Source organism: Caloenas nicobarica, chromosome 13, assembly GCF_036013445.1.
Source record: "Caloenas nicobarica isolate bCalNic1 chromosome 13, bCalNic1.hap1, whole genome shotgun sequence".
NCBI classification, from domain to species: domain Eukaryota; kingdom Metazoa; phylum Chordata; class Aves; order Columbiformes; family Columbidae; genus Caloenas; species Caloenas nicobarica.
In genome coordinates, this window is record NC_088257.1 from 7,933,088 (window position 1) to 8,219,381 (window position 286,294).

The 286,294-nt window shown below is 42.1% G+C and overlaps 3 protein-coding genes across 6 annotated transcripts; 2 read left to right on the forward strand and 1 right to left on the reverse strand.

Annotated features, from left to right (window-relative positions):
• The first annotated feature begins 20,185 nt into the window (after nucleotides 1-20,185).
• On the forward strand, nucleotides 20,186-206,516 carry ADAMTS2 (ADAM metallopeptidase with thrombospondin type 1 motif 2). Its single transcript, XM_065643858.1, has 22 exons — nucleotides 20,186-20,279; nucleotides 21,260-21,621; nucleotides 89,698-89,857; nucleotides 145,987-146,189; nucleotides 156,606-156,689; nucleotides 167,588-167,744; nucleotides 168,604-168,709; nucleotides 170,369-170,512; nucleotides 172,404-172,536; nucleotides 174,032-174,145; nucleotides 180,899-181,044; nucleotides 182,473-182,648; nucleotides 186,601-186,734; nucleotides 187,557-187,680; nucleotides 188,311-188,391; nucleotides 189,825-189,988; nucleotides 191,125-191,284; nucleotides 191,988-192,120; nucleotides 194,487-194,694; nucleotides 195,978-196,107; nucleotides 197,141-197,230; nucleotides 201,538-206,516. Exons 1-22 carry the CDS (start codon nucleotides 20,192-20,194, stop codon nucleotides 201,999-202,001), a joined length of 3,561 nt encoding a protein of 1,186 aa, XP_065499930.1. The 5' UTR covers nucleotides 20,186-20,191; the 3' UTR covers nucleotides 202,002-206,516.
• A 6,039-nt stretch (nucleotides 206,517-212,555) lies between these two features.
• On the forward strand, nucleotides 212,556-217,308 carry LOC135994014 (uncharacterized). Its single transcript, XM_065644278.1, has 2 exons — nucleotides 212,556-212,634; nucleotides 214,358-217,308. The coding sequence occupies exon 2, from the start codon at nucleotides 214,360-214,362 to the stop codon at nucleotides 215,350-215,352; it is 993 nt and encodes a 330-aa protein (XP_065500350.1). The 5' UTR covers nucleotides 212,556-212,634; nucleotides 214,358-214,359; the 3' UTR covers nucleotides 215,353-217,308.
• Nucleotides 217,309-227,548: 10,240 nt separating this feature from the next.
• CNOT6 (CCR4-NOT transcription complex subunit 6) lies at nucleotides 227,549-259,340 on the reverse strand. Of its 4 annotated transcripts, none has more exons than XM_065644145.1 (13): nucleotides 259,150-259,340; nucleotides 245,240-245,353; nucleotides 242,798-242,984; nucleotides 241,014-241,067; nucleotides 238,883-238,968; nucleotides 237,941-238,030; nucleotides 237,766-237,834; nucleotides 236,195-236,352; nucleotides 235,536-235,690; nucleotides 234,438-234,592; nucleotides 233,263-233,493; nucleotides 232,309-232,511; nucleotides 227,549-231,636 (listed from the first exon to the last, which is right to left on the reverse strand). In XM_065644145.1, exons 2-13 carry the CDS (start codon nucleotides 245,349-245,351, stop codon nucleotides 231,424-231,426), a joined length of 1,713 nt encoding a protein of 570 aa, XP_065500217.1. In that variant the 5' UTR covers nucleotides 245,352-245,353; nucleotides 259,150-259,340; the 3' UTR covers nucleotides 227,549-231,423. The 4 variants fall into 4 exon arrangements, with proteins under 4 accessions (XP_065500217.1, XP_065500216.1, XP_065500219.1 ...); XM_065644144.1 differs by having other exon boundaries at nucleotides 237,926-238,030; XM_065644147.1 differs by lacking the exon at nucleotides 241,014-241,067 and having other exon boundaries at nucleotides 259,150-259,339.
• Nucleotides 259,341-286,294: the final 26,954 nt, after the last annotated feature.

Here is a 286,294-nt window from a genome sequence, read left to right on the forward strand (position 1 = left end):
TAAGCAGTGGAATTTTTTACCATGGTGTGTAGTCTCTCAGCTTTACATTGTTCTTTTAAAAGAGAATTCCACCTAGAAGTTTTTGTAGGTAAATGTGAGAGAGGAAATAACACTACCTACATTTTGCAAATGCAAAATTAAAGAATAGATTTGCAAAGGTACTTAGGAAAGATCCCCTGGAGTCAGATGCCCATAAAAATTTTGCCCTGAGTGACTTGCCTAAGGTCACCGGGGAAGTCTGTGGCAGAGCAGGAATTTAAATCAGCTCCCCTGACGCTCTTAAACAACATCTTATTTCCTCTGAATTCAGCCATACTTTTTCAGCTACAGATTACTGAGCCTTTCTGGTTTTATGAACATCCTAATTCCACAGTAAAATGCATGTCTCCTTCAGCTTCCTATGTGGCAAAAATGAGGGGTTAAGGTTAACCTACTATCCAAATTTAGATATTTATTTCAGTTGCCTGCAATAGGACCTTTGAGTCTGTATATAGTCAGGAAATTATGCTGTGAAGAGAGTTAAGTACTGAGGCTGCTCTGAATTGCCCTCTCCAGGCTCCATGGACTCTATTGGGTGTCCACACTACTGAAGTTGCCTGATGTTAGATAGTTGCTGAAAATGAAGAGTCATTGGAAATGTGGGAGTAGTTATCTGGGGCTCTGAAGAAAACCAAGGCAGAATGGAAAAGAGATGAAGCCCTGAAAAGAAATAGGCTTTTACTCAACATGTTTTGGAGGAGCTGCCTTCACACTTACTATTTAAAAAGAAAAGTAAATCATTGGTAATATTTTTTAAGAACTAAAAGAATTTTTTTAATGTCACTTGGTGAAGTCAGGCTAAAAATCAATTAAGAGTAAGATCCATGTTTATTAAGTAATTATTCTTTTAGCTTAATACTTATTAGAGAACAATTAATTTCAAGCTAAACATAATTACCATAGCAAATTATTGAATACAAATGGTGTGAAAAAATACTCCAGGAAACCCCTTTGAATACTACAAAGATATTTATGCTAACATATAAATAAATACACTTATTATAGATTGGTCATTTTAGGAGCTGAGCTCTATTCCCCATCTTTATGTATAGGTATGCCGTACTATGTACTGTACTTTAATTAGGGCAGGTGATTCAGTTAAGTGATCAGTCAGATAATTTATTTCTAAAAGCTGTTATCCAAACTGTGAAAAAAAGAAAGACATGAACAATTAGGGCTTTTTTTAGCTATTCTTTAAATGCTCTATTTTTGAATGAGGACTCTGCTGTTCAGGGAATGGTATAATTTCCTCTATTTTGTCATTAAAGGGGACATTTTACACATAGTCCGCAGTTCTTTAACAGTCTGATTCTAAGCTTATTGTTGTCAATGGATCAACATCTTTGACTAATTTACTCAGACCATAATTGCAGCCAGTGCAAAGAACAAGGGAGGGGCCCTGACTGCTTATTGCGGGCTGAGCAAGGGAAGGGCACAGGCTTGTCTGTCACAATTACATGGTTCCGAAAAAAGCTCCTAGCAGGCATTACACGCAGCAAATACCTACACTGAAATGTGCTTTTCATAAATCTAAGGTTTTGTTACAGGGGAGATCGCAGATGGAATTACAATTGATTGGAAAAACGATTCAGTAATTCATATTCCGCTTTGGATTTATAAGATACAGAAAAGTGATATAAAAAAACCGATCGATCATATTCTGAATAAAATGGACAAATGTAAATTTTTGAGGAGACATTTGTTCAAGGTAGTATCATGAATTCACTGAAAAGCCACCTCTCTTCAGAGAGAGCTAATGTGCATGTTTAAAGTGACTGACTTCCTTCGGGTGAGCAAAATCACTGCCCGCCCAGTGGGCTCCGGCTCCAGCCCTGACATCAAGTACCCGGGTAGACACATGCACAGAAACTCGGTGCTCCCCAGAGGTACCTGTCAGTATTATTTAATCACCCTGGGATCTGCCATGGGAAATAATAAGACATGAGGTGAATAGTTAATCCTATGTAAAATGTCACAGAAAAACTGAACATCAAGCTCCAGATGAAAGTCAAAATTCACAAAGTGAAAGGAATGTCTGTACTCAGTGTGAACATAATCTCCCAAACTTTTAATCCCTGTGCTTCCATTTCAGAGTTAAATAGCACTGGAATTCAGAATATCAATACCAAACTTACAGGCTGTTCTGATTTTTTAAGTCCTAAGTGTCCTAAAATGTTTTAAGGTCTACTGAGGAAAAAAAAAAGGGATTGAATCATGGCTTCATGGCCCTGTAGTCCAGTGCTCCCCAAAGCAGAGGCAGTGGGAGGACACAGAGGCACTGGCATGTTACAGGCTGTGCCAACACCTGGCAGTGTTCTCTGGGTGAGGAGGAGGCTTCAGATCCCTCGCACCCAGGTAAAATCATTCTTGGGCAACAGCAGCTACTTCAGGCAGAATGATGGCAACTAACACTCTGTGAAGCGGCACCGCTGCACACCCTTCATCTGCAGGCAGGTTATTTTAAGCACCAGCTCAGCTACACCTGTTCCTGGTGCTCCCGCTCTGCCACAGGTAAATTCTGCGAAGTTTCAGCCCCCACGTTGCTCAGAGTGTCCCCAGGGCACTGCGGCATCTCCTGCCCTGCAGCTGTCCTGCTTTCTAATGGTGCAATCGTACTCTAAGCTGACAGGTGTTGCAAATGTAAGCGAGCAAGGAGAAATAATAAAAAGGGATCTAAAGAGCTCAGAAGTATGTGCAGGAAACAAAATGAGATTCAAGCTGGAGAAGTGCAAGCTAATATATCTGGAGGAAATAATAAATTCAGTTGTGGTCAGCTCAATAGCAGAAATGTGAAAGGAATTTAGAGACAACCAAGAAAAATGATTAAGAGGCAAGTCAGAGTAGCTTCTGCAGGAAGGTGAATAGCACCAAGTGGGCAGTCCTGAAGCCCTTGCTCAGCTAATGTTAGGTGATCATGATGTTCCACAATCTATTCCTATTCTCAGTCCAAATAAATAATATAATTACTGTTCAGATGAACAGGTAATGAGGACAAAGCAAAGCGATATAAGGTTGAAAGATGGGAACTGACCAAACCCAAGTGCAGGAAGCCAGAGGTAACACAGTATTTCCTGTGGAACGAGTCCATTGGAACAAGTCTGCATTGTCATCAGGAGAGTCTTGAAAGAAAACCAGAACATTTTACCTCGTGTCGTATTCCACAGGTGTTTGGGCTGCTTGTGTGTTTACTGAAAGTGACTTTGTTTCTAGTGGCTGGAGGAGATAAAGTGCTCAGGTAAAAGGATGTGAGGGAAGTGTGAGGTTTTGAAACAGAAGGTGGAAGGTTCTCTTGCGCATGTGATAAAGTGGCATCTGTTCGACTTTGATTGTAAGGAATTGATTGTATGTGAAATGGTCTAAAAAGATTACTAACTTTATATTTGATCTCAGATTAAAATGTACATAAATGAATTCCAATTTCTCATATTAAAGTTAGATTATATTTATCAAATGTTTAACAAAATTGAGCACAATAAACATTTCTATGTTCTTGTAAATTGAGTAGCTCCCTATGTTTTAAAATTGCATATGGACAGTAGAAAAGTTTAGCAGCCATGGTCACTGTGTAATTCAAGAGAAAAACTTGATGCCTTCAAAGATACCGTTTTCCAGGACACCTGAGCCTTGCAAGGTATTTCTTTTTGAAAATTCATTAATAGCTGGTGCTTTCAGTGTGTTTTTCACTATCAAGTGCATATATTTCAGAATCATATATTTTTTCACTATGGTTATATACCTTGTTCTTGACATTTATTTTTGTCTTTTGTCATTAAAACCATCAGCAATTCAATATACTTTTCAACAATTTCTTTGCTAAGTGCATAGATACAAAAGTAACGATTGCCATTTTGTGTGTCGTGAACTATTTGAATCTGTCAATGATTCCACAGTCCGTATCCAATGCTTTAAATCCAGGCAGCTAGATATAAATTATGCATTCCTGGAGGATGACTTTAGGTGACTAGGAAGCTGAACATCTGTTCTGTAGGTGACCAGAATGGCAGTGAATCTCATATTGTCAGAAAGGCAGTGTGTTTATTCCCAACATTTTGGTTGGATACTTGGCTGTGTCTCAGTGTAGATGATGCAAATGGCATCTTTTGAGAAGTGCACACAAGTCTTTGAAACACAGACATGTCTGACTTAAAATCTTTTGCCACAAGTTGATCATGCCAGCTGTTGGGAAGTGCTTACCAGTAACCATATGTTGCAGTCAAGGTAAGCAACAACTCTATGCCATACGTGCTTTAAATTGAACAGGCCAAGCTTGTGTTTTTTAGGCAGAACTCCTCAGGAAAAGCGCTACACCACTCATGCTGTCTGTACCCCAGCTATTTGAGGGCATTGCTGCTAATAAATACCAGCAGCGCCACTTTGCAGTAATACCTCTTAGTGTGTGAGAAATCAGAGCCAAATAACAAAAAGTCATTGCATACCCTTGGGTTACAATTCCACCTCTCTGTAGGAATAACTTACCCCAGCAAGAACTGGACGGGGCTGTGTTTGTGTTATTATTTCTGCTTCACAATTGTTGTTTTAATTGTGTCTGAGACCTCAGCCATTTGTGAACAATTTGGTTTTTTGTCAGAGGTGTGGCAGTGAATGCGAGTTGTTTTGGAAGAAGACAGTTGGAACAAATTACTTTGGTTGTTCTATAGAATTAATCAAGGAGCTGATAAAAACAAGAGTCCAGATTCAGCCTGTGTTCCTACAACAGTGGGAGGTAGGACCAGAGTGTTTTGTAGAAGGTTTCTCCATGTTGTTCTATGAAGCTGGTGAGAGTTGTGTGCTCCACCAGCAGCCAGCCAAATGAAGCCCAGGCCTGCTGAGCAGCTGATTCCTGCTCTCTGTGAGCCTCCAACATCCTTTACATGAGTTTTAGCTTCTGTCTCCAGCTTTCCTGACAGTAGTGCACTTCTGATAGATAAAAGGAAATATTTTAGTGCAGAAGGAAGAAACTGTACACAAATGAAATGCAACTGATAGGGAAATCAATCTCAAGGGTGCGTGCACTTTTTTAGCCAGTCCTCACCTGCATCTCCCTTTCTTCTAATGTAGAAATGTAAATTCGCTTCATGATAATGTCCTGAAGGCCTTGAGCAGCCACTTGCAGGTGAGAAAATATGAGGGAAATAATATTCGGCTTGCTTTCAATAAGGAACATAGGATTTGGGATTGTAATGGGTAAATTTCTGTATTATAGAGGATATCTAGCACCCCTCCCAGTAGGATAATTTTAACAATAGCTTGCAACAAACAGTAGAGACTCTATGAACAAATCGTTTCTGTAAATACGGCAGTATGGCCAATACATAGATTTAAGAATCCCTGTTGGTGGAATTGCTAAAATGGATGGTGAAAGTGGTTATTCTTATGCTCCAGACATGTGCATATCTCCCTTGAGCTAAAGGAGAGCTTCCTCTGGTTACCATGCAAAAGCAGGCACAGCGCTGAGGTGCCTTTAATCTGTCCTGTGCAAGGCCACGGGTCTTGAAGAGGATCAATGCAGTGCATACAAGTTACCTGACTGACCATATCATATAGTTTCAGCACTAAATTACATTCAGAAAATGTATAGAAGGTGTTTTTATTTGTGTGTGTGCCAAAAGAGATGTAAAAAAATTACCTTAAATGGAATAGTAAACACTGATGAAACCTTGTGGTCCATGAGGAATGCTGTAAAACCTCATGTCTTTTTTTTTTTTCATACATGCTGAATATTGCCCCTGCAATAACTATTCTTCGCATTTGGTGTATGGTAAGTTTGAGACTTGTTTAATGAACAGCTCACAGAGCTGTTGAATTTTGTATTTTGCGTTCATAGCATTTCTTCTTAATATTGAGGTAATCACCTTAGATATTTAAATGGATTAGGGAGGAAACAATTGCTTTTCATGCAATCAAATCCTTTGAATGGGTATTTTTACTAGAAGGGATTGTTTGGGGGCTGTAATCAGTCAGCAATGCCTGGATTTGTTGTATTTTGATGAAAGGGAACTGGATTACAGAGCACGTTGCCATTGCCTTGGAGAAGGCTGAGGACATCAGGGTGCTGGAGTCTTTGGAAAACATGGCTCTGCCATGGAGGGTCTGACACAGGCACTGAGCGATACTGAAAAGCCAGCTCCCCAGGTAGACACTACAACTCGAAATCGGTGCCAAAACAATGCCCATTCTAATCACAACTCACTGAACCCCAGCCATGAGCAAATAATATACTTTGAACTGTTACGTGCTGCTGTATCTGATTACATTTTATTTTGAGGCTTCAGATAAGGAATTGCAGGACAGTTCAGAATGAGAAGCTAAAAATGCTTGTATCAGGGATATCTCAAAAAAATTTTTTAGATAGTTATGGAAGAAATTCCTCTCCCACCCTCCTGAAATGTGATCATTACAATAACATATATTGCAAAAGAAAGCATCTGTATCAACACCTCCTAACATAAATGAACGGAAACACTGACTTTGCCTATTATTATTATAAAGGTTGTTAGTACGGCTAATAAAATGTTTCTTAAGCTCCACGGCTAGATGGGTTTCCTGTGGAATTGTCTAAACCCTTCCAATGCTAACTGTTTTCAATATTAAGAAAAGTATTTGCAGAACTGCTGTACCAGAATAAGGCCACCTTTCTCAGGAAATACAGCTCCAGTTACACTTGTATTGAAAAAAGGCCAAAAAGGCTAGAGTAGAGCACTTATAGACACATTTCCTTGTCATATGTGGAATGCTAAATTATTGCTGACGTGCAGCTCTTGTGTTTAGAATTGAATTTGCAAGGGGAAGCTTACTGCAGCAGGACCAAAAGGATGCCAGCAAAAGCCCATGAAGGCAGATTTCTACACACTTTCGCCACTCAAAACCTCTCTGCCCCACACATATACACAGCACTTTATTTGCTCTTGGGTTCTTGTCTCTTTTCCAAAGCCCACAGGCTGCCTCGCCCTTCATCTTCCTGAATTCTTTACCATTTTCTGGCAGCCATCTGCGGTGTCTCAGTTGGAAATGTCTGCTCCTCTGTCTTAATTTTAAAAAATTCAACATTTTCTTCCAGTTCTTCTGGAGAGAAGTGCCCATCGCAGACTGTTGCTCACAGTAAGCCGTATCTTTGTCTCAATAGCTGTACCGGAGTGCACAGAGAGAGAACAGGCAGATGCATGATCAGCTTGCAGAGCAAAAAGTGGATGAGCCTCCAAAAAATCTTGTGTTCAAACCCAAATTGATTGCTGAACTTTCAGCTCAATTCTAATTTCCCTTGATGCCATATTTTAAAATAAACATGCACGCTTTTTTCCATCAGTATTATCCAGCCCTCTATTCCTGCTATTGCCACGATGTTCCAAGCAGCCATGTGGAGTGTATGGGAGAGGTCTCAGTATCTGCGGATTGGTTACAATAGCAATCGCTCTGACCCCTCAGATCAAACAATTTAACATGTTATGTCAGGAATGAAAAACTATTCATCACTGCACAGCTAAAGTTCCTAGGAAGATGACTGAAATTGTGGATTCAGAAGCCAGTGGAATGAGGCAGGGATGGTGCTGAGAAGGAGAGAACCTTGGCCTTGAAACCTCATGTCCAGTGAGCACAATGTGAGATTTGTAGTTTCTGAGTGCAGGTCCATGGAGCTCAACTTCTCTTTTGCTTTGAAGAGAAACACTATATAACATGTGGGAGCACTGGCATATAAAGGGTAATATTCGGATATTTTGGGGTAACGTGAATATAAAACTAAGCAAAACAGTTTATTTTCATTATGTGGCAGTTTGTCTAAGCAGCATTTAATGATTATAACAGCAGGGACCAACTTTTTTCTTTCATAACTAGCCCTGTTAGAATGAAGACATGCACACCATTGACCTTGAAACAAGAATCAATATTTTTTTATTTTCTCAATGTGTAAGTATTTAGCATACGATATGTTCATTTTCCAGTTTTCCTTTCTTGCATCATTTAAAATACTATTTGATCAACATCTGACATGAAGTAATATCTAGGAAAGGATTGAATGCAGATGTTGAATGTAAGTTGCATGTTCTTTCACTGTTCTGATGTACCAAAATACCAAACCTTGTAACAGTGAACAAATGTTTATCCAAGTGTAATGCGAATTCATTCTGGTGATGTTAGATTATGTTCTGAGGTAATGATTATATGGTCAATTGAGACATTCTATTCTTGATTTTTCAGCTGACCTGCTGGATGAATGTAGGCAAGTTACACCCTTACTCCCTACCAGTGATTTTCTTCCCATGTTTATCATGTCTTGTTTGTGTAAACCATAAGATGTTGACAAAAGAATGAATCATTTGCTGTATTTAACAGGATTTAGCACAATATGACCTGGTCTTGTTTGAATCTGTTTGGCATTGCAGTGATTAAAAAAATTATTTATAATCATGATTCTTGATTCACTGCAGTGGTCAATGGCACATTCTCTTTAGGGAATCTGTATATTAATCCTCTTTTATACCGATATTGTCATAACTATATTAAATTTGTAAGAGATTGAACTGCAAAATTCAAATCTAGTTATTTAGAGGCCTCAGAGAGCTTTGAGAACTATTTGGTTTAGGCCTTAGTAAAGGTCAGAGGAATGGGAATATCAGTTGTGTAGTAACACTGGTTAACTTTAGCTCAGGCTGCACTTCAGTTTGAGGGCAGAATTTTTAAGAACTTGCCAGATATTACCCACCCTTTGGTTTCTACCAGATTTGCACTTTGTTTTGAAGATTATTTCCCTTTTCCCCTTCTGCTTGCAATGTCTGCCTAAAAATGGGAGAATATCAACGTCACGAGAAGCTTCAAGTTTGTACGATACCATAGCAATATCTGTGTTAAAATTACATTTAAAGGCTGGAGCCAGGTGGAACACCATCAGTGAGCAAGACAGGTTTAACATTGGAACGGGGAAATTTCTAAACAAACTGGGAAAACAATGAAGCAAATCTGTCTAAGTAACCTTGGAAAAGAGCATTTTAGAAACACTTAGTCTGGTCATAAGGAACATTTGCTTTTCTTTTTTCTCTCATGAAACATGGCAGCTACCAGCTACAATACAATTCCAACTGGAGGAAGAAATACTGTAGATTTCTTAAATGCACTAAAACCCAACTGTTTTTCCCTTGTCCCTTGAAACCAGAATTGCTCATCTTTTTGACACATAAATATCCAGTAGCAAATAATGTTCGAGTAACAATTTAAAGGGAAGAGATGAAGGAGTAATGGAGGTGGTATTTGCAGCTCTCTAGGAAGAGATTATTTTTCTTTGTGGATGAAGTCAGATTTGTAGATTTGTGTACGGTTTGTGCGACAGCTGTATTTCTACTTTTGCTCTTGATGTAACATATTTCATAATCATTATAATTTACAGTCAGAGTTATTTCTTCTGAAGACAGTGAGTAAGGAATCTAAAAAAACTACTCAGAGACTACCTGTAGTATGGCTGTGGTGTTAAGAAAAGAATTGTTACTAGCAGTAGTGCTTGAATGGTCTGTAACATCCGTGAACTACCATAAACTAGGGAGAAGATTTTGAAAGTGCGTGCTTTTGATTAACTTCTGTAAAACAGAATAGAGTTTGGGCTTTACCTTTAATAGGAAATGGGTATAATACTGAAAACCATAAAGATCCTACATGCATTTTATCACTCTCTCTCTGTACATGAGAAGTGCCATGACTACCATCATACTAAATTATTAATTTAACTATGAACAGTTGACCTGATAAATATGACATTCCTATATAATATTTCAAGTGTATGTCTAAGAGAGGATACAATTCAGAAGAATATTTGGCTCTTGTTAAAATATTTAACTGGAGTCACTTTTAGAATTAAGGGAGTTGGTGTCTGTTCTGTAGTTTGTGCATCTGTTTTTGTGTGTGCACAACCACAGTGAAGGCAGGTTTTACAAAAGGAAGGTACAGAGATTAAAAACTGATTAATTTTAAGAATCCTACCCAGTATCACGCACATTGGTACATGCATATTCTACAGAACATGTATTTCTTGCAAAACCTGCCAGGCACAGAATGAAATCCCTCCTATGAGGACAGCTGGAGAGTTATGCAACTTCAGGAGGATTATGCAGATGTGTATACGCTGTGAAGTTGCCTGATGGATTATGAGCCTGTGTAGGTTTGATTTAAAAAGAAAAACAACTTAATTCTCTTCTGTAGTGAATGGAATGTTTCCAGAGATGGCCAGAAGCCTGGAATCTACAGAACTGATAGAGTCTGGCTGATATTTAGGCCTATTTTGATTTCTTCACTCTGACCAGCAATGAGAAACCCACCATATTTAGGCAGGAGGTGTGTTATTCTGTACTCTATCTAATGGAAGTTGTGCTCTCAGTCTCTCCAGAACTTGCCCAAAGCTCAGTGTAGAGAGATTATTTGTAGTTTAGTCCTGTTTAAATCCTTTTGTAATATGCCATCTATTGATGATGGCTGTTATACACAGTTTTATTAAACGGTAAAACATTAAGTAGGCACGTTCTTTCAAGAATTGCATCAGTTGTAATTAGGAGGGAGGCAGATGTCATTTTACCTACTGTCTCATTGTAAGAGTTTGATCCTCTTTGTGCCCAGGCACTGCCCTAGCAGAACTGCACGCAACAATCTTCAACACTTGTAAACAGAAATCCTCCAAGCAAATATGCCAAGTGAAAGGCGCAGCTGTTTCTGATGGCTGATGACTCTGTCCACTCAACCTGACCATGCCCTGCAGCTGCAGAGAGCTGCCGGGCGCCTGCAGGGCTGCTGTGCTGTTTGCAGAACCGCTTTGGAGAAACGAGCGGGCCTTGCACTCAAGAACACAGATCAGAAATTAGAGAGTTGTTCCTGCTTTTAAAGAATTCATCTTTGACATAGACAAGATACATGGACAGCTTTTGAAGTTCAGTAATTCATGTATAGCACTGCCTAAAGAAGAGAGAACCCAGAAGTTATTATAGGTGGAAAAGGTTGTCAGGGAATGCAAAGCACATGCACTTTGATCATTGATACAGTATCCCTTATGTAGTATCACATCATTACTGAGAGCATGAAAACAGATCCATAAAATACCACACTGCAGTTGGTTAACAATTTTAAAACTCAAGTAGCCCCAGACCCCCCAAATTACCACATGATGGCTGAGAAAATAAACTGTAAGGTATCATTTAGTAGACATACTTCATGTTTTCCACCTGCTTCTGTGTTTAGGGCTGCTTTGCTGTCTGACTATGAAATGCACTTTAAATAATTGTCAAAAACTACATGTTAGAGGCTGGGACACTGTAAGCACAGCAGGCTGAAATAATTCAAAAACACGTTGCCAGTAGGTGATTCTGATTGTATTAACATCCATTTCACATGAGGGTCACAGCTCTGAGTTCAGTGAATTTACTCTTGATTTATATGTCTATAAAGGACAGGAGCAATCATAAGATACTCCCTGTGATACTCTGAAATCAATACAAAGAACCAAAGAACAAGGAAGGCTGCTAACAAGCTTTCAGGTCATGGACTGAGCACTGCAGTCTACTTGTCAGCCATTGGTTGAAAGTGGAGCAAAAACCAGCTATAAATTTGCTAAACACTAGTTATCTGTTTGAAAGTGATTTTATTACATTTGTGTAATGAAGAAGGTCATTAGAAACATCCAGATTTTCTCTTTGTTCCCTTGGGGCACCCTGAAATGCCTAATGTGTGATTTGCGTTTGCTGCACCAAGCCAGCTTTCCACAGCTTTGAATTTTCAGGTGAAAGTTGCTTAATATTATGCTTTCTCCATGTATTTCCGTAAATTTCCATTTCTGTCAACTTGCTTTATTATTTCCACTAAACTGGACTTCCTTAAGTCACAACAATTTTTTGTATAACTGATTTTATCAGTTCATAGGGCAAACATACCATGTTCCCACCCAAGTTAGAGTTATCAGTCTGCCCAGGTGGCCAAGAAGGCCAACAGTGTCCTGGCTTGTATCAGCACCAGTGTGGCCAGCAGGACCAGGGCAGTGACCATCCCCTGGACTGAGCATTGGTGAGGCTGCATCTCAAATCCTGGGGTCAGTTCTGGTCCTTCATGACGAGAAAGCCCTTGAGGTGCTGGAGCGAGTTCAGAGAAGGGAACGGAGCTGGGGAAGGGGCTGGAACACAAGTGTGATGGGAGCGGCTGAGGGAGCTGGGGGTTCAGCTGGAGAACTTGAGCTGAGGGGAGACGACCTGATCTCTGAACTGCCTGAGCATGGAGGGTGTTGGTCTCTTCTGCCAACTAACAAGTGATAAGAGGAAATGGCCTCAAGCTGAGCCAGAGGAGGTTCAGATTGGATATTGGGAAAAAATTTATTCACGGAAAGGATTGTCAGGCATTGGAACAGGCTGCCCAGGGAAGTGGTGGAGTCACCATCCCTGGAGGAGTTTAAAAGATGTGTAGATGAGGTTCTTAGGGACATGGGTTAGAGGTGGACTTGGCCATGTTAGGTTAACAGTTGGACCTGATGATCTTAAAGGTCTTTTCCAACCAAAATGATTTGATTCCATTCATATTATTAACTAGACCCTAACATGTCATTTAAAGAATAAGCTGAAGAACAGCCAGAAACATTTGGTTGTTTTGCTGCATGTGTTTCAACAATAGCCCTGGGCTTACTAGAGATTTTCCATGCTATTTTCCTTTGATGCTGGTATGGCACAATTTGTCGTGCACTGTAAGAGTGCCAGCTCACAGTCAGGTAAATCCTGTTCCACGGTTAAAAAGAAGGCGGGGATGGGCTTCAGTTTCTATGCTACAAAGGTGAATAGGAATTATTCCAGTCCTAGTCCTTGTCTTGAGTTTTTCTTAGCGACAAATGATGCAAGAGGCTTGCTTTCAAATATTCCTAAAGAATGCCTGCCCTCATTTCTTCATCTGAATGAATGACGGATTAGGTAGAGCTTCCATGGGCAACGTTGCTTAATTTGGCAGGTGTGGATGCTGGAGCCAAAGTAAATGCACAATTCACAAGTTCAACAAAAATCTCTTTTTATAAGGTGGAAAATGTACATTCCCAGAAGTTTTTTATCTCCTGACTGCCTGAGAAGTGTTTTCCTTTATCTTTTAGGCACTGTGATTGTGACCTTTCCCCTGAGTTGGCCGTTCTCACTGACTCAAATTCCATGAACCTTCTGAGCTTGACTTGAGGTTGCAGATATTCCATATTGACAGGATCCCAGTAATCATTTCTGTGACTGAAGAAATACTTCTTAAAATACAGGCAGGCTCCTGGCTAGTAGTAAATTTTCCTTAACCTGATTTGTAAAGACTTTTCTGATCAACCGTGGTGTTAGCATATGAACTCACTATTTCTGCCACTGCTTAAAGCTTAAACTCTTCTTTAAAGATGCGATTATTTACGGTTTTCTCTCTTTCAGGTTTATGGCTCCCAAAAAGCATGATTAAGGAAAAAAAAAAAAAGGCAAAGTTGCAAATGCACGGCGTCTCTTGAGGTGGAGTGTGGGTGGTGAGAAGGGAGAAGGGAAATAGCTTGAGGCTTCTGTTGTTAAAGGAAATAATTATTCAGATAAATTGTTTGTAAATGTTAAGAATAAATACTATTTGAAAAGTGTCTACAAGTAACGGGTAAGGACTGCAGGGATGACTTTTTGAAAGATTATACCACTTGTCAGGATTTTGGGATGGAAATACTTATTTTTCCACTTGTTTCACTGAACTGCTGCGTTGAACTTTGTACTTAGGCAGGTCGCTTTCTTCACTGTCTTCCTAACTCAATAGACCTCAGTCCTATGGGGCTTTCTAGGCATTGCTTCAATACAAATATACAAATAACGACTCTGAGGCTGGAAAATCTCCTGGTCTGTTTTAAATGGGTGTTTGTTTTTAGTGAAGATATAAATTACTATGATGTCCTATTATCAGAGTTGCAGCTGTGAAGCAGGCAACTGGAAAGTAACGTTTTTTTTAATTTGAAGAGAGGATCAAATCTGAAGATCTTGATAAGGCTTAATTTTAAAAATTTCTCGTTTCTTAATTCCTCTATTTTTGTGAAAATCCTCCTTTTTGTCTGTAGCCAATCAGATTTATAAACAAATATTTCAGAAGCATTTTCTAGTAGTTGTAAAGAATACTTCTGCTTTGTTTCTTAATATATACTCTTTATGTGTATCCTTACTCACTAAAACAGTACCGAGACTGAACAACCAATTAATATTGTCAGCAGCGGGTGAATCAGTGAAAATGAGTGGTGTGGTTTTTCTGGAGGGTGAAGAAATCTGCATGGCTGAAATGCTTCTGAGACGATTTCTTTCTAGCAGAACAATTTGTGAGTATGGCTGGTTGAAACTGCTCCATCAAAATTGTTTCTCAACAATAAATTAGTATGTTGACTAGAAACATGTTTTTCCTCCAGAAATGTTTCTTCTGGAAGATGTCGATTCTTCCTTTTTTGAAAAGCCGTGGTGCACAAAGCCAAAAATATTTTGGCCAAACTTGCTAAATGTTTTTCAGAGAAAATGATGTATAGCTAGATTTGCGCTGGGGAAAAAAACCCCAAACCCTTGAGTGGGACCAGGTTGCCCAAAAATTCCTTTATAGGTGAAGCTGACAGTGAAACAGACACCCCAGGGGGTGACAGATCCTGGAACTTTGGTTCTGTCTCCCAGATCTTGCACAAATCTGAACTTGGTGGCTCGCCCAAATCTGTGGCATAATGAGATGTTAAATAAGGTCTGTCTTTCTGCAAGGACTGAAGCACATTGATAGGGATGAGGATGCTTTATCGTCACTGCCTGTGCATTTGATGTTTCTGAGATTTCAGGCCTAGCAGAGTTATTTTGGCACCAGATTGACATGAACAATATGAAGAAAGGCACAACAATATTGAAAAAAGTGTTTGGTTTGTTCAGTGACTCTATATTCTCCCTTCAAAATAGATATCTTATAAACTGGAAAGGAACTGGGTAGTAATGAGAGTGCTTCAAGAGGGAAATAAAATGTCCCAGTACTAATTAGTTGAAATTAAGATAATTCAAATATTTATATAGGGAAGGCAAGTATTCTGGGAACATGCTGGAATGAATCACATGGCTGGAATATTAATAGCAATGCAATAAACCTACACAGAAAGAATCAAGGTGAAAACGTAGGGGAGGGATTGTACTATTTATCAAAAGACAATTATACTAGCAGTTAAACACAGATGGTTAGTGAAAGAAGTGGTAACAATGAAATTTTGTGTGTTATGCTGCCAGAGAAAATGTGAAGGGGAATTAAAATGGAACATTTGCTGTGGGCCACAAAATCAGGACAAAGTGGCTGAACCAAATACAGGAGAAGGTGAAAAAAACTTGGATCCAGCCCCCTAATCCTCTTACTTCCTTCCCTGAGTCCAAACCCGTGTGTGTACAGTTCCGCTGCAAGCCTGCGGTCAGGTGGGAGCTTTGGGCCACGTGCAGAAGCAATTTGAACCTGTGCTGTTAATGAGCATAGACCCAGGAAGGCGTCCACAGCTGGTCCCTATGGGGCCAACATCTGGAGACGAAGCTCTCGGTCTGTGTGATTTGCAGGCAGCCAAACCATTTTACTCCCCCCGGCTGCAGGTGTCCTGCAGTGGGCAGCACTGACGCACGGAGTTGGGAAGAATACATGCTGCTCTGTTCCATCTTGGAAGACTCTACACTTGAATCTTATGTAGCTAAAGTGAGTTAAGTCCTGTAGTCCAACAGTAACAGGCTTCAAAACTACCGAATAACTGCTGAAGGTTTTGTCAATAAAGTTCCTTAAGGCCCTGAAGTTCTGGGGCACGTCCTGTGCTGCTCCTCTCTCAGCAGGATCACCCCAGTCTCCTGAGGACCTGCCTGGACAGTCTGAGGGTGTCTGGTAAGGGCTGAGCAGCTGGTTCTCAGAAACATCTGGATGAGCAGGCAGAGCAGATGCCCCCCTTTTATACAGGCAATCAGTAGCTCTCCTGTTGTAGGCAGGATTTTATTAGTTACTAATTAAAGATGTATATGTTTTTCATAATATTACCTCATTTCTTACTCCAGGAATCAAAGTGACTAGCCTGGGTATTACTGCTTTAATTTAGTTTCTTGTCACCCTGTTTTTCTTAGAATATTTCTTTGGCACTTTCTTTAAAAAAAGAGTGGAACTAGAATTATTAAAAAGAGCCCGATAATTGGTAATTTATTAATTGTTACATTGTCTGGTTTTTTTGTGTGATGGATTGTTTTGTTACTGTGCTCAGTTAAAGGAGACAAAGACAGGACTGTTCCAGTTTTAGTTACTGCTTTAGCACACACTGCTTCACAATCAGCATTGAATACATGCATTTTTTCGAGGTAGTATATAATACTGCCACGTAATGGCAAAAGGGTTCAAACAATACAGAGCCTGGAAATGTCAAGTGTGGAGGAAATGAACTGGCATACTATTTTAATTTTTCATCTTTTTTATTAAGGTTTATAATGTTGCATAGCCACAAAGTACCCATACCAGTTAAGGGTGAGAGCAAAGACAATGATCTGCATAAGAAACACAAGGCAGGCAATGTACAGGCCTTTTGCAGGAATGTATTGTGTTCCCAATGAGGAGGTCAGAAATGAGAGCTCTCCTTTCTGGGGAGCCTCTCGCATAAGAGCTTGGACCACTTTGGATCACGAGGGCTGTGAGCAGAGTGTGGGTGACCCGCTCGGGTGAGGGGGTGCCCTTTGGAGAAGGCACAGTGCTGCAGTCCCGCATCTCCCCTCACAGCCCAGCTAACACAGGGAGAGATTGATTTTCGCTTGAAAATCACAAGAGATCTTAGAAATCTCAGATACAAGGTTTTGTCATTGCAATGTGCAGTTATATGTGTTTTGAATGCTTTCATAGCAGTAGCTGGTGATTTAAGCTTAGGATCTTTTCATTTTACTAAGCAAAATTGTATGTTGAGAGAACATCTTGTTAGAGAACTCAGTCTTCATAGGGAAGGTCTGACTGCAGTTTATACAGATGTACACTAGCTAGAACAGGAACTGATAGCAAAAACTTGGTCTGGACAAGAAGATCCATAAATCCAAGTAAATGCTCAGGCAGCATGCGCTGAGCTCCATGTGGTTCAGTTACCGTGCTGTTCATAGCTCAGCTAACTTGTTTCAGCATAAGCTGCTAGAACACGTTTCCTTCAGACTGGGTATCCATTCGGGACACAAAGCATCATTTTCTCCTTTCTGTATGCCTGTCTCCAGCAAAGGCAAACACCTGTGTGATTGTAGTCACATTTGGCAGCAGCACAGGCATCCCCTCAGATCAAGCTATTGCAGTACAGTTGCAGTATCTAGTCCTCCTCCCTTCGTTCCGGTAAAATAAACGTGATGTGACTTCATTCACACCAATTCATTTAGAGGTTTGTGACTATGAGCAATGCAGCTGTACATACATTTTATGTTAAGTTTTTCTAGTTTGTTCTAAAAAAAAAATCGAAGCATCCTGCTGGAAACCCTGGCAGTGACCTTGGCTGTCTGTGTCAAGAATCCTGGGCAAATAGTTTAGGAAACGAGGGAGAACTAGTTTTGAGGAGGGTCTTCCCTTGAATTTCTCTGTGATAGTGCTATAAGAGCAGGGATATAAGAACTTCTCTTCTTGAATTGCACTCATTCAGGCTCTGTGGTGGTTAGCATGCTTTGTCTCATCTCTGCAGGGTCAAACATTTTTTCTCTGGAAGCCCATTGCTGCACCATGTGGTGCATCCTCAGTTGGTCTAAACTGGCATCGTGAATCGAATGCAGAAAATCTTGGCTCTGTTGAAGTCAGTGACGAAACTCTCACTGACTTCAGTGGGGATCAGGATTTATTCTGGTGAGTTCAGTGGAAGCACCGTTTTTACCAACAGCACATCTGGCTCCATTGATTGACACTCGTTCTCTTTCTTTTTTTTAAGAGAAAATTTTAAAGAAGGTTGTAAAAGAGCTCCGCCAACCCCTGGAACCCATGGAGCTTTTGAGTCTTGACCCCATGTGATAAGATAATAACGTGCACATAGAACTTCGTTTCTGTGTAGAAATAAACTTCTACATGAAGGCAGTTACTGATTCTTTTTGTTTATATCATTACTCTGCAGTACAGCTGTTATCCATATTAAAGCATATTTTCTAAACTCCAATTTTTTCAAGCATAAAAATCCATCTTAATTAGTAGAACTATTGGCTGAATTGTTTTGTATTTCTATAATATACTCTGTCTCCTTATTTTTTCTGGATACATCATATACAAGTAAGAACTTTGATTTCAAATATAGGGCAAACTCCTCTTCCTTTCAAGTTATGAGCAGAAGTTATTTCAATTTGAGCAGGATGGGATGGATGGAACATAAAAAAGCCACATCATCAGCTTAAAATACAAGTCCAATAAAAATGAAGTTGGAACTTTACCAGCTGTGTGCTGATGAAAGTACATGAGATTTTAAGTAAGAGAAGCTGCTCAATATGGAATCACAAACAAAACAAAACAAAAAATGAGCCAACAGAAAAATAAAGCAAAAGGAAGAACTGAGAGAATCCTGGTGCAGACAGCAATCCCAAGCAGAGGTCATTTAAAAAGATAAGAAAAGGGATATTTGACTGCCATGTACAAAGTTATCTACTCCATTATTCAGAATAATCTTTCCTTTTTATCCTTAATGTAAAAAATTGGGAAAACTGAACCAGAGCAACACATGAAGCAAGCAGAAAATCATGTACTGCCATTATTGATCAAGCCTGGGGTCTGTAAAACCCCGTCACTGGCACTGAGCAGTATTAGCTAGCTGTTATTTTTCTTCTATACCCTTCACTTGTGTCCATAATATAGGGGTGTAAAGCAATAATTGGACCCTTAGTCATAAAGGAGCATGAATAGCCAAGGATACCCAGGAAAATTCCTTGGCAGAGGACCAGCTTCCTGCAGGAAACCATCGCATGGAAACTTGCAGAGGGGTAGGACACATGAAGACACAGGGCAAGTGGGGCTGCGGAGGGTCTGGCTGTGGCTGGTGAGGACAGGGAGAGCACATGAGGGGCTGTTGGGTTCTGCAAGGTTAGAGTGAAGTGCTGAAAACAGCAAATGATCCCAATAGTGTAACAGCTGAGTAAATATGTACATTATCTGTAAGGAATAAGCGTTATGGCATTTATCTTGGCCATATGGAAACAAATATAACTTGTTTTTTTCCATAAAGGCCACTCTCAATTATTTAATTATTTTTAAGAATCTTCCTCTATATTGTATTTATAGTATTCCTGAATGCTTTCAGGGTCTATCTCTACATTTGCAGATTTTTAATATAAGACGGCTTTTCAGGAAGTAACTTCAGTCTTATTAGCAAATAGTCCAAGCAATTTTTCCCCTGAAATGGCTTCTTAGAGTGATTTATTTGGTCAGATAAAGATCTCTGGTCATGGTTTGCCCATGTTGGTGGCACTTTTTCCATTCGGGTACTTGCTTTCAATGGCAAACCCAAGACTCCAACAAAACTCATGACGAGGTGCCTTCAGTTTGCCTAGCGTGCCCCTGGGTTTTTTTGGCCATCAGTTTCCGTGTGGATCCACAGACCGGAGCCGGGACCGCCCCCATAGCTGCCGCTGCCCCAGCGCCCGGGGGCTCCGAGCCCGGCGGCAGGGCCGGCATGGGATGTGTGTGTTCCTTTTTGCTACAAAACGCTCTTAGCCAACTCCCACCCCCGGTCCCGGAGCCCGTCCCGCCGCGCCCCGGGGAGCGGGAAGGTCCCGGCGGGGAGTCCCGGCGGCGGGGCCGGGCGGCCCCCGGGGGCGGTGCGGTGCTCGGGGCTGCCCGGCGGGGCGGCGGGGCGGGCAGTCCCCGCTCCCCTCGGCCCGGCTGCGCCGTGTGGCAGCGCCTCTGTCAATCAGCCTGACTTCACTCCTGCACGCCCTGTGTTTCCAGTATTATACCCCCGCCGCCTCCTGGTGTCTCTGCTTCGCTGCGAGCCGGGAGCGCGGCCGCCACTGCTGCTGCGGCTGCAGCTGGGCGAATGCGCGGGCGGCGGGGCGCGGGGCAGCGCTGAGCGGCGCGGAGCGGCGTGGAGAGGCGCGGAGCGGGGCTGCCGCCTGGCCCGCCCCGGCTGCGGGCGGCGCGGCGCTCGGCCGGCCGCGGGCAGCCCCGGCGCCGGCCCCCGCGTCGGGCCGGGGCCGCCGCGATGGACCCTCCGGCGGGCATCGCCTGCGTCCTGCTCTGCTGCGCGCTCGCCCTGCCCGCCGGCGCCCTGCGGCGCCCCGGGGACAGAGGTAGGTCTCCGCCGAGCCGCCGCGGCCGCCCCGCCGCCGTTGGGCTGCTCGCCTTGTCCCGCCGCCGGTGCCTTTGCAGCCAGCCCGTCTGAAGTCGCTACTCGTCGCCCCGCGGCTTTGCGCTCCCCTTGAACTTCTTCTGCGGCTACTTTTGCCGGGTTTCTAGTTGCTTCCTGCAAGCGGCAGGCAGGGACTGGGTCGGGAACAGGGGCACTCGCGCCGCCGGCGGGGAAGGGACGCGGGAGTGACAGCGCTACCCCGGTGCCCGCAGCCCCGCGGCCGCCTGCTGCCTGCCCCGCGGAGGGGCCAAGCCCCGGCGGGCCGGAGGGCAAGGCTCGGTGCCCGGAGATCCCCGTGCGGGATGAAGCACATGGCAGCTCGTCTGCCTCCTCCTCCTCTTGCCGCGGCCACCGCCGCCGTCCAAAACTCCGGGGGCTCCCGCTGTCACCGCTGCCGATCGCTGCCTGTGTCGTCCCCATCAGCAGTCGACTCAACCCCGCGGCACCGGGGGTAGTTTGAAGGACGTGCCTGTCCCTTGCAGGCTTCCTACCTGCACACCAAGCCCCTAACCGTGCCCCTCCGAGCAGTCCCGGAGTGGATCAGACCCTCTCATCCTCGCTGGCCACCCGGGTAGCGCCAAAGCTCCCGAGGCGACCCGGGCACCGACCGTGTGGGCAGGAGTGCTGGGGTCCCGGCTGGCTGGGCAAAGGGTGGCAGCACCCCGCTGCATGGGTAGGAGTGTGGGGTCCCTGCTGGGTGGGGAGGCTCATGCTGCCGTCTGGCGTTTTGGGAAGCAAAAGGCAAGTTTGAATGAACTCTGCACACTTCATGCTGGTGAATGAAGTGCCTGTACAAAGTGCAGTGTCCATCTGCCTTATGTAAGTGTCTGCTGTGCTAATGAATAATGGAATAAAAATCCTGTGGCACCAGGATATGTTTAGTTCTAGTCTCTCTCTCTCTCTTGCTTTCTCTCTGTGAAGATCCGATTCTGAGGAATATAGAGGAATACAGCCTTGTCATCCCCACCAGCACCGATTCAGAGGGCAGGTTCCTATCCCACCTGGTGTCCGGACCGCCGAAAGCACGCTTCAGGAGAGCTGCGGAGGACTTACAACATGAAGCAGCAAATGAGCAAATATTTTACAATGTCACTGTTTTTGGAAGAGAGTTTCACTTCAGGTTGCGGCCAAACTCCAGGCTCGTGGCCCCTGGAGCAACAGTTGAATGGCAGGAGGACTCTGATGAGACTCATGTTGAACCTCTCTATGGGAATTGCCTCTATGTTGGGGATATCACCGATTTGCCAAATGCTTCAGTCGCTATCAGCAATTGTGATGGGCTGGTAAGTTACTTTTGTTATTATACTGAAGGTAATGACATTAATTTCCTAGAGTCTTTAAATATAAAATGTGTGGACTGTCAGAAACTCACACCTCATCTGGTAACTGTGAATGCAAATTAACTGACGTTCCCTTGTGTGGGAATAGCAGCGCTGCACCAAGCACTTCTTTACAGACAGTGGCACTAGAACTTTGAGCACATGCCCTGTGGTAGCTACTCTGGAACAGAGCAGCTGAAACCAGGGTTGATGTTGATTTGTGGTAAAGTTGCTTAAGTGTCTGAGACTTTGAAAAAGGGGATGAAATGGCATGTTCTCGGCATCCTCTTCCACTTTTCACTTTCAGGCTGCAAAGGGAAATTTTAGAAGAGTTGAATAATGGGCCAGACTGCCCTGGAAACAAGTATGATAGGTAAAATATGGTTTTGCCCTGGAAAATTTTAATTTATTCAGAGTCTGTTTGCATGGATCTTTCACTTGGTGAGTTTCATTGCCTAATCAAGTGATTGATGGAAAGTTGCAAAAGAGTTTGAGTTTTAGAAGCAGAACAGCTCCCTGTGATACATTTTGCAAGGCTGTGTTTTAAAACTTGCTGCAGCTTTCCATTCTGGAGTGCATGTTCAGGCATCAAATTATAACTGTTTGTCCCTGATGTCCTAAACTGTCATACTATCATTTGAACAGTAAGTACTGCATAGCGATTTGTTTAGTGAGTAAAGAGATATATTTTTTATAATGAACAGTTTATCCAGCCAGTATTTTCTTGCTACACCCTTTAGAATTAATAATTTCGAGATTACTTAATTTTAATGCATTCTGTTCTCTGCATAGAAAGCCAGTATGAGTCAGTTGTATTTCTATTTATTTAACCATAGAAAGTTGTTCTTTTGCTGTGCCAGGAAGATAACACGTATGGAGATAGTATGTTGGCTATCTGAGAATGGAAGGGAATCAAATGCTTTTCCCCTTACTCTTTCCTTTCCTGTGGTTTCTCGGAGCCATGCGCATTCCTGTTTTGAGAAGCAGGTTTTCATGTTGCAATTGTTTGATGTGGGCAGCTGTCTGAGGGCAAGAGGAACATCAGGACTGAGCAAGAGGAGCGACGCAGAAAGCAGAGCGTGAGCCTGCCGGCCTGCCTCTGGTGAGGAAACAGAAGTTCTTTGCTCTGCCCATACCCAGTGCAGATCATTTTGTATAAGGCAAAATTTACATGCTCAGGGTGCTGCAGAACTGGGGTGGAGCCAAAGCTTCTGTGTCCAGCTGTGCGGAAAGGTGGAGGGAGATGCTGTTGCTGGCTGCCGCTCGCCTCCTGCTCTGCTCGCCAGCACAGGTGTTGACTGTAAGGGCAGTGGGGGAGCTTGTTCTTCTTCCTCCCAGCATTAGCCAGCATTAGCTCCTTATATTTGGAAAAGAGAGTTATGGTAAAATACAACAGGAGTTAAAGGCAAAGTATGGATAAGACTCTAAAGGTTCAAGGCCTCATGTTGTATGTGTAAATGACAAAGTGTTTATACAGTGCTGCTCTTTAAGCATTTGTAACTTCTCAAATGCAAAGGAATGAAGCCAGGCATGGCACTCATAAATGGCTAGAATCCAGAAAGCTACAAAAATAATTTTAATTTTCAACCTGTATCCACAACCTGTGTGCCTGCCTCTTGCCAGCATTCTTGTTTCCGTTAGAAGTAGGAGAGTTGGTCAAGCGCAGGAGCTGCCATATTCTAATCTGGATGTCACGCTGGTTTTTGCATGTCACCACAACTTCTGTGATTCTGCTAGTACATTTGGAAATGATTTACTGTTTCCTCCAGTGTGTACCTACATTGTAAATGTTGCAGGGCAGGGACCATGTTTGTTTTCAGCCCGGGTCACTGAAGCCTTCCTGCAAGAAGCATTACCTCAATACCTTTAAGCATCTGGCCATAATGATTTCCCTGAGATTGTGCAGTAAATCTGTTGTGGAACAAGAAATTGAACTCCAGTCCCTTGGGTACCATGTTCCATCTCTACCCATTCCCTCCATCGCAGTTTCTTTCTTGCTTGTGGGGGGAGAGTTTAAGACAGATACCAACAGAATTACACCAACTCCAAAAAATCGTACTAGTGGTTCCCCAAAAGCCACTGGTCCGTAGACAGCACTAATGAGTAACTAACCCACTGAAGTTAATACTGCACTCAACTGTCTCTTGATTTACCTTTTTATTTCTTGTGTTTGCAAGGAGTATTGAAGAGTCTCTGGAGCAATGTATTGCTAGCAGGGTATTCTTAGACACCACTGGGCTGTATGTTATTCTCAGGTTTATTGGTGTCTCAGATGTGAATGAAAACGTGGACAAGTCTATTCTCAACTGGTTTTCCATGTCCATTTTTTGCTTCACACCTAGTTTAGTTCAGTGGAGAAATTCAGTAGTATCATGGATTTTCTTTCAGTTGCTGAACAACATACATGCTATGGACAATGTTTCTATCATATCCCAAGTATTTCCACCTCCTTTTCTAGATTACTCTGGAGATGGGGATGGTGGAGCTCTGTGACACCTGAGTTGTCATCTGACAAGTGCTAGAGTTGTTTGTTATAAACTTGCTTCATTTAATTCCTAGTATTTTTTTGAAGTGTTTGCTTTTGAAGGTGGTTTGACATCTGTCTGTGCTTCTGGTGGGCTTCCAGCTTTTGCATCCAGACGTTAGGGCTGAAATAATATTTGAATCGAAGTTTCACAGTTTGATCTTTACATTGCAAACTTTTGTTGACTGAATCTGGTTCAAGTCAGTGAATGCATCTGCCACCTTGCCAACTTCTGATGTTATTTCCTCTGAACATCCCCTTTGGTTTGCACTTTACTGCCAGCTCTGTCTTATTTTCCAGTTATTATCTGAGAAGAGTCTGTCTGGTGGTGTTGGTATTGCCAAAATGAGAAGTCGTTGGAAGGCATTTACATGAAAATAGGAGATCTGTGAACAGATTTTTGAACCGTACTATAAATGATGAAGGTTTTTAATTGGCAATAATTCTAAGAAACAAAAAGGTACAGTGAATGCATATACAGAATTATCTGCTGCCGTGATTGAAAAGATACACAGTTAGTTTGGGTCTCCTCAGTTTTCTGTAGCAGAAGTCAATGACATTAGTTTTATTGACCTAAAAATCAAATCAGAGACAGATGAAGAGAACTTCTGAAGTCTGCAATCTAGGTATGTTTTCAGAGCTGAAATGAGTCTCTGCAAATCATTGGGAAGTTAAAGCTAATCAATAGCTTTTTTAAACAGTTCTCTGAATTACGAATATGATTTTTACCATATAAAAATAAATTTTGTGAAAGCTTTCCCACTTAAGATAAAAACAGTCTGAACAACTTGGTATCATCTTGGCTGGCATGATAGCATTCAAACTAATTTTCCAGTGAGTGGCAGAGCCAGCATGCTCAGCTGTCAGTGGCCTGCAGGCTGTTGTGGAGGATATTGCACTTTGAGTATGTTCTTGGTCCTCGGCCAGATCCTTACTTGTGGACGCAGTTGGAGGATGAAGGAGCTGGCTGTCCTTTCCAAGGGTTACTTGTGAAGGAGAAGAGCTTGGAGGCTGTAAAAATGCCATAAAACAGTAGAGACTTAGAATCATGGTAGTCCTTCTGTATTATTGCCTTAACTATGGGAACTCCTTTTCTTCACCCAGCAGATGAACCTGCTGTTGTAGAACTCTTCATATATCTGGATTTCTTATTTTGATAAATACTTGTGCAACGCCTGAGGCAGATGTGCCAAATATGTCTTCTTCAGGTTGACAGGATGGTAGTATTTGGTTGTGGGAACTTTAGAGACATAAACTCTGCCAGTCTCCTCATAACATTCATAGTCTGTGGGCTAGTATGTGTGCTTAAACACAAGCAGATACAGGAGAAACACAACACAAACACCACATCTGGTTTGGATAATGAGCACATGATTAAATTAGGCTGCAGTGCAGTTAGACTTACTGACAGGAACCTAAGAGGCTGAGGATCACAGCTTCAGGTTGAATAATCAGTATGATCTAGCACCCACTGAAGCAAACAGAGGAACATCAGTTTCAATAACACGACATGATGCCTTAGCTCTGCTTCATTAGTATAATCCTCTTCCTTTTTAAAAAGTTACAATATCAGCTGTCCAAACATTTCACTATATTGTCATTAAAATGGGAAGTTATTAGGAGTAGGCATATAGAAAGTAAGCTGTTCAGGACATTTATGGTTGTATGTTTCCTTACGGAACTGTAAGCATTACCTGTCTTGGGGTACTAACCCATAGTCACCTTACCAGTATAATGGACAGAAGTGTTTCTTTTTATGTGATGAGATAGGCAGGGTTTGCTCTACAACATTTCAGTCTTTACTGTGTGCTCTAACAACCCTCACAAGCTGTTTGAGAGGAGCCTGGTGCCTGGCTGCTTGCCCAGATGCTATTTCTTCTAGAAATGCTTGGGAAGCCAGCAATGCTTTTTAGACTCATGCCCAGAACTAATAGTAACTGTAGTACTGGGCTGCCCTGGGTGGGTTTATGGCGACACATTCACTTTACTCGCCAGTGGTGAATCTTCAGGGACTGACTGGTGCTTTGACTACTGTCAATGTCAGTGCATGTCTGTCAGTTGTCTCAAAACTTGGTTATATATTATTTGTGTTGTTAGTATTTGCCTCACTGTTTAAAAATCAGTTAATGGATTTTTTTTTCTGCAGTCTTAATTTTACAAGGAAGTATTAATATACTCTAATTTCTAGCACATCATGTAAATTGTAAATGTAGGAACCCAGGTTCCAGATTCAGTCGATGGTGTTTCCTGAGGGCAACTCAAACCACCCATGTGAAATGCCCGCCCTTCTCCTTCCTAGGAGAATATTCCTCCCCTCCCTCCTACCAGGTTCCCTGAATTCCTGAAGACATTTAAACACCTTGTGAAATCTATCCTTGTTGAGTATCATCTTGCTTGAATTTGAGCATGAGCTTGAGCTCTTTGAAGTCAGTGAGTTTTAAAGTTATATTCTTAAATACCTTTCTGACAGTGGTGCTTTCTTGGAACTGAGCTGAGGTTGAATCCAGCTCACCATAGGTGGATCATGTAATTTACCCGAAAAAGAAGGTGAAGGATCTGCTCACAGTGAATATACCAGGAGAAAACACACGTGCTTATATAACTGTGTTATTTTTCCTTTTAGACATCCATCTGCTTTCATATGGATTTACAATTTAGTTCTGTTTCTGTTTTATCTGTTTTTTGGATTATACTGGTTTGTGATGTAGCAAAAAAGCAGAACTCAAGGTAGCACGATATTGTCTTCAAAGTCAGGTCAGGTTGAGTGCCTGACAGTTAAAACAGATGCCTGCTACAATAATTCCAGTAATTCTTCTTTGTATACTAAGCTCTTAGCATTTACATTATGATCAGGTTGAATCCATTTTTAGTGGATTAAAATTTGACATATATAATCTCTTCATTTGGGAACATTTTCTCTTTAAATCAAAATAAAATCAAACCAAAGTTGCCCTCTGGGTTTTTTTGTGTAATGGCAAAAACCACTGTGGGCTTTTTTTGTTTTGGACAAGTAGAACTATAATACAGTGGCAGGAAAAATGCAAATAATTCCTATGACAGCAAAGAACAAAATTGAAAAGCCATTCTCTTTAAGAAAACATCAGCCCTTCCTCTGCAGATGATTTGTGTGGGATCTCCACTAGTCCACATCCTCTTTTGAATTCAGCTTGGGTCTCTACATGTTTAAGCCCAGCATGTATGTACATTTTAGCACAGGCAGAGCTTGACTGCATATCCACATCCACACACGATAGGAAAGTCCTACATTGCCTGACAGAAAGCAATGGAGCTGTTTTGATGCCTAACACTCAAGCATATCCATAGATTTTCACAGGACAAAGGCTTTGGTTCATAACCCGTTCCCTGGGTTTCTACTATTGATGTCCCTGGCCACCACTAGCCCAGATGGACAGCCCCTGCTGCTGCGTGAATTGTAGAGACTTTGCCTTTTCAAAGTTATAGTCTGAAACACAGAGTGTAAACACTATGATTCAGCCTCTAAGTGGAGTAAATTAACCTCATTTTGTTGTCCTTAAAAGACACTCTGTCATCAGTAAGTACTGCTTTTTTTTTTTTTCCTCTGCATCTTCTGTGCATGGATCATCTCACCTGCATTTCAACTGAGAGCAAAGTAAGTCATTTCCTACATCATACAGGTGGACACCATATGGACAGAATATCCTCAGGCAATCAAAACCGATATCCTCGTGGTATGTTGTAGGCCTTTGGAAAAAAAGATAGGTATTTCCTTATGTCCTCTTTGACCTTGTGTTGCCTTGTCCTCATTGTGGTAGTATCTCAGCTGTACTGTTCTCTTTGACTGCACAAGAACTAATTTTCCAATGAGAATATTACACACATACATCCAAGAAAATGTGCCTAATGGCTCCTTCTACTTTCCATCTTGAAAGATCTAAATATACTAACTAATTTTGATAAGGTCATAATTACTTTCTGGGGTAAGCAGAACACCTATTTTGAGAAGTTTGTCCCTCTTCAGCTTCCAGACGTGTGTCCCTTGGAAAATGCTATTAGATGACTTAGATACCAGCTCACCGCTTCCTCATGGTGTGGCAAGGTGTTCCAGTATTCTCTGAGAATATAACAGTACAGACTCCTGCAAAAGGCAAGACATTCCCGTATTTTGAGTTAATTACATGTTTACCTTTTGCTACAGAAGGTTGGATTTTTTTTTTCATTAACCAGGATACCAGCTGTTGGGTGGAGCAGGACCTTTTCTCCACAGATCACAGTAGTATTGTATTTGACCTGCTCCTGAGCACTTTTTATTAATGGTGGCTGTTGCTTTGTAAGCAGGTCATGCCATTACTTAAATACGATTAATTGCACACTAGGACATTTCTCACACTGGGTCTGATTAAAAAAGAGAATCAGAGAGCAGGTCTTCAGTCTCTTGTAGGGGGCTGCACAGCCTTTCACTTGCTTCCTGGGAATAGCTCTGATGTGCACACCCGCTTTTTCAGATCACCTTCTCCCTTTATTGCTTTCCTTCTTCCAAAGTTTCAGTAAGTTCTTTAACACATCAGATCTGGTGTCTTTAGCCCCTTTATCTGTGTGTGTTTTAAATTCATCTTTGTTTGCAGAGTCTTGACACAGCGGGTTCCCAGTTTTAATAGTCTGCAAAATGAAAGGCCCACATTTCACATGCTATTTTCAGCACCATTCCATTAAACTGTAACACTGAAAAGAAGAGTGTCCTCTTCAAGTGCTGAAGAGCACGTTGTTTCCTCATATCTAAATCACAATCTCTGCTATAGATTTCTGAGTTATTCTCAAGTCTCAGAAAGTCTGGTACTTTCCTCAAATCTGGAGTTTCTGGAGTGATAAGTGTGACTCTCGGCATTAATTTTTTTAAACTTTTTCTTCTAAGTAACTATTTTCTGTGTTTTTAAGTAAGAGTTTTCTCACAGAAAAGACAGAGAGGTGCAAGTCGTGTTTCTTGAGGTCTCAAAAATCAGCAGGCTGGTGAAAATCACCCCAAGTATGTTGTTTTGAAGGTGTTGTTTTACCATACAGACGAGTCTCTCTTAAACACCTCATTGCTGCTGAGAGGGGTAATCCTGTTCCCCTGGCTGCTCCTCGTCCTGTGCGCCTGTTCCTGCCCTGCTCCAGCACCCTGCTCCTTGCACTCCGCCAGATGTTAAACCAGTGGGTGGGTGGCCAAACCAGTGGATTGCTGCCTCCCAGTTTAGCTGCTTGAACTGGTTCTCTGTGAGGTGAGATGGGCATTTTTATAGGCAAAGGAGTGAAAGTGGGAATGCCCTCAGCTGGGCTCGAGGAGAAAAGCGAGATTGCTCCTTTGGTACCAGATAGACTCCAGCTGTATTGCAAAGCCATATCCTTATTCTTGTGATTTTGAAATGGGTCTATTTAAGGGAGCTTGACTTGTGCCTTTGAGCATCAGAAGTTGAAAATGCAGCTTTGGACCAACTTATTGTTTTGCTCTGTGGATGATGGCTTTCCACTTTGTAGCTCTGCTTGCTTTTTCTTTTTTTTTTTTTTTTTTTTGTACTTTTCGATAAAATTCCACCTGCACTGGAGAGGAGTGTTATGGGATCAGAGAAAGGAGTGGAGTTTGCTGCCATGGGGAGGAGGAAAGTCATTCTGATGGTGGAAGGGAGGGTGAGAGAAGCAGGGGGAGGGAAATGCAAGTTGCTGAATGGTAAAAGCAAAGCAAGAGACGGGGATCTCTCCTGTCTCCTGTGTCCGCTGGCGTGTTATGTGGGCCGGCTGCCTCTCATGTGGGGAGGTTCCGTCACCGAACATGGTGACCTCAGTATCATCTGAATCTCTCTGATCCCACAGAGAGAACTTGCCCTGACCACTAATTTATATACTTGCTGCCTTTTTTTATTTTTTCACTTATGTCACCTGTAGGACTGTTTCTACTGATCTGTTTGTTTTCCAAAACTTTTCCTTGCTAAAATTGAAGTCCCGTTTGTACAACTTGCTATTACTCTTTGGTCTTGGTATCTTAAGCATGTCATAGTTTATCAGCATTCTCTTCAGGTTTATATTGTTTCTTATTCCCTTTATATTGGTTTATGTCAAATTTAATATTTTGCCTCTCTATTGCTGCTCTTGTGACCTTTATATTCAAAATAAATAAATACAATTAATTCTTCACTCGTACAGCTCTCCATGGAGAATTCAGAGGCTGAAATTGCCCAGGTACTCTGGTACTTTCTGATTCCTACACCTGCAAAGTACAATATTATCACTTTTCTTTAGATGTGGTGAGCTATAAATAAAGCTACTTCCTTCCTACTGTCATTCTTTTTAACTTTTCCTGTAGTTGCCTCCTCTGAGTTTGAATTGCATTATATGGTCAGACCACTTTTTCTCAGCATTTAACCTCTAGCCTGGTGGACCTCAGGGGACAGATTATGATCTATTTTCTACTGAAATTAAGCATGAAACCTACTAATCCTGTAATGAGAAAGAGTCGGTAAACATCATTGGTATGTTTGTGGATAAGAAGAGCTCCTTCTACCTGTAACTGGACAGGTAATTTAATGCATTTAAGTTATTTCTCTTTACTAGGTGTATTGACTATAGGTAGCTGCTTTTATTGCCCTTTAATGAAGGTGAACTATTTATATAAGATTTTTGAAGCAAGAAAAATAGAAGGGAATACCTGGCATATGGTCAATGTTTAAACTGGTCTATAAAAGACATAAAAGCAAAATATCTTTCTGAGGTTTTAGGACGGCACAGTGCCACATCTTGATGTAGACCCTGAGCCCTTAAGCCTTTATTAATGTGTTTTCTGATTTACTACTGCTGTAAGAATAACGAAGTTAACATGTGTGGAGAAGAACCTGCGTGGCTTACTAGAGGGCTGGTCAGCAGTTCTTCCTGACCTTTTTTCTTTTCCCCCACAATTGCAGTACTTATGAGAAGCAGTCTATGAAATGGCAGGAGTGGTTGGGTTTTGTATCCGACACAGCAAGTTTCTGCAGGAGCCCCGAGTGCAGATCTCTCAGCCTGCTGTGGTGCCTTGGCGTCCCTGTTTGGTGCCCGTCTCTCCCTGTGTCCCGTGGGGGCTGCAGCAGCAGCTTCCAGCACATCCAGGTGAGCTCTGGGCGTGGATTAGTCCCCTTCGGCAAACCCACCCCGAGGAGCCTTCGCACTGTGCACCCAGAAGGATGGGGACTGTGGATTCAGTGCTACTCTTGCACGGTTTGGTCTGTAGGTGAGGTTTCTTTTTCAAGTGCTTCTGAACATGTGCTTTTTGGCATGATATAATAAGTATTGTGCAGTAAGTCAAAATAATATGGCAAGTCCAACAGGAAAGAAAAGACTTGTGTTCTTGGGAGTAAAAACGTTTCAAGAGCTAAACATAGTACTAAACCATTTAAATTTTAATAAAAATAAAGTAAAATTATAGAATCTAGAAGGGAAGGGGTGAAAGCACAGATTTTATTCCAAAGACTTGCTAATTTTGCTGGTATTTCCCTCATGTGCAAAAGACAGAACTGACATCTAATACCTGCCCTAAGCAGATGCATCTTGCATGTTCTCCCATGGCCAAGTGTGTGGCCCCCAAGGCTGGTACCCTGTGCCCATGGCCATCATATCAGTTGAAGGACAGACCTGTTTGCAGGACAGAGCTTGTAGTTCGGAAACGGAAAAAGAGCCTGCAGAAAATGCAGTGATTAACTAAGGATAGGTGGCAGCACAGGCTGTGGTTACTGTTTTAATAGTGGTTTTATTTGTTTTAAATCATGGCTTTTGGGTAAATCATGTTCATCCAACTCATATGCAGAAGAGTATACTTCTTGATTCTTTAGAGTGTTAAAATTGCTAGGCTTATTTCTTTCCCCAAGCAGAGGAGCTGTGGAAGGAATGTGAGAGATGTTGTTTGGAAAGCATTCTGCAAACCAGAATGTATTTAAAAAACAGTCTTTGAGAAATAAATCACTACCTGATGATGAAGACAGCTGAGCTGGGCCAAGAGTCTTTCATGTGCCAACATTCTCTCACGTGACAGTAGTAATATTGGAAGCTGGCAGGCTGTGGAACTTGGAAGGCTGATAATGTCTAAAAATTTTCATAAAGTAAATAATAGCTAGATAAAAATATGGCTTTGAAACTTTTCAAAACACCTCTCTGTAGAACAGTGTGAACCTACCTAAGGTCACAATATTTTACCTATTGGGAACAAAAAAATCCCCAAGACCTAGAAGCACAAATTTTAGATCACCTCAGTTCAATACCAATATGAGCTTAGAGATGATGAAGTTTTAGGGAGGAATTTGGATTGATTTCAGATTTATAACAAAGCTTGAAATGAGAGTTTCCTAATAGTTTTAGGTTTCATTGTGAAACTGGCAGATCCACCATTCATCAGTAAACCAAAATGTTTAATCCCCAAATAAATGCTAGAGCTGTCTGTCAATATTACATTTATTTGCAAAGTTACGGCACATTAAGGCTGACATAAGCAGTAAGTGTAAAAATGTGATTAATGAAAGGATGATTTACCACTCTGAAAGACGAATATGAAGCTCAGTCTGGATAAGTAATAGACAAGCAAAGAAAGACAAGACAACTTACAAGATGTTTTGAATTAATTTAAACTCCTCAGTAGGAAAGGGTAATGAAGTTACTATGAAAATAAACTTGTTAGTTCACTGCAGTCAAATTAAGGCTAACCATAATCATATGCATCATGTAAATAGAATAAAAATGCTGAACCTATGAAAATATAGTATAATGCATTTATCTAAACAGAGTATCACACAGAACAAATAGACATATGTCAATTTTTGTGTCATGGTCCAGTGTCATTTTGCATACGGGCCTGGGAGGTCCCATGGCAAGTAGCCGATCTTTGGGTTTGTTCCAAAGCTGTTGAAGTGTGTTTAGTTTCACTGGCTTTGTTCGGCCCTGCATGGGCAGGCTGATTAGCAAAGAATATGGGACAAAAAGCAGGCCATGGAGTGTTCCACATCATAGCCTTGTCTTTCACCTTGTTCTCTGTCCCCTGGTGCCGGGGAGGGAGGTGAGGAAGAGCGGCTCAAGTGCAGCGTTGCCCGTTGCTGTTTATATCCCGTATGCTGGATGGAACAGAACAGAACTGCATGCTTCTAAAACTGAAATAGCTCTGCTAAACCTTCTTCCCCTTCTGCCTCACACCACATCCCCGCCACAGAAGAGGTGATGCATTAAGCCAGGGGGACGGATCAGGAGAAACCCTCCTCTTGTCCATGCCAGGAGGATGAGGCAATTCCAGCTGCCTTGAATTTGCAGGCTCATTCTGACAGCTCTTCTGTCTCCTTCCTCCTATGAAGATGGAGCCAGAAAGGAGAAAGATTTTCCTGCTTTCTGAGACTGCCACTCTTGGCTTCTGCACTGCTGGGGGTATGGGGGTGGGAAGAGCTTTCTCTGCCTATCTGAGATTACTAGCTCTGACCTCAGTAAAAATAGCATCACTTGCAAAAAAACCACAAAATGCCAAATACATCCTTTCCCCAACAAAAAAACCCCAAATCATAAGGGAGAGCAACATGAGAAAAACTCTAATTGCACATCTGTTCAACAGACTTTTGTGATAACTCAGCAACAGCTAATTGAAACTCCTGGATTGTGAATACGCTTTCAGCCAAACTGGCGTTTACTTTCTCTGATGCAATGTCATTTCAACTCCCCATTGCCCTCTGAGATTCTGGTGGTCAGGATTCCAACAATCTGTCACTAAATGGGAAAATTAGAAGTTGGGTCTATTCAATTATAATGAGCCAAACCTCTGCTAATCTGCATCATCGTGTCTCCATGGATTTCTGGGAGCTTTGTCACTTTGCATTAGCTGAGGACCTAGCCTTATGTAATTAGATGTTTTCACACTCTTCTGGTGACATGCCCTCCTCCAACAGTCTGGGTTATAGGGTACCATCGTTTGCAGAGAGATACACTCGTTCTTGGGAGGCAGCAGGACACACAAGATCTCTGAACAAGTATATGCTATTAACATGAGATTTCTTTAACATATTCAGGATTTGTTTACATGCTTGGAAGTAATGAAATGCATTGGAAGAGGAGACCAGGGATCCCAGAGTCTTTGAAGGTTCTGAGAGTCCTTGGTCACAAATGGGCAGATGGGTTGAAGACTCCAGGTGTAGGCTCACTGGGGACCTCATGGCTTCCTGTCTCTGAATTACCATTCGGATGTAATTTTTGTGACATCTTCATGTTATCATGCAAGCCTGTAGAAATCATGACACCACTAGCAAAACTGTTGAATAAATAATGATGCTAGTGATGTGAAATTCATCCGTGATGGATATACTTAGGTCTTTGAAGGGTTTAGCTGCTTCTAGCAATTTTGTGTTCCTTTGGGGTGATCGAAAGAATTGTTTGCTTTGACTTGTGGATTTAAGAAATGTTTGTGCCCAGGTAACCTTTTTATAGTGCACTTCCAGAATGAACTCCCTGCAGTCTTTAACCCAAAGATATAATTTTGGAATGTTGAATCACTGCTTGTAAGTCCTACGGTATGTTCTAGCTATTCCACTGTGGGAAAGTATTTGTTTTTTCTTTTTAAATTTTATATTTGTTTGTATTAAGACCACTTTTCACTGACGTCAGAGACCCATCAGGTCAAATTTAATCCTGTATATATCTCTTTTGCACCACTGAGTCCATTGATTTGACTTAATACAATGTCGACATTTGCAAGAAGTCTACTAAATCCTTAAGTTTAATTTTGTTTTGTTGTTAGGACATCACATTCTCAACTAAAAAAGGCAGAATCACAGGCAGAACCTCATATATAGCATATATATGCTTAGTGTTGTATATGCTATTGGTGACAAATTGTGAGATGCTTTAAAGTATCCTTTGAAAGAACAATGAAGATAGACTGACCACTGTCCCCGCTGGGGAAGTTCTGGTCCTTGTAGGCTGCTTTATGGAGGAGAGGGCAACTGAACATGGATTAGAAAGTACTTGAACATCTTATCAGACTGGAAACTCAGAGAAGTTTTAAAATTGCATTGAGATACTTCAGTGGAGTTGCACTTTTGACTACTTCTAATTATTAGAAGGTGACCTTACAGCTTCACTGTGGTGCTGCGGTGTCACGAGGGAGCAGAACACAGTGACACAGACACACACTGAGCATCTTGTCATAAAGCTGCCCGTTTGGCTCCATGCTACCTTGCCAGCCTTTTGTCCAATCTTTTAAAAAAGCTCTAAGCAGAGTTGTGTTAAACTTCATCTTTTGGTGAACCACCTAGTGAATATTGCTGGAGGAGTTCTGTCATTCTGGTCAGAAAAATATCCGTCGCCACTGGCACTGGCCATAGGAGGAGAGCAGATTGCCTGAAGTTTGATATAGAGAGTCCTGTTGCAATTCAGTTGCTGGTTTCCACAAGCTTCTTTAGCATCCATGGCCTTGTCCATGTTTCCCAGCCTTGTAAAGTGGTGGCAGTGGAGGCAAAACAGAGACAGCAGTGGGCAGGCAGCTACCTTTGCTCCACACCCTTCAGGTATTGATTATAGCTCGAACATCACTAGGAACTTGGCTTAGTCCCTAATAAAGAGCTTTTTTTTTTTTTCTTCCTGGGCTACTTTATCTGCTGCATTTGGCCACAGCGTCAGAGGACAGCTACAGAGAACAATATAGTTGGTTCTGGGAACAGGCTTACTCTGTGAAGAGTACTGCACGGGTAATCCAAGATACTATTTGTAATTTTTGGTGCTTCTTAAAACATGAAAGCACTAGGCAGTGCCAGGGGGCAGCACGGTGCACTGGCTAGATTAGCCCTAATATTTATGTTTTCTAGTCTATATGGAGGCAGCTTTCTCCTTGTTTCGATGTCCTCCCTGAAGCTGGTTCTAGGTGATAGTCAAGCCTGTAGGTTCTCACTCCTTGCCTTCACAGAGCCAGGGACCTTGTCAGCATTGATTCTTTGCCGAGGAATGTGGAGCAAATGGCCATCTTTGAAACTGCTGCCAAGAGGTGGTTAATGTGCTCTACCACAGTTAACGGGTTTGAATTCCAGAGCTACACAGATTGTTTGAAAGTCTTCACACAGGCTGCTGCTAGGCTGGTGTGCAGGACCGCTCTCCTTTTCACGAGCTGGAAATCCTTCCTTCACTGCAGAAAAATGCGCTGTGGTTCCTGCGGAGGAGCTTAGTGTTCAGAGCAGCGAGGTGACTGTGTGATTTGGGGGAGACGAAGGGATGGGTCAGAAAAAAGGCCAAAGGCGAGAGTGGTTAGAGACATCTGGTCAGTGTCAGCAGGGCGAGATGCTGAGCCCTGGCACTGGAGTGCTGAGGTGATGAGAATACGTCATGAGTGGCCCATGCGGCAGGAATGAGCAGAATACACTGTATTTATCAGCTATTCACAACATAATCCTTGTTCTGTGAATATTCTCGTTGAACAAGTACTACCTCCAGAAGGGAGAATGAAGCAAGAAGTGATGTCCCCATTTCTCCTCAGAGCTGGTCTGCAGGGCAGGGCTGGAACGCTGACTCCAGCTGAAAGCAAACCGAACTTCTTGCGTCTCACCAGCCAGTACACGTGATGGCACAAGGTGAGTCAGGGCTGCCCAGGGGCGCGGGGCAGATGGGAGCAAAGAGCCGGAGCCACATGTGCACATCAGCAATGCGTCCCATGCGCTGCAGGACAGTCCCCTCCAGAGCTGCCGTGACCGGTTCCATGGGAAGGGTTCACAGCTCCAGCCCAGAAGGGACTGAAGCACTTTTTATCCTCATCCTGAATTGTCTTCCTTCTCTCTTAACATTCTGCCAAAGCTGTTTTCAAGGAAAGTTGTCTCACAGCCTGCTGTGCAGGCAGGCTGGACTAGTTTGAAATCAAAAAACACCGTCCAAACCAACAGCACAGGTTTGGTTCGTTTGCGCTTTTGGGAATTTGAAAAAGTATTCTGTGGCTCTGCTGCTGAGTCAGCACTGGTGAGATGGGATTTCTGAATGTGATTTCTGTGGTCAAACTTTGCAAAAAGCTCTGCTGTTTAACGTGCTGGTCAATTAAAGCATGCCGCTATGTAAGAAACGGCGCAGCGGCTTTGTGCAGCTTGGTTGGTATTGCCAAAATGGGTCAAAAGTATCAAAAGACAGTTTAATATCTCTGTTTACATAGTATCATTTTGGTTGCTTTGTGGTTCATTACTTTCTGTAGTGACTAGGGTATTAAGAGCAGAAAGCCTCCTCTCTGTAGGATAAAAATAGCCGCTGCTCTCTCCTGCTAATTTGATTGAAGTGGTTCTGGAAGTTCAGCTGTGTTACATGTAACGCTGACCGCTCCACTGAACAGAGCTTCCTTCAGGCTTCATGTCACTCGGTCAGGTTTGGACCTTGTCTGGCCAAACAGCCTTAATGGGTTAATCACGTTGGTGACGTTTTCTTCAGAGCAGCCCAGCAGGTAGTTGTGCTGGCACAGCTGAGGTGGTGCCAGGTAAATAACAGGTGTCTGGGGGCAGGGCCTCTGAAATCCGGTTCTATTGCCCAATCTCCCTTCCCGGCGTGAACCCTCACGTACTTGCACAACGCAGCAGCCGCAGGAACAGCTTCAGGAAGATGTCACCTTTTGCCGTCCTAACTGTGGGGAGGTTTTTTGCAGCGAAGCAGTGCATACATTTACATTCCTCCTGATGCTTTAATCAGACTGGCAAAAAAGGGCTGTCCAGCTGGTTTTATGAGCTGTTCAATAATGAGATTTACTTTAAAGCAAGTAAAAACCTCAGGAAGGTTTTAACATTGTACTTTAAAGTGTAAGCTTGGTGTATCTATTCTTTTCCTAAGGGTGTTTTATTTGATTATGGTACTAATTCAGGAATTGGTCCAAAGCCCATTAACGTTAATGAAAAGAGTTTTATTGACTTTGATGGGATTTGGATCATGCTGCACTAATTAAATAGTAAAGTATCCATTAGCAGTGAAGAAAACAGAAGAGAGGAGAGCCAAGAACTGTTGTGATGAACCCTGTGAAGTTGAGTGAACTGCAGCCAAAGTCTCAATATCTTTCTGGATGAGCTTTCCCGTATTTCTCTGCCTCAGTCCATTTGAAATAGGCACAAGTGCAGATTTTTAAGAGAATTGAATAAAGATCTTTACATTTGTCCCGCCTGTTTACAGGTTTCTGGAGACACATTTATTCAATGAAGGCAATAATAAGAAAAAAAATGGGAAGCAAGGTGTGACAGAAGAAAAAGATAGGCTTTAAACAATATTGAAGTCAGGTACTAATAATTTACACTTATTTTGCTTGACTATTCTTGTAAGGTTTTTAAGGAACACAGAATTTCTAGATTCCAAAGAAATGAGAAACAGTTTTTCAGTGTTACTGATGCTATAAGTCGAACGTAATGGGAAAAGTTCATGTACTGCACATCTGGAAGGTATACATAAAAATAGGGTTACATTTAAAAAATAGTAATTACAATTCTTTTAAAAGGCTACTATGGAACTAGCCACAGAATCAATCATGTACAGACAGATTAAAATTACAGGAATAAATGGATTTTTATGCACTGCTGGATGTATGTAAAAATGATTTGGCATTTAAAACTCAGAAATACTGCTCCTTGTTCCTTTTGCTGTGACTCATATTGCCTGGGTGGCAGCAGGAGCCCCTGAATTCAGTAGCTACAGCACTGGTGAGACACTGGGATCAGCACTCGCAAAAAACATCTACGGGAGTTTCCTTATGACTGTGGGTTGGTTGGAAAAACCCCGCGTTTTAAACAAGTTGCATGTGTTGGAATTCGACTGCAACCATTTAAGCTGAAGTTTTGAGGAGATGACATACCCATCTGTGTTTGGATGTCAGTTCTCCTTAGGTGTCTTTGAAAATACAACCCAAATTGAGAAATTTTCTAAAAACATCTTGCTGGCATTGTTTGTCCGCTGATGCATTCACGATGAAGGGTGGTGCTCTCATCCCATTCACAAGGTGATTTCCATTTCAGATGTTTGTCTACTCTCTCTTAAAGTTAGCCAAAAAGAGGATTTCCCAACCTCGCTTCTCAGGTATTTATGAAGAAATAATGTCTGCAATTTGTTTAAGATTTTTATTAAAGTTATCAAGCAAAAATTTTGATCGTGGCACAATGATACCATGATGCCATCTTCTGTGTTCATAAGCATATCTTGGCCTTCTACTTGCAAATCTCACAAAGGACTCATCAGCTGCAGCTGCAGATTGGAGATAAATGTGAGTTGTAGATTTGTCATTTTTGTGATAGTAAAAAATTCAAAACAAATAAATGCCCTAGTACAATGAAATTTCCTAGAATCCTCAACATAAGAAAGGATGAAAGACTCAGTCTCAGGCCTTGCAACTCAAACTTTCTTCTGTGCTTCTGAAAATCAAGTGTCTGAAGTAGAACCCCACCTCTCTTTTTCAAATCTTCCCTTTCAAATTTGGTGGTTCTTTAACAGGAAGTTTCCAGAGGAAAAATTCCTCTGGCTGTTTTATGTGAGAAAGTTTAATTGGAAGGAGTTTGGTTTTTTGTTTTTTTGTTATTTTGAGGGAAGAGATGTGTGGGAATTGTGTCTTAGAATCAGGCTTTTGATGGAGCCTGCAGGCTGAAACTGTTGTTTTGGGAATTGAAAATTGTTCTTGTGCTTGTCGAGGGGCAGGAGAATGAAGCAGAAGAGTGTCAGTGAAGGATGCCGCTGCACAGCGATACCCCGGACGGGCAGGCATCTCCTTGCAACAGTGACAGGTTATAAAAGGGGCTTAGAAAGCAACTGAGAGCTGCTGAACTGTTCAAGGATGCAATTCTGCGCATTTCTGATCAATTCTATCCCTATATTAGTTCTGTTGGCCAGCGTGGGTACATAGGTAAGTAAGGTTACAGAAGAGTTACAGAATTAACTCTTTGAAGGGCATGACTGTCCATTAAAGTGATTTTGTTAATTATAAAAGGAAAATTCGATTAAGACTCCAGCACATGGGAATATAGACATGGATTTGCTCTATATGGATGGCAAAAGAAAGTCTTTCCATATAAAATTACTTTTTGTTCTGAGGTGACGGACACAACACAAAATATAATATAAATGCCTTCGTCACATTTAGCTTCATTGTTTTTAAATTAAAATATTTCTGAGAAAAAAATGACAAACTTATTTTTTCCCACCCAAAACCTCATTTGGGAACTGTTGGTCCAAGTTTTTTTTTTCCTTTTTTAATGTAAAATGTTGCCTTATGTTCCAGGCAATACAGCGTGTGTTTCCATAGCAACCTCTTCTCATGTCTTGAACTTGTCAGCATCAACATATGACATTTTAAACCATAAAGCATTTACACATACTGCTACCTCTTCGGACCTGAATGAGATTTGCTAATAACCGGGTTCCTGCAGACAGCTGAAGTCGGGGAAAGGTGATGGAGTCAGATATTCTTCATACCTCCTGCTTATTTACAAAGAATAGAAGAAGTCCTGTTTTGCTGAACTCAAAATGAATCAAGCAATAGGACCCAGATTCCTGCTCCCGGCTCAAAGTGTGGTTCACCCAACAACTAACTCAAAGCCCATTTTTTTTCCTAGGGCTGCTTGTCTGTGGGTTGTGTGTCCGATTCTCTGCACTGTCTGTTTTGGGCTGTCTCCCCGACTCTTCTCCGGTGTAGCTGCTTCTCAAGCCGTACCGTGTTCAGCCGAGTTGTTCTTGACCATGGATGCGTGTAGGCTCTGGACAGTCATGCACACCACATCTCCCTCTGCTGCTGTGTGGTTTTGTATTTTAAATCCAGTGAATCATGAACCCTTTTCAGGTTAAGTGTGGTCTAATCCAGCTGACAATTTATTTGCAAAACATTTATGAAATAAAAGAATGATGAAGGGGAATAGAAAGACCTAGTCAGCTAGGAGGGAATAGAAGGGACAGTTTTCCAGTGAGCAGTAAAGAGGAATTAGTTTGACTGGTCAGACATAATTGTAAAACTTTCTCTTGTAGGTAGGAGAGAGCACTAATATAATTCTATGAGATGTGCTTCTACTGTCTTCCTTTTTCTGTATGTAGCATGGTTTGGCTGCTGGTTTGAGCTTCTAAAATATAGATTTGCAGATATGGGCAAGCTGCCAAAAGTGTGACTAATAATAAAATGCCTATTGATCTCTTTTTAAAGCCTATGTTAACATTGCTCTTTGGAAGATAGTAATCAGTTTTCACTTATTGTAGTATTTATACAGGCACCTTCCTGAAGGATAGCTCTATTTGTTCCACACAGAGAGGAGTACTGCTCTCTTCTTTTGGCTGGCAGTGTGTATTTGGATTTATCTTTCGCATGACTACATAGGACAGAGCTGATTTACTCAGAAGTACTTGTCATGGCCTTAAACATTTACACCACTGGTATATCTCCACATTAAAATAAAAGCAGGTTAACTGCTTGTTTTGTCTTGATTTGTGACTTTATGGCTTGGAGCAGGAGACTCCTTTCGTGGATGACCCTGCGTGTTCAGAATATGTGGGTGTGGATTCTTTCTTTCTGCATTTACTGAAAATAGATACCGCAGGGATGTTGAACTATTAGGGATTGTGCTTGAGCATCCCACCCATCCCCTGCTCCTCACAGCATGTTCCTGTGCCGTGAGCTGGCCCGCTGGCCCACACGCACACACGACTCCTGAGGTGATGGTATTTCTAGGTATGGAAGAAACCTTTCCCCATGAGACCTGGGAAGAGAAGTGAGGGTGTAATGAACTTCAGTGATTTGTTGTCTAGGACTGGACTCTGCTCCAAAAGCAGAACAGGTACTGTTTGTGCTGAGGAAGTGCAATAAAAAACAGGTATAAAACTATCTGGCAAGTCGGTGGCACATATTACATATCCAGCCTCATGTTTACATTCCAGGGTTGATAACTTTATCAGGAGAGATGAGAAGTAGATGCTTCAATTTCTCCTGGACCTTCTCAATAACTAAACTGGTACAGTATGTTCTTAGGCCAGTGCTTTGATCCAGCTGGGATACAGCCAGCGGGGAAATAATTTCATACTTTTAATTTGCTAATCAGGAAATGAGATAATTCATATAAAAAGTCTCTTTTTGGAAAAAATAAAAGCCTTCTAGTCACCTTGCAGACCTTGATTTTCAGATAAAGATTTTCTATTTTGCTTCTGAACTAAGCAAACATTTAATACAAATAACATAAAGCTTCATGTTTTCTGTGTTCTGTAAAGCCAGTTTTAGGCAAGAGAGTGGCCTTTCCTTCCTTTCAAAATACAACAGGTTCTCTTGAAATTCTAGGTTTGTAAATACACATATTGCTCTCTTCTGTTAGTTTTCTGCATCTTTTGCTCACTGAGGTGTAATCCAATAAATACCACCTTTAAATCCTCTTTGGAGGACTGGGAAAGTTCTGTTCTGTTGTTGCTGAGGGAATTGCTGAGTTTCAGTATTGCCTTTTTTTGCCCCTGGTTTGTAAGAAATGCTGTCTGTTCTCCCGAGTTGTCCTTCCATGAGCTCTTCTACAGTGTTTGCCCCTTTGATTCATCTCCTTATTTCATTTATGCCTCTTCTGCGTCTTGAGTCCTGAACCAAATCTAGCATGACCCACTACATTCACTGCTTCCAAGTGAAGGGAGTCAGACCGCCTTTTCCAAAGGACTTATGTGTCCCAGCATTTGTGTCCGTTGTTTGTCTCTTCCCCTTCTCTCTTGCTGGCACTGTCACCCTCCGAGCTGCCGCTGAGCTGCAGTTCCCCAGGTTCCTTCGGCCCAACAGGCAGCACCGCGTGGCCCTTCCTGGCCAGGCCTTGGTTCAGCCTCCACACACAAAGCAGGGAAAAGGTTATGGGTGTGGGAGAGAGAATCACTGAGTTGCAAAGGGAAAGTGCTCCAAATACAGCATCTACACCCTCCTTGCTCCGTAACAGGGTTTTATCCCCCTCTTTTAAGCATCCCCAGACTGTAGATACGAGCTGTTTGGAGAAGAGACAGGTAAAGCGTCTGTTTCCCATTTGTAGAAAATCGGTTGAAGTGGCAATGCAGTGCTGGCTCAAAAGAGGTTAGCTTGGCTGAGTTCAGCAATAAGTGTCTGTAGCATTATTTTGCTGGCATAAAATAGCAGTTGCATCAGTTTTGAAATTGAGACTTGCTCAATTATTTGCGCCAGTACAATTAAAAACTAACAGATGAAAGTGAATGTAGCAATAATTTTATTTTTATCAAGTGCCAGGTTCATGTCTTTCTTCTTGTATTTGCCTTGGGTCACTACTACTCAGCTGTTTTTTAGAGAATGCTATCAGAATAATTTTACATTAAGAGAGACCGAGAAGGGCTTAAAAGAGCATAAAAGCTCCAATTCAGCAATGTATTTGTATGCATCCGTTATTTTAATCCTCTGCATAGTTACCTCACCAAGTACATATTGCCCTTTTCTTTGGAAAATAAGAATCTTTTTATTTTCTGGATTACAATTTATGGAAACTACTGGAAAAGAGAGGTTTCCTGGAGTAGTCTGTGTATATCATTATCTTTCACTATACTTGTGGCATTATATTCTATTTCCAAGATAGTCCAAGTACCACCTTTTGCAAAAGACGGTTGATCCTTTTTGTGGAACTCACAGAAACTGAACATAAAATATTGATTAAATGAAATTTGGGCTGAATAGTTTAGATAATTGCACATTCAAAATCCCTAAAAATACTTTAAAAAAGGACCAAATTGGCAAATGGTGCTACTACACCTCTAGAGCATATGGGAAAAATGGGTAAAATAAGGAAATCTTTCTTTCTTTCAGTACTTAAAGGGAGCATAATATCATTAAGAAAGGAAAATGTAAAACATGTGATAGCAGATGTCAGAGTAACCACAGTTCTCAGGCTCTCACGAGAAGCCCCTTTTCAGGCTGCACACAGCCTTGGCCAAAGCATTCTTTTAGGATGGAGAGTTTTTCATTCCCGGTCTTTGGCCAAACGTAAATTCTCCTGTGTGTGGAAATTTTCAACAAAACCAATTCAATCAGTTTTGGCGTTCCCCCTCTCATCGCTGCTCCTGCCACTTCAGCAGCACCGTGCGAATGGTGCAGCAGCTCAGAAGGGTCTGCTGAGCATCGGCTTCTTCTGGGCTGTTCATGGCGATCAGCTGAAGTTAGTTTAGTAGTTTAAATTGTCGGCAATGAATGTTCTTGCACACGTTCACAAAAATATTGATATGATCATTTGCCTTTTACTTTTAATATCACCAAGGATGTTTCTGATGCTGATGATTGATCTTGCGTGACACAAACTGTACGATCTCCTGTAGTCGTGCCTGCAGCCAGCCTAATAGCGTCTGAGACCCAAACCAACCTGCTCAGAAAAATAAGATTTTGAAACTTCCTCTGATACTGGTGGATTTTCTGAACTACTCCATATATACCTGCACTCTCCATAATCCAGTCCAAAGCGCAAATTTTAGAACGTTAAGCAGGGAACTAAAAGAGATGTCCACAGCTGCGTCCACATCCAAGTGAGTTATGGTCTTGACTGAATTGACCTCCAAGGAGTTTAAAGAGTCATAGGGGAGGGGTGGGCAACTGCTAACTGCTTCTTTTGGTATGTAAATGCCTTTGGATAAGGAACCCCACACAGCTGAGTTCCGAGCTGTTGTTGGCTTGTGTTGGATCCCTGTTGTAGGCTCCTGAGGACGGGGAGGTGTGCTGGATGTCACTGTTCTCACCAGCCCCTTTCCAAATGCATTGGAGTTGTTTCAGTGCTTTAGAAAAAACATTATTTGTATCTCCCCTGTGCAATAACAGTGATCAGCATCACTGTTCCAGCAAAGAAGGGAATGTGGAGCCAAGGGCTTTGAGGAGGCCAGAACTCCTGCGCGAGGCAACCTGAACTGGTCAGGCAATTGAAGAGGAGCTAAAGTACATTTCTAGTGGTGTTTGAAGGTGATTTTCAGTTTCATTAGGACTAACTTGATTGAAACACATTCACTTGTGAGCTTCCTTGAGGATGGAGATTTCAGAGCTGTTTGCAGTTGCAGCTTTATTTGGGTGACTTGGTACCTTGGCGTTGTCTTTTATGTGGACGTTCTTCTGCTTGCTTCTCTCAGGTCTTCCCTGGAGGTTCCAAATGATGTGGTATCACCAAAATACATCCCTTTTGCAGTTTACCTTTTGACCTTCACCTTCCTTTTGGCTTTTCTTGGGAAGCTCCTGGCATTACACACCCAGATTTTTCTAACCAGGCAAGAATGGTGGGTGCAGAATGGGTCAGTCTGGGATCCTTGATAGTCTTAAGTGTGTATGAAGCTGAATCTAAATAGCCCATTACTTGCTGTGGCTTCTTTAATTTCATTCATTTTTTTCCCTCTTGGTGGTTTATAAGGTATTCATACCATGTGTTGGCTAATTGACTGAAGTTAACTCTTCCTTTTCCAAAGGAAATATGCCAAACTATATAGTTTCAAATTAAGATTGTAGTCATGTTGGCATTTTTACCTTGTCTTCATTGCAACATTTAGTAGTGGAAAAACTGCTGATAAAACTATATGATAAAACACTCTCAGGCTTTTAAGGAAGACAAAAGCTAAATGCAGTTGGCGGGAGGCAAATCTGGCCACTGATGCAGTTATATCTTATGGCAAGTCTCTGCTGTAATCTAGGTTTCCATTCATTTAATGGGTAATAGCAGATAAAGAATGATCTCTAATGTAATAATGTGGACATTCAAATTTTCTCAAGAATTCAGACTCAAGTTCTGAAGAAACAAAGCTTTTATTTCAATTTGGCTGGATATTTTGGAGGCTTTAATTTAAAGGAAAAAGGAGAGCCTTTAAATAAATAAAATCTGTGTTTTCGCTTGAATGCAGAGAGACAGATTTACTGATGCTTTATTTCGTTTGTTTAGTGTGTGGCTTTTTTTTTTCTTTTTCCTTTTTTTTTTTTTCCTGAAGCGCTTGTCCGCTGAAGGCTGTAACTGGCTCTGGAGAAGGCCTTTTACTTGTATTTCCCAGTCATGGATGTCTGCACTTATCTCATTCTTGGCATCCTCCCATTTCAAAGTAGACGTGGCAGTAAAGTATTCTGAAGCTGTGCCAAAGAGCAGATTGTTGTAGGAAAAAAAGTGTTTCTTGTGTGTTATGCTGAACTCTTAAGCTTCTAGGGAATTGGGCTAGCCCATTTTCCCTATAAGATTAAAGGAGACGATAGTTACCACCCAAATAAGTTGCTTACTGGTGCTTCTGAGTACAGCAAATATATTTGGGTGAAGAATAATGTTGGTTTGTGTCTCTTTCCCAGAACCTGCGGGCGCAGGGAGGTGTCCGACACCACCCCGGTGTGAGCTGCTCTGTTTAGACTCTGAGACAGCTGCAGGTGTGAGAAAGGTGCTCAGCCTGGGAGAAACCCCCTGCAGATCACTTTTTTAATTTTTTTTTTTTTTTTCAAAGCTATATTTATGAGGTGGAAGTGAAAATGAATGAGGGGTAAAGGAGGAGGAAAAGCTGCTGATTTTAAACATGTGGTAAGTGTAGAGCAGCCTTCCTTACCAGCAGGATTTTGCAGAAAAAGAATCCTCTGCTAGTTTCCTGTGGGATGGATTAAGGCGTTAACTAATGAATTTGGAAGTAACTCTATTCTCATGTCGTTCCTGTAGCTGAGAATGCGCCTTGCAGTGTTGATTCATAAACCCATGTGCATTAATCTGTGGGAATCTACTCTGGAAATGGAAAGGGCTAAACCGTATTTCGTTAAAGTGTTAAATTTGGGTTGGAAGAGGAGAAAGTGGTGGAAAGACTGTAGCTGGCAAGAGGAGATTGCTCGGCTTCAGTGTCACGGGGACTAACAGCAGAGCTGGGCGTGATGGGAGAGGGCAAAGTGGGACCATCTCCTCAGAATTAAGGCAAGAGATGAAGGGAGAACAGTATTTTTAATCATGTTTCATCCAAGCTTTATATTCATTGTCTCAAGAGAGATTTTGAGATTTTTGTCCATATTTGAACTGGAACAAGAAAACAGTTTTTCTCAAGCTTTGGATCTGACTAGCATCCAAAGCAGATTTGGATGGGTGCCCCACCTGAATTGTTAAGGACTTGGAAGAAATGTTTTAGTCTTGGCCTATTTCTGGTTAAAATACATTCTTCTGCAATGGAGCAAATTTTTTTTTAAAAAAAAACCTTGAAACAGAAAGGAGGAGGTTATCTCAAGAGATGAGATTAAGAGATGATTTTGAACATCTTTTAAGCAGATCTACCTTTGGAGGCAGATTACTAAAGCTTGACTGTTGGGCAGGTTTATTTAAACTCCCAGTAGTATGTAGAACTGAGCAAACTACACCATCGATGCAGGGAAACATGAGTCTGAACACAACCTTTGCCGGGTTTACTTGAGATATCTGACAGACACAAAATGGTTCTCCCTCCGATGATGAGTTTCCTGTTCTGTTAATTAGGATGTCTCTGCTCTCCCATATCTCATTCCTTGAAGTAATTTCTTAATGAGTCAGTTAAAGCTTTTTCAGGCATGGGAAGGGATGGGAAATTTGGTGAACTGGCTAACGTTTTCCTCTGATATCTGTTTTGATATCAATTATGATTCACATTCCAATTAAGCAGGTCAGGGTGTGTTAGCAAGTCTCCAATTCATGGCTAAATATTACATGGAGAGATGGCATAAGGCTAAATTCAAGATTATCCAAAGTAATTAGGACAGAAAATTATTTAGTTTGCCTTGCTGGAAATAGTCTGACTTATTGCTGAAATGATGCCAGCCTTAGTTCAGTTCTCGCTGTAGTTCCAGGCAGAAGAAAGCCTTTTACAGCAGATTGTAGTCTTTAATAAGGTTGTGTTATGCAAGTGTGTAAACTAGGATGAGGGAAGACTGGAGCAGAATTCCCTGGAAAAGTATGGACTTAAAATGCAAAAGAGATGAGCTTGCAATTAAAAGTTCAATATTCCAAGTGATCTGTTGGACAATAGGCTCTGATGTTAAAGAATGGTGGCTAAGAATGTGATTTTGGGGAAGAAAAATAGACATGACCTATACCGTTGAGTTTACTTACGTTGAATAATTCATATCCATGTTTATACCTTTATTTCTAAATATTTCTAATAGCATCATAGGCAACATTAATCCTTCTCATATTGTCTTGCCAGGACAAGTGAAAACAGTATCTTCTAAGCTTTATTAGACTATGGTAATTTGGCCAGGCTGTGTAGGATGTGCTTGGAATGTAGCAATTTGTACACTGAGGAAAAAGATCATTTTTTCAAATTAAGTTAGGAAATTTGGCAGCATTTCTTAACACAAAATATATGCTGAGTTGGATATAGAACAAACCCATTAATTTTAATTTGAAAAAATTGCTTTGCATTTATCAAAGGTGCTTCATACATCTTGTCATCATCAGAAACAATCAGAAAAAGAACTCTGAAAAGCAAAAGTTATACTGTAAAGTTCTCGACTCTCAGCTGTCTCTTTTTAATCTTTGTGATGGCTGGAGTTCTGCAGCATCAATCATATGTATTAGCATTACTCTTAATAATAGTATTTATCTTTGGCTCGAGTTCTTCCAGAATGATAAAGCTCTTTTCCCTCCTGCCATACGAAAAACGAAATTTAAATCTATGTATCTGAAAGATCGCTCTGTGCAGAGCTCCTGTCCTTCTCTCTGACTTCGCTGTAGCTCTTCAGACCTCAGTCACCGATGTCAAGTGAGGCTTTCCACAGCCATCTCCAGGCTTTGGACCAGATCCCAAAACCAGACAGTGCAGTTCTTAACTACTTACACAGAGGTTTCAGATGTATGATACCTCTTTTTTGTACATCCTGAAAGCTGCCTTTTAAAACCATGGCCAAACATGTCCAATTATGTTGCCTTAAATGCTAAGGCCCTATTATGCCCATAGTAAATTACTGGATACAGTTCTACCAGATGTGCGTACAACAATTTCTCCTCTTTTGGAGTCGGTCTTCTTGCACATCTGGCAAAAATGTCTGGACCACAGCCATCACTTGGCACTTTGCAATTGCGCCATCTTTCAATACTGTTGGTATTTTTGTCATTTAAGACCAAAATTCTGAACATGTCCACTTGTCGGCATTGGGTTTTATGCTGTGCTCTAGGCAGTAATTTGCAGAACCACTCCTGTGCCTTCCAAAAGGCATTTTCCTTTGGTAATTAAAAAACCTTCAGAAGAGATAGCTGCAAGGGAAGTAGCTTATACAGGAGATTCCTGAGGCTTTTGGCTTTTTTCTGAGTTAGGGAAATGTTTTGGAAAAACTTTGATTTCTAAGGCTTAGATAAGAGCAATGGAAGCGAAGATAAAATTTTCTGAAAAATTGATTATAACTCAAGAGACCCATGTTATCCTTAACAAGGGAAACAATTCCTGTAGATTGCACAACCTGATGCTCTTTGTAAAAGTCCTTGTTACGAACATGTCAGCACATTGCTTAATGTTCTTTTTCTTAAATGATGATGGGATAGAGCTTTCCGTGACATCCTGGTGGTGCCACTCAGCAGAGATACTTGTGCATAGCACCCCAATAACTGGTCTATGCTTTGCTGTGTGAGATACAGTGGTGTTATTTAACTCAGGGATAAAGTATCTAAGGTATTTTTAATCCCTTCTTTATATTGTCTCTGAATTAGAAGTGCTACTTGAACTGTGACATCAGGGCTGTCATCTCCTCAGGCTGATGCTACAACTGGCTGCAGTCAATGTAATAGCTAATCCAGCTACACAATTTCAATGGCATGAAAACATGTTGGGTATTCAAGCAGCTTTTAAAATTAGGTCGTTTTCAAGTGCTCAAATACGGATTTGAAGAGCCAAACTTGCACATACACAAGTGAGTGTTGCAGTTTTAGTTTAACTAGGGGTGATGGCATTTGTTTTGTTTCCCTCAGAAGATGCGAGAGGATTTTAAACCATTGCTACTTTTGTAAAGAGGGGAGTAAGGGATGCTCGGGACACCGGCATGCTGGCAGAAAAGAGAGGTGAGCAGGGATGTGTGCAAGGGAAAGGAATCTTCAGGGTAAAAGTCCTTGTCCTTTTCTCTAAGGATGAGCCATTCTAGACCTAAAAGGCTCCTTTTTGTTTCTTCATGCAAACCTTTGCTCATATGGCAGTGTTATATTCTCGTGCTTATCTAAATGTTCTATGTCTTCCACTGTGCAGACTCTTTGCCATCGAATTTTTATGGTCCCTTAAGAAAAAGGGGAAATTAAAAAGAATCTATTTGTTTACTCTAGTCCTGTCATCTGGAATAAATGTCCCAATTTATCCCAAGCCCTGCTTACGCTAAGAAAGTTCAGTTAGCTGATGGTAAATGAACCTGGGTCTTCATTCGTTAGTCTCCATAGCTGGACAGAGCTTTCTGCTCTACCTTTTTTTCCTGTTCTTTCTTTGATATTTAAATGCTCTTTACTTGGTCAGGATGGGTGTTTTCACTGTCCCCTGAGGCCTCTCATGAAAATGAGATGTTGCATCTTAGAATATTCTGTTAAGCAAAACTGCCTGAATAAAATACGGATCGGTGTTTTATGACAATAGCTGGCTGTGCAGCAGTGGGGAACATGGGTCTCTTTGGACTCGCATGTTCCTTTACCTTCTCCTTTGATCATGATGAAACAGAAGAAAGCTTCAATTTCTTTTTAATTACTCTTCCCTTACTCTGCTGTAGTTTGAAAGTAGATTCGGAAAGGCTTTAAATAAACGATATTTAAAAGACCACAATGCGGCTCTGCCAAAGGCATGACCCGCCCATTGCCTGGGGCTGTGGGAGCATCTGTGTTATTAGCAAAAGGAGCAGGAGAGCCCCGGCTCGGTGGCTGGCATGGGAGGCACCAGCAACAGAGCATTGCTGGAGATCCGTGCTGGAATTTCTTCTCCTTTTGGTGTATTGGGCTTTTGGCTCCCAGAGGCGAGGTCCACCTCTTCTGTGACAATGCTGCTGTCAAAGCCACGCGCAGATGAGAGTTATTTCCTCCTTCAGTGTATTTGCATACCCTGTAGATACGTATTAAAAATAAAGGGAGACCCAGGAGTGTGGGAGGAGCAGGGGAACTCAAAGCCTGTTATGTTAAGACTAATTTATGGCTAAGGCAGAAATGTGGTAGCAGGCTTAGGCAGTGGGCTTGCTGTCCCAGCTAATGCGTTTGTGCCTAGAGCTGTTTTGATATATTCTGTTGCTTCCATCATGATTACAAATGCGCCATCTCTTTCTTTCTTAACTGCTCCAAGCTTACAATTTAAGAGAAAGTGTGCTTGAAACTTCAGAGTTTTCAAAAGCAAGCAAGGACAGGGAACTGCTTGAGGGAGTCCAGCGCAAAGCCACGAAGATGCTGAAGGGAGTGGAGCATCTCCCGTGTGAGGAAAGGCTGAGGGAGCTGGGGCTCTTTAGCTTGGAGAAGAGGAGACTGAGGGGTGACCTCGTTAATGGTTATAAATATGTAAAGAGTGAGTGTCACGAGGGTGGAGCCAGGCTCTTCTCGGTGACAACCAATGATAGGACAAGGGGCAATGGGTACAAACTGGAACACAGGAGGTTCCACTTGAATATGAGTAGAAACTTCTTCCCAGTGAGGGTGCCAGAGCCTGGAACAGGCTGCCCAGAGAGGTTGTGGAGTCTCCTTCTCTGCAGACATTCCAACCCGCCCAGACACATTCCCGTGTAACCTCATCTGGGTGTTCTGCTCCGGCGGGGGGATTGCACTGGATGATCTTTCGAGGTCCCTTCCGATCTCTAACCTTCCGTGATTCTGTTTGTGAAAATAAATTTTTTAAAAAGCCATTTCTTAAATGCTTATTTGTAATCTGATTGTAAGAATTTAATCTATCCATAAGAATCACAAACTGAGATTTCACAACCTCCAGCATTACCTATTTTATTGTACCTGGTAAGGCTTTCACGTCAAGATATTTGTCCTCACTCCTGAATTTAGAAAGAACAGCTGTAACAGGCAAATACCGCGTATCTCAGCGCTGACATCCAGACCGCGCAGATCACTCGCACTGCACAGAATGTGCTCTTGCGTTCGGTGTTGTCCTCCAGCGTGACGCACGGAGCTCGGCTTTGCTCTGCGCAACCAAGTCTCCTTGTGGACTGCAAGAACTTCTGAAACGGGATGACCCAGAACTGAATCTGGCTCTGGCTTTTCTAGGAAAGCAGCTGAAGGACAGTGTTTACCACTTGGTCTAAATTTTAACTTCTCTGTGTAGCTCAGCTTATGGTGATGGGACTTCACTGGAAACTACTGATGTTGGGAAAGGCTTGTGGATGAATGGGTTGGACGTGGTGCCTGCAGTAATGATAGGCTGCAGATAGAGTCATCTTGGGTTTGATGTGTTTTGTTTTTTTTAGAACTTAACTTTGTACTTACAGTTTATTTTATACACTTACACTTTTCCACTGCAATAGAATACATATTTTGTTGGTCTGCTTTGAACAAGGTAAATCTGGGTAAACTTAAAATAGTAATAACCTTACTCAGATTATATTCTTATTAATGTTTTAAAAAAATATTTCCTTCCTTCTTATGCCCCATAGGGAGGAGATGCAAAATGCCCTATTAAAAGAACTTCAATTAAATAATATTTTTCATTTCAGAATCTCAAAGAACTTTACATAAATTATCTTTTTCTAATAGCATGGAATGGGAGAAGCCTCTTGGGCTGCTGCGTGTGTTCCGCTGCTGGGGTGGGCAGTCCTGTTACAAGATCCCTTTCCTTGCAGCACCCATGTGAGGTTGTCGCTTTTGTCACCTCTATCTCATAAACCAGCAATCTGTGGCAATTATGTAGCAGGGTCAGTGGCAGGGCCAGGACAAAGATGGGGTTTTGTGTTGCAGTTACACTACACTGCACTCTAAACAGAATATTCACCAAGTGTAGGAGCCTCCGTAGTAGTTCTGCCAGTTTCTGAGATCAAAAGTGTGATTTGACTGTGGAGTTTATAAATGGCATGGGATTTAATTTTGCCAACAATTTTTCTTACTGTAAATTTCTGAAGCAAATGGAATAATTAAATTCACTTTGTGGTACATATATTTATCTTAACCAATTTTAATCTGAAAACGGTCTTTGGTGTTTGAAGATGAAGACATTAGAAGGTGCAACTCCTTGCCATGCACTGACGAAAACAGGCAGGAACTTTCCTGTGGTCGGAGAAATTGTTACCTGACCATGAAGAGCCTAAGTGCCCATTTTGCGATCTCCTGTGTGTTTAGGAAGCGTGGCGAGCTGGAGGACAGGGCTCCGTCTCATACACGTGAAGCCGCAAGTCGTTATGAGCTTCCTGCTCATTCAGAAGCTGCAGTAAGTGAAACTCGCTGCTTCCAAGTCTGTGTCGATTTTGCAGACTTTGTGCATTGCAAGACTCTCAACAGCAAGAGAAGATTAAAAGAAACTGGCATCCATTCTCCTTATAAGCAACTCATCGTTGAGAAAATAGCAAAAAATAAATATCCAAAGGCAAAGAAAGTGTTGACAAACAGCATGGAAAGCTGCAGAAAATGAAAATGAACATGCAGTAATAGTTACTGTCTGGTGTCCTTTCAAGCCAAGAGATTTACTTCTTAATTAGAAGGGTACCTCTTGGGCTGGGAATAGTTAGCAAATTTCAGTGCAAAAGAAGGGAAGATAAGGATCTTTTGTAGTTCATTTTTCATTACTAGAGCTTTTGGAAAACAGCTGAAAATAATCATAAATTTTTGCAAAACATTTAGTAAGTAATTTTTCTGATATTTTCTACAGCTGGTTTACCAGCATGTATACAATCTTTTACCAGCAGTTGAAACTATTGGTATTGCTCCTGGAGGGTTATCACCCTGATCTGTGACTTTCACTGGATTGCTCACCTCTCAGCACAACACTTGAGTAGCATGGAGCAGGCCAGAGGAATTTCCTTAGTCTCCAAAGGTATGAATGTTGACATTGGACCTGATTTTAGGAAGTGTGAAGCACTCTGAAATCCCATGGATGTAAATGGAAAAAATGTGGAACAAAATTTCTCCTCTTCCTGCAGATGGTCTCTCTCTGCTGGAGTCGTGTGGAGCTGACTGGAAATGGGCCTGGGAGGCAGAGGGGAGTATGTTAGTTCTCCAGTGTTCTCATATTAACAATAAGATGCCTTTTTCAGGTGATGCTGTGATATGGTCCTCTTGCTTGCCAGATATCAAGGTAAAGGTGTGATGAAAAACATCGATCTTAAAATCCACTTGGATAAGATAGAAGTGGTACTGAGGAATAGGAGTGTTTTGTGTGGCTGGCAGGTAGGAGGTATGAGGAGAACTGAAAACTCTGGAGGGTGTTTGCCCTTTGTGGAAGAGTTATGCAGCTAATTTTACAAAGTGGTTTGAAACTGTTGTGGTTTTATTCATCAGTACTGGAGATGACAGGGGGAGAAAAAGAGACAAGGTTGCTGACCCTTAAGTACACAGGAAAATGTCTTCTCTTGGGCTGATTTTACTATGTTGAGACTACTGGGGTGTCACTAGTGTGACTGATAGGATTTGGATCTAGTAAGCAGATTAGTGGCAGGGTGTAACTTTGAATCAGTTGTAAAATTTTAGAAGTGCAGTTGTGCCCATGGTTGGCTCTCTTGGCTTTTATACCCAGCACAGACTTTCCAGATAATTCTTAGCTGTCTTTGCACTCTGCTGGGTTTGGTGTGACTGGTGAGGATGGTCCCGTTGGCAGTGCCTCCATGAAGAGACATCTGCCTGGTCATATGTGAACTCCAGATCAAATCCCTGTGTGCCCTATTACAGTATATGTCGAGGTACATTTCCTACCAGCTACAAGACTGAGCACAGTGTGCCACAGAAACCATGTCTTTTGAGTTCTTTTCCACAATCTGATTTCACTTGCCCATTGATTTTTGGGTTATGTCCCTCTGGGGTAGTAAGTCTGTTGAAAATCTTTGTTGTATTATAAATTTCAGAGTTTGGATCATTTACTGCTATTTTGCTCTTAGAATGAAACCCATCAAACACGTCTTTCTATCAGAAGTGTGCTGAGATCTGATCAGGACCTGTCCCACTCTCCCTCACCATCACGCATTTCCAGTATGTCTCAGTTTTAAAAAATAAAATATTCTTGAGGTGCAGCATTGTGATGTGGCTTTCTTGCTACTGTCTAACTGTGGCCCAAGCTTGCGTTTCTCAAGATATCAAAATGGTTTATAAAATAGTATATAGACTTTCCATTTTCTATTAAATGCTACTGAGAAACTCTCCAGGGATAACAGAACAACATTAAAAAATCGCCAGAGGTTGGCCGCATAACACACACAACTGTTCCAGCTCAGCAAAAGCAATATATAAAATGAAGGGTGTGATAATTTATTTCAGATTTAGGATGAGAATTAGGGACAGCCTTCCTGAGAAGCAGTCACACTGAGAGGGTAAGAAGTAAACGTGGTTGTGTCAGTATAAAGATGTTTATTGAACATAAAAGTGTTTGTCAAGTACATGTGTCCAAATTATGATGTAGGAGTATAATATACCTGTTAATGTGTATATATATATAGTATAGTAAGCGAGTGGCATTGTAAATTCTAGGGCATATACAATGATTTATCCCAGTGACCTACATTTGCTGTCAGAATGCTTCTTCCCTCTTACTTTTTCAAATGGTCTGTAGTAAATCTTCCATGTGATTCACTGAGATTTATTCTTAAATCCTCACACTATTTACCCCTTAAGGTTGAAAGCTTGAATTTCAGATAAGCTGCCATAGAAAAACGCATGTTCCGCTTCCAGACAGGCAAGCTGCTCCTAATGCGTACCTAACCTTATGGTGAAGGATGTGGGAGATGTGATACTTTGCCATTTAGGCTCCATTAAACATATATACCTAGTGCCATAAACAGGATATTTAATGTTGTTCTCATTGCTGGCAGTTCGTTGTGCCACAGCAGGTGTATTTGATGGAGTTCTTTGTGCCGTAACCTCGTCACCAAGCAAGTGTGAAAAATAGCTGATCAAAATTGCAACACAGATGGGTGTAGGGAAATAAGCTCATTGTGGTATGTAGGTGTTATTGGCCTTTAATTAAATATTCTTTTAAAGGATGCAGTTTGCATGGGGTAACAGGGGTCATAGACAGGAGAGAATTTCATGTGCATAAGATATTCCAGTACTCGAGCAAAGCATAAAGGAAAAAAATATGCTTAAACAGTCATTATTTGGTTGCAAAACCAATTCAAAGATTAAGGTTCCTCTGCTTTTCTGCCTCAGCGTGAAATTCATTGATCCCTTTGAAGAACTCAAAAAACCTGCCGTATCATTGCATTATGAACACATTTTAGAGCTATCATTACTGTTAACAGTTATGTTGCAGAGAATTTGGGCAGAACCTTGTGTAGCAAAGGTCCTACATGTCCAAGTACGTGTGGCCTGTGGTATCTTCTGTAACCTTTGATCCAGAGAGTTCTTGGGCTGAACACCAAGGATTCTGCTTCATTCACCGTGTTTAAATCCTCCCGGAGACGTGTCGCAGTAAATCCAACTTAAAGCATTCTGGCTCAGTCCTGCTCCCCCACTCCCCAATTACAGGATCATGTTAAAAAAACAAAGAAAAAAGGTTTTTTTAGTTATTCGCATTCTGTTTTTACTTTTTCTGTTGTCTTTTGAAGTCGCTGTTTACATATTGTGATCGCTTCTTTAATTAAATTTTTCTTAAAAGCCCACTGTATGAATATTATTGTATATGTTTAAAGTCAGGAACTGAAACTTGATCCTGTGAGGCTTTTAATAAGACCAGGAGTAAATGTACAGTTTCTTACAATTAAAAAGACAATAGATTTCAAATACTTCAATAATTAGAAATTGATTTTAGGTCTGGCAGTCTATTAGATTCCTTCTGTACCACGTCCTGGTCCCACTGGGAACAGGAGGAGCAAGCACTCTGGCTGATGCTCAAATACAGCTGTAATTTGAATAATCAGTAAGGACTATAGAAGAGTTCCTACCATAATTTGTTGTTTAAATATTTAATAAGGTAGAGAAGATGATCTGCTTTTGAATATAAGAGTTTCAATTCAGATTGTGAGGTCAAGGTGAGAATCCAGTCTGATTTAGAATTTTGATTGCCTTCAAGCTCTGGGGTTTGTGGGTCTGGGATTCTGATCTGTCCTGTTTTAAGCCTAATATTTCCTTGTGAAATTTGGACTGCTCAGAAATAGTGGTGTGTTAAGCAGCAAAATGTGACTTAATGGTGGGAAAAAGGAATGGCTTCATTCTTGGATCTATCCCATAAATGAGACCTAGAAAGCATTTTTTTTTAAAATAATGTCAGTATAAAAACCATAGATAGAAAGGAGCTGTACGGTAATTCAGAACTAGGCTCTGTGTCTAGAATTGTGTGGTTTGGTGAATGCACTGCAAAAGCTGTCCTCTCTCTGCAGTCCAGTTCATTGGGATCTGTGCCATGTTTTGAAGAGGTTCACAAAGGTACGAAGCCCAGCAAATCTATGAGCAGGAAGGTTATTTCTGTGTCATCTGACCTCTTGTTTCCCTGGAAATTTGTTAAATGTGTGCATTGGAAAATATAATATATTGATTATAATGGTGAACCAAAAATTAATAACCAACTCAGCCTTCACCAAACACTAAAATAAGTATTCTGTGCTTTCCACAGTCCTTTGCTTGTTGGAATTGATTTTCTGCTGGATCCTTCTTGCTGTGTAGCATTGGAATTAACTCCTGTAGTTACACAAATTGGCTACATTAGAAGGTCCAGCTTTACATGTCAGGAGTTGTCAGGTTCCCTAGAAAAATGGGGTGCTGCCTGTCTTAGGTTTTTGGCTGATTCCTGAGGCATATGCGTGTATGTTTGGTGTAGTTTTTTGGTGCGTGTGTGGTTTTGGTTGGTTTGTTTGTCTGTTTGTTACTTACAGGCTTTCATGTAAATGAATAGAAACTATCAGGGATCATAAGTCATATCTGGTCATTCTGGACAGATGTCAAGATCGCTTTGACTGCAGCTTGTGCAGCTACTAAGAGCTTCTAGGTGATGACACACTGACCCTTAAACCAACGCAGTCAGCCAGAGGAACGGCAGTGCTGATGTTTGCGGAAGATGGATGGGAGAACTCCTCTTCCTCTGGTACCTCCAGAAGGGAACACCAGAAGGTCTTCAGGAAAAGATGCTCCTTTCCTTATCCTCTCCTGTCCAACAACTCCTTAAACATGACACTCTCCTTCAGAAGGACCAAACAGACTTTAAAGCGGTAAAATCAGAGAGTAGACTTCCCTTTCCAAATACTAATTTCCCCTTGGCATCCCATGGAAACACCTTCATGTGAACTTTGGGCTCTGGGGCTGGATGCAGAGAGCAGCTGCGAAATGCTGAGTGCTCCCCTTGTCTGCTGGGGAATGTCCAAATGAAACCCGAATATCTGTTGTACGACAGCCTTTATACTTTCCAAGGTTCTGTGATGGGGTGAGTTTGGGCACAGTATGTCAGAATGAGGATCATTTCCTTTGATGAAGAATGGCATTTTTCTATTCAGTTCAAATGCTTTGGTAGTCCTCTTTCCTTGAAGGTGGCCTCTTCAGCTGAGGTCCCAATCTCCTGCACATTTAGAAGCACACGTGATTCTCCAGCCATCACAGGACCTGATTAAGGATGTTGATGTACTGTCTGTGACCTTATGTTATGAAGAAGCAAATAGGAACAGTTTGTGGAAATGGCATTTAATGCCATCTCTGACCTGCAACATCCACTCATCAGCTCACTTGCTTTAATGATGTTTCTTTTTTTTTTTTTTTTTCCTGGAGACACTATGATCAGCTGCCAATCCAAATTTTATTTCAACATCCTACCTGTAAGTGTGTATATCTAAAGACTTTCTTTAGGTTATATTACAAAAAATAAAGCAGTCTCCATCAAATAGTGGAAAGGCTTCATAAAGAGTTTTTTGTGGGTTCTTTTGATTTATTTTTAAATGCAGTCTTAACTGTTGAACATTTTGTGGCTTTTCCTGGTGAGCTGCAGGTGGGATGAAAATTTTCTGCACAGCTTAAAGAGCTGGTTGTAGCCTGTGCTTCCATCATGGCTTTCTTGAGTCCAGGCTGTCTGGTCAGCCAGAGGGCACTGATGTGTGTTCAAACACACAATGTTAAAAATGAGGAAAAAACCAAAAGCCTTTGTTTCTAGTCGAACATATAGAATATAAAAGCCTAGTGTGAGAATAGGAGCCATGTAGAGTTCTCTTCTGACAAGTCACAGTATCTAGAGAAGGGAGACAATTAAAATAAGCTATGTGGGAGCAACGTAATGTGATCTGTACTTAAAAAAAAAAATGAGAGAGAAAAAAAATTGCTGTCTCATGGCTATATTAATATATCTCCTCAGAGAGCTACCTTGAAACCTCTGAGGGAATTTCCCAGTGGTGCATTTGAATGTGTTCAGACGTGGCTGGAAACCACTGAGTCCTGAACGCGGTGCTGGGGGAAGCGTGTCGGTGCCTGTGGAGTCAGTAACAGGACAGGAGGCTGCCCTGTCATACGCCAAAAACGAATTAAGGGAGATGGGCAGGGTCAGTTCCCAGAGCTGGGTGCGAAACGAGCGGGTGAATGTGCCGCCGATTTTGCTGAGGACAACTGTACATCAGTTTTGTAAGACTAAATGTTCGAAGGCTTTTATCTTCAAACTCCCTTTTATTTTCATTTGCTGTAAGTTTTTGTACATGCCAAGATTGTCAGATAAATGCCTGCTTGATTCAGCTAAACATGTATTTATCTGACTTCTAAGCCATTTTGTTCAAATGAGTACATATTGCCGCTCATATTCTCAAATTGAGATGACAATTGTGAAATCTGACGCCAATTTATCTCGGTCTGGGATTAAGTTTTCAAGACAGAGAATGTTCTTCATATTATTTGTTGAGTGATCTGTATATTTTCATCATTGTATAAAAGCTGTTAATAATAATTCAGAGATGCTTTTGAAAAGAAGTTTTGAATTGAATGTAAACAAACTGTCAGCGAATACCAATTTCCTAGAGCAGCTCCTACCATTTCTAGGTTCTTATGTGAAGCCTTAAAATATGCAATAATTTCATATAAACACACCTGAATACCTGGAAGTTGGCTACAAACTACAACATGAATTTCAGAGGACACATGAATTTATTTTGTAACTCCATTCGATGTACTGAATGAAAAAGATGCTTCAGTTGTCCTGAACTGTGGAAAGCAGCGGAGGGGAAGCCCTGAGCTGCTAAATCCAACCTGGAGCCCTCCCAGCCTCATTTTAGGTGTATCGCCCCCCAGTCAAAGGTACGATTGTGGCTTGTGCTGACTACGTGCGATAGCTTTAAATTAACGGAGTTGAGTATCGGTAATAGTGTTGCTGGGGCAGCAAGAGCTTGTACAAAACAAAGCAACCTGTACCTGCAACACCCTGCGGTCACTCAGTGATAAACCTGAGCTGTTCCATGGTGAAGTGAAGACCCGAGGAGCCTGTTTTAAACTTACTCAGTCCCAGCCTGCGGCAGCTGCGGGCACAACATTACAAAGCAGACAGACAATTTGTAGAGTGTAGAGAGAAGTTCATGCGCTAAATCCAGTTGCTCAGAAAATGAGATTTGGTTAAAAATCCTCAAATTTGTTGTTTAATTTCTCATCATGTTTGGGTTTATATCGGCTGCCTCCTCTGAGCTTCTGAGATTGCATTAAATTTCAAACATTTCTTTGCAGCCACAACAGCTAGAGCTGTTTTGTTTTAAATGCAGAGACAGAATCACAGGGAGTTATACTCCTGCCAGAGCAGGCTTTAAAAGAAACCCCTGCTGGTATCATAACAGTGATAAAATTGTGAAATTAGTTCTTTCCTCTAAGTATGAATTGCTTGAACTTTATCGTGGTAGAAAAGAGACTTCACTGGGATAGAAGAGACTGTGGTTGTGTAGGATAAACCACTAATTTTGCTGTCTGTCACTTTTCATCAACTGTAGTGTTCTGTCACCTTGAATTATAACTTGCAAATCTTGTATTCAAATTGGAGCTTAACCTTGAATTGAGACTAAACAAGTAGATGGAATCTTGCAGCGAGTTTGCAGGGGTGTGATGTGTAATACCAAATAACATAAAACAAAGCTATGAAATGCAGCACTATTACAGAACTTTGCACATAGAGAGGAACAGCTAGTGAGTCACAGTGACAATTTGTAGCATTTCCACAATACTTTTCCTCATCCGAGCATCTGGAAGGTTGGACTGTTTGTGAAAATGTGTTCTAGGACTCCGGCAGTGGGATGGGTGCCACCACGGACCTCTCTCCGTTTAGGGCAGTTGAGAAATGCTGCAAAGGGCATCACAGTTCCAGAAGAGGAGAGGTGGACAGAGATATTGAGATATTGAGGTCCATAAAATCATGAGTCGTCAAGAGAAGGCCCAGTGCCTCTTCCTATATAACAACTAAGGGACATAGAATAGTACTTACAGAAATCAGATTCAGACAAACACAAGTAAGCTGACACAGAGCACAATAAATCCATGGAACTACTTCATCAGTGATACTGTGGATGCTCAAGTGTTGTGTGAGTTCAAAAAGTCATCAGAAGTTTACAGAAGAAAGATTGGTGAAGGGCTGGGAAGTGTCCAGTCAGCAGCGCTGTGTCGGGGAATCCCTGACTAGCACATCCCTGGAAGTAGGAGGTTTATTCTGGAGAACAGTACTTGCTTGCCTTATTCTTATATATTATAGTGTCTTAAGAAGCAGATATAGGACACCTTTGGAAACAGATATTGAGCTTTTATCTTGGAATCTCAGGGAACTGAGAATATTCACTGTTATTCACTGTTATTACAACTTTGGGGCTTCAGAGGTGATCAGTAGGCTCATGGACGCTGCTCTCATGTCTTCCTCTAGCATCCTCTACAGAGACAGACATATCTGCAAACTCTGTGTCTGTCTTCGGCCAAGTAAGCACAGACCTTTCATCTTGCCATATAGTATGAAAAAATAAGCATGTTTCTCCACAGTCCCATCAACACACCCCATTTTTGCTGTTAGGAGTGGTCTGGAGCTTTGCTGTAAATGCAATTCTCAGTGGCTTTTCTGTATTGTATGGTCCAAACATCTCATCGCTCTCCATGTATTAACCTTTTTCAGTTTACTATACTACTTCTCCCATCTTCTGTTAGTTGGCATTAAAGCTTTTCAGACATTAGAGAAAATGTTTTCTTTTCCAACCATTTGCTTTAGCAGTACGACGTTTGTGTTCGTTGTGATATTTTTAAGATATTTTCTTGGCATAATGACTGATTTGCAAGAAGTCAAGATGAAAGAAAAAAGCCCAAGATGGGAAATTAAATTTGGTTTAATTTCTTGGTAATGTGCAGAATCATTTCCCTAGTCCCTCTAGTTAACAGTAGAAAATTTCAGCTTATTCCCAAGTTATCAAGATTCTTGGGTCTTTTTGTGGCTGAAAATCAGTTTCGTATGATCCATGTCATTGGGACAGGGCAAGAAGTGACCCTGGGCTGCTCCATCACCTGCTTTTATTGCTGCTCTGACTAATGGATGTTCAGAGACACCTTGCTAATGGGATTTTTTGCTTATTCATAAAATTTCACCAATGCCAATTTCTGAAGAAATTTCTTGGTCTACGTGCAGTGTTGTACCCAGAGGCATGAATTTGGCAGGCCTGATAATAAGTCTGAGTATTGAGGATTGTTATGCCTTCCTCACCAATATGTCTAAATGACGGTTCATAATTAACTCTGGCAATCTCCCTCGTCCAAGCAAAATTCATCGTTTTGTAATTCTCTGGGGCTTTTGCCAGCTTTCCTGTGAGGAATGTTTGGTCTGTGTGTGAAGAGGTTGCAAGGCCAGCTAAAACAGGCAGCGGACGGTTCTTCCCATTAGCGTCTAGCGAGTGTGGTGCCCGTTCTCGCGGGGAACGTGCCTTTGCCACCCTGGCACTGGGGCGATCATCAAAGAGTCCCTGTCTGTAGTAAAGAGCGCTTGGCCTCAGTGGAATATGAAGCCATGAGGCTTTTCTAATCTTACTTGGTTTTTGTGGCATGCACGAGGCTTGAAAATTCCGTGGAGTTGGATATGAACGTTTTCCTAAAGGAATACAGGCCCAGGGTGTAATTCCGGACATGTTAAGAGCTTGCTTTCTATCTTTCTTGCCATCTTGCGGTTGCAAGAAACATGGACTGTTTGCCATCTGTAGGGAACTCCTCTCACTTTTATTCTGACCTCCTCATTGGGAATGGAGTAGATAACATCATTCTCCGTTCTGCGGGAGAAATACCAAGTACTATACGGCAGGGGCATTGGCCTCAGACTGAACAGATACTGTGTGTTATTTAAGATGGTTCATAATAGCTATCTATTTCTATCTGGTCTGCATTTCTCCCAGGCTTGCTACTGCAAAACAAAGTTACCAAGGCAGACCAGTCCTACGTGTCTTTAGAAGGGTGAGCTGAAAAATGTTTGCAGTGTCTTAGAGTTTCTATCTCCCTTCCTGGAAATCATCATTACAGGAAAATGCTAGACCCAAATTGTGATCTGGGATGGAAAATCCTGTGCTCTTGGGTCACACGCAAAGGATTTGTGAGTCACATGGAATTTATACGTCACTTGCTGAACTCAAACTTTGGAAAAGACTAATCTGTTAATTTATGTAAACAGGAAACCGCGTTCAGCCATTCAGCTGTTCTCAAGCTGCACAGTCTACCCTCTTATAATGTTAGTGTTCCCTAGGGAATAGAAAAGTCCTGTCAGCACACCAGTCCTACTTTGTATTTCATACCTGTACACTGGCTTTGCCTGCATCCCTAATTCTGCTGCCTAGGTTTGCATTATTTTATCTTCCAATTTGAAAACTATGTACATCTGTAAAAACAAAGTGTAATATATGGTAGTGGTATGCCACTGTATTCATTTGAATTAATGGCCCTTAAAGTGCAAGGCTGCAGATTTCATGTATCGCGGGGTGGTAGAGCTCTGTGCATTTAAAGAAAACAAATCCTGTTTTTATAAAGGCTAGTTTATAACCGGCTCCAGGTTCATTTAATTTTGGTGGTACAATGAGAGGAAAGTGATGGCAAAAATTTAGATTATCAGTCTGAATTCACAGACTGCACAATCTTGTTTTTGTTGCCTCTCTACCAACAGGAATTCTGCGTGTTTGCATTCTTGATCCTTCTCCTCTTCCTTGAGGAAACGCAGCTGTGGAGCAGGAGCCGTGACTGTGCCGCGTTTCTGTGGCTGGCGGGGGAGTTGGGTTGCGCTGTATGGAAACGAGATTGTGTCATTTCTGTGCGTCAGGAATAGGTGCTTTATCATATCACTTAGCATCTGTTTTCCCATTAGTCAGTTTTTCTACCCCCAAGATGGCCAAAGCCTCATGTCCCACTGGTAGATACATGAAGATTAATAGCAAGCATAAAGTCATTTCACTTTGAAGGTGGGAGTGGTTGCTTTTTGCCCTGAAATATGATAGTTTATTTACTTGGTGTAGTAACCTTAAGATTTCTTTAACAATTGTTGAGAATTGTTTGTTTGAAGAGCCCAAAAAATTGGTCAAAACTCACGGAAATGGAGAAGTTACCAGAGCTCAGGTAGAGCATATCAAGCCCCTGCCAAAGTGGTCTTGTCTGGCAGTAAAGTGAGTGTAGTTGCTGTATATTCATCTTCTGAGTAGGATTAAGTTATGATGAACAAATGCCTGCTCCAGATGAGCTTCAGGGCTTAATGAGCTTTAATTTATGTGCATCAGCTTTGTGGCACTAGTTGATGCCTCTACCTCTGTTTATTCTGCTCACCCTTCTAGCTTTGGATTGTGATACCTCCTTTTGTGGTAGGAAGCCTGCTAATCTATGACTTTTTTCCAAACTACTCCAAGCACCTGAAACATCTCTCACATAAGTTTTCCCCTTACACTTCTTTTGAGATCTTCTTTCATGACTGGTGCCCACAGCCCTGTTTTTAATTCAGTTGCAGCAACATCTACGTGGTGCAGTGGAGATGTCCTTGTGCAACGTCTCCACACTGCCTAGTGTCCACTGTCCACCTTCTGTTGGGCTGTTGAGGCTCAGAGCTTGTTAGCCTGAGGGAAGGAGGCGTCACAAACCAGAACATGCAATTTTACTTTTTTCTGATTAATCTAATTTACAAGAACTGCTGGCCCAGATGTGGCTGATGGCTGTAAATGGGGTCACATCAGCCTCTCACCTCTCTGCTCCTGTGATCACAAGTGAGAGGCTCCTCTGGGTTAGAAACCTTCCCCACCTGCTCCTGCAGGTCGTGCAGAACTCATAGCCGGAGATGAGATAAGAACTTCATCTCTGATATGTGAAGCTTTCCACTCATTTTGTGTTGTTAATAACGTAAGTTGAGTGTTACTTACAAATGGTCTTTTGCACTGTCTCTATGTGAACAAATAAGCTATAGAATTTAATAACGCCCAGGGCAGGTGTGTGTTAGAGAAAGACTGGTGACGGTGGAGATATTGACCTGAAGTCGCAAGTTACAGGGCAGATAGGTCCCATGAGCTGGAATATGTGATACACATATGGGATCCTGTATGTGGTTTCAATTTACATGGTATTTTTCTTCTTTTTATATGTAGTTTTTCTCTCCTTTTGCTTTCCACCACTATCTTTTAAAATTCCTGGAAGAAGGTAGGCAATCCGTTTTCTTTGGAGCCAACAGCAATACCACTACTTTTTTTTTTTCTTTCTTTTTTTTCTTTTGGCAGTCTGCTAGCACTTTGGATTTTGATTTCCTTTACCTACAAGATATATTTATATATGTAGATATTAAAATAACACAAAATGTATTTTGTCTGTTTCTGTTCATCTTCAAAACAATGTGCAGCTGTTGAACTGCACATGAGTGTTCACTTGCCACGGATCATTCTTGCTGGATGGGTTGTATTGCTGCACCCAGGCAATGATCTTGGAGAACAGTGTGATGGGCTTGGCTCTCTCTCCCTCTCCTTTGAAAAATAGGAATAGTGAGGAATAATTACAGGCATATATGTGGTGAGGAAGAAACTCTGAATTACATTCTTGGCTTGGTCATTTTTCATCATGTTACATTTCCTGTGATATAAATTTCTTGTTTCTAAAAATTCATTGGTGGCAGCTGGATAGCAAACCATTTGTGACATTTTAGTTAAAACTCTGTTCTCCTCCGTGCTGCTCAAGCCTTTTCTGCTGGACCTTTTTGCTCCTTGCAGTAGGTTCTGCTTTCTCTCCCATTCTGCTTTTGCCATCTCTTCCCATTCCATCTTCCTGCCTGCTCGCAGCAAGTAGAGGATTTATCTTAAGCATCTTTCAGCTGCAGGTCTGCTGAGAGTCCAAGGAAAATGTTTTCTGGGGCATTAGGCTGGCACAGAGTGGACAGAGCAGCAGGGACCAGGTCAGCAACATATGGAGCCTGGTTCCTTCTGCTCCTGCAGCCTGTCCTTGCTCAAGAGTAGAAGCTGCTGGTAGCTCAGAGCATGTGCAGTGTTCAGGCTACACAGTGCTGCTCTCAGGGGTCACTCTCCAGAATTCTGAGTCATCAGATTACTCCCCCAGCACGTTAGTCATGTTTCTTGGATGCAAACTGGAGGCTGGGGCTGCGTAGGGTTGGGGCGGTGACGTAGCAGAGGGAGCACAGCTGTAGATCCAATAAGGTTGGATGGAAGTTTTGGTCCATTTTCCCCCTGAAAGGAACACTTTTTTTTCCCCCCAGAAAATCCTAAATTTGCTCAGGAATGTCTAACTTAGATTTTCCTTAAAGAATAAGAAACAGCAACTTTTTTTTTTTTTTTTCAAATTAGTAGAGAACTTGGATATTGAAAATGTTTTGATTTGACTGAGAATGGAGTTTATGCTGATGTCTTTCTCAGAAAGTGGATGGGGAGTACCTTTCCAGCCTTTCAAAGAGCCACCCTTCCTCTCTGCTCTCCCCTCCTCTGTTTCCACATCATGTGTGTGTAGAAGCTCTGGGCAGAGCAACGTCCCGCTCCCCTGGGAGCACAGAACGCCCCCTCCCCTGTGAGCACAGAATGTCCCCATCTCCTGGGAGCACAGAACGCCCCCTCCCCTGGGAGCACAGAATGTTCCTGTCTCCTGGGAGCACAGAACGCCCCCTCCCCTGGGAGCACAGAATGTCCCCATCCCCTGGGAGCACAGAACGCCCCCTCCCCTGGGAGCACAGAATGTCCCCATCTCCTGGGAGCACAGAACGCCCCCTCCCCTGGGAGCACAGAATGTCCCCATCTCCTGGGAGCACAGAACGCCCCCTCCCCTGGGAGCACAGAATGTCCCCATCCCCTGGGAGCACAGAACACCCCCTCCCCTGGGGGCACAGAATGTCCCCATCCCCTGGGGGCACAGGCTTCCTCCTCTGTCGTGGTCGCCTGGAGGGACAGAAGTCTCTTTGTGGTACCTCACTACCTCTCCTGGGCCCTCTCGTTTCTTCTCAGGTAATGCAGAATCGTGATTCTTTGCCTGCTTGTATAGACTTCCATGGGTTTAGAACTGCCAACAAACCACTGACAACCTGGCTAAGATTCTGGGAAAGAATCAAAAAAACCAGCTTTGCATGGTGGGTTTCCTTCCTCCAGTGCCCCCTGACACCCGGGACCCCCGTGTGCCCAGAGCAGCCCAGCTCAGCTGTCCCCCAGAGCAGAAGCTTCTCTGCTGACGCACGGTCCTGTCCTCTGGTACAGCACTGTGGGTTTTTATTCTCAGGGCTGGGACTACAGCAGTGCTCTGTAATGTGCTGATTTGCAATTCCCTGACATACGCTAGTTACGGTGATACATTAGGTTTCAGGAAAACAGCGCTCCTAATATACATGGGAGATAACACACTAGATGACTGTTATGAGAGAGATCTGAGACATCTTATTTAACTTAATATCAAACCAAATGGAGAAACTTTGCAGCACTGACTGCCAGATTATCCTCTGAGGACCACAGCCTGGCTGTTTGGCTGCCAATAAAACTACATATTTTTGTATTTACTAATGGGGAGAAGTAAACTCTCCATAGTGAGTAATACAGATAGTGGCGGCTCCAGTTCCTCTTCATTCATCACTCTACTGCTTTCCCCAAGCAAAGGTCAGCGAATGGATTTGGTTTGCTTGCCTCTGTTGTAGGATTTACGTTGGTGACTCACCGCAGGGTCTGTGATCGCATCGTGGCAGTGCGGTTTGCGAGTTGCTGCTTCAGGAGCCTGTGCGCCTCTGCCCCGCTCCTGCTGGAGGACAGACCCAGCTGGTGGTTCAGTGCACGGGCAAGGTCAAGATGTGGAAAATTTATTCCCTTAGCACTTGACTCACCTGACCTTAGGCATGTTCTTTCATATGGCGAGGGAAAAGGTCTCTGATCAGGGCTTCATCCTGAGATTTGTGACAGCAAACCACCGTCAGGAGAGAGGTGATATCTCTCAAGGCTGCTGGTGATTGTCTTGAAGTAGGTCAGTGGGTCATGCCCATATATCTTGAGTTTATTTCGAAAGATAGCACTTGCAATCCAGGTGTTGGTATGTCTTTTAAAACACAGGCAAGATAACATTCGTGGATTTGTGTAAATTGGGAATTTCAGATGCAGAACAGTTGGTTGTAATGACCAATCCTTGTTTGCTTTCCTTCAGGGTTCAGTTACGTTTAATTAAATGAATATGGTATTGAACTTTTCACAGTACAGTTTAGAGAAGAGACTGGAAATTCTGAAAAAGATATTAGGACTGGGTGAATAATTCACAAAGAGTAATTTATTTTAGGAATGTCACCTTTTTCTATTTGTGAATTGCCTGGGAATAAAGAATTACATGCTTGAATTTAGTTGTTAATAAAAATTACGTACCAAATAAGTTCTGTCAGCAATCCTTACTTTGTAGCTCATTCACAAAAGATTTGTGGTGAGCAGTTGATGTTCAGAAATTCAGCTGTTACACTGGGCACAGAAATTCCAGGATTTACTTTTCCATTTTGTGATTAGAGGGTCATAACTTGCTGATTTTTGATTTGTTGGAAGAGCTGAGTAACATTCTAAAGTATTCTGATTCATGTGCGTATGAGAATCTTGTAATATTTGCCAGAATTTCCCATTCTGGCCATTTGTTCTGCCAAAACATTATTTCATTAGAGGGCAGATGAAGCAATTTCATTAACAAATATAAACCGTCACATTTCTTCCTGTCTTCTACCTACTCTGAAACTGAACTTCTGATTTGTGTAGTAACCAGTACAAGAGGCCGGCTCCATCATGGCAATGGTATCAGATGTTAGTGTTGGCATCTTTCGGGCCTAAGTTTGCAGAGTGAACAAAGAGGAACTCTGACTTATTTTTCCCTATTTCTCTGTTCCTAATAATGGGTCAGAACAAGTCCGTGTCAGGCCCAGATGTAATAAAATTTTGTAGAAGTATTTTGGTGGTTTGTGGGTTGTATGGGAGTGGTTTTCGTTTGTTTGTTTGTTTGTTTTATAATATTGACTCAGTCGCACAGTACCAAGAATTAGGTACCTTCAAATATCTTTTCCATAATTTTCACAAAAGTCATCACCTAATGAGAACCATGAATCTTTGCACTTTCTCAAAACTGGAAGCTAGTGTAATGCTTCCAAGCACACTGATCTGTGGAAATTGCTCCCATCTTTCTTTGGCTTTCTTTTGCTTTATTAATGCACCAGACTGCAATATACAAAATTAAAGGCATCAGACATGTACGCTGCCGCTTATTTGCCGCGGTGCTTCGTGTTGCTGACACCAGGTTTGCTGGCTGCACGCTCTGCATTGCACGGCGCTGAGCTTGGGGACTCCAGCAAGCTGGAAGTGTCGCTGAACTTGTGGAAAAAACCTGGTTTGATACCTCTTTCTCTAGTCCATCTCAGTGATCAAATTGTCATTATAAATGCAGTTTAAAACCCCATAAGAACTTCAAGAAATATGTGTAATTTACCCCAACCATATTTTATGTTGTTGGATGAGCACTGAAAGTGCAACTTGAGGAAAGCACAGACTGGCAGCCCGTGCTCCCGGACTGAGCTGCTGCCCTGCCAGGTAGGCACTTCTTGAAATAGCGTTGCCCGCAGGGATCGTTTGTCACATTTGAATTGATAACTGGCAATCTGTTGTAACCCAAATTGCTTTTTCATCATTTCTTGCACGGTTATGCCCTCAGCCTGACATGTGCCTCCCGCATGGAGTCAGCCTCGGGGCTCTGTGCCCTGCCCTGTGCGTACTGCAGTTGGACTCCATGATCTTAAAGGTCTTTTCCAACCTAAATGATTCTCTGATTTTTTAATTTTTTTAATGCAAACTGCAGCAGGCAGGAGGCAGATCCTGAGCTGCGTAGCTGCATGATGCCATCTGTGCCATGTGCACCAGATTTAGGTGAGCTCAAGTTCTCCAGCTGTTGCATGTTGGCAGATTGTATTTCTTTCTGATTACCTGATGTTTAGCCCACTCGCAGTTGTGTGGTGTTGGTTTTTTTTGTGTGTTTTTTTTTTTTTTTTCCCTAGTCCTTTTGTGCAAGGTTGTAGTTTGATCATAAGCATTTTGTGGGTTGCGGATTCATGTGATGCCGAACTATTTAGTCCTGAGCTACTTCAACAAAAATAAATGATAATACTGCCTATTCAGTGTTTGTTCTCCCATTTCCATTGCAACAGAGTCAGAGCAATATAATAGGATCTATTTAGCATTTATTCATTTGATTTGCAGAATTCTTTCTGCTTTGTCTCTCTTTATGTATGTGTCTAGTATTGCTCTTAACTGTAGATTCCAATATGTAGGTTTTCAGAGTAAATATGTACTCAAATCTGTACAGATAATTCTTGGTTAGTAATAGATGAGAAGAACATAACCAGTTTGATTTGACATTATACATCCTTAAATGGGATGTGCATGCGGAGGCACATTGTGGTGTCTGAAATGCACAAAAAGACAAAAATACAAAAATCTTTATTTTTTTCTGGTGCATAATGCTTTACACTTGGGTCAAAGGAAAAAGGAAGAACAAATTCCAGTAAACTGATGTGTATTATTAATGAGATTTAGCTCACTCTAGAGGACCTAGATCTTACCTATATTGCTCAACTAAAAAGATACAAAATGGATCAGTGGATAACAAACAGAAAAAATTTAGCCAGTTAACTCCCTCATCTTCTTCTGCACAGTAGTAGAATGAGGTTGGACACCCATGTGATTTTTTTAAGCAGTATCCCATGTCTTCGTTACAGCCATGTGTCTTGATATCTAGAATGTTGGCTATTCTGGTTTAGGCATTTCAAGCAATAATTAAGTGTATTAAAGTTAATCCTTTCCTTGTGAAGAACAGTTGTAGGCTTGGCATGACTAGTGAGCGAGACAGGAATTACTGGAGGAAAAGGTGGAAGACGGTGGAGTCTCTTTCTAGGCTTCTCTATCCACATGTTTTCCATGTGAATCAAATGCTTTTGAAAACCATTGTAGTCACATTAGCTAGTGTGGTCACATGGTCTGTGCTGGCCTGTATATGTATTTGCACTGCAAAGTTGGTCTGTGATACCGATATTCTAATTTAATGATTTTTTTTCCCCATTGAGTTCACAGGGGCCTCTAAAACGACAGCCAGGGCCTGATATTTAGAATTACATGCGCATGCCGGATATCTGACTGTGCTTCACTGAGGAAAGATTAGGTCCAGCTTTGAAAAACAAGCTTGCTTACTTTTTTATGCACACAAACATTTAATTATATTTCAGCTCTTTTTTTAGTGAGGTGCAGTTAAGAGTTCTTACTTGTTAATTTTAGCTCTCTATAAAATTTGTACTAGTATGGAACAGAAATGTACAAATGCCCAGGTTTACCTTGGCAGAGCACAAAAAGGAATTTGAAAGTAAATGGGTCTTTCGGCAATTTTTCCCCTATGAGTCACTTGTAAAATAGGAAAACCCTCTGTTTGCACACATCTTGCGCTTGTGCCGAGTGTCTTGATTGCTGAAGAGTCACACGCAAGTCTCGGAGAAGAACAGAATCCTGAAGACCAATTGCTGCTACCTGAGTTTTGTAGTTCTTGAGGTTTTGCATTTACAGCCCCGTGACTGTTTGGGCACATGAGCTGCACACCGAGAGCTCTGGCCAGAGGGAGTGACTTTGCTTTCTGAAAGGAAACGTTAGGAGGATTTTTAAGGTGTGATTTAGTTTCCCCCATGAGACAGAAGCAATAAAAAAGGATGGTGAAGAACCTGAAGAAATGTTTGTTTCTTAATTGATTCCTTTCCAAGGCAGTTAAAAAGGAAGGAAATTTGAATAGCTGCTGAAAGGGGAGTTCTGTTATCTACTTCTATAACCCTTATTTTCCAAGGTTTGGCCAGTATTTATACATCTCTCTGCTGAGTTGTATTTTTGGCACCAAAGTATTGGTTGTGGTTTGCATAATCATGTGATTCACTTCAGCCTGCAAGAAAGCTGAAGTTATTCTTATTTTTTAAATGCGATTAATTTTGAAGTATCATGCTAATTTTTAAAAATCTCTGCAAGATGTGGAAAAAACCCAAAAGTTTATTCATTCTTGAGAGATGCAGAAAGCAACTTGGAGAGAGTCAAATAAAAAAAAGTAATCTTCAATTCCTGTGAGATTGAACTAAAATTACTTTTTCTTTTCCTCCAATAAACTGTAAAAATTCAGTGGAAACTCTGTAAGAAAACCCATAAATAAAATTGATAGAAAAATGTTGACCTTCACTACTCTGCTCTCTCTTCTTCCCCCTCTTTGCCTCAAGTCGGAAGCAGCTACCAAAGGTTGTTTCTGTCAGAGCTCTGCTGAAGTGTTGCTACCTGTAGTGACTAGTTTTACAAATACAACGCGCTTGTGAATGTGGAAGTTAGTGAGCGGATGAATAAGTTGGTTCACGCTAAAATAATTTGGTGCCCGTGAGCATCCTGATGCTTTTAATACCAGGGATGTGTTTGTAAGTTTAAAGTGTTGTCTGAATGTTGGCTGATAAAGCAAAGACATCCCAAACATAGTACATCAAGGGTCACAAGCCCAGTGTAAAACCAGGAGTCTGAGCTCTGGGAACACACAGGTATTTGAACAACCCTTCTCTTCACATGCTGTATTTCCCCAAAGCAAGAGCTTAGGGCTAATTAACCTCCCTTATATTTCTTATCCTCCTCTGAGATTAGAAAAATGACATCTCCTCCTCATGGTGATTTACCATATTTCTAAATGGGTATCGGCCCAAAAGGAAACCAAAAATAGGTGTCTGAAAAATCCTTGATGGACCAAAGTGTGCTGATGTATTCCCCTTTGGTCCCTCTGAAATGGGCTGGAGAAGGAGGAAGGGCTGGTAGCCTGCAGTAAGAGGGAGGCAAGCGTGACATCTGAGGGCTGGAAGGATTGCCAGTTAATTTTAAGCATTTTTTAGGAATACAAAGCGGGGGTGACCTGAAATGTTCTCATAGCTCAAACCTCTTTTAAACACTTACCTGGTTGCTGATGTGATCAGTTGGAAATATGAAGTAATCATTGTCTTCTCATGACACACTTTGGTCCAGATTTCTTCTGTGCAGCTAACAGGGACACCCATGGGGTGGGCCCTGTATGTTCATGCTTTGTGTGCCCGTGAGAGCCCACTCGAAGAATGAGTGGGGTCTTCTGTATAATATATGCATGATGTGACCTAGCCATACCTGGATTTTCAAAGCAAAGACTTTCAGAGATGACTTGCTGCATGTGTCTGCCACTGCAGGAGAGTGCTTGGCAGGCCAGGGGTTAATTCTCAGTGCTCCAGACTCTGCAAGAAGCTGAGTCTGATCACAGTCTGCTGTCATGAGACTAAGTGGCCTCTGGCTTTCCAAGACTGAACAGGTTCCTTCCACATACTGTAATTCTGACTGATGGACGGCTGCTTAAGAGGTTGAAATATGGCTAAAAATGACAGTATTTGTCCTCAGGCTGTTCTTGGGGAGTCAATGTATCTTGTTCTTTTGTGCTCCTCATTCTCTCTACCTGCCCTTGCACTTTAATGCTTTCCCAAGGTTTGTTATTCCTGTAGACCTGGGGTGAAGGTGGCAGTTTGCATTTGGTTCTCGTGCCACCGACTGGGAGATGCTGCGTCTGCGCCTGCCTGCGCTGCCCGAATGCCGGTTTGGCTGCGGGGGGTTCGGCGGGTGCCCGGTCCTGCCCGCTCGCGGCTGCGGTGTTGCCGCATCACTGGTCTTGGCCGTCTGGCTCGCAGAGAGAGACTTCACCGAGGGGTGAAGAATAAAGCGATCACATTCGTCCGTTTACTAAGGCAAATCTAAGTGTTGTGCCATCTGTTCTGCAACTACATGAAATCCAGTGAGCTCTTTGGAAAAGGCAGAAAATATGTTCAGAATCTAGGGAAAAGATGGATGTGAAAATAAGGTGCTGAGAGTTGTTAGGAGCCTGGATAACACCAGAACAGACCAAAAATAACGAAACAAAAACTGAAAGTGGAAAATACAAGAAAGAAAACCGCCTTAAAATGGAAGGAAATCAAACATTCATTATATTTTTCTCCTGTATCTGCCCCACTGCCTTTCATGTGTGTGCATTTTTTCACACTGATTCTACTCAGGAGGGCAGATTCAAATCGGTATTTAATAGTTCAGAAATGCTGTGATGCAGCAGGAGCCACAAGGCTGCACCCTGCCGTGGTGGTGAGGGCGACCGGTCCCTCCTCGCTGATGAGGACGCGGGGCGGCTCGGGGCGATGCTGGCTCCCCCAGCCCAGCATCGGGCCCCCTCCGCCCGCTGCCAAAAGGCACAGCTGGGATCCAAAGCACAGCTGTGTGTCGTTTCTCAAAAAACCAGGAAGGAGAATTGCAGACTGTGTGAAAAATGATAAAATCTGGAAAACTTTGAAACGGCCTTTGTAGCTTTGTGAAATTCCTGCTTCCCCAGAGTTCAGATGAATGCCATGAAAGTCTAATTGCGCTGAGCTCCTCACTGCGCTGCGGTGACCGGCTGGGGCTGGTGGCCGTGCTGGTGGTGAGCAGCTGAAGAGAGGGTTGTCCGGTGACTGACTCTTTGCAGCAGAGGAGCAAGGGGACAAAGCGTGTAATGACGTATCCCTTAAGGCTCTTGCTTTGTAAATTGAGAACCGCAGTATGGTTGGAAGTGGCTCTGATGCTGAGAGCCGCTTGGAACGTGAGGTTTTGCTGGTAGGAGAGGAAAGGTTATCTTGCGTTTCATGCTCTGCACTTGGCCTTCAGGACACTTGGTTTCCCTTCTCTGCCACAGAGTCCCTGCATGTCCTTGGGCAAGTCATCCAGTTTTCCTGCATCCCGTTTCCCCAGCGAGGGATGGGGGATTGCTTTTTCTCCAGCACGGTGCTGTGAGGCTCCTTAGGGTTGGCAGTTACCATAGAGATGAGGTACCTAAATAGAATTTGAAACCTGTTGAAGGAGAGTTATGAAACCTGACGGCGTTACCAAAAGAACAGCTTGGCTTTGGCCATGTTGCATGGGGCAGCTACAGCAGGTTGTAAAACTGTCAAAGTAGGTGTAAGTGCTGTGAAACCAGGGTCAGCTGGAACATAGGCTTGTAAAAACAAAAAGCTACCAGCACAAACTCAACCCGTAAATATGAAGTAATATCACTAGTTAAACAAATAAACTAAAAGAAATTTTTCTCTTTAGGATCCACTGGGCATTTTTCATTTGATAAAGTCTTTTGGTTTGGCAGGAGTCCAAGACCAAAAAATCCAGACCTGCTTCTGTTCTTTGTGGGGCACCCTGGAGCTTCTGAGGCTCCTCACTGTTTGTATTAAAGGTCTTTAATTTGCTATAAGATGTCAGCTGGAGAATGAAAACCATGGAGGTACTCTGTGGTTTGTTTTAGGCAGAGGGAGGCAGGGGAAATCATGTTTTAATTCAGTTAAAATCTCTTACTCTTTATTGTGAAATGAAGAGATGACTTTCAGGTATTCCGTATTGCACCATTAATTGTTTTCATCTTTCTCATTCATATTAAAACAAATATTAAATGTCTTCAGTCTCCCTGCTGAAATGAGAGTGCTTTTGAGGTCCTGGTCATTTCCATTCAACTTCTTTGGAAATGTTTCAGTTCGGTTGTATTTGCAGGCATCCTGAATGCAGTGTTTTCAATGTAGCTGTGCCACTGACTTGTGTAACACAATAATAATGCCATCTGTCTCGTCTTTTTTAATCCCATATTTACACATCCTTTTTTTTTTTTTTTTTTTCCTTTTGTGCTAGTTGAGTTTGACTGTAGAGCGAGAGGAAATCTTGAACTTGTTGCAATAGTCATCCATCCTTCACCTGAGGTGGAAGCAACTAATTTAGGACCTCTGAAGATGTGTAGGTTGGCTAAATGCTCCTGCCAAAGCATTTAAGTTTTTTGTCAGTGTTAGCTTCCATATCATGGTCTTCTATGTGTTCATTCCCTGATCTTCCTGACTCGTGTCTCTTGGGCTCCTGATAGTGCTATCCCTAGCCTCAGTTGCGCAGCTAGCAGCAAATATAAAGTGAAAAAGTGGGGATTTTGTTGACCTCCCTTGTAATTTTTCAGAAATGTTGGAAGTTCATTGTGAAGCTCAGTGGCTCACTGCTCACGTGGCCACGTTTCACCACCAGTGCGTTCACCTCTGTGGTCTGGGATGCACATGAGCTGATCGGAACCCGTTTTCGGGATGAGGGATGTTTCGCTGTCAGGCCCTAGATGCCCCAGTCACCGGGAGGTCTCCTCAGTAGCACTTGGGATGCCCTCAGGAAACACAGAGCAGCTGTTTTGCCCCGTCCTGGGTATTTGTTTCTTCTCTAGGCAGGACTTAGAGAGATGATTGTGGTAACTGACATTGGTTTGGGTGATGGAGCTGATACAGAGTATTAGATAGTTGATTTTGAAAACAAACATATTTGCATTTATGAGGGGAGATAACTGGCTTTCTTACTATAATATTTCTTCTAATTCAGATTTCTTCCTGGCTCATGGTTCTTGCAACTATATTTGGACTATTGACTTCGAGAAGTTTGCAAGTATTGTTGTTGGCTCAAGAGCTACAAATGTTTTTCTTCTCTCTGCCTAGTAGTCTAAATTAATCATGTCTGTTTAATTATAAAGCAATCTTAGGAGATTTACAGGTGACTTTAAATAAGAAAGCCACGTCATTTTATAGAAGACACATAAAGTATGGAAACCACCTCTGGAAGAATTTCATTAAGATCTTCTGTGCTAATAGTATTGTTCAAATAAACACCACTTGTAAACTTCCCAGAATGTGTGGTGGCCATAACCCAGCTCTGCTGGTGTGAGTATACAAGCCCACTGACATATGCTCTGCAGTTTGATTTCTAGTAGTTCTGAGAGATTTACAGGCTGATTTATGCTTCTTTCTTTGCATTTATTTTCCATACTCTCTTAATGTAGGAGTAGTTACATTTATACAGTCCTAAAATTACACTCAGCCCATTGAAGGCAACCGTGAGGCTGATGTGGCCCCCGGTGAAAATGAGTTTGACACTACTGACTCATTGCCAGTTGCTGCAAGAAGGTTGGAACTTCGTTGCTGTTTTTTGAGAAAACAGGCACTTTTCTTTTAACTTTAGCATAAGAGTATAGATTCTTTTTGTTTTCTAAAAGAAAATGTCATTAACAGTCAACCTTCTACTTTAACACTTGCTATTTTTTCATGTTTCTACAGTTATTATCCAACTGTGGTTTCATCCTTTGGAGTTTTGTGTGTTTATGGGAGTATTTTAAGTTCTTTTGTGCTGCTTGGAATTTGGTGAAAAGTTTATCGTTGCTGTAGCCATAGTCTAAGGAACACGCAGAGGGAACTTTCTTGTTTTTCAATTCAGACAATATTAAATTGTTTTGTTGGTAGCTGCAGCCTTGGAGGGAGTAGAGGAGAAAAATATCAAGAAAAGCACAAACGGCAAAAAAAGCCCATAAAAAAACCTGGAGGTGATCGAGATGAAGGAAGAACAAAATCACATGAACCACACTGTGTTGGACCAGATGTCCATGTCAGTCCTTATCTTGTCTTCAAAACTGGCCAGTAGGGAGTGGTTGCCTTTGGTGTCTTAGCAGTAGGAGCCTTGTGTTTTCTTAGTAGCCACTTCTTATGACAAGGCGTTCCAAAACTGAGATGTGCGTTCTATGAAGCCGTACCCCCATTGTCTGTCAGGCTTATTGGTTCTCTTTAGGAGCTCTTCTTAGAACCTGGCTTTGCGTTTTCATTTGCCCTCTGGTTCTGAAGCAGTTTTGATCAAACCATGACACGTGCAGTAGCTAGACTGTTTAATTTCTAAGGTTTGTAAGGATGAAGTTCTGTAACCTCTTTATTGTGGATTTTATTCTATAACCTCCTCTTCTGATTTTTCAGTTTGAGGCAGATCATTCAGTTCAACCTTAGATGGGGAGAGCTCCTGCATAGCAACCTCCTCCAGGTTCTCCAAGGTGAACGTGTTTTGAAGAATCTAATTTCATTTTGCTGTTACAGTACTGTCTCCGAGTGCTCCTTTATACCTGGATAATCTGTTGGCCTTACAGATACCTAGATGAGTTTTCAGCTCCTGATATATTTCAGAAAGGGTTTTATGATTAGTTTTTATGCTTTTTGTAAGTTATTCCTCAGACTCTGTTTTGGCTTGCCTTATTGTGATTTTACCTTTTAGTCTGCCAGTTTATGACCCTTTTGATTTTCCTAATGTGAGCTTTTTGTGGGATGCCCGTATGCTTCCAATAGCCCTCCCTTGCCTTGCTGTTTAGCGATGCTGACTTTCATTTTCTCTTTCTGAATTGGTTTGGTGGATGGTATACACTTGCTCTGGGCCTTCAACACACTGTTTGAACAGTGCTACCTGCAATGAGGTTCTCTTTTAGGTACCCATTTAATTCTTCTTTAATGAGTTTCTTTATTCTTATGTAGCCATCCTTTCTGGAAGTGAACACTGCAGCTGAAATATGACAGGTTTTGTTGCTCTTGCCACGACATCAAACACAAGTACGATGTGATCAGTGCTACTGGGTGTTCTGCAATGGCAACAGTTCATGAAGCAATCATGAATGATACCTAAAAACACATCTCAGCACCGCTCCCCAAGATAAGATTTGTTCAGTCTCCATAGCGGTTGTAGCCACCTTCCATCACTATGTGCTCCCTGCCTGTGTAGCACTTCTGTTCTCCCTCTGTGTATCTCAGTTGCTGTTGCTGTCCTGTTCAAGCGGTTGACAGTATTGCCTTATACTGTTCTTTTCCTATATACACCTAGAAATTTAATCTAGAGGGATTCTGGATTCTTCTTTGACGTGGTTAAAGGTTAATCTGACTTAATTCTAGGCCCTGTTCTCCACTGGGAGGCTGCTGAGTTCCTGTGTGCTTCCTATCCTGCTGTCGTGGTGTCCCCAGACTGCCTTTTCCCTCCGTGTCTGATATACTCTTATCAGTACACATCAAGCTTGCCTTTCTGCACCCTCCTCTCTTTTTATTCAAACTACCCTTTACAGCCTTTCCAGTGTACAATATAGTGATGAGAAACTGGAGAAACTGATACACGAGAAAGTGATCTCTCCTGTGCAGACTTTATCCATCATGGAGTTTTTCCCAACGCCCGGTGCATCCAAACTCTGGTTTCCATATCCACTGAATCCACAGCTCATTTCCTCAGACACACACTGTCTCTCTGACTTGTCCTTTCATCAGACTGGGAACATTAAGACAATGCTGTGATGAAACTCCTGGTTTCAACTTGCAATTTGACATCCAGAAAGTCTGTCCTCATGCCCACGATGACCATGAGCACCAACTCTTCCCCAGTGCTTCCTAAGAGCTCTAGACATGCTGTGAGATCCACTGCAGTGGATCTCTGACTGCTCTAGCGGTCAGATTGCTATATGGATGCATATACATTGCCTTTGAGGAATGGTATTTATTTATGTGAGTGCACTTTATTTCACTTGTTGCAGTGAGGAGGTTGGTTGGGGTGTCTCTGGGTAGTCTGGCTTCTATTTTTGTGTCTGGCCCATTAGGTTTGGGATGGAGAGCCCCCAGCTTCTTTCCAGCTCCAGCCAAGCTCTCACTGCCCTGGAACTCCCCTTTGCCTGGCTGGGGACAGGACAACGCAGAGCCCTGGGACAGGCTGGGCTCCCTTCGCTCGAGCGAGGGGCTTTTCTAACGGTACAGATCACCAGCTACTGCTGAGTTCCCTGAGCCTGGTTTGGGCTCCGCTGATGTTCTTTATTTCTTCCTCTGCAGAAGTCTGCTAAAGGTGTTTGTTGTTGTGCAATGCCTAAACCTTGTTCCTTGAACTGTAGGTACTAGTGCAATGTAAAGAATAAAGAATGTTAAAGATGTTTAAGGACAAGCTTTTGAGATATTTATTTTTTAAGCTGCATAAGACTGCCTAAAGCATTGCAGGCTAAAATTTCTATCAGAGTTTCTTTTTTTGGTTGTTTCCTAGTATGTCCAAGCTTTTCTCATCAGCAATTCTTATTCTTTCTACGTTTTCAAATGTTAGAGTGTTATCATATGTCTCCCTTCCTCTTTGTCATGTAGACAAATAGTGCACATTAATTCTTTGATTTAATCCTTCTTAATAAGCCTGTTCCTCCAGGGATTAATTATTTTAGTTTCTGTACTGAATCTTGCACTTTGTTGACATCTTGTACTGTGAGCCTACAACTGAGTGCACGATAAAATTGAAAGCTCATCTCTCATCAGTTTTTCATGCTCTCATTTAGATAATCCCGTTCCAGGTTCCTTCCTCCAATAATAGGATAAGAGAAAGAAGGTTGAAATAAGCCTGTCTATAGGATGTGGAAAGGAAAACAAGCCCCAGCAGTAGCAAACTCTTGGTGCTTTTGTTTCTCCTCACCCTTATGGGCACCCAGTTTAAGTAAAACATGTATTTAACAAAGACAGACCCTGTCTGATTTCCAAGCCATGAGTAACTGCATTGGCCACCGCTGGACCTGTGGCTGGATTTGGGTTTTGAGCTCTTGCATGGAACAGCGTGAAGTGGGTGTGAGATGCTCTGTCCCTGCTGGGGTTCTTGCTTTCACTGGCGTAGCTAACATCAGGAGCTGCAGACCAGGGAGACCTGGTTCTGCCGAAGTGCCTGTCTTTCTAGGGTGGTGATTTCTGGGGTAAGCTTCCTGAACCTGCTCATGGTATGGCTGCGTGGGCACTGGGGCTGTGGTGCGGGAGGAGCGGGAGATGGGAACAGCCCTGGCCAGAGCTGGCTCCTGCTGCTCTGCAGCTCGCACCCTGCAGCTCATGCACTCCTTTGGAATATGAAATATTCCTGCAGTGACATCTTCCAAAAGGAAGATTCTGGATTCCTGTAACATCATTTAAAATTACTTTAAATGCCAAGTTTCAACTCAGATGAATTTAATATATTAAGGTTTTAAAAAGATAGTAAACCGCTTTCTCCAGTTTGTGGTCTGGATCTTTTGGGCTTGTTTACCATGGCAAAGACCGAGACTCCGTTTCCTACCCATTAATGGACCTGATCCAGCTCTGCTGAATTCAGGTTGAAGACTTTTTGGGAGGCTGCAGTGATGCTGTGGTGAAAGTCTTTGGCCTGTCTTATACAGAAGGTCAGACTAAACTGCTTTAATATTTATGAATCCATTTATGAATCCTGGCCTTGAGATTTATGCGTGTGACACCCGTTGACTTCAGTGGGTGGTGATTTGTGCCTTAAGCAAATATATTTTTGAAAAGAAACTTGTGTAGCAACCATCCCATTTTGTGGGAGTTTGAGCTGAAGAGATTTCCAGTTGGACTGGTTCTGTTTTCTTGCAGAATGTCAGTTCATTTTTATTACTGGGGGTAGGACTCAACTATGCATTTTGTCAGAGTGACCTCAGAAATGTTTTATTTCAAATGGTTCCTTGTGTTAAAATTGGGAAAGTTAATCCTTTTGGATCTTGCTGTTAGCAAATTCATGGACTTGATATTCATGCTTTTCCCCCCGAAAGATTAAAATTGAGAAACTCTGTTGCAGGGAACTGCAATTACTATTCCTTGCTTGCAACAACAGCAATCAAGTTTACAATCCCCTGAGTCTGCAAGATCTATCGCATTTATCATTTTCATTCTTAACAGCTATTTAATAACTCACCTCTTTCCCACTTAGAATTACGCATACCTGTGGACATCAAACCTAGACGCTTTCCAAAATGTTCTTGCTTAAGCATTATTTTAGCTAAAATAACCACTGGTCTCCATTGTTTGCCGTTGTTTAAAAAGCTACAGAATCAGAACAGTTCTTGCAGCTGAACTGTTTGGACACAGAGTTCCTGCTGGTGGTGGTGGAGGCACCCAAAAGGTGGAAGCCAATGGGGCCGAGGTGCGATGCTGTTTCCCTGCGCAGCAGCTGCAGGGAAGCCTGCTCTGAATTTGCCTGCTCTGAACTCTCTGTTGTACTTTTGCAGGCTGTACTCCTTGTTCGCTGCAGAGATTCATTTCGCAGAAAGCCGTGTTTTTGTGTATTACCTAAACCTTTTGAAAATGAGATTTACCTCTTGTGATGTACTGGGATTCAGAGGTGAGCGGCTGGTAGGATGGGGCAGGTTGTGGGGACAGAGGCAGGGGGTTTCCCAAGGGAGGTGACGCTCAGGGTCAGTCCCTGGGCTCCTGCGCTGCTGCTGGCCCTGGGCTGGCACTGAGTGACAGTACTGACAATTTGGTGATTTTCTTGTAAAGGCAGAGAAGTTGGAAGCAATATTTTCAGCGTTGTCTGCTGGTAAAAGCCAGACACTGTGGCCAGGATGCTTGTCTTGAAATCTGCTGGCATTGCTTTGTGAAATCGCTTTAATTGTGTCTGTTTTCTTGATGGTTCAGTGAGAATGAGACACAGTCTGTCTCGCTATTGTGTGTCTTAAAAACCACAAAAAACCCTTTTGAGTTTCTCAAGTGAGTTATACCATACAAATGCAAGACTTCGGTCCAGATTCCCATCTGCTATAAAGTAATGCAGTCCTCTTCAGGTTATATCGGCTACAAATTTGTCCCACTGCTATTATTAATCACACCTGCAATTGTGTAGCGCCGGAGCTGGGCTCCAGGGACAAAACTTTTATTTTTGGTAGCAGTGGAAGCGTATAGATGTGTGAATGGATGAATATCCATCCTCCCTTGAGCCACAAGGACTGCATGAAAGCAGCCTATCATGAAAGCACTTAGTACAAATAGCTCTTGTATGATGCTTTTTGTAACTAGATCTCAAAGTGCATTAAAAATGGGACCTTATCCCCATTCTGCAGAGGATAAATAGGAGCCCTAAGCAACACGCAGCTTTCATAGGGTTACCCAGCAGGCTCTGCCTCTGTCAGTCTATCTATGTAATTCCTATGTGTATACATAATCATTTTCCCCCCATTAATTTTTGGAGGATATGTAAAAATAGGGCAACTTAACTGCAAACTGACTTGAAAAAAAGCTGAAAAACACTGCTTTAGACTAACAGTATTAAAAATATACATGGTCCATTAAAAACTTTCTTTTTTTCCCTTCCCCATCCAGCCTGGGACTGAATAAATCAGCAGAGCTTTAGGGTAGCAGCAGCATACAGCAAAATAAGTGGCAACCTGTTCCAAATGTTTGCTACAATTCCTTCAGTACCTCCATTCACTGTAAGGAAAGATGAATTTGCAGAACTGCACAATTCTTCCTCTGCAATGCTTCAGTAGTTCAAGGCATGTTCTCAAAGAATCAAATGCAAATATGACATAAGAAGCTTTTTTTTTTTTTTTTGCATTAGTGTCTATAAGAATGAAACTAAATGGAAATAAAATGCAAAGCGTCTCTGTTCCTGAATCAATGTACCATATGTTTGGAAATGAACACGTTGCAGAACTGAAAATGTTGAGAGATCCCGTGTGTGCAGGGATGAGTTTGGAAGGTCTGTGTTATGTCTGTCCTTCTGCCACAGACTTCTGGGTGATCTTGCTGCAGCCGTTGGAGCTCCTGATGGATCAGGTCCGTTCTAATGTAATTGAACTAATAATACTTCCGTACCTCAGTGTTGAGAGGACACATCTGTTGCTGTTTGGAAACAGCATGTTCCTCTGGTTCTAAGACCTAGAGAAGGATCATAAAGAAAAATAAATATTGGAATTTGCTTTCAAATTCACTGCTGAAAGTACTATACTAGTGCTAGTTTTGGTCAAACTTCGTTGTGTATTTAGGGTACAAGCACATTGGTATAAAAATAGAATAAGACCTTGTCCAATGTGCTGTCCTGCAAATATAAATATTTTCTCTTTCAAGTAATTTACAGAGTATTTTTGGCAACTGTACAGTGAAATGCGAATCTCCTCTCTCTGCTTCTCTGTGAATTGATCGTTGGGAGGATCCTGTGTTGCAAATTCCCCTCTGGAGGCTTCATTACCATCACAGGGAGTGCAGGCTCCCAACCCATGCACTGAGGTTAAATACCAGACGGTTTGAACCTCTCTTTGGTCTCAAGAAAATCACCTGAAATTCAGGACTGTGTTTAGGATTTGTTGATAGACAGGTGTGTCATGTGACTGGTTGCTCTTTTAAGAAAAAAAAGCAGAGCTCTCTCTATATACAGAAATACTGTATCTAAGAGTTTCTGAAACACTCTGTTTTTGTAGATTACTGATTTAATTAACTAAGCAGACACTTGGATTTTTTTATATTAATTTCAGGTTTGTTCACATTTAATTTTAGCTTCCTATCTGTATTTTGTGCTTGGAATTTGGGAAGTAAATCTGCCTTTATATGGCAGTGAGAACCTTTGTAAAGCTGTACTAATGAGGAAGAAAATGAACAGTAATTAAACTTGCAGTTATAGGAAGGGCTGAGACTGGAGTCCTGAAGCAGCAGCTAGATGGGTTACTTCATTACAGCCTAGAACAGGGAGCTGTGATGGGAATGGGAATGAGGAGACAATTAAGTTGCTCACGAAGTGCAAACCCAGCGAGACATTTAATTACCCACAGGAGCTAATGCTCTAAAACCTGGAGTTTTCCGTAGATCTAAATAGGCCAGGCAGGTTTTCTGTCAAATTAGACTTTTAAAGAATGTATTTAGAGATGCAAGAGGCGTTGGGGATGTTGAGGAGACTGGAGAAGAGACCTGCTGTTTGGTGTGGTGGCAGAGTCTAGGCAGGTCTCCTGGGCAGGTCTCCATTGTGGTGGGTGGGACTGGTGTAATGACCCTGGGCAGAAAGCCCCACGTGGAGTTGGTGACCTGGTGGCACAGTGGACTTGCCTTGTAAAGCTCAAGTGGTAGAGAAGGTTCCATGCGGCCATTGCCTGTAGATCGTGTTGTCCTTGGAAGCAGGTCTTCAGGGACACACAGGAGCACCGTTACCCCCAAAAGAGATTAGTGGAGCAGTAAACCCCAACCGTGTGTATTGCAATGGACTCATTTGTGGCTTATCAATGTAATTCTTGTCTTAATTAGGCAGGACAGTCACTCTCTGCTTTCCTTGTCAGTTTTTTCCTGGGTGGCTTTCACTTCCAAATAACTGCCTTGCTAGCCTTAGCAGAGGTTTTGATTCTCTGAAGTACAGTTTCCTTTTGATTAAGTGTCTTCTGCTCTAGTCTTTAATGAGCACTAAGCAGTGCTTGACTTGAGTAATTTGCAGCTGGGATCTAAAAATCCTTGGAAGGAGGGCCTGGGGATGTCCCGCTTCGGGAAACAGTGGGATATTATAGGCTCTTTGCATTAGTTTGGTGCATTCCAGAGGCAAACACTTTTTCAATTAACTTATGTATGTTTTTGCTAGTCACAGCACACAGTTGCTGCTGCCATCGTCATTTAGCAATATTCCCATATTCACTATAGCTTCATGTTAAAAGTCCCAGAAGAGAAGGGCAAGAGGTAACAGTTAGCTCCACGTTTTTTCCAGAGCTGGAACTCTCGGCACTCAATCCCTCAGCTACTTCTGAATTACACCGTGTGCGCGGCTGCAGGGGGGGCCCTGCTGCTCTGGAACTCCTGCAGCCGTCCCGGGCCGGGCGATGAGCAGTGGGGGATAGAAGAATGCTGTTACTAGCAGTTACTTTTAAGGTCTTAGTTCATGAAAACAAATGCTGTTCTTCTGCTCAGAACTTGAGGAAACTGATAATTGAAAGGCTTCATTCTGCTTCTCCACGCCCTGGAGTAAACGTCCAGATGGTGGCTCAAGAATTTTCTGAAGTCCTTCTAGTCTAACCTCTGTTGATGGGAAGGCACAGATTTGCTCAGACAATCTGGCATTTCTGTTTTAGTCATCCAGAGGCATTCTCCAGGAGGCTGCAGCAACTTTGATACTCTGTCTTGTCCTAAGGAACTTGGTCGTTACCTGGCAGGGGTCTTGACATGACAGGCTGGCCCAAGTGTGATGGCATCAGTGGATAAGAACAGGACTGAGTGAAGGCCGTGAGCAAACCCGTGCTGCTGGCGCGATGCCGTTGTGTTGCTTCCTTGGCTGTGCGCAACGCCGGTGTTGAGTTGATGACTAAAAGCAATCTCTCTTTCATGGTGGCTTTTTGAGGGTGTTCTGAGTAGTAGTGAAAAAAAATGCATTAGGCAATTCATCTTGAGCTTTTCATGTTCAAAGCACTTGGCAAAAAAAATAACAAATCAGCCCTTGTAATTATCCTGCGAGACTGTTGTTATGCTGGTTCAGAGGTGGAGAAATGGAACTAAAGAGGTTAAATGTCTTGCTCAAAGGACCAAGGAAATGTGTGGTGGAGACTTTCAGGAGCCCCACATATTTCTTAATGAATCATTTATAACTGTGGGTATATTATTAGGCAGATGGCCTGAACTGTGGATTGCTGTAGGAACTCTGCGTTGCTGTCTAAATGAATTTTCTTCTTGAAGTCTTAAACAGCCATTTTTTCTTACTTTATTTCATGACAATATGTTGGCTGAATCAAAGACCGTGTAGGATATACAATGTATAAAAATACATAATTCTTTTACAGTTCAAACACACACTCCTAATAATTCTGACCAAAAATAATTGATGCGTTTCTCATGGCTAAAGGAAAAGAGAATTTCCAGTGTAAGAGACCAAGTTATTTTAGTCCGAGATTAAAATGAGAAAAGAAATACTCAGCCATGTTTGAAGGTTAAATTCCTTCCTCTCTACACTCCAACAGAATCAGGGAGGATGCTGCCATGGGCGATGTACAGCGTGGTGTCGTGTCTGTCCGAGAAACGGAGTGTGAAATAACAGCACCTGATGGGTGGCCGGCTCTTTGGCAGTATTCAGGGCCACATGAATTCCCCTGCATGCACAAAAGCCAGTACCAGGCACAATGATCTGCAGGAAATGTCAGCATTTGACCTCTGGTTTTATGTCTTGGGAACCAGCATTCGAATATCTGTTATGTTTAGTTTTACAGTCTGTCCCAGGGTGTCGCCTTCATCTTCTTGGGGCGAAATCTTCACTCTGACCAGATGTTTTCTTTTCCAAAAGGCCACCATGCCCTGGAAGCTAAAGTTCACCTATAAAAGTTGTTCTTCTGTCTAATCAGTTCAACTCCTGATTGCAAAAGTTGCCTATCTGCTAATTTTCTTAGAAGATCTAAATTTCCCAGCTGCTGCATACAGCAGCATTTCCCCCAGGTCCTGATGTATGGGCTATGTATTAAACTAAGATCTGGCATTGGCTGCTTAGTTAACAGTAGCTTTAATAAATCCAGAAATACATGTGAACATGTGCACAAACATGTAGGTTACTTGAAAAAAGCAAAATCCCTTTTTTTTTCACCTGACAGTCAAGTTCTCTGTGTATTTCTCCTGGGCGTATGTGTGGTGTGTGCATCATACTCTGTTCAGTTGAGCATGCGAATGCTTCTTCCTTGTTGATCTTTAGCTGTGCATTTCTCATAAAAGACTTGAAAATTTCTGGATATATTTAATATCCAGAATAAGTGTGTGTGTATACAATTAAAATATGCATCAAAAGGAGGATAACATAAATTCTGAATTTCTCATGTATTCCTCTTTACAGTAAAAGATCAGCTACTGTCACTTTGGGTTCAGCACTTATTTTCTTGGTTGTCTCAGCTTCCTTGAGCTGCTGAGCCTGTCTCACCTTTTCTGTGTCTGATATAGAATCTAAATTAGATAAGAAGAAACAGGACAGGATTTCAAATTCAGTTTCCTCTATACAGGCAGGATGGCATCAGTTTAAATTGCTTCGATATAATTTTGCTTCTTTAATCCTTCCCCCTCAATCTGTTTTTGTATACATTATATGTATGAAATCTGGGACTGGAAATCTTGCCTAATGTAAGTTAAGACATGACAAATGAACCTGACATTTTTCCAAGGAGGGAACCAAAGAACATACTGTATTTATAGCAGTAGAAATATAGTTTGCTGCTTGTAGAACGAAAATATGCATTGTATGAGAGCTTCAGTGCTGGGATACGATAGGAATGTTTAGGTGATACTTGTTTCAAATGAAGATACTGGGTTCAAAGGAGCCGAACTGGTTCTCCTGGCAGCCTGAGATGAGGCTTCACCCAGCACAACATTTAGTCCCCCAGAAGCTCAGATACCAAGACAAAGTGTGTCACAGTGTGAAAATGTTCTCATGTGCCCCGTTTGAAAGTCCAGTGGCTCCAGGATCATCGGTGGGCAGAGTGGGAAAGAGTGTGATGAAAGAGTTCCTGAAGTTGGATCCGGGGCTTCTCCCAATAATAATCTAAACAATTTCTTTTACGTTAATAGTAAAACTTTCTGTTGACAAGTTTAGAGTTCATTAGAGTTCTCAAACACAGATGTGCAAACACGGGCAGAAAAATTGATTCAAACCAACCATGTCTGCAAGGCAGCTCTGCCTGCTGGGACCTTTTGCAGCCAGGCAGGACTGCAGGAGGAGACAAACGCAGGTGACCCAGGGGCACAAGTTGTTTCACCTGCATGAAGATGCTGAAAATCCTTTCTAAACTTTTCAGTCTTTGTGAGGGTTTCCCCTGAACACCGTGAGAATTGCTTGGGTGATGTTCCTTTGAGGTGCTCTGTAGAAGTCAGGTCTGCATAAGTTTTTCTCTCTTAGTGATGCACTACCGACACCTTTTTTAGACTAGTCGTGGCTAGTTCTTGAAAGTGTGTTTTGTCAGTGGACTCCTTTATGTCAAAGGGGAAATAACCACAAAGCTTAGTTGCCTGTCTGTAAGATGTAGTACTTTTCCATCTTGCTTCTGAACAGAAAGGCCGACTATGTTTTTTTGACTGTTGAACTGCACATCAGGACCAGATTTTGGCACTAAATTGATCCTTTATTTGGGAGAGATAGTAAACACTGGAGCAGTCTGGGGCTGACAGATAGCTGAGGTCATAGTAATTTTCAGTGTAGCTGGTTTCTAATGGAGAGTGTATTTCCTAGACAGATTCTTAGACCTGTACTTTATGCATGTGGTTCGAGAAGCAGTGTTTTTGGTTCAGGATTGTACCTTTTGTCCTTTCTTGTCAAGTTGGGGAAATGATGCTTCGTTTTGCTCTAATAAAGAATTCACCTGGTTCCCTGTCTGCGTCCTAATTGTTCTCCAGAGAGCGCTAAAGTGTGCTTAAGCATATTGTAACTGTTTACTCACGACGTCTGCTGTATGTGCAGTAACGCAAAATGTTCGATCTCTGCCCTGTCGCTGCAGGCTGGCATGATCCGCACAGACAAGGACGAGTTCTTCATTGAACCTCTGGAGAAGGGGGCCCAGGAGGAGGAGGAGGGAGGCGGCAGAACGCACGTGGTCTATCGCAGAGCAGCTGCCAAGAAGCAGCTGCCTATGGAGAACGTGGATACCCTGTATGAAGGTAAGGCAGAGGTGTTAATGCCAGCTGATGTATAAAGTGTAGGTGAAGGCATGTAGCCAACGTGATCTGCTATCTCTGGCTTTTTTATCCTTGAAAATGGAAATGTGTTCTTCTCCCTTTGTGGATGAAAAGGTAGGGAAGGAGTTGAACTCTTTTCTTGGGATAAGCAAGCATTGCATCAGCCAAAACCACCTCCAGGATGGTGGAACTGTGTTTGCTTTAAAGAGTTTCCTTGGCCTTGTGTCCCGCTGAGCCTCCAGGCCAGAGCAGAAGAAAGGGATGGTGGATGGAGCAGCGGTGCAGAGATGTCTGTGTGCTCTGGGGACAGGCAGCAGCGCTGGCTTTGCAAGGGCTGTGTTGCAAAGCTGCAGCAAGGACACCAAGGCTGACGTGGTACACAGGCTTCTCATTGATGCTGTCTTCATTGGGCTGGATTTAATCCCAACAATAGGAATGGGAAATAATGGTATCTTCCGATACAAACACAAACTTTCTTGATTTATTTATATGTTTCAAGTGTGGAATTTGATGTACCAAGTAAGTGATAGATAGTGATGGAGTAACGGGAGCTAAACGTAAACCCTCATTCTATGTAGTATTTTCTCTTTCTCTGGTAACTACTTGGATGTTGGACCTTTATTACTGAATAAATAAGAAATGCAAATCTGGTAAGTGGATGTTTTGACAGCTAATGTTAACACTGAGATTAACTGGGTCATTTGAGTGGAAACAACAAAATAGCTACTTTTTTTTTCCAAATGTGTGTACCGAACTGCAGAGTTATTTGCCGCTTATACCCTAGTATTATCTTATTTCAGTATAATACATTTTCAAGTATAATACAGTGTGTTAGATTGTCCTCTGTAGAAGTCTCCTCAGTGATCCCCATCCCTCTGCTGTGCTATCTTAATCATTTTCAAAAGACAAAGAGTATGGTACCTGTTGCAAAAAAAACTACCACCACTCCTGCCTATAGCAATCCCCAGAAACCACTTGAAGGAACAGACAGTCACAGAGGGGAGGCACTGAAATTAGGGCCAAGTGAACAGTATAAATTTCTCAATGTTCCAGTTGGAACAGGGAGAAAAAAGAAAGCAAGCAATAACATTCAACTAAATTTGCTTTTCCACTTTGGTCATCAAAATGACCCATGAATTTTGTGATGGGCTCTTCTGGTTGCCTCCGTGCTCATTCTAGAGCAGAGCTGGGGGACACAGGAGTTCAATTGCCACAATCCCAAAATCATAGGATGGAATTTGCTCGGTTAGTAGATGTTTATAAAATAATCGCAGTGTTGGAAAATATCAGCCAGTCACTGTGTTTCCTCTTAAACAAAAGAGACTTGATTTTATTCACACCTTATGGCAGTATTTTTGGTTTTGGATGGTAAATATTTCTCAGGAGTAGGAGTCTGGTATACAGAAAAATATAAACTGTAGATCAGCTCCAGTTATTGGCATGCGGTACCTGCTGGAGGAAGCTCTATCTGAAAACACCTCTGAGATGCAGCTGCTCGTGGGCCGCCCGCCGTGACCAGCAGTAAAGTGACATGTGGAGTGCGGTGCCACCGGAGTTCTGTGTCTGTCACCTCATCTCCGCTCACCTAAGGATTGAAGTTTGCAGGCTCTGGTACAAAGGCACAGAGTAGTAATAGCCAGGAGCCAGCACTGGGGGATTAAAAAGCAAAAGCGAGGCTGAACTCGTGCAGGCCAGGCTGAGACGGAGCGCTGGCCATGTCTGCAACAGCAGCTGTTGGGGATAGGTAGGAATAGTTGTGATTTTTCATGTTGCAAATTTTAAAATAAGGAAAAAAATCAAAGAGTAGATATCTTCCCTTCCATCCACCATCTTTTGGTTCATAAAACTGATTAAAGGTTAGTTTTCATTTTGGGGAAAAAAACCCACTATACCGTACAAGTTGTTTTCCCCATAAAATTCAGTTTACCATCAACAAAAACACTGGAACAGCCACTACAAAACTGATCTGGTCTCTTCTACTTTTTATTAAACCTGACTTCTCACTCCCGATTTGCTCTGGGCAACAGTCTGGGAAAGGACACGTTTTCAAGAACTGTAATTTTATTTTCCAGTTTGTCTTTTTCCAGAATGCACCCAGTTTTGGTTAACAAACATCAAAATATTTACTGACTGGGTGTTGATAAGAATGGTGTGCTGCATGTTTCCATAGTGCTCTAAATTAATCAATGGCCTTATTTAGGAAATACTTAATAAGGCAATTTCAGCATGCTGTGACTATTTAAAAAAAAAAAAAAGGTTAACCAAGAGCACTCCCTGTCTTCCACTATCCCTGGAGACAACTGCATTGTTTCCAAGTCCCATAAATTTACATGTGATGAATTATAACACTTGGACTACTTTTAATGGTCCAGCCTCCAGGAATCTTATGAATATGCGATGACTTTTTTTTTCTTTTCTCTCTAGGTGAGCTTTTGGCTTTTTTAATTGTTGATAAAAACTTTGTGGTTTTTGATTGTGTAAATATTTTCAAGTAATGAGCAACACAAAGTAAATAGTATTCCATAACTTTGAAGACAGCATCTTTCAAAATCCCATGATATGTTAATTTAATCCCATGATTTGGGAGGGGATTGTGAGTCATGATTTTTGAATGTTTGTCTTTGGATAGAAAGATATGAATTCCTTCTAAACATTCCTCTCTGTAGTACTCTTTTCACAAAAAATAGGACAAGCTGTTCTCTCCCCGATGAAACAGGAGGTGAAGGAACTGAAAGCTCCATGAACTTGGAGCTCGGTGGGTCAGTCATTGTTTCAAGGACTTTCGGCTTGTGCTGGGCAGTGGTCGCGCCAGACCTTGCGTGGTGCAAGAACTTTGGGATTTAGTCCCGCAGTCGTGGGTCTGTTAGGATGCTGCTGTGGGGAGCCCATGGGCTGTGCAGTGCTGGGGGCTCTGCCTCCCGTCTCCTCGCAGGAATGAGGAGCTCTTTGTGCCCAACATGCCGCCTCAGTGGGTGGTCTTGTTTGGTCTTGCGGCCAAACTTGCTCTAACTTTAGTTATTCTTATGATGAATCTATACGGGGATGTGGGCTCCTAAATGCAGTTATTCTGGCTGGTGGTTTGTTGGATCTCGATAACCCGAGTCGACGTGTGTGTCCCCATGGCTGCCCAGGCAGAGAGCTTCAACATGAAGCTGCAGGACAGCAGGAGAGACATCTCTGATGGGCAGCTGATCTTCCCCAAAAGACAACTGGGACTGATGGAATACACATTGACTGGTTGTGAGGGTGGATTCACGCATAAAGAAATAAAAAAATGCATTTTCCCAACAGTGGAAGTAGATTCTAGATTGTGCTAACAGGTACAGTGAGGTGGACCTGACCGCATGGTTTTTCTAGCTTTTTCCATAGGCTCTTGTCTATCTTCTATATTATAGTAAGGGACAATAAGATTTTATTCCATCTGTTTAAAAAATAAGAACAAACAAAACCCACAACCCCTTAAGCCCTGGGGAGATCTAGGCATGCATCTTCTTTTAGGAAGGTTCTGCTGATGTGCTGGGTTTTAAGAAGTGGAATGTGAGCGGGTGTGAAACCAGCAGCAGAGCGTTGTCTGATTTCAGACTGTACCAGGCTCACTTTTGTGTTTATGTAAAACGCTATCAGAGTATTGAGAAAAGTAAATACTTGTTTTGGCAGCCTGAATCATTGTGTTTAGACTGGTGTGGGATTATCTGGTGTTTGCGAGAATCACAGAGTAAAGGGTATAATATTTCTACCTGGTTTTCCCCCTCTCAAAAAATGCTATTTGTTAATGTAGTGGAAAAATGTAAGCATCGTATTTTGGGCAAGTAATAATCTATAGCAGAGTATTACTGTGAAAGCCTGTGTGAGCTCACTACCAATTAGGCTAATTGTTTTGGAAAGATAAATATTTTCATGTAGTGGTTGATGTATTGTAGGTATGGTGGGAATAAACCCTATTTTTTTTTGGCAGCTGGTTTTACTATTTACATGCATATAATAAATTATCTTCCTCGAGATAAAAATAAGCATATTGAAAATATTTTAATATTTCCAGTTGAATTCCTTATTAAAAAGATGAGAAATGTTGCTTGACAGCAGTAAATCTTCCTAGATGATAGAACTAGAATTAACTAGGCAAGCTAGAGGAGTGTGGTGGTGCTTTGTGTGGTGTTTTTTTGTTTGGCTGGGTTTTTTTCCCCTCTCTTGAAACTTACGAGTTTTTGCTTAAATGTTCTTTAGATGTTAAGTGAAGAGATCGTAAGTCTTTAATTAATGGTTATGGTGAGGTCTGGAAAACCAGCTTGATTTTGGCCTCTGAAGACAATCTGATTATCAGGCTTGTAAGCTTTAATATCACATTTCCCCAGCTAAATTACTGTGTCTGTTACGTCGATCAACTGAGAGGAAATTATTATACTAAAACTTCCTTAAGGTTTGCCTTCTCTCTCAAAATCATTGTCTAAATACACTGCTCTGAGTTTTATTGTATTGCTTGACTGACGAGAAACAGAAACTCAGGTTCAGTTGACAGTTTTATTTACTGTGCAGATGAAAGATGCCCTTAGCCAAGAACACTTTATTACTGAGGGAGATAGCAAGGTAACTCTCCAAACATGCTTCAACCAGGCAGATTGTTGTTTCTTTAACTGCTAATTAAATCCCTTGGAATGTCCAAGCCAAATCTGACTCGAGTCCCATCATGAATATACTCTGGGCTTCTGGGATGGACAAACAGCCTCTGCTGGACAATCCTGACCCCTTCCCACAGCAAGACTGGGCTTTGCTTGCGGTTGGACCTTCAGAGGGATGGTGGCTTGGTGTTGAAAGATGCGATCATTTTGTGTGACCCTGTGATGTACTTCTTTGGGCAAAAAATGCCCTTCTCTTTACATTTTTTAATATCTACTACTGTTTCCTTTTTTATGTCGGGAGTGGCTAACATCCCCTGGCCATGAATGCATACCAGTCAGGTAAAAGGACAGAAATAAGTTGCTGCTTCTACTCAATAGAGGCAACCAGCTCCTGATAGATACCAAACCTGGTCCGAGCAGAGCCTGTTACTGACACCTCCTGCCCCTCCGCGATGCCAAAGCACTAACGCTTTTTCTCCTCCTCGCACTGCTGGGACGTCAAGGAGTCCTGGGGGCTTGGGGGCCAAATAACCAAACAGCAGAGAATGTTGGAAGAAATAAGAAAGTTAAAAATATGATAAAGTTGTAACAACTCAGTTGCCAGAGCGTTGCAGGTTTTAAAGATGATATTTCAGAGGAAGACTCCTCCATCACAGTCCATCAAACTGCCAATGCCATTGATTTACTAATGTATTTAAATTACTTTTTAGAAACCAACATGCATCTGGTGTATATTTTTCTGGATTGCCTGAAATGACACTCAGATTGGCTGCAGGCTGGCTGGTTGCCATTCTAATTTACAGAAACTTTCCTGGTTACCTTTGCAGGGGAACAGTTCCTTCAGGAAACTGAAGTTTCTCCAAATTCAATCAATATTTCCTCTCAGCCTGTACTCCTGCTGATTAATTACTGTTCCCTTATTTTGCAGTCAGTAAGGCTCTGATGACAATATTTTTTGTCTCCTTCCTACATCATCTGTGCATGATAAATACATCTGTCTTCTGTCTTGGGTTTTCTCCAAATTTCGCATTGCAGATTCATGGGGCTTTTTTGGTGGGGGGGGAAGAGAAAGATTGAGATTTCTGTTGCAATTCAACTTTTGAATAAGGAGCAAGGTTATGCACTCATGAAAAAACAACTCTCCAGAGGGTAGTATCAGGTGGGATGTCGCCCTTCCCCACCAGGGGCCCAGCTGATGAAGCGGTTCTTTGCTAGCACAGGCAAATAGACTCCTGCAGCAATTTTAATATGAAACTTTAGGATAAATCTAAAGGCTTCTATTTTTATAACAGTGCAATAAATCATTTAGGATGATTAGGTGAATGCTAATGAACAATTCTCCTGCATATGCTTGGCGTGAAATACAAGGAATAGCCTCATTTTTCCGGAGCTGATGGAATTTTCTACCGTAGACCTCCTCAGCGGGCAGCCTCAGCTGGGCCACAGAATGGTCTCGAGGAAAAAGTCAACCCATCCTGCGCTTCTGGGACAGTCAGTTTTCTTTTGCCTAGAAATAAAATAATAATGAAGATAATTGAACCTTTTTTTAAAAAAAATACTAATAATTTTGCTGTGTTTTTTCAGCGGGGGAAGTGCTCACGTAACTGAAGATGCGTGGTGATGCACATGTGTATCAGGACCACAGGAAAGCCACGTGGGTTACTTTTACAGTGGGCTTTCTTGAATTTTTGAGTGCTTTGGAAAGTGTGTTTCATCTTCAAAGGGTTTTTCCTTTTAATTAAAAACCATCTCCTTTTCCCAGATGCTAAAAATTTGGTTTTGAAACAGTTGAACGTGCATTAAATACTTTCTCATTATTTTTTTCACAGTGTCAAATGCTGTAGTTGCTGCGGCACTGTTTTGTTTCACCAGTGACATAAATCCTCTTGTAAACCAGTGAAATTGCTGGGGGAGCGCTGTGCAGGGAGAGGATGGAGCAGAGATGCCACGTGGACCAGCTCCGCTCCAGGGTCCTGGTGCTGCGCTCTCCTCTCCTCTCCCATACACGCCACAGAGCTGCAGTTGTTCCTGGAACAAACTATCACTAAACATAGAATATAGGAACATCATAATATCATGTTAAGAAGCTCAGTTTCTGTTTGTCTCCGCTGTTCTCATTAGGTGGTTTGAGATCCACGTAGACTTTGAGCAAACACTTAAGCGCGTACTTAACTTTAAGCAGGTACTTAAGTCAAACTGCTATCAGTGGGATTCAGATGTGTACCTCAGGCTAAACGGTTTTTATTCTGAATGGAGGGGGAGTCCTGGTTTGGTCATGAGGCGAGTTACCCGAGCAAGTTACTTCCATTCAGAGATGCATGAATTAAAGGTGAACAACTGCATTATTTGTGCTTATTGAAATATGACTGATTTGCTTGTGTCGTTGGCTAATGTAAAAATAAAATAATTTCATTATCAACAGAAGAGTTCACTTTAGCTTGTACTAAATTCAAACACTATAATAAGGCTCCACTAAGCGATTGTTATGAACAGCTTACAGCTGGACTTGAATATTACCAAATGTTGCTAAATATAGCAAAATGATAATAAAGCTGATATTGGTCTATATAACAAGTTTCCAGTTCTTGTACAAATATGCTTGCAAATTTTTTATGAGAAGCTCTGATGAAAGCATGGGGAAAGTATTTCTATCAATTTAGCACTACAGGTGTGTGAAACTAAGCTTGATTAGTCACTTATTTGTTTATGCTTGCATTAGTCAACACTTGTTTGTTTATAGATACATTTAGAGAGACAAAACACCTTACAACAGATTTCATTAAGGTTCGTTTTTATTCTTCCTTATAATATCCATTGATCTCGCGATCCTTAATGAATGTAGCCTCTCAGTCTCCTGGGAGGAAAGAGAGAACAAAATATTTGCCTTTTGGACAAGAGTAACATCAACCTTGTTTTCACTGCAAGCTGATCCTGCTTCTGGCTGGTCAGGCCCGGTGTTCAGAGTTCATCGGAGCAGCAGCTCGGCCGGCAGCCATGCGAGGAGGTTTCGCTAAAGAAAATCTATGTGCACGCCTACACGGTTCTTGCGATTTCATATTTACTGGTGAGCTTTTCCATAAAGTGTCATCCTATTGGGGTTTGTTTATTTACAAGCTGTGCTTATGTTGTCCAACCTGCTGAGAAAGACAGAGGATGGCAATGATCCAGTGGGTTCTGATGTCTCTGGCAGGCACAAAGGAGGAGAAACTTGTTCACAGGAAGACCTTAATATTCTGCCCTGACAAACAGAAAGTGTTCTGCAACCCATATCTCCATTTAGGAAATGGATTCTGGAACTGAGAATTGAAAAATATGGGTAGCATGTAGTGTTTGCTATTTTGTACCATGGGATTCAAACTCTGTGTTTAGTAACAATAGGCAAAATAGCATCTGGTATGTGTCACTAAAATAAGCTCTAGTAGAAAATGCCGATAAACATTTTCTGTTTAAAATGTTTTCTGACTAAAAGCAGCAGAAATCCTGTCTGCTGTCCATGATAATGATGATAAAGTGGTTTGATCAGGCTAAAAGCTCCAGGCATCATCAAATGAAAGCAATGGGCAAGCCCAGAGCTGCGAGATGGATATCCTTCAAACATCTAAATTTCTGTCATTCCTTGCAACAGAAGAGCCACATGTGAGGCCTTGTGAAGTGGTCCAAGGATTAAAAATGGGTTCCAGCTGGTCCTGACTGTTCTCAGCTGTGTGAAATCTGCTCCTCAGTGGCCAGGCACTGAAGAAATGCTGTGTGCTGCTGGTATCTCAGTGCTTGCAGAAGGGGCACTGGAAGGGTCACTGCGTTTATAGCAGTGTGAGACCCAGCTGGAGAATGAGAAACAAATCGCCTGATCTGTCTCTGCATTAATTTAATTAATGATGGCTGTGTTGCACGTGAGCTCAGCACTGGTTAAAGGGAGAATATTTCAGTGCCTTGGAGCTGGTGCTGCGCAGACAGTCATCACTGGGCACATTCAAAGCAAAAAAGCTCAGGTAGCTGATGCCTGAGCTAAAGCATGGTTTTCTGCAGCAGACTGCGCATGTGGTAGGCTGTCCATGGTGTAATGCATTTAATCAGTGCATTCTGCGCTGCTCCTTTTAAAGGCTGTTCTTCCCACTGCCCCGAACCCATCTCCTGCTGTAGCCACCACTGCTTGTGCTGCCTGCCTTCTCTGTTGCCATCACAGGTCCCATGTGGCTGGGGGAGTGTAGCAGGGCAACCAGCTACCTGTCGCTGCTACTGCCTGCTGGGTGAACTGGCCAGATGGGGAAGATACAGAGTATTTAACCCGCTTTTTGTATTAACAGGTAGGGTGAGAGGGGGATGCAGCTCTTTGGGCCCGATTCTTCCTGTGGTGTGTGCAGGTGTGGTGATGAAGCACATGCTTCTTTGATGCTTATGTTTTAGTAAAGCATGTGTTACGCTCTGTGGGAGGCTGGCGAGTACACCTGTAGTAACCCAGTGGTTCGTCTGAATTAGGTGCCTCGCCCACAGAGCCTTGTTTTACAGCTAGAGCCTGTATTGGGTAATAACTTTCTGTAGCTGTTTTGTAACTCTTGCTTATTTATTTGTTCTCTCTGTTTTGAACTCCCTAAGCAATGCTTGGGGCTGTCTGGACTTTTTAGGTAAAAATAACATTCACTTGAAAAGCAACCAAAAGCAGTGCTAACTTTCTGCTAGTGCAAGTCTCCTTTGCTCTGTGCTTTCCTGAAATTATAAAAGAGAATCTTGGCCCAGGAAAAAGCCAGTAAAATTTCTGATTTCAATTTCTTTTAATCTGCACTTTGGCACCAGAATAAATTAATTTCTTCAACTATGTTACTACGAACTATGAGCCGAAACTCTGGTTGTGTTTTTTTTGTTTGGTTGGTTGTTGGTTTTGTTTTGTTTTGTTTTTCCTAAATGGTCACGTTACAAATGATTGATTTATAATTATTTTTCAAAATATTTTCTGCCAAACTGTGTGTGGCACAATGTCTCACATGCATGTTTGCTAGTAATAGTTTGAATTTAACTGTCTTTGCTCATTTGAACATAAACCTCAGGAGTCGCATTATCTAACATTTGCATATTAGATTTAAAATGTCCTGTCTGCAGGACTGACTTGGACCATGATGTACTCTTAAGCCAAACAGTAATTATTATGCTAATGCAGCGGTGCCTTTGTGTATTTGAACCGTTTCTGCCAGATTCCCACACGTGAGCAGTCGCCACTGGCTGCTTCCCTGATTTACCAGCACATCCCAGTTGCGACGTGATGCTCTTGCCTACTTGGAACCTGCGACGTTTCCTGCACAGACCTGCATCCTCGTACTCTATTGCCGAAACTCCACTATCACGAAAAGAACAAGGGCATGGTTTGGTATTTAGTTTAAACCACTCTAGCTCTGCTAATGACAGACTAGTCCTGTCTCCTGCCGGCCACCGGTCCCTCTGCTGGCTGTTGCTGTTGGAGCCACGTTGCTGGAAGGGCTGCAGTAACAGCTGGAGGCTGTTGGGTGTCAGACAGTGCCCAGACAGACACCTGAGTCATTGTACTGTGTTCTCAGTGCTGGCGGAGACCCTGGCATCTGCTGGCTGGGGGTCTCAAAAGAGACCCTCGTGGACAGTGGCACCAGTTCCCTTGTCCACTTGTCCCATCCTTGTGCAAAGGGTGAAGCCGCTTGCAGACCAAGAGGTTTCCTCTGCTACTGTGTGATGTAGCAGAGCTTGTGGAACTGCAGTTCTTGTTAATGGGTTAAATACAGTGTGTTTCATTTTTCAGCAAGTTTTTTGATTAAAAGCCTGGTGTGCATCTTTGGTCTTCCTTTTATCTGTGAGCTTTTTGTGCAGTCACCGACTCGTTCCAGCTCTCTGCGTGTGCACGGACCATCTGGCACGGTTTGCCTGCCCGGCAATGTGTAGTGCTTTCAAGGGGAAAAAAAAATATTAATAACAATCTGGATGGTGAGGGGCGTTAGGGATTGGTTTTATTTGAACTCTGGAGCTGACAGTTCCACAGGTAGGTAGTTCTGCAGAGAGGGTTTCTCAGCAGCCCTTTGCAGTGTTGCTTGATGGGTGTGTGAGGAAGGGCGGCCAGAAATCCTGAAGGGTCCCAGGTCAGGGAGGAGCAGCGGCCGTGGGGCTCAGTGCCGCTGGCCCACGCGGGGCCTGTCCTGCCCCAGGAGCCAGGCAGGGTAAGGATCATTTTGTTAGTGCCGCTGGGCTTCAGACAGTTGTCCTTGGAACAAAATTCATTTCCTTGGGCTTTGCTCCATTTTGCAGGGTTTGGCCACTGCAGACTGTCAATTTTAAGAGAGACATGGATTTGGTTTTTTTAAATTTTTCTTGGTAACCCTAATATTTAAACATTGCTTTGACTACTGTAGCTTTTTAAAAATTAGAGTGATTATTTACAGATCATTTGAGGAAGGATTATTTTATCTAAAGAATGAGTCGCACCTGAGATGTGCTCTGTCCTGAAAGTAACCTGAAAAGAAAAGCCTTAATAGTGGTTTCTGTGAACTGCCACCTCTGGGAACTTTTTAAATTTATAATCTTGTCAGGTATCTGTGCGCTTTGTGACCATGACTATTTGCCTGTCAAGGAGATCTTTTTTCCTGTTGTACATGTGGAGGCATATTGCAGTTGTTGAAGGCGCTTGCTGACTGTGAATGGTGAGAGACACTGAGAAATGTTTTATGCCTGAAGCAGCTGCCTCTAAACCGCCCATCCCTGCGCGTCCCTTCAAAAACCACCTCGCGTGATTGGCAGGGAAGTCAGCAGAGAAAATTTACCTTGGTGGTGTAGGGATTTTTTTTTTTTAACTTTTAAAACAATGGTTCCTATTTCTTTGTTTTCTCTGTCTGTTGTTTGTTGTTTGTGGGGTGTGGGGTTTTTTGTGTGTTTGTTTGTTTGTGTTTTTAAAATGAAGTATCTTCAGGATAAGTCAGCAGTGTGGTTTAAGTGACGTAGGGTTTTGAATGGGTCTTTGGATGTGGGAAGTGGTGACATTTTGGAAACGTCATTCTTCCAGAGGTCAGCAAACCCCTGTCATTTCATGAGAAAGCATTTGGTGTGACTGGTAGCAACAGTAACTAAATAGTGACATGAGAAATTGCCCTTGACTGACTGTTAATATCTATGAAATGAACAGGCATTGAGAATTACATTTTATGAACTGTGTTTTGTTGTTGCTGAGTGGGCAGCAACCCTGTTTATCTAATTGAGCTTCACTGTATCATAGTGCTCAGAGTTCATTCATCCTATGTGGTTTCTTTCTTTTTACGGTTTTCCTTTTTTAGAGAAACACTATTATACATAGTAATGAACACATGGCAGTCGTGCTTGTCTTTCTCCCTGTGGAAGAGGGCAGAAGTTTGGTTCCCATTTTACAGAGATCTCTGTCTCAGTGCTCTCACATACATTTATTCATGTTGAAGCTGGGTAAGCCAAACCCTAGATATTTGGGGATTGAATATATTTGTTAAATGGCTTTTCAAGCAGATTTTTTTTTTCAATACATCCAAAAATAGATTTAATGGAGACTGGGAAATCATTTCTTTCAGGGATCTGAGCTTAAGACGATGTATTGTCTAAAGCCATAGATTAAATCTGGGTTTGCATCCTTGTTTGCAGGCTTGCTGGCCATTCTTCCTGCCAGTTCAGTTTAGCCTTTTCCCAGTCCCTCTTAAGAAACAGCCGACTAAAGACTGGGCTAAAAATCATACATTTTAACTTTTTATGCTATTTGCAAGCTGAAGTATTTTTTGCTTTGTTTTTCTTTAAGCAGAGCCTCTGGAGACTTGTTAAACTATGAAATGGTGAGAAAAAGGCAGCCCAAAGGCTTTAGCTAGGAGTATTAAATGTCCTGGGCAGCCCTAAAATGTTGCTCAATCTCCAGTGTAAAATATAACAAAGGGTGAATATCTGATTTTGAGTCACTGTAAGATGACTTGAGTATAATTTCTAAATTTCCAGGTATTTTTCTTGGATATTCCAATTACACATGTGCAGAGAAATGGATGGTATTGACATTTCCGTGGCAACCCGTTGTAGCACTTCAGGTATTGACCTGTAGGTTATAAATTACTAAAGCAGAATATTTTTGGAAGACTGGCAAGATCTATCAGTCTTCTGCAAAATGTACAGACAACAGCATAGCAACAAAATGCAGATGAGAAAACACAGGCTTTGGAATAAAATCTGAGCTGAAAGTGGAAGTTTTGTTTAAGACTCCTCTGATGGTAACATCAAGTGATAGCCTGGAGGGGTTGGTTTCTGCCAATTTTTGGCGTGGATCTGGTTTATATTTGTGGCTGGACGTGTCATAGAGGTAGGGTGATTGCAAAAATGTTATAGCAACTCCTAGTATCCTTTATTAGAGGTGCTAAGAGATTTCAAGAAAGCCTCACCTGGCTGCCTTCATGGTACTGTTCCACTGGTTATTGGCGGTGATGGTAGGAGGGGGTGGGAAGAGCTCACAGCCTGAATTAGTGAAGCCTTAGCTCTATATGGAGGTGTTTTAATTCTTCATAATAACTGATTGCCTGTTGTTCCATTTGGGACCCTTTATCAGACGTCCTGAAGAGAATTAAATGGTCTCTTGTGCTGCTAAAACCCTGGTGGAAAGAACAGGCAAAGGGCAGAGTGGTCCTTGCAAGAAAACTGGTGTGTCTAAGCTCTGAAGATTTGCAGCAGACAAGACTGATTGCACCAGTAGGATTTTCAGTCCTTATGGGCCTCCGGTCAGACAACTGGAAAGCCTGATTGTCTCTGAGTGATGGCGGGGGCATTTCCAAGAATCTCTGGGAGAAGGAATCCCTTAGCTAAAAGGCCACATTTCTTCTTTAAGATTATTTCTTTTCCATTTTTTTAAGTTTTAAAAGGAGTGCTCAGAGTATTTGCAATGTAAGATGGAACTGTACTGCCACCAAATAAATTATGAGTGTCTCTTTCAAAATCCCCGTAGGCAACATGTGGTATGTGATAGCTAATTCTCACAGACCTCGTATGAATGCATTTTCTGGGAACTACCTTTATAATAATAAATTACTGGTTGGCAAGTGCATAGGGTTCAGCCAAGCCATGCACTCGATCCCATTCACACTGATTTTAATGGAAAAGTTCCCAGTGAGTTTAGTGGGGGCAGACCCAGTGCAAGGCTGTGGGAAACTGGGTGGCTGAATTTCCCTGAATTGCAAAGTGTCTTTGCTTCAGTTTTCATTAATTTTATACCTTCCGGGTTTCATGATTTACTTTGAAATTTATTTGAACACATTTAAACTAATCTGTAGCTTGAAGTTACATTGAGAATTGAACATTGAGAATATGAACTGTGTATTCCTAATGATGAAGTGCACCTGTGGACGTGATGGAATGGACCCAGGAATTCCTAAAGAAGCTGTGCCACATGGTTCCTGACTCTCTGACACCCCTTTTATGTCTGTTGATAGCAACATCTTTCATTGCTCATGAAAAATTATCAGAACCCATTGAAAAATATTATTTCCTTTTTACTGTTTTTCCACTGTATTGCTTGCATAGATTGTGTGCTGTTAAGTGCTGGTTTACGGTTGCAAGAGATGCTTTCACCACTTAGCACACATGCTTGTGACAATGTCATACACATTCACATAATTTGCTCAGAATTCAGGCAGAGGTTTTTTTTCCTGCCTTCAGCAGCTTGGCCACAAGGAGATGATTATTTTTTTCTCTGTACTTACGCTTCATCGACACCTTTCCTCATGTCAAGAAACACATCATTAGTTTCAACCAGTTCAACCAATTTGTTGTTAATGAAGCTGTTAAGAAGCTTCCAGATCATAAGCGACCAAGTTTATGTCTTGGGTTTAAGAGCAAGCTGCTCCTTTTCCTTTTTAATGAGCGCCGTCTTTCTTCCTATTGCCTGGTCAGGTACATCCTCCTCCAGTGTTTGTTATAGATGCATTCAGAGCTGAGATGTAGTTTTGTTAAGCTCTGTGTCAGTAATAATTGCACCTCCATTCCTTCTGGTGCTTTGTGATTAGATAATTTTCTGAATTTTCTTTGTACAGTGCTCTTTTGGGGTATGCACTTCACTGCGCTTAATCTCATTATTCCACTCATGCTTTGTTTTTAATACAATTTGCAGGACACGCATAGTGCCTTCCTTTCCCATAGTACCTTCCAAAAATCACTGCTTTGTGTTCATGTAGCAGTGCCTTCTTCTCATACCTCCGTTCCAGTTTTCTGAAAACTTCAACCGATTTCAGTAATTGATTGAATTAGCATTGGGTTGTTCTTCTGTGTGTTTCTTCAGTTCACCAAAACTATTTCAACTCTACAGTGAAACTGTAACAAGTCTACAATTTTTACTCCTCAGCTCTGTTGTTACTGGTTTGTTCTTCCAGTTCCTCTCTCATTGTCTCATCCAGTTGAGTGACTCTTTTATAAATTTTTAAATTTTTTTTTAACAACAGTTAATTGGCCTAATTTAGGGCTCCGCTGATGTCTTGGTGATTACCATCTTTCCCACATATCCTGGTATCTTTCAGGCTTCTCATCCACATGTTTCAAGGAACCAGTCACACTCCCTCAATATTTTGACCACTGTGTTCCAAGATGTCATGGTGCATGAGGCCTTTCCTGATCTCATTTTATTTTCTTCCAATTTATAGTGAAATTTTTGGAAGAATTTGGTATCATTGTGTTAGCTGTTTGGAGAATTTCTCATTGATGGGCAAATTTGGCTTGAAACAAAACGAAAAAGCAATCCTTGCTCCCCAAATCCTAAAATATCCATTAAATCCAAGAAAAGCACCTCTCAGTTCTGTTACAGCAAAAAGGATAGAAAGTTTCAAGTTCTTTAGATACCCAGGAGAAACTCCTGTCTTCAGCCTCTATAGCAAGGATCTCAAGAAGGTAATTTTATTGGTTTCAGGATCTGAAGAGAGAATCAATAAGGCACCTACATGTTTGAAGCTCCTGGTCTGACCTCTGTATACCCGTTAGTTGCTCTCCTCTTGTTTCTCCCCCTCACAATCGCCTTGATGACAAAGTCAGGGTAAGCCTTGGACTTCGTTTCACTTTTTGCTCTTGAAAACCACGAAGTGATTAACAGGATGTTTCAGAAACGCTGCCAAGAGCTCAGGGTGAATTTACTTCCCTTGGAAGTGCTGAGCTCAGGCTGGAAGAGGTGGCTGCTGTGCAAATCCAGGCTGGGCTCTGCTCTCCCTTTGCAGAGGGATCTCAGGACACACACCACTGCTGCAGGTGCTTTTGTTGCTTGGTGCTCTTGCCCTTTGCCAGGAGGAAAGTTTCCTGCTTACAGTACAGACCCGTGTCCGTGCTGGCTGAGGGGCTCCTGTGGCTCGTGGGCAGACGGAGTGAGGGCAGCAGCACAACTGCCCTGATCCCTGGGGAAGAGCAGCTCGGTGCATGGTACTTCCCTGCCAGGGTGGTTGGTTGGCAAGGTGGAACAGCATGTAGCAGAGCGAGGAAGCGAAGGAGTGCCATTTAGTGTCTGCTGGTAGAGAGAACTGTATGCTTGCAATATGTTTTACCTTCTGCTGGCAGTCCTGGTGTGAAAAGCAGCATAGCTTAATTAAGCAGTGTCAAAAAACTCGATTTTTCCAATCTGCCTTCCAATCTGAAGTGTTTTTCTTTGCCGATTTACTGTATCTTGCAAGAAGCATATATCTTCATGGCTAAATGATCAAGTTTCATGAAGAATTTTGGTGTCACTTGATTTTTGACTCATGTTAATAGGACTTGGGCAAACCTGTTAGGCCCTGGGTGTCATCATTCTGTCCAGAATTTTCCAAACAAGGATCTCTGTGGGCTTTGATCAAAGTGAACCTGCAGGGTCCAAGTTTTATGGGACTTAATATACAAGATGTGTGGGACTCTGGCCATGTCCTACACCACTGGTCCACCTATGCACTGTAAACCCAGTACATACCAGTTGTGTCCCACTTGCTGCATGTGCTCAGGAAATTTTAGAGCATGCTCTGCACGTGTGGGACAACACTGAAGGATGCCTCGAATCTGCTGGGTATGAGTATGATTCGCTTGTTCCAATACATTGTAGCTGCACTAGATTTATTGCACTTACGGAGCTGGTTTCCTCATGACCAGTGCTCTTCCATGAAGGAGTGCTCCAAAACACCAGTGGCTTGGTCAGACATCGGGACATCTAGAAATGTGAGACAAACAGCCAGTGTTCTCTATGTCCACCTGGGCAAAATTTCTGGGAATATAAAGAGCACAAGTAGAAGGAAACCTGGACGAACAAACTACTGTCAAAACCATGGTTTCAAGGATATATTGCTCTCAAGAGCTTTGTTAAGATTGTGTTTGATAAGAATCAAGTTTCAGTGGTTTTTGGATTGTGTTGTTGAACAAGATGAAGCTTTCTTTGCTAAACTAAAAACAAAGAATACAAAAGGAACTTGTTATTGGGTGAAGAATTTTTTTCTTAGTAGAACTATCTTCCCCTGAAATATGAAAGATCCTTTCCAAATGCAAAAGTTATGCAAACATGTCTGAATATAGAAGTAAAACTGGAAGGCAGTGGGTTTCTTTTGCCAGTTTTGCAGGAGGCCACCCACAAAGGTATATTTTTTTTCTGGTTTGTTTTTGGGGTTTTTTTGTTTTGTTTTGGTGGTTTTTTTGTGTGGGGGGGTTTTTTTTGTTTGTTTTTGTTTGTTTGTTTTTTTGTTTATTTGTTTGGTTGGTTTTTGCCTTCCCCTCCCCCCCGGAAAAATACAATAAATTTTGGCCAAAATCAGAGCCTACTTTGATTTTTATAACCGTTCTTATCAAAACAGGAGTGAAATGTACTTTGACTTTTCCAAGTAATGTATAATTAGCTAAAAAAAAAAAAAAGAAATGGAAAATTTGGTGCTAATTATTTAGTATCAAGGCTCTAAGTTCTTGAGCAAACAGACTTGTACGTACTGGCCTTTCTCTACATGAGCATGGAGAAGTGTTCAGTCAGATCATTTGGTTGAAGGCATTTTCATTGGTTTTGAATGTATTTTTCTCCTAGGCTTGAGTGTTTGATAGTGGTTTGCTGCATTAAAATAAAAGTCCTGTTCTGACTTGATATTTCTAATCTGTTTCTTGACTGTTTGTGTAGTCAAATTTTACTCATCTTGAGAGGCTGTTACTTTCCATTCCGCATATTCACTCCCTCTGACCAAATGGGCAGGAAATGTATTTAATGATATCCGTGTAACCCAGAGGGATGCAGGATTCCCTGCGGAGGGATGTTTTGCAATGGTTACAAATGACTCCTCTCTCTTTGCATCTGTGCCTCGCGCCACTCTGTGTGCCATCTGATGTATGATTTTTTTCAGTGTAAGCAAAACCTTAGAAATGTGGTTAGAATGCGAGATGTTTATCATCTTTTATAATTCAGAAGCCAAATACTCCAAATCTTTGAGGTCACTTGTACAGTGGTACCAGTATCCTTTGTCTGCTATGGAAATACTCTCTTTGGTCCTTTGATGCACCCCGAGCCCATGTACCACCACTCCCTCCTGTGCATTGTTCAGACTTATTTAAAAGAATTCCAGAGAAAGGAATTCAACGTTTTTCCCTTGGAGCCTACATTGTAGTCTAAATGATCTCACTGCTTGAAAATGTTTTCTTGGGTCTAGGTTTAATAATTTTTCACAATCTATCCTTTGTAGCTAACCCTCCTCCACCTTCTTCTTTAAAAAAAATCTTTCCCTTCCATGTGCCAGTGTTTTCTAGACACATAAGCTGTTATCAGGTTGTCTCAGCCATCTTTCAATCAAGATGTACTTTTTGGTTCCTGTAGATGATTATTTTTTTTTCTTCAACTCCATCTTTATGTAAATACAAAAATTGTACTAATGTAACCTCCTGTAGTTAAAATGATGCAACCTCGCTTGTGTTGTTGTGTAACTTAGTTCTGTGGGAAGACAAATTCTCCTCAGGATAAGGCACCTTCATCCTAGTACCCACACCGTTGCCTGTACTGATAATCATCACCCAGAAGGTGAGTGATCTAGGACAATAAACCAGAAGGATGCCTTGAAGTGAACAGTGATTTCCACACCCTTAGAAAAGAAAAATAAAACAAATGGGTAGGCAGCTTGGCAACATAGTCATCAGCTGAGTAAACGTGTGTCCTTGAACAGAGTTCATACTCTGCTGTGGTTTGGTGGTGTTTGGAAGGAGGAATGACTCTTATTCATACGTTTGTATTCCTGAATAAGTCTCAGTGATTAAAACATCCTTACTGAGCAGGGCTGGTTTTTATAGATTTGGAATTCACAGAAGCACAGAATAATTGGGGACAAAGCAATATTCAAATGTGGATGACGCTGTGATGCTGCAGTGCTGTCCTGACCTTGGGTGTGTTTTCTTTAAGGGATGCTTTTCCAGAAGTGTTGCGGCTGTGTGGTGTTGGTACGGCATCATATTCTGACTTTTAATTAAAAAAGAGATAATCAAATATAATCACAAATAAAAACCTCAACAATGCAGGTCTTGAATTACTAGATCTGTTTCATATAGAGGCTTTTCAAGAGTTACTGAGTCAATAACTTGTCTCAGCTACACTGGTTGTGGTCCAAAACTCTCCAAAGCCATTGACTTCATTGAGATTACACTAAATATTTACCAGCACAGCTGAAAGTTGACCTTAGTCCCACCTCTTTATTTTCCATGTGCTAGATGGTTTCAAAAAATGGGGAGAATGTTGTTCTCTGCAAGGAGGAACATAGATCATTGAATGTCTGTGCTGCGGTATATACTAACCAAAACATAAGAACTGATGCCAGAAAATTCCTAGCCAATATATCCAACCTATTTCTTTAAATGAATTGCTCAGCAGTTCGCTGCAGTCCTTGCCAGTTAAATCATGGCTGTCAGCAGGAACTGGTGGGAATTTAACATTATAAAAATGGAGCTCCAGTGTTCAAAGTAATGAAAAATCCAGAAGCAAGTGCCACTTGCTGACATCCACACGTGTTCTTTCATCCAGCACTGCCGTGTTGCAGCAGTTTAGCAATGGGGATAAGACTGAATCTATGTGAAGTTCAAAACACTAATGTTATTCACCCAGCTGCTTTGGAAATAACTTTTTTGCTTAATAATATGATTGGAAAATCAGAAAAAGACAATCAGAAGTGCCACCGTGGCAAACACAGGCTTCTACCCAACAGATATTAGAGAATTTGGGACAGTCAAACCCAAGTGAAACTGTGGCTCCTCTGAGCTTGCTGGGAGCTTTCCCAGGGGCTCCCATTTGGTAGAGTGTTCTGGTATGGTTTTTGGCATGTGAAAGTGCATCTTGTGAATTTTGCTAAGCTCTTCCCTCACTTGCTGCTATCTTTTTGGTACTGAGATGACACTGGGTCTCAACAAGAGATGGGACTTCTGAAGGACCAGTGAATTGTCCAGTAAAATTGTGAAGGAAATAGAAGGCGCTCTTGGAGATGGTGTTCGCTGTACATCTCTATAGGTCACCAAGTGCTAAGGGAACGGGGACAAAGAGTAACAAAGGAGTCGAAGATGCTTGGTACCTCACAATACCAAAAATTTTAAAAATTTTTTGCTTCAGTCTCCAATTATTCTTTTCCATGGCTCATCTTTAGCAACGCCAGAAGCGTTCTTGAAGTTAGCATGGAATAACCATGCCAAAGAGATTAAGGTGTCAGCATCTTGGCAATAGTTTTACTGTCCACAGCCATTCCCAGAACATGCAGTAGATTAGTGGGACCTCCACAGAGAGAGAAAATAGCAGTAGTCTTCTAAGGACAGAGAATGTCTAAAAAACGGTCCAAAATAACAAATCCTTTCTGGTTTCTAGAAACAGCCCAATAGAAATCTCTGTTCAGTACTATCTAGATTTTAAGTTTTATATGTTTCAATGTATAATAAATACCTTCTGCTTTTCTCTGAGTACCGCATAAGTGGCCCTATTGAACTGACACTGGGAACCAACCGTCTGTTTGTGTACCATCTATGGTCTCAATTTGATTAATCTGAGCCTACTTTTACAGTATCAATATTTACCATTATTATCAATAATGAAACCCAAAATATGAATGTACAGTAATGTTAGTGCTACATCTGCATTTTCTCCCCGATAAATGTTTGCACGGAGCGGTTTTTGCCCCAGGGCAGGGCAGGCTGGCTGGGGCAGGCTCGGTGGCACTGACTTGGGCAGCTGCTCTCTGTGTAATCCTGGAGAAATCTACCTAAATCCCCTAAATCAGAATTTCATGCTCCCTGCTTGAGGCTGGGTGTGAAATTTTAATTTGCACTTGTCAGTCAGCAGTAAGGGGAAAAGGGAAAAGAAAAAAAAAAAAAGGCATATGATAAATTTCACGCTTTTCCCCTGAACAAAGCAACGTGGTACTTTCCTCTGGGCATCTCAATGAATCTGTGTGGGCAGTTTGAAGCTGGCAGTTTATCTTGAGAGATGCAGAGTTGTAAGCAGAGCGGGTAGTATCAGCTCTCATTGAGTTTACATGATGCTTCCTATTATTGAACTCTGCTTTCATGTTACTAAAAACTTGCCAAACTTTACTGGTTTGGGCTGAAGCTTTTTGTGTCCGGTGTCTGTCAGGGCCAATTTACGGTGGACGCTTCAGCCAGACTGGTGTTTGGCAATGCTATTCAGGTCCTACGTGATGAATAAGGTAAGTAAGGCTTTCCAGGGGAGCATCTGCTCAGGGTTTTATTTTCTTTTTGCTGTCCAGCTTGTCCCTCAATGCCTTCATTCCTGATCCCTTGTCAGAACTGGCTCTTGATGACTGAAATTCCTACAGGTTTTTCCCCGGACACTAATCACTGAACATTTAACGGCCATTAATGCATCTGTTTTCATAGCCCTCTGAGAGAAGAGAGTGTTTTTTCCACATCTTACAGAGGAGGGAATCGAGTAACCTGTGGTTGGAGCTTAAACTTCCCTTGTAATCTGGCTGACCCATTTGAGGCACCTTTTTAAAGTAATTTAAACATTCATTCAAAACACACTGAGCATCTGTAATGCTCAGTTACAGCGCCTGAGGCTTTTGAAAATCAAAGGCTGATGTTTCAAGCCAGATGGCTACTAAATGAAGAGCATGTACTTAGTGGTACCTTCAAGAAGAACCTTTGTGGTGCATGCAATAGAGCGGAGTTCAGTTCTCCAGCGCATCACTTTGTATCCCTTCCCTAGACGTTTTCCAACATGCTTCTCATCTTTTGCAACATGTGATAAAAGAAATTCCACAGATTATTCACTACGCTTTTCTGATTCATGTCTAAACATGCTTATAGATTGTGTGGTCGGTGTTCAGTGGTGAAAAAAAGAGTACATGAGCATCTCATTAAAATCTGTATCATAATACATAAGGGCTGGGGACCAGGGTTAAGGTTGCACAAGCATTAATTAAGGCATTTCCAGTAAGCAGCCTCTGTAGCTGAAACAGCCTTCGACACTGCTGCTTTAGAAATGCTATTTAAATGTGGGATTTCTGTTTTTCTGTATTAGAGAGTTGAAGGACAATCTGTACCTATTGCTGTTTCCTCCTGGACTTGATGTGATCTGAGCTGTTTTCTGATGGATACTTGGGCAGTGATTGATTCTCGAAATACTTCCAGTGGGAGTTAATTCAAAGCTCAGTGAAATAATGGGTATTCTCTAGCACCAGACTGCAGGATAATCTATATCTAATCTACCTAGATAATCTATGCTACAGATAAGTGCTATTTAATAAATGCCAGTCTAGGCTTCTTTGACTGATCTTCCTTATTTCAAGAAATGTCATTCTTTAAAAGGCAGTATCAAGGGACTATGCAGTAAAATATTTAGCCATTGAGATTTTACTTTGCCATGATAAGTTTCTAGAAATTTTGATAACAATCGCTCCTGCAGTCCTCGGGTGAGGCAGATATTTGTCTTCTGAGATTCGAATTATACAAATTTACATGAAATTTCCATGATTTTAACAGAGACTAGAATTTGCCGTGAGACAGAACTTGCTCTCCACAGACTGTATTTTGAGTGGTATGATGAAAATGTACTGAAAAAATGAATCATGTCTGTGGTGCCGGACAGAGTGAGGCAAGTTAGTGTACATTCGTTAGCTAAATGGCACGTTACTAACTAACCAGTTGAAATTTTCTGGAGTTGGGAGTATGGAAACATCACTGAGCAGAAATACAGATACTGGTTGAAAAGAAGTGCAAATTGAATCTTTCTGAATATTTTGGTTTTTAAAAATATACTTCTGTGTCTCAGCTTATTGAAAAGGGCAAATTTTGCTTTCATAATATGACATGCTACAGCCAAACACAACAGTTAAGGCCCCTCAGTCACACCTGTAAATGAAAACAATTGTGAAGTACCAACGTCTGTCTAGGGAAAGCAAATGTGGGCTGGATAGAGATCACCTGTTCAGCTTTATTTCCTTCTACCTCCTGTTTTGTTGTTTGTAAAAACTGGGCAACCGTTAGGTGGTCTGGTGCTTACACAGAACTGGGCTTAGTTGTTCATTGAGAAAATAATGCCATTAGTGAACCTTTGGGTGTAGGAGAGGGCCTGGGAGGAACTTTAGAGCAGCTGAAGCTGTGGTAGGGGATGGTGGAGCCTGTGTTGCCCAAGGCAGAGCACAGTGTGAGGTTCCAGCATAGCCCAAGTGCTGGGACAGCATCAGCCAGTGGTGCAGATCCTGGGAGAAGGGCGAGTGTGTGAGCACAGTTCTTATGTATAGACTCTTTTGTTTTATAGGGTAACAGTCTGTCTATGCCTGCTCTTAAGAGCTTAAAATGGAGGTTAGTATCAGGGTTTGCTTTCGCTGTAACACTACAGCACCTCGCGTGGCAGCCAGCTCTGACGTGCAGCTGCCCACTCTCCACCGCTTGGCTTCCACCTTGCACAGCAGCAGATACAGAGAAATTCCTCTGGAAAAGGACTCAGAGCATCTAGGTTGGTGTCTGTTTCTGAATCACCATCTGGAGATGCCTTTTTTCTTTGCTGACTATTTATAGGGTCCAAGGTGAGTAGGTCCCCAAACAGCTAGCTGCATCAGATGCTAAAGTTAGACGTGATGACTCACTCCGTGGATAGTGACCTAGTTTGAGTTGTCTGCAGGGAAAGGTGTGCAAGAGCTGTAGGAAGTGTTGTAAGGATAACAACAGCAGTGGAGCTGGGTACGTCAGGGAAATCCTCCTATATCTACGTAGTGTTTTTATAGGATATACCTTTCGTACAACAGTTTCCAGGATGGAAAGGAGCTTAGGAAAGCTAAGGTCTCATAAATTGTACATGACTGACCTGACCTTCCAGTGGATGTTGTGGGTGGATAGTCCTTAAGCACGGGTTGTGCAACAAAAATATACAAACACGGAGATATTTAAAGGGTTCCTCACTGGGGCGGGTAAATGAACTTTGTGCAGGATTTCAGCCCAAAGGCCAGTTTACTGAAACTGCTGAGCAAAGACCATTGATGGAGTGTTGCTAAAAAGACAGAGATGTCAAGCAGAAATTACTAGTCTCCATAAAGTAATAAAGGCAAGCCACCTCATCTCATTTTCTGAGTTAAAAGCCTTGAGCTTCTCTTTTCTTATTCCACACAGCTAATATTGCTGAATTATGAAAGCTTACACAGCCAAGAAGATAGCTTCCTAAATACTTGTCATATTTGCCTGTAAAGAGCTATTATATTAAAATGCTAACTGGTGAGTATCTCATGTGTACCTAGTTACACAATGTGCAACTGTGAGTTGGAGGTGAATGGAAGCGAGGAGGCTCCTTACCCCGGCACCAGGTTGCTTTTAAAGACCTGCACAATGCATAGCTCACCTGTGATGCCACCCGGTTAGTTTTACAGAACTGTTCTCTTGTGTGCATCTGAGTGAAACAACCAGTTGATGAGTTTTGTTTTGCCAGACATTCATTTCATGGGCTGTATTTTTCTCTCTACTTACCCTCTGCCTTGGGAGATACAGTGGTTTTCTGAGCCCATCAGGCCACTGGTTTGGGAATGGAGTGCATGTTGTTATATCAGCAGAATCCTTCATGTGTGCACAAACTCAACAAGACAATAGTCAAAGTCCATTCAGGCCTCCCAATAAGCAGCAGGGTTTTGCTTACTTGTTTTGCTTACTTGTTTTGCTATGAATTTCAGTGAAGTATTTTGACTCACATGTTGCAAGTGGCAGGAGGATGTTTGGCAGTATGGGAGGGCAGTACAGTTATGTTTCCTGTGGATATGGGAAAACTAAATTTAATATTAAATGTTTTTTGGTTCGTGGCTACAAATGCAATTTTTAATAAAGGTCTTGTCTATCTTCCATATATATATATATTCCATATAAATTTACCAACTTGCTTTTGTGGTAATTTTTCTAAGTTAATGTAGTTTTTCCAGATAAAAAAAGTATTTTCTTAAAGTAAAGCAATGTGTGTCTAAGAAATGAAAAGACAGTTAAAATGCCTCTGTTTTCTATAGTTTAATTATTGAAAATAGTGTATGTTGTATGCAGAGGAAAGAGGTATGTTAGTTTTCCTGAATATTAGCAGGCTGCAAGATTTGACAGCTTGAATGTAGGTTACAGAGTTTCAGTTCATTAGTGATACCAAGAAAGCAATTACAGTTTCTGGGAGACAGGTAAAGTCTCCGGTGGCAGACTTTGTACATTGTTGGCATTTGTTGCTCTGGATGGGTGAAAAACTCTTTCCTGGACATATATATTTATAGAAAATAAAGAGAACCTCTTCAGAGAGAGGTAAATGCACAGATTGACTACCAGGAGAAGAGAGAAATGACTGCTTTGGCTCTCTGTTTATGGCTACTTGTGACTGCCAGCTTTTTAGTGTGATAGTTGCCATTCAAGGACTAAATCTGAATTCTTCTAATCTTTCCTCACCTTCCCCACTACAGAATACAACAACTGAGATTTTTTTTTTTTTCCTGTTCTACATTAGAATCACTTTGAAATATGTTTGATGGGAATGGAAAGTTTCTTATGCCTCAATAGGAAAAGGTTTCCTAGTTGATCTTTCAGGCACTGGAGAGCTGTGGGACTCTTTTAGGCTGTGTACACTGCTCTTCAGCTTCACATCCTACACCTCCTATACATAAAATGTGAGCCAAGTTGCAAACACAGGCTTCCAGAAGGATAACCAGTGTTCTCCTGTGCTGCTGTGGGACAGCCCCAGAGTACAGGGCTCCTGTTTCTCAGAGTGCAAACACCGGGGTAGGCAACCATGATTTTGGATTATGCGGGCGGGATTTCATTACAGTATCTCGAAGCTTTATCAGTCTATACACTGATCCTGCGTTTTCTGTTTCATCTGCTGCCACAAAATGCCAAGCTGCGTCACCTGACAAACTTCCCCCCCCACCCCGCTTCTCCCTTCAACCCCTGAAATAATTGGGAATGCCTCTTTAAATCTGAATTCAGGCAAAACAGCTTTGCAGTGTCTTTCCCGTGAAGTAGTGTGTCCTGGGACGTACTTGTGGTTGGGTCTCCTTGAGCTGTGGTCAGCACACAGTCTTTCCTCACAGAAGCAACTTCAAAACTGAGCATCTCTTACACCAGACAGTTGACTTTGGCGGTCTGTGGAAGGGAAATAACATTTTGTAGCCAGTTTGGCTTGCTTGAAGATTTGAGAACAAGCATCCTGATTATTTTTCCACTGAATGCAACAGGTGGCCTACAGTTTTGAAGGCAGAAACTCAGTTACAATTTTTAATAGTTCTGCAAAGTCCTCGTTTTCAAAAACTGCTGAGCCATGCTTGCTCAAGTAGTCAGGCTTACTGAAGACATTTCAGGCACCAAAAAGCACTTGCTGCCTGAGAAGATCCTGGCTTCTGAGGTTGTGTTTGCATTTTGATAGATAAAACTGTTTCTCCAGACATGGCGTAAGACACCAGCAAGGCCATAAATACAATTGATTTAAGACTAAATCATAATGATGAAGCCAACTGTCCTTTATCACAAGAAAATGAATTTTCATTTCTGTTACTAATCACACTTAAATCCATCTTGGGTCACTGGAAGGCCATTAGGTTTTCCATTTAGATGTTTTCTGAATGAGTGTTAAAGCACTACAACTATATGCTATTCTTAACTTTCTGAGTTAAAAGGAGGCATAAATCAAGCTGGAATGGGCCCTGAACAGGCATCAGAAATGGTCTGGGATGTGTCTGACCTTTTCACAGTGGATGGAGAACTGCCTGGTGCCAACTGCTTATTTATGCCAGTGATCCTGGTTTTCTAGCAAAAGATACCAGAGTGGTGGTAGGGAGGGCTGGCAGGATTTCAGCTGTAAGTGTATTAAACTGATATGTGGCAGGATCTTACAAAATAAACGGCAGCACTTTTCAATGATGAAATTTTTGATCCCTGAAAAAAATTACAAGATTTTTCACTTGCTCTCAGTTCAGGTGCACGTACCGAATCTGGGCTGCATTACAAAGGCGTCTGAGCTCTTTCCGTTGCGCTGGAGTTGGGTGATGCCGAACCAGGCGGGAGAGACCTCCCATCCCACCCATCCCACCGTCCAGTATCTGCAGGAGACCTGGCACCTGATGGCTTTAGGCCTTTCAGTGATATAACTATTATACCTACAAAACCTTACTTTGTTGGCCTGTGTTTGAAGGCCTGAGCTATTTCCCAGTGGAATCAATGAAATTTTCTGCTGGCTTTAGTAGGAACCTGACTGATTTTTAAAACTTAATAAATAAATATGCTGTTTTATTAACTGAGCGTTCAATTTTAAAAATAGGAGTGGTATTTTTTCCTGTGTAACAAACAATAATATTAAATGATGTCGATGAAATGATTTTCATAAAAACTTATGTGAAAATGAGATGAACTGCATTTGACATTTTCCATAGTGCCTTGGAGTTCTGAAATTTTATTTGCTCATGAATAATGACATCTGAGCCTCTGACCGTATAAAGCTTTAAATATAAAAGCATCATTGCAAGTTCTCTGGAACTCCATATGTGCCTATAGATAAGGATGTTAGTGAGCACTGTGTGGTTTTAGACCATAATATGGCAAGAAATCCACTTTAGGATTAACTTTCTCCTGTGGAGCAAATTCTGTGCTCCACAGAGCCTCATTTTAGCCTTTTTGAGGTCTTTGATAGGGCTCAGCATAGGTAGTTCCCATCACAAATATATATTGCATATTTTGTATATTGTATTGCATGTTGTATATCGCATCTGTGTGCACTGGAGAAAACATTGTGCAGGTACACAGGATATCATCCCTATCATAACTGGCAGAATACTGTACAACTACCTTTTGGAAAAACTTTGCAACTTCAAAAAATGTGCTCATTTAATGCAATGGACATTATTATAATATCTTGTATCATGGTTCAGATTTATATGAGCAAATTGAAATTTCCTAAGGGAAGAAGTAAGAATAAAGCTGAATACAGTTTGCTGGAAATGCGGCTGGTCAGTGGCTGTGTGTACTGAAGCTGGGTAAACACTTTGTGTCTTAGAATTGACTTCAGAGTAAACAAAGTGTCGGTTCCTTCTGGAAAACTTTGTTGGCCTAAGGTGTGGTTCACCTTATTTCAACTCATGCTTCAAACAATCTTGTGGTCCTGTTGTTGTCCTTGGAAGCTGAGAGCGAAGAACATATGCTAAGCATTGGTAATGTCAATTAAGCCCTTAATTAGTGTTGAACGAACCTCAGTTTTCCCCTGTCATTCAGTTCAGATACTGCTCAAAAGCTCAGCGATCCTCCAGGCTTTAGCCACATTTTTTGGAGCATCTCAAGTTTTGCAAACCTGGGTTTGTTCCTCTAGTAAAGTTCAGATTTTTCTGGGATTTCTAGATTGGGACCAACTTGTAAAATCCTCAACCATTCCCTGGCACTGTTTTGGCACCTTGGGACGTGGGATAAGGAAGGTAGAAACAGGTGTTTCAAAGATAGAAATGTGTTTGGACTGGAGATTATATTCTGTGTCAGCTCCATACACTCTTCTGGATTCAGGAAAATCTTAGCTCAAGTTTAGAGAAGATCAGCATTGGCCTATGCTCCAGCAAAGCCGCATTTTTCTGCTTTGAAGAGAAGTAGATAAGGATTTGGCTGAACTTGTGTGCCCTCCAAGGAGGGGACTTCGGCTGTAGGGCCTGCACTGCTGGAGCACCTGGGCAGGCTCGTACCTGCTCTGTAGCAAAGCAATAACAACCAGTTTTCAAATGAAAAGACAATTTACTCATTGCTTGTCTTCTTAGTAAGCAAACAGTGGTCAGGCAGGGCTGTGTACAGTTTCTCGGTAACAGGGAGTATTTGGTGTCTGGTGAGTTACTGCTTTCTGAATGTCTTCAGAGGCAGAGCCAGGTGCTGGGAGGAGCGGCAGGGTTTGGACATTTGTCACTCTGCTGTGTCACCTAATTAAACACGATGCCATAAACAGGCCTCCTTACGGATGGTGGAACAGCCTTGCCTCCATATCTGGAAGAGGAGTGAAAACACATCTTTGCATAGCTGGGCTGTCTGAAGAGTTAGAAAACTGCAATTAAAGCCTTGGTTTATTGAAGAAAAAACACCCACGAAGTGTTCCAGCTTTGTTTCAGAGCTTTTCTGTGCTGTGTTTTTCGCAGAGTGCTTTTAAAGTAGGACAGAAGCCTTGGGTTTGGATGGAGACGAGCAGAGCTCCCAGCGCATGACTAGGCCCCTTTCCATGTTACCTTGGCTGGCCTTTGCAATTTTTTTTTTTTTCATGTCCTCTTATAGGCACAGAATTAAAGGTTATTTCCATTCCTACTTCTTATCGCTTTGATCTTTTGCCAGCTCTTAACATCTCCAGCAGATTTGCTCTGGATCTGTTATTCCCATACCTACCTTCTGCCTGCGACATTCTCTGACATTCTGATTTCTGCACCACCCATTAGTTTCTTTCTCTCCCCATTTATTCTTTAGACTTTATTTTATTATTTATATATTTTTCTCCTCATTGGAACAGCTATATGAAATTATTGATATTTGCATACAATTGCTGCCAGATTAATGAGTCTCACCCCACGAATCCCAAAGCCATCAGATTGCTCAGAATATTTTGCATTTTCTGGCTGCTTAGCCAAAAAAAAAAAAAAAGGCAGTTTAATTCCTCCTGCAATACATCTTCCAGGTGGCTTTCCTCTGTGGTTTAATTGTTTATTAGCTTTGGGATCTTTTCTGAAATTAGAGAGAGTCAAACCAAGGTCTGGCAAAGATTAAGGCTCAGTAACAATGGCATGATTTCTTTCTGTCTTTTTCGGGGGGAAAAAACCCAATAACAAAAAAAGGATATGTTTGGGGGTGGAGAGGAGGCAGAATAAGTACATGGGTGGATGAAAGAGAGAAATAAAAAAAAAAAAACACAACAAAAGAAAAAGGAGGAAAAAGGAAAAACTTCTCTGTTTTTTGCGTGTTTTTTTTTTTTTTTTTTTAGTAACTGTGTGTCTGTTTCTCTGCTAAACCTATTTTTCATGGATTAAACAGAAGAATGGAGTGTGTTTGAACCTGTTGTAGCATAAAGCAATATCTTTGTCTAATGGTCTAAAGCCATGACCAGGAGGTAGGAGTCCCCCACAATTCATTACTCTGCTGTTTCGTGCTGCATGTTCTCAGGCCAGTCATTAATGGCATTAATCACTCTTCTTCCCCTGCATATAATTCCTCATGGTGAGCTGCGTCTGATAAATCATGTTTGAAGACAGCACCCAAAGTGATACAATTTACAGCTTTTACCCTCTGGTGTACAAAATACAGCACAACTTTGTATCCGAGGCTTTGAAGGAGATCTGGGAAGCCAGTGGAATTGGAAATTGGTAAAGGAAGATTTATATTCCTTTCTGTGGGGAAAAAGAGGCATGAAACTTTTGATGATGTTCAGTTTTCTTATACCTGTGTTCAGAACATACCTGAAACAACAGCTGGAAGATCTGCTCTTATTGAAGGAGGAGAAAAGCTAGTGGGCACCTTCAGAGGACACGCCGTGGGCCGGGACATCTGCTCTCCCTTCGCTCCCCTTCCCTCCCAGGGCTGCATTTTCTGTTTCTGAACCTTGGTGTAATGATACAAGTCTCTTCTGTAAGTATTTTGAGATCTGTAGATTAAAAGGTTGGCTGCTGCTTTTGCTGCTGCTGTTGCAGATGTACTTGTGAAATCCACCTGGAAGCCTGGGCAGAACATTAGTGAATCCTCAAAAAACAAAGCAAAACAACCAAACCCCGATATTATAGAAAGCGTCTCTGCTGCAGGGTGGGATGGGCCGTCACTTGCTCAGGGCTCATCTCTGCGGTGGCGTTTGGGGACTTCTCCTTGCCGAGAGTTGTCTCTCACCCGGCATGACAACATGGCAGAGACGGCTGAGCTGCAGCTCAGTTGATTTAGGAGTGAGATTTAAGGCTTCACTGTCTAGACGTTCTCGGTGGTGGATTTTCAGCTTCAGACTGAACGTGTTCCCTTTTTCCAAAGTCATTCAAATCGACTGACCTTCGGGGCCTGTTGGAAAAAAAAATCTATCATTTCTAGAAGTTGTAGTGGTATTTCTTTTGTGTGTTTGTAACAAATGGCTTTAGCCTTCTCTTCTGTCTTGTTTATTCCTTATCTTAATTCAATCTCTTGAATTTGTACTGTCTCCTACTGTAAAGTCAGTGTTAAGGATCTTGTTGAATATTATGATGAATACAAAAATCAGTCGCTTTTGGAGTGCTCTTTCTGACCGGTACATGAGTATTCAAGTCTTAGAAGAATTTATGCCCTGCTTCTGTAGCAAAATAAAGAAAAGTCTGTGGGCACATAGGTTTGAATTCAGGTATCTGGCTTGGGAAATGGTGAGTTGCTGTTGGTCTTTGGGTAAATGCAAGTTTTGTTGAAATGGTTGTTAAACACAGACTGAGGTCTTCCACAACTCTACTTGCCGGCGAGTCGGTCTAGCGGCCTGGTTTTGGCAGAATGAACCTGTGGCTTTATGAAACATGTTTTAACGGACATGTCTCAGAGCAGAGATTAACAAACTTTCGCACAGACAGTTTTGCTTTATGGCAATGGTTGTGTGAATGCCTCTCCCAGGGCTTGTTACTCTCTGTGCAGAATATAATCTCTGTTACTGCACTTAACTGCAGGGCATTCCTACACTAAACAAAACAAAATGCTTATGCTCTTACTGAGCCAACTTTTAGTTAATTTACGGGATTCGGGTAGCATGGGATATATTCCTCGTTTTAAATAGTATCTGGTTAGACATGCAGACAGCATCTTTCTGCATTTCAGGTTAGATAAGTTTAACTTTGGTTTTCCCTGGCATCAATTTAACCAACTTCAGTTTCTCCTGACTCTGGTATAAAAGAACTGGAGTAATTTTTGATTGGTAATAATATATTGCTGAAAATGACTTTATATATTGAAACTATGATTGGGAGTAATATAAAAAGATAATCTATCTCAGGGGTGATGCAATTATCCCTAAATTAGGAGTAACAAAGCTGAGGTATATCTGATAATGAGCTTAAATTAAAAGAAATCCAAGCAAGTGAAGACACAGGAATGTGAAGGAAGCATAAAACATGCATTTTCCCTTGGAACAGTACTGGGAAAAGACAGTAGAGATTTGGGTTGTGAGGTGCCATCTGACCTTTTCCGTGGAACTGCTGCTCTGGTACTCACCATGAGCAGTGAGAGAGGAGCGGTTCTGCAAATGAGCCCGGCGTCCTGCTGAGCATCTGCTTGCAGGGGATCCAAAGGTGGCCTGTCCAGGGCAGTGGTGAAGTGTTGGGCTGCTGAGAGGATGTTGTTTGTGGCACTTGATGTCCTGTCCTGTACAGTTGGGGGTACGTCAGAAATTTCCATGCTGTAGGGAAACGCAACCTTTCCTGAGGATGTGGGTTTCTCTTGGAATTACCCCCAGCAGCAGCAGCAGTGATGGTATACGCAGTGCTGCTCGTCAGCCTGTGTTAAACTGCTGTATAAAGGAATTTGCTGCGATTAGAAGTGTTTGCTTTAGTTTTTCTATGAGGAGACTTCTGTCTTTGAAGGGACATTTTCCTCTGTTATTCTTCATGTTTATTTTAACAAACATGTTTGTTTACAAAAATAATAAAAAATGGCATAAGATGCAAGTTCTGTGTGAGTGGGAAGGCTGAGGAGAACAGCTCAGTTGTTCAGTCAGAAAGAACAAATATCTGGTGCAACACATAGTACCAAGGGTATTGGAGGGCCAATTTTTTAATTAATTTAAAATGGTAAGTTAAAAAATAGACTTGTTTCTACATTCTTAGGGAAGGATGCTATTCTGAGAAATTAATTCTGTAACTTTGGGCATGACATACTGTATCCTTGGGATGAAGACGGCTGGAACTTCACTTTAAGACTTGGTTCAGCCTGACCTGTGAAATCGCTACTGTGACTTCTGAAACATCCCCCAGGCGGTGCGGGTACACGCTGAACGCACACGGCAGCCCCCAAAATGATCCATTCATTTGCCCTTTGCCAAGCCTGGGAAGGTTTGTTACTGTTTCCTTGTGCTGGGAATAAAGCATCCACATTGCCTGGGTTTCAGAGTTTTGCTGAAAATTCCTTTTAACGGTTAAAGAAGAGAGAAGCTTCGCTAGTTTAATTTACTGACTTGCATTCCAGGATTCTGAATGGTCCTCCAGCTTTCAGCGATTAAATAGCTGTGCTGGTGTCTGGACAGACCCAAGGGGCCTGGCTGTGCTTTTATGGGCACAAAGTTCTCTCCTACAATGTGCTCAATAAATAGCCATTGTGTTGCTTGCTCTTTTCCCATTACCAGGAGTTCCACAAGAGCATCACTCTGCGGTGAGCTGGAATCAGGCTTTGAAATAATCTACTCAGAGATTTGAAATGGTATTTAAAAAATAGTGGGACACTGATTGTGAGCTCTCTGCTTTGTCCTAGCAAGTTAGAAGCAAAGATCATGGCTGGAGTTTGAGCTGACTTGTCTTTTGAATTTGAGACCAATAAAATAGCATGTCAGTCCAGCTAATGATATCTCCAAGTGTCCTAACAAAATACTGTTCTGGTGGTCTTGGAAAGCAAAAATATGGGATAAATACCTCACAGTCCTCTCAGCGACAGGATTATCTCTGGCACGGATGATGTCTGCTTAGTAATGCTTATGTTCTTAGTTGCATTTTGATTATTTTGCAAAGATTAGGATGAAACCGTGGCTCTCTAAGTTAGTGGGAAAATCTCTTATTAGTGTCAGGAGTTGAAAACATGTTTGTAAATTTTGGAGCAGAGAATTTTTTTAAGGACTAGCTCTGAATTGGGTGCAAGACAGGACCTTGACAAGAGAAGGGAAGAGAAATGTGAAACGTGTTATGGGAACCAGAAAGGCTGAGCAACCCATGAACATCTCTGTGATGTTGTCTCTGTATATTTTTCTACTGCAGAAAATGTATTTAATATATGGCCTCATGTACATAGTCAGCTGTTGTGTGTTTCTTTTTCTCTCGTGCAATTTTATCCTGCATGGCAAGCATTGCTCCAGAATCTCTGTCTGTTTAATGTTCAGAGTACTACATGGTGACTAAGATCACTACATGAAGAATACTCAGCTGTATCTGCCTGTAAACAATTGAGTTATATCTGTATTAGGCAGTCAAATGAAAGGATGGATAACAGAATTGTGGATATTTTCCACTGTTGCGTAGTTTCAGTGTGACCGCAGCTGACACTGTATGATGTTTGAAATGCCATTGGTTGTTTTTCTGTCTCTCTTGCTCCACTGAGCACATACCCACTTCTCAGAACTATTGACAAGGTGACTTCAATTCACCCACATATTTGGATTAGTTTTTCACTGGTCTCCATGGTAAATAACAGAACTAAGGGCCTTGGCCGAATGGAAGCTGGAAGAACAATGCAAAAACATCTGTGCTGCTTGCACACAGTATTTGAAAATCTCTTTGGTCTAGGTATCAAAAATTTGTGACAGCTGTGAAGGTCCTACAATTCCTTCAGTGCAACTAAAAGATTAAAACCCCAAAAGGGCTGGAATTGTATTTAGAGCAGTCGCATCCAAGAGAATTTCTGAAGGCAGCTGCCATGGAAAAAATGTCAATGCATTCTGTGATATCTTAAGAAACGGGACTAGAAAGAAGTTAGGCTGGGACTTCAAGAAATTAAATCTCTCTTTCTTGCTGTGGGTTGTCATCCCAACACCTGCCTGTCTCTGGAAAGATGCTACTGCAAACGCTGCTGTGCTGTGGGAAGAGGAGCCAGCAGGACAGGGGAGGGCAGAAATCCACCCTGGTGTGTGGAAGTCACTGCAGGATCCTGCAGTCACCTGGGCAGTTCGGAGACTTCCATCTCTATCCTGAAGAATCAAAAATACCATGGAGATCAGCTGCTGAACCCTGTGCTTGTTACCTACAGGACAGGTCTCCTCTCGTCCGGTGAGACGGGTCAGACTCTGGCGTGGCGGTTGGTGCGCGCGGGGATGCACAAAGCACCGTTTGCCATGGCAGACCTTCGGGTGGATCGCTGGGCTGGTTTTAGGAGGTGTCAGGTCCAAGGGGCACCACCTTCTAGAGCTCAACATCTGAATTGTGCATTTTCTGTTCCTTGCCTCTAGGATGGAAACCAGGTGAGAAAAATATTTATTGTAGGTGATTGCTTCAGTGTGTCACAGCATCTTACCCCTTTGTAATAGGTGGTGTGTGAATATGCCATAGATAAAAATACACAATAAAACTTGCATGATTTATGTGGGTTTCTTCTTGACATGGGTAATAGCCTCACTGGAAACTGTAGTTTAAATTACCAGTAATATCCACTAATGCAGAGAGCAGGTTGGGAAAGGTGACTCTCAAGCCTGTCTGAAGGCTTGTTGGGTGCTGGGACTCCTGGGGTGCGCAGGGAGGGTGCTCGGTGTCCTGCTTCCTTTATTGCTGCCCTAAAGCTGGGCAAAGGGAAGGCTGGGGACATGTTGACAGGCACCGTGGGTGGTCTGGGAAGGCTGGTTTCTCTGTTTTGGGTGCCCTGTGTTGCTCTCTCAAAGCAGAAGGCTCCTCTGCCCCGTGCTCAGCAGTACAGAGGCTTTAGGTGTGATCATTTCCCGACCGCTGGCAGCCTGTTCTTCTGAAAGGCCAGCTGATTAATGTGAAATTTGCTGCTATTTGATATACAGCATCTTCTAACGAAGTCCAAAGAAAGATGTGATGAAAGGTTTGTATGTAAGTAATTATAATGCTGCAGTATTCAGTGCAGGCAGAAATTAATATATGAGGTGAAAATGTCAAAATAAAAGGTCAGGAAAGTGAATTACAAAGAAAGTTGAACATTAGCTAAGAGGCAGTGTTTGTTGGCAGCAGCTCTCTCCAGTATAAAAAAGGTTAGGAAGGGGACTTATAAAGACTGAATATTTCACACACAATTAAAATTCTGTATCAGTTATCTTGAGGAGTCGTGTTGCATAGTTAAACTAGGACAATTAATATAATGAAAAAATAATGTTTATGGTTTCTGGCTTTTGCCCGGGGATACTTCATAAGCCAAAAGTGACCCTTTCCCTCAGAGGTGATGCCAAGAGTTCAATGCGACATAGGTGGGCCAGGGAAATCTATTCAAAGAAAACAGAGAATTCTTAAAATAATAGCCACCAACTATAAACACAACCGAGAAATGTTTAATAATAATGCTCTGCTCTTCATAATAAACCAAGCTGTCCCTTTATGTAAGGAGGGCAGCCATGCAACATTAAATCATGATTTGGTAAGGCTGAGAGTGGTGGAATCACCGATTCTATTCTAGCAATAAGTAAGAACAGTAAATTGTATAGGAGGAAGCTACAAAAAAAGTGTTGGAGGAAATGCACAGTGATTGATTTTTTCAGAATTAAACTGTACAGATATATTCAATCAATGAGCTCTTTGTGCTTAAAGCTTCACCTACTTGGGCTGCTGAAGCTGGAAATTTATGTTGTCAAAAAAACTGAAATAGCTATAAATTGCTACATCAGTGTCTTTTAAAGTTAATCCACTTGTTTCCAGTATGAAACTGATTGTTTTCTGGTTTTCATAAGTCCCTTTGTAGATTGAGCGAGTTGTCTGAATTGTTGGTTTTCCTTCCAGGAGAGATTTGCTATTAAAGCTGTTGTTCTGCTGTATGTAGATTTCAAGGATTATTCATTCATTTACTTAATGTATTATCCCAAATTACTTATGCAAAGTAATGCAATTTAATGGTGGAGTTATTGATCATTTTTGCTTTTGTAAATGTACTTTAAGAAGGCAGATTAAGTGAATCTTAACAAAATCTCAAGTTAAGTACTAAAAGGATTTCTGGTTTGGCAAGTTTCTGTAGAAGTGTGCTCTAGACCTTGCATAACCTGGCTCGGATCGATGGCAGCTGGTGATGCACTGACTTTGGGGGATGCTGCACTAGGAAAGTAACCGTCCGCGATATTGTGCTTGGGAGCCTGAAAGTGACTCTTTTCCTCAGGTGCCCAGAAACCTCTTGCACATATTATTCACTTTTGTTAATCTTTATTGATAGCTGTACCTGGGTCTTCATTAATTTTTGACACAGGTGCACTGTATGTAATGTAAGAAAACGATGTCTCCTGCATCCTGCTTGTGTGATGGAAGTGCTGCCCAAAACCGCCCATGTCCACACCGAGTCTTGGCTGTGCTTTCACACCAGTTGCATGTACAAGGTCCAAATCCAAAAAGGATGGAGCTGTGCATTTACTGAGGTGTCATTCATTTATCTCACACAGACTTTCATGTTCTCTAGATCACTGTGAATAACTGCCCTCTTATTAGATCCAGTCCTCCATAAAATAGTATCCCCTGATTTTTTTCACCTATTTTATGGAGGCAAAGTTTGGCTATGTGTATAACTTTCCTTCTCCCATTTTTCCGTCATTTATCTCTCCTCCTCCAGGATCCAACCCCTCTGCCCCACGTTGGTGTCTTCAGCCAACCGACCACCACCAGCAGCATTAAGGGCAGGTGGTAGTGTGAAAGTAGTTTCCTGAATTGTTAAAACATTGGTTTTAATTAAAAGCCTGGTTTTTTTCTCTTCAGCTACTCCTGTGCTACATGCATGGGATAGCTGTGGTGTGACCTATGGGGTTTTTGTTCACCCAATGTTCCCTGAGCCAGGTTGCAGTGAAGGAGTTTTTTGATGGCATGGTTCAGTTGTGGGTGTACTTCTCCTGTGAAAAATGACTTTGCAGAGGTGACATTGTGGACTTCCATATGCATTGCTGTGGAAATGCCACCGGATTTCATCGCGCTATCAGAAATAGAGCATTTCTTTGAGTGCTGAGCTATGTGAAGTTGAGCTTGGATCACAAAATTGGATTGATTTCTCTTCTGCTCTCTCATCAGGAACAAGAGAGTCTTGTACTCAGAATTTAGGTAACAATCTTGTTGCATCAACCCGAATACAACCCAGATCATTTTTTCTGTAGCTGTCCTGATCCTGGAGTAAATCAAAACCCCAGTGTTAATTATGAACAGAAATAGGTCAGCTACAAAACACAACTGGAAACAAAGTCATGACTTAAAATATCTTTTAAAATCAGGCATGGGATAAATGTAAATCCTAAATCTCCTTAAATTGTTTTTTGACAGGATTAATAAACCTATGCCTTACATTACCTTGCTCACCTCCTTTGGATGTGAAGTGCTCTGTGGCAAGCTCCTGAGGCCAAGGAGGCTGCTGCTGTTGTGTTACAGCCCCACTGATGTGGTTTGGAGAGCGTGGTTTGGTCTCTGTCCTTTGACTATTCCCAGTGTTACAAAATCACCATTTCCAGAGCAGTTGACCTCCAAGAGAAGGTGATTCCTTCAAGCGCTGAGGCAGCCTGTGCTGAGCTCTGCCGGCCCCTCTGCTTTCGCAGAGCCGGGTGCAGTTGGTGGCTGAGGATGCTCCTGCACCCGCTCGGGCTGGCAGGAGGTCGAACATTGATTTAAGAGGCGACCAGTTTGGGAAGTGGGCTCACTGAGGATTGGTTTTTTTTTAAAGCTTTTTATGGAATCTGGAACATTTGAATCTAGAACTGCAACATAAAAAAATAATTATCAAATGATAATGCCTTTGATATGAGTCTCTTAGTTATGAAAGCTGGAAAGGATTCCATGTAAATGTTCCTATTAGTTAACCTATTATTTAAATCATAAGCAGATCAGTATTTCTGGTCCCTCTCTTTTAGCAACTTAGATTATCCTTCTTATGATAAGACCCGTTCTGAACACATCTTTGGATTTTACTCCATGTTCATCTCCACAATGTCTGAAAATCTTTTACTTCAGTAGCTGTAGTGAAGTGCTCAGCATCTCAGGATCTCTCTTTGGGGTGAGCACGGTGGCCAGTCTAATAACTGATTTCTAGGTATTTATTTTTTGTGTGCTGTATTTCCGCAGGTACAGAACTGTTCTTGTCTCTTTCATTTTGCTTATCGTTATTTCTATTTAATGATCAACGATCCAACAGAATACACAAAATGAGGAAATCTTGGAAACCTCTCCTCAGGGTGTTGGGGAGAGTGTATATGGGAATGCATAGTTTAATGAAGACTACCTGGCAGACATTCAGCCAAGGGAGGTCATGCTTAAGTAATTTGCTGGAGTTGTTTGAGGTTATAACTGCCACAAGAGATAAGGGGAAGTCAGTGGATGTGGTATATTTGAATTTTGAAGGAGGTTTCTGCATCCAGAATGAGTGTCCATGCTGTGGCCTGGCCGGGGAGGCCCAGGGCTGTGGCAGGAAGGGCACCCCAGGCAGGACCAGGTCCATTGGGAAGCGGTGTTGGAATAGCAATGATCCTGCTAATCTGATGCACTAAGTCCCACCTGTGTCACTGTGTGTGCTGGGGAAGATGCTGTATTTGAAGTAATGCATCATGCAGTGGGACAGCTGAGGAACTGGAGACTGTCCATGGGCATCAGTGGGAGAAGAAGGTACCGGTGGAAGCCGTGTTCGAGGGAGCCTGGAAACAAGGGGACCCACTAACCGTGGCACGCTGCCTGCTCCCTTCCTGGTGTCTGCTGCGCACCCCATGCCAGAGGTTGAGTGTCTCTGTCTCATCCTGGTGCCCAGGGCCTGGTCCTGCTCAGCGGCTGCCCAAGCACCCAGGAGAAGGGACCTGGATGGGGAAGGAAGGGTGTGTGATGTATAGCGGGAATTATGTATACCGTGACTGGAAATCCTGGCTTGTATCTATGCCGTGGTGTGCTCTGACCGGCTGTGTATAGGTGGCTACACAGGAACACAGCGGGTTCCCATGCTCAGAGCCAGCAGTCACTCCCGGTCAGAGCCAGAGCGATTAACACACGTGCGTGTAATGCAGCCAGCCGGGAAAATCCCCTTTCCCTTGCAAAATAAGGAATGAGGCAAACGGACAGTGTAGACACACTGTGGTATATATAAACGTTTTATCCAGGTGGTTGTGCTACATATATATGGAGTGGGTTTAATCACACATAGCAGGGAATTGTATAAGAACTATGCAGGAGGATTAACCTTGATTTAGTGGGAACAATTTTTTTTATTGCTCTTAAACAAATTGACAGGTTAGTGCTGGCTCCTTAGACATGGCAGCGCTCGTGCTAAGTCTGAATGACAGAAAATTTGAGTCGTTTCAGCATTAAAACATCCAAAGAGGCTTTTAACAGCCCTGGACCCAGTTGACATGATGCTAAGAAACCCCCAGCTTCCCAAATCTGAGAAGGGCTTCGAAGTTAAGCATGGTGTTCCTCAGCTTTGAGTTTAAACTTTTAAATCCCAACCTGCCAGGCAGTCAGAGTGGGCCTCTTCTGAAGCTGAATTGCATTTAGCATATGGTTTTATTAGATGAAACTTTTCTCAGCCATGACAAGCATGAAAGACTTGAGTATAAATAATGTGTTTAAAAGCTGCATAGAACTGTTGTCTGTAAAACAATGTGTTGCTCTGAAATTGCCAATTAGAGTTCCTGTTCGTTTTGTTGTGGAAGAAAGATGTGGTCTGATGGCTTTTATTTATTTATTTTTTTTTTTTTTGGTTCAGATTAGGATGTAGAAAATCCTGGTCGTTTCTCACATTTCTAATTGACATTCTAAAGAGGCACATTCAGTGCAGAGATGTGCATGAGCTACTGAGTTTTATTGGGTTTTAGTTATGGCTAATAAAACCCGTTTTGTGCACAGTTATTTAATTTGCATCTGTAATTGCTGCAGTTGTACATAAATTAGACATGCAATCGGAAGCCTAATTCAGCTTGTCTGCTCCTTATGCTACAGCCATAATTACGGAGCCGTGCTAACTTCATGTCAGGAGGCAGAGATTTACTGAAGTTTGAGGAAGCAGTTGGCTCCAGGGAAATAAAGGGCTTGTTGCTCTCAGCTGCTTACGTGATGGTTATACACCCAGGCTGGACTGGAAATGCCTCGTGATACCACAAGTGGGGTTCACTCCCTGCCCTGCAGAATTCACAGCCTAAACAGATCTGGCAGGAGCTTTAGCCACGCGCCATGGTGCAGAGAAGCAGCGGTGCAGACCCCAGGGCGGGCATGGCTGCAGCCCTGCGTTGGCTGCCCTGGTGCAAGCTTATTCAGGCTCTTCCTGGCCTCTTTCCCTTTCCTCCCAAGGTGCCAAGAGGAAGAGCTGGGAAGCAGAGGATGCTTAGAATCATAGAATTGACCTCATTAATGTTTATAGATATGTAAAAGGTGAGTGTCAAGAGGATGGAGCCAGACTCTTCTCGGTGACAACCAATGATAGGACAAGGGGCAATGGGTACAAACTGGAACAGAGGAGGTTCCACTTAGATATGAGAAGAAACTTCTTCACGGTGAGGGTAACAGAGCCTGGAACAGGCTGCCCAGGGAGGTTGTGGAATCTCCTTCTCTGGAGACATTCAAACCCGCCTGGACACCTTCCTGTGTAACCTCATCTGGGTGTTCCTGCTCCGGCGGGGGGATTGGACTGGATGAACTTTCCAGGTCCCTTCCAATCCCTGACATTCTGTGATTCTATGATAGAATGTCCTGAGTTGCAAGAGATCCACAAGGATAATTGAGTCCAACTCCTGTCCCTGCATATGACGACCCCAAAATTTACACCATGTGTCTGAGGTCCTTGTCCAATAGCTTCTTGAATGCTGTCAGGCTTAGATTTCCTAGAGGAAATTTTCATCCCTAGCAGATGTTCAGTCAGCTCTACCCTGCATTACCCAGAGCCTGCAAAAGAGAAACTGCTTGTGCAGGAGAGCATGAAACCACCGGTGGTCAGCAGCCTCTGCTCCAGGAGCTGGCCGTCACTTCTTCATTACTTGGTTCTTTCTCTCTATTCAGTCCCCTGTTCCTCCCAAATATGTCTTTTCAGACCCCTACATTTTTGTGCCATCAGCCTCTCTTTTTTGCCTCTTTTCTTGCAGCTCTTCACCTGTGTTTCCATCAGTGGTCCCGCACTTGAAAGCACATCGGAATGTCTCTTCCCAAAGCCCATTGGGTCCATCGTTGTATTCTATGTGTATCTGCCAAACAGAGCAACTTTTCTCCCCAGACGATCCTTCTACCCCCTCACACATGCATTTTGATGTGAGCCCTTTCCTTGCCCAGGTGGTTATCTGCAGGACCTGTTGGGGTTTTGCCATGGCTTGTCTTTGGGGAAGGGTGTTGGTTTTCTGGAGGTTATTCTGAGTCACGAGCAGAAGGTGGGAATGTGGTTCTGTTGAAGTTCAGCTGCTGATACCAGTGGGGCAGGATATTTCTCACAGGCCACTGTGTGTGTTTTTGACCTTGATGAGATTGATAGTTGCAGGGAATGTCTGGATTGAGCCAGATCCAGGCCTGGAAGACCGGGAAACAAAGAGAGACGAGCTGCATTTGCAGCTGGACGAGAAAGTACATTTTTTACCATCTCTTTGCCTTGACTAATGGCAAGAGAGGGTTTGTGCCACAGGCATCAGTCTCCCTGGGTGAATTCAGGACATATCTGCAAGACGACATGCTGTACTCTATAGGATTTTTTTTTTAATCTTTTCACAAGGAAGTTCAATCGGTTGCCTTAGTTTCTCTGTTATGAGACTTCAAATGGACCTGAAATTTGTGACATTAAGAAATAATCCTGGCAGGTTAATGCTTCAGACATTTTGTTCTCTACTGACTTTCCGCTTTCTTTAGGTGATTCAAATACTGATGTTCTCTTTTGTCTCCCAGAGCATTACTTGGCTTTCCAGATGAGTTTTTTAGACATAATTTTAGTGGAATTGACTGATAATATTTAGCCCCCCAAACAAAAACCCCCATGCAGAGCCCACAGCTATGGCTCAGTCAGAAGAGGTAACTGAAACTCGTGATGTGTAATGGTTGCTGCACTAATTTCATACCGCAGCTTGACACTCCTGCTTTGTGGTTTCACCTTTAAAAGGTTTTTCCCTTTGCTGGCTGCTTTGCTTCCCTTCTTTTCATATTGCGTGGTATGGTTTTGTTTGGTGGGGTTTTTTCTTTTATTTTTTTGTTTGCTTGGTTTGGTTTGGTTTTCCACTGTACAGGGTATTTTTTTCCCCTACAGTGCAACTGGCTGCTCAGAATCAGTATTCCCCAATTTTTAGCAAGGCTGAGAAACATTGCCAAAGACTTGGATAACAATCTCCCATTCAAATGGCCTTCTGGATCAAGAAATAGGTAATTGCTCAAAGCCAGAGGGTCTCTGCAAAAAACAAGCTGTGGTGCTGGAAAGGGGCTCTCCCTCGTATTGCCCGGTTGCGTTGAACTCCCACAGACACCAACCCTTTGGAAAGGTGCAGTCCTCCTTTTCACCCTGGCCTTCCGCTGTTTCCTTGAACTAGCCCTTTAATGCAGATTATACTTAAGAGAACTAAGGCGGGGACTAACTTTGCAATATGTGCAACTGTACAAGCTAGAGCTGGCTTCTGTCGTCTGCACATGAACACTCCCAGGTGCTTTCCTGGTTGCATGTTCTCCTCCTCTTTGCTGTAGCCTGAGTTGGTCGGGCACTTTCACATTGTAGAGTATATGTTCACTGAAATGAAATGTGTCCTTCCTCCATTATTTTTTTTTTACCCCTCAAAAAGCCTGAGCTTCAATTTGAAAATCATTTCAAAACAATCGAAACTTGGTTTTGGTGAAGCAGTTATTCAGCAAAACACCAGAGTTGCCCAGCTGCACTGCAGTGTTTCAGACTGAGGCACCTTGGACTGAAACCAGAATGTAAGAAACCTTTCTGAATGCTTAAGAAATTTTAGAGAAGATTGGCCAGAAATAGCTTGGAAAGAGTGAAAAAAGTAATAAATGAAAATTCTTTGATCCCAAGGAAAGGACATATGGAAAACTTTGCACTGACGGCAGCCTGGAGCTCAGATGAAGAAAAGCTGGAGAACTGGGCAACGAGAGCACCAGGTGCCACCAACCCTCTGCTTCCTTTTGAAGCTCAGTGGGACAGTAGCAGCTCTTGATATAATTTTTCTAATAAGGCAGAAGCCAGTGAGAAAGTGGTGGGTATTGATTAGTGTCAGTTCAATAAATACGTGTCCAGTTCCCACACTGCAGAAGATCATGCGGAGAGTCCTACAAGTCCAAAATGTCTGTTTGGGACTTGTGGGACCTTCCAGGGCACCAAAGCCAAGCAGACTCGTTATTGGTACTTTCATGTCTTTTTCTGATTGCATGGTTCAATAGAACTGTAGTGTTTAGCTTTGCTGTTTTGTTGTGTAGACTTCTCTTTGCGGTAATGGGAAAGTACAAAGAATTTCTCTCTTGAACAGCTTTTTGCTCAACAAGAAGTGAAAAAGGATACAATGTGTTCTGACTTCAAATAATGGGACCGTGTTACTACTTCTATTAACACAGTATGCATTAATAATTAATATTTTCAGGTTTTGTTTGATCAGTATTTTTATCTAAACATTTAGGTTTCTTTGAATAATAAAGAAGATGGATGTACCTTTTGGTTACTAGAATGAAAGTTAAACTATGGTGTTACAGACAATGATTTGTGGAAGGTTTTTGTATTTGTTCCACTTCTTCCAGTGTTCATTGTTTGACTGATCACAAGCTTTTTTTAGAATCAAGTAAACTACGAGCAGCTAGGTAGCAAATTTTTAACTAGGTAGAAACAGATGATAAAATTCAACTAATCACAGTCCAGTATTTGGATAAAACCCATAACCCACTGCAGAAACTCAGATCTCGAGTGACTTCGTTTTTACCCGTTTTGGGCAGAAGGTGTTAATCACTGGTAGCCTTTACTCAGCAGAGCTCTCAGTTAACTTCTTGATTACTCTAGCAACTGCTTTTTAAGGCAAGCTGAAAGGTTATTTCGGTGTCAGCTTTGACATTTCCCATTTACCCTCCAAAAGTGACGGGTTAGAGGCTAAACAGTTTTTATACACTGTTCCAGTTCAGGAGGCAGAAACTACTTGAAGCTTCTGCTTGAAGCTTTGCAGCAACTGTCTGGTTTTACCCTTAAGAGCTTCTACTGTTTCTCTAAGAACCATTGACTTGTCTGGCCTTTTTAGCATCAGCTTGGGTTAGCACCATTTAGTGAGAATTTAATTGAATTTTTTAAAATTGAATATCTCAATTTGCTGTTGTTTCTGATCGTTTTCCAATATATTTGACTCCTTTTAAAAACGTTTCTAATAGAAATGTTAGCTAAGTGAATTGTCCACCAATCCTCCAACCACAATTATACCTTGTTAAAAGGAGAGTTTTTTCATTTTAGCAGTTATCGTGTGTGTGTATATAGACACACATTTATTATTTAATATGTGAGTGTGTATACAGCTGTGTATGTGTGCATATATATGTATATGTGTATGTATTTTTACATATATATGTAAAAGGCTTCCCAGCCCTTCTTACTAGACCTTGTACGTTCCCTTTTCAAAGTCTGATTTCATTCTCTGTAGCAAGAGCAGAGTCGTCATTAATACTAAAGCAATATTACAACACGCTGCAAAGTGAACACAAATGCAATTTATGACCGCTTTATGCCTTATCTACACCGATAAAGATGATACTGACTTTAATGCAGGAGAGAAATCCCTTGCTACATAGTTATTGAGAGGCTTTTGTTTTGAGGTGTGGTGGGTCTGATTTGTCCCTATAGGAGAGTTCTCTGTTGCCTGCCAAAGAGCATCACATCCTGCCAGCTACATCTCATTTAACAGAGAAACGACCTCAGTTTGATTAGGCTGGAAGCCAATCTGAAGGACAAGTCAGACAGCACTGAGCACAACTTGCATATCAATAGTACGTGAATAACCCAATGAAAATACAGAGGTCCTAAAATGATGATCGTTCCTTTGGAGGAAGGGGAATAAGTGGTGGAAAGAGGCAAATGGAAACTCTTTTTAGTCCTGGTACTTGTAGTTGAGTTGGGTTAAATTTTTATTGGTTATAGAAGACACTGAATTTTCACTGACCTTCATACAGATAAAGAAAAACCCTGAAGGTATTGACTGAGTTCATGCCAGTGGGTTTGAAAAAAAAAAAAACCCCAACAAACATTTCCCTTCTTTCTCTTGAGATATTTTGTATTTTCAAACGAGTCCCTGCATTGGGACTTGAAGTGCTTGATTTCATATCCAATGAGTAAAATGTGATTTCAGATGAACTGAAATGATTTGTTTATTTCTTCACTTAAAAAAAAAAAAGAGTATTCAAGTACATTTGACACAAAAAGAATTAAAAATATCTCGGACCTGCCAGAAGACCAAACAACTGCATGATGTCCTGCCTCTAATCCCTCTAAAGCCCACAGATATTAGTGCTAAATTGATCTTGAAAAAGAAACGCTGAATCCCAGCCCGCGGGAGCTGGGTGCCCCGCACACCCAGGCTCTGATGCCCCGAGGCTGTTCCCAGGCTGCAGCTCTCGGGGCTGGGGAGCGGGAGGTGGGAGCAAGTCCCGGCTTTGTGTTCTTAGAGGAGATGAGGAACTGCAGCAGAAAGACCGACCACGATTTCTTTTCATTTTCCTCTTTTGCATTTGTGTTGTTCTTACTTCTGCCTCTTGACTTGCCTCCTCCCCAGAGGGTTTTGGTATCCGTGCATCCATCCAGCTTCCTCCCCGCTCTCTCCATCCCTGGTATATGCTTGGGAAAAATGCTGCGTTTGGAAGCATCTCTTCTCGGCCGTTGTCTCTGGGATCCTGTCTCCCACCCACACACGCAATAGGGAGGGCAGTGTTTAGCAGTTTGCCTTTTGTAGGGCCTGACAGATTCAGAGCTCTTGTACAAATGACAAAAGAAGCCTTTGCCCTTGATTTTGAAATGCCTTGGGAATAAACCTCATGCGCTTTCACTGGAGCAGAGACTGCTTCTCTCTTTCAGGGCTTTTTCCTGTCATTTTGAAGTTTAAGAAATTCCTGTGTCCTCCAGCTTAGCTTTGTCTTTCTTACAGTCTCTAATCAATTGCAGCTGGTTTTGTTATTGCAGAAAGTCCAAGCAGATTTAGCAACAAGGATATTTTCAAAACATCGGTAAAATTATAAGTCCTTCTTTCTCTGCTTCGAATCCTGCAAGTGTAAGTAGCCAAGGTGTCGTACATCGCGCTGCCATTGCTCAGACTGCCTGGATGATGTTTTCTTCTTGTGAAACTCAAATTAACTTTTTTTTTTTTCCTGACCGACTGCTGATTTCTGGCGTAATATTCTGAGATGTACAAGAAGTTGGTTGAACTTCAAGGTGGTTCAAGTTTCACATAATCTTCACCTTACAGTTTGGAAAACTTTCTTCTGTGCTTTTCTTTACAAGGTGAAACAAGTAGACCGTTTACTTTGTCTAATTAAAAGATCATTACGATTATATAGAAGGACAGGAGCTGTTTGCCTTGTCATTTGTGTGATACATTATTTACACTGATGAGATTTTGACTATGTTTGTTATACTTGGCAATGAAAACATTTAATTGGATCATTTACAACTTTGTGAGTCTTTATACTTAAGAAAACAGCTCCCCTTTTAAAAGGATGGAATAATTCCACTTTAAATGTTACCAAAAGGCAAGATTTGTTGTTCTGCAGTTAGGGCTAAAAAGCATTGGAGACATGCATATTTGCTTCAGCCATTATTTTTCAATAGTATTTCCAATAGTGTGTTGTTATTGTATTTATTCCTTTGTCGTTTCTCTTTCTTCCCAGCCTCCCTGCCCTGGCTAGGAATTTGACCCTTTTTTAAAAACAAAATCAAAACAACAACAACAACAACAAAATAAGCAAACAACTTGTGTGTTTTCTAATGTTTGTTAAACTGTAATTAAACTTAATTTCCCTTTTTTGCAGAACAGTTGGCTTATGGAAAGGCAACTGCCGTCCCCTGTAACCTGTTGTTATTCAAGTCCTGTACTATGGTTTGGCATTTCATTCTGTTAAAAATGCGAGTGAGGTTGTTAGATGTGTCACCTGGAAAGCCAGGGGGTCAGCTAGGCAGCTCACTTAATGTGCTAATTTGCTGTAATTTAATCATGCTTGGAATATGGATTGGATGTTCAAGTATCTTGGTGGCAGACTTGGACTCAGCCCATAAACACCTCGTTAAAGCCTGGTCGGGGACAGTAAGTGTGGGTCAGATCCTGATCCTCTGCTCAAAATGAAGGGAGAAGGTATCTGCCTTTGGGACCTCAGGTGGCACCTCTGGGGCTCCTACAGCTTTGTGGACTTGTGGCTCTACGCCGGGTGCCTGTGTGGAGACGTGGCTGAACTCTGCAGTTTAATTAATTATGCATTAGCTGCAAATGAGCTAGGGAGCACTGAGCCCGCTTTGCAGGGGCTCCTGGGGCAGCGCCGGGCTCTGGAAACTGCTGGGATGTGGTAAATCAGGCAACATGTTTTGCAAGTCACAGGCTCTGTGGTACAGGCCAGTTTACAATGACTTGCCAAATATTTGCAAGATAAGCATTTCCCAGATGCAATCAATTAAGTCAGTGAAACTTAGAAGTTGGCCCATAAATTAATTGTCCACAGAGTAGTGCTTTTTTGTCCCTTTTTGAGCTTGTTTTTAAGCACTGAGTTAAAAACAACTTGCTCATTCATTATTTGGTGCTAAATTGTGAAACCTGTGTTTGCATTAGTAAGGTTGATAGGCGAAAATTTTCCAAAGGATAAGTTTTCCTGTTGGAAAAACTTTATCTTCAGTTCTCAAAAAGCTCAATTTCAACCAGGTCACACAGATTGGTTTGCCTGGCTGGTTTGCCATTCCTTTCATTTCCCCTTTTTGACTATTATGTTGTATTTTGACTATTATGTTAAAATTGTAACACAATATGTTTCACCATTTTGAAAAAAAAAAAGAAAAAAAGAAAAAAGTTTTAGCCTAGGGTATTCTATTACCTTGCTCTCACTTAATCTTTTAACAGTGCAATTATGTCTCATCTTTAGGTTATTCATTGTGTGACAGTGGCCCTGATGAGATCAATTTAGTTTTCAACTTTTCTTTTTAGTATTGTAATACCTTTTCTCTTTGTTGTGATGTGCCAGAAAATATCTCCTTGGCAACATCTAGCTGTGGTTATTCTTAGTGCCTCTTGCCTGGCCCTTTGCCACAGTGTCCACCTGCCCATTGTCACTGCACTAATTGGTTTATCCTTTGGAAAAGATGATTTTTTTTTTCAGTTTTGAAAGTTCTCCTCAATTTTGCTACTTTGGTCATTTTCAACTTCATTTTTCTTTATAACTCTGATTCAGGCAGGCACTTGAGCAGTTTCTGAAATTTAAAGTCACTGTGCTGTTGCATTGGTGACAAGAAAGACGCGGAACGGTGATTGTGCCTGTGTGTTAGCAGGAATGTGCATTTGTTCTGCAAATATGGGACAATTGTCCTGCCCCAAGAAGTTTACAAGAATTGCTCTATAAAGGCCCAAATGTACACTATTTGAAATACAGTTAACTACTTTGAACTCCTCCTGATTTCAAATGCCATGACCAGAGCATTCCAGCAAGAATTCAGCTGCCATATCTACTGGCCCTCTTGCAGCTGCAGTTCAAGACCTATTTTTGAGAGCCCAGCCCAGCTTACCCCGACACCATGGCAAACTGCCCTGGACAGATGAAAGGTGGAGCAGGCTCTGTGTTAAAATTTGATTTGGCTAGAAACAGCATTAAATTAAGAGGCAAGGAGCTCATAATGAGATGATATGGTTAGCAAAGCATGCATCCCAAAAGTTTCATTTTAAATTACTGCTTCTTCACAGATAAGGGCACGACGAGGATATGTAACCTCAGCGAGGATGCCTGGTGCATGCCTGGTCTTTAGAATACTAGTGTGGTCTTGCTTTTGGTTTATATAAAAAAGTGGAAGAGGAGGAATTTGAACATGGAACACACACCCAAAAAGAGTTCTGCTGCAATAATTGCTCTTGGTTAAAGATTCACCAAGTAGCAGCTGCTGTGTTAACCTGTGATTCAAGAAATCACAAGAATCCTGTGAGAACTGAGCTCCAAGTTAAAAGTGTGTTGAGACAATGTCCTCCTGGGGTTGCTTTTTAAACAGGGATGACTTTGTATCGTGTGCCCAATGCTCTCTGTGTGATTTCCCTCTCTTCTTTAGACCACTTTCAATTTACTTTCATCTCACAGAGCCTCTCTTCTGTTTTAATTCACCTTTCTGGATTTACCCAGTTTTTTATGAATGATCTATGGTGGAAGGGTCCAAATGCAGACTGTAGCATGGGGAAGGGATTTATAAATTATGGAAGACCAACGTAGCTGAGCAGGATGGTTAAGGAGGAGAAGAAAGGCAAATAGAGGACATTTGGAAAACAAAACAGAAAGCAGAAAGGAAGGTGAGCATGGCTGTAAAACAAGCAGAATTGAGTTTTTTAAAAAAATTTGAAACCGGAGGAACTATTGATTAGCAACAGAGAAAACACAATCATGATTGTGTGCAACTGGAATGAATAACAAAACCTCAAACTGAGGAACTTAAATATGGGAGAAATAATTGCCAAGGGATAAAGAGCAAGATTTGTTGACTTCATTGTTGCTTCTGACCTCCGTGGGTTGGGCTTCAATTTACCATGGAAGACAAATGAGGATTTTGGTAGAATACATGAACTGGCTAATTAGGGTCTAATTGAGGAGTCAGTTGATCACGGAGGACAGACACAACAGAAGCCTACAGCATCCGAGTGGCAGGGAGCATTACAGAAATATAACTTGTGACTTAAAGTGCAATTCCCAAAAGAGAGGCTCTTTGTCAAGCTGTTGAGGCAATTGGGTACTTTTCCAGAGGTGCAGATGTACTCGAGCAGTGGGAAGCTGAGAGCAAAGTCCTCCCTGTCTCCTCCTGCATCCCTGCCACACAGCCCATTCCTCCTGCCTCTGCAGCACCAAGTGAGAGAGGAAAGAAACCAAACCAACAAACACACACACACACAAAAACACCACCAAAAATAAAATAAAATAAACCCCAAACAAACAACAAAAAAACCCCAAACAAACAGAGCCAAACCCAAGCCAAAAAAGCTGGTGGTTTGCAGCAAGCCACATGAAGGAATGGGAAGCTTGAAGTCCCTTCAGGAGCGTGTCCCAGGAATGGAGATCAGCAGCAAACCAGCGAGTCAGAAGAGCTCATCCTGGTGAGGCGGCAGAGAAGGTGCTCAGCAGTCGGCTCAGGTGTTTGTCTGCTCCTGCCATGACAGATGGAGTGTCCGCAAAAGCAAACCAGCTGCATTTGAAATGGTGGCTGGCTGGTCTGAATGCTGCACGCTCGTGTTTGAACAGAAATTCCAGCAAGCTGCTGTGCTGACAAGCTGCAGATGATGGCTGTGAACACGACAGCAGTTCAGTCTCCCAGCTGCCTGTCCTGGTCCCTGCTCTGGGCTTGCCAGAAAGTCCCCTTCCCCCTGTCAGAAAGAGGAGGTAAAAAAATCAGAAACTGCTTTTTTAGGACAATATTGCTGCTGTGAGATTGGGGAGCCCCAAAGCTGGGACTGTTTAAGTGCAGTAGCTTCATAAGGGACTCTTGAAGAACTGTAGGTGCAGCCGTGTTTCCCTGAGCCTTTTTGAAAGGGGTCATGAAAAAACAAAACAGGATCACAAGCCAGCAACTGTACTTTTGGTGGATGTCCTGAAGGGAGTGACAGAAAACACAGGCGGTTTTCGTGGCAGGCAGTGTGTTCATGCTTCAGTAACTCACAGCATCTGTCTGAGCTTTGCCTGCTGCGATGGGTAAGGCAGAATCAGAAGATGCCATGTAGTGAGGCTTCTGTAAAGCACATGATATCAAAGATTGATGAGCAAAGCAAAAAATTCCAAGAAAATAAGGTGATGTCAGATATCCCAAACTGTCACAGATGCAGAATTCTTCTGAAGACCTGCAAAGACAAACCTGATGTTTGTGTCAATGTGAATTTTCCCTGTCCTAAAGATGGAGACGGGACCCAGGCTGCATGATGCTACCATGGTACTGGGTGTTCACACCTCTGGTCCCAGTGGGCATGGGAGCTCAGGTAGAGCCCGGATACAAGAAGTGAAATACGAGACTCATAAGTGGAATGGTTTAGGTAAGATAGGGGATATCGCACAATGCTCAGGAGAAGGCAGCAGTGCAGAGGGGTCTTGTATGACATACAATGCTGTAAGCAATTTGCACCTGCGTGGTATAAAGACCTTTCCTCTTTCGGTTTTGATGTACTCTACATATATTAATGCATCATTGGGGCTGTCACAGCTATGGACATTGGTTCTTGAGTCAGCAAACAACTAGGACTTTGCTGCCTTAGGAGTGGTTAGAATCACTCGCCTGTGTTAACTGCAAGCAGAAATGAAAGACACCCAGAAAAACTCCAGGCTGCAGCATCAAACGGGATTGTGCACATGCTTGTTTCTCGGCAGTTTTGCTGCCCAGCCGTTGGCTGCCTTCTGCATCTCCCGGCACCCAGGGGAAAGGCTGTTTCGGGGGCCGGAGCACCAGCCAGGCTGCCTGGCTTCTGATCTTATGCTTAAGCCAGAAGCACAGGTTTCCCTTCTATCGACAACTTGGGCACTTTTTATTCCTTCACTGGAAGAAGGTCTTCAGTGTTAGGAGAAAACCACTGAAGTATCAACGATTTTTTACGTGGATTTAGAAAAAAGAACGTTTTTTGCAGGATTTTGGGGTGAATTGTTACAGTGCTGCTGTCATTCTGATTTATTCTGGATGCGCAGCACAAGAAAAATACACAACCTTGTTTCTCGGTGGTTAATTTTCGCAAATGTGAATTTTTCTTGACTGGAGCAAGGAGAAGGTTTCAACACAGGCTCTTGTTAGTCCCTGCAAATGCCAAGTGTCTGCTCTTGGGAGACGGAGAACAAAGTTGGCACCAATAATTAGTGGCTGATGCACTGATTTGGCAAAAGTTGCTGAAAATTAACATCTGATGGAGAGGTCTTGAGATGATTTAGTAAAACACAGTGCAGCTTGAGATGACTTTTGTGCTAAGCGCAGGAGTGATCAGAAGGAAGATAACATGGAAAATGTGAAGGAGAAGTTTAGTCTCTTATTTAGTTCTTCAAGTTTTTCTCTTGAGCTTTTCTAGCATATCGTTAGCAGTACAATGATACCACAGAGCTACTGATGTTAAGTAAGGACAGTTGAGATGCCAAAACATGACAGATTTCTCATTTACTATAGAGGCAACTTTGTTTCACTTCCTCTGCAGAAAGATACAGGTATTAATTTGATGTGGATGTAACCGTCGTTTGGGAGCAAATACGATGTGGGTATAACACAGCATCGGCCAACAAATCCAACAATTCATCATCCAAGCGTCAGAGCGGTGCCGGAGGAGGAGTCCGTGCGGTGTGTGGTCAGGCCGTGTGTGGAGGCAGCCCTGGCTGTCCCGTGAGAGCCTCCGGGAAAGAACACTTGGTGGGAAGCTGGACATGAACCAAAAATCTTGAAGCTACTGTTGTAAAAGTTTTGAGCTGTGCTGCTGGTCTTGGGATGATTCCAGCGCCAGCTGGAGCTGGTGTGGCTTGGTCTCTGCTGGGAAGCACATCGGGTCAGTGCCTCAGAGGTACCAGTGCCCACCAATTTAAAGTGGTTGGTTGGCACCCGCTGGCAGTGAGATGCCTCCCAGGGAATGTCCTGATAACTTTTCTCAGGAGCTGGCAGGACTGTGAGGGCTATAATGTGACAGTGATGAAGTGAGGAGCAAAGAGGGAGCACAGGCAGTTTGCACTGCAGGGTGGTTAATGCAGGATGGTAGGATCGCAATTTGCCTCTGGCTGATTTACTCACAGCAGGAATAAAAATACCGCACAAAGAGTTAGTTTGACTTTGACACATAAAGGAAAGAAATGAAAGCACAAAACCTCTAGATACCTTGACAGCCGACTCTCCACCAAAATCAACAGCAGAGCTGCCCGTCTGCAGCCGCAGCACAGGGCTGGGGCTCTCCCCGCCTGCCCAGCACTGCTGGCCTGCAGTAGCGGCTCCGATAGCATTGGCCTTGCTGCTCATTACTGTCGGGTTTTGCGAGCAGCAGAGAGACGACACAACCTGCAGCCCCTGCCAGTCTAGTCTCACTTTTCTAGAGAGTTTTTAAGATTTCTTGTCAAATTTTACAGTAACTGTGATTTGCTTTATAAATCATGAATATATGATTGCGCCACAATCCCCTAGTGAATCCCCAGAGACTGCACCGATGGCTAGGTAACTGATTCTGGGTGCTAACAAGAATTGACACTGAAGCTTTCCCAGTGGAGTGGACCATGAGTGGGGCTGGAGCTGGCTGCTGGTTTTGAGCCCTGATAAAGAACTCTCTCCATCACTGCACGGTTAACCTGAGAGTGACAGCTGGGCTCTGCGTGAAGAGTGAATTTTCATGCCGAATCATGGATTCTGACCAGAATAATTTAAAAAACTTACAGCCCCAGGAGCAGAAGCTGCTGGAAGCCTTAAGGCTGGCAGCGAGAACATGGTGTTTCTGCTTATTAGTCACAATAAATGCTGCCCTCCCAGGAGAAGGGCGTTGTGGCTCCATGGGAATGTAGGACCACGGCACAGGGCCTTCTGTCTATCCGGTGAGCAAGGGCAGCTCTGCGGTGGCCTGCAGCTGTGCGTCTTGTGACAAACACGTCCTTGGAGCTTGGTGGAGAAATGGTAAAATGCTGCTGGGGTAAATGAGTCTTTCAGGGACTGTCCTTCGACTGGAGGTTTCTTCTAGGGTGCTCAGAGACAGGCATCTCAGCACACAAGGCACAGCCTGAAGCATGAGGCAGTAAGGGACGCTGCGGTGGGGCTGGCTGTGCGTCCCTCCTGGCAGCCCGAGGCTGTAGAGGTTGGAATGTTGCTGTCACCGTGGCAGGGAGCTGCCGGCAGCTCTCCTCAGGCTGCACGTTGCCCAGGACCTGCTGAAATGGCAGCCCGAGGCCACTGTCTAGAGGCAAGAGCACAGATGTTCTCGTAATGAGCCCAGTGATCTGGTGACTCATTCATCCCTTCCCAAGCAGCCAGTTTTGATGTGAGAACTTCAATAAATGAAGATGGAGAATCCACTTTTGTAGCATTTCCAAGACTTGTTTCTTATTTCTGCTTTGAAGGAGATGGCTTTAGCTTCCTCCCTTTGCTTTCTGTTATGTTTCTGTGAACTAAACCGGGAGCCTTTTATCAATCCACAGAGCTCTCGCTGCCTTTCTTCACCTCTGAGCAAGTCTTTTTCCTGACATTCTCCGAAATCAAGAGATTCCAGTTGGGGTTTTCAGGTCTCTTGTAGTGCAAATGATATTAATGATATTAATGCTAATAATTGTTACTCTACAGAGTGAAATGTCAAGATTCCATATTGTCATGTTAATTTTTAGTACACAGGTTCCACATTAACTGTATCCCGTCCTGTCAGAGAACATACTTTTCATATCACAGAGACTATTAGAAATCGTTAGTAATAAAGTTGGCTACTGTTGTGCCTGATGGATTGGTCTTTGACATACAATAATGCAAAGTGACATGACAAATAGAGAATGAAGGATGAAAAGCTGTTAAAAGAATTGTGAATGTAGTTATAAATGAATTCATTTAATATCTAGAATGTGTTCCTAAATTGTAATGATAAAGAGGATCCATGTCATCATTGTTGAATTACATGTGTGTATCTAGGAAATAATGTATTGAAGCAGGAGGGATTGGTTTGTTACTACTTGGCCGGATATAAAAAAGTTATATTGGCAGCTGCACTTGACTTGAAATAAGTTTCTGTGGGCACTAAGATCAGATTTTGAAATGCGATGTCTGTCTTTTATTGTGGTTCTGCTGTGCAGGATATCCTTGGCAGCACAAGACCCCTTTTAAGCAACAAGTCTTTTACTGCAAACAGCTCCATTCTTCTCATCAAGACATTGATATGACTTACTGTCCTTTTGGCCTTGTATTTATTATGCAATATGACTTTGAAGAAAGTGTTGCTTTTACTTTGCAAAGTAAAAATCTCTTGGGTCAGATTTCTCTCTCATTTAGGTCATTTTTAATTGACATTAAGTGAAACTAACACAGAACGTAGCAAATGCTGCTGCTTCCAATTTATACCAGTTTAGCTGAGACCTGAGCCTGAACCTCTCTTGGTTGATAACTCGTTTGTCTGTTTGATTTCAGCAGCTAACCTCACCAATTTGGACAGTCTCGACAGCGCGTTGAGCTTTATTGAAGACCGGGTGCACAGATCGAGGCAGCGCTATCGAAGGCACGCGACGGACGATGATTACAACATTGAAGTCCTTCTGGGGGTTGATGACTCAGTTGTTCAATTCCATGGGAAAGAACATGTTCAGAAGTACCTGCTGACCCTGATGAATATTGTGAGTACAACCCCGCTAACTGCACTGGGGGAAGGCGCTGAAAGGAACTGAATAGAGGTTGGTTTAGCCATTTGAATAAGATACAACAGGTTTGCCTCATGGCAGGAGATAAAATAACTCTAGGAGGAAAATCCAGGCCACATCCAGAAAAAAAACAAAAGGGGAGACAGAAAAGAAGAAAAAAAGGGCCAAGCAAGAAGCTGGCTGTGCACCATTTAAAATGTTCACAGTTCTGCTTATGGGCTTTGGTGGATGAGCGCACAGGGTCAGGGGCTCAGATTCTTGGTAGTCATTATGTTTTAGGTGATATTCCCTTAACCTGAGCTCCCTGCTGAAAAACATGGTTTGGGGAACTGTCTTCAAATAAGGTTCTATTAGAAACTTCAATTGGCTTATACATTTTAAAAACTACTCAGTTAAATTCTTTGATTCCTCAACAACTACTTTAGGTCCCAGGCCACCTACCTACTCCTTGTTCACCCTGCAGCAAAATGTTATGCACTATATCACTGAACTTTCTTAAATTGATTTAGTATTTGCTCCATGACTGACATCTTTAGGTTTCCTTAGTTAAATATTTAATCTTCAGAAACATTGTCTGTGCAACAGACTATATAGTGTACTGGTGATGAAAGGAGACACTGGAGAATATTATATTTGAAAGAACCATTTTTTCTTTCTAAAGATCAGTGCAGCAGACACAGCAGCCCTCCAGTACCCTGGTCAGTAAGCAAGAACTCTATTTTGTGGGAAAAGAATCAAGTTTGAAAAATCATCTCTATTATAGATCAAAATCAAAATACGTTTTATTCTTCTGGCCAAAAATTGGAAGTGAGTGTAGCCCCATTCATAGGCAACTCTTTCGGAGTTGACTTTCTTCATTCTCATTCAGAGCAGGAGTCTTGTCTCAATAAAACACTCTTCTGTAAAAACTTTGAATTCAGTGAATGTATGTTCTTAGTGAAATATTGTTGAGTAAAAAGTTGTAGAACTGTTCCGTTTTGACAAATAGAGTGTGACTGCTGAAGTTTACAGTCATGTCAAGAGAATGAACGTCTGCAGGTGACTTCTTGGCAGTACAAGCCATAGAGGCAGATGTGTGGACAGAAATTCGGGCTATTGGGTACATTTGCTTGGGATGTATTTTTTTCCAAGATATATTTTTTTAATTATGAAGTTTGTTTTTTTCTTTCTTTATTACATTATTTCAACAATGTGTAGAATGTCACCATGGAATACAATTTAAGAAAATCCCTTGTGTGACATGAATTCAGTTGCACTGACTCTTTATAACAGTATTGTAAATAGTTAAAAACTTGCACTAACATTAGAGTTATAGGGTACTTAGTGTCTGCTCTGATGGATGTAAATACATATATTCTAACAAAAATGATATAGTGAATTTCATTTATTTGTGTGGTTTGTTTCCTCTGAGGCTTAAAACAAAGTCTACAGTGAAACATATGGTTTTATATATCTCTAAATTAACAAGCCAAACAGGCCAAACCGGGAATGTGGCAAAGAGGCTGAAATAGATTAAACAGGACTCTCTACTTAGCATGTCACTTAAATCTATTTTTAAGAATTAAAATATACAGTAATGGTAAAGAAGCCATAAATGTTCCAGCTCTGGAAGATAGTTTTTCCTAATTTTAGCAAACCACCCAACACACAAATTGTAAGAAATAACAACTCTGAAGCATGCTGTCTGTGCAAGTGGTTTAGAAAGTGCAGCCTGTGTAACCAGAGGGCTGTAGCAGCTCTTGGCAAAGGCAGTAGTTGTTCTGTTGGGAGATCTGAGGTAGAAACATGTCTTTTGGGGACTGTCCCTTGCCTTATGTCCAAGATGTGAGGAGCTGTTTGAAGTCCACAAGGCCTCTCAAGGAGGCTCTGGGTAGCCTTTGGCACTCATCAGTGTGGTCCTGTTCTTCCCTTCCTCAAAACTTGGCTGGTTGCTAGAGACTGTATTTGATTCATGTGACGGTAACCAGTTCTTTTTCCAGCTGTCCAAGCATTGCTCCAGTGTAGAGGAGTTTGTTACTGCAGATACCAGGTGATGCTGGGGACCCGTGTTGTGTTGAGGGACATCACAACACAGAACATCTCCTTCTGCTTCCCCTTGGCAGTGGAACTCCAGCTGCCAGCTCCTCCAGCTCTTGTCCTCATTGCTAGATGGGTGCAAGGGGTATTTCTGTGTAGGCCATTGCTTTGGTGTCCTTTGCTGAAATTTGCACAGTGAGTCTCCCGTTGTCCTCTCTTCTACCTCCCTAAGTAGCTGTGGTGGGGTTTTGTTTGTTTGCTTGTTTGTTTTAGAAAATGGGCCCAATATGAAAAGCCTTGGGATGCCCAGCTGTTAGCAGTCACATATAGACAGTATGTTTCTAAAGAAATGCATAGGTCCAATCATGGCTGAAAAAGAAGAGAGAGCTACAAAAAATTCCAGCTGTATTTTTAAATCGGATGGAAGATCTTACCATAACCATCAGATTGTGTGTACTCTGGTGGTTTTATGGATGTCATCAATTAGCTTCGTACAGTAACAAGGCAGTAAACATAAAATTGAAGAATGCATATAGCATTCAATTAGCTGAATTTGTGTGGTTCCAAAAATGAAATAAATCCCAGGTGAATCCTCCCTTATGCCCAAGCTCCTGGAGGCATGTAATCACTTTCCCAGAAGTAACTCCTAGCGTGGCTGTTTTTCCCCACTTTGCTTGATTTCACTGTGTGTGATGGTGTGAGCAGTTGTCCTTAATTAACTTTTCCTAAGGATCTTGGGTGGAACCCTACAACCAACCCAATCAAAACAATATATGTTTTTCAAGCCCAGTGCAATAACTTAGTAAATCTGGTTTGTGCTGCTTAAGTGATGTGTTACAGCCCACACCTAAAAGCCATAAAATGAGAAAAACCAGGGGCCGGGTGTCCTGGCTATCTTGAATAGCTGTGCTAGTATTTATCCCCAAGTTTGGAAATGAAGTCACTCCCAAACGAATGGTGATAGACGCCAGAGGATTTTTAACACTTTGGGCTGCAGCCACGAATCGCCTCTCTGCGCGCCAGCCGTTTCACCGCAGTGAGCTCGGCCTCTTGCCACCCCCTTTTCATCCCCCAGTCATTTCCTCATACAAAAACTCTGGTTTCTCTTGACATCCTCTCTTTTCTCTGCTCGGCACCATCAGGACATTCAGTTCATCTTTGGAAAATATGCCATTGTTTTCACTTTGGAGACCCTCGGCTGCCTCTTGCTTGTACCATTTTCTTTCGTACGTCCAGCTGTGTTTTTTCCTGGGAAGGATATTAGCTCGCGCAGCCCTCTGCATTTCCAAGCATGAGCCCACACATTGCACAAATTAACTTTGTATTTATAGCATGCAGGAGCATTGCAGCAGAGGAGAGATATTTGGGCGGTATCTTGCAGCTCTGTAGCTTACTCGAGAACATGGAAAGTAATTTAATTTCAGCAAGAAGGTTAAAAAATCCAGGGATTTTGTCTGCTCATACAGGTGTTAGGGAAATATTAGAAAAGCACAGGTCTAGAAGCGGCGTTGCAGAATTATCTTGTTCCTTGAGGAACAAAAGGATTTTACTGCAAGACACTTTGGGATGAGGAGCAAGGGGCTGAATGGACATTACTGAGCTGAAGTGGGTATTGGTGGTAGCCAGTCCCAGGGCTGAAATTCTCTGATCATTTCAGAACCCTCTTAAAAAATAGTTTTTAGGATTAAGCAGGATGTTTGCTGCCTGCTGTGGAAGAGCAGCAGACTTGAGACTCGCCGGTACGTTTACCTGGCTGGGCCTGCAGTGTTGGTGAGGGTGAATATTTCAGCCTCCACGATCCTGTGTTTAGGGTCACATCCAGGATGGATGTCCTGATAACAGACTTCCCAAAGGGGCAGAGGTAGAATATGTGATCTTACAATATTCTGGCCATTCTGAATAGCAGTGTCTCAAGACATGGGTTCATTTTCAAATGGTTTTGAATGTATTGGCTCCATCTGTCTTGACTTTAACTCTTCCACTTTCATATCCCTCTTCAAATTTTGTTGTTTGTTTCCCTCCCTGCCCCAGTGAAGCCACTGTTTTAGCTTTTTCTTCTAGCCTCTTTCTTCCTTCACAATATTCCTCAATTCCTCAACTACCTCGTTTTCTAATACTGGCAATTGTCTTCTGTGTGTATTTTTTGGAAGAATTTGTCTACAAAGGATGTACATTTTCCGATTTTTAGGACAATTTCCATGGGAAAAAAAAATCTTTAGTTTCCTTTCTGTTCGTTTACTGTAAAAGACGTGATACTGCAACATTTAGTGGTTAGTCTGTTACGTCCATGTAATAGATATATGGCCAAAATGTTTGCAATGCTAAAATCCATCCCTTCAAAGTAGATAGGTGCCTAACTGCCATTATTTCAAAGGCAGGTAGATCCTGAATAGGATTTATGCCTCACCCTGGGCTAGATTTATCTGAGTGTTTAGTCATTTACCTGCCTTTGAAATGAGTGAGATTCAGTTTTAAAAATTAGCCCATGGGATTATGTCTCTCCCAGACTTTGAGTGAAACATCACAAATACATTAAACAATTTTTCATTTGAATAACTGAAATCAATGGGAGTCACACAACTGGGGGCTTTGGAAAGTCCCTGGAGTCTTTCACCTGCATCTTTCAGCACTACACACGTCTTTGAAATTGTGGCCCTGTGGCACTTCTGAATATGTTATCCACCCTCTTTAATAGGGTGTACATGGTACTACTATTATAGATGAGATTTTTGCTTTTGTATCTCTGGCTGATGAGGGATCAAGATTTGCAGGTACAGAACAGCAAGTCCCTAATGAGAGGAAAGGGCAGAAATGCCAGCAGTTTCTAACTGGCAGTTGGATGAAAATTTGAAAGCATGTCTAACTCAAGCTGTTAAAAAGAAAGTGATGATTGAATGCTTTGAAATAATGGTGCACCCTGTATTCGGAATCACGCTTTTTAAATGAAAAAACAGTTTTTTAGATGGGAAGGATATTTCAGCGATATAGAATGACTGGATTTTTGAAAACTAAATAATTTATAAGCACAAATACTCATGATTTCAAATAAATATATTTCAACATGTACAATTCAGATCTGAACTCAGTCTGAGAAGTTCCACAAATAACAGATACAAGTCCAGCTCTATTCATCTGAGGGACTTCAGCTGTCAATATTTGAATTACAGCTTGTTTGAAAATTTAAATATATGTATATGAGATAACTCCATGTTTAGACCGTTCACTATAAAGTAGTAGCTGTGACTAGTGAGAAGAAGTTTCTGACAAGGCCTCGGGAGATTATTTTTGTTCATTGATTGCCACACTACAGTGGAAGTTGTATGTGTGACTGGACATTCAGGAGGAAATACTGTGTCAATTACTTAAGAATTGCTCATTATTATTAACTGAAATGTGCCTTTTTGCCCCCTTGGACACAGCACAGAGCATTGCACAGGGTTTGGTACCATCCTTGAGGTAGAGGGTAATTACTATTAGAAGATAGATTCTTTTTTTTTTTCCTTTACTCCAAATACCACCATGAACATTAGCCTTAAAGGTTGCAGTCAGGCACTTTTGAGTGGTGACAGTGTGGTTTGTGTGATGGGGTATGGATAATTAGGATCAGCTTTCATGTTTTGGATGCTTTTCTTAGCCAAATGACTTAGATTTGAAGAGTTCACCATATTTATTGCATTGACACCACACTCCTGTCCCTTGTAGTAATATAATAAATGAATCTGTTTAATTATTTTATGATACTATGGTTGATTTTATTAAGGTGAACTTGAGACTAATTGAAACAAATACTGAGTCTTTTGGTGCAAAGGTGATTTACAGCGTTTAGAGCAACTTCTCAGAGCAGTGTTTTGTGGGCAAGAATGAGGAGTTCCAAGAGCCTGAGGGAGGAACTAAGAAAAATAAATTAGTCATGAAGTCAGAAAACAGAGTCTGTGACCTTTCTAAAGCCAATGTTACAGTTGAAGACGAGATAGAGACCCGTAACACGAAGCTACCTAGTGCCTTGCCAACACATCTGCTCTGGGGAATGTTTTTCATTTTGATCAGAAGCAGCTAACTTGGACTTGGTAACTTCTACTGACTCTCACACCAGGGAAGGTAAATCAGGATGCAGACTCATATTTACATGCAAAATGCCAGATTCTTATCTCCATTTTGCAATGTCCGTTGCCAAGCTCTTCTAAAACTGCCTGTTGCCTGTGGTTTTGAGCAGAATGATAGATGTTTTCCAAATCTGAGATCACGGTTTGACCTTTAAGTTTCATGTGTGTTGTGTACTTTCATTATTCTTTTTTCCTTGTGACGCTCAACTAAGATTTCAGAAAAAAAGAGTTCCTCTCTGAGGAAATGAGGAAATGCCTTGTAAGGACTAGAAGGGGAGACTGGGAGCCCTGGGTTGTGCCTGATGACTTTCTGTGTGACTGTAGTTTATTCACCAGGGGAACTGATGTAATGTTATTCCTGTGGGATTAAGATGAAGCCTTGGGAATGCTAGAAATGTTAGTGTGGGATCTTCAAAAGCATAAAGGAGGTGATGAAAATCGAAGAGTATAGTAGCGTTTGAAGTGGGAACACAGAGAAATAAAGTGAGAGGAGAACGCTTTTGGGAGGGTCAGATTACAAAAGTTTGTGCTCAGTATCCACCATGACATTTCTGGTTCCTATTCTGTAATTCAAACCAGCCGTTTCTTACAGAAATAGAGAATCACTGGATGCCCACCAGGCACCAAGGCTTTGCTGCAGATAATTATGATCTGATGAATGAGCTGCATTTTGGGCTCAAACAATGTCTTGCCAGGAGCTCTGCCATCCCATGGGGAAGGCGCTGATGATCTGCAGTTCCTCCGTTGTCGCTCTGGCAGAGATCTGCACGCGGTCCCTGCTCCACCCGAGAGCACGAAGCCATCGGGAGTTTCTGCAGCAGTAGTTACATAAGGATGTTGGGTGATCAAAGAGCAATCTAATTGAGTTGGATGGATCAGCAATTTGTGGTGGCTGAAAATCCAAATGCATAAAAACTGCATCTTGTATCATGCCCTCTCCAAATGGTTAGATATGCCCTCTGATGGCCACTGTAGCTGGCTCAGATCCATTTTAGGCTGATGGTAGCCAGCGCTTGAAACTATTTGATGTCCATCGGGCGTGTGCTCAGGGAGCCCGAGGAAGCGATGCTCACCCAGCTGTGCGGGGCAATGCGTGGAGCCGCGGAGGGTGTGCCGCGGGATGAACTCGGCCCCGATGATTTCTGGTTCAGTGGGATGGAGCCCTCTTATGAAGAAGTCGGCTGTTGTTTGCATAGCAGATTCTGACAAACTGTGCAAGGCTGGGAACTCCTTCAAACTGCATGAATGAGTTTGCTGATAACTTGCCAAAATATGCAGATTATTCTTTCTCCTATTGCATGTCGGTTTAATTAGAGATTCAAGGAACCACCTGACCTTCCCTATAAATCCTGCCAGCTATATCAGTGGGTAACCCGCTCTGCACCGAGATTGGCAAAAGTGCGGGTTGTTTATTACTATTTGTGTTACAGCAGTTTTCAAAATTCCCTTTTAGGATGGGGCCCTGATTTGCTCAATCATAAAAACTTTGCAGTGTTTCTTTTACAAAGCATGATGCATCTCACAGAGGCTTAACTTGTCTCTATTGGGGGTTTTTGATGTATTCTACATGCTTACAGTGCTGACTTGAAACATGCTCAGAGCAGAAGAGCTATAAAATAAGCAGAGAGGGGCAGAAGAAAAAAATAAGTAGTCTTTGTTTTTTTAATGTAGCACCAATCTGTGCCAACCTGATTTCTAAACAGAAACTTTAAATAGAAATGCATGTTTTGTTTTGATTGAAACATCCCAGAAAAATAAATCAAAGTTATCCCAAAATAGTTTGCGAACTACAACGGCTTGATGAAAGGCCCTTTACAGTATTCCACCATGCTTTGAATTCCTTGAGATTTACCCAGCCTTCTCCATCACCCTCTATAAATGCTGAATCCCTGCAGGATATCTAACTAGACTTAATGCGCTCGCTGCCTTCAGTTCAGGAGCTGAGAGTTTGGAATGGTCTCTGTGTACTTTCTATTCCTATGCAGCAACATAATGTTAGACTTAACTGAACTAAGAACAACAGATCGACTCCGATTTTTCTTGTATTGATATGAACCAGGATGTGCTACTGATGCAGGATTGTTAATATACTATGTGATCATTTTCACATCCGTGTGTATTTATTACACAGACATCTGAATATATACATCCGTTGTCTGATTACCTCCGCTTTGAAAAAAACATTTCAGCAGTTGTGTTGGATGAGAGCCTGGAGCTTTCTGATTTCACAGGTTGGTTGGTCATTTTGAGCCCTGGACAATGAACTGCAGTAGCTTAACTCTGCTCTCCTGTTGAAATAACAGGGGGGAACTTGGAGAATCTGAGCTAGGGATCAAGGAGGCCTTTACGGTGTGTGAACTTTTCATGATGTTTAAGAGCACAACGTTCAGTCGCTTGGATCTTGTATCTTTAATATCTTCCTGAAACAAATAGGTGAAATTTGGGCCATGCTGAAAAAAAAAAATAAAAGCATCTGCTTCAACATATTATCGATGTGCAGTGAGACACTACTAGTAAAGACACGGTTTAGCTTAGAGAGAGGCGCAGAGGGTTCAATTCAGCTGCTGTGTGAAGAGAGGTTGGACTCTCATCCTCATTAATGAAACCAAGACCCAGAGCTTTGAATTGACCCACTGTCTTGCAGAAAATCCAGTATCCCAAGAGAACCAAGCAGCTTTTTACAGTGCTTGTGCTTTTCTATTCGTTCACAGTTTGTTTGTTAGATGTGATTTGCATGAACAGTCAAACAGTATTTCAGTGCTGTCCCATCAATGTTTTCAAGCCAAGTTTCATTTTGGCACGCAACAGCGATACGGTTGTTCTGTTACTCAACTATTGTTAAAAGAGGCTTAGGTTAAATTCTGGAAGTTAATGAGAGAGCGATGTGCAGCAATTTGGATTATGCTTTGTGAACTAATTAAATACTTATTTACATGCTATGTTTACTGTTCTCTGTACACAGGAGTTATTGTTCAGTACTCATTTCATGTGTAGGTAATTTACAGTTTATTTCAGCCCTATATCCAGAAATACTGATAAAATGAATTAAAATTCACTTTAAAATGTCAATGGGGATTGCTTAGCAAAACCTACACTGATGTATTTCGTTTTAATGATTTTTACAGAGATAAAAGATATGCCATTAAAACTAGGGCTGTTTGGAGAAACAGGACATCATTTACCATGTTTCCAATGAAAGGCTTTCTGAAAGTTACTTATAAGCTTGTAGTAATGAATCTATTTTGCAGAAATAAATGAAATTTAGGTCCAGCCAGCAAAGCAGTCCAGTTTGGTGCAACCTTTACCAAAGGAAAGAGGTGTTAGGAAAGACACTTGCCTTGCAGGGAATCTCATCTGCCTTTTCTAATTTGTAAAGCCTAAACCCTTGCCATTTGGCCGAGTCTCATGTAGTCTTCATCAAAGAATACCCAAATCAGCCTCTTTAACAATTAATATTTGTCTTGCTTGCTTGTAGCAGTGTTTCCAAAGTAATCTTGATACATCCACATTTTATTCTCTACTCTAAATATTTACAGTTCTCTTTTCATTGTTCCTAGGGTGATTTCCCTGTGTGCATGTTCAGTTTTGTAGCTGTACTATTAAAAAAAAAAAAAAGACAGTTTTTAATTTGCTGGCATTTTGTAGCTTTTGTTCTGCTCATGAAGTTTAACATTGATCAGTTTTGACACACAATACAGCCAGCCCATGTGGCCAACCACGCTGTTTCAGGGAGGTATATCCTCTTGTCAGTGTGCTGTGATGGGTCCCAGATGGAAGAGTTACAGGGTGCAGCTGAACCGACCTGGCAGATGGCTCTCAGGAGAGAGGTCCTGTCCCTCTGCTGACTTGTCTCCTTCCCTACATGTGGTCTTGCCCAGCAGCGCTATTCGGGATTTTGCTGGGATTGCAGCACACCCAGCTGGGATGGGGCAGGGGAGCTGGGAATCTTCCTCTGAGCAGCTCAGCTGCATCGTGTAGGTCACCTATGATACATATGAGTCTGTTTAGGCTGGTACTTAAATACCTGTTAATATGAGGTCTCTGTTGAAGTGCTGATTTTAAATGGTTTCTTGAGTTAACGGCCTGTTGGGAGGCTACAACAGAGTTTAGAAAAGAAAACATTCCCTCTGTATTGCTGGAATTTTCCCTGTTTTATATGTGATCACAAAGTGATCTCTGGCTTAATGACAGTGCAGAAAAGGCACTGCTGTATCCCTGCTTTCCTAGTTACTCGTTGCCAGTACCGTGCCTGAAGTGCTGAACTCTTTTGCAGGTTAATGAAATTTATCATGATGAGTCTCTGGGTGCTCACATTAACGTTGTCTTGGTGAGGATAATCCTGCTGAGCTACGGCAAGGTGAGTAAAGGTTAATTTAAATGGAAGATATCGATATCTCTGAACTTTATTCTTTTATGAACAATATAGTTACTGGTGACATGTATTGATTTTGTATTTTAATTCATATGTTGTCTGTAGTAGTCTATGAATATAAAGAACTTTTATGTTTATACCTATTTATCATTTGAACTTCTCATTTAAAATAATTTCAATTTCTTCTGGGTTTTCCCTGTGTCATTTTAAGTTGACGCTTAGCTCTGGCAGTCTACCTTTCCAGATTTGTTTGGAATAATCCATGAAACGTAGTGAACATTTTGGTTCCTGAAAAAAACCACAAGGTGTTGTGGTAGAGCTGTATGTGAGTAACAATAAACGCAAGATCAGTTCTGCAAGATGCTGAGGGCTACAGCCTCGTTCCAAGAACTCATTTAAACTTGTGCTTAACATCAGTGGGACTACACATGTGCTTAAAGTTAAGTATGAGTTCTATGGGAGAGCGGCCAGAAGGCAAGGGCTTTGCAGATCAAATCCGGAATTAAGAATATTGTGTGTTCTCTTGCTCTTTCTATGGAAGGGGTTACTCCACAGACAAAACTCAGGGAAGAGGAATGAAATGCTAAATGATTTTCAAAAGTATTGACCTGCTCAGTGCCAGTGTCCTGTTTTTGCCAAATAAACACCAAATTCCATGAAAACAGCAACACGCTGTTTCAAGTATGTTGATAAATGCTTTGGTTAAGGACATGACAATTTTAGTGCTCTCTAGTACTCTAGTACCATGCTCTCTAGCATGGCCAGATGCTCAAAGCAGAGTATTAAAATCTAATGTCCCTCTCTGTGACTGGAGCTGCTGGCATTTGCATGTTCATGGAATAAACCTGGTTCTGGAACACTCCATGTACGTTCCTGCAAGCTGCTGAAACGCTGTTGGTGCAGAGCCAGCGCAGACCGTGTCAGGGGTGAAGCTTCACTGACATTCACGAGTTTGCCTTGCTTGACACCAGCTTAGAAATTTCCTCCCCTGTGCAAATGAGGGAGCTCTGAGTTTTAGTCGGGACTCTGCTGGAGACCAGTTACCTGGATTTGGTATAAATTGTTCTGTCTGAGCTTCACCCCGGAGAACTAAACACACCGATCCATCTCTGCTCTTCCTGCAGTGATGTAGATAATGATGTACTTAAGTGTTTTGGATAAGCTTAATCAGATGTATATCCTAAAATAAAAGGTAAAAGAGGTCATATTTGCCATTTTGTGATCAAAAGTTCATGGTGTGTGAAGTTCCATTAAATTATGAAATAAATGAAATATCCTTGTGATTGTTGTAATGACAGAAATTTGAGGTATTGCGGATTGACTAACAATTCTGAAAAAAGTCTGATATTGCAGTAGTGGTAGAAGTCAGCAGAATGAGCACATGGGCTAGTCACTTCTTTGCTGTCCTGATTTCGCAAGTATTTCGTAATTGTTATGCATGTCCATATTTAGCCCTGTAGATCTTTACCAGCAGTATCCTGAACTCTGTTAACTTCTGCCCTTTTTCTGACGGCAGACAATAGCTATGGTAGACCTCATTTCACCTTCAGAATCTTTATTTTCTTGTGAAGAGTAAAGCATTGTCCATTGATAGTTTGGAAGTTATTGGTTTCATATTAATCTTCTTCAGAGAGGAGAATGGGATGGAGCATGGAAACCTTCACTTAGGGGATCATTGGCCACATCACAAAAATAGCTGTTGCAGGGAGCACTGTGTATCTGCTCGTGCATAGTCTGCTGCTGGATTCTAGATCCGTACTCTGCACTGGACCATGTTTTAGTTCCTGAGTTATCCTGCTGGCTTCAGCAGGGCATGCGATGGAATAATTCTAGTATCACAAGCTTGTCCTAAATAACCATGAAGATAATTTTTCTTGCATTTCTGTATCTGATTCTTATTTACATGAAAGGCAAATTATGGCTTTCTGAAAAAAAGTAAAATGAATGTAAAAGGTAGCATTTCAGAGCTCCTCCACCTGATGGTGTGGTGGCCTGCATGCCCTGGCCATATAAGAATAAAATTTTTTATGTTCATATTTTTAAAGCTCCTGCTCAGAGGTTTAGTAGCAGGGAGAAGAAGGTGAGGAGGTTTCTCTTCAGAGGGCTGGGATTATTTAGCAGCGGAAAAGCAGAGAGAAAAGGTATATTGTTCTTACTTTGTGACCCTGTTCTGAGGAATTAGAACAAAGCTTTCAATATTTTACTATACCACTAAAACACACCAGCACGAATATTTTTAGGAATATATATTTGAAGTACATAGTAAAAGGAAGGGTGCATGTGCAAGTTAAGGCAAGGCATGAATGAAGCAGCCTGGTTGGCTTCACAGTGTGAAAATATTATCCCAGTCCTGTTTGAGTAACTATTTTTTTTGAAAGCATGTAGCTGAGATCTTCAGATTTGTTTGCTTCATTTTAGGCATTTTATATATATTATCAAGGGTGCCATTTAAATAATCATAATAATTACATTATGGTTCTGTAATTGATGAAGTATGTACCATCAACATCAGGTTTATGACAGTACTCTGAGCTATTGCCAATTCTCCACCCCTGAACAGCCTTTTACTGTATTGTGTTTGGGTTTTTTTAAGAGGATTACATTATTTTATACAATATGTCATCTGTTGATTAGAAAAATATGGACAATACTTGAGTTGCATAGCAACCAGCTTTTCAGTGGTTGTTGCTTGAAGGTGCTCCATTCCTTGAAATGAACTTATTTTTTAATGTTTTCAAACACAGTCAACTGCACATTCAAAAGTTTCAATAATTTCAGTAATTGCATTAATTGCCCTGATAAGATAAAAAAATGTAAGATATTCCTTGGTGATCACATGTGGAAATTACTTTGTGGGTACATTGAGAAGATCTGACATGGTTTTCCTGAATTAACACTTTGTGTAATTACCTCTGAACTCAGACTGGGGCTATGGCGGGTCGAGACCTGCCAAGGAGCACAGGGCTTGGGCGCTGGCTGGGTGGTGTGTTGGAGCAGGGGACAACATGGGGCTGTGCAGTGTCTGAGGTAGGTGTGCTGGAGCTCCCAACCCTTCCTGACTCCCCACTTCCGTCTTACTACTTCAAACAAATGAACAACGCTGTCTGACGTACCGGAGGGGCTGATGTGAAGGCTTTGACTGTGCCTGGCTGCTGCCCACTCATGTATTAACTCCATCGATAGCACAGAAAAATGTGTTCTGCAAAGGTTGCTCCATATCTGCGGTGGCTTTGGAAGTTACCGTGCATTTCTCTGCATTTTCTTTGCGTTGACTCCCAAAGTCACAGGATTTTTTTGATGTGATGAAGTACTGCAAATAAGTAAGCAGGGTATGTACGGTGCGTTTTTTTTCAAATGGGAAAAAGACGAGCTGCCTTGCTTCTGCCTTTTTTATTTTAGTAGTAGGAAGATAGGTTCCAAATTTTGGAAACGGCTAATACACTTGAGATGAGTATATTTCTTTGTTTGGGCAAATTATTCCATTTAGACCTATTCCAATTGCAATGGCTCTGTAATCCAGCTAGCTCTAGAATACTCAGGGGCATAAGCAAAACAACCACTATCACCAAGTGCAGAGGAGGTGGCAAGAGATGAGCTGAAAATGGCTTTGAAAACCCTGACTGGTTATTACAAAATTTGTTTGGAAACATTTAAATCCTGAGCACTGCATAAAATCCTCTCATCACCTCTTTGAGGTGGATGAATAAAGATTATTATTCCCATTTTACAGCTAAAAACCAAAGACGTTAAGTGTTATTTTCCAAGGCCACACGGAAGGCCACTGGCAGGCTGGGGAGAAGACCTCATAAATTCCTGGCTCCAACCCCACACTCTGTCCATGGACAATGGTGACTTTGTGTGCGGATGAGCTGCCCTTGCACGGCAGCAGAGAAAAGCACACATGTTAGCTGGGATAGGTGTAATTAAGACAGTCATTAATGAAAAAAGAGCCAGGAAGACTTTTGCAGGAACTTCAGGGGTTTCAATAAATGCAGCCACCTGAGACTTAGGAGGATTATTTCTTGGGAAATGTGAACCTGACAGTGCAGGACACCCCCGAACTCTCCCTTGAAGCACCGTGCACAGCTCGAGTCACCCATATTCAGACTGGAACAGGGTGGGACAGCTGAGGGATGCCGTGTCTGCTCTGTACACATCTGGGATGGCAACCAGTAGGGAGAGAAAACCCATGTTAGCTGCAAACCAGTGTTGACCCCAGAACAACTGGCTGTACTCTGGCCATGTGTTAGCTTGGTCAAATTGAAAGAGGAATCTGACCACCAAGACAGAGAACCTTTCAGAAAGATATAGGGAGGGAAGACAACCCTTTAAGGGTTTAAGGCTTTAAGGTGGCAGTTCAGGACGAAGGTAGTATGAGGTGAACCTATAGTCTCACAGGATGGGACTGTTCAGCTGAGAAGGATTTTTCAATTGTGTATGTTTGAGATATTAGCAGAGCTCCTGCTGCCTTCATTTGGTACAAGATTTCACCTTTGATCTTTTCATAAAATAGTGCTCTCTTGGTCTCTGCCATCTGACCTTTTCATGTCTAAGCTTGGTGCAAGCAGGGAGGATGTTCTCAGTTCAGCCAGGATGGAAAATGGTGGTTCGGTCAGAGCCAGGTTCTTCTCTCTGTTTCCCAGAGGGTGGCACAGGTGACACAGCTGAGATGGAAGGACAAGCCAGGTTTATTCTTCAAATCTGGTGTTCATCCTTACCATTTCGCTGTTGACCATGGTTGGAGGGAAAGGGATGAGCACTCCCCGTATCTCTCTTTGTCCCGAGAGGATGCGAAGGCTCTGGCTGAGAGCACTTGTACCTGGCAATGCAAGGAGGTTGTGAGCTGTACATTAGAGTCACAGAACAGCTGTGCTTGGAAGGGACCTCTGGGCATCACCTAGTCCAACCCCCCTGCTCAAAGCAAGGTCGCCTAGAGCAGGTCGCTCAGAACCTTGACCAGCTGGGTTTTCAACATCTCCAAACACAGAGACTCCACAACCTCTCTGGGCAACCTTTCCCAATATTTGGCCACTCTTACAGTGGAACAATAGTAACACTCTTATGTGATTGTTTGCTCGTCTTTCTTGCATTTAAATGGAATTTCTTATATTTTAGTTGGTGCCCATTGCCTCTTGTCCTTTCTCTGGACATCACTGAGAAGGCTCTTGCTCAGTCATCTTTACTCCCCTCTCCATAGGTATTTATATACATCAACGAGATGCCCCTGAGTCTCCTCTTCTCCAGCCTCTCCTTGTATTAGGAAGTCTCTAATGTGAGTTGAGTATCTAAGTTTTTCACTGACATTGGTAGATGCAGATGACCTGAATGAATCAAGCCTTGATCTTGCAGTGTGCTTTACAACCGTGTCTGAAGATGGAGTTCTTGACTGCAGCCTTTGGCCATCTCCAGTAACCAGTTCTGCGCAGGCTGAGTTGCAAGGCCAGAACCTACATATGACATAGCATTTTGGCTGCTGTTCATATTTTTGCACTGTTTCCATATGTTTAGGGTGAGGATAAAGATGAGAAGAGATATTGTCCCTCTTGTTTTTTATCTGAGTAAATTGCTGAATTGCCTTATTTGTATATTAGACTCATAGCATGTAATTACCCAGTGTGTTTTGTTGGGATCTTGAAGAGTGTAGAACTGGCTGATAGCATAAACAGCACTTTGTATTCCTGATCTGCTTACATTTATACAGAATTAGAGACTGAAACATGTTTACAAACTGCGACCATAAGAAAGCTTTACAAATTCTTTGAATACAAAATGACAGTTTGCTGAATGAGCTATTTTTGTTATTTCAGTTACCATGGACACTAATAATTGTATTTATTTTTTGCTTGTCTTGTTCAGGATGAGAGAAGAATATACACAATCCAATATACAATGAACAACAGAAGTGCCAAGTAGAAGCAATGTAAACTGTGTTTTGCAGAGACTTTACACATTCAAGAAGGCAAAGTCATATGTTAAGTTGTTTCCTGAATGTGTGCACTGCTATGGTTCAACTTTTGCTACCATAGTTTGAAGCCTGTCAAGTTAAGCGTATTTCTGGAGCTACTGAGGAGCAGCAAAGCCTTCTCTGTTGGTTCTCTTGGAGCACCACCTAATGGATGAGTTAGGAAAGATCCCTTTCCAGCAAGCTTCTCACCAGCCTAAATTTCTTATGTTCTTATCTTCAAGTACCTGCTCCTCAACACCATTGCAAAGTTGTACCCAGTTATGCCCAATAGCAGATAAATAAAACAGTTGGTTAAGGAAAGCTGCCGTTCTAGTGTGATACCAGTGTTTCTTTCACATGTAACAGCAACATGAACATTCTTGAAAAGTTTGGGTAGAATGTAGACTAGATTTATAGTTTTCTTCTAAGATAACTTTATATTTGAAATAGTTATAGAAAAAAATGTCAACATATTTCTTACTTTCCAGACAAGCTCCAAAAGTATTTGAAGGACCGTCCAGTCAGCTTCATAAGTGACTTGTTCTTCAGTGTATTCACAACAGATTCAGAGAATCAAACTTCACACTGATAACGTGTAGCAAAGAAGACTTGCAAGGCCTCTGGGTCTATGTAGTGATGACTTTCAGCTGTTCATTGCTGCCCTGGTTTGCCTCTTTGTACAAATGGTAGTTGCAACTCAGTTGAATTCTGTTGTTTGGTTTTTTTCTGCTGCTTCTGTCTAAGGAAGGAAGTAGAGAAGAAATGAAGGCAGCATGAAAAAAGAAGGAAAATCAATGTATTAGTAGATGTTGAGTTTCCCAGAACAAGGATCTCAGCTGGTTCTCTAGGGCAGGTTGTCCTTGTAACCCTCTGTGGTGTCCCCTCACATGGGGGATGTTCTCCCAGCTGAGGCCTTTCCACTTCTTGGCCAACATCTCCATCTGTTTCCATCAGCAGTTCTCTGAAATGCCCACAGATTTTTTTGCTTTTCTTGCTGTGAGAAGGAAAGTTTCTCTTTCCATTGGCAGCTTTCCTGCTGATCAGCTGAGTAATGCTCTCCACAGGCCTGCTGTCCTGTTTGGAAAGAGGTCCTTCCCAGCCAGGTCTGAGCTGCCGGCCAGCTGCAGGACCTGCATGTTCCTGGCAGCGTGGGCCGTTTGCTGGCCAACAGTAACACCTACACCTCTTCTCCACATGCAGCCTGCTAGCCCCCAAACTTTCTTCGTTTGCACTCTGAAAGAGACTTTACCTTTACTTATAATCCTTGTTGCTGTGCACAGTTCATCTCTTGTCCTTTTTCTCCTTTCACTTTGTCCATTTAATAAGGGGCTGGGCTTTTCTGAGTTTGATGAGAGCTCCCCGTTGACTTCCAACAGAAAATATTATCAAGTGTTATCTGATATCTCTACAAGAGTAAATTTTTGGACAACATCCTTCCAAAACATATTACATCTGCCCTATCTAGTAACAAGCTGTGCCTGGTCCCATGATTTCCTAAGCTCCTTTCTTGCAGGACAGCAGCATTTATCTTTAAAGGCAAAGCAGCTGAAAAAGTGAGTAAAAATTCAATGTAAAGACATGTCTGGGTCAGGAAATGCCTGATCCAAAGACCACTGGAGCTTTGGAGATTATTTGGAGGCAAATACGATGTTATACTTGTGCTCCTCTAGTTCCCTTCTCTGGGCATCCCATTGCCTACTATCAGGAGAGGACTGTGGCTGCCATGGCTCTTTGGTCTGAACCAGTGTGGTTGTACAGCAAAGTGAGGTTGATTTGGACCACAGTTTGACAGTTCTCTGGCCATGCAGCATTTGCTGTTAGTACTGTTGGAGCCTTTCTGATTTGGAAGTCCTCGACAAATTGTAGAAAGTGGGAATTCAGGTGAAAATTTGCTAGGAATCAAGGGGATTTGTCTTTTCAGGCTGCTACATTACAGTGAAGAAAGACGAGGGATTAGTGGCCAGATGATTGGAGTTATCAGTGGACTTTGAGTACTCAGCAGGTAGACTGAGTTCTTCCTCTTACTCTTTGGAAGTCCTCCTCACTGACACAGGACCTTGACTTGCTATTTATACCTGTAGCACATGGACACTTAGAGTAATTGACTTTCTGCTGGATGCCTCGTTTCCTGACTTAAAGAGCAGTAAGGCTCAATTTTACATGTGCCACATTTCTGATGTTAAAATTGTCATTCTCAAAGAAGCTGGGCCGTCAGCTGAAACATATTTTATAGACTTGTGTGTGCTCATTTTCCCTGCTTATGTTAAAGGGATTTTTCTTTATTTTCCACATTGTGTTGGATGCAAAAACCCCACAATGCTCCACATTAACCAGTTGGGCCTCCTTTCATTTTCATGAAGACAAACTGTAAAATAACTGTTTCGATAAATAAGCATCGAGATGCTCTTGGACTGAACCAGTGGTTTTGCTCCGAGAGTGGACCTAAGTATACAGTGAAACCAGTTGTTGGCTCATGCCAGATGCCAATGCAGAGCCCAAACCATGGGAGCTGCTGGGTGTGCTGGGACAGCCTGGTCTGGTCTCTGGCAGACTCAGCGTTCATTAGAAAAGTGCTGTAAGCTGCTCTGTTCATTCAGAGACTGAGCTTTTGCTTTTATGCTGGAGTCCACAGGCTAGGTTTCAGTTTAGCAGGCAGGGAAGAGGTGACATGTGACAGAGGAAAACTACAAAACAGTTTCTTTGGAAATCATTGACTTTTAAAATTCTGTCCTTGTTTTCTGATCATGCAGAGATTTCTCTGCAAATATTCAGATACCATTAAAAAAGCACAAGTTCGTAGTGTGTATTTTTTGTTTGTTTTCTGATTGATGCATCTTATAAGATGTGATAATTTTCATTTGGTAGAATGTAGAGAAAGAGACAATTATGAGGCAAAGAACTACGAGCAAATGACACACATAACTTGAGATTTCTCAACTACATTCTACAGCATTCTTTACTTTTTGAATCTTGCAGTAAGGTTTCTCACTGAGCTTCCAGAAAGGATTGATTTCTTTTGTGAAGCTTTGGAGAAATGAGAACAAGGTAGAGATGATGTAGAGAGGTTTTTGTTTGTTTGCTTGCTTGTTTTTCTTTTACCACTGGTGGATGTTATTAAAGACCTCAACAATGGTCAAACCTTGTTCAACTGAGTAGGATTTTTGCTTGAAGTACCAGGAGTTTACCCTGTAATAGTCACTCGAAGTTTGTTTAAGTCTGTTCTTATAGCTATATGAAGATGCAATAAAGCTACCACAACTGTCCCACCATTTAAATACAGTTATTAGTTCAATTTTCCGAGGGAATTACAGCTGGAAGCAGTATGATCCAGCGTGGGATTATATTATAACTTTTTCATTCCACAGTGGTATCAGAATCCAAACTGTGCCTCTATTTCGTTTATTAATTTGTTTTTCTGAACATTTGCAGAATTGTAATATCCCAGTTTTGCCAAAATCAGACCTCAGTTTGGCAGACTTTTATTTTATCAATTCCAGTTGTTCTTCCACAACCCTTTGAGGATTTTCTTTTTCATGTAGTCAATACTCTGTGTACTCCATCATGCATTCAATTACAGGACACGTCAAATACATCTGTATTTAAATATGAACTATATTACTTCTCTCTTCTTTTTGGCCCAGGCTAGGTTTTGCTCTACATTAAGTGTTTTGGAATGACAAATGCTTACAGGACAGTATAGCATCTAAATTGTAGTGTTTGTGTTATGATTACGGTGTTGTCATGGTAATATAATTTTTGCAAATGAAAAGCCAGGGTTCACATATGTAGTTTTTACAAATCCTGGAAGGCCTGGGATGGGTCAATTAGTCATACACTTCATAGCATCCCACATACAATAAGCTTTCCTAAGTCTTTGCAATGCACAGAATTAAGTAGAATTTGGAGGGAATTCTTTAGATAGTACTATTTTGAAAAAAGGCAAATGTAGTAGTTGGATTTTAAAATACCTTTCTCTTTCTTGTTCAAGAGGAAAATCTTTTGCAGCGCACCTAACACATCTTAGCTCATTTGAGTTGGCTAAGCTTTGTTGGTGCAGCACCCATGTAATGCGTCGTTTAGAGGGAGAATGGTGTACTGCAGTGGAAAGTTACTTGTGCCACCTTCTGAACGATCTTCAGATATGGAACGGGATAAAGAAAATGCACTTTAAAAGACAGTCAGTGGGAAAGTCCATTTCTGAAAGTACACAGCTGAAAAAGTACCCTTGATTGTTGCACTTACAACATCCAGTAGTGTTCAAAGGTCTGACGAAACAGCCCTAACAGCTCGGTTGTATGGCAAAAGTGGTGGATGAACCAGGGCTGGGTGCTGGCCATCTGCCATTGCTGCCATTTGCTTCCCTTGGCCATTAGGCATTTCCCATCTCCATGCTGGGTTAGTCTCCATTGGCCAACAGCTGTGGCAGTTCCAACAGGGACATGGGCTCCCTTGGAAAATCTTTATCCAAACTGGAAGTGATGCTGTAAGCTGTGTCAGGGTGGCATAGAAATAATAACACAGAGTGCATGATACAGTATCAGTTTTGTCATTAAAATATGGTTGGCTTTCTGGGCTGCAAGCGTATCGTGGTGGGTCATATTGAGGTTCTCATCAACCAACACCCCCAAGTCCTTCTCCTCAGGGCTGCTCCCAATCTGTTCTCCACCCAGAGTGTAATTGTGCTTGGGATTCCCCCAGCCTACCTTAGACCTCATTAATACGCCATGGAGATTGCATTTAATCTAACCGTGAACATTAACTATTTTCTTACTTTCTTGATCCAGTAAAATTTGTTTCTAAAGTGTAATTGTCTCTTTATTAAGAACAGACTTTCAATGGACATGGAATGTTTGTTCAAGTGCCTGAACAAGCTGGGGAAAAAAATTGCGATGCTTTTAGTAAATAACTATTGGTGTCTTTTTTTCCTGTGCATGTGCAGTCCATGAGTCTGATAGAGATTGGGAATCCTTCGCAAAGTCTGGAAAATGTGTGTCGATGGGCCTACTTGCAACAGAAACCAGACACTGGGCATGCAGAATATCACGACCATGCTATCTTTCTCACCAGGCAGGATTTTGGTCCATCTGGCATGCAAGGTAAGATGTTCATCAGGTTTTGTTCTGTAAATGTCAAAACTTCTGAGCAGCATTTGTTTATCATTTAACAAGGCTAGTTATGCAAAGTTTAATAGTGTATCTTTTGCTTAGTTTTGGTCAACATTTTGTCCAGGAGCGATGCATGGGGCCATTTTCAGTTGTAACAGTTTCACTCATTATTTTATCCTTTCTTACTGGTGGGATTGTTTATTGAATCATTTATTTGCTCTTGCTGAAGCCAAGCAAATGAAAGCCCTATGTAAATGGTCCTGAAAATGCCCAAAAATTAACGAATAGATTTGTGCTTAAAGTCTCCAAAGCTGTTGCCATGTTCCAGCAGGATTGCCAAGAAATATTGTTACAAAGAGATGGGGAACAGCAGGGTCAAGTGCTGTACACGTTTTCCTTTTTTCGGGGCTCTGCCTTCTGTGAGATCAGGTTTGTTCACTGGAGGGAATAAATCTCAGAGCTTTCCTGTCCTGTTGGCCAGATCTGCTCTCAGCACAGGGCTGGGGCTTTGCTTGTGTGTCCCCTGAGGGCTGGAACTGCACCGAGCTCCTCCTGAGCCGTGACACATCAGCGTGTGGTGTCCTTTTCCCCTGTTGCCTCATGCATGTGGAGAAGGCAATTGCTGGATGGTCAGCCAGCAATATAGCTTTAATTTGCTCAACAGGCTGGTTTCATCTCTTTCGTAGATGAGGGAACACATTATTAAGTGTTCAGAGGCAGAGGTCTCTTGAGAGGACCACTTCGACTATATTTGTGTCACAACAGAAGACAGATGTTTGTCCTAGAGCTTCTCGCCACATTGCCTTTCGCATACTTGTTCATCTTCTGGAACACTTGGTATTTCTCACAGGCTATGCTCCTGTCACTGGAATGTGTCATCCTGTTCGAAGCTGCACTCTCAACCATGAAGATGGTTTTTCATCTGCATTTGTGGTGGCTCATGAAACTGGACATGTGTGAGTAGAACTGTGGACATCCTGTGTCCTACTTTCAAATGTCTTTGGTACTGACAAATACCAATGGCACTGGAAAGATGAAATTTATGTTAAGAAATGATATTCAGGGTTAGCTCTGGATTCAGGTCTCAGCTGTCTCAAAGCTTTCTTTATGTTCTTAAGTAAGCTTTATGTTTTAGGTATTTTCAAATGGAAAGAGGAACTAGTACCAAAATGTCTTCCAGGGCTGATAGGAGAGTAGATTGAATGGTGTACTATAGTCTTCTGCTGGAAATGTAAAGTACACATAGTGATGAAATGTGAATGCATCGAGTCAGTGGAATACATGATTCTTGAAAACAATCCATTTTAAATAAGCACATTATCTGTATATGTTACTGCTGGTAAAGGATGCAATACTGTATAGAAAGAAGGTGCCAAGCACTGAGGTTACAACTCTTCTATATATTTCATGTTAAAAATGCAATCATTTTACTTATCAATGTGATCAGAACCAACGACCGGGCAGCAGTTGTCAGAGTTTGGTTTCTCCCAGAGTGTTTTAGTTTCTCTGTTTGCAGAGCACACTCACTGATTTCCCATTTTCTCTTTGGTAGAACAGCAGTTCCCAGAAGGCTTTTTCTGGGCAGTTGCAATGTATCCTGCTTTCCCTAGGAAATCCCGCAGACCCTTTTCTCTTTGTTGTATCAGAATTGTTAAGGGCTTTAAACAAAAAATTGCCAAAGTTTATTGAAATCGCTGTAAATGTTATCTTAATTAGACAGGGACATAGAATTGATACCCAGATGGTATTCGATTCCAGAATTTTTGAATTAAGATTGAAAAGAGTACACAGTGAGCTTTAAAAGAGATACCACTGAAGAATGTTTGTAGTACCTCACATCACGTTCAACCCCAATCTGTTAATTTGGTTTGAATTATGGAAAGATATCACCCGTGTTAGTCTAACAGTGCTAGTAAAAAATGCACCATAAGATCCTAAAAGAGGGAGAAAACATATTCATAATAAAGTGAAAAAGAAGAGTTAAAGCATCTGTAACTTGGGCTAGTTTTCTAGAATGCTCCCAACACTTTCCAGGCTGTTTCACAGTTAAACAATGTGGGATTGCTACTGGGCAATAGCAGCAGCTAGGCTAAACTAGCTTTCAGTGTGGTGTCTTGTCTTTTTTTTTTTTTTTTCTTCTTTTTTCCATGAAAAGGCCTTGTCTGCAATTGCAAATTACTTCAAATTAAGCTAAATTGTGATTTTAAAAAATAGCTCCACGTCGGAGTATGAATAAATTTCTGTTAATACTCCTGGAAAGTGGACTAGATCCTTAATCCAGAAATGGAGTCCATTAGCTGTAGTAATTCACAAATGTAGGTATGCACACAAGTCCAAAGAAGGCATTTTTAGTCTATTTTGAAAGAGGATTAAACTAATCACATGAAAGTATTCTCAAGGGTCAATGCTTCCATGTGGGAGTTACTATAGACCAGCTCTTCAGCTTCAGCCTCACCGTGTCTTATTTCTCGTGACTTTGCTCACGTGGACAAGAGTCATGGGACTTAAGAACCTTGTTGCAATCAACCACTGGTGACATTTGGGATGTGGAAGCACTTGGGCACTCAGAGTTCACCTGCGATGTAACTGTGCTGGCTCTCTCCTGTCTGGGGCAGTTTAGGCATGGAGCACGATGGCCAAGGCAACAGATGTGGGGACGAAGTCCGCCTAGGGAGCATCATGGCCCCACTTGTGCAAGCCGCGTTTCATCGCTTCCACTGGTCTCGCTGCAGCCAGCAAGAGCTGAATCGATATCTCCAGTGAGTAGCTGTTAAGCAACCTCTCTCCTTTGATTAGGCAGCATGTAGGAACAATTCTGCATCTAGAATTTGTGCTTTATCCTTTTGTTAGTTATTCGAATGCAGTTGCAAAAAGAATCACCCACCCCCCCATCCTATTGGCAACGAGATGCTTTCCCATCAATTGCAAATAGTAATGCAAGTTCTCAATTAGTATGATTTCAGTCCATTTTAAATTGTTGTCGTTTCATTTTTTGGATATTGATAATATGTATCTGCTGTCCTCTCAGGGGTTATGAGATGACACTATTACTCATCTCATTGCTAGCTTTCCTCCTGCCCTAATGTAGCCTCTAGCTGGAGGAATGCCTGTGCTACCCAGTGGCATGGTGTCTGTCTTACAGATAGCAAATTTGGCTTCAAGGGTCATTTGTTGCTTATGATATCTGTCAATGATAAGATCGTCCTGCCTTAAGAGGAAATTCTGCCTTTTAAGTGCTCAGGGCTTTTCTTGACTTTAACAGATATCTAAAGAAAGAATGTGGTTCTAGGATTAATTCTTCAGTTGTTACTTTTCTTTTAAGTACCCTAAATGCAAAAGCTATTTAAACAGCTTCATCCATGCCCCTTGCCGTCCCTTTGAACCTGACACTCTGGGCATTAGACCTGCTCTGGATTTTCCTGACAAACTGTGATGTTTATGATCATATTTTTGCTCCTTATAGAAAAAAGTCTTCCCCTTGCTGTTATATGCAAGTTGTATGGAAAAATATGGGGAAACTACTAGGATACTTAGCAAAAACTGAAAATGAGTAGGAAAATGCAGCAAAATACATGAAGTAAACCTGAGTCAGTCTTTTGGTCAATATTTTAATTTCTCTTAGATATCTTAGATATGGCAATAAGGAAAAAAATATTGTGAGAGAAGTGTGATTGTTTCAGTGAGCAAGATCCTTTAGAGCTTTAGCCATTAAATAAAAATCATCTGGCCTAGTAGGCTGCTTTACATTCTTTTAAATACAGCTATTTTTAAATATCTTAAAGTAGAATGGTGGTTTCCTTTGAAGTAAATCTAGCCTCAAAATTCTGCTTTTAGCTATTGGTATCTTCAAGGCAGCCTGAATGATTCCCAGAATAGACTCATGTATGGTGTCCTCGTGTCTGTTAAATAACTCCGAGACATTTCAGAGATACTGTCAACTGTGTTGGTCTTGTGAATTAACCGATATTCATGCTATGTTAACTATTCAGTGATATTAGCATCAGTCCTCTGTCCTCCAGATGTGATTCTGGTATGTTACGGTCTGTCCTCACTATTTAGGAGGAGAGGAGAAATATTCATCGCACAGAAAGGAAATTGTACAAACTGTGGATGGAGCTGAGAGGTATCAGGAGAAACAGGGAGAGGGAACAAACTTGAGAGTTTAGTGTAGTCAGGAAAGAACACACGGTTGTACATGAGTTGCTGCTTCTCAGCAAGGACACAGGAAAACTGTAAGCTTAGTGGTAATCTCACATGGTTACCCTGGCCTCTGCTTCTAAAACTTCACTTGAAAGACAGTTGCAGGCAGCAAGAAATTCCACAAATGGAAAATTAATTAAACTGTCTTTTCTTCTTGGTCTCAGGCGGATTCTTACTTTGATTCCTTTCACATAAGGAGCCTGGAGACTGATAGGAATTTACCTGCAAGCTAAATGGAAATTACAATGGAAGGACTTCAGAAAAATTATAGGGGGAATCCACTAAAGGTGGATACACCATGATAAAGTTAAGGCGAATGTAATTGCTCTTCACAACCATCGTCTGAGAAATCGTAGGCTCTGTTTTGTTTGGAACAAAAAGGCAATGAAACCACAAACACTGTGCAAGTCTCATAGCCCCATCTGTTACTGTAATTTTTGCCTGTTGCAGTTCCTATGATTGTCTGCGCGATGATCCCTTCGAACATGACTGGCCTTCTCTTCCCCAGCTGCCAGGAATTCACTACTCCATGAATGAGCAGTGCCGATTTGATTTTGGTTTGGGCTATATGATGTGCACAGCTGTAAGTATTTAAGTTTGGCTTCTGCTGTTTCTCATCCAAGAGCATTGTATGCAAGTGTCTCTGAAATGTCCTTAATAGGGACAGTGTGGTGAGGCCCACAAGGAAAGATGTTGCACCCACTTAGCTGTAAGCAAGGAATAACAACTGAATGTTGACAAATATGTCATTTAAAGTATCTCTATCTTTTTATTTTAAAGTAGAGTTACAGAAATAATGATTCTGTACTTTCTTAAATAGCTATAGACTTCAAGCAAACAAGCTTGCTGCATTATCAAGCCTCCTATTGCTGGCAGCTAATTATTTTGCTACAAAACTCCCACCCAGGTGTGAAGGAGATGGATTTGGTGGCACATCTTGTATGCTAACAGAGTATGCTTTTATGATCCAGTTTTATGGAAAGCGTGATGCATTTTGATGCCTAGCATGAGAAAATAAGTGTAACAGTGAGTAGAGCAACTTGCAGAGGCTCTTGATGACATGGTTGGCTCTCTTGTACCAGGAAAACAAGAGGCAAAGGCTAAATTCAAAGCACAGCAAGATTAGTGCAATTCTCAGTGGACTGGCCTCAGAAAGCAGAGCCTTGTGCAGCAGGGCTGTGCCTCCCACCTCCCGCTCCTCAAGTAGGACAAAATATTAAATGGAAAGAGATGTTTTCAGCTGGTGTGGCAGCTGCTAACACATAACATTTCTGCTTTCGCTCCCATCTGCAGGAATATGTGTGCTGAGCAGTGTCTCTAGATAACGGATGAGAACCTTTAAAGCATCAGCTGTAGTATTGTGTCTTGACACAATTCCCACTGATGCTGCCTTGAAAGAATGTTCCTGCCAAAGAGGGTCTTTTCTTACAGCTGTTCTCCAGAACCTGGGAGACAAAGGCTTTCTGTTCTTCTTTGTTCAGAATAGCCAAAAGCATGTCCAGACATGATGTTTTAGTATATTGTGTGGTGGGTGGTTCTCATCCTCTCTTATAGAAGCTCTTGCATTGTAGGTAAAATGATGATTTAGTCATTGGATCCACGGTCCTGAGCTCAAATTTCCATCCTCCTAAGAAGGTGATTGCAACAGCTGAGCTACAGTCTGAGCAGCTTGTTTCCCTCTGCCATGAGTACTCAAGGATTTTGTTTGTTTGTTTGTTTGCCAAATGAAGCAGCACCATTTGGAGAAACTGTAAGAAAAGGCCGTGTGTGCCTTACTGTCCGGGGAACTGTTTTCCTCTTGCCCATTCTGGCTTTGGTCAGGTTAGGTAAAACTATTTTTGCCTGACTTTATTCCATCGAATGCATGTGAGATTTCATTTCAGAGTCACTGATGATTTTGCATGAAAGCGCAGATATGCTCAATCCGTAGACACTGCAGTGTTCCTCAGAAATCAGTGATAACAGCTGGCATTTTACAGCTAGGAGAGGAAAAATCCTACCATGCTGCAGCTTCTGTTGCAATTTCCAGTGGGAGCTCTCTCAAAGCACCGTCCACTCTGATCTTTTTTGTGTTGCAGTTCCGTACGTTTGATCCCTGCAAGCAGCTGTGGTGTAGCCACCCTGAGAACCCCTACTTCTGCAAAACAAAGAAAGGGCCTCCGCTGGACGGGACCATGTGTGCACCAGGAAAGGTGAGAGCAGGTGCTGCATGGACCCGCACGTTCACGTGTGTTCACGTGCACTTGTGTGCAGTTGGGGATGCCCCCCTTAAAATCAGGGCAGACAAGAGAAGAACATGTCTCGAGGACCTGAGGTCTGCTAAGATGTGAGTCAGACTTGAATGCAAGTAATGTTGAGCAGCCTGAGGCGAGGAGGCAGAAGCCAGGGTTGGTGTGTCCTGCATGGCAGGTCTGCAAGATCTGCACATTGCCCTGTGCTTCTTGGTGGGTCTTTGCAGTAGAGCTAAAAATGGGGAGATTTCCACACGCCTATGACTTTCGTGAGGTCAGGAGTTGTGTTTGTCTCAGTGATGTTGTAGTGACGCTGACTGGCCTCCCCAGTGCGGGGACTGCAGAGAGCAGTGAGGTCCTGGGGGTGACAGCCAAGCCTATGGCTGCCCTGAGGGAGTGGATGGATGTGGGCGTTGAGTGCCAGCTGGAAAGAGCCAACGTGACGGCAGAGAGGGGCTGTGAAGAGAGAAGGGCAGGGTTGCGGAGGTGGATTTGCTGGCTTGATGGGAGCCAAAGGCGGCACGAGGAGCTGTGGAGGGAAGGTGCGAGGTGGGAAGCCACCATGCTGGACCCGTTCCAGGTCACAGTTGCCCTCCTGTGGAGATCACGCTGTGCCCATAGTGGATCTGAACTCCAGGTCCTTTGAAGTCTGCGGAAGAAGTCTGGCTTCCCTGGGCTTTGGATGCAGTGGCTGAGGGGGAGAGGAAGATGTCGCTACTTGGAAAGATTTTTTTGTAAAACCCAATGGATGACATCATTTATGTGATAAATGAACCGTATTAGCAGCTGCTGCTATGGTTTGAAATGTCTTTTTTATGAAAACATAATGTAATGCTAAATTAATTCCCTAGCAAGTCATGCTCTCTATAAAACACTCCCTTCTGGTTTTCTCTTCTTTAGATTTTTCCTCTTAAAACAACTTTGTTTCTTGTTTAAAAATATATATTTTTTAAAAAATTACAATCCAAAATCTTAGACAATTTCTTTGGATTCTCTTTTCTATATCTTGATTTTTGTGTTAAAAATATTCATGAAAACCCCAGAAAAATGCGGTTGTATTCCACTCTGTTGCATCACCCTCTTCCCCAAGGCATTCATTCATATTAGTATTTGAACAGAAATGAGAAGAAAAAAAGAACTTGTAACCATACAGTTAAGGATCGGTCAGTGCTTCCATTATAAACAGTTTGTCAGGATATTATGCAACTCAACTGTAAAACTTTTCTCTGGACTGGAACTTGGGATCCAAGGCTTCAGCAAACTGCAGACAGCCAAGCTTTTTAGTTCAGTGTAGATGCCAGACAGTATGTGCACATTCTGAAGTTTCAGTAGATGATAGGACTATGACTGTTTTATTCCCAGAGGAGCTGTCCCAGTTTTTTGATAAATAAATTTATTGCAGCCTTCCAGGAGAACCTGAGAAAATGATATAAAATGAAAACCATTTTGTTAGATAAGGCTCAGCAGTCTAGCATTTTTTTTTTTGAATAGTGTGAGTTATGAAGGTTATACAACTAACTTCTTATATCTGATCTCAGCATTTGACCAGTGTATTTATTAGTTGTTGGTGTTTTTAATACAGGCACATCAGATCAGTCCTTTTCCATCTGTTCCTTTCCTCTTCATCCCTGCCTTTGATTTGGCCTTCCCCTGTTCACTGTCTTCATCAATTCGGACAACACCAGAGACTCCTACCTGAAAGGATGTGGGCTGTAAACTGCACATATCGCCCAAAGCTGAGACTTAGTTGCATTATGGCAGCTTTCTTTAAGATAAATATCCCATGATACTTCATCAGCACACAAGGAAGAGGAAAATAACTTCAAACTTGATCCACTATTTTCTTTGGAATAATGCCAGAAAAGGAAAGAACAGAAACATAAGCAAATAAAGATGTTGATTCAAAAAGATCCATTTGTTTCCCACTTCAGAGACCTGCAGTTTTCATTATTTCATACCACTAATTCCCAGGGCCTATTTTAAGCTCAGACCAATCACAACACTGCTGATGTGTCAAAGAAACATCCTGGCTTTGCAGCAGCTGAGGGGACCGAGTGCCAGAAATGAAAGCGATGTTCCGGAAACTAGCACAGTGTATGGTGTGTGGATGTTCTCACCTCAGCCTGGTGTTCGGCTAACTGATAACTGGTCTCTTCGCTTTCCCAAACTTAGCAGATGCTATTGAGGAGAACCCAGACCAGCTGCCTCCTTCTTGACTGACAGTCCAGGGGCGAGATCGCCCATGGGAGACACGAGATCTGTAGCAAATTTTTGGCAAACACGCTGATAGCGGCTGTGTCTCTGCAAGCCCAGGCTGTGCCTTGGACCGAGGCACTGCCCCTTGGAAATGGAAGGAAGATGAGACTTCCTAATGCTGCCTAGATGTGTGTATGTATGCATACATATAGATGTATATTTAAGTAAATATATGTAAATGTATGTAAGCTCTTCTGTGCATGTGGTTATTTGAAATGAGTTGCCAAGAGAGTGAGGTTCTGCCATTCCAAACACTTTTTAATAAGTCTCCTTGTGCAAATGGAGACATTGAACAATCGTTATGTTAATTGGCAGCAAACTAATAATTTGCTGGGTTTAGGGATAGAAGAATAAAATATTTTCTTGGAGGTCCCCAGCCAGAGAAGAAAACTACTATTTTTACAGAATCCTTTTCCTTTAGGAAATAGAATATTTCATATTGCTCCTAGCCTGATTTTTTTTTTAAACTAGATTGAGTTTTCAATGACAAGAGGGAAGATTCTGTCAGTTTTGTGAAGCTTCGATGATGCAGCAACTTGCAATTACTTCTGTGTCTGAATGGTCACATTAACTTCCATGAAATAACTCTGGTGTGTAGAGTTAAACACATGGAGGGTCAGAGTCTTAATGTGAAGTCAAAGGCACTCCATAAATTGCTATAGTAAACCCTGCAGACGAGGTATAACTGTGCAAAGCTTAACTCTGTGTAGCATTCTGTGGATTAAAAAAAAATATGCTTCCAGCAAATAATTTTTTTGCTTGTACACAATTCTGTCAGCTCCACTGTTAGCCTCAGGCTTCTGAAGCCGGGCAACCTTCAGAAATATATCATCAGTTTTTGTTGGTCTGGTTTTTTAAACTATTACTCTTCTGGGGAGACATTTATATCGGCTGAAGTAGCTAACTGCTCTCCACAGGGTAGAAATAAAACCCAAAGTTGTTCATGCAAGGAGATCGCGTGCTCCAGTCCATCTGCTCGCTGCAGAGACTAACACAAAGGTTTGCACCGCCTGAGCCTCCTTTGTTCCTTTTCTTGGAGAGAGGTAAGAGCCTGGTACCTGCCCCACCAGCCGAGCTGGTGTTGCTCTTGGATTTGGCTTCTGTGCCAAGGACCGAGCACAAACCCAGCAGGTATTCTCTTCACTTGCACTGTGCTAAAGAGACAATCTGAGCCAAACTTGGAACGATTTTTTTTAGTCTGTCAGGAAAGGAAGGGAATGATTAAATATTGAAATAAATAGATATTATTGTGAAGAAAAATGGACCAAGAAAAAAGCCTTCTGAAAACACTAACATGTACTCAAGGCAGTCCAGATAATTTCGCAGTGAGAAGGCTGACCTCAGCTTCTCTCTGAGACAGGGGCAGATGGGGGAGTGTGTACTGTGTTAGTCACCACAGAAACAGTGAGAATACTTGATTCTCCACTGAAGAAACTTTTACTGGCTTAGAGTAGAATTTAGCATTAGAGCTTTCAGCTTATCCCTTGTAACTAATTATTCTCAAACAGATGGAGCCAAGCGGGCCAGTCTGCGTGTGACGGGAAATACAAATAAATAAGTAACCCTCTCCTGATATGATCTCAGGAGAGCGGGGACAGCTGAACACCACCAGTCGTGATGCAGGACAAGGGGTTACCTGGTAGATATTGGGGTGCCAAGCGAGGAGATAGGAGAGTTGCCAGTTGCTGCCTGACATAAAATAGGTAGATATACCCAGGGAAGACCTGCAAGTCTTTTATAGAAAAATTGCAGATGTGTTAAGCCCACAGGAACACACTGGCTCTTTTTTTTTGGCATCTGCAGCAGTTGTTTCAAAGAACTGCTGAAAACAGCAGTGGAATGTTTTACTGCAAGAGATTTAAGCTTCCTTTTCTGGAAATTGCACTTGTTTGGGACTGTCCTGTTTGCCAGAAAAATAGGCGAGACTGCAAGAAGTCATCTTGTCTTCCATTTAGAAAACAATTTGCCTTTACCCTTTTTTTTTCTCATTAAAAAAAAATATTGCTTTAATATGCTTCATTCTTTAAATTAAATCGCCTGTTTATGAAGGGAATAGTGGTTGAAATTGGCTCTTTTCCACCTCATTATGTAGCTAATGTAATAGAAATAGGAAGGGTTGGCTCTAGCTTCCTTTGTTACCCTGGAGATTGCTCCAGCTCTGGTTGTACCTTCTCACGCGTTTTCTTGCCTGGGTCTGCACTGGGTAAGATGGTTGTGAATAATTTTGTTTTATCTAGGCTTCTTTCTTTTAACCCACAAACAAAAAGGCAGAGCTGGGGATGACTCATTTTACACAAATGCTTGTCTCCTAATAGCTCTGCCTCAGCTTCCCGACAATCGGCGTATGACCAGCTTCTCCAGAAAAAATCAGTGCTGCTCTTTCCTTTACATAGCAAAGTCAATAACACTTTTCCATGTTTGCCTTCCAGTTCAGGGACCAGTCACAGTTTCAGATAGATGGTTTATTAGTGCTTGTTACAAACCTACATTCCCTTGTTTTGCTGGCTAAAACAGGGGAAAGAGGCTGGAAAACACAACATCATGTGTTTCTGCATCTCCTCCTTGCTGGATCCTGGATCATAGCATAATGAACATACGCTACATGGCTCTTGAAACAGATTTGGTGGTTGCTGTGGAACTTATACCTGAGGGATACAGAACCCTGATAAAAGGATGTGTGAGCAAGCACAGATCAGGAGCTGTCACATCTCATCTGCTTCCAAGCCCAGCTGAAATCTGTATTGACAAACTGATGAGTTGCCGGCTTCCCCTGCATCTCCGGATGGTCCCATTGCCACATGGGGCCTGACGGCTCCAACTGTTTGTTCAGACAAACCTCTCTAAAGCCATAAGTAAACAGTCCCTGAAGGATACAGCGCTGAGCTTCAAAACTGGAGAAAGCAAAGGACATATTAGCATTTTGCATTTCTTTCATGCTTTGCTGAATTATCTCTTGTTCTGTCAAACAGCTAAGAAAAATCTGCTCATTACAGCTCCAGAGCAGGATTGGTATAATTGGCTTTGTGGTAACTCATCTATTTCATAGGTTTTGACTTTGAATATTTGAAGTCATGAGAAAGAATGAATCGTTGAAACCTAATTTCTACTCTCTTTTCTACTCTATGTCCAACCAAATCAGCACCAAACTAAATTAGATGAATAAAGAGCTAGTCATTGAGCAACGTAGCGAATCAGTAAGCTGTGTCTTGTCACTGTGTTACTAATGATTCTCTCTTTAAATTCAGCATTATTAATGATTAGCCATCACTTTTAAATTTGTCTTCCAGATCACTAATCGCTCTATGCTTAAGAACGCTCTCCTGTTATGTATCTTCTGATTTTGTTTTTGCTGGCAGCATGCATTTAGCCATATGCTCGGCTTGTGCCGCCTGCCAAATTCCTGCGTTCCAGGGCTTGTTAAGCTGTGTAAAATGTTGTTGTTGACTTGAATGTTAAGGAAAGTAAGTGACTGATTGCACTTGTTGTTATAGCCATCTGTGTGCCTGAGCCAGGGCTCTTATCCCGACAGTAACCGTGAATGCAGACAAACTGCGACACTAATGCGAAGGCATTTGTTGGGCTAGAAATATTTTCCAGGACCCAGACTTCATCAGCAGTCTTTTATAAAAGCAGAAATGGTACCAGGAAGGGACAGAATCTATGATCCTCGAGAAGAATTCATTCTGACTTCAGCTAAGAAAAAATTCCTTGATTAGGGACTGCAGAAATTGGTGGAAAGGCATTGACGGGTTTCTTTAATGAGAGGAGGCAGTAGAGAGTGTCAGTACTGAACCTATGAAGGCTCTTTAAAAATGTGTAAATACCTCATCGTTTTGGGGCATGTAGAAAATTGCGCAGAATTCTGCCTCGGTAGAATGACTGTATTACAAATCAGGTAAAAGAAAACAGAAATCCTAGTTGGGTATGATTTATTGTGCAGAAGTGAGACTGTCCAGGGCTGCTCTCTGGTATGTTGGTCAGTGTTACTATGAGATGTCCAGGGACACTGCAAGAGTTCTTTATTTAATGTCTAAAATCTGAGCTGGCTGGGAAGGTCGGTGCTGCCGCTGGAGCTCTCGCCAGGACTGCCCGAAGTGGCTGAGTGTAATGACGAAGGGAGAGTTTTACCTTTAGCCTCTAAGATGTGGGACTCTGCCATTTCCCTTAAATAAATCTCTATTAGTTACGTTGAAATCACCACTGCAGCCATGTGATGAAGGCACGTAATGCTGAGAGTAGTTTAATAAACTTGGTAGGCTGGAATCCTGCAGGCATGTATGTGCAAGTTCATAAAATCTGAGTTTGGGATCATGGGCATGATGTGTCAGTGAGTCTCACTACTTTCTTCTGGTGAAAAAAAATACAGAATTTGTGCCTAAAATGAAATCTGTTGTACCACAGCTTCTCAGGTTATAATTTAATCATCTAATCATTTTGACGTCTAATTTTCTCTTTCAGCATTGCTTTAAAGGTCACTGCATCTGGCTAACGCCAGACATCCTGAAGCAGGATGGACACTGGGGGGCATGGAGTAAGTTTGGCTCTTGTTCACGCACCTGTGGCACTGGGGTGAAGTACAGGACACGGCAGTGTGACAATCCGCAGTGAGTATACGTACACCGTACAGTCTTCTGATGTGGAGCGAATGAATGGTGAGAATCCTTGCTAAATTCCTAGTGCACTAATGCAGGAAAGGTTGTTGTGTGGCACATGTTAAACCTGACCTATAGTATATATTGTCAGAAACTCTACTTTTGGCCCTTAGCACGTCATGAATCATCTTTATTTCTCAGTTTAACCATCCATTAAGGTGGTTATGCCGTTACAAGGATCTTGAAAGTGCTGTTACGCTATTGCATAAAGCACAAATAAAAGTTTAAGACCCTATTTATATCTTTTTTTAATATGTAAGTATGAAATTATGGCAACGATTTCCTGGATTTTTTAAAATTCATATACCTTTTAAAAATTTTAGTTTGGATATTTCAACAATAAGGTCTTTAAATATTTTCAAGCTCTTTTCATTCCAAGTTGGAATGAAGCTTCAGAGATCAGAACCTTCCCCAAAATTAATTTTTGTAATATTGAATTGTTTTGTTTTGATAACTTATATATGGCTTATCTAGATAATGTAGAATGACTTAATTTCAGCAACACTGGAGGTATAATATGTTTAATATAGACTGGTATGCACAAGTGATATGAAATGTGTAACTATTGCTGTCTTATTGCAATATCATAAAATGTCAAGATCCTAACAGCAAGAACTGAAACAATTATTTTACCAGACAGAATATTTTTAATATTGACTTTCATAGTTTGTGCTGATAAAGTGATTGAACATGACTAGTGTTAAAAATCATCTTATCATTGATTAAGAAAAAACCTCAAGTTTTGTGAAGCAGCATCTTCCAGTGGAAATTGTTCTGTTAAGAAAAAATTTACCAGTTCAAATTTCAGCCTTTATTGCACTGACAGCCTGAAAGTGACCTTTCTAATTGTGGGCACGGTTTTAGCCGTAAAATCTATTTTCATGTAGGAAAAGCCTGATGTGCTATTTAAAATGTTTTCAGTGTTTCTGGAAGAGGTGCAAACCCAGCTATGGCTCCTGAGCTCCTGCTGCCAGCTCCGACAGCGACCTGGTGCCCGTCTGCCTGGGGGATGCAGCACTGAGCCGGACTCTGTGGCACTGAGCTGGGCTCTGGTTTTGGATTTGCTGCTGGTTTAAGGGGTGAATGTGAATGATTCACTTCATCTGCTTGTGCTTGCCTTTCCTGGGCTGCACCAAGACAATGGCTTTTCTTGCCTTTATCAAGTGGTTTGAGGCTTTTCTTGCAGATATTACTTTTAACAGCTCAATAGTGACAGCGAGTTTTTAAAGGAAAAACATATTTTCCATACCAGAAATACATCACAGGCTTCATCAAGTGCCTACTGATGTGACTTGCAATTAAATTGCTCCTCAAAGGATCTGGTAGATGCTTGATTCATGCATTAATGGCGGAAGTAACCATGGCTTTCTCTCCTTGCAGTCCCGCCAATGGCGGCCGCACGTGCGTGGGGCCGAGCTACGAGTTCCAGCTGTGCAACACTCAGGACTGTCCTAAGGACTTCGAAGATTTCAGAGAGGAGCAGTGCCGGCAGTGGGATCCTTACTTTGAGTACCAGAACACGAAACACCACTGGCTCCCCTATGAACACGTTGATGGTGAGAGGAGCTTTTCCTATGAAAAGTAAAATCAGGTGCAAACATGAGTAAAAGTTATATAAGGAGGGGTAAAACTATTTCTGGGGAAATCACGCCTCACAAATCTGTTACAAGTTGTTTGGAGGGATGAGTGGGTATCCGTGTATGAATGATCCAATTCATGTAATGTACCTGGATTTTCAAAAAGCTTTGGATCCTTTTCCCCAATAACTGAGTTATCATGAGATAAAAGGGAATGGTCTTGCATGGGGGTGTGTGTCCCACCAGTGAGCTGGGAAGGGGTGAGAACGAGGTGACAAAATCTGCTCGGGATACAAAATTCCTCAGGCTAATTAAAATAAGAAGGTCTGCAGTGAGAACTGCGTAAATACCTTGTGACACTGAGTGACTGAACATGGCAAATGAAGTTTAGCATTGCTAAATGCCAACAATGGATACGGGGATAAAAAAAAAAAAAGTGTGTGCATGTGTGTCTTTACACAAGGTGGGCTCTGAAGAGAAAGGTGTGGGAACTGGGAATACCTTTAGGAAACATCAGTTCAGTGACGGTCTAGAGAGGGATGGAGAGCACCAATCCACCTCTGTACATCTGTGTGATATGTCTGCATTTTAAATACTCCACCAATGTAGCTCAGGTTGTACCCATCTCACTGCTTCCCCCATTGCTAAAAAACACACAATTGAACTCAGGCCCAAATAAAGCAAACATAAGCAGTGACTTCTGAATAAGGAGAATTTAGACAAACTAAGACTTTTCACCCAGAAAAAGTGATGATTTAGTTAAAAAGATCATTGCAGAACTGTGAAGGGCATGAAGAGACTGAACATGGAATGATTATTTGCTGTTTATCGTAACACAAACCTGAGAACATAAAATAAAATTATGAGGCTGTAGATTTAAAACAAATAAGAGGGAGTACTTTTCCACAGAGCATACAATTAAGCTGGAATTCATTGCCACAGGAAGCTGCAGATGCCAGAAAGGTTTAAAAGTGATTTAGAGAAATTCTTGAAAGTTCTATAATCCATTAAGACCTATTAAACACCAAGCTCTAGCCATGACTTAGGAAATCCCCAGGCTGCAGTTTACAAGGAACCTGGAGAGTATTCCGAGAAAATTATCGGGTTTGTTCTTAGATCTTCCTGCAAACACTGCTGGCAGGTGTTGGCTTGGATGGGTGCTGGGTCTGAACCAGCACGGTCAGTTTGATGTAATGGCATCTCGGCAGAGATCACCTCTTAGAACAAAAATGTTCATTTTCCTGTTAATGCCTCTGCTTAACTGTCAATGAAAGTGCAGCTGGTTGATCTGGGCCATGAAGGCAGTTGCCATGCTATTGCCATGTTGTGTTGAAAACGTGCCAAGAAGAGGTTTTACCAAACAAAAAGGCGGGTGGCAATGATTCTAGACTTGTTTGACAAGGAGTGTGGGCTGCTCACTATTTTTAAACCTGGTCACTTCATTTGAATGACAGATGCTCCAGGGCAGGGTTGGCATGATAAGGGGCACCCAAGCTGTCCTCAGCCGGGCACCCATCTCTGGGAGGGAAAAGGTCATTTGGGTGATTCATTTTGTGTTCCAGTGAGAGGATGTTCTGCCAGAAGTTACTAACAAATTCCTTGTAATTAATTTGCCTGAGTTTCTTCCCAAACATTTCTCAGGGTTCCGTTATTCTTTTCATGCCATCTTGTGCAATCTGGGATTTTCAGAGGCATAGACACAGCCTCACAGCTTAATTTCGTGAAATAGTTTTGCTGGCACAGGGAGAGCGGATGAACGCTGTGGCCCGCAGACCTTTGCTTCTGCTTTAGCCCTTGGAGCAGTCTGCTGCAAAGACCACTGCAACTAATCAGATGTTTTTCTATGAAATTCAATGGCTTCTGGGCCAAAAACCAGCTCACTGATGTCTGAGCACTGATGACTGGACACCGCTGGTTTCCCATATTACTATGGTATAACTGCAGCCACCTTTAGAGTTACATTTACTGGTGCAGGGTCATTAGAGGGAACAGCTTTTGTGTGAAAACAAGGCCAGGGGATGGTGTGTGCTTGAACTCTAATGCATTTAAAACTCCCTTTTGTAGAGATAAGGCGTATCAGTGACAGACTTTGTGCAGATATTGCAGTCACGGCTCAAAAGCGACATAATTCCAGACACTTCACATGCAGCTCAGCTGGACGTGTCTGACACATTGTGTGTGTGATGGGGACAGAGAAGAGCATCTCATCCTGTGGCCAGAGAAAAGCTGCCAAACCGGGTACATCGTGGTGTGTGCTTGAGAACCCCGTGCCATGGCCTCTATCCTGCTCCAAGCCCCCAGCCCCACTGGGCTCCTGTGCCCCTGTGCATGTGTCTGCCAGGGCAGGCTGGAGTGACATTGGCTATTAGCTCCCAGCCTCAATTAAACGAGCAGGAAGCGCATGGGGAGCAGGACAGACACAAGGTCATGTCCATGCTCCTGCACATCTACTATGCCCAACACCAGTGAATAGAAATAAAATAATTCTATGCAATTAACAGGGTCCAATTTAATGGCATTTGCACATTTACTGTTCCCATGCAGAAGTGGGAAGAGAACCCTCTCTAAAATAAAGCCCTCGTACAGAGTTTTTGGCACGCAGTCAGACCTTCCGATACTTTTATTTAATCGCACGTGGTGGATGTATGGTATGTGTGGGGTGGGTGTGGGTACATAGGTAGAGCGTGCCTTTGTATGTGCCTATGCCTCGTGCGTAATGTTTCTGATATATGCAAATACACCAGGTCTGTGACTGTTATGATCTCAATAGTCCCATATTAAGAATCTACACCAAAAAAAATGAAGTAGCTGTTTTAATAGTCTAGGCCCTACCTTTAGCATTACATTTCTGCATTGTTCGGGAGCAGTAACAAAGGTCTCTGATGTACCAATACCCAGCGGCCATGAGGACATCAACAGCGATAACAAGGACTTTATTAAAAGAGAGCAGAGGCCATGGAACTGTACAGGGGAAGAATGCAAAGGGCCTGTGAAGATTTATTTTTATTGAACTGCTATAATGGAATGGTCATTATTGTTTTAAATGGTGGGGAAAGTGTCCCAGCTTTTAATCATGTTAAAATAGCAGAATATTTATTTATCTCATCTAACAGAAAGGCCATCTGCTCTTCAAGGAAAGCACGGTGAATCCTATTAAGGGGCAGGGGACAGAGAGAGGTATGGGTAAAACGCAATACAATGGTAGCATACAACTTTATTCAGCCACTGAATAGTCATTTCAGCTTTACTTTTTGTTCTTAGCTCTTTGGAACAGATTAGCAGAAAGAGGTATGCTTGACTGGCTGTTTGTGCATGTGTTAGTAAAAAAATATTTTGGTTTGGGTTTCTTTCTGAACCTGTTTGACATCTCATCTCATTTAATGCTTTAAACTATCATAAATACAAGTACGAGAATGAGGGAGAATTAACTTCATATTTAGGAGTCAATGGCATGACCCAGCTGTCTCCAAAGACATTTTGCTTGCCAGATTCACTCAGTGTCGAACAGCTGCTTTTCATGGCAAAATCACTTTTGCTTTTTTTCAGATGTAAGTACAATGTGGGAGAAACTGATGCAGAAACCTGCATCTCTCACAGGTGGTCATGTACCAAGACTGAGGAAACCTCTGCCAGATTCCGTCATCTGACAAAGGATTAACTAGAGCACCCCACATCGAAGTAAATGATCTATTATTCTTAAGATTGACTCCTAATGATGATACATGGGTGCTTTATGATTCTGCAGTTTCCAAATGATCACATAGCCTTTGAAAGGGGACAAGCACCGATGATTCATGGGGTACCGTATTGTGTTCTGTGATGTATGCAAGGAAGAAGAGAGAGCTAACGCTACTGAAAAGTGCTGTTCACGAAGTCAGCAACTAAACTGTTAGAGCTGAACATGCACAATTTGGGTTGATTTGTTTTCCAGCTAAGGAAAGATGCCACCTGTATTGCGAATCAAAGGAAACGGGAGATGTGGTGTATATGAAAAGGATGGTACACGATGGGACCCGCTGCTCCTACAAAGACGCTTACAGCATCTGCGTGCGGGGAGACTGCCTGGTAAGGTTCTGCTGGCTTGTTTCAGAGCTTAGTACTGTGAAAACAATTTAATGGTAGCTTGAATGTTTCTCTCCAAGCATGACTATTTAACTAAGTATAATAACGCTTTGGGCAATAAGGAGATTTCATTAGGGTTATTGTCACAATATTATGTGTGGTATTCACAGTTGCCATCACATTGCATGTGACTCAATTCCAACAGTGCCTACCTACACAAGTAATATTTAATGTAGTATTTTAAGATGAACTATTACAATTAGCTTTCAATGAGAGCTTTTCCTGCTGAGGTTTAGTGAGGGTGGAATGTACAATGAAACAGGAACACGCAGCAGCTTTCAAGGAAAGTGGTGTTAAGATATGGCTGATGTGAATTCTCTCTGTATTTGATCATGCTATTTTTAAAAAAATCAATGACAGTTCCTCTAAGTTGGGATCTGCCGCGGGTCATCTTTCAACAGAATTAGAGGCTCCGACTTAGCAAAGCACTGGTGGAGGTGCTTATCCTCACACAGATGCTTTGATTCTCCTGGAATTTAAGCATCTGCTTTATGATGAGCTGAGACTTCAGAGCTTTTCCTTAACTGTGTAGCTTTCCTTCAGTAAGAGGACCAGTGTGAAGCATAATATAAAAATATATTCACTTGATTGACAACTCTTGTAGGAACGGGAAGTATTAAAATCTATTTAGATGTTGATCTTCCAGGAAAATACTACGATTTGTACTTTTTTGCTGAAGCAGAAGCCTGGGTTTTGATATCTGAAGACTCATTTGAATTGAAGCATGGATATATAAGAATGACTGGTTTTCTCTCTTGCACGCAGAAAGTTGGGTGTGACAGGGTCATAGGTTCCACAAAGCAGGAAGATAAGTGTGGTGTTTGTGGAGGAGATAATTCCCACTGCAAAGTGGTAAAAGGAACATTTTCAAGAGTACCAAAGAAACAAGGTCAGTGCATCCCACGTGTTTTGTCCTGGTGAATTCAGGGTATTTTTGCATGATCTCTTCTGTTTCATGGAAAGTACCAGAGCAACCACAAATCATTTTACAGCATCACTAATTCCAGTAAACTCTCTGGACTTTACTTCGAGATGTGTCTAGAATTAGAAAGTAAGACTTTTGTCCAGTGGTCAGTTAAGTCTGCGACACCAGCGCCTGTTCATGCACACAGGAGGGCATCAGTGCTCTGCGTTGGGGAGCTGTGGACCTATTTGTGCTGCTGCTGTCACTCAGCTACTCTGTCCGGGTCACCGGAGTGCTGCAAGAATGTGTCGTCATCACTCGCTGTCAGACAGGAGTTTGCATGGTGCATATGGCACTCAAAACCCATTTTAGTCTGAAGCAAAGTCAATTTGTTGATGTTACTTAAGGCATTTTTCTTCTGACCCAAAGCCCTTTGTTCCTGTTACGTTCCGTCAGCTGACACAGAAATAGGGATGGGAATGATGCTGGATTAGGTTCAGCTTTCTGTAATACACCCTGCTTTTAGAAAATAAGATTTATTTTAAAACTTAAGACAGACTCTTCCTGTTCGTGGCATACTAACCAGTTACTATCTTTTCATATACTACAATAAAGGGCACATAAAGATGTTTGAAATTCCTGTCGGTGCGAGACATTTACTTATACAGGAAACAGATGCCACCAGTCATAATCTCGGTAAGTAACAAGTAGGAAAACTTTCAGTCAGATTATTTTTTCTACTGTTTGTTTTTGTCTCTGGAGCCTCACAATGTGTTTATGCATTTGTTTACCCATTATCCTCCCGCACAACATACCTTCTTTAAGTATGTTAAATTAGGAAACTTGTTTGGCAATTTGATTTCCCTGTGCTGTATTCCCTGGTGTCCTAGACAGAATATCCCTGCATAGGCATGTGCATGTGCAAAAGCTGCTGGAAGAGGAGCTGAATTACGTTATGGGGTGCAATGCATTATCTTTGTGTGTATCTCTCATAATGTACTTCCTATTCTCAGTCATTTCCCAGCTATATCCAAATCCGTTTCAGGTTCTGCCCCCTTGCTAACAGTATTGACACAAGGCTGCCCGATCAATCACACAGCTTAGAAAGTAATTGAAATCCACTCCTCGTGGTGCCCTGTAATCAATGCGGAGCAGCGTCCAGTAGGCTGTTATTAATTGGAAGTAGATTCACAGCGAATGGCTTGCTAATTATATCGTGAGTCATTCCAGCTTCTCACCAGCGAATGCTTCTCTTGCTGCTCAGTGCCCTGTGGATCAGGAGAGCGATCGCTCATTGATTCAGACACGGTTCTTCTTTCGGTGTGGGGTGAGCGATACGCAGGGGACATGACCAGCTTGCTCTCTGTTGAGGCCAGCACTGAGGGAGTGGGATGCTCAGGTAGCTGCTGGAGAGAAAAGGGAGCTAAAATCCAGTCTTAAATAACAAACAGCCCCTGCTTCTTCTAACGAGGAGAGCAAATTCTCCATCTCGGGAGAAAACCAAGAGTCCTTGTACAAAGGTGGCTGAAGTCTCTCTGGGTGAAGGATGGGGCATTGATGGCAGCCGAAGCAGAGGAATCGGGCGGTGTGCGATGGCAGGTGCCTGCAAAGCAACAGCAGCTTAAGCAGGGCTGTGTCAGGGCTGGGGCTGAGCAGGAGAATTAATACAGTTTCTGGTGTCTCTCTTTTGCTGTGGGGACCTGCTGGGGGTCAGCTCAGTAGCGTTTCTCTCATGGAGCAGTAACAGCCTCCTGAACTGCCTTACAACATGTCAAATTGTTGAGGAGCCATGGGACCCCCACCGGCTGTCAAATTGGCTCGGATTTGGCCAATGGATTCAGAAGTTGTTAGCTGGGAGCAGGCAGACGGATGGACACACGCAGTGCAGTTGCGCTGGCCTCATTTCTCTGCAAGGCAGGCTATGAAAAAGAAAGAAAAGAATGACTGATGTTTCTGGAGCTGAGCAGGAAAGCATGGGCAGTTCAGTTAAACACCTGAAAAAGTCTTTCCAAACTCATGAGGCAACAGAGGGAAGATGCGCGCTGGCCTTTTCTGCTTCTTCCACTGAGACAAGAGCAGAACACTCAGAAGAGAACCTCTCGTATTCACTTTTCTTATGTTGTTCCTAGCAATTAAAAATCGTGAAACGGGGAAATTCATCCTAAGCGAAGACAACTATGTGCCAGATTCTAAAGTATTTATTGACATGGGTGTGGAGTGGGAATATCGGAATGATGATGATAGAGAAACCGTGCAGACCATGGGGCCACTGCGTAATGGCATAGTTATTCTGGTAAGTCAAAGGAAAATTATCTTCCACGGAACACAGTGTTAGGGTTACAGAGCCATAATGTGCTATAATATATTTTAGATTCCTCTTGTGAGTTATGAGAAGATATCTGCTTCAATTATAAGACAGTAGAAGATGTATTTTAATTCCTTTCTCTGAATTCATTGCACTGTACAAGAGTTGTAGTAACTCAGGGTTACTTGTTGAGCAACCAGCTCTCCTGATTATTTCCTGTGGATGGCCCAGCAAATGGCCAGTGTATAAAGACTCTCCAGCTTACTTATCGTATCTGACACAGAGCATTAGTTTAAAAAGGTCAAAATTGTTCCTATCAGATAGATGTAATAGCTCCTCCTCCCATCCATGTTTTGAAAATGTATCCTGCAAAGGCAGATGCAGGATCCTTGTCCTTCCAGGCTCACTTCGTCAGGGCACAGCCAGTTCTGCAGTTCCCAAGCCCACCCAACTATATTCATTTTTCATTGCAAACCAGCAGACAATAGACTACAACGAACAGGGGCAGATTGATTCAGAATCCCTCTGAAAGCAGCTGTAGTGTGTTGATCTATACCAGCTGCAGGTCAGAGAAGGAATAAATATTATGCTTTCAAAGGACCAATATTTTGCACTTTATTCACATTGAGTTCTGTTTTCTTGCATTTGTCTTAGTTTATATTTCTGTCAGGATTAAGTTACAGTCTTCATAGAATTCCCAGGATTATCGTAAGAATATTTGTTTTATTAGAAGTCTAAGCAATTTTCTTCACCACTTTCAGTGTGTTCGGATTTGCCTTGTCTTTCAGTGGAACTATCCGTTATCATTTTAGTACAACATTTCCTTCCTTTATGATGGGATATGGAAAAAATTTAGTGTTGTGAAGTCAGTCCAATGCTGGCAAGAAAAATCAGGCTAAATGAACAACAGTCTTTCTTAATATGCAGTTTAGAAACTCTTTGTCATAAGGATAGAGATATTTTTTCATCAGGGAAAAAAAAAAAGTGTTGAGTGCAGCTAAAGTGTTTAAATCCCTTCGGGAATGTTTTTATATCCAAGCCATATGATTGCTATTTCACGTCATCTCACATAGCTTCTGATATCAGCCTTTCACATCGTTTTTCCCCTATATCTGTTTTACTAGGTGATTCCTCATGGTGGTGCCAAGATATCTTTGACTTACAAGTACATGATCCATGAAGATTCCCTGAATGTAGATAACAATAATGTTTTGGAAGAGGATTCGGTGTCATATGAATGGGCTCTGAAGAAATGGTCTCAGTGTTCAAAACCTTGCGGAGGAGGTAAAAAACAAAACCCCAAAGCGTTCAAAATTGATTAAGAGAAAAATGAAAGAATGAAAGCCACGTGTGGAATTCATTGCCACAAGACACTAGGGAGACTAGGAGTATGAGAAGGCTTTATTTAAATTAAGAAATAGATAAATAAATAGCTAATGGACTTAAAAAATCTGACTAAAATGGTTTTGTAGACAGATCTGGGGTGGCTCATTTCTGATTTATGATTAGCAAATTGAAAAATAGTACAAATGTACAAGATTTGGATGAGGATTTCTGAGACAAGAGGATGCCAAACCTCCAGGTGCCACAGGGCAGCTCTTGGTGAATCTGCATCCTGTGCTGTGGCCCTTGCAATGTGCAGACCCTGCTTTGGGGGCCAGATGTGGACCCTGGTGCTGTTCACCAAACTGATGGGCAGGTCACAGCCCCTGAGTGTGGCTGTGCGCGTTTGCAGAACGTTTTTGAAATGCTAATTATGTTGTTTTTCTCATTCTAGTCTGTAGTGAAAAATAAAGGGGATGAGCAATTCTGGGTGCTCAATCTCCATGAACAAGTGTTTATTCAGTGCAATTTACAGTTCCTTTTGTAGCATGTTCACCTGTAGCTCCACCTGCAACTTTTGACAGTCTATGCGCAGTTTGTTTGAAACCTGAATCCTGTGTAAGATCTACCCGTACTGAAAATAAAGAGCAGTGTCTTTCTTCAGGCTACCAATTCACAAAATACGGCTGCCGGAGGAAGACGGACCACAAGATGGTTCATCGGAGTTACTGCGAGCTGATCCAAAAGCCAAAGCCCATTCGCAGGGTGTGCAACCTCCAGGAGTGCTCCCAGCCCATGTAAGCATCGCTGCCACCAGCACTGCTGTCACAGGCATTGTACCCAGCTGGCACTTGTCACCTGCAAGAAGGTGACTTAAGCTTGATCTCTGCTTTTCCAACTCAATATGTGGCTGCTTGAACATGGGGGCCCTTAAGTACCTCTGTGCATCATTGCAGAGGCACAGGACTGTGAAGATGTGGTGCTATATTCTGCTTGTAGAAATAGTATTTCTGGGACTGCTGGTTCCTATTACTTCTGAAATAAGTTGGATTAGAAGTGGTCTTGATCCAAACATCTGTGTTCAGGCCAGCTTGAGGTAATAAAAAATAGACATAAATTCAATTTATGCCAGTTGATTTTACACAGTGTGAATTAACCATGTAAGAACAAATTTACAGAGTGCTACATAAGAAAAACAATGTCATACAGAGTCTAAAATCCAAATCTTCCTAAATTTGACAATATATTTTTGGACATTTATACACAGGGAAAAATATTTGGCGTGTTAGATTTCTGTGGCTGCCCTTGTACAGCATAGTATGCCTGTTGTACCCTCACCTTTGCTATACGTGGTCAATTGTTACAAATATTTTAATTCACATTTTACAGACACTTTTTTTGACTGGCAGCAGGTCACTCCTGCCACATGTAGGACTCATATATTCCTCATGTTGCTACCACAACAAGAAAGGAGTATGTTGATCCCAGCTTTTATCTCTGAGGACCAAGTCTAGATTCCAGGAAGTACAGCAAATAAGTAGAACATACCACACAATATTTCCTAACTTTCTTTCAAAAAACATCCGAAACGTAGAAAAGTCAAGAAGCCGTGTCCCATAAACTCAGCATGTGTCAGGGTTTAACATTTATTTATTGGAATTGATGTAATGACCTAACTGTATCTCAGCCTCTCTGGAAAGGACTGTGTTCTTCTTTCAGCTGCAAATATAATTGGACACAGGTACCACAAAGACTCAATAGGATCCTAAATTGTACTTGGATTCCTGAATGTCTCAGTCATTTCTGTTTCCATAGAATGGCATTGAAGCATTTTCCACTTGTACATAGGAGAGGCAATTATTTAAGAGATTTTATGAAGCTCTGTGACACTCACTGCACTAATGTGCCGCTTCTTGGCTGCTGGGAAAAAATCATGTTTGCCTCAGAAATCACCTTGGGATTCATGGTTTTGTGTTCCACAGCACTCGCCTTTCTCCACAGCTGTGTAATTTCAATAGGCCACAAAGAGAAAGTTGGGTGAAATTGCCACTTTTTGTTTAACTTGGGTATTTAGTGCATTGCCTTGTGCCCATGCTATGTCCTGACTATTTCTAAAACCAGGATTTTATGAGGGCTTAGAACAATTCCTTCAAACTCAGGATATTTCTTCAGATTATGTGTATTTTTTGGTTAAGTTTGTCCCATGTGAATACTGTTTTCATTGAACAATATTTCCTTCTTGCAAATCTCTGCATTCTCTAAATATTTATAGACTGCTGTATGTCTTCCCTTGCTTGATTATAACCAAGTTTTCAGTAGTCTACATAAATTCCCTCTGGTCCTGTCTGTCCTTTTTGCTCTTCTCTAAGTTCCTTACAATTTCTAGGTGTAATTCTTGAGCCAGTTTGGATGATCAGCAAAGGTTTTGACTATGTCACATTACAAAATATGGGTGACATTTTTCAGTGGCCAAATTGATTTACACATTATCAACTCAAGACTTTCTGAGTGAGCAGAGTGTTGCCTTCCACAAAACGAAACATGTATGATGCTGAGGACCCCGGTTCCCTGAGCTCAGCACGCACAGCATTGATGATGTAGCTGGATTTGCTTCAGCAGCCGGTGTCTGGCGTGGCCGGGGATGTGGTCCAGGCGTATCCAGATGTGGGTCAGGCTGGAGCTGCATTTCTGGCCCAGATGTTTGGGATTCAATCCTGTGAGAACGGGCTGTGGGGATGGCTGGGGTGTGCTCAGGTCTCCCTGCAGAAAAGGCACAGCTCATGCGCCAAGACCTGGGAAGCTCAACAGCACCCTTGGGTGGCTGCTTTTGACGAAAAAAATAACCTCCTACATTTTTATGTGCAGTCTTGGAAAGGCCAGCTTAAAATTAAAGCAAAGGAAGCAAAAGAAGAATAATGCTTATCTTGGAAATAATGAGAGAGTAATTTTAAAGATTTGGGCCTTATTACTGATTTTTCAGGGACATGGTCAAATAAAACTAACCATAACTGCTTATGGTTTTTCATATCTTCTTTTTCCATATCAGAACCAGTATTAATGTCCTGTTAAACCTCTGTTTAAGAGTTACAGTTCAACAGTTTGAACTCACCTAATTTAGGAGAGAGAGAATTTTACTCAACTTATTCTCTTTTCATCACCCCAGATGGGTTACAGGAGAATGGGAGCCTTGCAGCAAAAGTTGTGGGAAAACAGGATATCAAGTACGATCTGTCCGATGTATCCAACCCCTACACGATAATACGAATCGGTCTGTTCATACCAAGTACTGCAACAACGACCGTCCAGAAGGCAGGAGGCCTTGCAACCGGGAGCTTTGCCCAGCGCAGTGGAGAATAGGACCCTGGTCACAGGTCAGTCTCTCTCTGGAGGTCTCAAGCTACTAATTTCTTCCGATGCAGGGGAGAAAATATTTGAATATATTCAAATGTGTTAACGCAATAAACTAATACTTATGCAAACGGTATATTGCTTCCACTGCTACTAATGCCACAGAAAGTGAGTTAGACGAAGATGTGGTGGTAGTCAAACAGCCAGTAAAGCCGTCCTGTGGCAGTGCTGGATGATCCAGACCCCACGAGCCACCCGTATAAGACGGCAGCATCAGGCAAACTGACTCCTATCATCTGCTCACAATCATTTACCTGTTGGCTCAAGCTGAGGAAAGGGCAATTAATTCTTTTATCACTGTTTTATTTTCTTTCAAGTACAGAAGACTTCAAAGTCTTCAGACACTGTGATTAAGGACACTTAAGGAAGTTAGGCACCAACACTCGTGGAGATTCAAAGGTGCGAGTATCTTTGATGTAAAGGCCTTCAGCAGATTCAGTTGCTCAGTCTTGTAAGATTCTGTTCATAAGCCAAAGGATAGAGTTTTTCACATAGTTTACTATGGAAATACAGGGCACTTATTCATGAACCATTTTTGTTGCCATTGCCTTGGGTAAAACAGGATTCAGTCACTCCCAGAACAAGTGTCAGGAGCTGGGTGGTATTATATTTTGTGCTTTCCATCCCTGGCTTTTTGGCTAATGTGCTGTGTGAGCAAGAAATGTAATGCCACCGTGCACAGACTGTTTCTTGCTAAGTATTTACAAGAGTAATAAGAAGTTCCATCTATCCATAGCTGCAAACCTTTGCAGTCATCGAAAGGCAATAAATGTGAGTAGAATATTACAACATTAAATTGTTCTTACAATTTTGAACCTGAGATCCTTACAGTTCTCATCAGCATCGCTCCATTAAATTGTTTAAAAAACGTGGCTGCATTTGGAGATAAAACATCTTATTTTGGAACTGTGCCATACAAATAAGCACAAACAGTTTTTATCCTCACTGGCTTGAATAGTGTAACAAGCAATGCCATCTCTGGTGCACACTGTGAATAGATGCCCCACATTTACAGTTTCTTTATTGCTCAGACCATAAACGCTTTCTTGGAGTGTTTCACAATTACTCATATACCACAAAAAGCAGTGGTTCTCCCTCTTGCTTAGTTAAAGTAGGTGCTGTGGTGGTTCAAATAATGTACCATGTCAGCTCAAATCAAGGGCAGTGGTTTAAAATTTAAAAATTAATTTCTAATCCATTGTTTCCAAAGGGTGGCTGGGGCTCTAACTGGTGCATCTTCTTGCAGTGCTCTGTCAGCTGCGGCAACGGCACGCAGGATCGCCCGGTCCTGTGCCGGACCAGGGACAATGCTATCGGCCTCTGTAAAGAAAATAAACCTGAGACTGTAAGGATTTGCAGACTACCTCCGTGTTCAAGTAAGTGCTTGTCTTCTCTAGCATATATTACTTGCTGAAAAAAATTATACTGATTCCATTTATTCGAAATGCTGTCATTGACTTTACACTTGTGTGCTATGCCTGCCTGGGATGGCAGTTCTCCATAGCCCCGGTTTCAAGCAGACTTTCTAAGTGTAGAGTTGTGTGGCCGATGGACTTCTTGGGCACGTGGTTGTTCTCCTCTCACAGTGGCGAGCAGCGCTTGCCCCAGGACAGCATGAGAGGCTGTGGCAGAGCTCAGCACAGCAGGGGTGGCTGAATCCGGCACTCGCCGGGGTGAGCAGCACTGCCCGAGTCCAGCCCCGCGCCCTGAGACCGGCTGCGCTTGCAAGAGGCTGGTGGGTTGTAGCTGATCAAGAGCATCACGTACAAAGATGCCTCTTTGCTTTCCCCACCTCCAGCAACAGCCCCAGGTTTCTTTTCCGCTCTATCAAGCACAGGTTGTCTTCAGGGGTTATCTAACTCAATTTTTTTAAAGGTATAATAAATTTGTTCCTGCTTAATGCAGGACACTAATGCCTTTATCCTTGTTAGCTTTTCATCTGTTTGCAAATGATGCTTGTGAGATCCTTTTACGTATTCCTATTATTAAGTAATTAAGATTTTTCTTTTATTCCTGATATATTTCTCAGAGTAGCTTATGATTTCTCATCAGTTAGAAACGAGCTGTCAATTATGGTCTCCAATACAAAGATTTTAAAGAGGCAGCATAACTAGCCTAGACTGGATATATCTTAGGACATACTTAATGCTGCTGTGAGAAGTGCTGCTGAAGAGCTGGTCTTCAGGCTGTCATCTTTGTTGGCTGTCAAGTGCTGGACACAAGCTGTAGCAATCTGGCAAAAGAGCACCCTCTGCCCAAAACTACACAGCCTGGCCTTGGTGCTTCCCTGGGCTCCTTCACCATCGGAGCCCACTCGCTCTCTTAGCTTATCCACTTCTGACAGGTCAGCTACTTAATACTAATATATCTTGTGTTATATCTTTTTTTTTTTTTTCTCCTCTGTTCAAGGAAATGTTTCTGATCCTTCAAAGAAAACCTACATGATACAATGGCTGTCAAGACCTGATCCAGACTACCCCATCCAGAAAATATCTTCAAGTAAAAGACCCATTTATAACTCTGCCTTTGCCCTTAAATGCATGCCACATCAAATGTGGACTTTGCCTTTTGCTCTCTTCTTCTCTCTATGCGGAAAGTTCCCTTGACTTTGCCAAGTTTAAATCTTGGGCTGAATCTGTTTTTCACACCAGGCACTTGGTGCTCGGTGTCTTTCTTCTCTGGAGCTTGCGTAGCACTGGTGGTGGAGGTCTTGAAGTGTTGGATGTGTGAAGTTGGATCTCCACAGTATGTTGCCGTCCTCTGAAAGGGAGCTGGGATCAGTTTGCTTGTTGCTTGGTGATGGTGAAAAAAGGCTCTTACTGGTTCATGATGTTCAGTTTGATAGCAAAACTGAGAACTTATTGTGAATGTGATCACATCACAATAATGACACCTTGTAGTGCTAAAGTTCTCCTTTATCTAAAAACCCTAAATCTTGTAACTCTCTAGTTTCAGTTTGCTGACAGGGTAGTCTGATGAGTGAAAGAATTTATTCATTCCATTTTCCTTTGTGGTGCCATTGCTTTACTCACCCTTGCTGCCGATTTTGTATTCCTGACCCTCACATTTGTGTTTGTAACCCATGGAGGGCTCACCGGGAAGCAGAAGCGCAGTTTTGGTCGGTACTTTCCGTGCTGCTACGACGCCGTCCGCTCTTGCCAAACCCCTGGTGGTGGCTTGAAATATTTTCCCTCGTGAAAAGCTGCATTTTTTTTCCTGTTGCACAGTTTTTGCCGGTTTTGCGTACTTTTGCTTGAGAAACAAAACCGAAGCAGAACAGGCCTGGTCCATGTTGAAGGTTGTGTGGTGATGTTTTTCTGAACCTGGCGAAGGCAATATGATGTTTTCATTGACTATGATGTCTCCAGCTGCTCAGCATGGAGCTGTTTATACTCATTCCATCTTTGGTCTTTTTTCACCATGTGCATGTCTGACTTGACTGGTACGGTTGTATGTGTGCGTGTGTGTGTGTGCTCTATAGATGTGTCAACTGGCAAACATAACAGTGTGAACTACTACAGAATTACCTCAATTTTTATTGCTTTTTTTTTTTTTTGCTTAGAAGAAGAAGAATTTTAGAAAAATGCCTTAATGTTGAAATGTCAATGGCATTAATTTACCAGATCCAGCTTTAAATATAAAGACTACACTCATACCTTGAGTTAATATTCATATGGAGTGTTTTTACTTGAATGATAACTATTAGAAGGCAGTAAATTTAATCCAAGGTTAATTTGCACAGTGCATATCCATATCTTCATCAAGACAGGATTGTGACCTTACTTACTGAAATTTAACTGGCATTCTTGCTTCACCTTCAGTGTTTGTGTTGAAGATTTGGAATTCACAAGTCATAAACCGGTTTGTGACAGTCAGTACCAATAGTAGAAGCGTATCAACTTTAAAAGCGCAGTCTTGGAGCAAATTACTACCTTATTGCATTGATCATATTCTTGGGAAAAGTGGCATTTTTGAATTTTTGGGTCTTCAACAGTGTAGCACTTCAAACTTGTCATTATCATGTGATCACATATTTAAACTTTGCTGTTAATATGATAATTTCCTGAAACATGTTAACAATTTACATGACAAGGTGAAAAAGCAAAGACACATATCTGGCACTGAATACTGTTATGTAAAATAATTGGTGTTTAACTGTATAAATATATTCATGACTGTTACCTTTAAATAGACGATGTTTAGTGATGTTTCAAGAGATGGGTGGCTATAGAGAATGGTGCAATAAGGTATCTGGGCATTGTGCACTATGTCTATATGCACTTTGGTTTATCAGGGATATTTTATTAGTGTTTTGTATGTATTTAACATAATATTAAAGATGTGCCAATTCAGTTTGCTTTTCAATATTTTTTTATGAGACTAATGTGTACCAAAGTGACTGTGAAACTGATTTATTTTTTTCTTACTGATGTTTTGAAGATATACTTCCAGTCTGTCATGCATACTGCAACTAAAAATAAATAAAAGTTCAGCAAATCTGAAAAATTTGGTTTGGATACAGGATAAAAATTTCATTCTGATATTCCTAAGTTACAGAATTTATTTATATAATTTATCAGATGTCGCTAAGCATTTTACATAATGCAGTTTTAGTTTGATTTATTTTTAAGCTTGACATTATGTATTTTTGATAGGGAAAAAAGGCATTTTTCTAAAGGTGCTTTTAGTGATTCTTATAAAGCCAAGAACAGATCTGCCGTGTTGAAACCACGTTTAAAGGTTATATCTGTTGGCTTTTGTTTTGCAAGCCATTTGGAAAAGCTTGTGTTAAGGTTATGCAACACAAGGCAAAATGTTCAAACGGGACTCTATCTGGTATGGGGAAAATATATAAAGCTGTATAGACACATGCAGTCCTTTGTATAGAGTTGTGCCTGCAGATATGAACAGTTCCAGCTCTTAAAGACTGGTTTGAAAATGTCTCCAAAACCAAGGTACTATTTTTGGTTCCTGAGGAAGGAGTTGTTCTTTTTTCCTGGCAGGATCTCGGTTTAGCATTTGAAAAATATGAAAATGAATTGACAGGTTTGAAAATAGGAACCAGAATTTTGCTTTTCTGCAACGAATGAAACAATCGGGGCATAAATACAATGTCAGGAAGGGGTTTCCACCTTCCTCAGCCAGCACTAGCGTTTTGAAGCAGCAGCAATAGTTATTAGTTTACTTTAGACTGATATGTTTGCCAATTAAACACCTATAATGCCCAGTTTTGTTAAGTGAGGGTGAGTGAAGAGGCGACACCTACACTTCCTGAGTTCATGTGGTATCTCTGAGCCTGCTCTGGTTCTCTGCTTTGCTGGGAGTTGCTGGCAGGGGAAGTCGGGGTTCGGAGCAGGATGGTGACACCCGAGCTCACTGTCTGCCGTCGGGTACGCTCCAGACAAAGGCGAGTAATTTGGGTTACTCATCCTTTACTGTCAGAGTAGGTAGAGATGCAGTAAGAGAGAGGCAGAAGTGATTTCATCTATGTCTCAGCACTGTGGTCACATAAAAAATATTTTGTTACTGACAATGGCAAGTGCTGATCAGCCCCCCCTTCTCCTCAGCGCTCTCCTCTCCAAAAGTCCTCTGACTCCTCTGTCTTTCACCATGGGCTGCGTGTTGGGGTTTTTTCTTCACTGCAGTTCCCAGTAGTTCCCGGCTCCATCACGTCAGCCTGGAGGCACAGGAGCTCTAGAGCTGGATGAAGGATGGAGGACAGGTAGCTTTTTCTCCAAGGAGCCTGCTAACACCTCACCATCCATCAATTCGTATAGTCCTCTACCTCCTCTGAGCAAAAATCACAAAGGCTTGAGTAACCCTTGAGTAGATGCCTGTTAATGTTCCTCAGACGGTAAAACAGTGTGAGGAGCTCCCTTTTGACGCCTTAGCCAGCATTTTGCCACCTGCAGGTCAGCAAGATCAGGATTTGCCATTACACCTGTATGGCGATGCAGACTGTCATAACAGCTATCGACAGCTTAAAACCTGTCAATTATCATTCTGGCTCTTTTACCACTGTTTTCCTGGCAGTGACACAAAAATGAGGACTTGTAACTGACTCTCCTAGTCAGTAATGGAGTGGTTTGGCTCCATCCCGCTGGATTTTGTTGTACTGAAAATATCAACTCCCTTCTAGGAGAAGGAGGAGAGCTTTGCGCTAAGTGCACCGCTTTTCTCTCAAGCAAGGGGCATGCTCAGGCAATGCTGCTGTTTTCAGAACAGAGGTACCGGGCAAAAAAAAATCACTCCAGTAGGAGATGGAGTAATTCTGAGAGTTACACAGTACACGTAGAAATAACACTTCACTTTCTTGAGACAATCCAGATAAATATAAATTACCCTGTACCATGGTTAGTCACTGTTAGATTGCAGAAAATCATTAAAAGGAGTGAAGAGGAGGAAAAAAGATTTTTGAGTGTAAACCTTGATGACTTTCTGGGGATATCAAGTGATGTTAGCAACAACACAGCACTATTGGTGTGTTTTGTACTCTAAGCCCAGGCAGGAAGGTGTGTCATTGTGGCTGCAAGGTCTTCAGGGCACCACGTGCAGAATGTGAAGCCAAAAATTAGAGTGTTACAGCCTATAGTGTGGAAGGGGCTGGTACACAGACTTCAGATCAGCTTTTGTATCCCTTAAAGTGAATTGAGTTTTAGGTTTAATATTAAGCCTGTTCATTTGCCAGTTTTCCATCCTACTTTAAATACCAAACCCTCTGCCCACCGCCAAAGCTTCAGCTGTGTTTCTTTTTCTGATTAATGTCAAGATGCTCTTTATTTATCTGTTTCCTTTTTCTCTTTCAGAAGATCATTGTCAAGGAGACAAGTCAATGTTTTGTCGCATGGAGGTTCTATCTCGTTACTGCTCGATTCCTGGTTACAATAAGCTGTGTTGCAAGTCCTGTAACATGTACAGCAACATAACAGAGGACGGCAATGTAACCGATTCTATCATAAATAAGAATAATGTCATTGAGGAGGAGCTCCTGACAACCCTCAACCCTCCCATAGGAGTGTCCACCACGCAGTCTGCCACCAGCCCTCCTCTTGTTTCCAAAACACGGGCACCTCCTTCCAATGCGACGGAGGAGCACCCAGAAATCAATGCGGTGGATGTTCCCTATAAAATTGATGGGCTGGATAATGAAGTATCACAGCACAACATCATTACACGGAGGAGGATACCTTATGAAAAGACAAGGAATCAAAGAATTCAACAGCTGATTGCCGAGAAAATGAAAAAAGAGACTCTTAGGAAAATAAACTAAAATGGAAATATGGCACAAACATTTTTCTCTTACAGAGATGTTACCAAGATCAGAGTATTGCCCACGTCGTAGAGACTAAAAATGGGGAAAAATCAAAGTGGTGCTATGGCAGAGATGCCAAATTCTCAAGCCTACTATAAATGGAAATGACACATTGTTTCATAAGTGTTAATCTGAACACTTTGACGGCTAGGTTTACAGGGTACGGTAGAGTATTAGTGCAATATCATTACAGCATTTCGCTGAATCCAAACGATCCGTAACACCTAGACCAGGTTAGCAGGTTTCTTGTTTATAGGCTCTTTTAAGTCTTCTATGCCTGTGTAAAACTGCTTGGGAATAGTAATGGGAGTTACAGGTAGGATGGGGAAAACAGTCCGGAGACATAACGAATCCCTTTGACACTGACAAGCAGGTGGTCAGCAATCCTGTGATGCTCTGTGCATTGCGTAAACCCGGGCACTAGCTCAGCCCCCGGTTCAGAAAGGTGCTTAAGGACACACCTGACCAAGTTTATCTGACTTCAGTAGAGCTGCTCCTTTGGGCACAGCTAGGCATGTGCTTACATAGCTTTCTTAACCGGGACTGCATAACAAAATATATAGAAAATTCTGTAGCCATATATTTATGTGTAAATTAAAAACTGGCAAACAGTAGTTTACGTATTTCCATAAACAATTTCAAAGGATTCTCCTAAACTTTTGAATACATGCAAGACATTTAGTAGGGTAGATCTGACCAACTTGGACTGACAACATCCTAGTCTTTCTGTTTACAATTATCCATATTTTTGATAGTCTTTAAGTTCCTGTAATGCAACAGCCTCAGTGATCTTTGTTGGTTGGTGCTTTTTTTTATTGGTCTGATTTATTTTTCTACCCAGATGCTGTTTAACTTAAAGATGACTGGATTCTTGTTGCCTTTTCTTTGGTGCTTTGTTAAGAAAACATATTTTTTTTCTCCCATAGGTTGAGGTTATTTTGGAGAAAATAATTTTGTATTATCTTCCTTTTCTTAGGACAGCTTTATTGGTGCAGAAGTGAACAATTTTTTACTGTGCCCGTACATGTACATCCACACACACACATGTACTCACAGTACCAGGTCTGCTAGAAACTTTTAAGATGGGTAACCTGACAACCCTTTGAGTACTTCCTTTCCCCTCAGGGTCATCATGGTTTTCATAGTCATTTTAAATTCCTTGTTGGAAATCAGAAAATGGATTCAGCTTGGCTCTAACACCACAGAGAGGGGGAGCATGACTGGTTCCTGCTGTGGGTTGCATCTGAGCAGCTGTTCTCCTGTCTCCTGGCTTGGACTCTTCTATTGGTTTCCTCTTTGCTGGAAAACCTCCTGCAGAGCCCAGGGCTTCCCTGAAATCCTCCTTTTACCACTAGGTTGATCTGATGGCTCCTAGTTCAGATTTTCCAGTCTGAGAGTTAGATCTCATCCTCCAGCCTGAGCTGGTCTTAGTTTCAAGCAGTGCCAGTAATAAGCCTCTGTATACAGTCATAATTATTGGAAAAGTGCTGAGTTTCCAGCAACATGTGAGCTCTTCTGTGGCCTGGCTGCTGGCAAAGACCTTCAGAAGTATTGCAAGGTGAACCACACGTGGCTTCCTGCCACCCTGCCTTCTGCCCTCGACCACCACGGCTGTACGAGCTGCCAAGTCTCCTCTTCAGAACAAGCCGGTCCTGCCAGAGCAGAGGTGAGGGCCCGCAGGAGCAGCCGTCCTTGCAGCACTGAGACGTTGAACTGTTCTGGCCTGAACTCAGGCCAGAAGTCTTTAAAGGACGAGACCTGGTTTAAGAAAAATACTTTATGGACATACTAGCCAAAGCAGAGAAGGAATGTTTTCAGCTGGTGTGATGGCATCAAGCGTCCCATCTTACAGAGGACCAGGGTGATACACTTGGGTGAGTGTTTAGGAGCAGCTCAGATACTAGAGAGATGGGAGTTACGCTGAAGACCATGAAGACCAAGAAGCACAGTGGGTCTGGTAAAAGGCCAGGGCACAAGGAACCATCTCCTGGGCCAAGCAGACATGGCTGCAGATATGAAAGCAGCAACCAGCGCAAGCAACAAAATAATCTCTTCTGCTTTTGAAAAGTAAAAGTAAAGCTCCACGGTTTGGCAGCCTTGAGCAGTGGTTGGCGGAGGCAGTGGCAGGAATCTCCCCCCAGACTTTAACTCCTGAGACACTGTTTCCCTGCAGTCAAAGATTGCTTACCTGTAGTAGCCATGCAGAAGCCTTTGCTTGCTGCAGCCCCACTCTGTGGCTCGCCTGCCCTTACAGAGCCCTGATGCATGGGCAAGCCCGGCCCTGGCCCCAGGAGCCTCGTGCCAAGGGATTTGTGGTTCCCTGCAGACAGGACAAGTTTTAGTAACAGCGTAGGGTCAAGTCACATCTGTGCAAAACGGAGCAGTGTAGTAATGAGCACTGAAGGAAAAAACCAAATAAACCCCACCATGCTATTTATAAGCAAGGAAGATGTGTCTAAATCAACATCATTCCAGCTGCTGTGCCACAGGAGACACAAGCTGCAGCTGGGCTTCCAGCCTGTAGACATAGTGAGTATTTCTCGCCTTCCACATTTCCTTTACACAGATGTGGTTAGTGTGAAACTCAATTTTTCCCCTTCAAGTTGTTATCCTGCTTTTAGTTTGGTGGACAATAAAAGCAAACCACAATCACCAGCTTTTTCATAGCCAAACATATTATAAACTTAGGAAAAAAAACCCCATAAACCCAAGAGCAGAGAGTGGTTGGGGCTTGAAGTTACGCAGGTGGGGAGGTAGAAATTTGCTGCTTGGATGGTACCAGTCTTGCTCTCTGGGACTTTGTGGAGACCAATTCCTCTGACCTCCAGAGGCTGAAATAACCCATGAAATAGCTTCTGTTCTTCCTTAGCATCAGAAACAGGCTTAGTCAACCAGGAGGTGCCCACAGCTCACACGCTGTCTTACAGAAGCCTCTTCTGTCCAAAGGACTTCTAAGTTGTGCCCCAATAGCAAGTGGGGCAGGAATTTATTTGCTGCAACTTCAAGTGACCTTTCTGCAAACAGCACAAGGAAAGGCCTGTTCCAGTGAGGAGACCCAACATTTAAAAAGGCCCAAGTGGCTCGGTGCTGAGCGGTTCCAGCCGTGCCTCCCAGTGGCCAGGGCTGCGGTAGGCTGGGCAAGCTCAATTCATGGGGGTTCGCTTGCTCACGCACAGTGTGGACACCCCGGCTCAACTTGCAAAGCTGTTTCAAAGTTCAGCAACTCGACTGCTTTGCTCTTTCTCCAGAGTGAGTCGGTTCACAATCAAACAAACCAAAAGCATTTTTCCAGATAAGGTGGAAACTTCTGCTGCATCTTGGAGCAGGACTCACCTCCTGGAAGGCTGGTGTGGTGCTACGCTAGGTCTGGTGTTCATCAGGGACCTGATGCGATGTCTGGTGGCATCTGCATTTAGGAAGGGCTTGCTCCCTTCTCAGTCTCACCTTTTGGGAGATTTGATTTATTTCTCGCTGATTTTAATTCTAGTGAATATTTCTGTAGCTGTTATTTGGGGAACACTGAGATGATATTTGAAAGACCAGCTTCAGTCTAGATTGCTCAAGACAGTGAGATGCTGATGGACACAGACTGGTCCATCTCCTGTGAAGCAGAGCCACCAGCTGCCTTCTCTTTACAGTCTTGCTGTATGAGGGGAGGAAAAAAAAAAGTCTCATCAGGAAAGATGCCTTCTTTTCAAGCTGGCATGAATTTTTCAGAAGGTTTGTTTTTCAGCAGTTCGCCATGATGGTGGTTTCCTAAGAACATGAATCTCACTTCTACCAGAAAACACAGAGCAGAGCTCTACTGATAGGAAAAAAAGCAGCCCAAGGCAATAGGTGGGGTTCTGCTCTCAGTTGATCTTCATTCCATGTCATGTAGTGGAAATTTTCTTCATTTGTTCATTTTCTAGTTGGTTGAACTTTGACAACTGTTTCCTCTTTTCTACAATTCTGTAATTGGGCAAGAGCATCATCATCGTGGGTCTCCAGTAAACACTTTATTGTTGCCCAAGTACTGCATTTTGAGACATAATGAGCAGAGAGTGGTATTTTAGTGTAACCTAATCCTCAGAAACTAAAGCAGATTTATAAGTAAACATAGTCCTGCAGATACCATCTCAGAGACTTGAGAGGATCCCAAACCAATTCTGGCTTCTTTGGCTCCAATCTACTGCCATTTTTTTCACTAGTAGTCCTTTAAAAATTTCGGTAATAAATGCATCACTTTTTTATATTCATATATCCATTCATTATTTAGAGTCTCACAACATCTCCATAGAATGCTTTCAGATATTTTGGGAATTCTAGAAATGGTGCTTTACCAGTACTCAAAGGGGTTTATGTTTTATTTTATTACGTAATGCATTTAGTGTCTTATTTACTCACCTACAATGCACAGTATTAGCTATGTTCATCTGAATATCTATATGCAACTTCCATTCACTTACATATGCCTTAACAGAAATTGCAATAAATAGCCATTTCTTGTATATTAAAAATGTATATACAAATTAGAATCTTTAATTTTATAATTTATTAAATTCAGATGTCTGTGTTCTTTTGCAAAGTGTTTGACTTTTCCCTGTGCTTTTTTTCATTGGAATAACATTGTGTAGAGATGCTGGGGGCGGAAGAACCAGCATCTTCAAACTCAAAAACCAATTCGGTTTCTAAAATTTAATGAATTGGGATACACTTTATGCCAAAGTCTTACATCCTTGTTATAACATCCATTATTCAAGGCCAAATATCATGAAGTCACTGGACCAAAACCTCAGTTAATAACTGTGGATATTTAATCTAACTCACTTAAACCTGCTTGAGGCTTCCACCCTCTACATTCAGCTGAAATCCATCCTGGTCCATCTCTTTAAAAGGCTCGGTTTTATGGGTTTCTAGTCAGGACTGATGAGCAAATTTCACTTTGCATGTCCTATTGATAAAATAATTGCTCCTTTCCATGAAATTCTTTTGCATATGTTTTCCTGCCATATCCTGCATGCTCGTAGCTGTGTTCCCTTTAAGGCATAATTGAATCTCTACTGTCTAATTGGATTTTGTTGCTTGCGGATTTGAAACATCCCCGCTTACCTTGATTGTACAGTTAGCACCATGCAGTGCATTCAAGTCCAATATGGTCTTTCATCAGGTAACGAGCCACCTCAGCATTTTCAATATGGAAAAGACGTCTACTTACTTAAATGCCCTGATAAAATAGTGGACCAGCCAAAACCTGGGTTTCACTTACCGTGACAATTCATATAGTATCTAATTTACAGCTGTGATAAGGGTTATATTTAATTTGCTTTTGCTTTCCCAACCCAAAGATTTTGAGATTGTCTTTCAAAGTGGCCATGGGAAGGGTCTCACGTCCATAACCCAAACATGAGAAACACCCATGGTGGGGTTGAACACACCCAACACCCCTCCCTTCCCTCTAGGTCTTCCTACCTATGACTGAAATGCCTGAAGATGGCACTTAGGGGAGGCCATCTCGTCCTCTCCTGGCCTACAGCAGCTTTTCAGCCTCTTCGCTTCCGTTCTTCAGACCTGGGCAATAACTGGTGCCCATCTGGGAGCCTGGACAGATGTGTACACACGCATATATACACAAGTGCGCATGGTCTGCAGAAAGTAGCAGAGTCAGGGAATCCCACAGTAGGCTCTGAGCAGTCTCTGAAAAGAAAAAGAAAGAAAGAAAAAAAATTTTTAAAAATAAAAAAGAAAAAAAAAAGGCAGTTCAAGGAGCAATTCTAGGCCAGGAAAGCAGTTATTCAGGTTATTCTCAATTACACCAGGCAGAACACAGCTCCGTCAAAGTGCTGGGCAAATTTGACTGCCCCATCACACCATGCAAGGGGGACACAGTGTGATTCCCAGACACCCACCCAGGGGCTGCTGGCTCCACACCTGGCTTTGCTTTTAGGGGCTTAAAAAGCGCTGCAGAGCCCTTCTGGGGGCTGAGTGTCTGAAAACCCCACTGGCGTTGTGTCTCTGTGTGTGTGTGTGTGTGTGTCTGCGTTCCTTTCTCTCCTGAGCTCTCCCCCCGCACTCCTCCCCATCACCTCTCCACAACCCCTCCCTCAGCAGCCGCTTTCCAAAGCCGAGCAGGGACCAAAGCGAAGGAGCCACATGAACCACGTCAAGCCCAAGCGCGCTTCTAGAAACTCCTTACAGTGAGAAGCGGAGCAGGAAGACATGGGAGAAACCTCATCATGGGCAACCTGCTGGCTTTTATGCTTTGGCTGCAGTATGTTCCCACCAGCCTTACGTGATTAAACTGCATTTTGCGTCCGTGTTACCCCGAGCAGAGCTTGGTGTCCTGGCCAACCGACGCTGGAGGATCCACTGACGCTGCTTTGCCTCTGTGGATGCAGAGTTTCTAGTTGAGTTACCACTAGATGGTGGCACGGCACAGCAACCGGTTCCTTGCCTGCAAAAAACCAGTTACCATGTGAGCTGCAGTCAAGGCAACAGCTGTGCGTGCGACATTTCTAACCCAGCTCCGTCTAGTTAATGTGAAAACAGCTCATTAATGTTTCACGGGAATATTTTCGCTGCATACCGTAGCTACTGCTTGGTGTAACACACAGGAGGTTAACGGGCTGGGGGATATAATTAGAGAACACAAATCATCTGGAATCTGGCACAAACTGGGTCAAACTGTTTTCCTTTTCTGAGCTTTTAACGACAAACACGCAAAACAGAAGGAACTCACTGCACCAGGGCTTGGAGATGCTCGGGGTCACACTGACCTCGTTCCCTCGTCCCTGGCAAGAGCTAAAGCTACAGCCAAGCCCAGAGCTGATGCTGCTCCCTTCCCAACACTCTCTGACATGTTTTTCGATACCGGATCACAGCATGGGAGTGGGGTGGCAGCATTGCCCAGTCATGCACCAGCCACAATGTTTTCTAGTTTACCAAAAATCCTCGTTTCTGCAGGCAGGAGTGAAGCAGGACCGATGGATGTCCCTTTGTGATGCTGGTACCTTTGGGTGCTGCAGCTGCTCCAGGAGGAGGAGAGGGCAGAGATGAGCAGCAGAGAGTTGCCAAGCAGGGTGAAAACTGCTTAGCAAAAAGAAAAACAAACCAACCAACCGACCACATAGTTACTTTAAAAAAAAAAAAAAAGTGAATTTACAGTTCTACCACTTACTGGGAAAGCTTGAAACTGGCACCCTAAATGTCCCTTGGAGACCTTGTAATCAGAAAGTGAAGGGAATGGACCTTCGGTTTAATGCCTTTTTGACCCGATTTCGGCAGCAGGCACAGCCTCCTGGTGCAGGAGCTCGAAAACTGGGATTTCTTTCAAGCTGGGATTTTGCTACTGCAGCCCAGGGCAGTGATCCCTGTGTCCCAGGGCTCAGCTGTGTCACCAAAGGCACAAGCAGGGCAGCAATGTGGCACCACTGAGCTGTCACATCGGTGCCACCAGGTCTGACCCGCGTCCAGCCAGCCAGCACAACCCAGCTGCTCGGCTCCCCCGGCCCCCGCGGAGGTACCGGTTCGCCAAACCAGCCTGGAGGAGCTCTTACTTTTACCTTTTCTGTACAGATTCATTACTTTGGAAAACATACGGTGAATTTTTTCACCCCAAATAAATATTTCTTGCGATATTCTGAAGCAAAAATTATTTATGAAGCAAGCTTGGCAGCACGGGTGTCACATCAGGCGGCTTTAGCCAGCGGTGCTGGCACCATCCCAGAGCCCCCGGTTGGCATTAAGAGTATTTTTCCTGAAAATACCCAAAATGAGAATTGACTTCGGTATCTGTTTAGGGCTCTCAAAGATTAATTGGTTTGTTTATCTGAACATCAACAAACTTCAAATATGCCCAAAGGAGAGCTGCCCATTACACTTGCGCAATTCTGCAAAACTGTTTGAATAGGAGGCTTTCCCCAAAACTGGAAGCATTAGGGAAAAAAAAAGCCAACAAACAGAAAAGCAAACAAAGAATAACTCTACAGCATTTAGATCTTAGACACTCAACCAAGCCTTGAAGAGCTAAAACTCGTGTGTTCCTCAGCATCTTGGGCACTGCTGCTGTTGTTGTTTTCTTTTGCTATTAATTAATTTGGTTACCGTTCTCATGCACCTGGGAATGCTGATTCACTGTGCTCTCTCGAGGGAGTGTAAGTACAGGAGATCAGGATGATTTAACCAGAGACATCCTCAGAAGTGCTTGGAAGAAATCTACGGCAGTTTTGCGAAGAGACAACCAAGTATGCAATGGTGCTTTTTTTTTTTTCTTTTTTGTAATTAAAGTTTTTCAGCAACCACTTGATGAAAGAGAAAACTGAACGGCTGTGGTTGAGGTAAAAAAAAAGAAAAGGTACTGCTGTAAATTATATTTGGGCAATGATAGCTACTTTTAAAGCTGTATCTAGTATTTTTTACGTTTATATCTTAATCTTCCTATCATCAAGAATGTAAAAAAGAAAATAAAGAACAAATCATTTATACTAGGGTTATCTGAGTAATTCCAATAGCAGTGATTTGCATAAATATTATTTTCCTGCAGTAACACCAGACATCTAGAAGAAACTACTTTCCATAGACAGAAAGTATTTTTATTGCAAACCCATATTTTTAGTGTAGTTTAATAAAGAAACATCTTACCTAACCACATTTTGTGAGAATCCTGATCACTTTAGAGGCTCTTGGGCAGCCTCTTGGCGCAGGGCCTGGGGCCTCCGCAGCCCCGTCCTCCTGGGGGAGGCTGCCGCATCCCACCGGACACCAGCAAAACCGCAGCGAGGGGTGATATGGAAAAGCTTTAGGAGGGCCCTTGACCTTGTTAGACATCTGATGACCCAACTCTGAACCTGAAATTCCCCTGGAGATCATGTTTTCCTAATTCAGCTGCTCTCAGAGCCGCTACCGTCGCAGGTGGGGAAGGGAATGACCTTGAAGGCTTTTATGAAAAGAACATATCCATGCGCATCTGCACATGGGGAAATATTTTTCCAGATCAGAGATTTTCCTCATGAAATGGCTTTCCCAAGATTTATACTGCAGCTGCTTTAAGTAGCTGGAGTCTGAGGGGTTTTTTTCTGTTTGATGGTAATTATGGTGCCTGTGAGCAAGAAGGAGAAAACCAAACTGTAAGTTGTTACTACTGTGTGACCCATTGCTGTTAGCAGATTTAATGCATGAAGGCTGAGGGTCAGTTCAGCTTCGTTCAGCTGTTTGGCATCAGAAGTCCAGACAAACAGCTTAAGCTTGCACACCCTTTGTATTTAAATGTTAAGCAATGGATATCTCCATAAAGCAAATAATTTCTGCTTTGAGCCATGTCCTTCAGGGATGCAAAAGTCTTTTGAGATGCTTGTTTCTTTCCCCTGGAGATAGAGAAAGAACCTAGATAATGAGCGTAGGCTTGGACAACCAAATCAGCAGCCAAAGCCGATTCCAGCCTGAATGCTGGTAACACTGAGAGTATTTGTATTAAATCTAAAGAAGTCTAGGATTTCTGCTTTTCTCTGCATCCCTCCCAGCAGCTCAGGACAGGTGGTATGGGAAGCGGCAAGGTTTGGAAATGCAGGCACACTCTCGTCCTTGGTCACATGGGGACGTTGTGCAGCGTGGCTTTTCCCCAGTAACGAAGAGCAGCTATCGAGGCTCCCTCTGAGAACAGCATTAGAAAATAAAAGCAGAAGGAAGATTCTGCAGCGAATCAACTATTCGCCTCCCCACCTGAGTGATGCTGCAAGAGAGGCTACGAGAGGGATACTGGAGTTCTACTAGAACTGCAATCAGTTTGCGGCATGTTAATAAGCCAGAAAACAAAGAAAAATCCCCATCGCCCAGCGACCCACAAGGCTGGACATGGCTGGTCCTCCTGGCAAAGCAATTTGCCGTAATGCACTTGTGTGATCTCGCTCGCCAGCTCAGCGAAACACAACCGGGGCCAATGCTGGGGACAGCAGGGAGAGGAGAGCGAGGGGACCCTACGGGGGGGACAGGGCTGCCCGGGCTGCGGCAGGGACGGCTGTGACTGACTGAGCCCCTGCAGCGGGTGAGCGGCTGAGCACCGGGAGCAGGGAGGGAGGAGAGCAGCCATCAGGATGCTGCAAGCACCCCCTGCTCTCTTGGGCAAACCTGGCAAAGTGGCACGAATTTGCTCATGAAGTAAGGCAGAGAAGGAGCAAAAGCAGCTCAAAATCTAAGGATCTACCTTTCAGCAGTGAAATCCGATGGCACTATGGCTCCTCTTTTCACATCCCCCAACTCAGAGCACAGGCAGCCCCTCCTGCCGCACCACCACGGCACCGCACCCGCATTTCACGTGGGGAGATGGGATAAGGCAGCGGAGCAGCAGGGATTTGTCGTGGACTGTCCCTCTGGGGACGGGACGGCCCTGCCTCCCTCATGCCCGTTTGCCATCTCCATGCTACACAGCATTTGCCAGCTGCGGGCTCAGGCAGGGCCGGCAGCCAGGGCTATATTTAGCAACGGCAACAGAACAGGCAGCGGAATCAGCTGACTGGAGGCAGGGAGCCTGATGCACGGTTTGGTTTTAGCACAGATTCTGCACTGAAAACAGGGAGGGGGAGAGACGCGCGAGCCGGGGGAGCCGACGGCCGCACAGGTAAGGGGAGGGCGTCACAAAGCTGGGGTCCGGATGCCCCGAATGTTGCTGGAGGGACCCAGAACGGCCGCGGCCGGTGATGCTCCAGGCGTGGCTGGGAGGGGAGGTGCAGGACGGGTTTGTGCTCTCCGGGGGTGCTGGGTGCCGGTGGGAGGGTGGGAATGTCCTCTGCATGGACCAGGGACATGCCAACGCGGTGTCCAGGGCGAAGGGGGTCACATCCAGGCTGGAACCGATCCATCCCATCGGAAGAGTTTTACTGTGAATAGGTGATTTTATTTCTTTCCGAGGGAAGGGCACATTAACAGGACTAGGTTAGTGATTAGCCTTGCCATAAGCTAACACGCTGTCCCCATGCCCGTTATCTGCAGCATCCACCTGCCCTCCTGGACGCCAGGGTGAGAGCAGGCCTGATCCGGCACTGCCGAGCGCGGCTGGGAGGAAAGGTGGAGCCCAAGCTTCTGCGTGCTTAAAGACACCAGAAGAAAGGAGCGGATAGAATAAAGGGAAATTAAAAGGCGATGAGGTTTAAAACAATCATCTCCTGTTCTCAGTGCAGCAAATCCCACCTTGGTTGACCTTACCAGTAGGACCTAAGACAAAAACCAGTAAAAGCCAGCAAGGATGGACACCTTGGGCTCAGTGTGAGCTGCTCACTTGCACTCTCTATATGATCTGCAGCTTTGCAGAGAGGTTCAAAGCCAGATTTATTTCCAGCAATGATAAGGAAGGCATTAAAATAGCTAGCAAAGCACTTTTGTGTTTAGTCACACAACAAAGCTATATTGTGTCAATAGATTATTGCCATACAAATTCCACTGGGGGGGTGGAGATATTTAAAAAAAAAAAAAAAAAAGGATCCAGGCTACGTGGTCATTTCTGTCAAAGGGGGAAATAAGCAAAGCACAGGGGAGAGTATTTTGAGACCAAAAAAAAACCAAAACCAAAACCAAAAAAAACCACAACACATTACAGTTAGCAAACGCTGCAACACAAAATATTTGTAAAAAGGTTTACCTGAGTCGTGGGAGCTGTTGGATGAAAATCAACCCTAAAGAGTTGAGGATAACTATTGAATATCAAGGACACAAATTGAATCCCTTTGACTCTATGTGAGCATTCAGAGAAGGAGCTGCCACTTCATGACAACATTTATGAACCACTGGCAGAGACAAAAATGAACGTTTGAACCTTAGCACCTACAGTTCCTTGAAGAGATCAGCTGTAATGTCACTGTGTTCATGCGATGCTTCCTGTGGGGCTGGGTCAGCTCCTGGTGAGATCAGCTCTTGCCTGTTCAGACACAACGTGAAGTCAGAGCCCTGTTACAGTGAACAGACCAGTGGACTATTAAACAGAGTAGTGTGTCCCTTGCTGCTACAACCTGGACGGTGGGATGAGCAAGTGCACCAGCACCACACCGCTCCAGCTGCTGAGCCCCCGCGTCGCTTCGGAAGGCAGTGCCATTGCTGATCTCTTTAATGAACCTTTTGTTTTCTACTGCACTTAATTGGCTTCTTTTGCATATATGGGCTCTTTATGAAGCCATGGGTATAAAAGTACCACCAGCAAACTTTTAAAAGGCAGCGTCTGTAAACACCATTGTTTGCCACAAGAAAAGATGGGGTGGCTCAGGTAGCACCGACTTTACAGAAACAAGGTCAGAATTTCCTTACTGCAGCTGGTTTTTGCATGCTGGTCACGTCTGGTCTGTTCTTTGCAGCCATGGCACCCCGGATAAGATTGAGCCTTTCAAAGCCTCTCCCAACCATATGCGAAACCCACGAGGAAACGATGGAGGATTCACCCAGCAACCCGAAGCGCACTGGGAGCACCGCAGCCAGCCCAGAATTGTACTCCAGCGACGATTATATTCAATCCATCTGCCACCTCGCCAGACCCACCTTCCCGGGCCTTCCTGAAAGCAGTTGTAAGGTTCAGGACAGAAAGACCCTGAAGACCCTTGAAGGCATATCATGGTCTCCATCCCTTGGGGGGACACAGCAGGAAACAGCCAAATGTAAACTGGCCAATTTAATCTCAAACATGGTGCCACTGGGGAAAGTTACACCTGCAGAAGCCAACTTCTGGTCCGGAGAGGACCCCCTGGCACAGATTTACACGCATGCGGGAAAGCTCTGCTCCTCTAAGGCTTCTTCATACGGTAAAAGCTCCAGCACTTGTTACTCACAGTGCAACTCTTCTACTCCAAATGGTGAACTCCATCCCTCAACCGTGAAAGAAAAAGCCACAGGGAAACCAAATTTTCCACAAGTGTTCAGTTTTCCGAGGCTTCCCTCCCCAAGACCGGTGCAGAAAGAAACACTCTACTCAGAGCTGAGGTGTCTCAGAAGAGATGAGGGAGCAGTTTTAGGGAGCAACCACAGTCAGAAAGAAAACAGCCCCGTGTTCATTAATGGTGAACAGCTATTGCCGTGCTCAGCCAGGGGGAAGCTGGTGGGAAACCCAGCCTCGCGCTGCTCTGTGAGAAGGCAGAGTTGTTTGTTCGATACAGCAGGCACCGATGAAAAAGAAGGGAGAGAAACTTCTCACTGTGACAGCAATGTAACGGGTGATGTCCTCACTAAGCAGAGATACTCTGAGTGTTCCCAGGTACCTAAAAAAGCCATGATCCATAACTGGATTTCAGAGCACAGATGCATCTGGAAAGAAGCAAAGGTAAAAGCTTGTTTGCTCCCCGCCATTGCTGAAGTGTGAGGAAGTAGCTGCTCAGAATGATTTTATTCACAAGATATAACCACCCTGTGCTCTAGAAGCTGTCCCTGGAGTCCTTACCCAGAAAACATGGCTTGAATGTGCATGCAAGTCAGGCAGACCTTTGTGACCCATCATATCCCTCATCGGTGGGCAAAGGGACAATTCGGAGTCTCATCCACTAAGGAAACAGTGATTAGTTCTCATTTTGGAACGGCAACAGTTCATAAAGCATCTCCCCCCACCAATTTCCTAGAACTGCCCTGAGCACAAAGAAAAGCTGGAGAGAATACAAACCCCGCCTGTTTTGGAGAAGAAGTGATCTGCGGGAACACCAAATGACTGGGGTTTTCCAGCAAATGCCAAACAGCCAGATGTTGCTCACACTTGGGCACAGTTATTCTGAAAGGAACGTTTTGACTGGCATTTGAACAGTACTGAATGTGCTCTCAGTGACATACACATTTACTAGGAGACCCAGTATAGATCACTGCGCCAACACCAGAATAACCCTGGATAGGTCACCTGTTAGTGCAGTAGCATAGAGAAATATTTTTTTGAAAACATAAGTCTTTTATGACAATTTGCTAGAGGGCAACATGGAGACTATCACAACTCCTCAAGGTGGGTTTTTTTCTGTTGCTTACCCTGGCATGACACTGTTACCTTTACTCCTTGATTTTCCCTTGGCAGGAGGAGAGCTAGGAGCCCTGGGTGGGCATTGCCGCACCGGTGCTGCAGTTGTCTTGGAGCTGTAACAGATGCCAGCTGTGAAAGAACAACTATCACACTGGTCTCTGCATCCTCACAGGGTTTGCTGCTGGGGAGCAGCCAGCTCTGCAGCTCGGCGGCACAATAAGAGCAGAAGTTTTGGCCAAGGGGCAGCCCGGGTATGCTGGGCTGGCGTTCACAGGACCTGGATGTGAAAGAATCATTTCTGCATTTCCCTTCATATCCGTGCTTCTGTATTCTCACCTACCTGACCATACTAATGATGCTGACTGTGCTTTGCCCGGTGCTGCGAGGCTGAAACATGGAAAAAAACCCACAGCGTAAGCGCATGGTACAGCCACCCGGTGCGTAACATACATAAACCAACCCAGTTGATGTTAGTGCTGTAGAGGCTGTTGGTGGGCAGAGCGTTCCTGCACTGCTGTGAGGCCACGGCGTGGTGTGGTGAGCACATGGCCAGGTCACCCCTCGCTACGCACGGAGCGTCTCTTCGGCGCTTTCTCCTGCAGTCAGAGCAACCTCACACACCTGCGTTTGGTGCTGTGCTCTCTCTAGCCAGCCAAGAGAAGCAGGTGAGAAAACTGCAAAGCAATACTATCATTGTTACTACTACTAGGAGTAAATCTTTTGGCACAGAGGAGAGCAGAGGGACCAGGCTGCTCATTCAACTGCAGTTAAGGTGGGAAATACCATTGGAAAGCTGCAAGTATAAAAATGCTCACAAGCGATTCCTAAACCACCCTCGAGTAGATTGAATCAGAAGGCAACTTCTGCTCTGTACCAACCTGAGCGTAAACGCGCTCTAGGACCAAAAGGTATGCATATTTGAGCTTCTCATTATCACATCTCTTACCTCAAATATTTTTTCTCCTGTTGAAACTCATTAGCACTATGGAGCTGAACTGTGTCTCATCTTCATTTTTGAACTAACCACACAGCAAGAATAAAATTGAAGGTGGCTCCAGCATTTATTGGAGCCGATGGAGAGAGCTGAATCCGGAGGTGCCAGCCTGCCCCACCTCCTCCATGTCTTTTCCGTCCTTCTCAGGTTAACACTGGGATTTCAGCGATGTTTGTCCTCGTTGCCCTGCTGACATTTTCTTTCTGTGTGAATATTTGTGACACTAATGCTTAGCAAGTCTTATGCCAATTGCCTGTATCACTGCTTTTGACAGAGAAAAACGAATAAAACCATTACATGGAGCTGTTGTTTCCATCACTGCAGAACCACGGGTGACTCTTTTCAGTGCAGGACTGGTCCACAGCACATTGGCTTGTGACTTGCCACCCCAACACCACCTTCTCACCCCACACCTGGTCACCTACAGAGCCACCTCTGGGGCTTTTTCTCCACACATCCAGTGCCTCGCAAAGCTTTTCTGCCTTGTCAGGGTCAGTCCCTCTGTGCCCTGATTGTTTCCCTCAAGGCCAGCCAAGTTGTCCCCCTGGGACAATTGGTGTGGTTGAACTTGAACTATTCATCCTCATGGCAGAGACACAGAGGGGCCTTCACACCTCAGCCCTTTGGCAGCTGATGCCCAACACTGTGATTCCTTCTCGGCTGCCACATAACCCCACAAGTCTCTAAAACCCTGAAACACATCAGCTTTTCCAGCAGAGCTCCCTGGAAATCTAAAACCTGTGAGCAGAGTCTGGAGCACCGATGTGCCGTGTCCGGAGAGCCCAGTCGTAGGGCTCGCAGCCCAGTCATTCCCACTGCTCCTGGCTCTGCAAATATTGCAATACCCAGAGCAAAGAGGCGCAGGAGCGGGGTTAGAGCCGCAGCTCAGGACACCCTGGGAAAAGCCTCCAACAGGGAGCAGACCCGTGGTCTGTGGGGCTGGAGCGAACAGCAGGGCTGGGCTCCGTGCTGGGGGTCATTTGTGAACACGGCCGTGGTTCCAGTTTGCTCAGCAGCAGGCTGCTACGTGCCTGTGGAGCACGAGGCGCTCGGGGTCAGGTGCAGCAAGGCTTGGATGAACGAAGCTTTAGAGCAGATTGGCTTTTTCTGCAGCATACGTTTTCTTTAGTGAAAATAGAGGTTCTCCTCGAGCAACCAGGTTTTGTGTGGAGCTGAAACTGCTGGGGTGCAGCAAAGAGGGGGACAAACAAAGGTAGAGACACTCTAGCATCACAGGAGGGACAAGGCAGCAAAGTGAGAGGAGGGGAACGTGCTGGGCCGGCTCAGCAAGGGGCCGGGGTGGGGGGCAGCCCCTTCGCCCCGCTGCTGGCACAGCCCCACTGCTCCCCTGCCACCGAGGGCGCCCCAGGGGCCCAAGAGCTGCCGAGGAAGCCTGCAGTCCTCCCAGAGGGGAATAAACGGGGGTGCATGTGGATGGGGTGACATGGCATGTGGTTCCACAGCACTTTGCTGCCTGTTGCCCTGTTTGGTGACTGTACTGCCCCATGGATGTACACCTGGGGCCACTGGGCAATGCTCCCCCTCTGTTGCTCTATAGAAAAGAATGCTGAAGGCATCACCAGTCGGAGTTAACCTGCAGAAGTCACAGCTCGTTCACAGGTACTCCCAGACAAGAGAGAAAACCTTATCTAGGAATTTAGGTCATGGAGTGAGATAAAAGCCATGCTGCTTCCATGGCCAATCTCATGGCAGCCTCTGCATTTGAAGCCACTGGTAGAAAAACCTCATTTGTTAAGATCATCAAAACTGCCAAAGGGATTTAGATTAATTTGAATGGGGAATTGGTATCCAAATCCCACCAGCAGTTTTCAGTCTCAGCAATCTACGGTCTAATGTGCAATTGTGCCTTTTACTGTTGCAAACAGTAAATGCATTTGGACACAGAAAATCACAACCAGAATTTACAAACCAGAGGTGGCGAGGTAAAAACAAAACTGTCCCACTCTTTCCTCAAATGCTTGTCTTTTAAATGACAAAGGTACTGATCAGCTTGAACCAGAGACAAGGAAGCAATGGCTCCGCGAGCCTCGCTACTGGGCTCTGATGATTAGACCTGTACAATGCAGAAGCAGCCCAGAAATAGCAGCGAGAGCAGACGGGGACCCTCACCCACGCTGGAGGGGCCTTTCTGTGCCAACGCAGACAGCCAGGAAGACAGATGCTGATCAGAAACTGAAATACGAGCCAGTGCAATGTGATTACAGACACGGACGAGTCGCAAACGGGTTTCTCTCAGCAAGGGATCATGATGACCAGAGGCAAGCTGGAGCAGGTTTAAGGGCTGCACGCAAGCAGGGAGATGCAGGTGTGCGAGTGAGGTCAGCAAAACCAGTTTCTAAAAAGGACTTTAACTCTGAAGCTAGGATAAAAGCGGCTATTTTTGTTTTAAGAAAAAAAAAATCCAAATCTTAAAGCTCCAAGACAAAACACAGGGTGTGTTTTAAGGGGATCGGGCCCAAGGCCAAGGCAGAACACAGGGTCCCTGTGCATAAAGCAGGGGCTTTGTGGATGGTGCATCAGGCTTTCCCCGTGCCATGGAGTGCCTGCAATCGGGCCTAATTGCTTGTTGCGCTCATATTTTAATTAACTTTGGAGCTTTCCTAAGCGGAGAGCAATGATAAGTGGTGCACAATGAAGTCAAACTGCATTTAGTGACTAAGCAGGAATCCCTTACCTTTGAATGAAAACCTCCTATATCCCATCAGCAACATGATTAATGGCCAAGTGATTTGCATTTGCAGCTGTAACCATGGACAGAAGAGAGATCCAAAACAATGGCTGAAAGCTTTTCTGCTTGTGTTTGAAGAGTCAGATCATTCCAGCTCTCTGCCCTGCCCACTGGAGCCCACGTCTGGTTTTGCGGCTGCCATCACTCACGGGGGCCACAGCTGACAGCAGTGATGACCCCTGAAGCACCACATCTTGGGCTCATGGCCTTTTTCCATGCTCTGGGATTCTCAAATATAATTTAGTTTGCCTAGCACGAGCTCAAGCTGATGCAGAGCACATGTTGTGTAAATACAGATATAATGTTCCGGGCAATTGCAGCCTTCCTAGAATTAATGCTCCTGGAGGCAACACTTCCAAGGATTGTTGCAAGGAGCTGTAGAAAAGCTGGGCATTTTTGGAATACCATCTAGTTGCTACATAATGTTTGACCAAATGCCACTTAAAATCAAAGGGAGCCTCTAAGTGCTTGGGCTTGTAATGGGAATAATTTTCTGCTGCATTTAAAGCACAGATTTCTAATAGCAGCTGATGAAGGAAATCAAATTATTAGTTCATTTGTTTGTTTATTTTTTTGTCAACCATTTCTTGTCTTTGCTTTTCAGTTAAACTAGCTGAAAGCCCATCAGCCTGCTATGAGAGCAGCAAAAACTGTGCGTTAACCACAACATTTTGCCTGCACTTCCCCCAACTTGCAATGGCTTTTCCCGTCTGCGATGAGCAAGTCTCTGTTCTGCAGAGCAGGGTGGTCACACAAGGTGAAAGCAGAACCAGCCAGCAGCGAGACACATCTCATCTGATGGTGGAATATGACGTCTACAAGTCAGCTGAGTTTAGCAGAATGTTTTGGGTTTTTTTCCTTTGGTTACAAGTATATGGGAGAGAAAATGGCTTCTGGTTTATACCAGAGATGCTGGGCTGCAGGTTTTATATATTTCCAGTTCACTCGATGGAGCATCACGTGGAGCTAACATGACTTGTGGCTCAGCTTCATAAAAAGGGAGATGCTGCATCTCAAGTGTCCAGGCTCCAAAGCCATTAAACAAGAAATACCAACTTACCTCAAGATGCTCTTCATGTTCCCCTCGGCTCATGCTATAGAAGCACCAAACCGCACAGAAAAAACTCTGACACAGATGCCCTTAGTGGGTGAGCAATGCCAACCGCCCACCAGGCCCTGTTCAGCTGGGTGCTGTACAAATGCAGAGAGAGCAGCCGTCCCCGCCCTGCTGAGCCTACGAGACATCCAGACCTCACCGGTGAGATGAGCTGGGTGCTGCAGATTCAGGCTGATTTGCACAAAGAGCAAAAGAGCCCGTGCGTGGTCCTTGCTCACAGCAGAGTCAGCGCTGTTAGTGAAAAACATCCCTGGTCTTTAGGGGAAGCAAAAGTAAGGCTTGATCGTGCCCAGTTTTGAATCCAGAAACATCCAAGTCTACTCAGGACCCCAATTTAAGCACAGATGGATGTCTGAGCAGCTGACACTGCAGTTTGCAGCAATCTGGTAGCAATGGCCAAACAAGTTTCCACCCCTGCCCAGGAAGAGCAGGTGCAGATGAGCTGGAGAAGCTGCAGCTGGGGCTCTGCTGCTGTTCCCACCCCTGCGCTCCCCCAAACATCTGCAGCGCCACTTCAGCAAGGTGCCACGAGGTGACACGCAGCGTGGCCTGTCGTGTTCGAGCTGCTCAGGAGATGTGCAGCTTTCTTCCCTTGGGTACAAGGGGGGACCCTTGGGGGACAGCGGCACAACCTGCCCCTCCGGGCTGGGGTGCTGGTTGCTGTTACACACAGCGCTGCCTCTGCCCCAAAGCCGCCTGTTGGAACAGGGATAGAGGGATGGAAAATGAAAAGTAGACAATTCAGAGAGAAAGCATCAGGCCTTCTTGCTTGTAGGGTCAGCTCCTGGAATTAATTGCTGCAGGATGTCAACAAGATAAAATTTAGCAGGAGTCAAGAGAGGATTAGACAGTCCTGTGATCAGGAACATTTGTGCAATGCTAACTGGGTCAAAGAAATACAAGGGAAATTAAGCGTTGTGCTTCCCTGAAGGGCTGAGCTAGTACGAGCTGGATTTAAAACAGATTCCTCCCCACCTCCCCTTCCCAATCCTTTTATAGCAACAAGCAAATAGCAGGATCTCTTGCAAAGTCTCTTCTCTCTCCTTAGAATAATAAAGCATCACCTGCTCTAGGAAGTCCAAAAGAGCTACAGTGATGTCCATGCCCATGATACAGCATGTGGTAAAACCCGTCCCTCACAATTTTAAAGACGAAATGGAAGTTTTATCTTCTCTGCTGCCTCTATGCTTCAGATCAAATCATTTATCAAGGAGACAACAAGCTGCATAATAATGAGCCGGTTGGGTCTCCACCGTGAAACTTTCTTCTGAGCATAATTAACCAAATTAATTATTTAACTACATGATAGCATCAACCAGAAAAACATGCAGGGGTAGAAGCTGAATCCAAAAGCCAGCACTAGTGGCATCATAGGGAGTATTGGGAGGCTAATGGGAGCAGTGGTTTCTACCACCACAGAGAGAATAAATTGGGTCTTCCCGCAAGTCGGCAAAGAAACCAAATCTCCAGTGAAACCCAGACTTTACTCTTCAGGTGGGCAGATACGCGCTAGCTGCTCCATGGAAGTAGTAGCTGGCAGCTGGGACACCCAGTATAATCTTTTCCCAGATTTTCTTTTTCATTAGAAAGATGCAGACAAAAAAATCCATAGTCTTTTGCACAATTTTTCTGACACCATAAAAATGCTTCCGGCGCAATATGCGAAGGCACAGTACATTGCATGTGACAGTGAGGGTAGTACAACCTGCTCCAAGCTCACCAGTTCGCTTCATTAAATTTCACTGTCTTCAAAAAAGGGATTCTGAGAGAAACGTCTCACTAAGCCTAATGCTGGCAACAGAGAATTACCTGGTAATCTCAGTCCAGCAGTGGAAATCTTTGGATTCTCTGCCCAAAGACAAAATCTTCTTCCTACAGTCTGTTGCAAATGATACAAGGTAGAAAGGAAAACAAATCAACATTTAAATATCATCCCACTAGGCTGGGCAAAAATTTTTGCCTTTGTAATTTTGGTATTTGAAAATAAGAATGAAAACAACTGCTGCCAAAATTGCCAAGAAAACAAACCCTCCCCAAGCCTCCTCACCAAACTCTGTTGCATCCAATACTGTTTAGTCAATTCAAGTGATTTCATTTCAAAATGAAGTTCAAACCGTTTTGCAAAATTGTGTTGTGCTTTCCTTACTGGCTGCTCTTCCAGGAACAGCAACACCTGATCCAGTCCGTCACAACTTCGTCAGACTCTGAGGCTCGGCGGGGCCGCCAGGACCCAGCTATCAGACAGAACACTAATTAGGATTTATTAGACTTCTTTCCTTTCTCATTAACAGTATCACGGGCTACATTTACACAGCAGTTTGTCACATGTATAATTGTTTTTCTTTTTTCTTTTTTTCTAGAGAAGCATTTCTTGCTTGGATCATGATGAAACAGTTGGAATATAAGATTTTACTCCTCCTGGTACGATCACTTACATCCTCATCCGCACCGGCTCCCAAGCTATTTCAGCTCTGTTGTACTTCAACGGACAACACAGACTTAGGTATCTTCATGGATCAGGGCCTTTGAAGACATATTTAAGCAGCCACTGCTTTCAGAACCTTGTACAAAGTATTCCGCATCAGCAGTAGAGTATTTCTAAAAATTACTATGAAAACAAAGTACTGCACTGCACACATTTCTTTTACTGGGGACAGACGAGGGAACGAACCCACCTGACAGTTGCTCTGCCTGCTGTGGAGAAATCCTCTGGGCAGGATGTGGCCGCAGCTCTGTACCCTTCTCACACCATTTGATCTACCTGAATGCAGATTGCAGCCTCGTGATGCTCCCTCTGGGCTCTGGAGGTGATGCTGCAGGACACCAGAGAGCACAAACAGCGAGGAATTTGAGCTGGGGACCACAGGAGCAATCTGCTCTGCGGTCCTGACACCCAGGACCTTCCGCAAGTTGTTGGCTTTTGGAGTTAGTTTTGCTTTCCGTAGAATGGGAATAATTCTTACTTAGGGGAAGAAAAAGGATTTGTAAGATCAGCCAAACCTATAAGAAAAAAATAATTATATAGAACCAGATTTTTCACAATCAGCAAAGAATCACAGTGGTAAAGACAAGCACGTGCTGCAGCGCTGGGTGGGTTCATTCTCTTAGTTCACGTCAATAGTTCCTACGGGACATGAGTAATGCAGAGATAATGTAACGACAAGGCTGGCTGTCTTCTGAAGATCATGTAACTAGATGAAACTGCAGTTTTCACACCATCAAATATGAAAACTTAATTAAATTGTACAGCCATACCAAAGACTCAGGACTGGACGCAGCAATGTAGACCCAGCTCAGTGGAACGTGAATTCCTGTGTTTGGTGCTGCAGGGCAGACACTCGCCCTCCCCACTGCGGTGATTCAATGAGTCATGACAGATCTCAGGGAAGACAGTCTGTTCTATGTGCACACATGGTAACTTCATTTATTGTACTCCTGGAATATTTGTTTTCCCAGGGAAAGTCCAGTAGAGTTAATGGAAAATTTCCTGTTGGCTGTCTTGGGCCAAGAGCCCAATTTCTACCTTTTGTTCATCTTCGTCCCTCACTAGTCCCTGGATGAAGGATTCCACCTAAAGGAGAAAAATGTGACACAGCATAATCCCAGCCCTTCCTGTAGTCTGTTACCTAAACTCATATCAGAAATATTTCTAGTTTAACATGTGCAAGTGTTTGCAGGAATAGTCCACACTAACCCAGAGGTACAGCCTCTCAGAGAGCAGCTAAGGCAGCGTAAACCTTCAGCTGTTCCACACGCTGTCTTAAAACACTGCAAAGGAAATGAAACTACAGAAACTCATGAACCGAGAAACTGAAAATAAAAATGCAAAGCATGTTTGACTTGCTCTTCTCTCACTGGGCCATGCACACAGACTTTTTACTGAATATAGTTGCCATTTACTGAAAAGCTTATGACCATGCCAAGACAAAGGGAGTTCAGAGGTGTTAACCAAGACAAACGTTAAATATCTCCAGTCTCACATCCCCACAGAGCCCAGAAAACTGCAAAGAACAGCTAAACGAAAAAAGAAAATGCGTTGCCGCATCAACTGACTGATGCATTAGAAGCAGCAGCCCTGCCATGGGGATCCACGTTGCCGGAGACGATGTTCCACTTTGCCCCGTGCTGCTCACGAGAGCAACTTGGACATTAACTCCTCATGCTCACCCACGGCTTTATCTGGGAAAGGTGAGAGGATGTGGGTAAAAGAAATCCTTGTGCATCTCTAGGCTTTTCCCCAGCTGATCTGCATCTTGGTGAGATCTTGCTGCCAGGGCCAGCAAAACCAGCACATCGCTTAGTTCAGGTCTTTAGATCAAACAGGTCTTAGCTCTCTCGGCCAAAAAGCAGACTTCACTGGTATGATAATATTTGAAAAGGAAGAAGGGAAAAAAAAAAAATCAATAAATCCAGCCTCTGTAAAGTTATCACTGCTGTTAGCCACAGTGGAGAAACTACTGTCAATTCACTATTGGTACCCAAAGGGAGCAATCTGTACCGTGAAGTAGAAAAAATTAGAAAAAAATAAACTAACTAGAAAAAAAAAAGCGTGTTATGAACACTTCGCTGAAGTTTAAATCTATGTGATCATTAAAACCCAGCAAGAGTGTATTTATGGGGTTTTGTTTGGTTGTTTTTTCCACAATAAACATCTAGCATTTTAAAAGAAATTATTTCTGTCCACCAACACACTGGGAAGCTTTAACCAGAACATATATTACCATCTTTCAAAAATTAACAAACTGTGAGAACTCTAGCCTTATTTTGGAATAAGAAAATATTCAAATGCATCAAAGGTCCCCATAGCTTAATTAGTGTTACTGCTTTCCACACAGAGTAAGCGAACATTTAGAGAGTGAACAATTAGTGCCTCTGGGTTAGGGGGGGAAGAGGAAGCAAGAAAGGAACCAGAACGCTCACCTTTAATGAAGCACAGCTTCTTCCCAAAGGTCAGCTGATGTACCTGGCATATTCTTGTCCTTTTCACTTACCACCTTCTCAGTTTTTTCTCCTTCCCTCTCTCTCTTCAGGCTCAATTCCAGATGTTTTAAGGCTCCTCTGTTCTACGCATGTCAGTAGAACAGAAAATGCCACACAGTCAGTTTGGGACATTCTCACCCTATAAGGCACAAACTCAACTTTGTGCTATCACCGAAGAGCCAGCCGACATGGGGTGCGAGGGAACAATAACTAGTAGGAGTCTTGCTGGAGTCATTCGGTATTCAATTAGATTAAAATATCTGTAGCTATTTTACTGTAAGTTAAGAAAGACAAATTTTCTCCTACCTGGCTTAGGACCACGGGACACAAGCTCAACTCAATCCTTTGTCTCTGAGAGACGCTGGTTCCCATATACTGTCTCTGGACAGGACTCCAGGCTCTCCGTGAATTTGGGCACAGTTTCCCCACAGACAGATCTCCCAATACTTACAAGTCAGATTAGCAGAAATTATTTAGCTCATAAACTCCAACTTGGAACTGTGTAATAACTGTACTGAAAACATAACATTAAGTAGATTAAATGCAGCAAGCAAGGGCCCTAGAATGATTTTACCATTGAGAAGCAAGTAGGTAATTTTTCTTCCCCTCATTGATTGGATTGATAAAGCCAATATTTAATTGACATGGATGTTACCAAATCAACTGCTGCCACTGGAAAAGGTTCATTCCTGGGCCTGAATTCCCACAAATACACTTAAAAATAATTCTAGAAGCCACACTTTCTGGCTGGTGCGCTCAGATCTGTTCACTCCGAGCACACGAAGCCTGTGTTACCCGCACCATCTAGTGGCAACACTGCAAAGGTGACGGTAGGAATTAAAATCTCACCCGAGACAGAACCAGAATCATTGCTGAAGCCTGGAATGGACTCATCCCTCTGTTGGGGCCTCACAGCTGCTTCCAGACAGCGAATTTTAAAACTACAAACAAGCTGAACATTTCATGGAAACCCTGAAATACATCATTTATTTGAAAGCAAAGCAGTGCAACAAACTGAACGCGAGTTCTGAAGTGGTGCAGGTGTGCCAGTGAGATGTGTTGTGGGCTTCAGTGCTTTACACAGCAAGTGTGTGCACTGTTACACGTACACACTGACGCAGAAGGGAAAAAAAAAGGCAGAACTAAACCAGAAAGAACATTATATTAAAATCGACTAAGGACAAGAGTTAGCTGAATTTCATTACTGAAAAAAAGATGCAAGAAGTCTTTGCTTTGTTCTCATTCTATGATAGATTAATTGATTTTTTAAATCCCTTGTCACTGCCAGACCCCAAGCCTACTTTGGGCTTTCTGGGGTGGAAAAAGAAGGAGGAGGAAGCAGCGGGGTCTGCAGGACGCAGACAAAACCCATGGACCCTGCGCAACCGACCTTCCTGACTTGGGAAGGTCAGAAGACGGCCAGGTGTGAAGACATGGGCTTGAGATCCGAGCAGGACTGGACGCGGGTTTTGCACAAACTCTGGAAGCATTACTAACCAAGTCTTCACTTTGCCATCCAAGCCCAACTGCTTCAAGTAGCTTTCTGGTCTGCAGACCTACAAAGTTACAGAAAGTACAAGAAAGCCTCCCTGGGATTATCGAGTTTCTTACATGTTCCCATTTTACCCTTCGACACACTTCACTCACTCTGGCTGTAGGTGCAACTCTTCAGGAAAAGCTTTAGGAATTAAGTTAAAATATGAATTAGACTTCAAGAAGGTTTGAAACAGATATTGGATTTATTGGTCAGCTATGAGTAGGAAAATACATTGGTAAAGAAAAAGAAGACCCTGTATATAAATATAATACTAACTAGTTAAAATTTGACCAAGAAGAAAGTTCCACTGAAGAGAACAGTAAAAGCCCTTGTTTACCATCAGACCATATTCACTTTCCCATTTATCTTATTGAAGAGCTGCCTATAGACAAATGCAACATTCTTTGAGCTTAGTGCAGATAATGTGCTGGTTTTTGTTACATGAATGGTAAACAAGAGTTAGTCCAGTGCATTACACATTATACAGAAGTACTGTGAATAAAGACTAAGATACTCTATTTTAGACACTACTTAAACATACCAAGACACTTAAGTATTACAAATTTATGCAACCAAAAGAAAAGAATAGCAGTTAACATACTAAAAAATACTGTGTTTGGCTGGATGAAAAAGGCTTGCTACTTAAGCGGTTAACTGATTTTTTTTTTTTTTTTTTAAAGTTTTACAGTGTAATTAGTTCTCCCCCCGCAATGGTATTGTAATTATTTTGTCTTTCATACAGGTTTTGTGTGGTTGAAAAAGCAAACCATAAGCTATTTTCTAAGTCTGCTCTAAAATAAGACCTTGAGAGATTTGCTTAAGTTACATCAAAGATCCATACAATGTTCTTAAAGCCAAATTGTGAAATACTAGCCAAATTTTCCCCCTTTTTTTTTTTTTTAAAAAAAAGCTGCTGAAAGGACAAAGTAATTACAACACATACTGAATTATAAGCTCTTCCCCCCCACTTGTATTATGTTAAAAGCAGTAACTTGTGGTATTAGTCTTGTACTCTAATCAATTCTTTTAGTTAAAGGTATAGTTCAATTTACACTTTGACACCCAGAATTCTTGGTAAATGTAAATAAAACTAGACAAGATGTGGCTGACTGTACTTTACGTGGAAAAGAGCCTGGTCTAACCTAAATAAATCCTTTCAACGGCAAGGATGTTCTGTGACTTTTGCTATATGTGCTTGTACAACTAGAACACTGAAGGTACATTATGGCAACACCCAAAACCACCTCAAATAAAAATATTGCAAATAACCATTTCAATGTCAAAAACTATGAAGCAAACATTTTGATTTTGTGAAGACATGGTTTATTGCCTTATTCTACGTTATAGCTGGAAACTGAGACTTTTGAGTTAGATTTGACACGGGACTATATTTTCTCTGAAAGATTGTTTGACAAAGTTTATCTCAGCTCTGTTTTGGTGCCATCTGGTCTTTCCCTATTATTAGGAATATTTCTCCTTCCTTCAGCCCCCAAGTTATATCTGCAGTCCAGTTAAAACCCAGTGAAGTCAAAGGAGTGTCTTCAATGTATTCAGTGGGTTTTCAGTTGGGACCTGATGGACTCGTATAAAAGCCGGAAGAAACAGCTAAATGGACCCTTAGACCATAAGGTGACTAAGCAGGAACAGTTGTGTCTCCAAAAGCACAAGGGGCCGTATTTTAACATGCTGTCACAAATTCAAATACTTTTTTTAAGACTAAGCAATACAGGAGAACACATATTGGATAAAGCTCAAACCTTTAGAATCTAGCAAGTGCACTCAAGCTCCAGCATCTATTAAAGTAAATTATCCCCCTCTAAGAAATACAAAATGAGTAAGTGCTTCCCTTCCCCTTCTGTAAAGCTTTCTGGACTCATTACACAATCCAGATAATCAGAAAAGAAAAATAGTTTGCTCAGTTTGACAAGCTAACTTGGCTCATCACCACTGGAAATTGTCATGATGTACATTACCAAGACATCATTAAGGAAACATGAGTAAAACACCTTTTATTCACACTTTACAAAAAAACCCAAAAAAATAAACCAAACAAACAGAAAAAAAAGAACACTACGCATTAAGTCTACTACAGCAATACTACCAGCATTTCAATGTACTGATTATAAACTGGACATGTTTGGTGTTTTCACAACTAAACCCAAAACAAACTAACCCCAAGAGATCAGGTCCCAGACAAGGATTCAAGATCAAAATTTCTGCTATTGAAATTTTAAAATGTACATTTTACATAACCGGACTGTTTGTAATTTTTACTTTCAGCTTAAAACAGAACGGTTTGGAGCACGCTTCTGTGCTGACTACTTTTCAATAAAATTTTGAATCATTATTACCAATCCACTCTCTTATATATAAAAATTACAGTATTTAGAAAGTTTTCTCTTAATGCTCAGTGTCCTTTTGCTTCCCTGCCCGCAGCTGAAACAAAAGCTGTTTAAGACCAAGCTCTCTATCTCAATTTTTTTTTTTTTACATTGATTATTCAAGTTGTATTAGTTTAAGGAGATGATCAGTTCTCCCTTTTAGGATACAAATAGACAAGTTAAATTTGTAAGCTGTTACATACTTGGCTTCATGACACAAATGGCACTGAGGGTACACCACAACTTCAGTCTTGCTTGACACTTTAAAAGAAGACTTGGTCACTTTAAAAAAAATGATCTGAAGAATTGTCTTTGGGACCTGTACTGAAAATGCATTTATTTTACACTGCTTCATCAATAGAAAATGTAGGGTTGGGATTTTTTTTCTTTAAGGAATTATACTTTCTGAAACTGAGGAACACACTTAAACAAAAGAGAATTCACATGATAGTAATTCTTAGTGGGAAAAACGGCACTGTGCAATGACACTGAAAGAAGCAGTGCACGGGTATTAGAAACTAGAAACTGTGTACCCTTAACCTGAACATGTTCCAAAAGTGTGATATTCAATGCTTCATAAAGGAAAAAAAGATGCCACAGCTTATACAAAAGTATCTTCATAAAATTTTCACAAGTGTTAACATTATTTAAAAAAATAAAAGAGGATGCACAGGATCTCTCTGCATGCACAGGCAGTGCTAGTTGAGAATTTAAGCAGGCACAGTGGAGATAGGACAAGTATTTAAAACAGAAATGAAGAAGCTGTACACAAGTATCCCTAAATAGAGATGAGAAAAATATCTGAGTGTATACACATCAGCAATTAACTTTCAATCCGTACAGGTCTACTTATATTCACTGCTTAGCTTATCTGTTCTGCGAGAACTCTATGCTTTTCTGCAAGTTTTTAATTTTTTTAAAATCAGAAATAGAATGTATTTAGTTCTCTGTGTAAGATATTAAGATTTTATAGGTTTGGATTTTAAAAGCAACGTTCTCAATCGAACATAAAAAGTAGTACAAAAGGGCTAACGAAACCCTAACAGTGCAAATCATTAGCAGAGAAAACCTGTGACAACCTCTTTTACAAGCTGGCCTTTATAACACATGAAAACAGATAAAAATTTAGCCTTAGTTTACAATACAATCATTTTCCAAATCTGAGTTTTCTTTTTTTTTTTAAAGTACAAAATCTCATAAATCAGGTTTTCTGTTGTTCATATACAATCAATAAAGGCTAAATTCAAATTCTATATTTTACAAACAAGTCTGAAAAAGGAGGGAGTGAAGTACGGAAGAATGTTCTGTGGATGTTCCTACTGGCCTCAAAAACTAGTGCTACAGATAACTGTGCAAAGAGAATACACTGTATAACAATTCCCTATTTCAAGGCATGAAAATGTCACGTTGGATAAAAGAAACAGGAAGGTTAACTGTAACATATTAAAGAAAGGTGCAAACACACCAATCGCTGCTGAACAGTATACAAAGTATATTGGGCTCAGAATTGTGTCTGTTGATAGCACCTGGCTTTTACTATGTCTTTAGCGAATAATTAGATTTAAGATTAAGATTATTAAGAAAAAAAAAATCCCTGTTGGCCATACCTCACTCCTCTATATTCAGATTTTACAATTGTACAAATTAGATTGAGGTTGCCCTCTCAAATGTACTTGACTACCTCCTGCCAGGGAGATGCATTCCATTTACAGGAGGCAGGAAAGGCAGCAAAAGCTCCAGTTGTGCAAAAAGTGAGAAGTGGTCAGAAGGGATGAGTGGATGTGGACAACCACTTATATTGTTCTCTATTAACCAATGATGATCCAAAGGTCCAAGAATGCCAAGGATGTTTAGCTGAGGTTTAGAGTAGAAGATGTAGTCAATAATACCCTAAAACAAGAAATAAAATCAATTATTAGTATATATTCTTGACTCAAGGTACTGTTCCAAATGAAAGGTGAGCTCAGTATTATGAGTAACTGAAATGTCACCATTCCTTCTCTACAGCACATCATCGACAGGAGACTTCTGCTTCCTATATCCCATGGGTTGCTCAACTTGGGTTAGGAAAACAAAAGAAAAAGCATCACTTCTGCTCTGCTTTCGTGGATTGTAATTTTCCAGCTTCCTACAAAGCTTCAAATCACATTCCTCTGATTTTGAAGAGGAAAAGAACCATCTTTGCTTTACTTGGGCCACGGAGCACTTAGAATTTTCTAGTAGCAACATGGATTATCTCCTTGCAGTTGACATCTGAAGTGCCCCTGTTGTACTATTTCATTTAGCTTGGAGTATTAAAATACGAAACCTTCCTATTTACACGAAAGGTTAACAGCACTCCAACTCTTGTAAATCTATTACAAGTTACTAACAAGAAAAAATAAAACTTAAGTTTCTAGGACACTGAAGTGTTGGGCACTCTAGTTCACTATGTTTTCAATATAAATCTGGTGAATTTACTCTTAGCTACTCAAATTTCTTTGTTGAACAATTTCATACAGCAAATCACATTAGCTAAACTTCAAAATGAAAACTCTTGCAAAATATCAGCCAAGTCTTTACCTTGAAGTCAAATGTGTAATTCGTATAAGGCATTAGACCGTTCTCATAGGCACTCTTCAACTTGAAACCATGCGTAATTCTTCCGTTTGTTGTTCCATTTTTCCCATTACAGCTGAAGTTAGTAAGACTTTCGTTGTATCTCAGTTCCTTAAAATCTTTGTGGTTTGTTTCCACTCCACCAGTGCTCAAGTACTCAACAACACCTATTAGGAGGGACACATACACACAAGAAGGTGTTAAGGAACATTCAGCAAATTAGCACGTGTAGGTTACTTCGAGTCATACATGCAACCATATGCATTATAAAAGCAAAACTTTAACACGTAAAATACAGTCAGCAGTGGTTCTTGTAAAATATTTCAAGGCAATGTATATGTCGGTCAAGAGCAAATGTCACACAGAAAAAAAAAAAAAGAGACATGTTTTGGTTATAAAAAATTAGAAAGCTAATTAGGAACAGACTGACTGGGGGGAAGAGAAAAAAGCAGAAATAAAATTCTGTAGGTGCCAGGTAGGCAACTTCCTCCTCTCCTTGTCTCTCTATGCTCAAGTCTTGGCTTTCAACGTTCTTCAGCTAAAACGTTGCAAAAAAAAAAAACGGCTTTTGAAACACTACTTCAGATAAAGTTAACTTTAAAGAGGCTGCAAAGCCAAATTGACAAGTTATTTTTGGAAGTTATTTTCTTCCTTTCCATTCCCGTATTCTAAGGTAACAACGAAAATACTTTTGAAAGACCAGACGTAGCTCTACTACTGCATAGGCAATAAGGTCACTCACAAAAGAAACAGTTCTATCTTTTCACTCTTACATCTATTTTCTTAGAACCTTTAAAGCTTGTAATATCAAATGATGCCTTCCCTAAGCTGAAAACTCCTTTAAAAAAGTGAGACCTGAAAATGTAAATTGTTACACACTTGAAACAATCTAAAAAAAATAAGAAACAGAACTCTTACCAGAGTCTGGTAGAGAGTTGAGATCTGCACACAGTACAAGTGGAATGGTTCCAAGTTCTCCCGAAACACCAGGTTTGAGACTACGAGAAGCTTTATCAATTATGTTCTTTACCTCGGACAGGAACATCATAGTCTGAACCAGCTTCACATCAGAATACTCTGGGTCCCAATGCATGTGTGCATTAGCTACAAGAACTAGCTGCTTTTCCATCCCAAGATGTGGCTTTCCAGCTAAAATTTAAAATCAATTATTTACCTTACACGGTCGGCAACAAAAAACACTATTATTGAATTTTAAACAAGATGTTTGAGGGGAGGAAGAAATAAAATAAAATACCAGTATAACCTGAAGAGGAGTAATACCATTTAGTTTAAGAGGGTCACACAACTCCTCTTACATCTACTAAGTGTTTTAGTTGATATAAAGCATTAGGAATAATTGTGTTTCACACTCAAGACCATTAACAGACAGACTATCCTGTAACAGGTAACGCTTACATGTTTAAGAATACTGTAAATTACCATAAATAACAGATAATCCTAATGACAGGCAAATAACATAGCTCTAAAAATAAAAATCACAACAGCTTTCCTCAGGTTGTGACGGTAAACAGGCATTGTTCGTATCTTATTATGCAATGATCTCTGAATTTTAAGTTATCCATATTATAAGTTATCTCTCTTGCTAGAAGTGCTTCTTAAAAGCCTTGTTTGTTAGAATCTGAATTAGTAAGATATCATTTGTATAAACATAACACGGGTGGGGTAGTCACCCACTGTGATACTTAGAAAGCCAATTTACATTTCCTAAATTAAGAATGACAGGGCAGAACAAGCAGGTTGTATAAACATGACAGTGAAGAGAAGCAGCTAAAATGCAAATACATGACCCAGAAACATGCGACTAACCCCGACTCTTTGATACCTAACATCATTCAAACTTGAGTCTTTGTATTTTTTAAGCAAAAAGGTATAAGCAGGAAAAAAAACCCCAAACAATCATTTAAGCAATACGACTTTTCCCCAAATCGTCTTTGGAAATAAGTTTGAACACATAATGTGCAAAGTCACACTCACCTGCAGAACCTAGTTTCTCAGGTTTACTATAGCAAAAGTCAATTTTTTCATTTACAAAATATAATCTGTTAAAAATATATAAATTAAATAGGACTTACATGACATTTCTATCAATTCCTTTCGCAGTTCCAACAATACAGCCACTCCAATGTTATCTTTTGTCATCACTCTGTTCAGCATGGCTTCCGAACCTTCCGAGTTCGCCATAGCCAGTTGATTGAACTCAACAGTATGTTTTTGAACCAAAGTAAATCTGAAATAAAAACATCATATACAGTTTTTTCATCAGTCAGATACACAGAAATGGTATAGATAATTCTCCTTTCAATTAAAGTTCAAACACATTTATTATGTAAAAATCTCAGCCAATCACATAATTTCATAAAATCCTAAACTGAAATCAAAGGATACAGTTTTCCCATCAATTTTTAGATATTTTATACTTAGTTTCAATTAAAATATTTTATTTCCAGAGAGAGAGAGATTCAGAAACTACAGAAAAAGAGTGCTTGTTTCTAATTCTGCACCAGCCACAAGTTCAAAGATGCAGGTTTAATACAGAGGAAGTAAATAATTTTTCTAAGCCAAAAGGTATCAAACGTGGCCTATATATTTACTTGTGGACACAAAGGAAATTATTACCCTCATATCCAAGCAGTTGTACAAGTACAATAGGGCACAATGAGTTACGTGCTGCAGCTCTTAAATAACTGCTTTTTTCAGAAGTGAGCAGTGGTACTAAGCGCCTTGTCTTTTGCTTTATCAGAAGGCTAATGTATCAAGAAGTCAATGTCATCTGAAATCTCATTTCAGCAGCTTTGGAGATTATTGATTCCTTTACTCAGAAAAAGCAAGAAAAGACGACATTTGCTTTATTTTTCATTATTAACACCTAATGGTTGGGACGCACACACAACGCTTGAAGTAGAATTTAATGAACTCCTAACCGGCATTGCTCCATCAGAATGAAATATCAACTTAAAGAAACATTCAAGGTAAATTTTTCTATTGTTAGTTACACAGAGAATATTTTTTCTTGTACAGAACACTCTAAAGACAGGAATGGTCTATAGGAAACACTGAACGACTACAAAAAGGGCGATTAATGCTGAACTGTTCGAGCTACAGACAGACCAGAGAAATCATGTGAAAGACAGCAACACACAAGAGAAGGTTTTGCATAACGCATCACTTACTTTTCTGTTTTGAAAAATATTGCACAACCATCAACATGTTTTCTTTCCTGTTCTGACATTGTCCTAGCTCTAGATTTTGGACTGAAGAATCCATTGTAGCCACGTTCTTTCAGTTCTACCAGGAAAAAACTGTAGTACTGCTCTGTTTCAACCTCCTATAAAGTTATAGGACAACACAGCACAAAAGTACTATTAGCAAAATACAGAAGACTGATATTATTTAGACTTTTCAGAAGTGTAAATCACTTTCAAATGAAAGGGAAAAAAATTGTAAGAATTAAGTACCTCGGAGAATGCAAATTTGAGAGCAGTGTCCCTATTTTAAGAAAATATAAATGAATTTCTGTAATCCCCAGAGTTATGATTATCTCGAGCCTTGTATTTGAAAGCGTGTCAATTATAGCCCCACATACACACACACAGGCCCAAAGACACCCCCACATACATCTCTTTGATCAGCAGCTGCTGGTTCACATTCCAGCTGTGTGGGCTAAAAAGCATTCTTTTGATGTCAAGCAACAAACAATGTTTTGAACACTGCTTTTTTCTCTTGTTTTCAAACGGTTTTGAAAACAGACTGTTTACTGTAAATATATTGAATACAGAGAAACCAGCATATAGGAATAGAAAAGGAAAAGAAATAGTAGTATATCTTTTACCTGAAGACTTATGATGTCAGCATTGCAGCTCAGGATTTCCTGCATAATGGCTTTTTTTCTGTATTCCCAGTTCAATGCCCAAGACGGACAATAGCCATACAGCTGCCGGGTAGCGTATTTATCACAGAGTACGTTGTAACACATGACAGAAAACAAGGCTGCAGAACAATAATTTTATTTACATACTTATATATTTAAATATATATATATACACACACACGATTATGTTCTTCACTTTGTCTTCTGCAAATTTATCAATTCACGCTTCATTTCATTCAATAAAAACACAGCTCATTTATCTATACTTAAAAAAAAAAATTGTTAGTCTTAAGATGATAAATTCCAAGTTTGGACCTATGGCAGCTGTCTTCTAGCATTTAATTAGAAAACAAAATCCAAACTCCCTCTTTATATGGTTAATGCAGTAAATAGCAGACAAACGTACTTCATGCCAAGTGGCGCTCTACTGCGAAAAGCCTAAAACAAGGTAAGTGTATTTGAACACTTATATTTGTTACCTATACAAAGGTTTGCAAACTCTTCAAACAGATTACTTAAGATCTACCTTAATTATTACGACCACAAACTATAACAGAACCATAGGTGGGATCACACAACGAAAAAGTATAGGCAAAATAAATCCCCAACTGTTTCCAACTCAAAAACCTTACAATTCAGGTGTAAAGACAAGAAACATCTACTCTCCATATTCATTTGGAAGAGGAGTGATAATGAGACAGTCTGGGGCACCCTGGCAGGTAATCCAGCAGCACAAACTTTTGGGTTTGTTTTGCTAGGTTATTTTGTTTGTTTTTAAAAAGCACAAAGGAATTTGCAGTAAAATAATGAGACACTTGGAAGCTTATTGGGAGCTCCTCTCAAACATGCAGCACAAAGCCAGAAAAAGAAACAAGACAGTTGTTTGAAGATTTAGCAAATTAGGGCTACAATCTCGGGCTGATGGAAGGGGCAAAGCCCAGCGTTTTGAAAACAAACAGATGACAGCAAAAGACAAACTGCATTAACATCATGTTCTTTGAAGCATAGGGGAAAGTTAGGTACCTCAGTCCTGAAAGAGAGGATGCTGCAATAACTGAGAAATATACTACGATTTTTGGTGTGCAGGTAAATAAAAAAGGCTATATTTTAGAGAACTCATGCAGAAAAATTTATAAACAATTAAACATGACCCAAATCCCAACAACAAGAAAAGTGCTGAGTGAAAGATGATACATTGCTTAAAAGAAAAAAACTCCACATTTTTGGGAAATCATGCACATGTTCTTCTATTTTTTTATTCTTCAATAAATGTTCAGTTAAGCCTGTTATATTTCAACTATTTAACTAATTGTGAACAACATTTTCAATTCCTGTGATGAGGATGTTAATTAAAAAGAAATTACTTTATAGTAAAAGATGGGTAAATTGAAACAGGTGTTCCAAGTGAGACAGAACTACTTCAGCTGGCTAGTCAACACTGAACAGGTGATTGGTTAATCTAAGCATCAAAATTTTCAACAGATAGTATAGATCCACACCTTTTACAACAGATTAAAAAAGTGTTACAGTACCTGTTGGTCTTGTACGGTCTGGTTCTTGCAACATAATCCAGGATCTTGGAGGTGGTTGTTCTGTTGAAACTATGGGAACATTGTAAAGTAGAGATACACCAAGTGATCATCACATTTATTTTACGCAGCAGAAATAAATGTTTTGAGAATGATCACTTACTTCTTTTTGCAGTACCTGCCAAATTATCAAGCAAATAGTTCAGTAGCCTTCGTGTCCCGTCTGGTTCCTGATAAAGGTTCAGAATATCCTGCGTAAGTGGATTTCCTGCAAACGCATTTACAGAAACATTGAATAAAATAAACGGAATCATCATGAACTTACATATTAGCGTTTAAAGCTGGCGTCTCTGAGAAAAGATCCTGCATCAACTATGGACTACTTAGAGGTTTCAAATCTCAGGTCTTCAATCCCACAAACAGATGTGTGAACAGATCTAGTGATGTTAACCACATTCCCTCCTCTCTCATCTTCTGACAGGCAGAACCAAGGGCGGTCAATTTGCTCAACACGAGTGAAATACCCACCATCTGCCAAACGCATAAGCAGATTGTAGAAGTTTTCATGGACAATGGGCAGTGCAGTTATCCAGTTTTAAGGGGGAGAAAAACAGACTTTCGAGACTTAACAGTGTTCAGAGGTAATGCATCACTCCAGTGCTCCTGATTTTGTGATACATGTTACCCCAAGGTCAGCAATTTTACAGCTAGAATCCATTCAGTTCAGAGAAAAAAAAAAGGAAAAATCTTTAAATTGCTGCTTGCATAAACAGCACAGTATCCTACAGCAGCGCAAAGCATATTCCCTTTTTGATTGAATACCTACAGACTACTTCTTAGTTAAAGCAGGACTGTATTCAGTCCCTATGCAAGCAACAGAAAGCTGCCCCTCACTGCACGAAGAGAAGCAAACCTCTTTGTACGTGGAGTCCTTCACCAAACTGGTTCTTTTTCTTTTAATAAAAATAATCCCTGAATAACGTTATTTATGAACGCGGAATAAGTAACTACATCTGGGATTACTATTCAGTAACATTTTATGAACTAGTGGTCTACAGCCATTACATCGCAGGAGCAATATCATTAAACAAGCGAGGATACCAAGAAAAAGTAGTAATACCTTTCAGACCCAAAGTCTGTAACTGGAACAGTTTTCCCAGCTCAAAAGGTAAAACTCGTAACAGGTTGTTATTTAAATGTAGTTCCCTGTAGACAGAGCAAGAATCACATAGGGCTGAAAACAGATCAACGTTTTGTCTTCAGCAGTAAAGAAGTTTAACTAAAAGACAAACAATATACCAGCAAACCAGAATACTGAAAAACCTCAAAGACAAAACAGCAATAGTTAGGGAAATCCTGCTGTACTCAAACACACGCACAGACAAAATACATACTAGGTTGAAGGACCGAGCAAAGCAGCTGTTTGATGAGTTCATCTTAAAAAGTCACAAATTTTGTTAACATTAGCGACAATTAAATACTTCGGTAACTACATGTGATGAAGCAACAACAGCTCTGGCAAACCAGATCATAAACCAGTTTGGCTATGATTAAAGGCCAAATAAAGAGAAATATCCAGGAAAACAAATAAGCAAAAAATCCAGGATGAGGACAATACAGTTAGAACTATGACATTACCATATAATAGTAATTTTACAATAGTAATTTTCTGTTGTTTTCATAATTTCAGTGTTAAGACAAAATGCGCGCTTTTTAACTCACAAAAACAACATGCAGAAAGGAACAGAATTTATGTCCTGAATTCTGATATCCCAATGAACTCGGCAGAGAAAATGGACTTTTTAGGAGCTTTTCACTTTCTTTAACACATTCTGATCTAAATAGTGAAGACTTTCCTCACCATATTCAGTATAAAGTTGCTACTTTAGAGTGTTTTCAACTTGCTGCCTAGAGACTTGAAAAGTATTTTGGGACAATTAAAAAAAATAAAATAAAGGAAAGGAAACCTGGATGCCAAGAGTTACCTTAGCTCTTTTAGATTCCTACAAGACCACATTTGAAGCAAAGAGACTCATCTCTTCTTCTAGCCTTGCATTTCAGAAGTAAACTCTGCCTGGTCTTCCCTAAGAGGGGCTTCCTGAGAAATTCTGTTTCACTGCGTATTTAGAAACCTTGGTAGAACTGGCTTGTTTTAGAGACACTGTGATGTGTGGAATAGTGGAAGAAGATACAGGAGAGGACTAAATTTTTATTTCACTGAGTCATCTAGAAATGTCAAGTCATTGCTCAACTGATGGCAGGATTGCAATACACCTAGCCGACTGTTTTATGTCTGTTTTGTTTGTGTGTTTTTTGTCGTTGTTTTGTTTGTGCATTTTTTCCAAATCCCATAGACCAAAAAAAAAAAAAAAAAAAAAAAAAAATCTCATAGACAAAAGCATATATTTTAGAGAGAAACTCCGAAGCCCACTGTGACATTCTAGGGTTTCTAAGCACGAATGAGGCACATGGCAGGTAGAAAAGAGAATGGGGGAGTTAAAAAAAAAATCAACATCTCTACCAGTTCTCAGCAACTTCCATAGACATTTGAGATCTAAATGCCTATTATTTTTAGGGATGCTATTCTATATGACATTATAAAGCTACTAGTTTAATCTTTAAGAAGCTACTTTTTCCTCTAAGAGTTTTTCGAAGCACAGCTGAAGTCTAAAAAAAGTTGTGTGTGAATTAAAAAAATTATACTAAATTCTCCTAGAGGAAAAACACGGGGCTGGAAGAATGGCACAGTAGTAGGTATCATTACAGTTCCTCTCTTGGATGAAAGAATTATTTTCTGTAATGATCTTTGCCTCTGCAGAACCTGCCCCCTCTACACAGCAAAGGGGATTACAGCAAATCCCACCAGCTCTTTCAAGCATATCGACAAAATCTGTTTTACAGCTGAGCTTTCCCAGATAACATGTTACAGTGTTTATTTTTTCTCCTCTTCCCACAAAAATCAGAAATCTTATTGCTCTCTCCAATATCTCTTTTTTTCAAGTACCGACAGCAGAAAATGAGCAGCAAAGAGCCTCAGGCGAGCTTTGCCATACAGACCAAACCCAGAGCTCCAGGCGTGGGAGCTGGGACACTCGTTCTCAAGTGCAAGCAAACAAACAATTTCCACGGCTTGGGGCATCAGCAATGCCCAGTGTTGAATTACTGTCAGTTTGAACAACTTCCCAGAAGCAATGGGAAGCGTCTGCAGTTAAGAGCCAGCCTGAAACACCAAACCCCAGCACAGCTGAGACCTGCAGAGCACTGCCGTGTAGGATGCGCTTATGGGTCTGTCTTCATTTTCACTCCTGTGAAAAGAAATCACGGATCAGCCGCAATCCCTGAGGACAGGGAGCGCAGTGGGTTAATGCATGGGCTTTTCACGTCTAGAGATCTGGATTCAAGGGTTAGGTTTAGGTCACAAATAGAAAACTAGTGCAATGCTGGACCTTAGCCACACATTTCACATTCACAAGATTTAGCCTTCTCTACTTGGAAGAGCTGAAGCTTCATAGAATCAGCCAAAGTAAATTGGGAAAAGTGTTGGGAAGAAGGCATATCATCTTTAGACACTATTGATGACTACACAGTGCTCAGCTAACTGTATACAATGAGCATTATGTTCACAGCAATATTCTAAAAGGAAAAAGAGTGATGAGAATAAAAGGATGCTAATGAAGTACAAAGATAAACTTGAGAATGTTCCTGTAAATTTAGGATTGCTAACTCAAAACACCTGAGAAGTGGATAAAGGAGGGAAGAAACCTGTTACTAATAACTGCTTTTAATTGAAATAGTAACACAAAGCTTTCTTTAGAACAGACTACTTCACAGCTGAAAACACCACTATGAAACAGAGCTGTCCACTATGCTTTAAAAAGCAAGGTCCCTTTGCTAAGCCTCCAAGGTTGAGACTTCAACTGCTGTGGAATTTGAGCTTTTAGTACCAATTTAATCAGCTAGTTTAATCCTCCCCAACAGAGTGGCCTTTTCTAAAGTAGAAGAAAATGCAATGACTGATATTTCTATGTGCAAAGTTGCTTGGCTTCCAGTTTCATTGAAGCTGTGCTGGCAGTCCATTTGTCTCTTGTCGTCTTCTTCACTTTTAATAACATTCTCATTACTTTTAGACTCAGTGTTTTCTGGATTTGAGAAAGCTGTCTGTAAATGTCTTCAAAATCAAAAGCAATGATGGCAATTACTGGTAATACACCTAGAATAAGGATATTCCTTTGGGTCAAGGGCAAAAGAATGTTGTCCGTAAATATTTGTTCTTATATAAATCATTTATATATTATCATAATAGTGTTTTTACAAAGTGAAATGCTACAGCCTTAATTATAACCTAATAGGCATCGCTATTCATGTTGCACTTCCAAAAGGAGGTACCATTCCATGCAAACTTCACACAACTTGACATTGTACAATCAAGGGGAAAAAAAAGGTGCGTTTAGAACATTTTTTTTCTAATTCCCAGTCTGCACAGGAATGGAGTTACATGACAGCAAATGAGACAAGGAGATGATATTAGACAAGTAGCAGTTGTCATACAATAAACAGAATAAGAACTATTGTTAAGACTAATTATTAAAGATAAAGAGGAAAAAATTGTTGTTAGCATGATTATGAACATTTAATCTGACCTTTTTCCTGCTTGACCAGTTAAAAGCAATTTTTTCTGTGCATCAGTATTTCTTTGAGAAAAACACCACATAAAGATTTGTAGAAGAGTCTGGAAAGAGATGTGTGTGACAGGAAACCCAGCTTGGAAAAAAATAAAATTGGTGCCTGCCAAACCAAGCACTTCTGAAGCTCATTCCACACTGTCATACATGGAACACGAGATCCCCTGAAAACCAGCACTGCTATAGCTGCACAGACCATACCAAGTATTCAGGGAGACAGATAAAAAGAAGCGAAGAAGAGGGAATTTATTTATGTTTTTCCTTTACTATAATGTAAAAATCATGCTGAAATTGAAACTGTTGCTACAAAGATAATCAGAGAACAATTTAAACTCTTGTTAAAATTGACATACCTGAGTGACACCATGTTTCCGAGCTCTGCTGGTAAACTGCGAATTTTATTAGAGGACAGGTCCAGATATACCAGATTGTGAAGCTTGGCAATGTCTGAAGGAATACGGGATAAGGAATTGTCACTGAGATACAAAGCTGTCAAATGGGTCAGTGTCCACAATGATGAACTCAAGCTTCTCACTTTCCCTGTGGAAGGAAGGTGCAAAAGAAAACATTTCAAATATATCGGTTTAGCAATAATTACAAATTTTGTAAGTATGTATGGAGTGTGTGGGCTTGAGAACGAGTTTTGTTTGGTTTTTATTATTTTTTTTATTCCATTAGAATTCTATTTATTATCAGTTCTATAGATCAAAAATTTTGGCAATGCGTAAGCGAATGTAAAGTGCTGCCAGGGATGCATAGGTTGTTTTTTTCCAATCCATACTTGAGGTTTAAAAATCCTTCTCAAGTTCCACACAAAACAAGACATATTTACTAACTGACCATGAATGCAATAATTAACAGAAGTGTAAGAAACAGATTTTTTTTCAATTATAGTTTATGTTCGGGGTGAAAGATGCTTCTTCCGTTTACCCCTTACTTCTGCGCAACATCTTTCAAACCAAAAATCTTTATTCTATGGCGTTAATCTAGCCAAGAACAGATAGAAGCACTATATTTAGGGTGACTGAAATGCTTAGTTGAGAACATGGATTTCCATCTGGCACTTGACTGAAAGAGGCATAAACTATTGCCAGATATTTTTAAAAACTGTATGATTTTTGTATAAACTGAAACACGGATTTGTGTGACAGAATTAGGTTTTTACGTTGCCACATGCAAGGAATGTGAGATATTATCGGGAGGTCTCAAAGCATTTTTTCCCTCCAGCATTTTTTTTTCTCCCAGGATTGGATCCTTTTTCATTTACAGAAATTATGTCACTGTACCAAAAGTATTAAAAAAAGAGTAGCAACACCAGTTTCTCCAAGGCAAAAAGTTACTTCCAATCCCACCATTACTCAACAATACTAAGGACGATGTGGTTAATATTATACCAACATACACACATTATAATTATTTTCCTTAAATTATTTTCTTGAAATAAGTCATATTTAGTACCTGGGGAAAGCTACACTAATATGCCTGTACCTGGGACTCAGTCGCTGGCAACAGAAGGTTTAATACAGTTCTTTGCATTTTTAAAATTGAATTAACACCTCTTCCCCATCCCAATGCAAACAGGTGACTGTGGTCAAAGAAACCCTTGTAGCTGAAAGGATTTCCAATCAACATCACTGATCCATCCTCTTCACTACCTGCCTCTCTCTGGCTGGAATCAGCCTGTACTGAAATTACCAGGCAGGAAAGGGAAAAGCCATCACTTAATGCACTCCCTGTACAGAGGCAGCAGATGTCCAAGTGGATATCCAGGCCTAATGCTGATACATAATGCGGATTCCTGAAGCAGCATTTAACTAGGTTTCTGCATCTGTAACCTTCAAGTAAAGAATGCTATTCACATGTTGAGGCACATGGCACTTGAAGCAAGACACAGATTCAGTGATCTGGATGGAAAGACTCTTCACAAATCAAAGAACTCTATTTGTATTCTTCCTTCCATAAATTTCTCTATTGCACAGTCATTTAGAAATACCACATAACAATTTTTGCCGTCTCTTAAAGAACCTCTATATTTAAGAAAAATTTCAGCCTTAATTTCCAACATCACAAAATAGTTTTAAAATTCTTAAAATATTTGCTTGAATTTCCTTGTAAACACACTTTATGTAGCAAAATTAGAATTTACTCTGCAAATCAAAAGACTGACATCCCACACTAGTTGGAATTCATGTTTATGAGTTGTGAGCATTATTTTCTTTTCAAGAAAAGATCCAAAAGTCAAACAGTATCTCAAAGCTAGCACAGTTCTTGGAGGATCTTTTTAATTTTTTTTTTTAATATTTAAAAAAAGTATTTCAAGAACAGAGCAAAGACTTTCAATTGCTTTTAAACGGAAAAGTTCTGCTTCAGTAGAAACTATACTGTCATAGATTAGCACAACATTGTTGTCATATTACTTAAAGTAACAGCATATGTCTACATATCATCCTCAACTCCACCAACTTCTCTTTGACAAATTAGATCTTAAATCCACGCTCTCACCCACCTCATCTTCTTAAGACACGAAGAGTTCACATCCGCACCCTCATCTTTCCAACTCTCCTACATGTTGGGATTCCCCACCTGCCTCAACTTACCTCTCCTACAGCTCCCTATGCGATCCCAACCCAAGCTCTTCCCCTCACGCACCCAAAGCCCGGCAGCCGCTGTGTTGGTCTCCCGGCTCACTTTAGGGTAGGTAACTCCGCTCTGGACTTTTTATCCAAGCTGTACCATGTAGGTTACTCTTAACTTGCAATGAATTCATAACTCAGGACCATTCCTCAGTTTCTTACCACTTATTTCCAACTCTGCCCAGTGTGATTTCTTTCCGTTGGCTGCTTCCTCTGAGGACATAATTGTGTACATCCTCCGTGGATCAGGTGGATCGTACTTTTCCTTGGGCATTCCTGTTGAGACAAAAAGACAAATAATGAATTAAGATACTATATACTGAGAATTATTTAAAAGGTAATTTCCGTTTCAGTTAAATTTCATATTAGACATTTGCTCCAAACACTTTTCAAAACTCCACATAAAGATAACCTGTGCCCATTTACAAACATCACCAAGTGGAAAAGACTGCTATGAAACAGAAGACCACGGATTCCTGATACCCCTACAATGGCAGATGCAGCCTAACTCCCCATCCAATAATTTAACAAAATCCCTAAACCAACATAGTCATTGTGTCCTGACACCTTTTGTGGGATGTCACTGTGTCCTTCAGGATCAGTCCATCCTACTGCAGGCTCTTGGTCCTTCAACAATGAACTTCAAAAAGTGATGATCACCATCACTGGACTCTCTCTCATAAAAACTATGAAGAAAACATTTGCTAATAACCTTGACTATCTATGAGTTCCAGGTGTACTGCAATTCTCAACTTTTCGCACAATTCAGCATACCAAGGAAAGAATTAAGGTTTCAAAAAGATCCTCAAGGCTGTAAAATGACAGCTTTTAATCCAACCCTCATCCTACTCTTTTCAATCTGAAAACGTTGTACCTGACTTAGACATTTCCATCACTTTCTTCAGCCAGGTGTTTAATACTGAAATTTAACTCCATTCGTCTCACTCTCTTTCATGGCATTCCTGATAACTCTACAAGAAACATTGTTTAATTTCTTATCTCTTTTTACCACGCTCAATCATGGACTGTGAGAGAGAAGTGGAAAAAAACTCCTCTCCAAAAAACCTCCTTCCTCTCAAAAAAACCCCTCTTTCCAGCTTTCCTGTACATCAACATAGTTCTACTGTTTCACTACAAATAGGAAGGAAAATAAACCAAAAAAGCCATTCCTGGCTCCATAATAAAGCCCTGTGCCACAGCCATCCCAGCACCACGGGCTAGGTCTCCTCTGTTCCAAGAGAAAAACATCCAGGCTTTAATCAGTTTAAGAGGAAAAACAGCTTACATATATTTCAAATAAATCAATCAATATTACAGTAACTTGCAAATTAACTCCGTGTTTTCAAGTTACATAGGACTTCCAATATAAATCACATTTATCACAAACAAGAGTAATGTTTTTGCATGGCCCTACATATATTTAAGAGCTTTTGCAGCGAAGATTTTACCATCTTAAGACACCACATCCAAAGGACATACTGAAAGGCATAAGCAACAAGCTATAAAATTACCTTTATGAAACACAGAAATTAAACAATGCTTGCTCAAATCACATGTACAAATACACTACGAGCAATATTATGCAGTTGTTAATCAAAATACATTACTTCAATATTATAATACTACCCAAAAAACACTCAACAAAGAAGCAGCAGCTATCCTGGCCAAAATTATGAGCACACCTACCTACCAAATCTTTCAAGGCTTTCTATTTTTTTCACATCCTTAGACAAAGCAAATACATCAGAAAAGTGTTGTAATTATAGAGAGAATAAACAGGGAATAACTGTTAGTAAATTAGACTACCAGCCAGACTTATCTGTTTATTGAATTTACTGGAAAATGTTTGCTCTGCATGTTAAAAAAACCCAACCAACCAACCAAACCCCTCCCCAAACTTTCAGCTAATTATGCATTTTAATTAAAATAAAGCTTTTAGGCAGCACACGCTTACTTTAACACAACAGCTCTTTCACTAATTCACACTCCTCCTTCCCTTTCCCACTCCCACTACTGGTCAAAAACAGATTTCTGCAGTGAAAAGAAATTCCCCTTTAAAAAGTGAATTGTGGGTAAAAGGATGAGATTATAAATAGCAGCTGGGTGGGGCTCCTTAATGAATGAAGGCACTTGAGTACCCAGGGTATGGGAGCCACCAAGTGTAACACTTTCTTCTTCAAACTAAACTAATTAAAGGAGATAAGACTAGATTATAACCACCAGAAAGGTGAAGGCAAAAATTCTCCCTGCAATAACTATGCAACTAGTGCAATAATTATTAGCGAAATAATGTATAGAGCATCTCTTCTGAAATTGCTATATAGAAATATATATCATTCACAAAGACTGATGCCACACAGGAATGCTCCAGTTTGTCAGGAAACATTTACCTTTGTCAGTCATTTGATGCTTTCTCTTCCTGTAGCTCCCTGAATTAATAAATATGTTCCAATTTTTCAAGAAATGAGGCAGATATACTGGAGAGAGAAATCTCATTCAGTACAGAAACGAAGGATCCCCAGAGCACACTCCATCACATGCACTAATTAACAGCCTTGCTGGTACCAGCAGAGTATCGCTCCCTGCTACCAGGACAGGATGACACACTTTTCCAGTGGGTTTTGTTAATGTGTGCTAAAACAGTTAGAGATTTAAGAATTCGAGGTTTTAACACTGGACCTTGGTGACCTTGCACTCCTGGTCCATCCACGATACTATCCTCCCTCTCAGTAAAGCTCCTGTTCTCGATGGTTTTCCCTGTCTCACTGCTGCATTTCACAGGGATGATTCCCTGTTGTTTAGGATTTCCAGGAGCAAAAAAGCAGCAAATACTTAAGAGTCTCCTGGCTGAAGCAGCTGCTGATGACCAACAGCATCACTGACATCAGCCACCCCAGAACACCAAGGATCTTGTCACACCAAGGGTTAAAGCATCATTATCCATCACATGGAGCTCGAGATTTCTCAGGATCTGACAGCAAGGCTAAATTTGGGTTATATTTCACAGGACATCAAACCACAAGTGCAATACCTTGAATTGCATTTCAGCGTTTCACAGCACGGAGCAGTTCAAGAAAAACCAGTCTCTCTCGCAAATCATTGTCTCTCCTTCTTTCTCCACCTTCCCAAATCCAAATTTAGAACCTGCTGTGCTGCGACAGTTCACCGTCAAAGCTGAGGCAACCCTCAGATTAAGTGATACAGTTTTGTCAGACCAAAGCAATTTTAATTAAGAGCCATAAAATAGTGTTGAACAACCTTAAAGCCATTGATAACAGCAGCTTTAAACTACCATAGTGATCATTTGGAAAAAAGCGTACACCACCTGTAGTTTCCAGTTGCAACAACGCAGATGGTGGAAAGCACCACCGAGTATTAGGCTGCTATCACATGCAAGTTAGTTCGTAAAGAAGAAAATCTTTATAAACAAAGATATGACATGGATGCCCAGAACATACCCCAGACTATATAAATTTAATGAAGAGGACATTTAAATATATTTGAATGCAAATTACATTGTTTACTATCTTGTACCAGGTTATTAAAACTATTATTTAAATAGTTGTAAAAAGAGACTGAGAGTTCAAGGAGTGTGGCTGACCATTCCCACCCCAGGTCACTTAGTTCCAACACAGAATTAACACTCCTTACCCCAAAGAAACTGAGCTAAACCAAGCTCATGTCATCAATGGGGCAAACGGTCTGATGTAGAGAATTAGATCTCGAGTCTTCTGAATAGACACAGTTTTAAGTCCTTGCTTGCACAGACAGTACAGAGAGAAAAGAATAGGACAGGGCAAGGGAGAGCAGCGGAGACACTGCCCATCAGGGAAAGGTGCAGGGGGAGGGTGATGAAGATCAGAAAGAAGAAAAAACCTGAAGGTTGTAAAGCCAAGAGAGGGCAACCTGTTAGAAGAAGAGCTGACAAAGTTGGCTAATGCAGCTGGTAGATGACGGAGCACCGGCTCTGCCTTCACTCAGGACCAGACCACCCTGAGACAAAGCCGAACACTCACGGGTTGAGGTGCACCTGTGCTGATGGCTGCCTGTCTCTCCAGTAAAACTACGAGTGATGAACACCCAGGCTTGGTGTTGTTTCAGAGAACTGTCCCGGACAAGAGATGGCGAGACCACCAGCAGCCCTGCAAGCGGGTGCCCCGAGGAGCTCTCACCGCTGCAGCGCCGGCGCCAGCGCGGGTCGGGCCAGGAGGAGCTGGTGGCCTGGAAAACAAGGCCAAGCCTTTCAGAGACGCTGCTGGCTGGGGAAGAACGCAGGGAGGTCAGAGTGGTGTCCAACAAGACTTTGGAAATGTTAAGTCTCCCAGGCTATAGGCATGTGTAAGGCAGCAGGTGGACTATGGAATAGTTAATGCTCCAGATGACCACATAAACTGCCAATAAATAATGCCTCTAAAACGGAGATTTGATAGTCCGGGGGAACTGCATCGAATGACAAGGCAGGAAAGACGGTGACTTTTTTTCCTGTCCTTCCCTTCTGCCATTTTTATGAAATTGCAAAAAGGTGTCGAAAAGTATTTAATCAAAATAGGTACGTGAGCAGGTATTTTTCAGAGTAAGCAGTAAGGTGTTTGGGTTTTTTTAAAAAAAAAGGAAAACAAAAAAACCCAACAAACCAACAACAAAAAAACCCCAGACCAACAGAAAATACTACGGCAGTTCTTCATTTCCTGAAATGCTTTCTATAATACCACAGATAAACTAACTCTATTTCAAAACTAAATGTATTAGACAACTCCTGCAGGCCAAGTACCATCAATTCTTTATAGTATTAGCTTTACTATAAATGTAGATTTCAGGATTGCTACAAAAACTCTCCAAAAAACCATTAGCTTCTTCCGTATCGAAATTTAAATTAGGCAAAGAAAACTTGAATTCTAAAACTTCACAGAAAACAAGGAACAAGAGAGAGCAGGATGGTTAATGCTCAGATACAACTTTATTTGATCTAATCAACTATCCTGAAATAACTATTTCAATACTTACTAAGCAATGTCTACAAATCCCATTAATAAATGTGAGTAACTCTAGAAATACCTCAAGATCCCTATGCTGAAGCATTACAACTCTGCTTCTGAAGCTTCTTGACACATGTTGATGACTTCTTTTGACTCCGCCCCATCCTTTATTTCATTTACTTATCTTTAATAAGCGGATGTAGATCAGAAGGCAGCCAGGAGAAGTAAACAAAGCAGCACCACACCTGGTCAAGTGCAGAATTACTCAAACTTCCTGCTACTTTAATTAAAAACAGTGAATAAGCTATATAAATCTACACCCAACAAAATTAGAAGTAACAAGATAATTTAAGTAATTTTCCATTTCTCGATACAGTACAGTATTGCTTACCAAACGAATGACTTTTGCACTGCAGAAAAATAGCAGGATAGAACGCAATCTACAGTTCTTCCTATTAAACTATTAAGTTGCTCAAAGACCTCGTAATAAAGTGATAGCACATATGGGAGACTTTTCTTTCTCCAAATCCTAATACTGGAAGCTCGTCCCAGACCACTCATTTGTAACCTTACGCCTTTAGCCTTCAAACTCTCTTCCATGCAATCCAAAGTTTCATTTGAAAATGGTTTCCAATGACTTTCCCCATAAATATAAGTGTTTCTTAAACGGACTGATACGTCTTGAATACAAAGCTAATTTAGGAACCTCCTCAACCCCATCTCCAGCCGCTTGTGCTGAGGTTTTACAACGCATGAAGCAGAACTAATCTGGTCCTGCTGCAGTTTCTCCCCAAGACTGTGTATTTTCATTTGGCTCTTGCATCAACACTGACTTTTGTTTGATAACAAAAGGAGCTGGTTTAAGAGAATTAAACTGCCCAAAAGCTAAGGTGGAAGAGGAAAAAAAAAAAAAATTGAGGGAGCCTAGCTTCCTGTATTATTATTATTCCTGTATGTGTAATGTATGTGTGGATTTGCAGCACAGCTCTTTATGGGACTGAAATCAGAACAATGACATAATTGTCCTTCTGGCCACACCTACCCAAAATCTTCTCACACAGCAGAAGGAAAATCTGGTTTCCAACTACCCTCAGCCATGCATCAGTTAAATAGTAACACTGAACAAAGTCTGAAATCCTACCTGAAGGCAAAGTACACTGCTTTTTAGATAACGTAAAGTTGCAGTTGTTCTAGCAATGCATAGGCTAATCAGAAATGTTAACCTGTATTTAAAGGGTTAATCTCTAGTGCTGAGCTTCATTAGAATGAACAGAAATTACTGCTTTAAACCCCAAAGAGCGACTCCCTTCAAAAGAAGTAGATCTAAAAAATAACTACCGTGCTTTGGAAAAAAAAAACCAAACCAAAACTCTAAGGTAATTTCATAGTGTTGTATTCCAGTTTTTACTGAAAAATTGAAGATTTGCTCATTCCCACTCAAAGACCACTACTCGTTTTTTTATACAAGTGCTTTTCCAAATGAATCAAGCTTACTGGTTTCACCTTCCTGTCACTGGTGACACCTTACTCAGCAAATTAGGAATTTCTGTGGGAACTTAATTACCTTTCAGCCTGAAGTATAAGCAAACAAGGCAACAACTCTGCAGAAAGACCCTGGCCAGGATGACAAGGTGCACACCTGAAAACAGAAGCTTCAACAGGTTTATAATAATGGTCAGTCCCTACAGAATTTACACACTTGGATTCATGAGCTGAGTCATCGACTCTATTTATCCCCAGTCTACACTATGCGTGGACAACAAACTAGATAGTGATCTTAACAGCAAAAAACGACAGAAAAAATATTCATAGGCAGGAAACCACAATGAGGAACGGGAGCAAGCAAGTATCCAACACATCCCAGCTAAACCTCAAGTGTCATGTGAAGTAAATTTAACGTACTTCAGCTAAACTCTTATTTAAAATTATTTGGGACCACCCTCCCCAAGGCATACAACTTCAACTAGAGAATTAAATGTTTTTTGGGTATGCCTGACACTGTTCCTACAAAATCTTCTAAATTTCCACTCAGTCTATTTCTATCAATGTCTTATTCAAAACATACTAAATTGAATTTTTTTTTAAAAATAGATTTTAACACACACCTACAGTTTGGGATTTCCCAACTACTAGCAGGTATACACCATAACATGGAAGAAAACTTGCATCCTGCTACGAAATATAGCTTCTGATTATATTTTGCTACAATACACAAGTGTGCAAGTAGATAAACCCAAGTTCAGAAATGCAGATGTAAGCCATCACCTAAAAGAAAAAAAAAAAAAATGAAAGAACTAAAGCTTCCTCAAATTAGACAAATCCATACTAAAGCATGTAAGAACATTACAAATATTTTGATGCTGAATAAACAGAAATTTGAGGACTTGCCTATCTATCAAAATGCAACCCTACATTTAACTTTGTAGGAGTGAACAAGATTGCACTATTGAAATATACACAAAGAAAACATCAGTGTTGCAAGAAAACGTAGATTTTTTTTTTTCTCTACTAGTATGCTACTTTTAGGTAAATATCAAGTCTGTTGTGTAAACATCTATTTGTTGACTGGCACAAACACTCTTGGCATTTTATTTAAAAAAGGCTGTTCAAGTTTTTTTGGTTTTGCTTGGTTGGTTGATTGTTCTTTGTTTGTTTAACTTCTATATTCAGTTGCTATAAGACCAGTTTGAGTTCAAAAGAACGCTTTGAAATGCTCAGAGTGCAAAAGGCACATTTCAGCACAGAGATCCTTCACTGCTCCATCTTCTAGACAGGTCTACAAGATAACACTTTAACTCATGAAGAACTCAAATTCACACCTCTTACCCTGCACAACATCTAATGATTAGAAATACTATATCCAAATGTTCTCAGTGTAGCATAGACATAGTCCAGATGATTAGAATAGTTCTTAATTATCAGCAATTGTATGTAATTATGCCTCTAGTAAAAGGCCACTGTATACAAAACAAACATTAATGCAAAACCAAATTGCAAAGCCAAGGCTGACCTTTAACTGGTATCCCTAGAAACACTTTGGCTACTTAATGAGTACTAGACGACATTTTTTTGCATTTTCTATTTTAGTGTATTCTGAAATGCCAATACATTAAAAGATCAGGCAGGTTCACTAGTTACTTTGATAATTTACTTGCATTACATAATTATACATTGTACAAATAAGGTGAAACCTAAAAGATCAACTTTAAAAGAGTTCTGTCTTAAAACACTTAGCTTCAAGTTTTGAAAATGCAAATACACAGTAAGACCAAGGCTTAAAGGTTTCACCCACAAACATCTCCAGAAAGCTAACGAGAATGGTCTTCCACTCCAAAACGTTAATCCAATACCAACTCTTACTCCAGTGGTTGTGTCCAGACAATCATATTTGACAATTAATTATGACTCTTCATGATACATGGAATATTAATTCTTGTTTAGAGTAACTATTGCACTATTTCTTATCTTTGTCCAACTCGGTAAACTATTCTAAGTACTGGCACGAATACCACAACGTTCCTTACCACATTTTCCTTTATGCATCTGCAGAAAAATTACATTTCTGTTATTCTGTGGGTAAAAACATGAAGTCATTGCACAAAACATTATTCTTTTTCTTAGCCTTGCAACAGAACTTAGGAATAAGAGACAACCTAGCTATTTTAAACGAAGTTTGGACATGAGCTCATTTTCAGCATTCCTGCTATAGATATGAAAAAGAGCTTGACAAGAGATGTCAGTATCCAGATCCAAAAATCTTTGCCTTCTTAAAAAACAATTCCTAGATATTTAAATGCTTGTTAATATTAGAGTTGTTAAACTAAGTTCAAGATATTACAGAACTCATTCACACAGTTCATGCTCTACCCATCTAGCTACAGCCTCATAAAAGCAACCAGACTATGAATAGATTGGTTTTACTTCAAATTCAACAACGAGTCTGAGAAAGTTGCTCCACAACCATGCTCTTGTGCAGCAAAGCCACCTTGAGCTTTCTTTCCCGTCCCCATGTCCCACATCATCGCTCTCTTCCGTTGTGCTGGTGCAGCTGTTTGTGAGACAACGCTGAAAGCCAACAACCAACCCATGTAAGAACGTGGAGGTTGTTGTTGTTTTTTTAAAAAAAGTATTGCCACTCCAGCCACGTCACTGGTTGGTTTTCAGTATTACTCCAATGATGGTTGTACTGACGTAGATTATGTAGAGTTAATGAACAACCAATGCAGCAGCTTTCCAAGTTCTGCCACCGGAGAAAGGTCCTGACACACGACACCAGAAGAAACCCCGGGGTGATGTAGGTTGATTGTAGGGTGGTGTAGGCACAGAAAACACCTATACCATAAACAACTATTGTAAAATCGGTTCTCAAGCCTCCAGAGGTGGATCTTTCACATCATCCCTCAGCAAAGCGAGGATTCCTTCCCAGTTCTAGTTACTCTTCACACAGATCACTTGTTGCTAAAAAACGCTGGTCCCTGTAGGCACTCGTCTATTTACAGATGAATTGGGATTAAGGTGGCACTGAAAACTCCATCTGAGGCCATAGGACCCTGTGCTGCTGGGTGCACAACGGTTACAACTTCTTTAAAAGAATATCTAAAAGCGTTAACGGTCAGCCTTTTGCATAAAATATCTTAACACTTTTAATTATCTAGCCGTTACAAGGCTGTCTCCTTGTGCTGACAGGTGATACAGATCAGACCGTGCACGCTCAAACCTAGCTGTGTTTTAGTTTAGTTTCAAGCCTTCCTGTCTTTGTAGGTGTTGGTGCAATGTGTTGTTTTTGTTCCAAAACGCACATGAAAGGATCTGTCTGTGAAGCACACCCAGTGCTTAAGTTCTTTTTCCTGATCTATAGAGAGATCTATAGAGAGAGACACTTCTGTGGAACACCATTTAAGTCAGATCAACTTGCAGGATCCACACCTCACTCATCAATAGACTCCAAAATAGCTCAAGCAGTAAAGCTGCAGAGATTATTTGTAATACGCAGTATACTAAATTATGGTGTACTTCATGGTCTCCTAACTATGGCAAGATGGTTACCCTAGTGATGTGAACTATGTTCTAGAAACCCCCGAGTCTTCAGACAAACTGCTGCCTTGCTAAGGAAATGGGGGAAGCTCAAATAGCTGAAGGAGGCCTTGGAGATACTGATATTATAAAATGGTACAACATCTTTAGGAGAGGCTTAAGGTAGGATGCTGCTTGACTTGCAAAATAGAGGTTGCACGTCAGGAACATGAATGAAGACACACAAAAGAGCCATCACAATATCCAGGCTGTGATCACATCATCTAGATGGCAGCTTTCACAACATACCCAACAGCTATCCCAGAAAAAAAAAACACAGACAAAAAAAAAATCACAAAAACACACACCTCCTCCCCCACTAAAACAAAAACAACAAAAAAAACAAACAAAAAAACCCCCCAAAACACACAAACAAAATCAAATTCACAAAACCCAGCAAACAACCCTCTTCCTGCAATGCTGCATTCTAGCATAAATTGGAATACTAACAGCAAGCATTTTAGTTCTAAAGTAAACACCTATGTATATCTTTTCTGATCCTAGCCCCTCCTTGATTCCTTCATTTAAAAAAAGCCCTCTGAGGCATTAACAAAAGGATTAAGGTTGCAGTTTTACAAAAGAGAAAATGGAGCTGTTGCCAATTTTTTTTTTAAATAAGCACCATCCTGGAAGTGTAATTAGTTGCTCAAAAGTACATGTTAAGCATTTAAACAGCTTTTTCTATGGGACCTGCAGAAGCATTCGTAAACTCTTTAGGACTTCAACTGCAGAAATTCTGAGTGCAGTCCCCAAACTTATGCCAAGCTTCCCTGTTGGGTGGACTTGTACAACCCAATTTCAATGTAGGAGCATAACTTATGTCTCTTAATACAATGCTAATAATCTTGCAGGATATTGTACAATAATCCAAGTATGAAGCACCAACACCGAAGAGGAATACAAAACAGACGAAACCCTGCAGTGACTCAGTTTGAGCAATTTATGTGTAAAGCTTTCAAAATTACACCATGAAGAAATCTAAATTTAGACCGGGTTCAGTAACGTCAGTGAAGTATTTTGACACTGAAAGCAGTGCAAAATCTCAATATACAGATGGAAAAATAAACAACAGATATATTGTATGCAACAGGGAAAGGGGTCAACCTGTTACATGCAACTAGGACTAAAATCTACAAGTCTGTTGGGAATATTCTTGTGGGGTTTTAAGGTCAGTGGTCCTTTTTCAAGCTCATTGTATGCAATTGTAAGCTTTGAGTACTACACATTTCTCCTAGGAAAAAAAAAAATCCACTATGCAAATAAGTGACAGTTCTTGTATATTCTTTCAGTCCTGAAGACTGAAAGGCATCTGCATTCACAAAGATACGGTCTGTCCACGATCTCCAGTTAATGCAGCCCCATTTGGGCCTGGAATGTGATGTTACAACCTGCACGTATACATGTGTACGGCCAAAACTACACGACAAAACCAGCGAGTAATTCTAAACGCCAATATTCTGTTAGCAAACAGAGCCAGGGCCTCTGCAGCAGAGACTGCCTGTTGTAGCATGTGGTGCTCAAGTGGAAGGAGGAATTGTGGTTCACCACCCAGCCTCTTGGCCATGGTGATAATGCAAATAATAAGATACACTGCACTACAAGCAAAACTACTTAGCTTTTTGGTGATCGATTAACAGGACCATTTTTACTTACACTGCCATGGTTTTTTTTTAAAAAAAAACAGATGCTTTTGTTCATCACCTGGGAAATAATTTTTAGTTTGCTCAAACTTGGGAGCATTTGACCCCATTTTAAAGACAGTAGTTTCCATCATAAATATTGCACTTGCTTAGAAGGATGTCTTCCTAATATCTAGTACAGCCTGATCTCAATGATTTTTACCTTAACTCATTCAATTTGTGACCCTTTGTAACACGTTTTCAAGTCATATGTAAAATGTTGAAAGTATTTACTTGCCCATGCAGTATTACAGTTTCATCTATCTTTATATTTCAGTTCTTCCTCTAAAATTCAAGCAAAGAGCCTGAACACATCAAGACCGTATTCAGAGTTCAGCTTCAAAACGCAAACAGAAAAGAGATGCATGTAGTATCCTTTTCATAAATGGACTGATCCAAGTGATTCAGGTGAAAATTGAACAGAGTTAATCCAAACGCAAAGGGCTCCATTTCAGTAATAGCATGAATAAACCCCCACGGAAGGCTTCATTGCTAGCAGCAAAACTCCAGAGTCCAGATGAACCAGCAGGAAGAACAGAGGGCGGATAATCCTGTAAAACTACCCCACTGGAAATGCTGATAAATTCCCAATTACGAGACCTGCTCTAGAATGAAAAAAAAAATATGCGAGATACAATACAATTACCAGTCAACACTTGCGTATCTTTGTATTTAATCCAGACAAATACCACAGGTATTTCTTAATCCCTTGGATTTTTGATTAGTTACCCATTGTGATAAAATCTAGATTAAGAAAACAAGCCCCAGAAATCAAATGAAAACCCCGACGATCTGCAGCTCTAGTTACAAAGCAAATACCTGTCTGTGAATTTGTATTTTCTGTAATACAATTTTCTATGCATTTATGGAAATACAAATATCTATATTAAAAAAACTCCATAAATAAAAGAAAAACCCCCTCTTTTTTACTGCATTTGTTCTGAATGTATTTTTTATATTACACAAAGTAGGGTTCACAAGAATTTTTAATGTTTGTGGAAAAACTGATGATAAAATATGTGTTCGCAACATACACGCATATCAAGACAGAGACAGGTGCATAGATACATACTTTTCCAAAGCTTTGTCTGATCCCCGGCTTAAAATTCTCTACAAATATCTAAACGAGCAAGGCCGCACGCGACGGCAGCTCAGGGAGCGCAGGAGCTGCGACCTCCACACCCCGATAAAGGAGTTCTGCGCCCCGTCCAGGTGCTCAGTCCTGTACACCTGTCCCAGCGTCGAACAAACGCAATTAAAAGCCCCCCCCCGCCCCGCAATTAGCTCAGGGGAAGGTAACTGCCGCTCGGACGCCAGGACGCGCCGAGCCCCCCGCCCCAATTCCCCTCTGTTTATCGCTGCATGCGCCTGCCCCGCCGCCTCACGTGCCAGCGCCCGGCCCGCCTCCCGCGCTCCCCCATTGGCCGCCGGCGCTGCCAATCACAGCCCACGCCTGCCTCGCCGTTTCCCTCCGCCGGAACGAGCAAGGGCCGCTCCGGGCCCCGGCGCCAGCGAGGCCTCGGCTCCCGCTGCCGGCGGGGCGGGCGGCTGGCAGCAGCTCCTTCCGGAGCAGGAGAGGCGCCTGGCTGACAGGCAGCGCTGCCGGCCCTCGGGGTGGCGGATCAGCCTCCGGGGAGGCAGAGAGACGGGGAAGCCGTGCGCCGAGGGCGGACGGGCAATTATCAGATTGATGTCATTTCCCTCTGCCTTTGTTTAATTATTTTAAACTCGATTGCACAGTGAGGAAAAAAAAAAATTAAAAAACACAGAAAAACCAAAAAAAACCCCTAAAAAAACCCAACAAACCAAGCCGTACATCTTGCAGATGCCATTATACTAATTCCTCTTAATTGCCTTCCCGATGCAAATCAAGCCGGGCTCCCTGCGAGGCGCCGCCCGGCCCGGCTCCCTCCCGCACGCCGGGTGGGTGTTTACCGGCCTCCGGCCCGGGGTGCGCGGCCGGGCAAGCTCCCGGCGGCCGAGCCCCCTGTCCCCGCCGCTCCCCGCTCCGCTCCCGGGCATTTCCCACCCGCTTCCCCGGAGCGCGGGGCCTCCCCTGGGCGGCCCCGCAGCAACAACCGCCCGGGGCCCAGCGCTTCCTCCAGCGCCGCCCCCGCCCCCCCCCCGCCCAGAGGGGCCTCGCCCCGCATGACGCCCCCAAAACGAACCGCGCGGGGGGCGCCCCCCCCGCCAAACTCTGAAGGAGTCTCTCCCCCTTCGCCGTAACGACGCCGCTCCCCTCCCCCCCAGCACCCCTCTCCCTCCAAGGACGGCCCCCCCGGAGCCACAGCCCCCCCTCCAGGCGAGCCACCGCCGCTGCCCCCCGCGGCCGGGGCGCCCCTACCTGTGGCTGCAGCATCCCCGTCCCCCCGCCGCCCTCGCTCCGCCGCCTGCCTGGCTCTTTGTTTCCTGCCGCGGGCCGGACGGGAGAGCAGCTCCCCCCCTCCTCCTCCTCCTCACACTCATTGAAAGCAAACAAGCATCATGGCGGCGCTGGCGGCGGCGGCTGCGGGCGGGCCGGCCCTCCTCCTCCTCCTCCTCCTCCTCCTCCTCCTCCTCCTCCTCCTCTCCCTCCGCCCCGCCTGTCCAGGCCGCGCACGCTCCGCGGTCGCGGAGGGGAACGCAGGGCGGGGGGGGCAGGAGGCCGGGCCGAGCTCGGGGGTACCCGGCCGTGGGGGGGCAGAGCGGCCGGGGGGCTGCGGGGAAGGGGTGGAGGGGACGTGGGGTGATAAAAGGCGATCGAGGGGTGTTTTGGAATAGGGGGGCGCGGGGGAGGCAGAAAAGCGGGTGGAAGTAGCGTGTCAGCTGTATGGTAAAACACAGAACCGGTGAAATGGAATATCGCAGGGAAACGGTCTCTAGCAGGAGTCCAGGAAGCCTAATTAAAATAGACACTTATTTGAAAAAGAACTTTAAATTCTCCTGCAAAAGTCAGGCACTCAAACTTGCGGTGGATGCGCTCAGGTGAAACGTGGACGGTGCACTGGGCGCTGCGTGGGAAGCGGGATCTCTTCCACATGCGTGTCCTTAACCGCAAACCAGCTCCCCAGCTCCTTTGCTGTGACATTTGCACAAGCAGCGTCTGCCGTGAAATGGCCACCAGAACTGGCATCCGCACCTTTGTGAAACTCGGGTTATGGCTCACATAGTTTTCTTCTTTGAACCGATTAATGGATGTGTACAAAGGTATTTGGAAAAAATAATGTATGTTGTTAAGTGTTGTTATTACTGCTCCTGTGCAACAAGACTTTACAGTAAGATGAGACATGCTAACGTTAAGTGATGGTGGGGAGGTGCCATCTGTGGTGTGGTACTGGCCCAAATCATAAATAATGATTTCTAAATGAAGAATTTCCTTTTCAGATTTAAAATGTTCAGGCATTCGTGATGTGGCAGGAAACGTGCGCTTGGTATGCACTACCTCATTGACAAGAGCGGTAAAGAAGAAAAACGTTACCCCAGATACACATCCCTGTGTCTGAACTGGGAAAGCTAAAAAAGAATTGGAGCTTCATCTGTTTAGATGTAACTGGATATGTAGCTGGAAATAAATGGTACTCACACTATTGTGCAATAAGGCATTCTCTTTTAACATAATTTTAAAAGAGGATGGTACCTGGTCGTGTTTCTGAGCAACACCACCAACCACGGAGAGCACACTTTGAAAAAGATGACCCTGGCATGCTGCATGCCAAACCCCATCACAGAACACCCTCCGTCGAAAGGCCGAGCCCTTTAGCACTTTGTTGGAAATAATCCTGCTATACTTCAGATTTCTGTTCAGCCTTATCATATCACGTATCTGAAATGCTCTCGGATGATAAACTATCTGCTCGCCGCATGGCGCAGTCCTGCGCTGGAGATATCTGAGCTAGCTCCGTTACGGGATGTGGCGCAGGCTCTGGCACAAGCGCCGTATCTGCTTCCCTGGCTTGGCTGGCTCCGGAGAGCTGACAGTCACTCAGATCTGACTCGAGTAGCAATACATGTCATTCTCCTGCTCTCCGTGTCTTTTCTTTCCGATAACCAGCTGTCCTGCACATTCTTCAGTTAATACTTTCTAGGTCAGATATGGCCTCGGTAGACTGTATCATTTTGCCCAGAGATAATTCTCCAAAAGCAGTAGGAAACTCTTTGAATACGTTGCAGGATTTTCCAGGAGTTGCTGCTCAGCAAATAAAATTCGGCCGGTCATAAGTCTCTTGAAAAATGTTTGCAGGGAATCTTCATTCCTCGGGGGTGGATGCTGGGATAATATTACAGCAGAGTTGGAAAGGTTTATTGGCAAGGGCCTTCATTGCTGCAGGTGGAGACCAAATGGCAGAAAATACTAGTAATTCTCAAATAACTGAGATAAGCAAAAAAAAGCATCAGAGAAAATAATTTAAAAGCAATTAAAAAATAATTCTGTATTATTGCCCAATATAGAGACTAACAGGAGATCACAGCATTTGGCAGATTTCAAGTTAACTTTCTGATAACTTTAGAGGTTATTTGTAAAAAAAAATACATAGATATATTCGAAGAGTCTAAAGTTATGGCCTTTCACGTCAACAATTTTTCTTTGAACTGCCAGCTTGCCTGTGTGGTTTGAAACAACAGAATGAAGTAAAAACAGGTATGTGGGGTGGTTTTTTTTAGAAACTGTTATGCTTCACTGAATTTCCTGTGCAGAAGTGCTGTTGCTCATCTGCGCGTATGATTAACTTTTGCTCCCTGTAAGTGTTATCAGACCTGTAACCAGGCAAACTCTGCAGCAGATGGCCAGTGCCAGTATGGGTGTTTCTGGTCTGGGTGCCTAATGAGATCTGAGAGTGTAACAGGAGCCTGTTTCATTTTGTCTGTCTCGTGTGGCAGATATACGTCGTGCAAGTGCTCTTGTTGCTCAAGGTCACAGATTCATCAATCAAGAGAGAGCCCTTCCCATTAATCTTTTACCTGCCCATGAGAGTTTCCATACGGCTCAGGAGCTGCCGTGTTGCGTGGAGTGCAGTTGTCCTGAGTTTGTGACGGTACTGCTGTTAATCAGATTAGAGAAGAAATTAGTCACTTTTTAAAACGCAATTTGCCATACTCTGAGCTAAGTCTGCATTCATAAGCCCTAAAACAAAAATACCATTTTGTGCTGTGGCATATAGGCTTCAGTTGGGCCAAACCTTGCTTGCGACACACAACCACGTGTCCCACAAAAGGAAGGTGAATTTCATACGACCTTTCTGACATTATACCCAGAGCCAGAAATATTTGCTGTGAGTAGTTTAAACACTCTTAGCACCTATCATCTCCCCTCTTCATGCACGTATCCAAGGCAGAAGCTGGCAACCGTGCCTGGGAGGACTTGGGGAGCACTTCTTGCCTCATCTTGCCAGCACTTACAGCTGGTTTGAGGTCCTGTTGCCTCCGTGCGCTGACAGAGGGATGTGAAACTTGTGGTAGAGACTTGTCTTTGTGGCTGAGCTATGGTACTTTTTGCTTTGTTTAGATCGCCAAATTTGGTGAAGCTATACTCTTTTGAAATATCTGTATACGGTTGTACAGTAGAGGCTTGTTTGACTTCTAAATTCTTTGTAGTAAAAGACAAATCCATCCTCCACAGCTTGAAGCAGGGGAGGGGAGCAGAGTTATGGCAAAGCAGGGAAGATGTTGGGGGGGAAAGAAGGCAGTAACTGGGAGTAGGAGGGGGACGCCAAATAGGAGGGCAGAGCTTATTTATGGTGTACAGTTTCAATATACCCAGGTGGAGAGATAGGGATCTGGACTGCAGGATAGCTTCTGTGGCGATTGAGTTCGGTGAGATCGCTGCTCTGAAAATGGGACGTTCCTAAAATGACAGGTGCTCTGAAAAATGAGGAAGTGGAGCACTCATGTTGTACATCTAAAATCATTGCATGCTTAATGATTTCAGCTTTAAGTTTTATGGCCTGTTCTCCATCTACCAAGTGAATGTAAGAGCATCTTCTGTCACAGTTGGATAGTAAAGATAAATCTTTGATGTTTATTGAGCATTAAAACTACAGTGAAAGCCCCATACAAAAAACATTGAGGAGGCAATTAATATTACTGCTTTCCTCTGCATGGAATGGAGTTCAGTGGTTTCCAGAAGAAGTGTACATAAAAAGATAATTGAAAACGCCCCTTATGTATATCCACAACAGAGCCGAATTAAGGAATTTTAATCCTGGGATGACACAATTTGTAGGTAAGGGCTTGTTACACAAAAATGGTCTAAATACTTAAAAAGAAGTTGAATATGATCAAAAGCTTTCTTTCTATTATAGAAATATCTGCATTTTAGTATCAAGACTTTCATAGTGAGAAAATTTCTAACTCATTTTTGCCAGTTATGGATAGTAGTACTTTTCTCTGCCACCACCTGAAGTGCTTACACCATGTTCAGGTGACTTATAATTACTCAGATACTTAATCTGTTATCAGGACTGTAACAGTTTAAAACGTGTGCTGAATCTTGTTCTCTACCTCAAGCTTGCAGATCTATGAAGCATTTAGACATTAACATTTTCTCTTGTGTGTGTTTGTGCTATGCTGTAGTAGTAAAGTAACAGATCTAAATATACCATAATTCTTACTTGTCCTAATCAAATATTAAAATCTGAACACTGTTAAGAAGCTGGAATCATGAACCATGATATTTTCCTCATTGTAATTTTTTAGGTACAGGCTGATTTTTACAAATTTTTGTCTCTATAATCACCTCTCCAACTCTTGGTTGCCTTCCTCCAAGAAGATGACCATGTTTTCATATTAAAACTAAGTTAATGATATGAAAGAAAAAGTAAAAGGTATGACCTGCATGCATTCATTACACAGGCAGAGCACCTGGCTGCATTCAGAGCACTGCAAAAGGAACACAAGGCTTTGCCTTTCATGGGAAGAGCTTTTATGTATGTGAGTGAGTAGTGAAAATTGCTATGAAATACTTGAATGCCCAGTTATGGAGTCACAACTGAGAGGTTAAATGCCACATAATGGTATTATTGATGTAAGATGGAAGGATTCTCATTAGTGGAAAGCCAGCTGCTCAAACTACCTATCCAGCTTTTTGGTCCTTTCTACCATATCCTCTTCTCTTTGTACCCTTTTGGCACTTTTTTTTTTTCCCTTCTGTCAGCATCTTATTTTTCATCTTTATTCCTTGTTGCTTTCTGTGCTTTTCTCTAGCAACAGAAACATATTTACTTGCAAGCTGATCCCATCTGTGCTCCTGCACTGTAAAGCTTCCCCCCGCCGTGGCACTGCATGTCTGATTTTGTTTTGTACGACTGCTGGGAAGCTCCAGCCTTCAGGAGTGCCAGGATTTCACACCGCGGATCAGACAGGCATGGTACCACCGCTTGGGCATGGTTTAAAAAAAAAAGAGGCTGTGCAGTTTTTCTTGTGTAAGAAAATGTAATAATACTATAATCATTTGATGCCTGATAGTTCACTGAAATGGAAAACTGCTGAACTTTTAACTTAATTGGGTCTCTTACGCTTGCACGGTTTCCTACTCATGAACCAGAATATATGGGGACTATAACTCAAATATACACTAAGCTGTCCTGGCTGCAGCCTCATACCTTGCAATTAAGCAGGATCAAGACTCTGAAGAGATAACTAAGGAGACCTATGTCCTGGAGGAAATTACCATGAATTACAAAATGATGGTTTCTCTCTTAATAAAAAATGAACTAATGCCCCAGTGTGACACTATGGAACTCTTCAGCTTATAAAGGTACTGTCTTTCAGGAAATATATATGTTAATCCAGCTGTCATGCATAAATGCTCATTTGGGGCCTGATCTAATTCCCATTGAAGTAGAGATGGACACAATCTACTTAAATTTCTCCATGCAGTTTCATGGCTTTCCACTATCTTCATCTGTTGTATCACGTTACTGTGTGTGGGTAGAGTTGCCACATTCCACCCATGACACAACTGTTTCGGTGGCAAGTGAAGTGATATGTGCATATGGTATATGCAGTCTTTACACAAACCGTATGCTTTCAGACAGCTATCTGTGTAATTGGGGGAAGTTATGGAGGCTTCCTGAATATAAAGTTCATTTGCTACATTGTTAGAAGATGTTGCAAGCTTTGTTTGTCATTAGTGTGACCTTACTTTTGATATTTGAGAGGCAGGAGGAGTGATTTATTGTTTACTTTATGTGAAATAGTAACTCAGTTTAATTACTTCAGTTTAATTACTTTGAATAACAATAAAATGGTTGCATGAAGCTTTTAGAAGCAATCTCTATAATTTTCTTATTTCGTGCATCAAACCTTAGACACAAATCATACTTACATAACAGTGACTTAATACAATTTCCTATTACAGTTATACATAGTCTTCCTTTTGCTACCTGTTACCCATTTCCGAGATGTTAAATATCCTCATTCCTGAATGCTTTGTATAGGTGATAATTTTTTATCTGAAAGATTTTGGCTAAGGACAGTCTCTGGTGGGGAAAAAAACCCAAACCCTCCACTGAATTTATAAAGTACATTTTAATCATGAGGCTATTATAGGCACTAATTTTCTTTTCTTCCATTGGTGGTTACAAAAACAGAACAAAACAAAACAAAACCAGAACAAAAAAACCCTGCTGAATAAATGTAGCTAGTAAAGTATGGATATTTCTATATTATCTGAATCGACAAAATACTTTCCTTAGAACACCGGGTTTGCAGAGAGGGAGGACAACACAGTATTGGATGAAACAACAACACAGGCAAAATAATTAAATACCAAAACTTGACCTTTTCTCATGGAGCTACACATTAGATCTCTTCCCTGCTGCAGAGCTGGGTCTGTTGCTCTGGGACACACTGGCACAGGATTCACTTAAATAAGTGTGGGCATATATTGTACGTGCCCGTGAGCTGCTCACCATAGGCTGCCCTTCTCATCGGTGGAAGCTACAGTGCACACCCTTGGTGCCGTCATTTCTTTTTGAAGGCTTCGAAGGCAGAGACTGGACCTGGGATGATGAAACTGGAAAGGTTTGTTTCCAAGTACTGGGAGACCTCAGTGAGCTGAACGAACACAGGGTATTTGCTGCTGCAGAGGGCAGGGGGTCGATAGCCGTGCTGGCTAAAAGGCTGCACCACGAAACGGCTTTTGCTCGGAAAAAGATGAAAATCATTGCCTGGTTCTCAGGTGATCACTGCAGGGGACAGGAAGAAAATTTCTTCAACATTTACAGCTCGTGATTGGTGTGGTGCATTAAGGGTTTTCCCACTCCTTCCAAAATATTAGGCACCTTGAATAAATGCCTTCAGTTGGGGTGAAATGCCAGGTTGAATGAGCCACCCATCTGACTTGCTGTTGTTTCCTCCGTGTCCGTAATTGTTGGACTGCAAGATTTTTTTTAAAAAAGGGACAAAAAGTTGTAGGACAAAAAGCAAAATGTTTGAGCCTGATGCAGCAGGCCCAGACTAAATGACATTTCCAAAAGTGTGGCTTTCAATATAAAGCCTCCTCCTGAGGAACTGGCAAATGCTCAACGAGCACAACACGCAGACAACTGGCAGCCTGAGTCATTTTCGCATGTGATTGTTGAATGTGACAGATTGAGAATAGCAAGGAGTACGAGTTCATGCTATGAGAGTGAAGTAACCCAGCATCCACTCGCTGGCTTAAACTTACGGATAGATGTGGAGTGCTATGGGAGAGAAATGCCATCCAGGTTTTGAAAAACTAAACAAAAAAAGGGTCTAGAACACATGTTATTTTCTTCCTTTGCTCATTTTTATTTCACTGTAAATTGTTTCTTTCTTCTCTTTATGGAAGACGGAAAATAACAGAAGAGCCCTTGAAACATCTTTGTGAAGCCTGGATTGCCATTGACTTATTGCCCTTGTTGCTTTTACTCTGAATACCTTTTGCCTTTCCATTTTACACTGATGCTGGATTGGCCTTTTTATTCCTTGGTAGTTACTGCTCCAGCACATTGGCTGTGCAGAAATGGTTTCAGATAAAACTGGGGTAAACTTGCTTATAGAAACGATCACCTCCAGGCCAACCCAGGGGAGGTTTGCTTTCAGAGCAAACTGCAACAGGCCTGGGAAGGCCAGGGAAGTTACCACTGAAATCTCTGCTGCAATCAAACCTTCTGTTGCAGTTGATCAAAATATTGTATCTGAGTAATGTAGTAGTTAAATTTAGACACACTTTATTTTCATACCTGTTCTTGGAAAAGGTAACACCCTTCCCAATTTCTGCTTCGTAAACATTCAACATGTGATCTCTGCCAGCACAGCTGAGCGCGTCGGCTGTTTGAGACAAATCCATAATGTCTCCTGCACTTGGTGTTTGAAGTTTGCCGCTCACCTATATAACATTGTATGTGAGGGGTTAATTAATTTAACCTTTGTGAAAGGTTGCTTGATTAATTAGTTGTAGAGGTGTTCTAAGGGTGTTGGATGAGAGGCACCATGGACCAGTGGCACCAGTGACATGTTGCAAAAGAAGCAGATGTAAAGACTTCAAGACATGTAATTTTTATGCCCAGGGCCCTTGCAAACACAAAAGCCTCCACGTGCATCCATGGATCTGACATTTGCATGCAACTGCTCCAACCTTCCCTTTAACCTCATTTCGTAGTTCTGCCCTCGAAGCTGCTCTTTATTGAACATATTCACAATTTAACAAAATCTCAAACCCATTCTCTTTCGGGCGGCTGTTCCCTGCTCTCCGAGGCTGTCCCTGCACGGGCTGAAGCTGCTGTGATCTGCCGGGGACATCAGGCCTCGGTGCTGCCCAGGATCTCGAGAGACCATCCAGTGCCAGACTGTGCTGAGGAGAGTGCTCTTGCAAATAATAGACAGCAGGTGGTAGCACATGTTCATTTCATTACTTTTCCTTTCTTTTTTTAAACAATTAGGCTTTGCAGAGGTTCATCTTACTTTATAAAAAGCAGTAGGGGGTGGGAAGATTGCTTCCAGAGAGGATGAGCACCTTGCTTCCAAGTTTTTCTGTTTTTCTGTGAAAGCTAAAGCCCCTCCCTTCCACTATAACATTTCTAGAGACGCTTTTCCTCTTTGAGCTCCTTCACTGTGTTACCTAAAGAGCTTGTCTTGGCTTGACTCTGTAATCCCGTGCGGGATAATTTTGCGGCGGAAGCATGCAGGTAGTGCTGAGCAAGCAGAGCACCGGGGCTGGGAAAAGCAGCAAGCTCCAACAGACCGTGCGTACCTGCACGGGAAGGTCGAATTTAACTGGTTGCATCAGCTAGAAGTGCTGCTGAAAGAAACAGTCTTTTCCAGCCCCAAATTCTCCCGAGAGGTGCAATGGTGGCCAGGGCAGGGTTTCAAACAGACGGGGTCTGGCCACTTGCTTGAGTCAGCCCTCCAGCAGATAAAATGTACAGAGCCTTCTTCCCTACGAGCTGTACCTCAACAGGAGCAATGTAAATTATTTTGGACAAATTTTCCTGTAAGTTTTGTGATAAAGTGGTGCTTTGTATCGGCCTGGTGAGAACGTCTGCATGGGCTGGACAAAGATGCAAACGTGGTTTTGAGGCATTCAGCCCAGTTATGTTTGCATGTCAATAACACATTCATCCCATGATTTATTTAGTACAGACACTTTGTTTACTGCTCACTTTGGAAATATTTCAGCTCCAGTAAAGGTGCAAATTTTTTTTTTTTTTTTAATAACTGGACTTTCATAATTAACTTACATGTTATGACAGTCTGCTGTGGCCTGAAAAGCAGAGCTTCAATGAAATGTTCTTAAATGAAATTAAGGCGATCTAACCTCAGGTTTCTCATTTGACTGGGTTTATAATTGCTTTCAGACTACCCTTAAAAGCGCCCACATCTGGACAACAACATCTGCGGTTTGGCCACTGGGATAACAACTGAGTTCTTTCCTCGCCAGATCTGGACCAGGGCACAGGCTGACATGGACCAGGAGGCTCAACCCTCCTACATGGCATGTACATCTAATATATTATATTTGTATGTATCTATTTATAGTTGTGAGAACAGAAATGCCAACATTTTATGCTATAGAAAATGGATGCTGTCACAAGAATATGTGATCCAACTTGACTCTCCTTATTCTGCACTGTTTAGGTTTTTTGAGGATTGAACTATAAGCTTACTGCAATTAAATTCTGTTTGAGGTTTTATGTCTTGCTTCTGACAAGCCGGAACTTTTCTTCGTCAGCAGCAGCCTGGGATCTTGTTCCCAACTTAAATGTAGAAGAAGTAGCAGTTCTCCAAGGGACAGGCCAGGCTTCCAAATCCTCCAGAGGTTTGTTCTGTGTAGTTTAAATTAGTTCTTGATACCCTGCAGTTACTGTGTTATCTGTTTTTCAGTGCAAACCTGCCTCAGGCTGGTGTGTATTACAATATGTGTACAACATATACCTTTTCTTTCATTAAACTTTACCATTAAAACCTCATTAATTCTCATCTGGATAATCTAGAAGATGAATGATCACCACAGTCCTTCTGTTTTCCAGAGCAGTAGTTGAGCCAAACCCCAACTTTTCCAAAAGAGTGGGTATTAATTTTGTGTCTCAGTCAGCTGGGAAATCACATAGTAAATGTTAATAGCAGGAATGGTTCCTCAGTGAGGTTGCATGTTTCTAAGTAATTTTTTGCAAACTTTACAGAAAAAAATGACTAGTTCTTAAGTAAGTGAATGTAGAAGTAACAGCTGATATGAAGTTATTGGTCAAAGTTGGCCAGATTCTGACGTGTAATTGCAACATGCTACTTCTGAAGGGTGGTGCCTGCAGAAATATCAGTGCTTGTAAGTAAAATTCCCTTCAGGATAGGATGATAGCAAAGCTCTGGGAACACATCCTAATGTAGACTGGGTGTCCTGCCAGTAACCTTCACTGCGGTGATGCAGGAGGAACCACCCGTTGTAGGAGTGCAGATGGCTCACGCTATTAGAGATGTCCCCGACAGGCTGGTCAGCTCTTTCTTATTTTATTTCAGTACCACAGGGAACTATTAATTGCAGAAGGGATGTGCATGTGCTGGATGGTGCCCAGCTCTGTAGGGAGGACCTAAGACCTGCATGTCCCCTCCATTTTCGCATATTTGGGGCTGATGGCATTGGGGGCTGGACCAGGGTCTACTGAACAAATTCCTTCCCTTGTAAGGTGTCTTTTATGGCTCACAGCAGAAGAACCTGGGTTGTGAATAAACATTAGCATGAAGTTGGGACTGGGACAATCCTTCTGGTTTTGTTTAGTGGTGTAAATGACTTTAATTTTGTTTCTAAGCTGTGTCTTAAAAAAAAAATACAATTGCTCAGAGACAAGTCACAGAGTCTCATTCAGGAACAGAGGCACTTCAGCCTGGAAGTCCAACTGAATTCATGTGTTTTTCTCGGATTTGGGAAGCTCTGCCATTCAGCCCCAGCTTGGTGTTGGATGCAATATTTCACCTTGTCCCTTGACTGCTGTTTGACATGGTTTTCTAGCCAAAGTGAGAAAGTGTGCATGCCCAGAGACCAAAGGGATGCTTGGCAAAGAACATCGTGCTCATCTCATGCCTGATGGGCGAGCAGGTTAAAGGCTGTCTCCTCCGGTAGCTTAGCAAAGCCGTACATCAACTCCGGCTCCTGCAGCTCCGGCTTTTTGCTGGGGATGTCACGGATTCAGTTCTCTGGCTGTTGGCCAAAGCAGCCGGTATCTCACATACAGTATCCTGCTATTAGATATAGATGGGAGCTAAGGAGAACATTAGTAATCAGAGCAACTCCACCCAATATGGTGGAGATACAGCACTCTGCTGGGAGATTCTCCTGGAAAACTCCAGTAAACCTGATATTAATCCATCAGCTGACCCTTGATATCTGCAGGTTTCAGCTGAATAAAGTTTAACCTAAGGAAACGGTAAATCTGATGTGTTCCCAAGTGGACTGAATGAGAGCAAGCTGAAAATGTATTTACAGCTTTTACTATGGATTTGTGGGTTAGTATGGTCCAGCCAGGAGGAAAGTTTTTCTCTCTGAGAGGATTCTGTTGCCAGTTACCCTACAGAGGCCAGGTGCTATAAGTCTTTTTTTATTAGAAAAAAAGCTTCTCATCCAGAGAAGAGATTCAGGCCATGTCTGTGTTTTTCTCACATTAAATAGCTTTCATTTAAGCGTTTGTGACACTTTGGTGAAGCTTATGGAGGTCAGAATCATTCAGGGGATTTTATTCTGTGCATTTTTCTAGTGTGCATCCCTGGAGGCTTGTACAGCCCTAAGGAGCACACTGGCTCTGCTGCAAACTATATCTTGCCACTGCAGAACTGAATAAAGAAAATCATAACATAATGCAGCAGGTGAAGTAACCTCCTGGCTCAGCCCCATGGAAGAGTTGGAAGCTAAGGAGGAGCAAGGGGGAGCGGAGGCTGTTAGCATGCAGGAATGCAGAAGGGAGATCTGCTCCAGCCCCCAGCAGTAATAAAGTCAAGCTGCAAAAATACCCTTTTTTTTGTAATAGGAAATTTCAGGAATTCCGTCAGTTATCACTGAAAACCAGACTGCACTCTCAACCCCGTTTTCTCCAAGTGTGAGGATGTGTAGGTTCAGATCAAAGGATCTGGTTTATACTCACTTTGTAGCTACTTATCATGGCCCTACAAAGTATTTCAGTGCTTATGTAATGAATGTAATTTCACTGATCTCATTGAAACTGCTCGTGTATTTAAAATTAGTTGTTGGAGTGCTTCGCGTAGTTATAAAGGCCTCGATGAAAGAAAAAACCTATTTAATGGAAGCACTCAAGTACTTCCAAAAAAGAAACTCCTCCTCGGTGCTGGACTGGCTGAATTCAAATGAGACATCCTCAGGTCAGATAAAAAGCAGATAGTCCGGGGTAAAAGAGCATATTTTTAAAAATTACTTCTTTAAGCATTGGTTCCCGTAACTTTGTTAGTGACGCAATATTACTTGATGCATCATAGGGTGTGTCGGGCGTATTACGCTATATTATACAGTGTAAAATAGTTCTCTATTGGCAGGAGAAATGTTTGACAGTATTTTGAAGGGCCTGCAGCTTGTCCCTTGAAGATCTTTGTTTTTCAACTGCTATACTGCAATGCACGGGAAAATTGATGTTCCATATAACCAAATTTTATAAAAAAAAATAAATTAAAAGGCATTTCTGGTTTTAGCTCTAGCTGATTTCCAGTACAGGCAGATGTAAGAGATTTCCTTGTTTGTATTTTGTTTGTTTGTTTTCTGAAAGATTAATGATTAAAAGGGTTGCTTCATATTTTAAAATGCACTAAAAGTAAAAAACATTGTATAAGACATGACCTAATCCTGGGATTTTTAAGACAAGTTCTGCCTGCTCCGTAGTGTCTGTCTGATCTATACTGTTACTTATGAAAGTGACTGAATTGATGGAGATGTTTTCCTTCCTATGTCACAAGTAACAGCTGAACACACAAATCCCAGTCTTTCCCAGTCAGAACTGATGGGTTGCCTCATATGTCACTTAGTAATAAGAGAAAATAGATTTGAAAATGTTACAGGGAACTAATCAATTGCCGTTTTTGCCTGCTTTGTTGCCCAAACCACAGAATTCATTAGGAGGTTTCTGTATCAGCCCCTATGCTCCAGTCCAGCTGCCAGTTGTGGGGTGACCGTACATGAGCTTCAGGATGTGTAACTGCACCCAGAAAATAGGAGGAGAGCTGGGTGCTCCCAGGAGTGGCAGAGGTCCAGTTTGAACAAAGACTGGCACTTGTGCCAGCTCAAACTCATCATTGGTTTTGCCTTTCCTCATTTAAATGTGTTTCTTCCCTCTGATCGATAGCTGCCTTTATAGCATCATTTCAATTAATTGAAACGGTGATAGCCCTGTTACAGGTGGTCCTTGTGCACTTAACAATATTAGAAAGGGCACTATAATATGCTGTTTCTCTTTGGCACCATTCCCTGAGACAGCTATAGTAACTCCAGGGGACTCCTCCCTTCTAAGCATCTACAAGGAAGTGTCTCAGATGCTCAGCTCTGGAAGACAGCAGAGATGCTGAATCAGAGAACAAGCAATTTTAAAAGAAACGGTATAAAACTGTTTGCACTGTTTGCCTTTTAGAAACAAGGTTGCCTGCGCCTTTTGCGAAGTGGCACAGGATAGATGCTGGTGTGATATTTCATGCAGCAGCTTGAAGATATCGGTGTCTCATTTCCAATAGCCATCACCAGCAGAAGGAGGCTGGTGTGCCCTGCGGCTTGGCTCTGCTGGCAGTGGGACATTGCAGAGCTTCCCCGCAGAGGACATTGCGCTCCTTAGAAAGTTCAGCTCTACTGTGCCAACCATGAAGCGGAGCATTACCCAGAGCACTTGATTTTCTACAGCCGTTCACTCACTTGGAAGAAATGGAAAGGAAAAGCAACTTCCTTTGGAAGGAAAATGGATGACTTTCATGACCCTGTCATAAGCATTTCATTACTCAATAGTAATTCCTAAATTCTTCTTTTGTTTCCATCTCATCAGAAAGTAAGATGATTGGGGGGTAAATACCTACTTTTCAACCAACAGTTTTTCCTTAGGTTCTTAATAAATCTTTGGAGGTGTTTTGATTCATGTACATGCCTACACACCTGCCAGGGCTTTTGTAAACCAGCACCTCCCACTGTGGCCGGCTCTTGCACCAACCGGCCAGAGCAGCGCAGGACTTGGCAAGGCTGAGCTGTCCCCTCACGTTGTTCCCGAGAGCCTGTCAGCTTCTTTCTGCCTCTTCTTGGGAATCTTGGAAAGCAAAGACAAGGCATGAAAATTGTCCACATGTTTATCTTAAAGGCAAATTACTTGATGCTCTCCTGCAGTCTCTGCCAGAATGTTACAAGAATAAAGACTAAAGTGTGTTGTAAATAGCTTGAAACCTTGTGTGTGAAGGTAGTTCTGGGGTAATTATAGTATTTCTCTACTTTAAGAATCCCGTTGGGATTGACCCTAATGCTCCCTCATGCACGGATCCCTCACGTGACTGCAGTCATCTTTTCGTGGCAGGTTACTTGGCATAGCTGCAGACAGGAGCTAAAATCCTCGTGCTCCTTTGCATTGTGGTGTTAACCTGCAGTTAAGGCACAGAGACATGAGTTTCAACACTTTTTAACTTAGTGATTCCCTAATTATACAAATTTCGCATATGTAGGTTGCAAAAGAGAATACAGACATTTACAACTCTGTCTTCCAGACCACTTAGCACTCTATATAATGTTAAAAATTCGTGAGCCACTGATCGAACCCCACTAGAAAATATCACATTGCCTGTTGGAAGTCCTCTAAACCTTTCCTGCTCTCTCTCCCAGAAGAACAAACAAGTTATCTCATAGACTTATGCAATTCTCCTTCTGCATCGCCACTGCAGGCCCTGATGAGCTCAGCTGGCAATGCCCCTGGCCGAGCCCACCAGAGGAAGAGCTAATGCTGTGCGAACCCTGCTGTACCTCACTGCCGTTTTCCCAGTGGAAACTGCAGTGAGATAAATCAACTTCATTTCATGTCAGCTGGAATTCCTGCAATGTGTGGCTTTATTCTGATAATATTAGCCAGTCATTTTCCATTTTAACAGTTTCTTTCCCAAAGGCGTGTGAAGGTGCAGGAGAGTGGAGTTCCTCTCACTCACCAGCACGCACAGGAAGGGAGCACAGCACAGGGAAGTCAATGCTTGCTGAGATCCTACAGGAAAATAATCTGAAAGATATTTGAATTTATTTTTCAAAATATTTTGAGAATGAATAATCACACATGCTTATAGTCTTCTTCCATTAAACAAGCCATTTTTGTCTATAGAATGATCCCTTTTGTGTCCCATAGGACTATAGAAGTCAGCAGTGCTGGTGCTTATGGAAGACGTGCTAAATAGTGGATGCACAGAAAACTAAACATCAGCTCCTCCAGAACCACCCGTGACAGCTGCCATTCTCCATCAAGCTGGATGGATTTAAACAAATGATGAGGTATGGGATTTTTCTCTAGCCTCTGAGGAACCTCCCATTTTTTATCTTTGTATTTGTATCTGCAGGAGGCATCTGATCCACAAGACAAATCAATTGAAAGCCTACTTTAATCATAAAATGTGGGAAATAGCTGGAGGGTGAAATATCAGGCTGGGATTATGAGACTAAAGCTACGTTTTATAAAGGAAAACCTTGTGCCCGGCAATTGTCCTTGTAATGTTGCAAGAGCCAGAGGCATTGAATTAATTCCCAATACAGCTGAGTTCTAATTATCCAAACAGATCAGGGGACCCAGCAGCAATACATCCCCCACTAAAGCTCACAAAGCCACTTCAAAGCAGTATGGTGGTGTTCCCCGAGATGCTGTTGTGTGTGCAGCCACCACTGATGGCACCTCAGTCAACATAATCTCACACCCCAGTGGCACACTAAGTGATTCTTGGTTTTGTTGCTTTTAAATAAAGATGGGACATCCAATCATTTAGATAATGCAAGTAGGAGGACGTAACATGCTGAGATAACGGAGAGTGGAGTACAAAAAGAAACCAGAAAAATGAGGTTTCTGCAGAGGAGCTTGCAATCTCTAGCCAATTTTCCATGTGTTTTGAAGGAGCTTCATTCCCATCAGGACAAAACAAATAGTTTATGATCTGAGGGTTTATCTGCCACTTGTTGATGGTGTCTCAGTTTTATTTCTTTAACCTGTCTTGCTCCTATGAGTAGAAGTCGAAGGGGAGAAGGCAGAGCACCCCTGTCAGCAGGGTTTCCAGTGCTGGATGCACACACAGGTGTCAGAGGAACTAATAATGCTGCCAGCAAGGGACAGTGGCAATGCAGAGAGGGATTGCTGGTAGGTAGATGGAAAAGGGAAGGGAAACCACAGACAGCAGCGCACAGGAAGGTCTGCACTGGGGTTGCTCATTGACTGCACTTTGGGGATAAAATCTCAGGGCCTCTGGTATTTAATGTGACATTATTGCTAAAACAGTCAGTGCAGACTTGAAAGATTTAATGCCTGGTAGAGCCTAGAGACTGGCTCATATAACCGCATGTATTTTGTTCCATTAGTAGCTCTTTGCTTGCAGAGAAATCATAATCATCTTCTTCAATAAAACGCATTGATTGTCTCCCAGACAGGTTGTCCAAGAGTCGTCAAAGTCTGGTGGGTCACTCTGACGTATTCACCACGAACAATCGATAGCTGAAATTCAGGCGGAGAAATGTGTCCTGCCAGATGAGCGTTGCTTCTGCAGCTGGGCTGCCCCTGTAAATCTTTTTGTTACTCAGAGAAAGGTTGTGGCAGCAACCGAGGTCTGAAGGCAGCCGTCCTGCTGACGTTCTCAGTGCACGACACATCCAAATCGAGCTTAAGGTTATCACAGGCATTTATTTTAAATTGACAGAATAGGGTGTGGTATTTTGGGCCATGGGTGGAATGTAGATTTTTGGGTGTTTTCCTGATTTATGATTGGAAATACTTAAAAAGCAATTTCTGTTTTTGCAGAAGAATAGCTATGTCATCTTCCTGTGAATAACACAGGGTGTTCACATCTCCATGGCAATTGGATGTGATAAAATAAACAGATGTTCTGAGGTTCTTCTACAAGAAAAGTCCTGTAAAGGTTTGAGGTTTAGTCCTCCTAATGCATATATATTCCTTTGCCTTCATGTTTCTCAAAAATCATAAGTCTGCTGTGAGACATGCTTCAGCTCATGGGATAAGAAAATACAGATCCGAAGAGAATTATGGCTGGAAGAAATTTCATTAACTTTAAAAAAAAATATTGGAGAAGATTTTAGGAATAAGGCACTTGACTCAACATGTCTACCCTTTATTTCCATCTGCTGTAATCCTGTCTTCAGCTTTCATTACGTATCCTAATTCCTTTCCTCTTTCAGAAATGAACAGAGTTATCTCTTAAATTCCTCTGTCTCAATCCCTTGCTCTCCGCAGGCTGCAGCACAGCAGCCCCCCGAGGAAAAATGCTTATGCTAAATACCCCTTCTGCCCAGTGCGAGCATATTATATGGCTTTTTACTGGGATGTTTTCATGGACATGCACACACACATATACATACCCCCACTCATGACTTCAGGAAGCCATACGAGACCACAGCAGTCAAATTAATTTGAGCCTTTATTTGAACAAATGTCAGAATTTGTTGTCCTTCCTGGTGCAGCTGCAGAGCCTTTCGGCCTGTGCCAGCTCTTGTGGGGCTCAGGAGATCTTTGTGTCTGGGAGGGTGCTGCGCAGATTTTTGGTTGTGTTTGCTAGTGGTTAGCAGAGATGAAGAGAAGGGGAGGGTTGCAGGGTTGCTGTCTGAGCCAATTTATTTTTGTTGCTATTTCACTGGTGACTAAAAGCTCAATATAAGATTGTAGCTGCCTAGTGCTCTGTACTGAGTATGGCCTGGCAGACTCACTGCTTTCCCAAAAGGCTTCATGCTCTTAAACAAACAAAGGAAAGAGTGGAAGGGGAGCGTGGCAGTGCTTCCCCACCCTCCTGGCAGGGCTCTGCCTGCGCCGGAGCAGCACCAAAGCCTCCTGACTCCTGCCCAGCATCTCATCTGCACCTTTCCTTTCCTTTCCTTTCCTTTCCTTTCCTTTCCTTTCCTTTCCTTTCCTTTCCTTTCCTTTCCTTTCCTTTCCTTTCCCTTCCCTTCCCTTCCCTTCCCTTCCCTTCCCTTCCCTTCCCTTCCCTTCCCTTCCCTTCCCTTCCCTTCCCTTCCCTTCCCTTCTCTCAATACTTTCTTCTTTTTTTCCTCTTTTTAATTTTCTTCTATTTCTTTTTCTTTTTTTTTTTTTTTCCTTTTTTCCCCCACATTCTTAAATGCATTTGGTGGACTGCAGTTGCTGGAACACCCCAAACCTTGTGAGAGGCTCTCTGATGTGTGATTGAGGATTGAAGTGTAAATAGAATATTTTTGGGGGAGCCAGCCCAGCTTTGGCGATAACCCTGGGGGAAGAACGGTTCAGTCTGTTCTGCACATCCCAGCCAAAGTGACTGCTGACACACGAGGAATCCTGTACTTGTGGCAGGTGTCAGATTTGCTCTTGCTTCATATAAACTGTAGAGAAGAGAGAATTTTATCCTCGAAGAACAATAGAGAGAAGTATTGAAAGTACCTTCACCACACTTTCCATCTTTCTGTACCCTTTAATTTCATGTGCTTTGTTCCAAGTTGTGTTTGCTGAAATAATTATAAGGTGCTGGAGTTTATCATCTTCCTGGATGACAGCCCTACCTGGAAAATGGGAGAGAATAAAAGCCACGTTAGCACTTAGACCTGGGCTGGTTCCCACCCTGAGCCAAGCCCTCTGTTCTGGAGCTCAGCTGTTTGCAGTTGGCAGTCCATTTATTTAAAAGCTGTTAAAATACCCAAATATTTTTTCCCTAGAAATTCTATGAAATTGAATGTAATTAATTTTTGCCTTTCTAGCAAGCGGTTGAATTATTTTTGTTCCACATCAGCTAATAAAGCTCTCAAGATGGAAAGCTGTTTTCCTGCCACAATGAAGCAATAATAATATTTTGCTCTTAAAGCATCAGTGTTCATCTGAGCATCACAAAATATTTTGCAAAGCTGGACAAATGTAAGGGTTGGTATGTATACACACAGATATATATATATATATATATGCCATCTGTCAGGGGCATTTCAGTCACAATCTGTTGTCTCTAACTGCGGTCACAGCTGGTTCCGGCTGGGGTGAAAGCTGACCCGCACCGAGGAAAGGGGTTATCTTCCAGACCTCTGAATTCTTTCGAGGTGGTAGAAAAAGCTTGAAAACACCCATTCAGTCTCTTTTCCCCTCTAGCCCATTAAAAAAAAAAAAAAAAAAAAAAAAAAAAGACTGGGATTTTTTTTTATTATACTTTTTGCTGAAAAAACCCAAGTCAGCAAACAAAACCCCCCATCTCCAGTTGGCTGGAAGATTTATTAGGGTGAGGTGGGGGGAGCTAATTTTCTTGAATGGTTTCAATTTTATTTGTAACCTGAAAAAACAAAAATTCAAACCTCCATTCTTTATTAAACATAATGCTCTTTTCTAGCCAACCCCATGTCTCAATCCGCCCCCCCAAAACAAACATAAAAACAACAACAACAAAATAAACACAAAACCCTAATGTGATCTAATCTTGGGTGCCAAGGAAAACCCTTTCTGAGCTGGGTAAGAGACCAGTATGCTGGGGGCAGGCTCAGGAGTGCGGGGAAAGGCCAGGGCAGGATTTCTGGAGAGATTTTTTCCTCTCCAGGAAAACTTGATGGGAGGCCTGGATCTCTTCCCTTTATCCAACCAATAAGTCAGACTCTCAGTCCCCAGCCAAGTGCTTGTCCCTTCCACAAGCTCTTTGGCCCCTGTTTTCTATGTCAAAGGACTGGTTCGCTCTTGATTTTTCTCACCAGTTAACAGTGAAGCCTCTTCACACAGGCTTGGGAGGTTTATCTTCTCCTGCATTTACGCTCACCCTCCTCGCCGCTGTCTCTACCCGCGCTGACCAAGCCTGGCTTGACTTCTCTTTTTTCCAAACTTCTGAGATGCTCCTTCTGCTCCAGGGCAGAAACCACAGACACTGAGACTCAGCCTGCCCTGACTCCTTCCCAAACAGGCAGATTTGCCGGGAAGGGGACACTGAATAGGCTCTTTCAGTCTGAAGCCAAAAGCATCCGTCTCGTTTGCTGTATGACGTTTTGAAGGGAAAGTTGCCTGGTTCTGCCTGATGTCAAATGACAAAGTGTAGCACTCTAAGAGAAAATTGTTTCCACTTGCTTTCCAGCAAGTGAAACTAATCCAACCCAAACCAGCCCATGTTACCCATATTCGCCCATCCATGAGCAGATTAAGTTGCATAACGGAGCGTTCAACACCAAGCGATTTCCAGAACGAGAAGATAAGGGGATATATCGTATTTAATTACGAAAGCTGCGGAGTCAGTCCGGAGATTTAAACTTATGAGCAGCTGTGAGTGTGGAAATAAACCAGACCTCTTTCAAAATATACTTTAAGATCCTTTGCCAAACACATATTCTTATTCACCTTTCAATGAACACTAGCCTTTTTAATTAAAAAGGGAGCAAATTCCACTATTATGAACTGCTGACTGTCAGTAGGAGGAGAAACATCTGTTCTGTGTTAACTAAACTTTCAGAAGGATTTTATTTCCCCAAAATGCCTCCTTTTCACAGGCTTTAGCTTTATTAATACTATAAATGCAACAAATTGTATCAATTTAAATATCCACCACATTTTATCCAAAATGAGAAGTACACCTGGATTTTAACAGCCATGGATGTAAGCCACAGAAGAGAAATCTTTATGAAATGCAGTGAAATTTTTATGAAATCCAGTGCAGTCACTGGAAGTTTTGCCATTAACTTTGCTGGAGTCAGCTTTTGCCACCTGTTCACATTCAACTCTCATTTGTTCCTCCGAACATGGGGACAATATCTGTCCGCTGCCGACAACTGGACCTAAACCAGGCTGGCCAGGCCATCCCTTCCTTTCCATGCACAGGTTTATCAGCCTCCCCAAACCTGCACCACCACCAGCCGCTCCCCTCCCTGTTGCTTTGCTGAAGGCAAGTGCAACCCAAAGCAGGCTCCAGGCCACCTGCCTGGGACGGGGCCAGATTAAATGCAGGCAGGTCTCAGGCTACATCTGTACCCTGCAGAGATCAGCATCACCTTTTCGGTGTCTAAACAATATCAATTAGGCTGCCTGGAGCTTGGCAGCAGCACAGACACTGATTTATTGAGGTGCGCAGGAGGAGCTCAAGCTGTGCCACAGCATCAGCTGGTGCAGGATGCATTCCCCCATCCCTTGGCAGAATCACGGACCCCACCTCTCCCTCCCTCGGTCACTCCCTCCTGCCCTCCATCCTTGCAGCCAGTTGGTTCCAGGACAAGAGCTGCTTGGACTATCTGCAGTGGATGCTGCTTTGTGTAAGCTTGACAGATATTAACTATCCTTCTTGGACTTACTCATAGCTTCCAGCAATGCTGGTGTTATCAAGCTGCAGTAGCTAAAAAGAGCCCTTTTGCCTCTTCAGGAACTCAGCAGTCACCGCTTTCCAGGGCATGTCGTAAAATGGGGAAAAAGACACACACCATCACTGAGAAAATGGAGGTTATAAATATTGACTGGGTTGGAAAACAAGTCGTGCTTTTGTGTTTGATCCCCACTTTTCAGTGCTGGGTACAGCAACAGAAAACGACCTGAACAACTCCCGTCATCAGTAAAGATGCTTGTTGTCTCATCCAGGAGAGGCTTCAGACTTTCTGGATAGCATCACATGTTGCTACATACGCACAAAGGGCCAAGGTTGGATATTTTATTTAGCTTGGTTTGTTTTTCAGTTTCCACTTCAGGCCCTGGAACTGGCCTGTTTTTCACGCCTGAGGCTCACACAAGGTCTATAGACAGTGGCAGACATGAAGGAAGGGGGCAGGAGACGGCTGGCAGGGAAAGCGATGCCTCCAGAGTCCAAAAAGTAATTATTTATGTATCCAAAATGTCACTGGCAGTGATTGCAACAACAGACCAGAGCACTGAGAGCTGTTTCATGTTGAGGGAAGGGGACTCCTCCAACAAGCGTTGCACTCACGGGTAGAATTTCTGAAGTAAATGGAGCCACTGCTCTGCCTCTTGTCCCAGGGCCCTGACCCAGAGCCCGCTGCAGCCAGCAGAGTCTTTCCATCAACTTGAACACGCTTGGGATGGAATCTGAGGTGCAGAAACACTAGATCTTGTGCACAGAAAAATAATTAGAAAAAATCTGTTGGCTGCAGTTGTTGCCATTTTGCATGTTTGTGGATTTGTCTGGCCGGACATGTGATTAGAAGAAAGAATTAGGACTACACACATATCCTCCTAGAGAATTAACTTCCCTTATTCCCATCTGACCAAACCACCAACCCCAACAAACATCTTGACACCAGACCCTTTTCTAAGATGTTTGCTGATCTTCAATGGAGATGAGACTAAAAGGGTGAGGGTGGACTCTGCATAAATCAGGGGCAAAAATCAGTTTGAAGAATTCTAGATAAATCCATCTTGCCCACAAGGATCTTTTAGCTGGATATACATGCAGCCGCTTGGGATTTAGGAGGCTGGATCCTCACTTCAGTTTGGCCACAAGCGCACTGGGTTATCTGGGCAAGTCACCTTTGTTCTGTGTGGCTCACTGGATGCACGTGAATTACTCTGTAATTAGATGTTCCTGGCGGTCCAGATGTTTCACAGCTTTTTTTTTTTTTTTTTCCTTCACGCTCCTGGGCACTCTATAGAGAAATCTTGCATAACAGCGACTCCAGAGGCGCAGTCAAGTCAGAAGTAAGTCCTGATGTCCGAGTGTCTCCAAGACTTTCCTACAAACCTGATACTTGTGCTGACAGATCTTTTGCTCTTGCCCAGTTCTACGCCCACTTAACCTGCTTTTATACATCTTTTGGGAGAAACAGTTTCTTGCTGGAAAAAAAAAAAAAAAAGGTTCATATATGATGAAATAATGACGGTGCTGGTGAAGCAGCCCTTAGTCAGAGACCGGAGCTGTGGGAGTTCATTACTCACAGTGAGAACAGCCTTTCTCTTGTGGGTGCACTTCCTTGCTTAGGATTGAGATGAACAACTACCCAGCCAGCATATCTTCACTGCAATTAATGGAGGTTCACCTGTTTGTGCTAGACTTGGGTCCGCCCCAGTATTTATGTGTTTGGTAAAGACCCAGTTGCCCTTTTTTTTCACTGGGGCTTTGGCAAATGACAGTCAGGAGAAATATTAATCTGAAATGTGTATACTAAACTTTTGATCACCTTGAGCCAATGAGAAGCTGTGATTCATTTTAATCCTTTAAATGTTCAAATGAAAATACAGAAATCTGAATTAATATATTTTGCTGGCATCACTAAAGGATTGTGAAACAGGAAATTAAGAGCACAATAACTTAAATAAAAACTTATGAAGAAATAATGGCATTGGAATGGGTAATGAGTCAGAGTGAAGTTTGGGCTCTTCAGAGAAGCCTGTAAGAGCTGGGTACCAGTTTGGTGGGATTTGGAGACCTATTGCCCCTTAAGTTTCTAGAAAATCCCAGCCTAAAGCACTTGCTAACATTTCATTGCAAGTTCATATCTTCATAGTAAAAATTCCCAATAAAATTAGCTTTCATCTGCCCTTGTGCTGAGTCCCAGAGCCTTTGCCCGTGGGTATTCCTCGAGCCTACTGTCTGCAGCAGAGGCTCTGATTTGTGTTGCTCAGGAGGAGAAGAGACAGCGTCCCTCATCATGCCAGAGAGATGCTATGGTTTAATTGCTTCTTGCTACTGATACAGAGCAGCAGCCTTGCAAAGTGCAAGATGTAAAATCTGTCTGGGGGTTTTGACCCTGTAAATTTTGGTTATGCATTGTCAATTGATCTCTGGTGTCATTCATCATATTAAAAAGTGACAAAATATTATTTACACATGATGGTTACCCTACTAAATCACTTACAAAGATTTAATAGGTGATAGATATTCCCATGAGGAACAAGTGTCACAAGTGAGTACAGTCATACAAGCAATAAATAACAAGTCATAAAGGACTAACTCTGTAACACCAGATTAATCATCATCAACCCTCTCTGGAATATTAATAATTGGCAGCAGACCATTAATTTTCTGCCTACAACCAGCAACAGGTTAACCGGCCACCCTTGTCACAGAGCTACACCTCTGGAGGGCTGATCCTGATCCAGTTTGCAATCCCATGGGACTGGAAATGATGTCGCTGCAAACTCTGTGAGCTGGCGCAATGTGCTGGGCTCCTTCATGACTGCCACAGGCAGAGGACGTCATCCCAGGAACATACTCCTAAAAACACCCCAAATATTCGCTAGCCTGTGAGCTAATCAGGTCCAGGAGGAATGAGTTTGGGAGCTGGTAATGTCTCTCTTTCTCATGCTGCCAGTCTCCGCCGTCTGTAGTAGTCTGGGATAATGTCTGAGCCTGTGGAGCTGAGAGATTTTGTGTGTGTATGTGTGTGTGTGTGTGTGTGTGTGTGAGCCACTGCCGGAAATTCAGCATCTGGAATCCATTGTGCCACAGTCATCCTGAGCTGAGCTGGAAGCCAAAAGAGCTTCAAGGCTGCATGGGTACGGTTTTTTTCCCCCACGCTTGTGGGATTTTTAAAATGCAGAGCAAACTAAAAAAAAATTCCAGCTCCCGACGTCTCTAATCCTCACAAGTTGACTTCACATTCTTCAGTCTTAAGGATCAAATTGCGACCCTTGCGCAGGAGCCGGGGAAAGCTCCCTGTTCCTGCCCTTTCAAACGGCACCCGCCATTTCCAGGCATACAGCACCCAAAAAAGTTGGCCTGGGAGATTGCTGGCCTTACCTCCATGCTACCAGGGAAGGATGTGCAGCCACTTTTCATCTCTTTGCACCACTCACATAGTGGTGAAAAGACCACAAATTTAGCTGGCAACAGCCCCTCCAGAATCCCACATCTATCTCTGTGACAGCCATCAACCCCGTGCTGTCTGCCTCCTCATGCCCTTGGGTGATCACACACCGGGAAGAAAGATGGAGAGCAGAGGGAGGAAGAAGGTAGAAAGGGTGGATAGTGGGCTGCCATCGTGCAGATCCTCATGAAGCAGGCGTGGGACTGCTCTAGGTCACCCTGGGGACCATGCCAGCCCTCCTTTGCCTCCAGATTGCCAGCAGCGCATGCGGATTTTTACCCTTTTGGCATTGCTGAGCTCAGTTTTGCTATATTTTAGAGAGAAGTTTCTCTCCACGGTTTTAGAGGCTGCAACATGACGTCTGTGTGCGGCAGGAGGCAGGAGCCAGAGGGTGGATTCAGCGGCCGTGGCTGGGGGCCGGTGCACACCACAGGGCACTGGGAGAGGAGCTGGAGCATCACCCGGCTGTAGTTCAGCCTTGATACATGTAGGGCTAAAGAACAGCTGCCACCTTCGTGGCACATGCTGCAAGGGTCTACAGTGGCGTAAATCTGGGAATAAATACTTCACACTACAGCACAGCCCCCTCCCGGGTAATGCCACAATACATGGTGCAGTTGGGTTTTTTGCCTGTTGGAGGCTGTTCCAGAACTGCACTGCTCAGCTGGTGAGAAAGCCCCTGAGTCCGGCCTGAACTGGGCTGTGGCCAGTTAACCTCATCTGTTCCCCTGTCAAGTTGCTCTTAAATAGCTTTTCTCTCTCACAGGCATTATCTTCCCAAGTATTTATAGAAAGCAATTGGTGTCCATTCTCACTTGTGTAGACTGAAGATGTCATTTCTCCAAATCCGTCTTTGAGGAACTCCCCATGTGACGTGAACAGTCAGTAGTTCCTTTTTCTGCTGCTGGTTTGGTATTTCCCTTTTCAATGCAAAATTGGTGTTTTCTCTTTAGCTGGGGAAATTACTTAATCAACAGTTCCTTCTTAATACTCCTTTCCTCCAACTTATTTTATTTTCCTGATGATACCTATCCAAAGGCTTTACTGAAGTCCTGGGGGCTGAGATCTACTACATTCCTGTTGTTTAGAAAATCACATATCAAGGAAAGATTCTGTTAGTGTAATGGGTGTTACCTTTGATAATTTGCAATGTTCTTTTATTCAGTTTTTCTACATCTGAATATGAAATGAGACTTCAGGCACACTCAGGTGCTATAATGGTTATTCCATGTATGAAATACAGTGATTAAGATTTGAAGGAAATAGATACGATCATCTTCCAGAAGATAGATGAAACATCAGGAAATGAGGTTTGAAGCAAAATAAAAATGCTGCAGGTTGTTAGAAAGTCCACCATTCCAAGTGAAAAAAAAAAAAATCTGTGTTTCTCCTGGTAGATTTCCTTTTGATGTATGACACTTGGAAGACTTTGGGTCTTGTCAAGATAAATGAAATTGTAGATCTAGTGAAGGAGATCCTCCCCTAAAATCCATTTTTTCTGCCTTTCTCAAACTTTCTGGTCGACTTTCCTCCTCCTCTCTTGTGAGCTGCCAAGCTGGGGGGTTTGGTGCCAGCTGGTGGAGAGCAAGGAAGACTTCTGCAATTACAAAATGAATGCTCTTATTTCAAAACACCAAAATAAGCAGAAGGCTCTGTGCATGTATGATGAGCTTTTGGGGGTGGAAGTGACTTGATCTGCCCATCCCTGATCAGAACCACCTTGTGCCAAAGAGATAGCAGAGAGTCAGATCTAAGCCCCCAGGAACCACATTGGGTTCAATGTGGGACTTCCAGAGCTCAGCACAGTTTTGCCAACCTGGATATCCAAGCTCATAGTAGGTCAAATAGTATAAGTTGCATAGAAATGTCTTCTTTCTCTCTTGCATGCTGCTTTCCATGCCAGTCACTTTGGACATCTATAAAGCAAGTCACTTGGAGTGCAGCGTGACAGCCCCATGGAGGGTGATCAGCACAGGAAACCCAAACAGCTCTTTCTCTGTAGATACAAAGCAGGGTTTGCCCACATGTCCTCTTGTGTACTGCTCTTATGTACAACTTCATGTGACTAATGAACAGCAGGGACCACCCAGGTGTCAGGGTTGAATGCCACTCAATT

What these genes read in the sequence shown, in the direction of transcription:
- CNOT6 (XM_065644144.1), bottom strand. Translation starts at nt 245,351, where the DNA reads ATGCCCAAGGAAAAGTACGATCCACCTGATCCACGGAGGATGTACACA. An exon ending in GGCAGGTACTGCAAAAAGAA is followed by an intron (nt 237,835 to 237,925) that starts GTAAGTGATCAT and finishes ATGTTCCCATAG; the next exon opens with TTTCAACAGAACAACCACCT. An exon ending in ATATTTTTCAAAACAGAAAA is followed by an intron (nt 234,593 to 235,535) that starts GTAAGTGATGCG and finishes TTTTTATTTCAG; the next exon opens with ATTTACTTTGGTTCAAAAAC.
- ADAMTS2 (XM_065643858.1), top strand. Translation starts at nt 20,192, where the DNA reads ATGGACCCTCCGGCGGGCATCGCCTGCGTCCTGCTCTGCTGCGCGCTC. An exon ending in TCAGCAATTGTGATGGGCTG is followed by an intron (nt 21,622 to 89,697) that starts GTAAGTTACTTT and finishes CTGTCGCTGCAG; the next exon opens with GCTGGCATGATCCGCACAGA. An exon ending in CCCCTATGAACACGTTGATG is followed by an intron (nt 182,649 to 186,600) that starts GTGAGAGGAGCT and finishes TTTGTTTTCCAG; the next exon opens with CTAAGGAAAGATGCCACCTG.
- LOC135994014 (XM_065644278.1), top strand. Translation starts at nt 214,360, where the DNA reads ATGGCACCCCGGATAAGATTGAGCCTTTCAAAGCCTCTCCCAACCATA.